Source organism: Platichthys flesus, chromosome 1, assembly GCF_949316205.1.
Source record: "Platichthys flesus chromosome 1, fPlaFle2.1, whole genome shotgun sequence".
NCBI classification, from domain to species: domain Eukaryota; kingdom Metazoa; phylum Chordata; class Actinopteri; order Pleuronectiformes; family Pleuronectidae; genus Platichthys; species Platichthys flesus.
In genome coordinates, this window is record NC_084945.1 from 9,408,895 (window position 1) to 9,687,545 (window position 278,651).

General features: G+C 42.1%; 28 protein-coding genes, 1 long non-coding RNA gene and 2 other non-coding genes across 48 annotated transcripts in view; 14 read left to right on the forward strand and 17 right to left on the reverse strand.

The window, feature by feature from the left end:
• Positions 1-1,535: 1,535 nt before the first annotated feature.
• nkpd1 (NTPase, KAP family P-loop domain containing 1) lies at positions 1,536-8,968 on the forward strand. Of its 2 annotated transcripts, XM_062381325.1 has the most exons (6): positions 1,536-1,597; positions 3,617-3,733; positions 4,500-4,822; positions 5,691-7,145; positions 7,772-8,068; positions 8,200-8,968. In XM_062381325.1, the coding sequence occupies exons 1-5, from the start codon at positions 1,579-1,581 to the stop codon at positions 8,063-8,065; spliced, it is 2,208 nt and encodes a 735-aa protein (XP_062237309.1). In that variant the 5' UTR covers positions 1,536-1,578; the 3' UTR covers positions 8,066-8,068; positions 8,200-8,968. The 2 variants fall into 2 exon arrangements, with proteins under 2 accessions (XP_062237309.1, XP_062237300.1); XM_062381316.1 differs by having other exon boundaries at positions 7,772-8,968.
• Positions 8,969-9,347: 379 nt separating this feature from the next.
• lims1 (LIM and senescent cell antigen-like domains 1) lies at positions 9,348-17,041 on the reverse strand. 2 transcript variants are annotated; one of them, XM_062381345.1, is made up of 10 exons: positions 16,876-17,036; positions 15,447-15,603; positions 15,236-15,302; positions 14,173-14,293; positions 13,844-13,993; positions 13,296-13,446; positions 12,165-12,257; positions 11,948-11,996; positions 11,758-11,833; positions 9,348-10,693 (listed from the first exon to the last, which is right to left on the reverse strand). In XM_062381345.1, the coding sequence occupies exons 1-10, from the start codon at positions 16,902-16,904 to the stop codon at positions 10,579-10,581; spliced, it is 1,008 nt and encodes a 335-aa protein (XP_062237329.1). In that variant the 5' UTR covers positions 16,905-17,036; the 3' UTR covers positions 9,348-10,578. The 2 variants fall into 2 exon arrangements, with proteins under 2 accessions (XP_062237329.1, XP_062237321.1); XM_062381337.1 differs by lacking the exon at positions 9,348-10,693 and adding an exon at positions 10,700-11,391 and having other exon boundaries at positions 16,876-17,041.
• A 1,058-nt stretch (positions 17,042-18,099) lies between these two features.
• On the reverse strand, positions 18,100-25,370 carry LOC133937177 (F-box/LRR-repeat protein 3-like). Its single transcript, XM_062381381.1, has 6 exons — positions 25,091-25,370; positions 23,888-24,110; positions 22,602-22,766; positions 22,342-22,464; positions 21,840-22,011; positions 18,100-21,491 (listed from the first exon to the last, which is right to left on the reverse strand). Exons 2-6 carry the CDS (start codon positions 24,107-24,109, stop codon positions 20,851-20,853), a joined length of 1,323 nt encoding a protein of 440 aa, XP_062237365.1. The 5' UTR covers position 24,110; positions 25,091-25,370; the 3' UTR covers positions 18,100-20,850.
• Positions 25,371-28,378: 3,008 nt separating this feature from the next.
• On the reverse strand, positions 28,379-38,839 carry tgfbrap1 (transforming growth factor, beta receptor associated protein 1). Of its 3 annotated transcripts, none has more exons than XM_062381360.1 (13): positions 38,614-38,839; positions 36,760-37,470; positions 36,141-36,335; positions 34,863-35,017; positions 34,601-34,683; positions 32,495-32,675; positions 32,219-32,379; positions 31,643-31,700; positions 31,393-31,536; positions 31,106-31,249; positions 30,737-30,896; positions 29,971-30,440; positions 28,379-29,659 (listed from the first exon to the last, which is right to left on the reverse strand). In XM_062381360.1, exons 2-13 carry the CDS (start codon positions 37,454-37,456, stop codon positions 29,471-29,473), a joined length of 2,637 nt encoding a protein of 878 aa, XP_062237344.1. In that variant the 5' UTR covers positions 37,457-37,470; positions 38,614-38,839; the 3' UTR covers positions 28,379-29,470. The 3 variants fall into 3 exon arrangements, with proteins under 3 accessions (XP_062237344.1, XP_062237341.1, XP_062237353.1); XM_062381357.1 differs by having other exon boundaries at positions 36,760-37,475; XM_062381369.1 differs by having other exon boundaries at positions 36,760-37,475; positions 38,610-38,839.
• A 775-nt stretch (positions 38,840-39,614) lies between these two features.
• cul4a (cullin 4A) lies at positions 39,615-47,006 on the forward strand. Of its 2 annotated transcripts, none has more exons than XM_062381406.1 (20): positions 39,615-40,234; positions 41,252-41,367; positions 41,729-41,832; positions 41,989-42,058; positions 42,161-42,234; positions 42,311-42,473; positions 42,558-42,647; positions 42,781-42,863; positions 43,134-43,201; positions 43,615-43,733; positions 43,819-44,011; positions 44,129-44,233; positions 44,385-44,495; positions 44,690-44,775; positions 44,899-44,997; positions 45,142-45,255; positions 45,345-45,450; positions 45,554-45,726; positions 45,844-45,996; positions 46,088-47,006. In XM_062381406.1, the coding sequence occupies exons 1-20, from the start codon at positions 40,093-40,095 to the stop codon at positions 46,181-46,183; spliced, it is 2,265 nt and encodes a 754-aa protein (XP_062237390.1). In that variant the 5' UTR covers positions 39,615-40,092; the 3' UTR covers positions 46,184-47,006. The 2 variants fall into 2 exon arrangements, with proteins under 2 accessions (XP_062237390.1, XP_062237379.1); XM_062381395.1 differs by having other exon boundaries at positions 39,616-40,234; positions 44,890-44,997.
• A 1,954-nt stretch (positions 47,007-48,960) lies between these two features.
• lamp1a (lysosomal associated membrane protein 1a) lies at positions 48,961-56,323 on the forward strand. Its single transcript, XM_062381422.1, has 9 exons — positions 48,961-49,340; positions 52,800-52,906; positions 53,010-53,229; positions 53,355-53,516; positions 53,610-53,815; positions 53,913-54,038; positions 54,118-54,184; positions 54,281-54,448; positions 55,299-56,323. The coding sequence occupies exons 1-9, from the start codon at positions 49,286-49,288 to the stop codon at positions 55,436-55,438; spliced, it is 1,251 nt and encodes a 416-aa protein (XP_062237406.1). The 5' UTR covers positions 48,961-49,285; the 3' UTR covers positions 55,439-56,323.
• A 230-nt stretch (positions 56,324-56,553) lies between these two features.
• On the reverse strand, positions 56,554-64,013 carry grtp1a (growth hormone regulated TBC protein 1a). Of its 2 annotated transcripts, none has more exons than XM_062381435.1 (8): positions 63,310-64,013; positions 61,406-61,557; positions 61,163-61,321; positions 59,774-59,898; positions 58,696-58,792; positions 58,176-58,348; positions 57,289-57,474; positions 56,554-57,192 (listed from the first exon to the last, which is right to left on the reverse strand). In XM_062381435.1, exons 1-8 carry the CDS (start codon positions 63,399-63,401, stop codon positions 57,100-57,102), a joined length of 1,077 nt encoding a protein of 358 aa, XP_062237419.1. In that variant the 5' UTR covers positions 63,402-64,013; the 3' UTR covers positions 56,554-57,099. The 2 variants fall into 2 exon arrangements, with proteins under 2 accessions (XP_062237419.1, XP_062237426.1); XM_062381442.1 differs by lacking the exon at positions 63,310-64,013 and adding an exon at positions 61,650-61,804.
• Positions 64,014-64,592: 579 nt separating this feature from the next.
• adprhl1 (ADP-ribosylhydrolase like 1) lies at positions 64,593-74,612 on the reverse strand. 3 transcript variants are annotated; one of them, XM_062381472.1, is made up of 9 exons: positions 74,095-74,612; positions 72,202-72,366; positions 71,991-72,116; positions 71,656-71,796; positions 71,309-71,436; positions 71,091-71,223; positions 70,830-70,995; positions 68,912-69,426; positions 64,593-64,977 (listed from the first exon to the last, which is right to left on the reverse strand). In XM_062381472.1, the coding sequence occupies exons 1-9, from the start codon at positions 74,306-74,308 to the stop codon at positions 64,952-64,954; spliced, it is 1,614 nt and encodes a 537-aa protein (XP_062237456.1). In that variant the 5' UTR covers positions 74,309-74,612; the 3' UTR covers positions 64,593-64,951. The 3 variants fall into 3 exon arrangements, with proteins under 3 accessions (XP_062237456.1, XP_062237439.1, XP_062237447.1); XM_062381455.1 differs by lacking the exon at positions 64,593-64,977 and having other exon boundaries at positions 66,334-69,426; XM_062381463.1 differs by lacking the exons at positions 64,593-64,977; positions 72,202-72,366; positions 74,095-74,612 and having other exon boundaries at positions 66,334-69,426; positions 72,034-72,116.
• A 1,040-nt stretch (positions 74,613-75,652) lies between these two features.
• On the reverse strand, positions 75,653-82,264 carry dcun1d2b (DCN1, defective in cullin neddylation 1, domain containing 2b). 3 transcript variants are annotated; one of them, XM_062381530.1, is made up of 7 exons: positions 82,124-82,264; positions 80,027-80,243; positions 79,766-79,934; positions 79,385-79,515; positions 79,189-79,271; positions 78,782-78,878; positions 75,653-78,182 (listed from the first exon to the last, which is right to left on the reverse strand). In XM_062381530.1, exons 2-7 carry the CDS (start codon positions 80,199-80,201, stop codon positions 78,103-78,105), a joined length of 735 nt encoding a protein of 244 aa, XP_062237514.1. In that variant the 5' UTR covers positions 80,202-80,243; positions 82,124-82,264; the 3' UTR covers positions 75,653-78,102. The 3 variants fall into 3 exon arrangements, with proteins under 3 accessions (XP_062237514.1, XP_062237506.1, XP_062237498.1); XM_062381522.1 differs by lacking the exon at positions 82,124-82,264 and adding an exon at positions 81,797-82,088; XM_062381514.1 differs by lacking the exon at positions 82,124-82,264 and adding an exon at positions 81,362-81,425.
• On the forward strand, positions 82,253-91,012 carry tmco3 (transmembrane and coiled-coil domains 3). Of its 3 annotated transcripts, none has more exons than XM_062381502.1 (15): positions 82,253-82,387; positions 83,680-83,831; positions 84,718-85,022; positions 85,689-85,856; positions 86,312-86,491; positions 86,708-86,908; positions 87,033-87,161; positions 87,252-87,344; positions 87,599-87,785; positions 88,197-88,314; positions 88,443-88,638; positions 88,725-88,875; positions 88,989-89,068; positions 89,170-89,319; positions 89,695-91,012. In XM_062381502.1, exons 3-15 carry the CDS (start codon positions 84,765-84,767, stop codon positions 89,806-89,808), a joined length of 2,025 nt encoding a protein of 674 aa, XP_062237486.1. In that variant the 5' UTR covers positions 82,253-82,387; positions 83,680-83,831; positions 84,718-84,764; the 3' UTR covers positions 89,809-91,012. The 3 variants fall into 3 exon arrangements, with proteins under 3 accessions (XP_062237486.1, XP_062237470.1, XP_062237478.1); XM_062381486.1 differs by having other exon boundaries at positions 82,353-82,494; XM_062381494.1 differs by having other exon boundaries at positions 82,353-82,494; positions 83,680-83,813.
• A 1,120-nt stretch (positions 91,013-92,132) lies between these two features.
• Positions 92,133-95,798, reverse strand: LOC133959000 (potassium-transporting ATPase subunit beta-like). The gene is made up of 7 exons (XM_062394057.1): positions 95,687-95,798; positions 94,353-94,481; positions 94,135-94,248; positions 93,763-93,968; positions 93,570-93,632; positions 92,819-92,911; positions 92,133-92,527 (listed from the first exon to the last, which is right to left on the reverse strand). The coding sequence occupies exons 1-7, from the start codon at positions 95,796-95,798 to the stop codon at positions 92,369-92,371; spliced, it is 876 nt and encodes a 291-aa protein (XP_062250041.1). The 3' UTR covers positions 92,133-92,368.
• A 1,133-nt stretch (positions 95,799-96,931) lies between these two features.
• On the forward strand, positions 96,932-103,235 carry grk1a (G protein-coupled receptor kinase 1 a). Its single transcript, XM_062381542.1, is given in 10 exon segments — positions 96,932-97,396; positions 97,398-97,434; positions 97,436-97,832; positions 98,486-98,496; positions 98,708-98,835; positions 99,211-99,368; positions 99,882-99,965; positions 100,529-100,653; positions 101,091-101,292; positions 102,121-103,235. Coding segments are annotated over 10 exon segments (1,683 nt in total). The 5' UTR covers positions 96,932-97,148; the 3' UTR covers positions 102,414-103,235.
• A 1,038-nt stretch (positions 103,236-104,273) lies between these two features.
• Positions 104,274-117,746, forward strand: LOC133957411 (transmembrane protein 255B). Its single transcript, XM_062392972.1, has 9 exons — positions 104,274-104,334; positions 105,905-106,047; positions 106,184-106,246; positions 113,498-113,587; positions 114,667-114,750; positions 115,651-115,736; positions 115,930-116,089; positions 116,402-116,548; positions 116,733-117,746. Exons 1-9 carry the CDS (start codon positions 104,274-104,276, stop codon positions 116,955-116,957), a joined length of 1,059 nt encoding a protein of 352 aa, XP_062248956.1. The 3' UTR covers positions 116,958-117,746.
• Positions 117,747-118,222: 476 nt separating this feature from the next.
• On the reverse strand, positions 118,223-132,900 carry gas6 (growth arrest-specific 6). Its single transcript, XM_062381555.1, has 15 exons — positions 132,419-132,900; positions 132,018-132,178; positions 128,786-128,810; positions 128,614-128,676; positions 126,488-126,610; positions 125,362-125,481; positions 124,950-125,072; positions 123,582-123,703; positions 123,084-123,202; positions 122,225-122,414; positions 121,964-122,128; positions 121,708-121,876; positions 121,386-121,525; positions 121,104-121,305; positions 118,223-120,327 (listed from the first exon to the last, which is right to left on the reverse strand). Exons 1-15 carry the CDS (start codon positions 132,495-132,497, stop codon positions 120,173-120,175), a joined length of 1,956 nt encoding a protein of 651 aa, XP_062237539.1. The 5' UTR covers positions 132,498-132,900; the 3' UTR covers positions 118,223-120,172.
• A 1,044-nt stretch (positions 132,901-133,944) lies between these two features.
• pros1 (protein S) lies at positions 133,945-142,954 on the reverse strand. 2 transcript variants are annotated; one of them, XM_062381568.1, is made up of 14 exons: positions 142,798-142,954; positions 141,688-141,845; positions 141,154-141,178; positions 140,972-141,055; positions 140,748-140,870; positions 140,500-140,625; positions 138,319-138,447; positions 137,949-138,189; positions 137,387-137,573; positions 137,099-137,263; positions 136,787-136,955; positions 136,076-136,212; positions 135,762-135,990; positions 133,945-135,061 (listed from the first exon to the last, which is right to left on the reverse strand). In XM_062381568.1, the coding sequence occupies exons 1-14, from the start codon at positions 142,895-142,897 to the stop codon at positions 134,874-134,876; spliced, it is 2,061 nt and encodes a 686-aa protein (XP_062237552.1). In that variant the 5' UTR covers positions 142,898-142,954; the 3' UTR covers positions 133,945-134,873. The 2 variants fall into 2 exon arrangements, with proteins under 2 accessions (XP_062237552.1, XP_062237561.1); XM_062381577.1 differs by lacking the exons at positions 133,945-135,061; positions 135,762-135,990 and having other exon boundaries at positions 136,075-136,212; positions 136,783-136,955.
• A 1,625-nt stretch (positions 142,955-144,579) lies between these two features.
• rasa3 (RAS p21 protein activator 3) lies at positions 144,580-181,045 on the reverse strand. Its single transcript, XM_062381589.1, has 24 exons — positions 180,838-181,045; positions 169,476-169,593; positions 167,104-167,207; positions 166,108-166,202; positions 162,929-163,005; positions 159,206-159,286; positions 159,043-159,115; positions 156,800-156,873; positions 156,605-156,709; positions 155,950-156,106; positions 155,704-155,852; positions 154,847-154,961; positions 154,623-154,697; positions 154,408-154,531; positions 153,540-153,646; positions 152,835-152,912; positions 152,642-152,719; positions 152,371-152,444; positions 149,615-149,721; positions 149,317-149,399; positions 149,004-149,212; positions 148,816-148,919; positions 148,545-148,728; positions 144,580-148,209 (listed from the first exon to the last, which is right to left on the reverse strand). Exons 1-24 carry the CDS (start codon positions 180,890-180,892, stop codon positions 148,134-148,136), a joined length of 2,502 nt encoding a protein of 833 aa, XP_062237573.1. The 5' UTR covers positions 180,893-181,045; the 3' UTR covers positions 144,580-148,133.
• A 25,251-nt stretch (positions 181,046-206,296) lies between these two features.
• LOC133959095 (uncharacterized) lies at positions 206,297-208,074 on the forward strand. The gene is made up of 4 exons (XM_062394196.1): positions 206,297-206,558; positions 206,653-207,241; positions 207,325-207,378; positions 208,000-208,074. The coding sequence occupies exons 1-4, from the start codon at positions 206,362-206,364 to the stop codon at positions 208,033-208,035; spliced, it is 876 nt and encodes a 291-aa protein (XP_062250180.1). The 5' UTR covers positions 206,297-206,361; the 3' UTR covers positions 208,036-208,074.
• Positions 208,075-209,177: 1,103 nt separating this feature from the next.
• On the reverse strand, positions 209,178-209,283 carry LOC133959123 (U6 spliceosomal RNA). The gene has a single exon (XR_009921766.1). It is a non-coding gene; the product is annotated as a U6 spliceosomal RNA (small nuclear RNA).
• A 10,656-nt stretch (positions 209,284-219,939) lies between these two features.
• Positions 219,940-221,717, forward strand: LOC133959112 (uncharacterized). Its single transcript, XM_062394216.1, has 4 exons — positions 219,940-220,201; positions 220,296-220,884; positions 220,968-221,021; positions 221,643-221,717. Exons 1-4 carry the CDS (start codon positions 220,005-220,007, stop codon positions 221,676-221,678), a joined length of 876 nt encoding a protein of 291 aa, XP_062250200.1. The 5' UTR covers positions 219,940-220,004; the 3' UTR covers positions 221,679-221,717.
• A 1,103-nt stretch (positions 221,718-222,820) lies between these two features.
• On the reverse strand, positions 222,821-222,926 carry LOC133959176 (U6 spliceosomal RNA). The gene has a single exon (XR_009921775.1). It is a non-coding gene; the product is annotated as a U6 spliceosomal RNA (small nuclear RNA).
• Positions 222,927-225,974: 3,048 nt separating this feature from the next.
• tpp2 (tripeptidyl peptidase 2) lies at positions 225,975-239,201 on the forward strand. Of its 2 annotated transcripts, XM_062381601.1 has the most exons (29): positions 225,975-226,241; positions 227,179-227,307; positions 227,491-227,586; positions 227,779-227,883; positions 228,010-228,134; positions 228,244-228,407; positions 228,487-228,641; positions 228,739-228,815; positions 228,917-229,044; positions 229,195-229,443; positions 229,539-229,654; positions 229,774-229,945; positions 230,044-230,201; positions 230,300-230,376; positions 230,463-230,569; positions 231,189-231,343; positions 231,523-231,639; positions 231,725-231,825; positions 231,921-232,017; positions 232,112-232,249; positions 232,552-232,796; positions 233,292-233,370; positions 234,418-234,456; positions 234,874-235,025; positions 235,209-235,305; positions 235,783-235,913; positions 236,437-236,734; positions 237,262-237,381; positions 237,534-239,201. In XM_062381601.1, the coding sequence occupies exons 1-29, from the start codon at positions 226,077-226,079 to the stop codon at positions 237,621-237,623; spliced, it is 3,882 nt and encodes a 1,293-aa protein (XP_062237585.1). In that variant the 5' UTR covers positions 225,975-226,076; the 3' UTR covers positions 237,624-239,201. The 2 variants fall into 2 exon arrangements, with proteins under 2 accessions (XP_062237585.1, XP_062237593.1); XM_062381609.1 differs by lacking the exon at positions 234,418-234,456.
• Positions 239,202-240,702: 1,501 nt separating this feature from the next.
• On the reverse strand, positions 240,703-244,364 carry LOC133940112 (protein-lysine methyltransferase METTL21C). Its single transcript, XM_062381621.1, has 5 exons — positions 244,265-244,364; positions 243,539-243,959; positions 242,953-243,113; positions 242,748-242,865; positions 240,703-242,370 (listed from the first exon to the last, which is right to left on the reverse strand). Exons 2-5 carry the CDS (start codon positions 243,942-243,944, stop codon positions 241,955-241,957), a joined length of 1,101 nt encoding a protein of 366 aa, XP_062237605.1. The 5' UTR covers positions 243,945-243,959; positions 244,265-244,364; the 3' UTR covers positions 240,703-241,954.
• A 2,389-nt stretch (positions 244,365-246,753) lies between these two features.
• Positions 246,754-250,200, reverse strand: mettl21e (methyltransferase like 21e). 2 transcript variants are annotated; one of them, XM_062381634.1, is made up of 5 exons: positions 249,875-250,200; positions 248,190-248,332; positions 247,990-248,107; positions 247,781-247,878; positions 246,754-247,202 (listed from the first exon to the last, which is right to left on the reverse strand). In XM_062381634.1, exons 1-5 carry the CDS (start codon positions 249,921-249,923, stop codon positions 246,894-246,896), a joined length of 717 nt encoding a protein of 238 aa, XP_062237618.1. In that variant the 5' UTR covers positions 249,924-250,200; the 3' UTR covers positions 246,754-246,893. The 2 variants fall into 2 exon arrangements, with proteins under 2 accessions (XP_062237618.1, XP_062237625.1); XM_062381641.1 differs by having other exon boundaries at positions 248,190-248,329; positions 249,875-250,196.
• A 286-nt stretch (positions 250,201-250,486) lies between these two features.
• ercc5 (excision repair cross-complementation group 5) lies at positions 250,487-259,725 on the reverse strand. Of its 2 annotated transcripts, XM_062381664.1 has the most exons (16): positions 259,546-259,725; positions 259,324-259,429; positions 258,039-258,214; positions 257,796-257,911; positions 257,549-257,668; positions 257,150-257,207; positions 256,817-256,960; positions 256,533-256,737; positions 255,318-256,271; positions 254,998-255,233; positions 254,674-254,793; positions 253,492-253,705; positions 252,894-253,038; positions 252,194-252,394; positions 252,013-252,097; positions 250,487-251,591 (listed from the first exon to the last, which is right to left on the reverse strand). In XM_062381664.1, exons 2-16 carry the CDS (start codon positions 259,409-259,411, stop codon positions 251,061-251,063), a joined length of 3,393 nt encoding a protein of 1,130 aa, XP_062237648.1. In that variant the 5' UTR covers positions 259,412-259,429; positions 259,546-259,725; the 3' UTR covers positions 250,487-251,060. The 2 variants fall into 2 exon arrangements, with proteins under 2 accessions (XP_062237648.1, XP_062237639.1); XM_062381655.1 differs by having other exon boundaries at positions 259,324-259,725.
• LOC133941111 (uncharacterized) lies at positions 258,083-259,361 on the forward strand. The gene is made up of 3 exons (XR_009915713.1): positions 258,083-258,140; positions 258,458-258,520; positions 259,295-259,361. It is a non-coding gene; the product is annotated as an uncharacterized LOC133941111 (long non-coding RNA).
• A 135-nt stretch (positions 259,726-259,860) lies between the features above and the next one.
• blzf1 (basic leucine zipper nuclear factor 1) lies at positions 259,861-263,284 on the forward strand. The gene is made up of 7 exons (XM_062381689.1): positions 259,861-259,974; positions 260,230-260,307; positions 261,137-261,588; positions 261,859-262,058; positions 262,271-262,399; positions 262,645-262,870; positions 262,965-263,284. The coding sequence occupies exons 2-7, from the start codon at positions 260,286-260,288 to the stop codon at positions 263,148-263,150; spliced, it is 1,215 nt and encodes a 404-aa protein (XP_062237673.1). The 5' UTR covers positions 259,861-259,974; positions 260,230-260,285; the 3' UTR covers positions 263,151-263,284.
• Positions 263,285-264,215: 931 nt separating this feature from the next.
• trmt10c (tRNA methyltransferase 10C, mitochondrial RNase P subunit) lies at positions 264,216-265,978 on the reverse strand. Its single transcript, XM_062381677.1, has one exon. It carries the CDS (start codon positions 265,748-265,750, stop codon positions 264,227-264,229), a length of 1,524 nt encoding a protein of 507 aa, XP_062237661.1. The 5' UTR covers positions 265,751-265,978; the 3' UTR covers positions 264,216-264,226.
• A 251-nt stretch (positions 265,979-266,229) lies between these two features.
• On the forward strand, positions 266,230-268,355 carry txnl4b (thioredoxin-like 4B). Its single transcript, XM_062381709.1, has 3 exons — positions 266,230-266,405; positions 266,495-266,646; positions 267,452-268,355. Exons 1-3 carry the CDS (start codon positions 266,274-266,276, stop codon positions 267,615-267,617), a joined length of 450 nt encoding a protein of 149 aa, XP_062237693.1. The 5' UTR covers positions 266,230-266,273; the 3' UTR covers positions 267,618-268,355.
• A 446-nt stretch (positions 268,356-268,801) lies between these two features.
• mrpl16 (mitochondrial ribosomal protein L16) lies at positions 268,802-270,892 on the forward strand. The gene is made up of 5 exons (XM_062381721.1): positions 268,802-269,019; positions 269,386-269,457; positions 269,704-269,852; positions 269,986-270,279; positions 270,481-270,892. The coding sequence occupies exons 1-5, from the start codon at positions 268,950-268,952 to the stop codon at positions 270,670-270,672; spliced, it is 777 nt and encodes a 258-aa protein (XP_062237705.1). The 5' UTR covers positions 268,802-268,949; the 3' UTR covers positions 270,673-270,892.
• An 838-nt stretch (positions 270,893-271,730) lies between these two features.
• Positions 271,731-275,993, forward strand: cenpq (centromere protein Q). Of its 2 annotated transcripts, XM_062381751.1 has the most exons (9): positions 271,731-271,878; positions 271,991-272,125; positions 272,217-272,244; positions 272,593-272,701; positions 273,301-273,369; positions 273,547-273,676; positions 274,104-274,223; positions 274,844-274,918; positions 275,224-275,993. In XM_062381751.1, exons 2-9 carry the CDS (start codon positions 272,009-272,011, stop codon positions 275,410-275,412), a joined length of 837 nt encoding a protein of 278 aa, XP_062237735.1. In that variant the 5' UTR covers positions 271,731-271,878; positions 271,991-272,008; the 3' UTR covers positions 275,413-275,993. The 2 variants fall into 2 exon arrangements, with proteins under 2 accessions (XP_062237735.1, XP_062237729.1); XM_062381745.1 differs by having other exon boundaries at positions 271,737-272,125.
• A 7-nt stretch (positions 275,994-276,000) lies between these two features.
• The window catches only part of LOC133941531 (C5a anaphylatoxin chemotactic receptor 1), a 3,972-nt gene continuing 1,321 nt past the window's right edge, over positions 276,001-278,651 (reverse strand). Inside the window, exon 3 of the mRNA XM_062381733.1 lies at positions 276,001-278,218. Within this exon, the coding sequence (XP_062237717.1) occupies positions 277,271-278,218 (948 nt within the window). The 3' untranslated portion in view covers positions 276,001-277,270. The remainder of the gene's footprint in view (positions 278,219-278,651) is intronic.

A 278,651-nucleotide genomic window follows, 5' to 3' on the forward strand; every position in this document is an offset into this window, starting at 1 on the left:
CAAAAATCAGTTTACAGTGTTTAATTATTGTTCATGTATCAATCTTCATAAAGAAACTGTCTTTGACATCATTTCTATCTGTCCATGATTCGCATAGACACATTGGATTTACATGTTTAGGTTGGAAAAATTCGTTTCCACATTTTCACCATTTAGAAATAAAGCAGCTGGCTGGAAGCCCATGAAATTTCATTTTACTGGTAAATTTGTATGTGACTCACTCCCTAGCCTCACCTTTGATAATCAGCTATCTGCTCTGGCAGCTGAAAGGACACATATCGCAGTGAGAAACAGCAGCTAGTCACAGTGATGATACAAAACAAGGCTGTGTACAGAGTTAGGGAGAGAGACATCACCTGTAAGTGTCCAAAAAACATCCACTGACACCATGAGCCTGGTAAAAGCACAGAGGCCCCATAGCGTTTTCAATAAAAAACACTAATGTTGTCAGGTCGTTTGCTGCTGAACAAGTAAAGAGCACTGCTACGCTCGATAAGGCTGATATTAGCATTTCTATAAATTTGCTCTTTAATTAAAACCAACTCTGCATATTTGCTGGATGTGCAACTTGAATGCAAAAAGCTCTTGTTAGAAATGACTGCAGTGTGAACAAGCAGAGATTCACTCCAACTGTGTCAATACAGAAATTAATCAGTTGTATTGATCATGAAAAAAAGAAAGACTGAATTTCCTTTGAACTGTTTTCTCAAGAAAATTATGAGAATAACAACAAGTTGCATTTTACATCAAAAAAACATCTTCTCCTCAATCCAGCGGTCACAGATTCCCAAACTGGCACATCAGGCATTCCTCAACAATATTCATTACACAGCCTTTAGTGCACAACTCCCAAAAGTAACGAGTGGAAATGTTCATTTACTGAAGAAGGGAAACATGGCCGTTAGCTCGGGAAGTAGGTTAAAACACTAACCTCCATCAATCTACAACAAAAGTTGCAGACTCATAGATGCCAGTCCCCTAAAAGTGCCAGACTTTTCAAGATCCGTGAATGATTCCCTGGAAAAGCCCAATGTTAAAGAAAGTGTAAAAAACAATTCCGGATCCTCACCAAGATTTATTGGGTTCTTCCTTGACCAGCACACCATTTTTCCACCAAATTAATTAAGTTGTTGTTATGTAATTTTTATTACAACCAAACAGTCCAAAGTACAATCAAACATTATTCCATTGGCAGATGAATTGAACTTTAGTTGTGATGTAAGACGGCTCATTCAGTATAATAGTGCCTAAATTATAATGGTTTCTTCTCTCCTTTGTTTGTTACTAATATATTTCTACACCGTAAATAATATCTAGTCTCACCATTTAAAAAAAAAAAACACAAGTACACAGTTTGTCCCATTTGGTGATTTCGATTCCTCACATAGAGCCAGGAAAGTGAGGAGGGACCTGTGACTACACAAACCCGCACAGACAGACACACACACACACACACACACACACACACACACACAGCTCTCCACTGCACTGCCTGAGCTGAGATCTCTGCTGCTCCTCATTCTCCTCAGGTCAAAAAGTCTTTTCTGTGAAAGCTGCACGTCCCACCAGCCAGTCATCATGTATAATCCAACAAAAGGTGAGTGATCTGCAGGTAATGACACCTCTGTGACTCAGCTTCTCTAGCCTCCTCAGACGGGCTCTGTTTTCACTTTCACATTGTCTCTGAAATGCTCTCCGACGACTTGTGAACACTCTAGGAATCTGAATTGGGACCACAGTGATTATAAGTGGCTCCAGACTCTGATACTTTGGTCGGTTTAGCTCATTCTTTTTTTGTGGTGGTATCATCATCATGTCTGTATTAACTTCTTTCAGTGACTTTGTTTCTATCAATGCTGCACATAGGGTCCATATTTACCTTTAACCTTTATAATGTGGATGGAAATTTGGAAAGTATTGTGGTTTTAGTGAAATATGTGATGCCTATCTGTCTTTGTTATCTGACATCGGTTTATTTCTTGAACCCGATGCTCCTAGTTGTCAGACTGGTTAATCAAAACCTTCATTTGTTGTTGTTTTCACTAATTACAGACACACACAGACACACACACACACATATACACACACAGCTGATTGGAGTCTCATTACAGTTTTCACAGGCTCCTATGGGCTGTATTAAATTTTGTTTTATCCCACATTACATTGATGTTCAAAAACAAAGGTTGGATGACACCACACAGTGTCATTGCCGATGATACACTGTTTTTCCCCCAGTTTAATAACTGAATGAACATGGTGAATTCAATAATAACTGAAATTGATATCACAGTATATGACTTGGAGAGAGACTTTAACAACAGGCAGGCAGCAACAGCAACCGCAGGCGACCAGGACAAAAGGTGAAAGTCAACACATGTGCAGGATGCAGACAGAAAGGAGGCTGGAAAGATGCAGCTGTGAAGACACATCAGAACATTTCTATGGGAGCAATGTATGCAGCTATTCTATCAAATTTAATGAATCCTTAGAAACAAATATAGTGTGTGTGTGTGGGGGGGGGGTTTAATTATTATTTCCAATTAGAATCACAATCATTCGCCTCATGTTGCTGTAGCGATGAAATAAGAGTAAAAGCGTCAACACTTTCAATGAAAACTTTTAAAATCCAGAAGTCTTTGTTAGTTATGTATATATTTAGTGTGATTAAACTGTCTTTATAAATAAAGTCTCTTTGTGTAGAAACAAAGTGGACAGATTGGAAGTCTGGAACAAAAAACAAAAACAATTTCACTGATCTGTTGCTCTTTATTTAGTTTTTTCCCCGTGTGGTTCAGTCTTTTGTCCCTGTTGAGATCCTATAATGTTGACTCTGGTTTTCCAGTGATCTGATTGGCCATTGGGCTGTTGACCGACTCTGACCTGGCAGGTTGAGTGGGCTGCAAGAAGGGATTCAGCTTTGTAGGAGCGAGAAACCACAACTAAACTTGAAGTTGTAATAGCGCTTCGTAGTACAGGCCTCTGGTGGGGGTGGGCTGGTAAAGAGAGGATGGGAGGCAGATGCACAGGTGGGTGTGGGGAATCAATGGAGTGGGCTGGGTTCACTGCAGGGCTGAGGGAGTGGCAGGATCTGAAATGACATGAAGATTATTGAAGAGGCAAAGTAAACAGACACTGACAGACTGAATGACTAAATTGCAGCCTTGGCAGTTAATACTATACAGAAAAGTGTATATTTAGAACACAGAATAAGCTCCACTCTCGCTTTGTGAAAATTTGAATGCCCATGGAAAGTTTAATGCTCAGAACATATTCACTCGTGCAAATGTTACCCTTATTAATGGCTGAATGAACACCTGTCATGTACCTGCGCTATGATTATGCTAAACTGAGGAAAAACACGTTTTCCGTTCATCAGGAACATTGTCTGTAATAATTAATCCTGTGAGCGTCTCTACTGGAGATCCTGTTTTCTCAGGTTTAACGTGCACTCATGTTTGACGCCCCATATCGAACAGGTGTGCCAAGAATTCTCCCAGCTTAAGCTCACTGAGGAGGTTATTGAGGAAGGAGTGTGCTCTGAATGAAGGCTTCGGTTAAATATACGTGAACATTTAAAAATGACACCATGCTGTTTTTCTCTCTCCTGAACTTGCAGATGATATTTTTGCGTACGCCCTCTCCAAGACCCTGACGAAGGTTTCATCGCCTGCAACCGTGGGACTCTACTCTTCATGTCAGAACCGAATCAACATGATCCTCGGGCAAATGGAAGGTGGGTGAACCGTGTGTCTGACCGTGTGCATCCCAGCATGTTGTGGTTTCATGTGCTGGATGATTCACACATTGACACTCGACAATCAAAAACATATAAAGAACGCAATGTTAATGAAATTGACGAAAAAAATTCCTGGATCAGCCCCTTTCTTTCAGATCCAAAGCTAAATCGAATGGGTTCTTTCGTGGCTCATTCATCATTTCAACTAAGCTTGGTTACATATCGATTCAGTAGTTTTTACATAATCCTGTTGACAATCAAACCAACCATAAAAAAACAAGGATTGAGGTCAGAACATCCTTGACATAGCCTGTAACAACTCACCTATTCAGAGACGTCAGAACACGTAGTCACCTTGTACATTCGAATATCTTAGGATTCCAACATAAAAGATTTTATTTCATATGTGCCGTACGTGACATTGAACAGGCTGAATGGAACATGTGCAGCTGCAGCAACGGGCTCAAGGAGAAAAGTTTAAGGTTGTCTATTTGTTCCCCCGAAGGTCTAACACTACAGGGTTGCTGTAATGATTTCTTTTTAAACCTTGGAAGATAATATTCCAGATGTTGGAACCGACTTGATGGTCACATCATAATAATTTTTTTTATTGTGGATAACTTTGTGTTTCTGCAGTGGAGTCAGGCTTAAGCAGACTGTGGTTTAAGTGACAAGCCTCACAACATGTTGTTTAACATGTTGTGAGATTTATCTGCCGTGATATGTATATTTTATCCCAACATGAACATATGTTTTCCCTTAGTGTTCATGGACGAGGAGGCGGTGAAGATCGAGAATGAACACAAAGGAAAACCTTGCTCGGCTAAACCTTCAATCACAGGCTTCTTTGGACTCATTGGTCGACTGCTCTTCTACAGGCCTGTATGGACCAAGACCAACCAGCAGCTCCATAACATCCGGTTCATTTATGTAGATTTCAGTGCCTGGCACTTCGCAGGCAGTGACCTGCTTTGGGCCGGGCTAGCCATACGACTGTTCGAGGCCATGCAGATAAACTTTGGGAAATTACAGCTTGGACTCTACCGGGTGGCTCAACATGATGAAGAGGAGGAATTAAAGAAGAAGGTTTGTGAATCCTTGTATCTTTTTATACTGCGACCAAAGACAGAATCTACGGCCACAGCCAGATGCTGACATCAAGATGCTAACATGCTCACACAGGAGTCACTTAGGTTGAGCTATTGGTTAGTGGAACCGAAGAAGCAAAGCCAGGGTTAATGGCTATACGGCCATTGGTCATAAAGGAAGTGCTGTACGCTATGACAACTAGTTCTGTTGAGTTAGGTACATCACTGTTAAAGTTTCACACATGTGGCTTGTTGATGCCACAGAGATTTAATATTGATAGGTAAACTAAATCTCTGTGGCAGACCTTTCATATTTCTGGATATAGAAGACATATTTTGGATAAAGGAAAATGTTGCCTTATTGATGGTCCCTGATGAATAGTCAGAAAATCACAGGTAAAATTTACAATATATCAAGAATGATATATAATTTCATTTTTTAATCTCACAATTTAAACAGCTTATTCTGATGGAGGTAAAGTCAGGGATCAACACATTCATACCGATTTTTTGTCGGGGTATTACATTACATATCATTTAGCTGATGCTTTTGTCCAGAGCAACTTACATTTTTAGTATACTCAACATTTATGACTGCCACTTAGGGGTTCAGTATCTTGCCAAGGACACTTCAGCATGCAGATGGGGAAGAGTGGGGTTTGAACTGGCAACATTCATGTTGGAGAACGCCCACTCTACCCCCCAGTTTGTACAAAACTACATGGCCAACAAATAATTGTCAAGATATTTCAATCAGTGAACTACCAACCAACAAACCAATCAGAATTGCTGTCTCCTTTGCTAAATGCATGCCTGTGGTGTGTAACCTGCTTTTTGTTCTGTTTTGTTTGTACAAAAATTTGAAGATTGTGGAGAATGGTTCGAACAACTGGAGGTCCAAGAAGATCTGCTGCTGCCCTTTGTGGTGTCTCGTTCTGGTCCTTCTTTTGGTACCAGTCATCATCCTGGTATTCCTTTTGATATTTGGTCTTCTCAATCCAGATGAGCCAGATGGGGATGCGAATAAAGAAAAGAATGATGTGGATATGCTAGAGGGCCTGATCATTGCTATGGTGGGAGTCCCAGCAGCAGGTGCAGTCAAATTCACCTTTCTAATGGTTAAGAACCTCATTGTCAACCAGGAACGGAACATTAACAAGGGGATGGACAACAAGAAGGTGAGCAACCAACTTGGTTTCATGAATGAGGTGAGAAAGGAAATGTGGTTCCTGTGTCGCTTCATCCAGTTTGTGGAGTTATTTGAGAGGAGAAGGATTCGAGTGGTGCTGAAGATCACCAATCTGGACCGCTGCACGCCTAAGAAAATTGTGGCAGTTCTGGATGCCATCAACATTCTGCTCTCAGACGAGGAGAGTCCGTTTATTTCTATCCTGGCAGTGGACCCAGATATTCTTGTGCAGAAAGTGAACTTTGCAGACGACTGTTTCAGCGAAGAGGACAGAGCTCATGCGTTGTTGAACCGCATAGTTACTCTGGCCTTCACTATCCCACCACTGTGCGCTGATTCAAAGCACAGTCTATATTACAGCCTCATTGGCAATTCAAAAATCCCTGAGGAGATGAGCGTGGAGAAAGATAATCAGAGAACAGGGGAGCCCAAAAACAAATCTTCCTCAGATATAACAGAAGTACTTATTCCACTGGAAGAGTTAAATTCACTAACCGATACAACTACAGCAGAATTGGATGTAAATGAAGAGGAAGTAGAGACACTGTTGAGGAGCATCCTGACCAACAATAAAAGAAATATAGACCAGTACATGTCAGATGATGCCATGTCCATGAGGAGGGTGATCAACGCCATTCGCGTGACCGTGATCATCATGATAGCCTTGAAAAAACAGCTTCCTCAACCAGAGAACATTGCAGCATGGGTGGTCTTAGCCAATCAGTGGCCCTGCCGCCTGAGCTGGATCATCCAGTGCGCGGAAGATGCTGAGCAGAGAGCAGCTATTGATTGTAAGTGCTCGGACGACACGGACGACTCAAAGTCCTTGTGGGAAGTCTTCAGAGAGTCCAAGGCAGAGCTCTACGTGATGAGTGCACAGATCGAGGACCTCCTCGAGCAGGACGGAGATCCTGAGATGTTTGAAAGGTTTCTCACTGTAGATTTCCAGTTCACCGTGAAGGACTTGAAGACATTTGAAGGGGTGACGGTGAACCTGGATCACACAATCAGGAAGGAGCTGGCTCAGATGAGAGGGACGTCCAGGCTGAAGGATTCTGGTTGGATGAGGGACCTGGCTCCTCTACCAATCACAACTATTATCAATATGGATACAGAGGGTGTATGCAAAGAGGTAAGACCCTTTTTTTTAAAGTTAAAATCGTGCCAAACAAAGTCACGTTTTGAAGTCGGTCAATAATCAACCTTTTCCCATCGAGCCATGAGCATTAACTGTAGAGCGCACTCAGACGAGCGGGTTGGAGTCATGCCGCCCGGCGCCTGCAGCTCTTCATCGAACAGCTCAATGTGGCGGCTGCTTCTCAATGTCTCAATTTCTCCCTGTAAAATTGAATAGTCACCCACTGTTAAAAACAGAGAAGTCTGTTTTTGCACTAACCTAAGCTTCCAGAGATTGCTTCACATTAAAGGCAACCGGAACAGCTGTTAACTCAATACAGTTCCGCAGTAATAGACCTAAAGAGGTTAAAAAATATTAGATACCTGCGTAGTTCCCTGTGTATCCCCCGTGCATGAATAGTTTATTTGAAATCATTACAGTAACAACAGCAGACCTCCCCATTAACAACAAATAGAACTATTTAACTATGACTTGTTATTTATTCAGAGTAATTTGTTTTGTCACCTCTCATGATGCTGTAAATCAAAATCAGATGCAACAGAAGGTGATTATTTTAGATCATTTCATTTTGTAACAGGAAGTACATTTACAATCATTTAAATGTCTTTTCTTCGCCCTAGTTGGAGAGGATGAAATACCCCAGCAAGTATATCGATAAAGTGGAGAGCAATGGCCTCAATGGTATGGCACTGCTCTTTGGTAACATAGACGACCTAAAAGACCTCTTGGACATGACCTACGGAGAGTGGGCGTCTTTCAGACTGCACTTCCTGAGTTCAGCATCACACCTCCGAGCTCAGAACAAGAACCTGCTGCCGGCTCCCCCTCATCCTCAAAACCAGCTCCTGAGATTCAAAGCCCATAAGCAGCATCATTACTCGTCCAGTGCCAGTCTGGCTGGCAGCTCTATGTAGGAAGTAAGTCGGATGTGCATAAAATCACGATCTGCATGTGAACCATTAGCGACAAATATCATGAAAATATATATTTGATAAATGTTTGTGTTACAGATGAATGATTAAAGGTTTGTTATCTGTTTCTTGCCAAGGTTAGATGAGAAGATCCTGACCGCTCTCATGTCTCAGTCTATGGTGTCAGTGGTAAATGTGAAACTATAGCCAGCAGGTAAATATTGTATATTATAATAGCATAAAGACTAGGAGTAGGTCAGGGAATACTGATACTCTAACTATGATGTGTGGAATAACGCCTGTGTCAGCACCGCAGGTTAATCCGACTGCACCCATTGTCATTCTGCTCCAGCTTAATTATATTTCTTCAGTCATTCAAAATGATCATGGGCAACAGAAAGCCCAAGATGGCACATTTGCACACAGGAAGAGGATCACTGTCATTAAAATAGATAACCCCCCTCTCCCTAAATATAGAGCACCACTTTGCTTAACTCCCCCCCCCCGAAACCCATGAAGGGATATCAGCTCATCACTCCCTGTGTTCTCAACAGGAGCACGATGAGCTACTGAGCCTTGATGACTCAATAAATTGCATTTAGATTTCATTTGTTAAGTCCTGGTATTGTGCTCATATTGCGTCACTGTCACACTGTTATGGCTTATTGTGACAATTGGAAAGAACGGAGCTGTTGTTTACTTTGTCAGTAAAACTTTGAATACTGTGACATATCAAAATGTCTGCAGTGAAAGGGGCCTTTTATGAGACACTGTTTACTTTTTCTTGTTTTACTTTTACGTCTTTGTGAGAAGAATAGCTACCAAACAAGAAGGGATGTGGAATTAAAGCTGTGAGCTCTTTATGAGATGCAATTCAGACCCTTGCTTAACCACTTAAGTTCTGTTTAAGTGTAAAATTACATATTTCATGACTTCCATACTTGGAAATAAATCTTTTTTAGTCCATTAACAATTCACAGAATGATGTAGTTCACTTTGAGGTTGAAAAAGAGGCTCGCTCATGCAAAAGACTCCCACACGAGGGTAGTTTTTATGTCTTTTATTCTTGTTTTAAAAAGTTTATGGCTTTCATTCCATATGTACTGTAACTTTACTGTGCAATCTGAAAAGAGTTTCTAGGTGCTTGATGTTCGTACGCTCAAAACGCTTCCCAAAAGTTTTGAAAGCCTAAATTAAAGTGGGAGAAAGTTTAGGATGTGGACATCACCATGATTCAGAGTCACAGGAGGCCTCATTTTCCGAGCCTGAAAGGACACGGCCACAATTTAATTGGTCCTTTCATCAACTCAAATCCATTGTGATGAGTTCAGGCAACGTTTATTGATCATTCAACAGAAAACCAAACACTGTATATCTCTGCAATGAATTGTCATTCTCCATTTCATGCAAACATTTTAATGTAAACTCTGACATGTGAAATATGCAAAACCGTAATAAAAAATGCTCCATCTACACAAATATATATTTTTTGTTGTAGGCCACTTTTTTAAAGCGCACTTTCCTATCTGCAAACAATGTGCTGACTCATTCATGATATTTTACCATCAAAGCGTTCACATGTTAGTTAATAAGCAGAAGGTTAATTTTGTCGTTTCGCTTTGAACCGTTTCCCTGCAGAAATTTGGCTAAATATAACAGTGGCAAACTCCAGGCATTCACAGTACAAGCAATAACATTACACTGAGCATACAGTCCAAATAACAGGTCACCTTAAAAGATTACTTTGTTTCCTTATCTTTTCTCCCAATGGACTCTTTGTAAATATTAAGATTATGGGACGATTGGAAGAATTAACAACCATAGACTAACTATTTGAATAAAATAAGTACCGATGGATTATTTATCTGTCACGACAGACTGATAAGTGGCAAGAAGCAAACAGTTACAATCATTACATAGAAACTTCTGACATATATTATATATATATATATATATCCATCCAGGTGTGGAATAATTGACACTTAATTTTTTGCAGATGAGTCTTGACACCAGAATTTATATTGTTTTCTTGCAACATTATTTAAATGCGAGAGGATACGGGAGAAGAGACACTACAGTGGTTGTGGTGAAAAGTCGAGTAAACATCTTCTTTCAGTCGATACTTTATCTAAATAAGACAGCTACACTAAGGCATGAGTTTGCATTGTAAGACACAGTTCATATATTCAAGGTAATTATAATGCAAGATTCAAATTCAATAAAAAGTTTTAGACAGAGCTGCAGTAAATTAAAGTCACTTTTCTTGGACAGGAGAGGAAACAAAATGTGAACAATTTAGTTTAGGAATGTATAAAAAATACATCTATCTGCTAACAGACACATTGACCCCACTGGTGTATTTTTATATGTCCATATTTTTTAATGGATCCCTGATTTCATATTGATATACTAGTGTAATGCCGGGCTCTCGTGTTGTAAGGCAGCAGGTATTTTATTACCACAGGCACAGCAGGACTATAGTCACCCTACTTTCAAGGTCGTCTCCCGGACGCAGCTCACTTGCGTGCCAGCGACTCTGCGAGCTTCTTGAGCCTTTTCTTCAGCTCCAGAGGAAACTTCTCGTAGCACTTTTTACAGACAGGCTTCATGTCAAACTCAACAAACTTATTTCTGCAAAGGAAAAACAACACACCATGTAAATGCAAAATATTTATTTAATGACTTGTCTCTGGCATACATTAACCTTTCCAGATCTGCCCCCCACCTGCATAGTTCTTTATATAAATATTATTACCACAGCAGGTTAGAATTTATTCAAAGTCATCATCTCCTCACTTTGAATTATGTTATAATTAAAGCCATACTTTTAGTAGGTAATTCACCATCTTATCATCTTGATTTATAATGGGATCCATTGAAATTATCCTTATTATAGCATTGCCCTTTACTGCAATGTAGCAATTGCTTATCTAATTTTTTTAAAGTCTTGATGGAAGCTAAAGCTTCTCATAAGAAGCAATCGGGAAAAACTTGTGTTTAATATACGGCTCTAGTCCTGAGATTTATACCAATAAAACATATCCGGAGTCCTGGTTTGACCTAAGAAAATAAAGAATGATATGATGCAGCACTGTCAAGGGAGAGAACAAGGAGCAGAACAGAAAAAAAGAGGAAGACAGAGATAACACCAACCAACGGACGGAGTGGCGACTCGTAAAGAATAATAACTCTACAGACACACAGCAGGTTTTTTCTTGCGGTCCTTGGCATCACGCTCACGTCGAGCCAGGCGGCGCTTCAGCTCCTCGGGCATGCGCTCATAGCAGTGCTTGCACACTGGCCTCAGGTCAATTTCAACAAACTTATCTCTGAATTACCGTAGACGCAGCAAGTGAAGCATGAAAGAAGAGAAATTGGAGGAAAAGGGTGGTGGGGGGGCAGGAAAGGGAGAGGAGTCAAAGAGGGAGGAGTCGTAGGAGCCAGGTGTTAGGTCAGGACACGCAAAGTGGGAGTGTTACATAGAACTGTGACTCTGTTCGGACCTGGTTTTAACAATAGTTCTGAGGTGGGATCAGATCACAAGTGGTCACATGAGACACATTTAGGAATACACAACCCTAAGGCTGACCACTTGTGATCTCTCAGGACAGATGTTAATACCAGGTCTGAGAGGATCCGCTGTTAGTGTTATACACAACATGTTAGTAAAGAAGCTGTTAATGAGCATCACTTACCTGAGAGTGAGTTTGGTGTTGCAGGTGGAGCAGGAGAAACAACTGACACACCAGGCCTTGTTCAGGGCAGACACGACTGTGGAGGCGAAAGAAGAAGAATCCCCAAACTGTTGGTATCTTCAAGCAACATTCTGTCCTCATTACTATTAAACTCTGTACTAGATATGAGCTTTATTATATTTATACTCACCATCGCCCTCAATCACACGGTTGCAGTGATAGCACACATCGCCGAAGAGCTTAATAGAAAAACAAGGAGATTAGGGGTTCAGCCAGCAAACACAACATGTATTTGGTGAAGCGATAAGATGCTATTAGTTGTGTACTCTGTTTTTCTGGGACTTTACCCACATCATCATGTCCGTCATGTGCTTGAAGCCATTCTTTTCTCTGGGCCTTTTTCTTACCTGGTTATAATGCGTCTCGCAGTACGCCAACCCCTTTCTCTCATAGTGGCGATGGCCAAGGAAAGGTTTCTCACACTTGGCACACACAAAATGCTGTGGACAAAAACAAAAGGTTGCTGAAGGCAAGAAGGGAGACTCCTAACAAAGGCATGTGAAACTGACTCAGGTTTCACATGCTACGTGAGCAATGCCACACTACGTGAGCAATGCTACCTTTCTAATGCCCGCTAAATAAAAGTTCATGAAGTAGTTGGTCGCTAATTTAATTCCAGCTAATGACCGTTTTTCAGAATGAATCCGACTTCTATACACTTTTGATAGTGTTGTTTTTGTTGAGCAGTTTAAAATTCTGCCGCCTGCAGGCAGACAGACGAACACACAATTTGTTCTGCTATGCTCTGCCTCAGGAGAAACAATCTTTTTTACAAGCGCTCACATCTCTCCGACTGCCTCAAATCAAATTAGCTCATTTACAGTGTTTCGGTTTTAAAGTGGTTAATTTAATGAATTCATTTTCCTGTGCATAAGTAATGGTAAATAGATTCTTATTCTGCTTTTGTGCCAAGGCAACATTGCACATAATATGAAATGTAAAAAGGTGGCCTTAATGACATTTGTCCACTTTTATTCATGTGTCAGGAGTCCCTCTAAAGCCCATTTCCTGTCGTCCAGCTGACAATGTGCAATACAATTTTCACAGAGACATGTGCTAAGTTTTGCATAAATTAACAGCACATCATTTTGTTAATCATTCTTAATTATTCTATTAGCTTTTTGTGTTTAATAGCCCATTATGTGCAACTCTGGGAATCTGGACACCTCAAATTGGAAGCTTAATGCAAAGATTATGTTTGGATGAGTAACACTTTCAATTTTCTGTGCAATCCAATTACTGAATAAAATAAAATAAACATACAATGCTTATCTTTATTTCTTCCAAACAAATGCTAAACCGTGAACACATGATTGGCATGCAAGTGTGGCCTTTACGCTTTATTTAGGAGGGACAAATGCGTAGGCCTCAAAATAACAAGCAGGAATATAAGCATATAAACATGACTCTGAAAATGCAGGAATGCAACACCTTAGCCACTGTTATATAATAAATAGTCTGAGTTCTTGTTCACAAACCTCCACATGCCACTGCTTGCCCATGGCATTGACAACACGCCCCTCGATGGGTCTCCTGCAGGCACCACAGATTGGTACACCCATTTTGTCGTGGCAGGGCAAACAGTAAAGCTCTCCCTTTAGTTCCCTGGCATCTGAAGTCAATTCCTTCCTGTGGATAGAGAAAAGGTCAAACATAAATAAAAGAAAACCGTCTTTGAAGTCGCTATTATGAGTTTTATTCATACTCGATGAAGACCCAGACGAAAGGTGTCAACTTGGAGAGACAGAGACATTCAAGAGCTTCTGGTGATACGGGCCGACACCTTTGATGATGAACTGTAAATAACCTTGATCTTCACAGCGAAATTAGTTTGCTGCACCACTCCTTGCCTTAATGCTCCGGGAGATTTCAGTGTTGTTGGGAACATGTCTGACCAGAGAATATCCTGCTGCATTGTTCATATGTGAAAGGCAAACTCCAGGGAAAGACTGGACCCTATTGAGTGGATATTCCCTCGAGTTGGGGTTTTCTGTTAAAAATAATGAGCTGCAATGTTGAGACTGACCCACAGTTGTTGCAGTTGAAGTGGTCCGGATGATAGGGATCATTCTTAAAGATCAGTGGCTGCTCCTCTATGATTGAATGGCACTTCTGGCAGATGTACTTGCCGAGGCCACGAGCTTTCTCACGGTTATGGCACGGGCGACAGAGGTGCCTGAAATAGAGGAGAATAAAGTTTAGTGGTCTGCAGGCTCAGTCACAGCTGCTCCAAACTCCAACATATTCGCTAGGAAGGAGCAGTGAGTGAGTCACTGGGCCCATTGTGTGCGTAACCACATCTTCCACAGGCTGTCACAGTCTTATATTAAGTCTGTAATAAGATGGGATACTTGCCTGCCAGCATTTTTGACAAATCCCACGTCTGCAAGCACCGCCTGGCAAATGTCACAGCAGAAGCAGTCTGGGTGCCAACTATTGTTCATGGCCTTAATGACACGACCGATGATGAACTCCCCTGAGGGAAACCACAAGTGAGAGGTCATCTTAAGGAAAGTATAAGTTTGTCTTTTCCAATATTGCCTGAGCTAGAAGCTTTTCTTCTTTTATTACTGTATAGCAGTCAATAACGTGCAGTCCATCACATAGGAGTCCTGCAGTTACTACAATGCACTGCAGTGCTTTCTATAGTGTTCTCAAAGAGACACTTGAATGGTGAATGCATTTTAATTGTCCATTTAATTTAATCAGAGCATGTGTCTGTCCCTGGACACCCTCGAGCTGTATTTAAATTAATCTTACATGGCACTAAAAGGTATCTTGGGTGATCTAAATGCAAGTGGGAGGTTCTAAGTGAAAGTGTTTATATACTTGAGGTTCAGTGAGGACACATTTGAAGCTGATCTCACAAACTAAATATGAAGGTCAGGGATTCTTAGATAGACATAAGCACTGTGGTCCAGTGGTATAGAGAGGAGGAGGTGCTGTGAATGCTCTGTTATAAAGTGCTTTGTTCTGAAATGTCTGCGACATCTCCAGATACTGTACATCTCTATGTTCTTTATCAGGGACCGACCGAAAAGTTTGGCAGACCACCGTATTAATCGTGTTATATCTGCCAATGCCAGACAAGGTAACAATTTCATATTAATCTGTGCCAAATCCAAAAAGGCCAAAACAAGCCTCTTCTCTCTTTATAAGTGGGAAAGTCATATTTTCTTATGTGGCTTCAGTCCCCATATAATAAAATCAAAAGTACACATGGTCTGACTGTGATGTGACTTCAGTGTGACAGGAGTACAGTTCAATTAACATTAACATTAAAACATAACTAATGTATTTAAGACAATAATAATAAAAACAATGATAATAATAATATTCAGGGCCTAGAATTCAGATTATGGAATTTATACTTTTTACACCCTGCTAAAATGACCCTATGAGAAACTGTAACACTCACCACACTGGTGACAGCAAGGAGCAAAGAGAATCTGGAAGTCATGTTCACAGTATTTCCTTCCTTCAAACTGGGAGGAGAAGGAGGTTAGGATACATTCACAGACAACATGCTCTGTATAATAGAGCCGTGGAAAAATCGTTACCACTCGCACCACCGCTCATCATTGTGAAATGAATTATGGTGATGGCTGCAGTTTATCTGAGTGCTCTACCTCATAGAAGAGTCCCTCTGGAAACTGCTGGAAGCACTGGGCACACACAAAGCAGTGCTCGTGGTACAGCTCCCCATTACTGTTGACAATTTTCTCTGTCGGAGCGAAGCCACTCTTACATCGCTCGCAGGCCGCATTGGCCAGGGCATTAGCGATGCTGTTGCAAGAGACAAGAAAATACCTATTAGTGCATTTACCTCCCCCAGAGCCCCGGTGACAAATTACTGGGATGTGAGGCTGGACCAGTGTTCATCATTTCACACATCACTCCCACACGAGCAGCTGAGCTCCTTTCAGCTGCCGTCAGCTCAGGGAATACAAATGATGTGTGCATCATGAGGAACTTGCTCAACACTTACTCACAGCAAAGTCATTGCCTAATATGGTCAAGATGTGGAGGTACTGAAGCCGAGCTGAGACACTGCAGCCTCTCCTCCTTACACACATATAAACAATAGAGCTATGACAATCAAATTGATTTACTCCCTCTTAATTGACAGAAAATTGATCACCAATTATAACGATAATTGATTATCGGTAAACATTGGTTCCAAACAACTGGTGGAAGCCTTTCGAGTGGAATGATTTACTGATTATCTTTGTATCTCAATATTTTGCAGATTTTAGAATATTCATTTGATTATATTAAGACTCGGGTAAACCCGGTTGCAGCTTACATTGTTCTCTGGCAGTTTACGAAAAAAACTAATTAAACTATTCCAGATAGAAAAATCATCTGCATATTAGTTGACCATGGGAATTGTTGCAGCCCTTATACACCCTCAGAGACACACAGATTAACCCACCAATTATCTAAGTTAAATGCATATTAACCAAGTTAAAAAATGAGCGACAACTGACCTCATTATTATCATGATTCCAGTTTAGGCTTCCTCTTGAACATAAATATGTATAAAGTGACATTATATATTGAATTTAACAAACCCAACCAAACGTAATATGAAGTTAGTTCAGGTATGACATTAGTCTTTAACTACCTTACTTTAATTAAGTTCAGAGACGTTTGATGATGGCAAAACGTTTTAATAATAAACTTAATTTTACCTAAAGTTAGAGCTAACTCGCATGCTAACCCAACAGTCCCAACAGTTAGAAACACGCAGAAGCATGTTTCAGGCTTAGGTCCAGTTACGCTAATGTTGATTAACCAACAATAACAAATCAACAGTGAACAAACGCTTGGATTTTTGCTATGAACATAAACATATATCGTTACTTACATATTTCAAATACTTAGCAACCTGGGCATCTAGCAGCATGGAGGTAGCGGTGAGCTAACTGTGCCCCAATGCTTTCGTTGGCAAGCTAACGCACCGTTAGCTTGAGCTTGAGAGCCTCCGGAGCTAACGGACCATCGGCCTGAAGTTGTTAACGTCTTCCCGAGCGGAACGGAGAGATCACACTTTACCTGCCCGTCATTCCTGCGACCCCCAGCATCCCCTCTCAGCGCCGCGGGCTTCAGGTCCGGTGTGGATGCGGTGACACGAACAGTTGAGGCCAATCCCTCCCGCTGAACTACCAAAGTTTTTCCGGGTTGCCTCGATGGGCTCGTCCTGCCCCTCGTCCCCTCCCAGCGGTGCCCGCGAGCCGGCAGGGGGCGGCGGCTCCGACCCGCCCACACGGGGAGAGTCTGCGGAGGAGAAGCAGCAGCAGCAGCGGGGGAAACTGGTGAGGGTTTTAAACATCTTTATCATAACTTGGTGTTCTTGTTCGGTTCAAATAAAGGAAGCTCGGTTCTTTAAAAGAAAACTTTAAACATTTCCCTTTACTTAGATCTTGCAATTTCCAGCCATCCTGTGCTTTTATAATTGTTTTAACTCTGTTGTTTTACCTCTTTCTTTTCTGTTTTTGTGCATTTTTTTGATTCAAATCATTCATTTCATTTTCTAAACATTTTCTTAAAGGTGCAGTGTGGAATTAAGGGACATCTAGTGGTGAAGTTGCAGGTTGCATCTGACACTCCTGACCTCACCCTCCCATTCCAACATGACAGAGAACCTGTGGTAGCCTTGAGTTGTCGTAAAAACTCTAAAGGTTTTTAGTTTGTCCAGCCTTATTTAAGTATTTAAATAAAACCATAAAATGTTACATTTTGCCTACATTTTTTATTAATAACCACCGGTCTGGAAAAAAATAAAATTTTCATCCGCCTTGGTGAAACTTTGAGTTAAATGCTAATTAGCAAATGTTCACACTTGAGATTGTGATCAAGATTAACTTACTGTTAGCTTAGTATTGTTAGCATTTAGCTCAAATCCCCAATGGGCCAAAGTACAACCTCCCACAGCCTCCAGCATGGCTGCAGAGGAGACTAATTGTGTTGATGTGTCTTGTTTTAGCATGAGCCATTAATCTCTTGTGCAAACACGCTAATCTGAAAGTTTACAGGGCAACATTTCAAAGAGGTTGTCTAAACGTAATTAATTTCTGATGGTTAATTTGATGTTCTCCACTCCCCAAAACTGTTTGCGTGACTGTTTTACTAAATCCCACTAAATGCTTTCTTGCTCAACTTGTGAAGCATCTTAGAAAGAGAGGTCAAACTGGAAAAATTCAGCTCAGCTCTTCAAAACATTACAACAGCTAACTGAAGTGTCAGCGCTGTCCATATAGTTAAAACACAGACAACATATTCAAACAATAATTTTTAATGTGGCTATGAGCTTAACTTAACTATTATATATCTTTGGGAAAGTACAAGAGGTTACCTTCCAATAAATCTCAGTACAATTCAGCCCTGGTAAGCTACAATAAAAACAACCCACTGCCACTGTACACTTAAGAAAAACTGCAGCCCTTACTCAGCCTATAGTTGAATATTACAATAATCATCTATAAGCACTGAACGCAAATGCAGTTAATATTAAACAGCAGACGGCAGGTTTTTTATGAATACACAATAAAACATCCGGTTAGTCAATAAAGGTCTGTGTTCATTGCCAGGCCTTGCTGACCTTCAGGAACAGAAAACATAAAATGAAGACATGATCGTGGTTAGATTAAAGGTTAACTGAAGAAATTGTGTGATTGGCTTTTTTTTTTTGATAAACATTTTGAAACACTAAACATATCAACCCTGTGAAAAATATGAACTTCTCCACAAGCAACATTCTTGATAAGTCCACCTTAAGACACGTTCCAGTGACTTTTCTTTCAGCCTATTGCCTCAAAACAATAGTGAGATATAAATATTAGACTCTTACACATTTCTGCAAAACATTAATTTACAACAACATTCAGCTCCCACACCATCCTGTCCTCAGGGCTGCACAATTACCCAATTTAAGCCACTATATCTACATTTTACCATCTGCATTAAAATTGCTGCCACATCCAAATAAGAAATGGGATTTCCTGATGACACTTTGTTTTTAGGAATGAGGACAAAACTTGAGGTACCACCATTGATTTCTGTTAAATCTGTCCTTATTTTAGGCCAGCAAACTGTTTGAGAGACCTGCTAAAAAATAATTGCATTAGTATTAATCATATACACAGTTGGTAGATGTACATGTAATCGAGTTTAAAATACCATATTAGAAAGAGCAAGTAAAAATAATCTCAAACTGCTCAGATTAGATGGAAATTCAATGAATTATGTTACCACTTGCCAAAAACATGTCATGAATTTTGAATTCTGGCTCCATTTTAAAGTCATCTGCTCCAACCCTGGTCATAATTGGTCATAATTGTGCAGCCCTGTGCTGGCATATAAATCACCAATCATTGTATGATAATACATTTAAACTTAATTCACATACAGTGAAAGAGTTTTAGTATTTTTTTTCAACTGTCTTAGTTTTGTTTACAAACACAATAATGATGAATCACATCCTGTAAAATTACACAAGCTTTGCAGAATATATATTTCTTAGTTGGTCTACAGCCTGTTAGCAAAGTGAATGATTGTGCTGTCAAGCAGGCTTGGTTTATCCCTTTCACATTAGTTTTCCATTTTAGTGCATCATCTCATAATTTAGTTTTGACTGACCAAAGTTAATTAAATACCAAAGGTTGGCAGATTTACTTACAGAATTTAACACCCTAATGACATTGTAGCTCATCTTGTGCTGTTCATTAGAATAAAAGTGCTTTAGTAAGATTTGGTCAATGTACAAATATATATATATTTATATAAAGTAGGCCATTAAAAATTCTCCCTCCCAATTGATTCTCACTTTGACACTGATATTTAGAATTAAAATAGGAGCATGTCAGGTAATTCAGAAATATGGAAATATACTGTAGCTACAAAAATAAAACCACTCTCATAAACACACACGTTACATATATATATATAAACGTGTATATACACACTCGCACACAGACACACATACAAACAAAGTCACCTAAGAGCATAACCTTAACAGTGTCCTTACAAAAAAGGGGATGGAATTGTCTAAAGTCCGGTTGACATTAAATCAGAGGACGGAGAAAGAGACAGTTCTGTTGCTCTTAATAAGATGCAGTGACTAAGAAGCACAGTCAAAGACAGGACAATCAGCTGTGATGGAAACAAAAAACCTATGGATTTAACATGGAACCTATATGTGCCATTTCTTCCTGACAGTGATCAACCACCTCGATAACAAGCTTCACACATAACTGTGCCTTTGTGATGAAATGTTTCTCATTCGTTTACAGTCACAATGTGTCAGTACTTGGGTTTTAAAATGTCAGAAATAAAACAAGACAAATCTAAAAACCTTCTATCAAAGTTATTTTAACTAAATCTCAATAAAAATATTAGCTTATAACGGTGATCTTCCACATCTAACGTAATGCACATCCTCCAGGAACCAGACTGTTTTCAAAACCTCCAAAATGCGATAAAGATGAAAAACATTTGCAATTCTGTGCACATTACATTTTTTTGATTATGTATAAGTTAGTGAACCGAAATTAAAATAATTAATGTAAAGTTTCAGATTTCATTGAAAGGGATTTATGCCTGCACGTCATTTGTCAGTATAGAATAATAACTTAAAAACTTAATGACATTCTTGATAATTTCCATGTATAGTGCCGCCCCTAAATACACCTGAGACTCCAAACATTACCAATCTGCAGGGTTTCAGAGCCCTTGAAAAATGGCTCAGAAAACTAGATGCTACTTGAGTGACAAGACAAATAAATGTAGACATAAATATACATATAAATATAAACATTTTATAAATGGAACAAAATGGTGCTGTAGAAAAAAATTAACATATGTTTGATCTCATCAAACCTAAGATAGATATGTGATATTTCTTAATGAAGTTGTACAGGAGAAGCAGTATGAATGGTGTCTGAAGTTGTAGAAAGACGAGGACACGCATCACAAACGCACACACATACACTCACTCATAACCTCATTCAAACCTAAACTTCTTCCAGAGCTCTACCAGGTCGGCATCACGTCTGGGGACCAGACACGACCCAGATGCTTTGACACCTCCCAGTGGATATCATCCAACGCATAGCGGTGATCTGGGACCAGAACGTCCTCCATGATGGATAGCTGCGTCAGTCTGTCTCCGCACATCTTGACAAACTCCACAAAGGCGCTGCAGGACACTTCACACTCTCCCAAGCCGATGGCTGACAGCTGCGTGCAGCGCTGGGCGATGCGGATGAGCTCCTCATCCAGCGGCCGCAGCCCGTTGGCGCACACCACCAGCTCGACCAGACGCGGGCAGTTCAGCCCGACTCTGCCCAGCACGTCTTTGCTGACAGAGCGACCGAAGTACAGATGTGTGACGGGGATTTCTTCGCAGAAGAAAGGGCCGAACTCGTTCTCATAGAGAAAGAAGTACATGACCAGATTGAATTTAGGAGAGTGACGCACCATGGCGTCCCAGCTGCTCTTCTTGATGGTGTGGAACTGCTGGCCAGGATTCTCACTAACCACGTCGATGCGAAGGTGCTCGAGGTGAACGTGCCTCTCCGATGACAGGGCGATGAGGAGTTCGTCACTCAACAAATGGTAGTTGAGAGCCAGTTCTCTCAAGCCGTGGCATTGATCAGCCACACAAAGGATGCCTGGGTTGGAGACACACGTAAATCAGTAGGCTACAGATCTACTCACAGTTTAGGGCTGAGCACGGGAAAGATGGAACTACCCAGACACTATTAATTCTCTCTGTAGGTTTAATATTTAGGAAGGCAGATCTGTTTAAACAGCTATATAAACCCCCCTAAACTATATAATATATATTTCGAAAAATCATATCTAAATATCTCCTACCTCTATTAATCCCAATTAAGCCTTGAAAGGTAATGAAGATGATTTAATATTCCTTTTACTTTACCATTCCCTGTTAAGTCCCAATTAGTCATTATCCAACATTAACTTTCACAATGCTTATCAGCGCTTCTATTGTTGAATACCTGCAGGGGAAACGTGAGGGCAACTGCTCATTTTCAGCAATCTGAGTGTGTCACTGTTGTTGGCCACCAGCACTTTGAGGGAGGGGTCATCCACGGGTGTGTCGTCAATCTTCAGGGACGACAGGGACTTGGAGTTGACAAAAACCACCGTTAGCGCTGAGATGAAGTGAGACTGGTGAAAAAGGGATAAAGAGACAGACAGACACAGTAATTAATCCTTCTTTCATCAGCTTCATTCAAGATGGCTGAGTAGAATGCTTTTTCATTCCTATGAGACAATTTTGGTGTGAATAAGGTCTATACAAATAAAATCGGATTGATTTAATTGAATGCTTTTAGTTGATTAAGCTCAAAATCTTTAGTTATAGACTTCCTCACAAGCATCTTAAGCTGCTTTCTGACAAGTACTGACTGTTGCATTGTTTCCCCACCACAGGATGTTACGATTCTAAACTAGAAACAGTAGATGCACAGAAACAATGTATATCTTGCTGCAGCTTACTTTGGGCAGCTCCATGAAACTGGGCCTGGCTGTGGAGATGAGCCCCAGTGTTTTTAAAGAACAGTTCACGAGCTGAGAGAGGATGTTGCACGCTGCCTCCGCCGACTCTCTGCTGCTGTCCACCTTAACAATATGGAGAGAGAAATGTGAAAACCAGGTGACACCTTAATTTGAACAGAACATAATAATTTCACTTCCACTGCACACTTCCACCACCCTCCTCCACACTGCTTCCTCTCCTTTTCACTTTCAATTCGTACCTTGAAGCTGACATACTGCAGGTGCTTGGAGTGCCTTTTGATTATCTGTTTGATGAGATCTGGGTGTGTGGCCTTGAGGTACGAGCTGGCTGGCTGGTTTAACTCAAACTCAAAGCACCGCCACAGCTCTGGCATGTGAAAAGCCTGGTTCCAGCCTCGACACACCTATGGGTCAAATCAAGATGGATTCAAAACCTAGATTATTCAAAGCAATAAAAACAATAACATTATTTTTTAAGTTAAATTAAAACGATCCCTAAGCAAGCTGACAAAATGCTTTTCCCAGGCGAGAGCAGAATCCTTACATTTAAGATCAGTACTGTCTGATTTGAAAATCTTGTTAATGGACTAATTCTACTGGGTGAATGCATCACATTAAGCCGACTTGTCACTTATTAGTAGTATTAGTATTAATGATGTGTTGCAAAGGAATGAGATGAACTAAAAGATCTATCAATTAATAAAGATCTATCAATAATAAATGAGTAAAGATTGTGTGACTTTCCGCAAAGGATTCTCCAGAAAAGAAGAAAATCACAAGACCTGTCGTGAGAATTTGCCTGCACACATTACAGAGTTTTCTGAGTCATGAGTATGAAAAGAAGTAAACAAGAGGGAGACTCAGTATCCAAAAATATTAATAGCTACGCAACACATACAAGCCTCAAAACTCTATTTTAGTAATTTCAACTTTCTCTTCTGGGTTGCTGCAGAGTTTCACTTAATGTTTTGGCTTGAATGTGACGTTTTTAGGTGTCTCTGAAGTTTCTTGGAGAACTGAGTTTAAAGTTGTGCTTTCTCTATTTTAAATACAAAAATACTGTTCATACAAGGTAGCAATAGTCATGTAGAAGCTCTTAGTTGTAATACTTTACATATAAGATCAGATAAATGTTGAAAAAACCCATCAATATCAGTGTCATGTGTAAAAAAACAAGGTTGTCTTGTGTGTAATCTCTGTAAAGTCTATGGTAAATCGACTATGTTTAATCCAGCTTTGTACTCAGTAAAGCCAAATGTGGAATAAACTCAAGTTGCAATAATAATTTTTTTTCAATGGATGACTACCATGTTGTTTTAGCAGGGTTAAATAAAATCCACACGTGACACATGCTACACCATCAAACAGTAATGATAAGCAGCTTATTAAAAACCATGAGAATGATTCTTTCTGGTTTGTTCCATGTCTGATCCACTAATAGGGAGGAGACGGCTTTATACTGTACAGGACCTATACTGCAGCCGGCCTCTAGGTAGGTGACTGATGGGCCATACTGCGTGGGTACCTGAGACGCGTAGGCTCTGTCCAGGAGGGGCAGGTACTTGAAGATGTGAAGCAAGATCTCCTGAGGCAGACACTCGCATCGGGGAGTCTCCTCTTCCGAAGCCTCCTCCTCCTCCGAAGCCTCCTCCCTCGTCTGCTTGCAGGGTCGTTGAAGAGACTCTTGAGACCCACCGCTGGTGCCGCCTCTGTCCTCCTGCTCATCCCCCTGGAGAACTCGCTTCATCCTGGGTAAACAGCAGAGTGTGTGCAGGGAATCTTCATTAAAAAACTTGACATAGAGAAGGTAATAGTGAAATTAGACATTGGATGAAAAGCTGTTTTCATTAACAGTTATTCATTTCATTATTAATAAGGTCTTAAAATGTATTTCATAAGTATGATACAATAGTATTGTATGAACTCCTAATATTTATTAAACTCAACAAAAATTTTTTGTCATTAAGGCATTTTTGTCAAATGCCTTAATGACAATTTAACAAACTTTAAACTGTCACTCAGTTTAGTAACAGACAAAGATACATTTGTTTTGTTTAATTAATGAGGTTTAGAATAATACATGATGTGCTAATTTGTTGTGTATTTGATAGCTTTAAATCATGACAATGACAAACGAGCCTATCAAATATATCAGTACAACACATTATGGAAAGTATCTTATACCAGGACATGGTGTTTGCTATATTCACAGTATAGAATAATGCATCTGTTTTGCAGTTCACACTAAGTTGACTTTCTATCTGGATGTTTTAGGCCATCGTTGGAGAATTTAGAGGATTTGATGGGAGAAAAAAATATACACATGTCCGGTATTTTCTTTTGCAATGATCTAAAAACTTCAGATTGATATTCTGACCACTGAGCAGAAACCAGAAGCTCTACTGGATGATCCATGTTTTTATTTTTCATTGCAGACACAGAGAGGACCAGCTCAAATGTGTAAAGTTACACAAGCACAGTGACACGTACTTGTGGAGGGGACACGCCCCCTCCTCATCAAACATGAACTTCTCCTCCTGCCGCAACCTGCGCACGCTTTCACGTTAAGTGGCACTGCCATCAAAACAAGCGGGTTAGCTTAGCCCAACCCAGCATCTTAGCGAACAGCTCAACAAACAAGTTGTAGTGACTGTGAAGTGGACACGTGGACATGTCTGTGTTCAGTCTCCCGCACGCAGAGCTCAGCAGTAGAGGAGCCAGCCCCTACCTGCCTGTCTGCCTGCCGCACTCGTCGGATGTTTGTCGCAGGAGTCGATCGCTCAGCCGGGGCCGACACAAGAAAAGTGCGTTTTAGCTCGTGCACGGATCAAACACATTGGACCATAGGACTCTGCGGTGCGAGGAGGGGTCTGCGCCCAGCTGAGAGACGGAGCTGCTCGCAGTCCGCTGCTGTTTGAGGAGCCTGGCCCTCTTCTCTGCTGCTGTTGGTTGGGCTGTCAGAGGAAAGATGGCGGTCGTGTTGTTGTTGTTGTTGTTGTAGCGGCGAGTGGGCTGGTCTGCTGTTCCACCGCCCTGCCGGCAGGGGGCGTTGGGGGCGGGTCACTCTGTAAACTTTCAGCTTCAAACCAAACACATGTATGGGGGATAATTATTTAAAAAATAAAAAAATTAAGTTTTATATTTTACTTTTTAAAAATAAAGTTAAGAACATAAAGTCGAACTGTTAAGAATAAAGTCTAACAACATGAAAGCCGATTATTACATGTTGAAAATTGGCGCCATTTTAGAGATTTTGATAAGAAAGTATCATGAAACGAATAAAGTTGTAATTTAATGAGAAAGGTAATTTAGCTAGAATCAAGTCATAATATTGAAAGAATCAAGTAACAATATTAATTTTGATAAAGCCATCATCTAATCGGAAAAAGTCATATTATATTAGGAAGTAGAGTAACAATTTAGTTTTAAAAGGCCATCTTATTACAAGAGTAAGGCTACAAATTTACAAGAATAAATTCTTAATTTAATAAGAAAATTAGTCGTAAATTCAAGAATACAATTTAAGTTTAATGAGCAAAACGAATAATTAAAAAAATAACTATCAAGGAGAACCACACAGTAGTCCCACTCCTTCTGGATCCAAAATCTTTATTACTTATCTCATTGATTCTTGAAACACACAGATGTTACCAACCAAGTTTAGGGCCACATATGCACAGTGCACAACAAGTGAAAATATCCAATTATCATGCTCCAATAATAAAGACAACAATAATGGCTGCAGAGCGTATGGAAGGATAAATAAAGCTATTCTGATTCTGATGAGAATGTCCCATGTGAAACCCAAATAATTATATTGTGCATTATTATATTAATATTCATGCATCAATGTATCTGGTGGCTGTAAACACTAACCTCCTGCGGGTTTCCATTGTGGATTATTTTGCTGAGCAAAATGGAAATAAATTCATGGATCTTGATGAAAAAAATCCAACACAATTAAGGGACTGATATTTATGAGCGTGAGCAGTTTGGTGCCGGTCCATATACAAATCCTGATCTAGTGAATTGTAATGTGGTTTCAAAGGGAGACTGGTGGGCTTTGGTTGGAGGTATCTGCTCTCCTGAGTGCCAGCCTACTTTATAGTGTATTTACCCATGCGTTTTAATTTTTGTCTGTAGATGGTACAGTCATATGACCTGCTGGAAACTGGACAACTGAATCTTAACAAGTTGATCAATGTATTTTCTATCGATCCAATCTATCCATGATGACATTACATCTGACAATCATCATCACTCCCATACACGAAAATTCACTTCTACTGGGACTTAATGAGTTGATACACATGTTTATTAAAATGGGACGGATTCACAGTTTTTACACATCCATCCACATTGGCATTGATTGAGAAAGCAACAAGTACAAATGCAGTATACATACCAGTATACATATATATATATATATATATATAAAATACAATAGCATTGTTTTTTAGTTTACAGAGCTTAACTGTATTCTTTTTTACTCATGAAGTCGTTGTTAGGAGGACTTTAAAGCAAGCTACACTCAAAGGTGTTTGGATAGAAGCTGCATAAGCTGTGAATTTCAGTCACGGATGGAAAAGGAGTCACCAAACCCAATCTACAACAGATCAGATCTCCATGATGGAAAAATCGTCCCATGTTTCACAAACTCCCCAACTGAAATGGGTTTACCTTCACAGAATACGAGGATCAACAGCTAGGGCACCGGAGGAAACGAGCAAAACCCAAAACAGTGATGTGTTTTGGTCAGGTGGAGAGTTGCATATAAGTTAAATAATAAAGACTTGGAGGATTAGATTGAGGATACTGACAGATTTATTTTTCAGAACTCAATTGGATGAAACTTCTTATGGAGTTTGCCGTGTGTTAAGGGTTAAGATTTGTTTTAGTGGAGAGAAAACGGCAAACGTTTCTTATTTTTACTTTATATCTGAACAAGCATCTTCAGTGAGACGGACAATGGCACAAGAAACAAATATGAAAACATGGATCCACACTGATGTAAGAGTGTAATCCCATGTGCGGCAGCTTTACATCATCGTGTTCAGGGGGTTTCTCACATTCCTCCATTGTAAATTCATGCGTCTTCTGCCTTCTTGTATAAAACAGTTTTTCGAAGTGACATAGTTTGATGTAGTTGAGAATTTCTTTTTTTAGCCAAGCATCCCCTCCGGCATATGTTAAGGAAGACGTCCCTGATTGTGACTGCTCTCACAATTTAGCAACACGGGCACATTATGAGCCTGATATTAGTTATGTCTGTCTGGGGGAAGAAACGTTTACGAGGTCCAAGACGCACTTTATTGTTTTCTGACACGAACATGACGTTTGGAAAGCGCTAAAAGGAAAAGGCAGTGCTTTGTGATGACAAGTCTGTAAAGAATTTTAGGGCTTCATTATGATACCATGGGGCCGACTCCCGTCTCTGCGAGAGGTGTCAGGATTAAAAGGTTAAAGCCGTAACTCCAGCACTTGGGGGGGAGACAGTCATGAAAGCTGAGATGTATCAAGCAATATGTTCTCGGGCCATCAAAGTCACGGATGATAAAAGTTTTTGTCTTCGCCGTTTCATTCACTACTTTCATTAGGAATGCGGGAGCACTGCATCCTCATTGAGCGTTTCATTTTCCAATGCTCTGTCCCGGTAGGTTGTAATTTTTAAGGACTTCCAGGAAGATATTTTTAACAGCAAAGTTCTAAAAGAATTTCACTTGAACCAAGATCAGGGTGGTTGATAAGAGATGGAATAAAACGTAGACAGGTTTGGAGGATTTGTTCCAAACAGGTAAATATGATTTGTTTCTCCATAATAAAAAGACATTCAGATCCAGGGCAGAATCTTAGATAAGAACATTAAATCATTTCCATAAAAACCCTGTGGTTGATTGCATTTGTTTTTCAACAGATTACACCGTACTGCCATCTGGTGGGCAGAATCTTTTTTTGCAGCTTAAACACAAAAATAACAATTACAAGATAAGAATAAAATAAGTGAAATACTCACAGATACTGATTGACAATGTTTATTCACCTGTTTGGAACAAATTACCTCTTTTACTACACATTATAGAAGTTTATCAGCCGCACATTTTGACAGGACATTTGTTTAGTGTTGACAGAAGCAGGATTCAAATTAACTTTATCTATGTTATTGTTTGTAATAAACAAACAACACGATGGCAGGTGGACAGTGACGATCCCATTCAGTAACTTGATATCAAACAAATATATCTGAAGCTTGATTTCAACATTATTTCACAATATAACTGAGCCGTAATATTTGCTGCCATGTGTGCTGATCAGTAGTTCATTTGATTTGAGCTTTGTTTTTAGAAGGTCTCCACAACTGACTTGTTGATGATGATTAATGGGCTATAATCTAAACAAACAGGACATTCAACATGGAAAAGGTTTGGAATAAACTGCTGCCGTTAAGTCACTGACTGAAATATTGTCAATAGCATTGGACCACCCAAATGGATGAGGGAGAAATTAAAGCAGCACCGAGAGCAGATCTCAGGAACAAGAGACTGAAACATGACATTTCAATGAGCAAGTTAGGACATTGTTAATATGTTACCCATATGAGTTGATCAGCCGTAAAACATACCATTGGTGATACTGTTCATGCTTCAATAATATTTCTAAATAATTCAAATATTGTGAGTTTTCTGTATTTCAAGCGGTTTCTTAGATTCAGGTGTAAAACTGTAAGTGTGAAGACAAGGACGGAAACAGTACTGAACTCACAAAAAAGGTAAGCAGCCCGTCTTTGTTTAAATATATTAAAAACGGCAAGATGACTTAGATGTTGTGTTTTTACTTCTATAAAAACTTGCAATCTGAAAGTGTGGTTTTATTGAAGCACAGGAATAAATAGCTGAAATCATCGGTTTCTCCCTCACACACATACAAAGGCCAAAACAGCGTTGTTTGCATCTCTCATTAACTCCACAGCATATTCTTCATTGGCAAAGTGTGCTCTGTGCTTTTTTTGTTGTTTACCCCCTCAGTCCTCAGCCATCCCAAATCGCAGCATGTCCTGCTTTAGTTTGGTGCCACTGATCACAAATCACATGACAGGTTAAAGGATCGAGTCTCACGTGTGGTTACTGTTATTAGTTAACAGTCTCTTTGTGGGAGAGTCTCTTACTCTCTGGGCGACGCAGTGAGTGTGGACAGGCACTCCACCGGGCAGACACACCACATCGGGCTCACTGAAGGTGTTGTGGCACAGGTGGCATCCTTTCTTTTCAGACACAAAGATGGGTTTCTTACGCTCTTTCAACTGGAGGAGAAAACACACAACAGAAGGGTGACAATTAATTAAAGCAGCAGTGGACACGAAGGTGACACCATAAAATCATTCAAGGATAAAAATGTTTGCCAATTAATGTTTTTTTACTTTTAGCTTTTTATTTGGTTTATTCAAGATTGCATAATCTATTGGAAAAGGTATGAAGAGTCAGTAATAAAAGATTGAATAAAGAAACAAAATTGGTCACTTAACCAAAAACTCTAGCATTTTAAACTACACATGCATTTATTCATCTAATTTGCACATTTATTAAATGATATATTATATTATGCATTTCTCACCCTGTCGTGCAGCAGTTGAAGGTTTTCGGAGTGGGCAAGCCCCACAGCAATCTGAGAGGTGCGGCAGGCGTGCATGCTGGCCCTGACCGCTCGACCCAGAAAGGGCCGCAGCAGCTGCATCGACCAGCCTTCTGGTAACATGCGAAGGACACGGGCGGCGTCGAACACCTCGCCGTGGCGGTTAAGGAGGTCCACCGCTGCCATCTCCAAGTCTCCACTGCCACCTTCTGCTGAAGTCTGGGACTTTCCGGGATGGCTCGTCGAGTCAAGATAAACTCCCAAGAGCATGTGAAACAGCTGCTGCTGATAAGCATTGTCCCGGCAAGACGATGCCCATATGCAGAAGGCCTCGGCGGAAGGGAAGTCTCTGAGCTTGTGCACCAGTATATGCAGAGCTTTATCGTGCTCCTCCAGTTTCCCATGTAGTGTTGCACGCTCTAGCAGCAGTTGTTCACAGTTCTCCATCTTACCTAAGCAGAGCAGAGAGCACAAAACATCAGTGGTCAAAACCTGCACGATGACTTTACAAGCCAATTTGGAAAAAGGTCATACAGTTCTGGAGGATTTGCTTTTAATCCAGAACTGCACTTAAGTCTGCATTACATTTAGGACAAAACAATTATTGATTGTACTAAGATAAGCTAAACACCAGAACAATTTAGTCACTTAATAAGAGATGGTTAAAATATTGCAAAAAAACGTTTACTATAAGTTGTGACGGCAACAGAAAGATCTCTCTTTATTCACATACAAACACGTGTCTCACCTAAAAGAGACTGTGCTCTGTAGAGGTTGGACTCCCTGAGCAGGGACTGGAGTCTGTCTCTAGCACTGCTGACTTGCTGTTCATCTGTGGGGGACTGTGAGAGCAGAGACAAGACCCTCTCCAGGTACAACACAGCCAGGTGTGTGTGGAACTTCTCTTTCTGCGTCCGCAAACATGGAGAAACAAAAAAAAGATGAACTTTTCGAGCAAGCTGCTGTAATGTAACAAAATGGAAGTTAAATCCTCAAAGGGTAACATGGAGGTAATATCTTGATTAATTTCTCTGAATACGAAATTGAAGAAGAAACCTTCTCTCAGCAAAGCCTCTCACCCGCATTAACAGCAGATAATTCATCCTTTTATTTGTACCTGTATCTTTCTCTCCAGCACCAGGTGTTCCAAGTAAAGAAGCAGAGCCTGGCTGTGCTTTCCCAGGTAACTGATGACATCGTCAGAATTCAACTGTGGGTGGTCTTTACAGACAGGTCTCTTAGTGAAGATGTGGATGCCTATCTACAAACAAAAAGAGGCATGTTAATACCACTTTATGTACAATATTAGAAAAACATGTTTAAAGATCAACTTAAGGCCAAGTTGACTGGCCCTACTAATCTTCAACAACATTACTGAGGCCATTTAATGTACAGGTAACCTACGGTGGGATTCTTCAGCAAGGCCCAGTCTGCATACTTCCATACAAGGTCCTGATTGGAGCAGGAGCAGAGGAAGTCCACAATGTACTCATAAAGATCAGATCTTGTTGAGTCTTGCAGATCCCCATCTACCACACGAATCCACAACTGTCACAAACATAAGAAAAACAAATAAGTTCACATTGTCAAACATTATATTGGGGCTGATTCTTCTGTAGGAATCAATGATGGGCAAATGTGTAGGCGTATAAACCTGAAGTGCTGCTGAATCCTGACCGTTATAATGATAGAGCAGCCCAAGTGCAAAATATCTAAGAGGGGGAGAAAGAAGCACGAATGAGGCAAAGCTGATCCTTCAAGACTCAAATATTGTAACACATAATTGAATGGATTAACTAAACTGGGCACAGAGCTGGAGCTTTACCCGGGTGGGAATTAACTGTGGAGGGCAAAAAAAAGTATTTACCCAACAAAATCTTGTCGTCCCTGTAAGATTTTCAATAATTAGTGGAAATTACACTGATCCCCACAGTGCCCACAAGAGTGTTCCTCCTCCAGTTACCACAGTGTTAAGTCAAATAGGAGATGAATAAATTGAGACCACTACTTTACTAAAATCTTAATAAAACACTCAAACCAAATTCAAATAATAAGACGATATTTAACAAACTCCGTCCATCTGGAGTCGAAATAAATGGGTGATGTTTTAATTTAACCGTTTTCATGTGTCAACGCCAGTATCAGTGTTGAAATTCACAGATTTTCACACATTTTAAATTATATGAACTTAAAAAGGCGCATGTTAAATCGAAAATGATGGCATACATACTTGTGATATTTTTCTAGCCACGGGACGCTGTCTGCCATCAGGCAGGCATTGTCTGAAGCTACCAGGTCTAGAAGGCTGTCGTGATCTTGTTCAGCATACAGCTTTAACAGTGCTGTGTCCACGTCCTCTCTGCAACCATTAGCCACCTCTGTGCTTCGTACCTGTGTGTGAGGATGAAGAAATACTTTTTGTAACACATTAACAGTGCAACAAGGACGTCTGTCATGTGAACTCTGCAAAATCTGGTGTCAAAAAAAACATTTTTTCTCCATTTACCTCGCCCAAATAACTGATGAGGAATCTCTTGCACCGCAGCACCTTCTCCTGGTCCCCCTGTGCCAGATGGTTGAGATCGGCGAACTCGTGGAGAGGAGGGTGGCAGCGAGTGAAAGAAGAGGAAGATGGCAGCAGTAGAGGGTAGAGAGATATCAGCTCTCGCACATCCAGCTGACCCTTCCTGAAAATATATATATTGATACATAATCAAGAAATGAACACCATAACTCAAAACTGCTTGATCCTTAATATTTGTCCGTGGCCAAACCTTGAAACAGGAAACATGACCTCCTTGGCAGTGGCATCCATAAAATTATGAAGTCGTAAATTAATCACAAAGAGATGGAACTAAAGGTTCAACTACAGGAGCTATAAACATCAGTTACTGCTGTAACAGTTTGGACTACAATGGGCCATCAGCTTTGGTCAAATCTCCAAAATCACTTTATACAGAGAGAGCAAAGCTCCTGACGTCTAAATAAAATAGGTCTTATGAAAAGATTGTAACTAATGAATAACCCTGTAAACTGTATGACTGCTTTTCAAGGGTTTACAATTTATTTCAACTTTCGATTTGATTTCAGTCCTTGAACGCACACAGCTCAATATGTGCAGGCATGTGAGGGTCAAAAGCATCAACAATGGTAATTAAAAGGAAGAATTTAAACGCTCAAGAAAAATGAATTACTAAAATTATATTTGTAGATGCGAGAACATTCTGACTTTTCAAGTAAAACCTTTAGCCTGACGTTGTCAGACTCACAATTCTAGTCAGAATGTGAGTTTGAGACCGCTCCATTGGGCTGTGATTATGGGGCGTGTTTCAACTGACCAGGAAATAAATTTCCTCGTCGCTCAATTGGATAGACCTACAACCAATCAGAGCAACGTAGTATGTGACGTATGCTAAGCAACGCATTGTGAGTTATTTACTAACGCCGGTTTCACACCGGACGCTTCAGCGCAGCGCCAAGCCTTAAATAACAGCCGGCTCCCATCCACTCCCATGTTAAACCTTTGTGCCGGTCACACCGGAGGCTGAAACGCCGCCCTGCACCAAGGCTGCCTCGCCCCGTGCAGTGATCGTTTCGGCGTCGAGTCTATTTTTAGCGCTTGACGCGAGTGTTTCGCTCCAGGAAACACACTGAAAAACGATCTTAAACTATATAGATGACATATTTTATATGATATAAATGATCAAATATGCATCCCATACTTTGAAGTCCCCTTCTGTTGTCCTGGAGTTTTAATTTGACCAATGACATTATTAAATGTCCCCCTCTGCCCATCCACTACAGCCACACAAGCAGTGATACAGATAAAAAAAAGAGAGAGAGAGGGGGCTACGTATTCTCCACATAGGCTTGAGTGGAGAATACGTAATTTACCCCCGACACCCGACATTTAACAGAGCAAACAGCGAAGTTCTTCAACATGGATGACATTAAATTAATAATTGAAGTGGAGAAGTGCAGTGAGTTGTATGATCCTCGGAACATGTTGTATAAAGACAACACCAAGAAAGACAAATGTTGGGACGCTGTTGCTTAATGTTGGAGCAACAAGTAAGTATATGCTTTTAATCTACTGGATCAACGGGTGATATTATTAGCGCTGCCCGACGGTTCAGCGTCGCTTCAGTGTCCGGTGTGAACAGCCAAGCACCGGCGCGATAGGGATTAGCGCGGTGCTTTGGCGTCGCCTCCACGTTCTCTGTTCCTCTTTCAAAATGAATGAGCTGTCTATGTCTTCTAAAACAGACTCAATGGCAGCATCTACACATCTCAGCTCTCCAGCGGCAGGCATGTTTGTTGAAAACGAATTCAACCCAAGGGCACTTTGATGACGTGGTTGATTACATTACCGTTGATCAGCCGTCCATCATCGTATAAAGCCCGCCCTGACAATCTGATTGGCCCGGTCGGGCATAATTTCTCCCCAACGGAGCGACTCCAGACCGAACTTCCCGACCTAAAATGTTGTGGGCGGGGCTAAGTTCGTCTGGCATCCAGGCTATAAAACCTTGGGTGTGAATGGTTTAATTTTATCTCACAACCCAGCAAATGATGTTTGAACAAAAGGTGGTAAATGATCAATGACTCTTACCTGAAGTGTTCTCTTGCTTCTACAAGCTGAAGTTGGCCGAACTGTATGAAGCCCGCCTGCTGGAGGATTCGTTTGTGCAAAATCTGAACATGCGGAAAGTGACAGTATGAGAGTATAGTTTAGATAAAATACTAACAATTGTATGATTCAGATTAATTTAAAGTTATAATATCATTGAGTGATATGATACCAATGCCACTGTATTGACTATGACTCATCGTTTCAATGCAGCCATTAAAATCTAAAACATACAGTTTGTTACCTGGAACTTGTCTTTGGAAATATTTCTCTGTGCTCCCTCAGTGAGGGTGAGTGCCTCCTCCACTCTGTGACTGGCCAGTAGGTCCTGGATCTGTCTCTCCAGTGGCAGAGGCACCAGGACGTACACTCCCTTAGTGGAAGCCAGGATTACCTTCCCTATAAAAAATACAAGACTCACAGGTCAGTACCTCAGCAGCGCTCTCACACAACCAGAAATATGTATCGTGATATCACAGGTGGCTTTAGTCTTTACATATCATTTTTGAATGATTGCAGACACCAGAGGTAACAAATAGCATGTTAAAACACTCTGACAGTGTTTCCAGAGCTTTTATTCTGAGCATCAACTATCAGGATGAATGTTGTGTCTGTTTTCCAAAGCTTATCATCTTTCAGCTGCTTGGTTTTTCTCTTCAGATATTTTATGGGCATTTCACGCATTTATATTATAGATAGGACAGTGAACAGAAAGCATGAAATGGGAAGAGAGAATCGGGGGAAAGATACTCAGCACAGGCTGGATCGGAAACAAATCGCGGCCGCTGCCGGGGGATTCAAGCTTTTGCCGGAAGGTCAGTTTCAAAGAACTGTAGATATTTCAACAAACAAGTGGAGGAACCTGCAGTACAGGTGAGTTTACCAGTGCCTCCCAGTTGCATGTTTTTAAAGCTATGTAGTGTAATATTTATTTATTCTGCCACTGCACTGAAAGAAGTTCTGGAATAGAAAAAAGGTTGCCCGTGCTTTAGATCCCATGAGAGAAGTCAAGACCCCAGTGTACAGCTTGTCACAGCTTCCTTATAAAATATTTTGGTGGCTCAGTCCAGAAAACTTGCATTTTAATGAGACAGCCTGTTTTCCTCAAAAGAACACATCCCTATGAATCAGATGGACAAAAACAAATGCTTTCCACTAAAAAGTTTACAGGTCCTGGAGAATCACTGCATATCTGAAAAAATATGTAAAAAGCCTTTTGTGGCACCACACCTGTCGAGTGAGGTTTATGAAATCAAGTCCTAAACAGCAACAATGTTGATTCATGTTAATTATTACACCTGCTGGAGGCACGACCTCTTTCACCTTGTTCTTACATCATCTCACACAAGTGTGTATTATTAAGGGAGCTTATTGACTATTCATCATTAAACCTGTCACGGTGTTTAATGAATGATGTAAAAAAGGCATGGACATTAATTCGATTATTACTCTTTCATCTGTTTAATAAGTGGTTTGATTAAACGACGGGTTGATTCCCTAGGAAAGCATCATGTGTTATTACCTTCAAAGTCTTGCAGAATGTGTCCATCCCTGAATGAAAGGGTCTGTTTTAACTGTTGGTCCAACATGCTGTGGATGGTGATGAAGCTCTCATCCAAGGCCACCACGTATGGAAAACACACAGCGGCACCAATCACGCTCTCTGACCAGTTGACTGGAGCCCGCTGAGATACCCCTTCTGCATTGGCAAACATTCCTGGAGGGAGCAGGGGACAAAGGTAGTGAACATTTGTTAATGTTAAAATGTATGAAGCCTGTTTGGTTTTGATTTATTACATGATAAAAACTGTGCATAATAACTGTGGGTTGCCAACGCTGACCACACATAAATGCTGGAAACGGTTAATAATTAAAATTCTAGCAACAATTTAGCAGGGTTCACCAAATTAAATTGAAGAATAGTTTGCGTGAGGTGGACCTAGATAAGTGACCAAACATTTATGGATGGTTTAACCAATTAAGAAATAATCAAATTATTTAAGATCTGCCATAACTTTTGTTACCAACCATGGAAGACGAGAAAAACATTCAGAATCTTTGTATATGATAGTTAAAACTATATGAAAGCTTCTAAGGATCTTCAAAGACTTGCAGATACCTTGTTTTTGTTACCGACTTACCGAGACCACCTGGTGCTGCTAAGAGGAACTCCTCCCTGCCGATTGTTTTTACAATCGGCCTCCTCTCATCACTGTTGTAAGGGAAGAGGTCTTGAGAAGCTCCTGTGTTGTAGTTCAGGATCATGTATTGTGTGGCGAGGGCCAAGCACAAGAAGTAACCATCGAGACTGACAGCACACGGCTGCTCAGGAGTGGTCACCTCTTTGACCAGCTGGACTCTGTCCTCGTACACCATGAAAATCTGCACTGTCCGCCGCTTGGAGGAGAGTACTCCCATCTCCACACAGAAGGGATCACCGTTCACCGGGTTCTCATTAATGCAAAACGACGTAACACCTCTGATCTTGGCTCCGCCTCCTGCAGCCGAGGGCACAGTCTCTAACGTCACCATGTCAACGAGGAACACGATTCCATCACAGAGTACTATCAGGCGCTCCAAAGCAGAAGCAGCACGCAGCTCAGCAACTGGTTTCTTGAGGCCCAGGTATTTGTGGAGCAGCTTCTGAGGCGAGTAACTCAGTTTCCCTTTGGAAGACGTGACCTCGTCCAGCAGGAAGTGGTGGATGAAGCAGTCGTTGGTGCCCACGTACAAGTGCTTCCCACAGCATTCAATGCACTCGATGTTGATCCGAGCTTTGTCGCCCATGAGGAGATCTCGCTCCACAGCGGGGACAAGCTCAAAAGCCTTCACACTCATCTCAGCCAAGGCATCTACACTAGAGGATACAAAACAGACAGGCATCAAGAAAACTGCAGTCGAGTCAAAAACAATCAATATTAGAATGTAGTGCAAACCACGTCCTGGAAACATTAAGAGTTCACTGGCAATATCTGAGTCATAATGAGGTATGGACGCTTTCAATCTGCTTTAAAGGAAGCTCAGAGGTTTTCTTTTTTCTGACTGGTTTTCCTCTGAATAAAGACTATAAAATGCCAAATATCTGGAGTTATGGTATTAGTAAACTATAATGTGATCTTTTACACTATTTCTGTAAACCATTAACATCATTGTGAGTTTGACAAAACAGGTGACTGTCACAACACAGTGTGTTACACGTTAGACATTTGACTGTGCACAGGGTTTAATAACTTCCTGTTAACATAGGTTTGTGCTTATTATTTAATCAGTTAATAATGTATTTTCTCTGATATACATTAATATCAATTGCAGTGTGTGTTTTGCTTTGTTTTTCATTTTTGCCTGTGTATGAACTTTATTTGACGTATTATTTAGAGTCAAGCACTTATTCACATCTGTAACTATTTATATCTTAGACGAAAGTAGGTTTCTTTCAATAGCAAATATTATCAAGGGTGTCTCATTCATTTCAGTGCTGGTTAGGTAAATTGCTGCTCTTTACATAGAAGCGGATAATCCACTTTATTATCATTTCCCAGTGTTGACAGCTAATAGCATTAACGCTAGGTAGCTTGTCAAACCCACAAAGGCCAACAATAGCAACAAAACGAAGTCCACTGGTTAACACAACCTGCCAGGAGGTGGAGTCAACTGATAGTAACATATATTATACATGTGAGGAAGGTGTTGTCGGTTTTACACTTGATTAAGCTGCTCCTGGGCCAGCTAGCCGAATAAGTTAGCTAGATAACGTTAGCTTACAGAGACTGCTCCCCAGTGATGTCCATGCTAGCAGGCTAATGAAGCTAGGCTACGTTTCTAGGGTGGCTAAAGGATGGGTTGTTACTGATGTCAACACAGGAGCTGTGCTGTTGAATCACCAAAAAGAACCAGCGGCTCGTTGCTTGTTTCCACCCGTCCTCTCTCCCCCTGAGACGATGCTCTTACGCATCAGCTTTCTCCCGACTTTCCCCGGGAGCTGTTAGCATACCTACCGCTGCAGGCAGCGCTCAGGACGGCAGGCGGGTTCACCAGACGCAGGCGAGCCTCTCTACTCCAGAAACAGCGGCCACGACATAGATTCACACATGAGGATGACTTCTTCCATGCTGCTGGGGGTCGGCACCGCACCGACAAGCGGAAATGACAGCCTGAACGGCGGCGTTGGCTCCTTCCTCGTCCCGTAGAAAACACCCAGTGACACAGAGCCGCTGCTGGCTGCAGGTGATGCGGGGCTGCGTTCAAGACTGTGGGAGGGGGTTGTTGACGATTTGTTAACACATTTAAAAATTCATTTTTTCGAATCAGATTAGAGTCATGGATCTTTTTTGAGATACAATGTCACAAGAAACAAGCAAACAAACACACAATCAGCCACCTGAGATCAGAGAGTAAAGTGTTAAAATCTGTGAACTAACTTTTATTTTTTGCAGTTTGCAATTCTTACCAATTAAAAGCTGCATAGTACAAACAGTAAAGTTGATTACACAATAGCTTTGATTACGTTTAATTGGCTATAGTCTCTGATTCTATACGAGAAACCAGGATTAAAAATGATACACACGACTTTCAAAACAAGAATGATATGGTTCCCCATATAACAATGGGTTCTAATGGGATAGTGTTGGAAAATATAATATGATAATATTAAACAAATGTGCTCTAGGTATTGATAGTCAAAATGAAACGTGTTACAAAAGTAATAACACGCCGGGTCAAATTATATACAATAAAGATGAACAAATAAATGAATGAAAGAATGAACAAATAAATAAATAAAGCTTGTGAGGAAAAAAGGCTATTTCTGGGGTTTTATTTTGACTTATTATGGATTCGTCCATGGATTTATCCCTAAATTTATTCCTTCATTTATTTATTTACACAATCCTTATTAATGTCCCATTTGTGTCCTCGTGTTAAACCAGTGTGTCGGAAAATCTGAAAAAACGTTAACAAGCCGTTAAAAATCCCAAACGGTCCGTGAACGTGACTCCGCCGCTTTTCACCCAGGATGCACCTGTCCAACAGAGCTGCCTGAGAAAAGCCATTTTGTTGTGCTAGCTAGCCACATGCTAAAGAAAGCCACCAACAAAACATGGATCTGTTGTGTCACCGCTGAATGTGTCGCTGTTATGTGTTGCTGTACTGTCGCAAAACACAATAACTGAACTCGCTAAAACGTGTAAGTAGCGGAGTCTAGCATGGACTAGCCGGTGAAGCTAAAGGGGGCTACAGTTTCAGATAACACACTGCTAGCTTGTTTATGTAGCTGACCGCAGTTATGTTTTCTGTTTAATTAACCCTACGTTAGTCTGAGTTAGTTTGCGAGTGCGTGTCGAGCCGACTGCGAGTGTCCGAGCCGTCCGACCACTGCTCCCACGGCAGGGACCGTGCTGTGTCAGAGGGAAGACCCCGCGGTTACTTAGCATAACACTTGGACCCACACAGCGTTAAGCCATAGCGCTAATCTGATAATGGCAGAGGACACTCGACAGGACAAGAGAGCCAGCTTCTCTGCCATAACAGAGCACAGCACCAACGGGATGGGCCGGACCTCCGCCGTGGCCTCAGGCAAAAGTGGTGCCTCAAAGAAGTTAGTGATCAAAAATTTCAAAGGTATTGTTGGACGATCGATCTCCTCCTACGTTGTCTTTCAAAGCAGAGCATGTGAGCCAACTGTTAGATCGTACAGTCAAAACGAAAAAGTTGTTCGCCTGTGGTTTGAGTTACGTAGGTCAAGTGTAACATGCTGTCTTGGATGTGTTGATTAGGCTGTTTCTTCCACAGAGTTTGTTTTCATTACAGCACATTGGGGGGGTTATCCCCTCAGTTATTTTATCTGGTTTTGGCACATCTGGTATTAGACGTAGCCTGTGTTAAAAAAGCCACTGCCCTCCAGGTGTGGGTCCAATGATAGAAGACATATAACCTTGTTATATAACAGGTATTCACCCAGTTTGATCAATGCAGGGGGCACTGAGGACCCTTATTGGAAATTTCTCATGTCAATTAAAAATATTTAACCTAAACTAGGACGTTAGACTACAAACCACCACCAAGGCCCAACAGTCCTCTGATGAAACCACGTTTAACTTCACTAGAGCTGGATTTTTATTTGGATCTGCTTCAAATTACACACACATACACACCTGACCCCTAAATGTCAGATTATTCCTTCTCAGCAAGATCCATGAATTATTCTATGCGAAATCAACAAAAAGGCAGAATTTCGCAACGTTACAGAAAGTAAAAAACAAGCCGTGCAGTTCAAAATACCAGAGGTCTATATCTAACTACATTTAATTTGACATAACAAAACCTCCTCCCATCATTCAACTTTTGTTTTTACCAACTTATCTAAGGGTCCAAAGTGTGTGGTGTATGAAATGCTCCTGCTTTAGGTCATTGTTGTGTATCCAAGTAATATATATTTAACCCAGACAGATATAATGTTGCCTTTGACAGCAGTAAGTGGGAAGTTGTTTGATCTTTTTTAAAGAAATAGAAAAGTAAGTGGAAAAAGTTGTTAAAAAACTTCTATAATTTTCATTTGGATGATTGGGTTGTTGTTAGTATGTCGGTCCTGTTGTGGAGGGGGTATAAATGAACATTATTGCGGACTTTTTGAAACAGACAGGCCAAAACTAGCAGAGAACTACACTGAAGACACATGGCTGAAGCTACGAGATGCGGTGGGAGCCATTCAGAACAGCACCTCTATAAAGTACAACCTGGAGGAGCTCTATCAGGTTTGCCGACCTTCTTTCTCAACCCATTCTTTGTGAGGATTTTTCTCAGGCCTCGATTAGCATTTTGAAATGTTGGATTGTAGAAAACTGTCAGTGCGCAACCACACAACATGAAATAGCAAATGCTTTGTAGTTACTTGTTTTCCAACACGTGATCTTTCAGCAGATCATACAACACATACTTGTATTGTATGCTAGTGTTTAATTTAAGGTCAGGGTTAAAGTTCACCTGCAGAAATCTGTGAGTTGCCTGAGTTCGGTCATCTGTCTGAAGAGAATCTCTACTTTTATGTCTGCTACTGTAATATGGGGGACATTGGCTGTTTGCATAGAGCTGTTAACAATCTTTGTTTTCTGGAAGGCGGTGGAGAACCTGTGTTCCTATAAAGTCTCCCCCACGCTATACAAGCAGCTACGGCAGGTCTGTGAAGATCATGTGCAAGCCCAGATCTACCAGTTCAGAGAATATCCTTTTTTATGAATAGGATACATATTAAGCCCACTGAAACGTGTTTATTCATCCAAGGTGATTAAAATGTTTTCCTGAGATGAATGGTCATTCAATATTTTAGTTGAATGACTTCAGTGAATGACAGATAATTTCCTTAACATGGATCTCACAGAGTCTCTGGACAACCTTTCCTTCCTTAAGCGAATGAATCGCTGCTGGCAGGACCACTGCAGACAAACTGTAAGGTTTGATGTTTGTCACATTCACATATTTAAACAGCACTTTGCTTTGCAAGAGTGTAAATCATCTAACGCTTAGACTGCTTCCACTTTTCGCTTATAGATAATGATCCGAAGTATCTTTCTCTTCCTGGATCGTACCTACGTGCTTCAGAATTCTCTTCTCCCCTCCATATGGTAAAACTACAGTTTATTCAAATCACTCTGTTTGTTAAGGTGTTTTGTGGAGGCTGATGTTAGGTGTACGTTGCAGGGATACTGGCTTGGAGCTGTTCCGTACCCACATTGTAAGTGACAGTGCGGTGCAGAAGCGGACCGTCGATGGCATTCTGGAGCAGGTAGAACAGGAGCGGAACGGGGAGACAGTGGATCGTAGTCTGCTCAGGAGCCTATTGGGCATGTTGTCAGACCTGCAGGTACCTGATCCCCTGGTCAGCATTGTTAATAATCAGTAGATCGATTGAACACGCGTCATTTAATCTCCTGATCCTCATGTTCAGGTTTACAAAGATTCCTTCGAAGAGAGATTTTTGATTGAGACCAATCGTCTGTACGCTGCAGAGGGACAGCGGCTGATGCAGGAGAGAGATGTGAGTGAGAATCTCAATGGATCTATGTGTCATGTGGTCACATTTAGTCCTCAGTGACCCGTATTACACAAAATGCCAAGGATGTGTTTTCAGCTGACGAACGTACTGAATATGTGTGTTTGTATTTGTCCAGGTGCCTGAGTATCTGCATCATGTGGCTCGTCGGTTGGAGGAGGAGAATGATCGTATCTTGAGCTACCTCGACCAGAGCACTCAGTAATTGTTTTCTTTCTCAATATATATATATATATAATAATAATATTAATAATTAATGTTCAACTGGCTTACTGTGTTCCTTAATTAACATTAAATAATAACATCCATCTCATGTGCAAACAAATTCTCAGAGAGTAAATGGAAACAAATAACTGATGATTAGCGATGCTAAGTGAAGAGCTTGTTGCGCAGGAACTTATAAATATCTATTTGACTTTTGAACCTGCTTGCTTATACCCTCCCACTCATTCTCTTCTTATGATTTCACAGGAAACCTCTAATTAGCTGTGTTGAGAAACAACTTTTAGGAGAACATATGACTGCAATGCTACAAAAGGGTATGTGTTTGTGTGGAAAAATTTAGAAAGTCCTTTACATTAGCATGTGTTTTTGTGTGTGTCAATGTGGACTATATTTATTTAACTGCGCTAGGGGAATAAACATTTCAAAATAAACAATACCGATTTTTTCTTTCTGTTTCAAATCTTATTTAGGCTTATTTAACTCGTTTGTTTTCTGGCTCTCTGTGAACTAGTTGTGATTAAAATGTACCCGACCACTGTCTTTGACCAAAACAAACAATGCTATCTACTCTTCTTGTCGAGCTATAAACATCCTTTCATTTTCCAACTTATGGATTTGTTTTTTATTATTATTTATGATACAGCGTTTTTTTCCTTACAGTTTGTATTTATATATATATATATATATAAATGAATGTATGCAGTAATTTGTAACATTTTGGTGGCAGGTCTGGGCATCCTGCTTGATGAGAACCGTGTGACTGAGCTGGCCCTCCTCTACCAGCTCTTCAGCAAGGTGAAGGGGGGACTTCCTACACTGCTGCAGTTCTGGAGGGATTACATCAAGGTAAACACATACTGTAGATCAACAAACATACTCTGTCTGAGGAATGCATCATATTCACCTCATTGTAAACGGTCTCTGCTTTCAGACCTTCGGTGGAGAGATTGTGTGCACTCCAGAGAAAGACAAGGACATGGTGCAGGACCTGCTGGACTTTAAGGACAAGATGGACAACGTGGCACAGAGTTGCTTCACAAGGAGCGAGGGATTCATCAACGCCATGAAGGAAGCCTTTGAGACCTTTATCAACAAGAGGCCGAACAAACCTGCAGAACTCATTGGTAGGTCAGACAAAGAAATTGTACATCACGGCTGTTGTTTTTTTCAGAACTGCATATTTGAACATGGTTGATATGATTTCTGCGTCTTGATAACAGCGTTTTTGTTTTCCTATCCAGCTAAATATGTGGATTCTAAGTTAAGAGCGGGGAACAAGGAGGCTACAGAGGAGGAGCTGGAGAGAATCCTGGACAAGATAATGATAATCTTTCGTTTCATTCATGGTCAGTTACACTTCTCCATCTGTGTGTGTGAGTGCCTGCAGTGTTTATGTATATGTCTGTCTTTTCTCTCTCAGTCAATTACTTTAATTAACCACCTTGAAGCTTGTTAGACTTTGAGGAGAATTCTTGATATCTGTTTTCTTGTTTTCAGGTAAAGACGTGTTTGAAGCTTTTTATAAGAAGGACTTGGCCAAACGCCTGCTTGTCGGCAAGAGTGCTTCTGTAGATGCTGAAAAGTCCATGCTCTCCAAACTCAAGCACGGTAAAATCTCCAGTCCGATCTCTTATAGCTTTTATTACCAAGTCGCAATTAATCAGTTAATTTCTCAGATTCATAAGGACAGTTTAAAGAAATGGATCTACATGCGGTCTATTGTACTTAACGACGCATAACCCTTAACTGTCATTACCTGTCCTGTCTGTAAGATTCAACTTAAAATTTGAATGTGGTTGCAGAATGCGGAGCAGCATTCACCAGTAAGCTTGAGGGGATGTTTAAGGACATGGAGCTGTCCAAAGACATCATGATCCAGTTCAAACAGGTACGAGGAAAACAAGTGCAGCTTGAAGAGGTTGATGCCATGTGTGCGTGTTAATTCTGCTGTACTGGCTTAAATGGATTTTTCATTCGTAGCTGACATGATATTTTTCCTCAGTATATGCAGAACCAGAGTGAACCCAGCAACATAGAACTTACAGTTAACATCCTGACGATGGGCTACTGGCCGTCATACACGCCCATGGAGGTCCACTTGCCCGCAGAGGTAAGAATCTTTATGACTATTTGTGCATGAAGTCAAGTTATTGAGGAAAACAGTCAAAACTAAATATCTGTGTTCTTTGTATGTTGATGATAGTGATGTTGGTCATCAACTTGGTACAAATGTATTCTCTCTATGTTTTGTTAGATGGTCAAACTCCAGGAGGTGTTCAAGCTGTTCTACCTGGGGAAGCACAGTGGGAGGAAGCTGCAGTGGCAGCCAACCCTGGGTCACGCTGTATTAAAGGCAGAGTTTAAAGAGGTAAACGCTTGGTAAATTCTAATGGGGCATGAAGAAGAGAGAGAGACAGCTTGATAAACTGCAGTTACAATGATCGCTTTCTCCTGCAGGGCAAAAAGGAGCTGCAGGTCTCCCTGTTCCAGACTCTGGTGCTGCTGATGTTTAATGAGGGAGAGGAGTTCAGCATTGATGAGATCCGCACTGCGACCGGCATAGGTTATGCTTTATACTATGTCTTTGAATATGTGGTACAATATTCTGTAGTGGAGAGAGTTACCTGCTGTATCACACTGTCTGACATTTGTCTATTCGTGCACAGAGGAGGGAGAGCTCAAGCGTACACTGCAGTCCCTGGCATGCGGTAAAGCAAGAGTCCTTAACAAGAACCCTCGAGGGAAAGATGTGGAGGACGGAGACCGCTTTAATTCCAACAATGATTTTAAACACAAACTGTTCCGCATCAAGATCAACCAGATCCAGATGAAGGAGACGGTAAAAACACTCACAAATGTCTTTCTTCCTTCCTTCCTTTCTTTCTTTCATTCATCAAAGTATCCTCCTCAGCCAGGGCACACTTTTTCATATTTAAAATCCAATTTCCCCTCACAGGTAGAGGAGCAGGTGAGCACAACAGAACGTGTGTTCCAAGACCGACAGTATCAGATTGATGCGGCTGTTGTCCGCATCATGAAGATGAGGAAGACCCTGAGTCACAACCTCCTCGTATCAGAGCTCTACAACCAGCTAAAGTTCCCTGTTAAGGTGAGGCCTCTCAAGCTTCTCATTCCTTTGATTTTGATTTTACACACACACACAAAGCTCATCACCACCTGCTTTGCCTTCCTCTCCCCAGCCGGGCGATCTTAAGAAGCGCATTGAATCGCTCATAGACAGAGACTACATGGAACGTGACAAGGAAACTCCAAACCAGTACCACTATGTTGCCTAAAGGGGGCTCTATTGTCAGTGCCATGCTTCTCTCACAGCATGCGGACAGCTGCCCCCCCACAAAACAGCATTACAGCCCTTCAGCCACCCAGCTCTCCTCTGGTGCCCACCGTTCCCTCCATCCACAGTCCTGGACACAGCGTCCAGATCACACAGAGCTCCAGTGAGATGAGAGACACTTGGCTGTTCAGTTCCCACCCAGCGATATCTTTTTGTGGGACTGTGAGACGGGGCTGGAGGAGCGGCCCAGGTGGTTGATGGTTGGTTTATGTGACTTACAAATCTGCTAATGCAAAACTCAACTGAAAATAACGAGCACTTTCCTCTGTTTTTGTTTTGTTTTTTCCTCCTCCGGGTTGGGATTTTTGTTCCCCCGCATCCCTTTGTTCTAAAAAAAATCGCTTATTTTCTACTGTAGTTGGTTTGTTATGAGTTTAAAGATTTTTTTTTTTTGTTGGTTTTTAATTTCTGTTCAAGGTTTTCTCCACATGAATGGCTGCATACAGTGCTGAGTGTAAATCTGATTGGTTGGTTGCGTGATTTGGCAGAGAAGCAGCTGTTGAGGACATGATGAGACGTGAGGATGGATGAAGGGGTCCAGAGGGGCTGGGTCAGATGAGGGAGGGGAAGACGGGGGGGTTATAACTTGTAACACAGATGCTAAATGATTTGCAGACAAGCCACTTGGGTATGTCTTTGGGTTTCTTGTATGTTTTGACCAAAATGTCCAAATGTCCAATGTCATGTGCTGATGTTTTTGTAGATCAGATTGTATTCTATGTACGAGTGAGAAAAGTGAACTTGAATAAATGGATATTTAATGATTCAGATCTTGATTTGTGGGTCATCAGTTGATGCTTGTCGCCTCCACTGAGGAGGTGAACTCTGTGTCCGTGCTTGTTTATTTGTCAGCAGGATTACAGATGAACTACTGAACGGATTACTACAAAACTTGGTGGAAAAATGCGGTATAAAATTTTCGTTATTTTCTCAGAGAGTAACTCAAGGACCTTGATGATCTATTGAATTTGAATTCTGTTTCATAAGGGAACTGTTGGGCTGTGGCAGAGGCCAAGCGATTATTCATGCTGACATCTGCAATCTAATTGAATTTAATCAATTCAGTTTTTGCTAAATGAGAAAGATAAGGAAAAATAAAAAATATGAACAAATTAATAGTAATGAAATCATGACCAGTCTAGGCAAGTGAATAACAAGGAGGATTGTCTTTTTCTTGCAATTTTTTGGGCTTTAAAACATAGAATAACTAGCATGACCCTCAGTAGAGCAAATAGCAAATACCTCCGTTAAGGCGGAACAATCTCACGTGCTTTTTTATTGTTCTTATTGTGGAAATGAAATAGAAAAAAGGAAGCAGCCTCATGACCACAAACCAATGTAATGTGTATTCTTAATTCCCTGCCTCAGGTCAAAAGAAATAAACATAACACAGTTTTACATAGCAACACAAACTATGTCAACTAGAGAAGCACCAGTTAAACAGTCAAGAAATCTGATACAAATTTATCTAGGCCAAATTGTAGACACTTATTAATATCAGCCCAGTATTTATGACATTTTAAAAATCAAGATATAACACATTGAAAAAGAAAGTGACTCCTACTTTAAGTTAATGGAAGATGGAACTGAAAATAAAAAAGGGAAATTTTCAATACTTTCATTATCACAGAAAGAAACATGCAGCTTATCCTTTACTTTAGCAAAAGATCTTTAAAATCCCTCGGGCGTTGTAGTCTGGATTTAAGACGACTAAACTGTGCGTCTCTGGTTAAAGAGCAAGGCAGAAGTATGCAGGGAGAATGTGGCAGGGTCCTGATACAGTCTTGGACAGCAGCAAGTGAGCAGCCTCTGCGTTCCTTCAAGGGTTTTGCACCCCCTCGTGAATTGACGAAGGTGTCAGCTGACTGCCCACAACACATGCACTTGCAGCCGACACTGTACAGTGTGTGTGTGTACTTGTACTTGTACTTATAACTTTGTGAGGGCCACCTTAAGTATGAACCGTATGAAGTGACGACATATTGAGGGATAAGTACTTGCTTTTAGAATTAGGTTTAGGTTATGATAACGGTGACTGTTCGGGTTAAGGTCCGAGATGAGGTTGTCCTCGTTGAATGCAAGTTAATGCAAAATGTCACGTCTTGTGTTCAAGTGTGCTCTCCTAAAGTAACCCCCCTCACAGCTTCTCTATTACATTAGATAAGTATTTTATTTTAAATTCTATTTTGAATATTGAACGTAACGGCAGAGAAAATGTGTCAAACCAATCAACTAATGGGGGCCGATAAATGTTAAATCGGCATCTGGTCTGTTTATACTGTCCCTGCAATGTTATTACATTTTAATCACTTTAGATTTTAATAAACTTGACATGCCACTCCTGCGAGAATTTAGATTGTAATATAATTCCTGGAAGCTCGTTCTTTTCTCACTAGATGTCTCTTTACACCTTGTTGGCCTCACATACATTATTCAAGTCATACGTAATAATATTATTCACAAGCAAAAACAAAAAAAAATTCTCATCCGGTGTCTCTTTACTCCTTAATTCCATCACCTACATTATTAAAGTCTTTAAAAACATCATCTATCAGCAACAACTCCGTGTATTACTTGCAGTTCCTCAGGATGAGTTGTGTTATGTGTGTGTGTGTATCAGTGTGTTACCGCTGCTGTGAATGGAGCTCATACACAAACAGGGGGAGGAGGCCTCTCACGTGACTGCTCAGCGCTGACTCTCTCGGTTCACATGACCAGACCTGGTTTATTCCGTCACTGTCTCTGACCGACACCAGCTCCGCTCCCCCGCGCTCCTCCAGCCTCGCGCTGAACACCCGCGCTGTTAGTGTGTTCAATAGAGAGACGGAAACCAGAAGAAGAGGAAGAAGAAGAAGAAGAGCAGCTGCTGCCTCGTGAAGCTATCGCTCCTCCGTCAGGACAAGTGCAGCTGGTTCGTGCGTCAACCTGCGCCTGTGACTCGGCGTCACGACGACCCTGCTCCCCGGGCTTTTCCCTCCTCTTTCCCCGGCGATAAGAAGAAGTCAGGTCCGCTCCGTGTGGCGTCTCGAGTCCGAGGGGAAGGATGGAACTCTCTCGCGCGGTGGTCGCGCTGCTCGTCGCCTGCTCTGCCTGGTTAGGTGAGTGTTTCCTGGGCTGTAAAAGCTCCATGTCGAGCGACGTCACCCAGAACTGTCGTCGGTTGGTCGAGTTCACGGTTAAACAAGTAGAGGATCGATCTATTAATCGATTACAGTTGATAGACAGAAGAGCATACAGCATTAAGCTGTGGAATCAACAAAGCAAATTTGAAGCTGGCAACTTTCTTGTTTCTATTTGTTTACTTAATTGTGTATATTCAAATAGATGAATAAAATAAACAAATGTAATCAAATAATATAGTCTATGACATGTACTTGTTAAAATCAAATTCCAATTAAATATTTTTTTTCATTACATTAAATTTGACCAGTATGGTTTTTTCACTGCAGAATTATTTTCAAATTTGTAAATATAGTCAAGGATCAATTTAAATATTAATTAACTTTTAAACATCATGTAGTCCATTACGTTTATTATATCAGGTTTAGAAAAACCTAACCCTAACTCCATTGAATTTAGTAGAAAATATAGGACATTTCTGAAGCTCCAGGTAAATGTACATGAAACTATTAAGAATATGGTTTAAACATAGCTGTATTATCTTATTTCAGGTTTTGCTTCATTCTCTTTGTATCATTTTAATAATTGCAACCAACAATAACTTGTATTGAGGTTTGGAATACCGATTTGAAAACAATGGTGAACAATGGGATCAGTAATTATCCTTGTAGTAAAGACTTTTTAAAATGTTGTGTTAGTGGATCTGAAGATTACTTACACTGGTCTCCATATAGTCTTCATTGATAGTCAACTTAATATGATGGAGTTTGGACACTTGTCTAGATGCCACTTTGGGCGAGAGGCCAGATGGATGGACATTCTTGAGTGTAGAAGTTTGTTACAGTTTTTAATGACTTGACCTAACACACAGATAAAATGTTTATATGATTAAACAAAAGACTTCCCGGTGTGGTTCAATAACCAGTGGAAACTAAGGAGAACAACATGTTACAGCAAGATCTGTCCAAAGTCCCAAATCTAAAGGTCAGCTGTCCTCAGGTATTGATGTCAAAACAGACCTAAGAAGTCCCTGGACTTTATTATTTTCTATTCTATTTTATTCTAATCTCTTCTATGATCCCTGGGTTTTGTCCGTGTGTGGGAGCAGCAGATTGGTCTCTTTGTTGTGCCATCTGAGAGCTTTGTGTGACTTCTATGATGGCTTTGTGTTGTACACTGGGGGCTGACAGTGTTATTTTATGACCTGTTTAATCGGCCTGAACGCACACAGACAGCTGGCTGCCAACAGGAAAACAGGCCCATGTCGTTGTAGTTCTCTCTCTCTCTAAATGCTCATTATAAAACATATAACTGGATTGATCTATAATTATAATGGATCATCAACATGTTGAGGATTTCTGCTTTAGACAGAATTGAAGTCCACCAGAACTTCCTGGTAGTATGGAACACTGTTCAAATCCTTTTTCGTTATTCTCTCCTCACCGACTGTATAATACTTATATCTGCAGCTTCATACTCTGCACACACAGACACTTTTACTTTGTGATCAGATTATAGTGTTGTGTAAACTGTCGGCTCTGTGGATACACGGTGAATTGAGAGGTGACGCTGGGGTCAAGTTTCAGCAAGGCACTCAGGGAGATGGCATCTGATTGATGGACTGAAGCACAGATTCCCATTAGGAGCTGTAGATTGTAATAATGTAGAACACTGGAGACAAAGGGGAAGTGAGGCCACTGTGAAAGAGAGAAGAGTCAGTGAGCTGTGTCATAAGTTATGAAATTACTGCCAGTAACATGGGGGAAGGCAACTAACACCACCAACCAGCCAAAAGCTGAATGAACGTCTCTAAACGATGGGAGAGATTTCCATTTGGACTCAAGGATGAACTTATTGGAAATGGGTGGTCAAGGGTCAAAGGTCATGTTGGCTTCACAAAACGTGCTTTGGGCTCTTGAGCATAATATCTCAAGTCTGCCATTAGGACATTTCTTCAACCTTTGTCACTTGGATGCAAAGAGGAACTAATTAGTGGTCAAACGTCACATTGACCTCATACGAGTCTGGAAACAAATCTAAGTGTACTGAAGCTGCAAAATTATTTTAATAGTCCCAAACATTTGAGAAGTACTTAAATAACAGAAGTAGAATAACTGTCTGTGCTGCTGGGAATCAACCACATTTAAGGCATCTGAATCATCATCTTTGTAGACGTTTTGGGAAGTGAGAGTTAAGTGGTGGAACTCCAGTGTTGCATTACTGCATTATAACGTGGGTAAGAAGGTGTTTTTTTTAAGGATTCGAGAAGTAGGGTTGATGAGTAAATGAGTCCTGAATAGCCACTGTAGAATGTCACATGTATGGACACATCACAGTGAGTTGGCAGTTTCTAGGGCACAAAGATAATAACAGATAAAAGTGTATATAAGTTGCCAAGTCGACTGACTGCTTTATTTGATCTGCTCAGAGGGGCCACATTGACTTAAAGCAAGTATGGCTCCTGAATCTGTCAGCTTCTATCAAGTGCCCCAGGAAGTGTCTCCTATTCACCTCATTGTGTATTATGCAAGACAACAAACCCTTGAACCTGCTCACCTCCATGCAGTACAGCTGTCATCTGTACAGAATTGTATTTGTGGTTTTACTTTTGTCATGTGACAACAAGTCTTTGGTAACAAACAACCAGGGAGAAGTTTGTGGTGTGAGTCTGTTACTCTCTTCTGCCTATAGACCCCTGCTGGTGGTTCATGTGAACTGCTTCAGTGTATATATCCAACATGGACATCATATACAACTGTTTATGTTGCAATAATCACCCCTGTTATCATCTGCAGTAAATACAAATCTGATAACTAATATGTATTTATTTTGCTCATAATCACGTCCCGCTTTGTTTAAATTAATCATATATATAATTTGAGTTGATCAGCAGTGATGGACGACATGATGACTCACCAAATGTGAAGCTAAAGCATCTCGATTGCCCCCTGGTGGCTGGCTGCAGTATAGGTCATAAACCCTGCATCTTCTATGGATGGGATCTGGACAAATCTAAAACTCAGAAAACATATAAAAGATGGTTTCTGTCATTTTAGATATAGGTTGTTTGATAAAAATAATGTATTTGATGCAATAAAAACAGGGTGAATCATCATAATTGTCCACTGAGATGGAACCGGCAGGTCCTCAATACTGTGGCTCCATCGCCCGATCACTACTGTGCAGACTAAGAATGTAAATGTGCAGACAGCAGCGTTTGTATCTGCGATAATTTTTGCTTTATTTCTTGGAAGTGGGAAGAAGTCTTCCATCTATGTGGCACACAAATTAATACAAGTGTAATTACTTGGGTATTTGCTCCGATTATGGGAGAAATGCAGCTGAAAGAACCCGAATCCTATGTATTACTCTTATTAACATATTTTTTCCTATATTTTAATATTGCTCCTCCTTGCTCATTATCTTCTCCTCCTCAGGTTGTGTTCAGGCCGTGACTCTGGAGGTGAAAGAGGGGAACTCCACCTGCATTAAGGCGGAGCTTTCAGCATCATTCTCCATCACATACGACACCACCAGCAACACGGTACGTACCACGCAGCGAGGGCAGCGTTCCGGTTTCCATCTCTGAGGGAATTTAAAACATGACATATACCCGCCAGTTTATGGAATCACTCTTGTCTCCTCAGAGTACGGCGCAGTTTACTCTGCCCGACTCCGCCGCAGTCGACATCGGCAGCAGCTCGTGCGGCACAGACGAGAGCTTGTCGTGGCTGGTGGCGGTGTTCGAACCCGGCCATGCTCTGGGACTGAGCTTTTCCTCCAACGCGGGTCTGTACAGCGTCGCCAACCTGACGCTGCAGTACAATCTCAGCGATTCTACGATCTTCCCTGGGGCCAACAGCTCCGGTGAGAACAAACACATTGCTTTTGACCGGGGGCCCCAAAGCCCCTTTGAACGTCCCTGCATATACGGCAGAAGATACATTTTAGATGGAACTAAATAGTTATTTGTTTGTGTGATTGTGTCCTAGGTGTAGTCACAGTGGTGTCGGCTTCTGTCGGTATCTCTGCGCCAATCAACACCACCTACCGCTGTGTGAGCCCCGTCGCTGTAAGAGTTGGTGGAGCGACTGTCACCTTCTCTGGCGTGAGGCTGGAGGCCTTCATGCCAGGAAATGATCTGAGTCCAAAAGGTAGGACTCCGATTTTCTTGTCGTGGCTGCGTTTCCAGAATCACTGACCTGCTGCTCAAAGGTGGAGTTTATATTTAATATATCTTTTCATAGAAAGCGTCTGTTCGGCGGATACCCCCACTACTACTGCTCCACCCACCACCAGTGCTGCTTCAACAACAACAGCTCCAGCACCGACGCCTGCAGGAACACCCGACCACGGCATTTACTTTGTAAAGAACAGCAATGGCACGGACTGTCTCCTGGCTCAGTTTGGACTTCAGTTCAACATCTCCTACTTCTCTAAATCTCAGAACAAGGTAATTTAAAGCTTAACAAACAGAGACCGCTCATAGTCAAAATAAATAGTCAAAATAGTCAAATCAAAATTGAAATTGTTTTTCTCTACTTTGTCAGACTGTCCAGGATTTAGTAAACCTGACCCCTAGTCAGACAAATGCATCAGGATCATGTGAAGCCAGCAGAGCTACCTTGGTTTTGACAGAAGAGCGAGACACCACACTCAGCTTCACCTTCAGCCTGGTAAATTTCTCTCTCATCAGTTTGTTATTGTGTTTGTGTGCGGTACACGTATTTATTCAGCTTCTCTTCTCAATCACAGAACTCCACCACCAACAAGTACCACCTGAGTGGACTATCTCTGCTCGCCACCTGGCCTGATATGACAGGTATAGTGATTTGTTCTATAACAAACAAAAAGCTATTTTTTATTTGCCTTGACTGGTTTGGCTTAAAGAATAATTCTCTAATAATTCTGTCTACAGATCAGTTCTCCGCCAGTAACACCAGTCTGGAATACCTGCGGAGTTCTATGGGCCGCTCGTACATGTGTAAGGCAGAGCAAACTCTGATCGTGGCACCAACCTTGTCTCTCAACACATTCAATCTGCAGGTCCAGCCGTTTGGAGTGATCACAGACCAGTTTGCTACAGGTACAACTGCCATCACATCTTCTATCTCTGTCCTCTGACCTCTTTACCAAGGAGGTTATGTCTTCATCGCTGATCGTCTGTCGGTCGCCAGAATTACTCAAAAACCACTGAAATGTTTACCATGGTTGGGGGCATGTCCCAGGGAGGAACCCATTACATTTTGAAGTGGATCTGCCTAAACACTTTCGTAGAAAGAAACTACAGAACAGATTTCCATGAAACTTGAAGGAACAGATGGGACATAGGCCATGAAAGAAGCCATTATGTTTTAGCATGAATTCAGACAAAGGGGCAGATTCATACTTTTTTTTCATTCAACTTTGTGAAACAGGACGTTTGTTATTTTCACCAATTTCCAAGGGAATAATTCATGGATCTTGATGGAAAAAAAATAATAACTGTGTGTTTTAAGCAATGTGGTGCCGCCTGGTGAATTTAAGGGGACTGTCAGTCAGGCCCAGTGTTAAATCCAAGAAGCGCTCGACTGTTGCTGGCTGTAGCTTATTGCTCATGAGTGTAATTGATCTTCTCTTCTCACTCTTCATAAGGAGGTGGCAAATTGTTGATTTCAGAGTTGCTATTCCTAGAGGCCGACTGACAACTTGTTTTGCTGCATCAAGCTCATCCACACTCGCTACCCACTGAGTGCCGATTATTCTGTCAATAACAGCCATGCAAGGAGCACACTCCCACTAGAACCATGCAAGTTACTGAAATAACTTAGAGATAAGGATCAAGAGCAACAGTTTAGAGTCACCCCTCATCAATCCATCTGTTCAGGCAGCAGCGGGGACACGACATTTACTGACTCTGAGACATAACATTTGATTCTCTCCTCTTCTGTCTCCAGCGGAGGAGTGTCAGATGGACCAGGACCAGATGCTCATCCCCATCATCGTCGGGGCAGCGCTCGCTGGCCTGGTGCTGATTGTGCTCATTGCCTACCTAATAGGTAGGAAGAGGAGCCATGCTGGATACCAGACCATCTGAGTGGGGCCTCCGCTTAACTTGAACTCGACGGACTGAATAATGGAGAGATGAATGTGTGAATGAGCAGCTGGACACGAGCATGAGCGAGTGGATGTTGCGATGTGGCGAGTGCATGTTTTTTTTGCGTCCTATGTGACCTCTGGACTTTTTATTTTCCTTTCACCGTCTGTGGAATGATGATGAGAAGCAATATACCTGCTGAGAACAGATGCTGGTTGAAGCTGATGAAGCCGGAGAGGACAGTTTGTATGCTCGATAAAGTTGACCATCAGCTGCTTTGCTCTACTCTTATGTTCTAGGATTCAGTTGAATTTGCTTTAACTGCTGTTTGTTGTTGTTCCCCATGTAAATCTTTTTTGTGAAACCTATTTAATATCCCGTGCAGATGAAAAACAGGCAAATTAACGGTAGGAAAAAGTAGTTTTTTAAAGTTCCGATGTATTATCCACTGATGTATAAACATTTCAACTTGGGTGGAGTTTTATTCTTACTCGTGTTCTCTTGTAGTTTTATAAACTTAAAAGACAAATGTAATGATTCTGAGAAGGGAGAGCTCTGAATCGGAATCTTTTCCAAAACTATTCCTCCACAGTGGAGACTGATACCCCATCGCTGAGCTGAGGCACAATAAGGTAACTGATACTTGTGAAATATTTGGATTGCTGCTCCCTTTAAAAATGTGGCAGTCATGCGATGAGCGACTCTGCATCACTAAAATACTTTCTACAGTGAGCAGGTGCCTGGGTTAATTATCTCCTTTTGCTTTTTTCGCCACCGTCTCCTAAAGAAATCTTAATAGAAATTGTTTTGATTTGATCTTTTATTTTTATAGAAAATGATGTGATCTCGTTTCTATTATGAAGGTTAATAAAAATCTTAAAAGTCCAGGACAGACATTTCACATTTATGATTTGTTTTAAGGAAGTGCGATGGAAAATAATCATGGTTGTTTACTCAGCACTGTTCAACCAGGTGTAAATAACACAGAATACCCAGAGCTGGGATCAACACCAAGGTTATTTCTGTCCAGAGCAACAAACTCTGATATCAATAAACCCTGCAGCAACTTGCAGGCCAACACAACCCAAACACACAACAAACTTGACAAACCACTGTTAGAAAACGAGAGCAGCCCTTTAATTGCTTCACCATAATGCAGAAAGGATGAAAGCATCAGATGAAGAATTGTTTAAAAGATGTTTCTGTCATGAAATCAATATGATTCACATTGGATTGTGCCAGCATAGTACATCATACCGCTCTCTATAATATTCATTCCAGACACAATAATGTGAAATGTTGCAGGCAGGTTCCTCTGTTGACACGTTTTATCAGATCAGGCCATTTGCCACCAAACCAGCTCTCTTCAGTGTCTCCGACTTACCAGAGTAAAGTGCATTAGTCCCCATTTACCAAAAGAAGATAAACTACAGCACATTGAGTTCAAATAAAATCATCAGCTAATACAGCACATGACTAATATTCTCATATGATCATATATAAAACATGTAGATTGTATGGAAACACATGCTTAAGTCATAAACTACTTGGAGTAGTTGTAGCGATATTGAGTCTTAAAAAGGTGCAAACAGGCGGCTGGGTTCTCCTCCCAGTGGAATTTTTTTGAGTTTGAGCAGCAGGTGAATCAGTCTGGGTCATGGTCAGGATTCTTCTGCAACGATGCGAGATCGACATGTCGCCCGCAGCTTAGTCAAGGTTGCCCTGGAGAGACTTCGTGGCTCCGTGAAGATTTTCTGGGAAAGGCCGGAAAAAAACCCCAGCAGGATTAGAGAATTAAAGAAAGCCAATTATAAAAAAGGATCCTGTTTGTTCAGCGGTTTTTCTTTTACCTGCATGAAAGTGTGGCATTCATCCACAAATGGTCCATGGGCGATCTGCTTGAAGGTCTGGCAGACGTCTGGCATCGACTGGGCCTGTTGGATCAGAGCCTGGTTCTGGTTGATCAGTGTCAGAGCGACGCGGAAAAGGATTTTCGATCCCTCGTAGAACAGGCAATCCCAGATCCGCAGAACAGTCTGCAGATGTTGACAGAAGTAAATCCCACATGTCGTGATACACAAAGTGAAGTTTAACAGAGATCAGAAAAGTAATTTCCCTAACCTTTGCTGGTGGCCGTTAACGCCTGCTAACATCTACTGGTAGTTGCTAACTTAAATGTGCAGAAGACGATAATCACCATCTTGTCCTGTATTCTACTAGAATCTAAAATTAATGACTTTTCCAGTGCACCGAAAAAAGAAAACATAAAAGGTAGAGGGTGTGGCAAACTAAAGAAGATTACGTACAATTATTTTCATACAATTGAAAATGAGAAACTTTAAACAATTTCCATATATCCTACCATTCAATGTTGCACTACCTTGCCAGCTATTATCAAACATGTAACTTGGATGTTTGTTTCAAGAGGAGCAAAGAAAAACAGTGGTGGATACTCTGAATCTGAAATGAGTGGTTAGCCATGGTGGCTGAGAGTGTGGGGAGGGTGACATCTTGAACATCTGCCAGGTATTACATGTAACACCCTCCTCTGGCCAACAGAGGGAGCACCAACAGAGACTACTCCACGTGGTGGATGGCCATAATCAGTGTATGGAATGCATTTAAAGCAGCACAGGCATAAAAATACACAAATGAGTTCAATGAATGGTGTTTTTTGCCAAAAAATGTTGTAAAAAAAAAAAAAGGCGATTAATTGCAGGGAAGTCTCAACAATCACCTCTACTGGCAAGACGTCTATGTAGAGACAGATGAACCATCGGGAGACCACGAGGGTCCACATGACGTTATGATCCATCATGGTCTGCCACACACCAGGGATCTTAATCTTCACCAGCTCCCCCAACACCTCCTGGTCCGTTTTCAGCCCCAGCATGGCTGGACTGTAATAGTCTGTAACAACACACACTGTGAGTTAAAAATTGCCCTTAAACAATAACAAATACATTTGGGTAATACAAAAACTGGATTAACAGGTTAAATGGAAAACATGATGCGTGTGTTGACTGACAAACAACTTCTGTCTGAGTCATATTGACATTCACTAATTTGAATGAGTGTAAATTCCAAATGAAAACACACTGTAGGTCTTAAGCCACAGACAGATAAAGACCATGTGACCTCTTACAAGATTATTCTTAGCCGAGAGCAAAAGGACAACCAGAGCATCTGTACACACACACACACACACCTGTCAGGAGAACAGAACAGTGTACGTATACACACACACAGAGACACACCTGGTAATATTCTGCTGAGTAGTGCATCCATCAACCAGAAGGATTTCTCTTCATCTTTTGTGATGATGAGCAGATAACCAGCTATGAAGTTCATCCCCTGAAGACGAAAGAGAGACACACTCAGGCTTCACATGAGGAGAGCATGAGGAGCTCGGATTAAAAGGACAGAGACCATGAAGTGGACTCGGGACATGAGACAAATAACCATTTGGACTAGCACAGGCTACCTGAGCAGGATTAGAGATGAAAGAGTTATTGTTCTACAACATGATGTAGCCATTGGCAACCTGCTGCCTGTTTGAATTGCAAAACAAGCTGAATGTGGTCTGGTGAAGGAAATTACCCTTTCAAATGAGTAGCATGATCATTAACATATGACGCACTAAGTTTACGAAAGCAAACTGGCTGCCTGGAAGTACTAACTAAAAGGACTGGTAAGGTTGACATGACAGAGCTGTAAAAAAACAGCTGTTTTCATACATAAATCTATACTAGAGTACTCAGTAAATGATAAACAAACAGCTTTGTTATGTGTAAGCATCCATTAAGCAAAACAAGTATTGTTTATTTAATTTAAATGTTAAAGATTTGACAGCTGATATGAATGAGCTTTCCAAAGACACTTTATCTCTACCGATCTGAAAACTTGAATTCCTCAAAACAAGAAAAGATGTGCATTACATTTTCTATCTTACATCAAAATCATTCATTTTGTTGTATATTTGTTATTATTTTTATTCATATTATACATTTTTTGTAAAGTTTATGGTTCAACTTTAAAATATCAGACCTTTCTTGCATATAAATATATTGGCGGATTTATCAGTGTTGGAAATGTTTTCACTTCAGTATCTGCCCCAAAATCCATATCAGTCTGGCTATAATACTTTCTGTTCTATATTCCACACAAATAACAAGCTGAACCCTTCACTGCATTTCAGCACTAAACAGAACAGTGTGTCATTCTAACACTACAAACAAAAAACATAAGAGTCATTGCCACTACTGAATAAGTTCACAGTAATCATATTGAACTTAGTGAGAATAGGTATATTGTTACGTTAAAGTTCAGTATTACCTGGCAGTAGCCCACAGTGGGATTGTGGTGACCAGTGGCCACCAGCACATTGAACAGAGCTTTCTGAAGACATGGGCTGGACGTCTTACGGAACTGGAGGTTGTCTGGAAATGTTCTGTTCAAGTCTGAAAGAAACCACACACACAAACACACGCTGATAATGACTCTGTGCTTGTGTGTACACAAACAAGAGGGCGAGTGACAGACACTTTCTGTTATCTGGACTCTCATGTTGAGATAACAGTAACTCGTTTATGTGAACTTTTCCAGATGCTTTGAGTGTAGGTTAAACAGTAAGGACTCCACACTGCTCGAGCCAGCAGTGGAAAATACTGAAGCAGGTACGAGAGCCATAAAGGATGAATTGTTTGTTTACACAGCCGGACAAATAAAAAATGACTTCCTCATAGAATTTAAAACCACAGTGTACCTATCACTTCAATTGACTTTCCTTTGCTGTATTTTATGATTTCCCCAGTTTCTTACAGAATCTCATCCATGGGGTTCTTTCACTGCTGTACCGTTTCCAACCTGAATACCCATAACACAACAGTATACTAAGTGAACATCAGCAGTTTATCTGATCTGGCTGAAGTGAAGTATACAGTACTTTATTTATAGTACGTCATGATGAGTTGTATGAACTCTGAAACACCTAAATGTTGAGCATCATTGTGGCCTGTGTGGCTCACTGTAGGTTTTGCAGTGTATTCAGAACCATAAGCTATGGTCAGCATAAGCTGATGAGCTGAATCAGCCTCAGATGCCGTCAATGATGAAGAATTCCCTGACGGTGTGTTACAAAGAAATCTCTTTTTCCACTCATTGAGGCCAGCTGGGCTTTTTTCTCACTAGCAAAGAAAACTGCATGATACTAAAGACATAACAAAAAAAACTTTATGGTGAAACTGCAACTTTTTATGAGGCTCACACTGATGTGAAACCAACTGGCTAATCATTGGATGAGGAACTGTTTTCCCCCTGGTTAGGGTTTACATGGGGGGTTAATGTGTAACAGAAGACATGAGGAGATCCACCTATATGTGCTTTCAGACATGTACTGATGTTAATACAATTTCCTGAAGAATTCCAGAGGGGCTGTCAGTTGCTCTGGACATTTTCCTGCTAGATCCTAGTAAAATGTCCAGGGAATATCTGAGTGAGCCCATGGGAGGATACAGCAGGAACATGTTGTTGTGAACACGTCTGAGCCAGATAAACTCCTGCTGTGCTCTTAATATGTGAATGGCAACTCCAGAAAATGTTTTGACCCAATGTTCTGGAGTTCCATCTGAAAACATCTTATGGTTATTTTCCTGGTGCAAGCTCTTCGAGACCAGCTTGATGTGTACCGGGGCTCACAGCTGTTGAGCCTGTGTGCAGCCTGACCTGTGCAGATGGTGTCCACCAGTTTAGGGTCGTGTTTGGCTCCAAGAAGGGACTGGTAGTATCCTGGGTTCTTCTCCAACTGGTCTTGAGCCCCACTGGCTGTCATCCAGATCAGAGCCCGGTGCTCATTGGGAATCCCCTTACGCACATAACGCTTTACTGAAAAGAAAGAAGGGAACATTTAAGGTCAGTCCCTCTGTTTTTACTTTACGAGGATATGTGTGCTTCAGTTTTCACACTTACATTTTACATTCTTCTGCACCTTGCTTTTGCCCTTCAGCAGTTTTGACCACTTGATTGACCGCTGGGTGAGCACAACGAGATACTCGGACATGAGCTCCTCGTATGACTCGTAGTCAAAGTCCTTTGAGCGCTCAAAGCCATATGGATCCACCCTGGGCCAAAAAAGCATAAGGTAAGAAACTGTTGACATCTAATCCATCACAGTGTTCACGTCATAGAACTGTAGCATGTGTATCTACATTACTTTGGTCTACAGTCTGGCTCTAGATGAAAAGGCTGTGGGTGTGAGTGGCTCCACCTAATGCCTTGGGTAACACGATTATCTCCCGGCAGCTTAACCCTTTCATGAGAGCAAAGTCATCCCTGAAGAAGAAACACACACGAGCCCTCAAAGCCTGTAACGCCCCCCCCCCCCCCCCCCCCACCAACCAACAACAGTCCAGGCTCTACCTGGTGTAATTGTGTCAACACTAAAAGGTATTGTTAGGTAAAGTTGTGTCCTTGTTGGCAAAACAAAAGCGAGGGCACACATTGGATGTTTCAGTGTGGAGCCTGTGAATGTGGCACCTGACTGCAGGCTGGTTTTGGTGATCACCGTTTGTTTGAACAGTGCGAGAGCCAAACTTCTCCATGGAAAATATCACTATACGTATACTGAAGACTAAAGTATCGATATTGCACGTCTACAAAGTCAACATGCTATAGCCTGTGTCTACAAGCACACTACTGTAATGTAACTTTACTCCCATATACACCTGCTGTCAGTTTATTTACAGAGAAGAGAACCGCCCTGCAATAAACCCAACCCTTGTAATGGTCATAACATTGAAACTGCACTAGGTATGTGATGATTCATCTTTATGATTCATTTTGTTATGTGTTGAATTCCATTCAGTCATTACAACAGAATTTGATTGAATTTGTTAGAAATTTGTACCACTTTAAGTGTAAGATCAGCAGTGACCAGCCCTCCATCTTCCAACTAGTGATCCCTTAAGAGGAACCCTGTGTCAACACATGTTTTACAACCTTCACTGTTCCATCACCTCCACCAAGAGGTTTGTTTTCACCCACGTCTGTTTGTTTGTCAGCAGGATTAATGAAAAACTACACAATGGATTTCAACAATACCTTCTGGAAGGTATTAGGTACCTGGGTTATGTAAGAACCCATCGATGTTTGCCTGGATCCACACAAAAGGGTGGCTTCTGAAATCTTGAATTACTTTCTTTAACTTTGCACGATGGGATTTTTTTGGTACATTTCCCAAAGATTAAATAATGGATTTAGATGAACTGATCTGAATTTAGGAGACTTATATCAGCAAATGTCATTCGTTTTGTCTGATGGGAAACCTAAAGATGTTGAGCTTACCATCATCAAATACGGAAAGTAATGACAACATGGTAAAAGTGAATTTGTAGCATTATGGGGTTTAAAAAAGACTGCATTTAACTGTGTAGTTGGGTTCAATAGGTTTATTAAATGTATTAATAAAAACTTTTTTATTACTTTGATGGGAAACAAAATACCAATATCATACCCACCAGAATTTAAACTGATTTATTGAAAAATTGTGAAATCATTTGCATTGTGATTACAGTTTTTAGCAATTTCCTAAAATATTTGGAAGTTTTTTTTAATAGAAAGTTTTCATCAGTGAGTGTGGATGATTTGTTATAATTCATAAGTGAGTAGTTTTAAGAAGCAGCTGTTAGATGCAGCTACAGTAGAACCAGTAGCTTAGGCTGCAGCTCACATCTCCCACGAAAGGAGGATTAAAGTAATGAGCTCCGTGCTGGAGCTTCCAGGAAAGTTCCTGAAACACCGCTCACCTTCTTCAAAACATGGAAGACTTATGTTTTATCAATTTAACGTTTCCATGTGACGTTAGCTGACGTTACCTTTCCACCCGGTCTTTAGCTCTTCCTCCGGCGGCGGAGCTTCCATTCGCCGCCCGGTACTTCTTCTCCATCGCCTCCTGCATCCCGGTCATGTTCCCCAGAAACTAAATAAATCACAGCCTCGGTATCACCATGAACCAGGCGAGCTGCCGTGAGTTCTGCTTCCCGCTCACACTTCACGGCGGGCCGGACAGTGGACTTTAAAGTTTCCGGTCACTTTCTCCATGTTTGTTTTTGTTTGCGGCGGTGAACCGGGGACGAGATTCAGCCTGGTGCCTGGTGCCTGGTGCTTCCCCCCCCCCTGGGATTCAAAAGCGATGTAAAGCGTTTCCCTCGAAGCTTCAACTCGCTTCAGATTAATTCTTCAAATGTTTTTATCGGTTGTGTTTGAAGCGCGTGGAGAGTTCGCCTCGAGTTTGTTTTTATTCGCCATCCACATGCACCTGCTGCTGCTGCTGCTGCTCCCGGTCCCTCTTCTTCCTCTTCTTCCTCTTCTTCTTCTTCTTCCTCCCGGAAATAAACTCTTGAGTCGCTCCACTAACACAACTCGACCTCCTCCATACTCCTCACGCGTCCTCCTCCTCCATTGCTCCCGTCCAGACTCCTCTTTTGCTCCATGGAGGATTTGGGACTCGTGACGTTTGCCCCGGGACACCCACGTCAATCAGACCTAGTGGTGCGTTCAGGTGACTCCCGTGAAAACCCTGACTTCAAAAAGGCAAAGCGAGGCAACTCAAAGGGAGATTCAAGGTGCTTGCACATTCAAAACAACAGAGACAAAATTGAAGATAAATCTGAAAGGTGTAAAACAGAAGAGTAAAATAAAAAGGATAAATCAGTATCCACATTTTAAACAAGTAGAAACAAAAGAGAATAAATTGCAATGGTGGTTTGACCTTTTGAAATAGTTGAGTCGAATGCACTTTTCAATAAAAAAATTTTAATCGGGTTTTATAAACTTGAGGATGTGAAATGTGGCTTGTGAGTTTGCAGCTTGTCCAACAGATCAACAGATACTCGCTCATAACTTGTTGATCTGAGAAACGTCCAAATAATATGAGGTAAAACAACGACATGTGAGGATAGAATTAAATGCATAAAAAAGTCGGGAAGTTGTGCATAAACACATTTAAAAGGAAATGAGGATGATAACAGGAGAGTGGTTGAAGGACTTATGATCAGTTTTACAACATCTACTCTTTTAACTTTTCAGTAAAACATAATTTTACATTTTTATATATTTATCGTATATTTGTATATTAACTATGTAAAACAAGCACATCATGAAGCAATTCCTGTTTTGCATTAAGCAACTGCAGTATTTCAACAAAGGTATAGGCATTTCAGAACATTTTGTAAAAGTTTTCAATATTTATTTGGCTTATAATGTGTTATATAACCTCCAACTGTTTACACAGATAACAGCCTGCAACTCAATCAACCCCTGATTCTTGAATTCCTTCAGGTTCCCCCGTTTGATTTGAACAGTGTAAATATGTCTGATGAAACGTGAAGGCAGCAAAACAATGGGTGAGCTGACAACGCCCTCTTCAGCACAGCCACGTAGCACAGGTGAATAAACACGACTCACCTGGGCCTCTGCTGGGAAACACAAACATATAGCACTCCAACATATCCTTCTTTACCAGCATCTGCACAGTTTCACATCTTTACGGAAACATAACACATGATGAATTAATGACCTTTTAGTTCATATAATAAAATCACATAAATTAACAGTATATTATGAACAGTTTATGTAAGTACATGAGTTGGACCTTTCTGTCTTTCTGGAAGAGGTGACAAGTGTGAAAATGAGGCAAACCTCAAATGAAGTCACCAGTTTTTTAAATTTGATTATGAGCAAATGAGAGAAACTGGAGCACAACCCGCGGACACTGTCCCAACACTGACATCAAGCTCCAGGAAAGTCTGTTAGACAACACTGAGGCTGTTCATGGTACCTTTTTCTTCTAAATTTTTTTTTTTAAAGCTGGGGGGAAAAGGAAGATAATGTGGCCGTATTCATTTGTTTAGATTAAGTTATTTACGATTAAGTACTGAAAAGAGGTTGAAGGACACTTGTAAAGGCTGGAAAATAATCGCGTACATTTTTTTGATGTAGCCCTTTTGGAATTTTTTTTTAAACACGAAGGAAGCTGTCAGAAATATATATTGAGTATAAATAAAAAGGAAAAAACACAACCAAAAGTTAGCTGATGATAAATCACCTAACACCCAGAGCCACCAAGAGCAACGCATAAACCACATATATCCTAAATCGAAATCCTTAAAATCAGATATGAGTGTTACTACCATACAAACACACACAGAGGCAAAATTACAACACAAAACTCCTGACTGGACCGACCGCAAAGGTTCCATGAGGCTTCGTTCTCTCTTTGTCTTGTGAAATACCACACACTTATCTTATCACCACTGAAATTTTTGACACTGCTGTGTGACCAGTCGTCTGTTCTTAGCGCTCGTCACCACATGCAAACACTGCAGTTTGGCGTAGGTGTGTGCTAGGCACTGTTCCAGAGGCTGACAAGGTCGTCTGAGTCCAGTTAATCAAGTGTTGATAGAAGATTAACAAAACTTTCTTCTTTTGAAATAACCTTGTAAGCACTGTGACCATGTATTTCATCACCAGTTCCCTATAAAAGGGATTTATATACACAGCAATCCGAACCCAAATCCCATTAGAGCTGTTTCATGCAGAATAATTGAGGTCAATGCAAAATTACTACACTCCACTATGAGTGTACTAAGGTTTTTTTTTTTATCAATGAAAATGTATTACCTATACAGGTAATACTGTGTTACCGTGAATAATACATAGAGGCTGAAACACAGTGCAAAGGGGTCAGTTGATCTTCTCTCTAGTAGAGAGAAAACAGTTTTGTGCAGAAAAAGAAACCACGTTGACAGAACTGTTTTCAACCATTCAACCTTGATAAGCTCCTGGTCAAACAGTCTTACTGTTGATGGTCACTTTGAGGTCATCAGTGTTATATTATTACTATAAATTATCGTTTTCCTTCTGTAGAACCCCGTTATTCATTTCTATCCCATTCACTCAAAGGCATTCAAAACAAACATATTACATGACATTTTTTTTTTAATCAACACTGTTGTGACACATGATAAAAGTTAGCAATGTTTTCTTGTATTTTTCTTTATTGTAGAGACAAACCCAGACTCAGTATCAGCATTGGCATTTGTTTGCAGATATAAAAAGTTTTACTTTACAGATTAAACAATGCACTTTTCATTAAAAAAGGTTTATTGTCTATATTCTTTTCAAATTCCATATATTTGATGATGGAAAGACAAAGACAGACACCAGTGTTACTGGTGCTGCAGCTGTGATTGTTGCTGATGTATAAGTCAACATTATATATGTGGAAGGATCAGCAAACACTGATTCTACTTCTCTGACCTCCCGTCAACACCTATCCATTGGTAACAACCTAAAAAGTGAAGGTGTCAGTGAAACGTATGATTTTGGGTTTATATTTTTGTTTGACTGAAGGATCCCCGTAGTTGATCGTTGTATACTTTGGCCTCTGTATTGTCTTGTATTGCTCAGGTTTAATCTCAGGCAATGTTACATCGATGGTCTTATAGTCTTCAACCTCATTGGCAGTGTCCTCGGAAAGTCTTTGCTGCATTTTAGTGTCTATTATGTCCGGTAGGGTTACTTCTTCTTCTGCCACTGCAGCCTTCTTGTTTTTCTCTAGTGGTTTAGTCTCTGCTGGTTTCATCTTTGTTATAATATGATTATTATGGCTTATATCAATGACCTTAAGATTCTCTATTCTCATTAATGCATCATTAGGAGCAGTCGTGGAAGTATCAGACTGTGACGGTGAACTTACAGTTTCTCTATCTGGAGCTGATTGAGAGTAAGAATTGGATAGATCCGGACCTTGTTGATGACAGTGAAGTCTGTGAACACGTGGGATGACATATTTACGTAGCAGTCTCGGAATTGGATCCTCCACTGCTCTGCTCTCCATGGAGTCAGGACCTGTTTCTGGGGAAAGTCCCTGACCTTTAGGTATTATACGGCTTTCAGCCACTACATCTGAGAGTTCAGCTGCAGTTGACTCGCCGTGAGAGTATGGCAGTGCTTCACTCGGACTGTTTTTCTTCACATTTGGTTTTGTCTCTGAGGTCTCGGGCTTGGTTTCTTGCAGATATTGTCTGGGAGAGGAATTCACACACGTGGACCACAAAGCACATGTCACAATGGCCGCCACATGCCTGTTCAATAAGGGTTCTGATAGTGGACACAGCCGGCAGGGCTCTGGTGGGGCCCACTCTGAGACACATATTAAACAAAGCATCTCCTGACGTCCATATTTTAACCTGTTGGTGACGTATTGGGTTTGATTAGCTATGGTCCGAATTTGACCACATTCCCCTCCAGACCTCAAGTCCTTTACGTAATTATCGTTAGCTTGACTATTAGTAGCTTGACTATCGTTAGTTTGACTTTTAGTAGCTTGACTATCATTAGCTTGACTATTCGTAGCTTGACTAACGTTAGCTTGACTATTTGTAGCTTGACTATCGTTAGTTTGACTATTAGTAGCTTGACTATCGTTAGCTTGACTATTAGTAGCTTGACTATCAGTAGTTTGACTTTTAGTAGCTTGACTATCATTAGCTTGACTATTCGTAGCTTGACTAACGTTAGCCTGACTATTTGTAGCTTGACTATCGTTAGTTTGACTATTAGTAGCTTGACTATCGTTAGCTTGACTATCGTTAGCTTGACTATTCGTAGTTTGACTTTTAGTAGCTTGACTATCGTTAGCTTGACTATCGTTAGCTTGGCTATTCGCAGCTTTACTATCATTAGCTTGACTATTTGTAGCTTGAATATCATTAGCTTGACTATCGTTAGCTTGACTATTCGTAGCTTGACTATTCGTAGTTTGACCATCATTAGTTTGACTATTCATAGCTAGACTATCGTTAGCTTTGCTATTCAAAAGTTTTGATGAACAGTGATGACCAGCCTTTGGATTTTGAGGCCGATAACCCATTTGTCTCCGTTGTTCTACTGTGAAATAATTTTTTTCTCTCAGGTTTGTGTCTGGTTCTGTTAGAATGTCCACTGTCGGCTCTGGTCTTTGCTCTTGCCTGTTAGCAATTTGATTTCCCTTCAACTGCTGTAGAGGTTTACTTTTCTTGACCTTGTGACGGTTTTGTTTGTGGACAGTTTGATCTGCTGCCTCTCGTTGACCTCTTTCGTAACAGGCCACCTTCTGTTTTATACTGCCTGCCACCGCCTTGTCATTTCCCCTAGAGGATATTTTAAGTGGACATTTGAAGTCCCTTCCCCTGCACACTGTGGCAATGGTCTCAAACCTCTCCATCAAAGAAGATAAGAGGATCCCTCGCCCAATGAGTCCTGGTTTAATTGGCTGTTTCTTCTTCATATTTAGTCCCATTTCTTTATGCTCAGCTGTTGCAAACCTGGAAACTATATCCTTCACACTGCCTCCCCTCTTCAGTCCCTTTTCTCTTTTTGCTTGGTCCCTTTTGTGCGTCTCTCGCTCACTGTCATGGTTGTGGCCCCTTTTACCTGTCACACCTCTGCTGGAGGACAGGCCTCCTACCTCCCTCTGGTGGGTGATGGGAGGTTTAGGTGTAGACCTGGTGAATTTAGATTGGAGGAGCTGGAATGTGGTGAGACGCCGAGGAACTACGTCTTCTCCACACCTGCTTGGCAATCGGTCTCTCCCCGGGTCCGACCGGAATCTTTTGAAGATCTTGGGACCGGTCTCAGTGTTTCTCTGCGTCTTCTGATCCTCCTCAGGAAACTGAATCATTGTGGAATTGATCTTAAGCTGAGAATGTTTCATGGAACCTCTCGTTCTCTGACCAGGACAATCTTTTGTTGTGGTTCTGGCTGCCACAGAACCAGACTCCGGCTTCTCCAGGTTTCTGTTTACGGTGGACCGCCTGGGCAGACACTGTGTTAGGTAGTGCAGGAGACTCTCAAAAATCCCTCGGAGCACGGGACGGCAGCTGCGATCTCTAACCAACTTCCTCAACATACCGGCATCAGGGCTGATAATGGTGTTCCAAGAATCTGGTCTAAGGAGAATAAAGGACATGTCAAACTTAATCCCTGTAGCCAAGTTTTTTCTTCTCTCTGAAAATAAATAATACTAGTAGAGTAAATTTGTTCGTTCACAGGGACCATATAAAACGAGTGACTGTTACTCTGAGCCATCTCTAAAATCTTTTCCTCCTTTCATTATTCCTTATTAATCAATTACCCTTGAGATGCAGTAAAGTACATTTCTGAAGTGCAGTGTTTTAGCAGTGCAGACGTGTTACAGCTGATTAATTCAGGGGAGTATAGAGGAAATTTGTGAAACAAGAAGAGGAAATCTGGCAGGAAATTAAGAAGCGATCTGCAGTTAAGATAAAGACACAGGCACGTCATGCGTGACAGATATCGGAGTAAATTTTAATTGTCATGTCATATTAATAACCACCATGTCCTGGTGCTTTCACAATAAAGTACACTGTACCTGATAACAGCATCACAGTGCAAACAGTGATACACATTAAAAGAAAACAATTACTATTCTACAACTTCATACTGGTATGCATAATCATTTCATAATTTCAACCACATTTACATGAACTGATCAGCTAAAGATAGTTATACAGTACGGCGCCTTAGATTCAGTTAATATTTTTTAGATAAAAGCAGAAAATCAGGTTTAATGAGCCTAATGTTGAGAACTTAACAATCAATTCTCAGAAGCAATTAATTACCAAAATTACTCCACAATACAACTTTGTGCTTAATGTTAAAAAAGGTTAGCCTAAGAGAAGGAACGGATTGGAGAAGGAAATTATCATCTGGCTGTTAGTGCACAATTCTTAATTAAGTGGTTTGAGAATTTTCTTTCCCTCAGTTCTGTTATTTAAATTTTAAGCAAAACTATGCAGCTTTCTTTTTTTTTTTATACGCTGAGCGGTAGATTAGTTGAAAAGACACAGAAGTCCTTAGCGTTTATCTCCAATACTGAGTTTGTTACAGCTGCAGATCTTAGTGTTCAGTAAGAAGGAATATCCATCTTTCAGTTGTGTTCTCAGCCCAACAGCATTAGACTTGTGGCTTCAGAGGGTGCTGTTGCTCAGTTACACAGTGTTGCTCTAAGCGAGATGACTCTTTGCAGGATTAAGTTGTCCTAGAGGTCAAACTGTGCCAGATCCCCTTGATATAAACTGACTCCAGATGTAGGAAGACAGTCATTATCTAGTAGAAAACATTCATGTCAGATGTGTGGACAGTGGGCTGCAGCAAACATCAAGGAGAAGAGGTCAAGATAGGTGAGGAGAGAACAGAAAGCCAATTAAGATAATTGAGACACAACCAAGGAGGACTAGAGGGTGGTGTGGTACAGAGGGAAGGAGTTTTAGAGTCATGTGCAGTCCCACTGATAACCAGTAGGGTTGAGGCCAGTGAAGATCAGGATTACTTGTCTATTTTCTCTGTAGCTGCTGCCTTGTACAGTGCCTCCCCCAGCTCCTCCAGACGCTGTCTTTTGTCCAGATCCTGGTAAAGGCCTGAGGGAACCTGCTGGCTCAGGCCGTGCATGAGGCCATAGAGACAACCTGCGATCAGGCCTGTGGCTTCACTCTCACCTGAAACATCACACAGTGAGCACACAGTGAGCAGAGCATGGGTTAAATATGAGTTTTAAAAATGTCTCACAGGTGCAGAGTGCTGTGTTTCTCACCTCCGTGGAACATGGCTCGTTTACACAGCTCAGACCAGTCACTCCCCGCAGCCAGAAGGGCGTCGTAGGCTATCATGGGCGCATCGTGACCCCTGCGGCCCGCAAGGCCCTCTGAGCTCCAACGTTTATATATCTGTGCAGACAAGGATACAGATAATAGTTAATGTGGAGGTGAATCCATCCTTGTGTGTCTTGTTGTTTACTGAGTTGGAACTTACCTTGTCTGTCTCCTCAGCATCATAGCGATCAGCGAACAAAGGTTTGTTCTGCTCTTCTGTTTCTATCTGTCTCTCTTCAAGGTAAAACTGCCACTTGGCCTCAAAGTAGAACCAGTTTTCCTGATACTCTGCATAGAAATGTACAATCACACACAGAACTGACAACAACAGACAGTCATGCTTTCTCAGACACAACTCTGACTCAACCGTTAAAAAATTACTGCACTGTGAACAAACTCGCTGTAAATGTCGTCTTTTACACAGGAGCTTCAACTGACTTGGATTAACTCAACTAAGCTGTCAAACGATGACACCTAATTCACTTTAACACAGAAACAGAGTCTAACCTGACATGTGTCGGATGGTCTTCCTGCAGTACTCCTCTGCCCGAGGGATGACCTTCATGAGCTCCCGGCCCCAGGTCACAGGGGATTTCCCCTGGATCGCGTAGGAGGCAAACAGTGCTGTCGTCAGAGAACCAAGAAAACCTGAAGACAAGGGAGATACCAAGTCACAATGGTTCCGTCTACTGACATGGCAAAGACACCGAAAATGTATTAAGTATTAAATCAATGTTCTGAAAATACAAACTAGATGCTTGACAGTGAATCAGCAGCACGGTGATCAGCCTGTAGTTACTGGATTCATTGAGATATGTTAAAAGAAACACCAACATTGTCACCTGTGGGATGGTTGTGTGTCATTCTGCCGATTTCAATGCTGACCTCCACCAGGTTCTCTAGTCTCTCAGGCTGCCAGTATCTCATTCCAACACACATGGCCTTAGCAGCTGCACCGAAGCCAGACCCTGGACACAGACACACATGTTCATGTGATGCAGTCATGTTGGAGCGACTAATATTATCTAATACAAATCAAAAATGTCCAATAACCTTTCTCATTGAAGGGTGTGTGCCAGGCGAGCAGGAAGTTGTGAGGTTTGAGGTGAATACATCCCTCCACTGTGGCAGGATCAGGGGCTCTGCCCTGGAGGGACACCATGGCATCAACATAGAGACGCACCAGCTCCCGGTACAGGTCCTCCAGACACCAGTAATCTGGACTCACACACACACACACACACACACACACACACACACACACACACACACACCCACACACAAACACACAAGTACAAGCACACACACACACACAAACACACACTGAGGATCATTCATGACTGGCATGCAAGGCGAGATGAGCAGGCTAAGTTTAGCCTCAGCCTGCCTCACCACAGATTAGGACCAGCATGCCTGTGGAGCGAGTGGAGTCAGTTCCACAAACCATGAGGTCAATTGGGATCCACGGGCAGAATCGCGAGCTCCCTGCCAGAGTTTGTTTATGTGTGTACTGTGTGTGTGTGTGTACTGTGTGTTTGTGTGTCTGTGTGTGTGTCTGCGTGTGTGTGTGTGTGTGTGTGAAAGAGAGAGAGAGCTGCGCTGACAAAGAAGCCTCACCAGATTTAGTGGTTAAGCGCTTTGATGAAAGAAAGGAACTTTCATCTTTGTGACTGGACTGTGGTTCAGATTGAGTTACACAGAGGGCGACGCAGGAGAGACCTGGAGTCATCCATACATGAAGAGGGAGTTGAGAGAAGAGTAATAATGTTTAATGGACTAATTCCCTTAAGTTGAGTTCCAATGATCCCTTTTAACACAGGACCCAGTTTGCTTTTATCACCTCTTCTGAGAAGGTTTCTCCATTAGTGTATTTGCTTGTTTGTCAGCGAGATTTCCACAAAACCTGGTGGACACGGAGGCAGATTCAGGATCTTTTAGCTTTGTAAAAAAAAAGGCACATTTAGGGAACTGATATCTATGAGTGTGTGAAATTTGGTCAAGCAGGTATGATCTCTACTGAGTGTTAGGTCTGTATCAGTTGTCGATACAGATCAGGGGGCTAATCCAGAAAGTTTTTTTTTACATTATTTAACATTGCCATTTCAAAGATTTCCCAGGGAATCATTAATGGATAATTTAGGGAATTGATGAGTTTTGAATTTTGTGCAGATTGTGATGAGACTGTTGGTGGTGGTATGCTTTCTACTGATTGCCAAGTTTTTGCTATAGCATTTATTTTTACAAGCTGGTATGAAGAGTCAGTGTTTACAGTAACAACATTCATTCCACTCCATACTCTTTGGGCTGTCTGCTGTTTGGTGTGTGTGTGTACAGGCATGATGCATTGTGGCTATATAGGGCCTCCTAATCTCAAAAGATGTCACCACCATTTCTCTGGACCACTGACTCTGGCTTTGAGCCGCACCTGCAGCCGAACATGATAGCGGCAGATTATGGAGTTGTCTGACCATTGTTCAGTGACGGAGCTGTGGGGATCAGCTTTTCCAGAGTGGTCTATTTTAGAATATTCTGGCCTGGTATCTCCTGATGGTATGCGGGTGACGCCATTCATACAAAAGATTTTTAACATAAATTTTGTCTTTGACGTCCTGTTTCATGGTTGGGTCAGGTTTGGTCACCAGTACGGGGTCAGCAGCCTCCACTGACTTGATGGAGCCATTCTGGTTCTTCTAAGTGTAGAAAGATTCAAAGCCTAGTGTATATTTTAGGGATCTGTTGGGTTGTGGTGATACATTTCTTAACAGCTAACGAAATATACATGTAGATATAACTGTTACAATTGTTGATTTGTCGATTTTTGTCGATTTTCATTTCAAACATTTTAAAAAGGAAAAAGAATCACATTAGTTCTGAAACTTGCTGTGATTTTCACTCAGTAATTTGCCTCTAATACGATCTGAAATCCTCATATGATATTATTCCTACCTGTTATCAAACCTTCTGCTGTGGTCATAAGCATCAGCGTTGCATCACTCAGGGGCCAGCTGTCAGGGACCAGTTTCAGGGCCCCGAGTCCCCCCAGGGAGGCCAGCTCCTCCTGGATCTTCTTGCCTGAGATGCAGCCTTCCCAGCGGCCCTTCCTGTAGCCCAAGGCATCGCCAACAGCACCCAGAACCATGGCTGCCTTGAATTTCTCCATGATGTCCGGGGCTCCACTCAGGTGAGCACGTCCCAGCTGATCAGTCAGGATCTCTCTAATTTGGACCACTCCTGTTCCAAACAGATCTGAATCTTAACTCCTGTAGAATTCAAACAGCCCACTAAGATTCCTACTAGACGTGGAACTACCACAGACTTCTGTCTCTTCTATATATTAATCTTCCGTCCTTCCAGCCATCAGAGCTCTCTGCTTGTTTCTCATTAAGGGTGGACTCTCACAGGCATAACACACACACACAAAAGCATCTCTATCAGCCACAGCTTCTTTGTGTTGGGGCGGCGGGGACTTCAGCAGTGATCAGGTTTCTCCTAAAAAGGCAATCCCCATGGCCCCAGTGGCTATAAGCTGGGTGTGAAGGGGTAAAGGGGGGGGGGGGGGGGGGGGCTGGATGCACTGGAAGAAGTGATGCTCGTGTGCTGCTGGGCTGGTCAGCTGGTGCCGGACTTTGTTGACATCCCACCCGTCCCGTAAGAGGAGGGCAAGAATGGTGCGTGATCCCAGTTGATGCTCCCCTACAACCACTCCAACCACTGAGCCGCTCTAATCCGTACCTCACTATTTAAAACTGTTTTCATGAATCATCTCCTGCCCCTGACATCAGCTAATCGACGCTCCAGTCATGTGCAGCGCATCCGGGAGTTTCCCTCCTTCCTTTAATCCTCAGATTTTACCTGTTTTTGAGTCATGACGCAAAACTGTTATTCACGACCTATTATGCACATTTCACTTGGCCCTTCACCTTCTTGTATGTGGCCCTTAACATAGTCAGAGTCACAGTAGACAGTGCGTTACCATTAGAGCCAACAATGAGGACATGAATTGGGAATTTAGCTGATAAGAGCCAACTGTTAACACACACATTTTACACAAACGCACAAAAGCACAGAAGGCCAGTGGTGCGCTATAGGAAGACTTTTTCCAAGTCCATTCACTAATTGTGTTTAAATCGCGTGTCTCATAAATCAGTCAGTTTTTGTGCCTGGATCAAAACCTGCTCCACTTTAGCAGTTTTCAAAAGACTTTTATCCAACAAATTGAAATATTCTTTAGTCAGACCAACACAAAAAGTTGAGGGAAGAGGTTTGTTTTGAAACACAAATCTCAACATTTGACGAAATTCTTTCTTAGATTTTTAGATGGATTACACAAAAACTGCTCAGTTGATTTATTTTACATTTTGTGTTGAGTGGGAAATGGCCCAAGAATGAACCCATTTAATTCTGGAGCAGGTCTGAAAAGATGAACACATTTGTATTCGATATCTTAAACCAATCAGCAGGTCACGTTGTTTCCGATCTATCTTGATGGAATGAATGAGACGTGTTAAAAACAACATGCTTTATTGACAACTTTCTGAAAGAAAACAATGTAAGGTATGTTTCTGTGACAAAACATAATATTCTGTAAATAGGACCTACCAGTTTTCTTGCTGGTAAAAATAACACTGTTCTGATTAGAAAGATTTGCATGACTAAAAACAGTTGATCACATATTTGACAAATAGACTCGTGGGTAACGTACCATATGTGTTCATATTAGCACTGAATACAGAAAGATGTCACATTTTCTTTCTGAGCTCTCACACCACATCACTGTCGTCCTGACTGTAATCGGTTTACACACATTTCAACAGTACTGACAGATTATAACATATCTCACTGAATCAACAGACTTGTCTGTTCTGCCGTCATCGGGAAGAGGATTTATTTTGTCACTCATCCACATTCAATCTTTGACAGAAATCATAATTAGCTTCCATCCTGATTTGACTCAATTTCATGAAAGCTACATTCATGAGCACCACTGTTGTTTATCAGCGACTCATGTCTGCATAATAATGAGAATTGAAAAGTGATAATCTCCCCCTGCAGTTGGCTGTTGAGTGGGAACGCATCCATCTATATCTCACATGGCAAAGGTTTGATCATGATGACAACACTGGGCTCGTCACCAATTAGAACAGAAAGCATAGGTAGGGTTAATAATTGTGTTAGTACAGGAGACTGCCTGCTGCGAGCCGACTGGTACCTGACCTCTTTAGTTCATGTAACACTCTGTATCTCGGAAAGTGGATGGAATTAACATATAGACTTGTTGAGTGTTTATAATGACACTGAAATGGGAGAAGCATTGCTGCACTCAGCGCAAGGGTAACAGTTCAAATCATGTGACCCCTATCTAGCTATAGCCCATAGATGGCAGAACAAGCAGTGTTCTTAAAATGGCATATTTTCTCATTTATATATAAAGATGGACGAAATGAGTGCTGCCAAAACTGAAGCCAACGTGTCTCGATCACCTCCTGGTGGCTGGCTGCAGTATAGGTCATTAATCCAGCCTCCTCCATGTGAGTGGATGGGATATGGACCAAATTACAAAAGTTAAAGTAATATCTAAAACACAATCCCTAGAGCGCAGACTGGCTCCAACAAGATGGCCGCGTTTGCATCCTGGATATTCTGACTTCATGATTATACACAGGGTGGAAGTGGAGATGCCCTGTCTACCTTTATAAACGCTTGTTTTTCTCTGCAGTGGCTCTGCTTTAACATACCACTTCTGCCCTACAATTGCTGATAAAGACTAACAAACTTTTCTTGGATGTGGATTTTGATTTAAAAAGTCTAAAGTGGAAATGAAACCTACTGTGATGTAAACTCACTAAAAACTTAAGTCCTAAAACAACAGAAAAAGTGTAAATCAGTGCAGTTTACAGAGTTGGCAAGTCCTTATTACCTGGATTGTAGTAATAGAATAAAACAGTCAATGTGCCAGTCAGTTTATGTTTGTTTTAACTAAACGAAACCAACACTAACAAATGTAAAGTAACAGCATTTTTTTAAATGTAGGATCTTAATCTAAATGCCTCTCATGTCCAAAAGATTATAAACGTCATTACCTGTTTTCTCAGATACACATGTTTGTTCTATTCTTATTTCAGTGAGAACGGTGTGTTACAACTGTAACAAGAGTGATTCTGCTGGTGCTGAGCTCAAAAAGCATGCTGCTCCACCCAATCCTCCGTCTGAGTATAAAACGTGTTTCTGAACCTTTTCACCATCACTTAAACTCTTATAGTAATTAAAACAAATCAAAAATATTTCGCAATGTATTGTAAAAGAGGCAATATGTTTAACTCCCTGCCCCAAACACACCCGTCACACACACACACACACTTTCTCTACTCGCAATGTGATTGTTAGAGATCTACACATTCACAGTCTCCGTCAAAGTTTTGTAGATTACTTTCTCCCTCCTTAGCGTCCACAGCACAGCTTCACACGAGCCGACAAAAACATGCAGATTTAAAACACACCGTTCCATTCAAAATTTACAAGATGAGAAGCCACGTCCTGCTACTGCATCGTCCACTGAATCCCCTGCATGTGCTGGACGCTCACTTAGACTGCCCCTCTTTACTGTGCCGAGGGTGCAGGCAAGTGAGCCATGTCCACAGCAGCAGTTCAAAGCCGCACCCATCTGTGATTTACCCTTGAGCGTCGAGTTCTTGGGTACCCATTATATGCATATTGCAAATATAGTCTGTCCTTTGTCAGCATTCATCTCATGTTGATTTCCCTCCTTTCCAGCTCACTCCTCACCCGAGGCATCATCTGCAGTTTGGAAGAACAATCTTAACAACAAGCCGCGGACGAGCTTATTGAGAAGTTTAAGTGTCTTTTTGGCTCATTTGTATAAAAATTCTCAGTCAAAGAAAAAGAAAAACTGGAAGAAACACAAACTCCATCCGCTGCATGAAGCCGGGACAAACATTATGTGAAGTTGCGTTTAATCCCCGTCACGATCGGCCGGGCAAACTCCACAAAGTCATCTATGAGGACAGGCCATGCCCCTGAGGAGAGGAGACAGGATATTAATTCTAGATGCCATCTAATACAATGACTTTACAGGATGCTGGGGTTATTAGGTTGTTTCCCTCCACAATCAGCCAGCAAGATTGTTTCAAGAAGAAAACCTCAAACAAAAGATTGGGTTTCGATCCAATAGTCCTCACAAATTAACCTAAACACAATCGTAAAAATCGAATGTAATTTTTGGTTCCAACACATATTTATTTCGCAAAAGTTCATCCGCTAACAAAGTAAGTCATATTTTGGAAGTGTGAGTATAAACAACATTGATATTATATTAAATAACAACAATGAATCTTTAAACTCAAAATATATTTCGTTAGTAAAAAGAGCACTCTCTTTTACTATATCATCTTTGATGACAGTTTAGTGGTCTTGTGTTTCCCCAGTGGAAATTGTATTTGTTTATGTTAATACAGAAGTATGTTACTGTTTCACCATGATAGATTGAATGAGGTATCTTACAACAGAATATTTGATAAGTTCACGTTCACTTCACAATCTGCTCAGACATATGTGAAACAAAGTTAATCCAACCGAGTGAATTTAATATCACTTTGACAGTCTTTAATAAACTCACCTTCCTCGTCATAGTTTGACATGTCGTCTTCAATCATATTGCCAAAGTCCAGGAGGAGGTTCCATGTGTCCTTTGGTATCGACCGCTTGTGATGCTCCTGAATGCAGCACAGTAACAGGCAAGTCTAACATTGTAACACATTAACTTTGTGAAGATTAAAATAACTTTAATATTGTTGTTGATATCGCCAGACTGATGTTGAGCATTTTGGAGGTGAGCTTGTCTGTCTGTTTAGTTTTTTCTAAAACTTCTGATCCTTAATCTGTTTAAATGAGGTGGAAGTAACATGTCTAAATAAAACTGTATGAATCTAGTCATAAACTTCAAATAATGTGCTAACTAAGAGAAACACAATTTAAATAACTACAAAATAGTGAAAAATTCATTGCATATGTGACAACACTCACCACCAGGAACCGGTTCCAGAGATCCAAGAACTTAAAGCGATCTGTGAGAACTAGATTCCAATAAGCCACAGCCATCTCCAGGTCTACGGTAGAAAGGTATTCAGATTAGATATGTTGTCATTTAGATTAAGACACGGGTGAACTTTTGAAAACAGCAGGATATTTTTGGGTGAAAAAAAATCTATCAATCAGTTACCTAAACCTTTCTGGCCGGGGTTCTTGGCAAAACTGAAGGTAAACTGGTAGAAGTCTCTGAACTTTGCTGTGTCTTTCAGCTCCTGCTCCAGTCTGGGAAGGATCGACTTGAGTTTTTCAGGACTGTCACAGCTGGGGGAGACAATGAGGACAAACAGACGATTAAAATTAAAATCTTGAATGAAATCTGAGGTTTGTGAACATTGAAGTTCATATGCAACAAATTCAGTTTAAGATCCAATATATTTTACTCGTAGAAACAAACGGCACAGTTACACACCTTAATAAACCCTGTCATTAATGTGTTTTTCTTAACTACAGCTATATAAAGAATGCAGTAGCATCCCTGATTATTGTAGGTTTCAGTATCCTAGTTGCTCACCCTAGCTCCGACATGCCGTCCACAAACTCGTTCTTGCTGAACTCGCACTGCGTGGCCGCCCTGAGCTTCCAGGCCACCACAAGTATACTCATGCTAGCTGGGTCCAGGATCAGGTCGTCGCAGAACTGCTGGATCCCATCGATGCCTATCTTATTCTCATCGTGGGGGTCTGAAGGGAAGACAAGGGCAAAACAATGCACAAGTGCGACAGACGCGACAAAACAAACTGTCCAACATCAATGCAGGATCTGAAACACTTGCCTTTATATCGGTTGTACAGCTGCTCCAGCTTCTTGCGGTCCACCAAGGTTTTCATGGATTCTTTGTAGTAGACGTCTGGGTTTTGGAAGTAGTTGTCTGTGGCGACTTCTAGTTTCCAGTCATTCTGCGTCAGGCAGTACACGGCTGTCCTCTCCCCAGCCTGTGTGAAAGACATGAACTGCCGAACCTTGTCCTTCTGTGATGACTTCAACTTGTGCTGTGAAGGAAGACGGTAAACACGGGGTTGGAGTAACATGTTATAGGGCAAAGCTGTGGGCTCCTATTAAGGAGACACTGTAAACCTATCAAAGTTCCTGCACTGGAAAAGTATCTGGATTGGGTTTGATAAATTAAAATTTGCTTGAAAAAAAAGAAATCACCATTAAAGCACAATATGAACTCCACGTTATTTAAACTACTGTCAGATTTTGATATAGACTTCAACTTGTTTGTGGTGGATATTAGTAAAGAATTTGCACATACTTAAAAAAAATGTACCATAAAAAAGGGATTGCTAATCACAGATGACAATGGGGCCCCATCAGGTCAAGGGTCCCGAGGACAAGTAATAGGAAAACATGTGGTGCAGAGATGTGCACGTGGAGCTGAGGCTGCACATCAATATTCACACAAACAGCCTCAACTTTCTGATGCATTTGAATAAGAAGGGACGATTTTTGATTTAACTCTGCTGACTGACTGTGACTGCAAACTCGCTCCACAGAAATACACACTAATAATAGCTGGATGTTGTGTAACACGTGTCATGACTGCTGGAGTTGTGAATGAAGAAGTAAGACTCCTTCTGACCGCAACAGCGTGTGGTTTAGTGGAAGACAGTGCATGAAGGGGAAGCCCTGACACCTCGTCGCGGTTAATGTGATCCGGACGCTGATCGGGAGGGTTGCACGTGTCTTTGCAGAGCAGCGGATCTGATCCACCCGGGGATCGGACAGCGGTGACCGGTGACAGGCCGGTGCCTGGCGACCCAGTTTCCCTATGAGGAGTGAGGGGGAGGAGGAGGTGGGGACGTGTGATCCTGCAGCTCCTCTCTCTCTCCCTCCCTCTCTGACCCCGGGGCTCCAGCTACCATAAAGGGAAAGGTACGTGCTGCTCTCTCAAAATACCAACAACTGACCTTCCACATCTCTGCCCCTCCACAGCACCGACACACATCAGCCCTGACAATGCGACACTTGGCTGAGGACACTCGGATCCCGCACGTCCGGCGTGTCCCCCACCGTGACGTTGCGTGGCAGCCCCCCGCTGCTGCACACGCCAGTTTCACGGGGCCACGGAGCCGGTGTGCGGGATTGTTTTATAAAGATCACCTACCATTTTATCACCCGCTGTTTTTGCTCAAGTTGATCTCCAATTACCGCCGGTGCGCATGCGCGAAACGAATGCGTTACTATTGCGGCGCCGGTGCTCGTGGGAAATGTAGTTTTGAGACGCTGTGAGCTCACAGGCCCAGTGTTAAAGATCTAACTTTAGCTTCTGCATTTGTAGTAAACACTTTAGGCAGAATACTTAATTTAATAGCGATCAACCGACCTATGATTGGAGGATAACTATGTTTAAAAAGCTCGAGTATAACTAGCACAGCTTTCCTGTAGGTTTGACCCAGTAAACTCTGTTAAACTAGTTTAAACAGCGATGTTGTGTTAAAAAAAATAAAGAACCTGATGTGTAACAAGTGATCCGACGTGTTCCAGTCAAATGAACCCGATGACACCCGACATCTGAAAACTACAACTCCCAATATCAAACCTGATCAACATTAGGAAGTCATCTGTGCACGGATCTGATTATCACGGACGGATTCCATGAAGAAACCAGGGTTTGTGATGATGCTGGTGATGATGGTGTCGGTGGTGGTGACGCGACTCTGTGAGGAGCTGGGCGCTCTCCGTGCTAACGCTAGCTCCCGAAGTTATGCTAGCAGCTGCGGGTTGTGTTCTAATGTCAGAGTGTGACAGCCCGGAGTTAAACCTCCACTAACTCCGCTTCGCCTTCACAACACACCGGCTGAGCTCCGGGACGCTCGTTTCAGCGGTGACACGGTCATAGTCCCCCCCGGGAGAAGTGTTCGCTCACCTGGGCGCTGGTGTCGTTAGCCTCCCCCTCTGCTGCTGCTGCTAGCACTGGTTCCCGGAGTAAACACGGGAGTTGAGTCACCGGAGTGAACCGGTGAACGCCTGCATCGCCTTCAGCAGCAGTTATGTGGCAGAGGAGGAGGAGGAGGGGAGTCAGCGAGGCACAGCGACATGATTGTTCTCCACTTCTTCTTCTTCTTCTCTCTGCCTCTTCCTCAGTCCTGGAGCGGAGCGACGAGCCGGGGACACAGCGCGGATCTCTCAGGTAGCTCCAGCCGCCTCTTCGGGAACTTTTGCTCCTCTGTCAGACATTGATTTAGATCCGTGGAGGGAAGTCAGGGATCTGTGATTGAGATCGTCAGTGATTTCCGGGTATGTCCGGTGTGTGTGTGTGTGTGTGTGCGTGTGTGTGTGTGTGTGTGTTGTCATTGCACTCTCAATTTGCAAGGTCTGTTTATGTTTATACAAATGTGTGCATGCAAAGGTTTGTGGAAGAAAACACATTACATGACAGTTTTACTTGATTGTTGTCATTTGTTTGCATTTTAAACTTGTACTCCACCATATTTCAGACAAATATGACACTTTTGACCAGTACAAGAACCAACAATAATGTCATTAAAAGATTAATCTGCTGCTCTAATCTATAAAATACCAGAAAATACAAATTACATCCTTGACAGTCCAAAGACCAGTGATATTGATGTTGTTGTCATGTTTATGACTGACTTAATAAAATGTCAAAATGACTAAGATTCAATGATCAAAATAGCAGCTAATTAAAACATCTTTCTGCTGATTAATATTGATTAATCCAATAATTGTGACAGCTCTAGCTTTCTTGATTAATCTTGAGAAAATAGTAATGAATGCAAAGAATTACACTATGCAAGGCCCAATGTGATCTCATTAAATATCTTATCTTGTCCAAATTGTAATAGCAATAGTAATCAAATGGTCTGTATTTTTGGTTTAAAAATTACTAATATTGACTATTGATTTCCCTTCATTCAACTAATCTATCAATCAGATAATCACTGCTATTATAGTTACTTTTCAGATTAAGTTTTAATGTACATGTCTGTTTTAGGACGTTTCAAGATCAGCATTGTGACGCAAATCAACCAACAGTGAATGAAACACCACCATAACAAACTAACATGATTTAAAGCACATCTTACTCATACAGCGTGATCTTAGCTTTGACACCACATGTAGTAACTTCCTGAAGTTCCACTTGAGTAAATTCAGGATGCAGGATGTTTGCCTCTAATGGGGTGTTTTCATTATCTCGTATTCCTACTTTTATTTTTACTGGAGCAGATGTTTTGGCTCTTACAGCAGTTTTTTTAAAGGTGAAAAGAGAAACTGGGAAGATAAATATTTTGTTAATTTGTAAGTGTGTCTTGCTCGAATCTAATAGGTGGAAATATGATTTTAAACAACTTAAAACAATTTAAAATTGAAGGAATTTCTCTCTATGTGTCTGTGTCTGTGTGTGTTTGTGTGTGTGACTGTGTGTGTGTGTGTGTGTGTGTGTGTGCTTGCTCTTTTCAGTAGCCAGATCCCAAACAGAGGTGCTATTGATTTCCAGCAACAGTAGCAGAGTGGCTGCTGTCCAGGGAGACGGAGAGAGGAGGAGTTTGGAAAGTTAACATCACCATCACTCAGCGGGACTCATGCTCAAAAAGGTGCAGACCAGCTTAGTTGTAAGTTCACTACATATATTTGGTGTACTCAGAGATTCATGTGTAGCCAAGCAGCAGCTTCTTTATTTGGCCCAGCTCTTTGATATTTGAATTCCAAGCATGGGAAGAAAGGCAGCATCGAGTACGACTGGAATTTCGACACGTGACGTGGAGAGTCAAGTGAAGTGGCCCTACAGCTCTACAAGGTGCTGTTAGCCACCCACAGCACAGGCCACAGCTCCACAGCTGTTGTTTAAGCTGTTCAACAGTAACCACACCCTGCCCAAAGACTAAAGCCTCTCTGGAAGTGTCTCACAAAAGCAGAAGCACACAGTGGCCCAGATAAAAGAGATTTTCTACATGAAGCCTTTTGTCTAACATGAAAAGGAAAAAGTTACTAACTGTGCTTCAAAGGATACGAAGGGAATTTTCTGCGCACCTACATTTTTACTTTTTTCGACCCTTTCAGCTTGATTGTTGCTTGTTAGCAAGATTACACAAAAACTATCTAATGAATTACCACGAAACTTAGTGGTGGTATGTGGTACGGGTCATACAAGACCCTATAAAATGTAGTTGCGGATCGGGGTTCAGGGGGTGGATCCAGAGAGTTTATCTTCTCTTTTTTTAAAGTTGCAAGATACAGTAGGTCGGTTTGCAACACTTCCTTTTTTTTTGTCAGAAAATAATGAATGGGTCTTGATTTAAAAAAAAAAGAACAGACATGTTAAGGGGACTGATATCTATGAAAGTGTGAAACTTGGTCCAGCTTGATTGAATTTGAGGGGACTATTGGGGCTTGGCGGAGGATCGTGCTCTGCCTAATGACGTTCTAGAAATGTCTGTTGATTATTGTAAGCACTCTTCAGACTGTAATTTGTCTGGCTCTGTCTCATCCACCCCCCAGGTCTCTTCCTCTTGATCACTCTGCGGAAGGCAGCAGAAGAGGTCTGGATGCAGGTTGTATATTGGCTGCTGTGCCTTGGCCTGGCAAGTGCAGCCTCTGTGCTGCAGAGGGACCAGGTGGCCAAGAATGCTATCCACCTCTACCGGAGCAAGGGGGTCAAACAAGGCCACAGCTGGGTGGCCAACAACTGCAAGCGCATGGTTGGTCTCCTGCGTCAGAAGAATGTGGTTGTCAAGAAGCTGACTGCCGCTGCCGATGCTGTTGGAAGAGACCTGGCGCTGTCGGAGGCCGAGAGGCACTTCCAGGTACCAGACTGAGAAAAAATACCAGATGCAGGAAAGGGCCTTTGTGTAGATCAGAAGTTAGTGTCTGTATATTTATTTTTATAGCCCATCACTCTGGTGCAGTACATAATGTGTGACACATAAGGTCCTCTGGGTGGTTTCTTTGTTTGTGTTGTTGTTTTTGTGTTGACACATACTGTCAACACAAAAACCTAAAGTTTAATTTCACTATGTATTACAAGTGATCTATTTTTGAGATTATTCAATTAAATTAAAAACAAAAAATTTTACACTTACAAATATTCAAACAGAGAAAAAACTGTAAATTCTCACTCTGGAGAACCTGGAACGAGCATTTTGGTCAATTAGGGACTGTAAAGATAAATAGATGAGTTCAGAATTGTTGCTGATTCATTTGATGTCAATTGATTAATTGACTAATTAATTCAGTTGCGGTGTAGATAATGGGCGGGCTCAAGGCGAATTAGCTCCTTCTTAAATTGCTACAAAAAAACTCCAGCCAAATCAAATGGATCTGGGTCCTGACCTGTTTAAAACTGTTCCCTGGAACTATTTTAAATGACTAAACGGCTCTTATCAACTGCTCCAAATACAGAGGCTCCAGTAAAAGAGCATGTCACATACTTTACAGCTGACGGACTGGTATTTCTGTCTGTGTGCATTCAGGTTCACACCCTGGAGGTTTTCCAGAAAGAGCTGAATGAGAGTGAGCACCTGGTGTTCCAGGCGGTGCACAGCCTGCAGAGGGCGCTGCAGGGCGACTACAAGGACGTGGTGAACATGAAGGAGAGCAGCAGACAGAGGCTGGAGGCTCTCAGGGAGGCGGCCATTAAGGTGAGGGGTGAGGTCAGCAGTGTTTTCATGGGCACTGTGTCAGGAGACTGGTACATACTGTATTCTGTCAGTCTAAATGAAATGTTTTGTTTTTTTCTCATATAAAACAGTCAAATGCCTGTAAATATTATCATATCATCATCATAATAATGATAATACATTTTGTGTAAAGTACTTATAACAAAGAGACTTTATATTAGTTAAAAAACAGAGAGATTAAGTAAAATCAAATATTTGTGAATATGAAATAATCAAAATGAGTCAGTGAAGTTAAATTTGAGTAATTTTTTGTGTCTATTTGTCATTTTTGATATATGCCAATTTAAACTTTATCCCTAAGCCCTGCATCAAGGGCAGAGTAATAGCTATACTTGTTTGCTATGTGTCCTCTGTGTGTATTCAGTCTGTGTTTCCTTGGTTTGTCATCTAATGCTTGTTCTCTTCTCACCCTTCAGGAGGAGCAGGAGTACATGGAGCTGGTGGCCGCAGAGAAGCACCAGCAGGAGGCTTTGAAGAGCGCTTTGGCACAGAACAAGACTCTGTCCATGCTGGATGAAATCCTGGAGGATGTCCGGAAGGCAGCAGACCGACTGGAGGAGGAGATCGAGGAGCACGTCTTTGACAACAACAAACAGGTCCGGAAGAAAACATTTTCACAGTCATCAAACAAGATTGAACTTGGAAAATAAATAGTCTGGATGTTAGAATCAGCACAAATTGATACAGAATAGGTCCCAGCTTTTCTACATCACACAATGAAAGTAGAGTAAGAGCTATTCAGCTGGCAGTTCAACACACATATTATCAACAAAGTATCTGATTGTGTCCTTTCTCATGGGTTTTGTGTCTAGATGAAAGGAGTGAACGTAGAGGCAGTGCTGAGAGTGGAGGAAGATGAGGAGAACGGAGGGAAGAGGAAAAACAAGTCCAGGCACAAGGTAGTGGAGGATGACATGGGGCTGAGCATGCTCATCGACTCGCAGAGCAACCAGTACGTTCTAACTAAACCACGAGACTCCACGATGCCGAGAGTTGACCACCACTTCATCAAGGTCAGTTACTCCTATTTCCTCCTGGCTATAGGTGAGGAAACTTATTCATTATTAATGGTTGGAGTAAGACATATTCTACCTCTTTAATACTATTAAACCTTTTTGTTGCTATGTGTTTGTGCAGGACTTGGTGACCGTGGTGATGCTGTCTTTACCTTGCGGCTGGATCTGCTCTTTAGTCGGTCTGCCTCCAATGTTTGGATACGTCATCTGTGGGGTTCTGCTGGGTCCTTCTGGCCTCAACAGCATCAGGGTGTGTGTGACTGAAGGGTCCGAAGACGAGTCCAGTCTAAAGTTACTCCTGGGTTAGTTGTTGACGTCATTGTCTCACTCTCTGTTCCAGTCGATGGTGCAGGTGGAAACGCTTGGGGAGCTGGGTGTGTTCTTCACTCTCTTCGTGGTGGGACTGGAGTTCTCACCTGAGCGCCTTCGAAAGGTAAATAAAAGGGTTTTACAATTCATTTAAATAGACACCAAATGTCTTTTAAAAGGCTTTTTTGACTTTTATGTCTCTTTTATTCTGGAGGTCTTGTTGTCATTGAATTTCACCCTCAACATTTTGTGGTTTAAGTGGGTTGCCTGTTTGGCATTTTACTTGTATTTTCATTTGATACATGTAGAATTCCAGGAATACCTGCTTTTAGTTAATTACTTCCATAAAATGGATTTTCTGATTGTTATTGTGTGTAGGTTTGGAAGACGTCAGTTCAGGGGTCGTGCTACCTGAGTCTGCTGATGGTGGGGGCCGGTTTGTTGTGGGGACAAGTCTTGCATATTCGTCCCACACAGACGGTCTTCATCTCCACCTGTCTCTCCCTGTCCAGCACACCACTCGTGTCCCGCTTCCTCGCAGGAGGGAGCAGAGTGGACAAAGAAGGTAATCAACAGACGCCATGAATCAAAAGTGAATAATCTTTCCAGATTTCATTGAAATTAAAGCACTTAAAGTCTAGTGGATAACATTAAATTACATAAAGGTAGGCAACGAACTGCTTCCTGTGGTAAGAAAATTGACTTACCTCACTTAGCTCAACCTCATTTGGCACATTTGCATATCTAACATTGAGCAAAAATGAGCTTTAAGGGTTGGATATGAAATGTTAATTCTATATATTGTCCCCAAGAATGACCAAGTGTGTGTGTGTGTGTGTGTGTGTGTGTGTGTGTGTGTGTGTGTGTGTGTGTGTGTGTGTGTGTGTGTGTGTGTGTGTGTGTGTGTGTGTGTGTGTGTGTGTGTGTGTGTGTGTGTGTGTGTGTGTGTGTGTGTGTGTGTGTGTCGGTGAGACAGGTGACTCGGACTACAGCAGTGTTCTTCTTGGGATGTTGGTGATGCAGGATGTTCAGCTTGGCCTCTTCATCGCTGTAATGCCGACTCTGATCCAGGCACAGAGTGGAGACATGGACAGGTCAGTTCGTTTTTGCTCTTGCGTGTGTCATCTTCCCTCTAATCACACACATACATACCATACACACACATGCACAGACACACACGCAGCTTTGTAAAACCCATTGTCACTTCTGCTCTGCACCACAGCCTCCTGTTGGAAAGCCTCCGCGTGCTGTACCTCCTGCTCCAGGTCCTGGCGTCCCTGGCTGCTGTGCTGCTGCTGTGTTTGTTTCTCAAGAAATTTGTGATTGGTCCGTATTACAAGAAACTGCACGCTGAGAGCAAAGGCAACAAGGAGATCCTGGTGCTTGGGATGGCAGCGTTTGTCTTTTTCATGCTGACGGTATGATCTTTTCTTCAGACGTCCCGAATTCTTTTATACAATTGTCTGATTTTAGTTTTTCTCTCCTCCTGACGGGGGTTCCCTAGGTAACAGAGTATCTTGACATTTCCATGGAGCTAGGCTGTTTCCTGGCTGGAGCATTGCTGTCCACACAGGGTCACATGGTCACCACAGAGATCACGGGATGCATCGAGCCAATCAGGGATTTCCTCGTTATCATCTTCTTTGCCTCTATTGGTCAGAACCAACATGACCTTTTATGACTGATCTTACTATTTATTATCGTGTTAGACTTTTGCAGCATTTACAGTGAAACTTGCTCATTGTGTGTGTTTTTTGTGACGCTGCAGGTCTCCACGTGTTCCCTACATTCGTGCTGTATGAGCTCACCATCCTGCTGGTGCTTACATTCACTCTCGTCATTATGAAGGTACAACTGGTTTGTCGCTTTTGCTCTTTTCATTTCCCAGAGTGCACCATGACGCACTCTCATTCCTTCACGATTCTCCTTTACCCCTCATGTCCTTCCAGTTTTTCATGGCTGTGGTGGTGCTCTCGGCGATCCTACCTCCGGGCCTTCGACACATTCGATGGATCGTCTCAGCCGGACTCGCGCAGGTCAGCGAATTCTCCTTCGTCCTGAGCAGCCGTGCACGTCGAGCTGGCATCATCTCCAGAGAGGTCAGTTAGGACTTTTATCTTTCAAGTTTTTAAAGTCATTTCCCCCAGTGCACATTTATAGGTAACTATTTACATTTGAATTATTTAAAGGTTCAGTGTGTAGAATTTAGTGACTTAGTGGTGAAGGTTCATTTTGTAGCTGAATACCCCTCAACTGACCCTCCCCTTCCAAACATGGAAGAGAACTTGTGGAAGCCTTCATTTGTCATTTAAACTCAAAAGGTATTTGGTTTGTCCAGTTTGGCCTATTGTAAAAAACATGGCGGTGTACGTAGAGAGAAGATGCATACCTTTGATGAGAGGATCAATGGGAGGGGATGGTGTAATGTGTAAATTGCACTTTTCCTGTGTTTTAATGTGTCTCCCTCCACTCAGGTGTACCTGCTGATTCTCAGTGTCACCACTCTGAGTTTACTGCTGGCTCCGGTGCTATGGAGAGTAACCACACACAGATGGGTTCCCCGGGTCGAGCACAAAACAGTCCTATGAACAGAGAGCGGCCTCAGGGCCCCAGCAGCCCCTGTGTGCACTGACTGTTACTCAGCCGGCACGAGGAGCTGAAGTCAAGTCTTATTTGTCCAGTGAGGAACTCTCTCATGTTAACGCACACACGGATATGACGCAGACTGTTGGACCAAATGTTTCTCTTTATCGATTCAGCAGAAGCAACCCTCTTCATGCAGAGCGAGGATCTTCATCAGCTCCATTCTGGCTTTGTTATGAAAGACGTCTTCTTCAAGCATGTACACTAGGTACAGTAGCAATACGATTATTGTATAAGGTCTTATTTAAAACACATTGTGTCTAGTTTTAGGTTATATTAATGAAGTCGACACTCATTCATGTTTGCACATTGAACCTCACGTTTGCCTTTCTTTAATTGTGTCAATCACATGGACCAAATCTGAGCTTTCAACTGTATGTGGTGTTTTTCTTTTTATGTGTTGCTACATTTCCTTGATAGGATGATTTAAGACGTCCTCCGTCTTTCCTTTAGTTGACACTACAGCTGACGCTATTCAAATTGAGCTTATTATGAATGTCAGATTCTGTTTCTGATTGAAGTGCAAACCTTCTCTCTGCTGTTTTTAACAGAGGCTACATGTAGTTTAATCCGGATTCTATGTCTGTCCATACAATTGTGATAGCTAAATATGCAGTAACCATTTTTACATATCTCTAATGTCTTGTTGAGAATCATGGTACCTGTCGCATCAGTATTTTAAAGGAATGAAGTTAATCAAGTAATCGGAATTTAGGCAGTACCTCACTAAATTATTTAAATGTCATGGGAATTTATTCATTTGCATTTAAGGAGACATCCAGCACTGGTTACCACTGAATGTCAAAACTAATGAGCTAGCTCATCACTCCTCTGCCCCAGCAGAGGAGAGACTGTAGGGGGCGTCATCTCACTCTGAGAGAGCTCCTCTGAGCTGCATCTCACACTGTACATTTCCTTGTCGTACGATTCATAGTGTGCAATGTTAATGTGTGTAACACTACCACGTGTTACAATTGAATGTTTTCTGATATTTTCCTGCATTAGATTTACATTGAGGGTATTTGAGTTTATGTGTGTGTGCGTTGGATTAAAGCTCCTGAGCACAAAGACATGATGGGATCAAAATGTTCATGTATTTTTTAAATTATTGAAATTAAGTGATTTATTTATTAAAAAATAGAAAACAAATGTTTACTGCTCTGTTCTGTTCTTTACATGTTGTACTTTCTTTGGGGATATTTTATTTATCTGTGTAGATCTAATTTCATGATTAACATCTACCGATCTACAGAACTCAGGCCGTGATACTATGGCTCAGCCTTATTAGCTATTTTTTCTTTTGTGTATTTATTTTCTTTCATGGGCCTCAGATGGGCTTGCTAAATGACAAATGTTGGAAGTCAATGGCACATTTTAAAAAGATTAGGATTTTAAGCTGTGATTATAAGTAACTGACTTCTGTGTGCCCCATCACTTAGACTGAAACAGAACTTGCTCATGTTAACCATCTGAGAGGCTCCTGATTCGTTCGGCTTGGCCAGTATCTGTCATGGTTTCTTTGACTTGCATTATGGGGATGAGCCCCAAAGATGATTGAACAGAATTTTATATTAGTAAATAAATTCAGAAGTTTATTAAAGATTTAGATTTTTTTCTTTCACATCCCTTGATTATAGTTATTATCCAATAAGCTCTTATTTTATGTTCACTTCTCTGCTCCGCTGGTGTGGACAAAAGCAAGTCTCCATCATGTAAATCATTACACTCTTAAGGTTAAGACATGTTTTCAGGTTAGGGTTAGGCAAGTAGTAGCCTCAATGTAATGTAAGTCAATGTTACGAATGTCCTCTGAAGTCATGAAGACATGAACGTGTGCCTGCGCGTGTGTGTTTTTGTGTATGTGTACGTCTGAACTGTGTAAGCTGATAACCTTCACACTCTGCAGTCAGCAGATTTATGAGAAACCTTATCACCCCCATCATGCTATTAGTGAGGATACAAATACAAACACACTACACATTGTGCTTAAGTAGAGTTTTAGAGCCACAGCTTCATCTTTCTGAAGTGAGAGTTTTGCCTAAATCTTGAGCTGCTGGTAAAACACACTTTACTGATGAGACCAAACCGAAGTAGGAATTCATTTTATTTAGAAATGTTATTTTGTTTAGATACATTTGTCATGGCAGTCTAAGGACACATTTAGCACTTCAAAAGAAATCTCAAAATCACAATTAACCTCAAGAATCTCGTCATAATGACTCCACTTGAGTTTTCCTCACATATCCTTTAGGTTTATAGATGTCACTGTTTAATACATGGCAAATTCTAAAATTCAGTATACAAAGAAGTTCATGAATCACACATGAGAAATCACTGAAAAATGAAAGCACCACACAGCACAGAGAATAAAGTATGTCTGCAGTGTTGGGTTAAGTTTAGGATTAGTAGTTTGAGGGTTGTTGATGTGTTGACACCTTCTCGGTCTGTCACGCTGACAGGCGACATGACGCCTGTCAGATATCTGAGTATTTTCTCTTCTGTTTCTCATTTTCCTGCATTCAGGAAGAAGAGGACTTTTCCCTCGTAGGGGTCATGGTAGTTTTCATAGCTGATCTGCTGGGAGACCACTCTACACTGGATCTTGGCCGACTTCTTTCCGACCAGGTGGAAACGAACGGCCACCAGCGGGTTGACATACAAAGGCTGAGGAAAAGGAGGAAGGAGGCCAGGGAAGACGGCTGGTTAGTGTTGTTTTCATATCATTTTTGCTGTCATGTTTGTTAAATTTATTTATTTAAGAATATGCAACACGTTAATGTTTGTATCAAGTGGAATATAAACACAAAATTACTCAAAATGATTTTATAACATTGGGGAACACTATTTTAAAAATGGAGGCTCGTAGTAGCAGTAGTTGCCCACTTTTCCCAACCTCGTCTGCACTATAGAGTTGTGTTTGGACATGCGCCCATCGACTGGGGGGTTCATGCTTACCTGTGCCCGTTTTCCATAATAAGGAAAGTAGGAGCGATCCATAATCCCCCCGTCAGGGAAATACTCAATTTTGTCCACATTGCCTTGTCCTTCCTATAGAAATGGACACAAAATATGTATATTCAAAGATGCACTCATTAAAAAATAGTTTACATTCTCCTCCTGCAACAACTGCTGTGTCATGTGTAATGCCTAATGGAGACAACATATTCATAATTGGCTTAAAGGTCAGGGTTGAAGAATCCAGTGTTTTGGAGATTGACCTGGAGTCAGGCTGAGACCACGTTGTCCCAGTCACATCTCTGTCTCCTCTGCATCATTACCTCAATTCAGGAGGTTGTATTCCTTTCTGTCCATTTGCTTGTTGCTTCATTTGTTTAAGTCAAATTGGGCAAAAACTAGTGGATGGATTTCTACAAAACTTTTGTTGCGGATCTGGATAATGGGACCAATCCAGGAATTTCTTTCTCTTTGTGAAACATTATGAAATAGAGCATTCGTTGTTTGACATTTTCACTGTTCTCCCATGGAATGAGTTATGGACCTTGTTGAAAACAGTTAGGCATATTTAGGGAACTGATATCTATGAATGTGAGAAATTTGGGGCAGCTTGATTTAATGGATTTAAGGGGACTCTTGCAAACCTTTCAATATTGTAAATCACTGACTTACCAATTCAAAAAATATAATATTTCAGACTCGTCTTCTTTAACACATGTTGTTACATCTAGCACAAGAAGATGTTGCTCACCAGTATCGTACAGTTGACATGTGGGGCAGGCTCAGAAGAATTAGATGGCAAAAAGTTAATGATCTGCAGAGAAGAAACAGATAAAGTACTTTTTAGTCATGATGATTGAATGTGATATGAACTTTTTTTTATATCCAGATTTAACTGTTTTCCCATAGAGCTCAGAGGGATGTTTGTTATTAATAAAACTTACCCTGTTCATCTTGATGATGACACACGGCATGCTGCAGTTGTAGCCAAAGGTCGGGTCCTCTTGTCCTGAGCAGTCTCCCAGCATGCTTTTGGTGAAGGGACATGCCCACTTTGTGTGGTGAGGGGCAGAGAAGGTGTTCTGGATGTAGAACTGTCCCTTGGTGCAGTTATGGTTGTAACATCCTTGTTGTGCAGTGTCATTATAGGCTGAAGGAAAGAGAGAGAAAGATGTACAGTGTGTTCGTTTGCCATCTGTCATGGTCAGGAGACTGATATTTGTGAGTGTGCGCAATTTGGTGCACATCCAAATACAAACCAAAGCAAATTCGGACCTATTCGATATTTGCTGATAGTCCGATAAATAAATACTCACGCTCCAGGAACTTATTAAGGATGTTGGTCATCTTCATCCAGCTGCTCTTGTCTGATGTGTTGTAGTTGATTTCAACGTCCTCCTCTCCATAAGTGTCTGGCCACACCATCACCCCTGAGCAAGTAAACAGAGACATGATTCAGAAGCTCTGAACTCGAGTTTATTGTTGTCATGCCACCTTGTTGTTGTTGTTGTTGTTGTTGTTGTTGTTGTTTTACCTGGCGATTGTAGCCGGTCTTGGTAGTCAGGCTTGTACGGATCCAAGGTGTACAGGAGCACATAGATGGCCAAACAGAAAAGGCTCGTCATCACCACGTAGAACGCCACGTAATACAAGCTGATGAACACTGTGAAGGAGAGAGAAAGACACAGGGGGAAACAAATCATTCCTTTAATTACAGTAGCAAGGCAGTTAAAGAGAACACACCATTTTAGTGTGATCACAAAAGCTTGTGTCGTTATTTCCACAGGTCAAGGTGTCCTCTGTCAACGTGAGGGGAATTTAATCTGTGAGATCCAACACAAAATAAACAAAGCTTATCTCACGACACCAGCCTTATCTCTCCCCGTCCACATGCTGCGAACATACAAGTCGCGCTGGGGATTTTTGAAAAGACAGAAAAAGTCACACACAAGTTCATCCAGCGTGACTGAGCTCACGCCAATGCTTGTCTTTCAGGATATATCACATTTATGTTGCAATAAATATGCTTGAAAATGCGTTATTCTGTTTCAGGAATTGATTTTAGATTTTCAGAATGGAGTCAACTGACCGGAAGGACAGGTAGGTTAGGATAAACCAATCGACAAAATATAAAGTACTAAAAAAATTCCTCCACATCGACTGACTCCAAGTTTAAATTTCTGCTTAGAAATAATATTTACCAAAATAGCATACTGACAGGAGCCATCCCCCTGTAGAGAGTACTTCTAATATTTACTACGTTTACATTTTGAAAGCAGTGCTTTCACTTGTAATAAAACATATTGATCTTCAATTATTGCTTATTCGTCCACTGACAATAAATCGCAGTAATCATTGTTCCTGTGCATATTTGCAACGATGATACGTGACTCAGATGTAATATCCACTTGATATAAGTTGAAGTTTAGAGTGAATGAATAATTTTAGGGTTTTTGACCAAATATTTACACTTTGGGAAAAACTAGATATGGTGAAGTTTAATTTCAGGTGTTCCAGATGAGCATGATAACATTTGACACTTTCTCTTCTATCGATTCAACTTGTGTCTTAAAGAGTGGTTTCTTTAAAAGTCCCTGTAAAGTATTTCTAAGTCACTGCTGCTGAGGTAGCTATTGCATAAATATTTGGCAGCTCTGGTCACGACCAATGAAAATTGATGCAACATGGAAAAGAGAAAACGATGATGACAACATGTGTTAATATTACAAAACTACACTGGACCTTCAACAGTAATGAATAAAACGACAGCCTCATAAAGAACTAAGTATAATAAAATACATCTTTCTGCTAAACTCTGGATATTTTCAAGATATATTCCTGTTATTTCTCCTATTATTTCCTTCCTACCCCATTTCACAGGTGTCCTCCCCATAAATGTCCCATTGTCTGAGTTCCAGACAAAATGGCCAAAGTCTTCACATCGCTGCCCACAGGTCCTCTTCTCCTTCAAGGTGGCCATGATGACGAGTTGTGCTGACCAGGATCCACGGTTAACTTCTCCTTCCTTTATTTAACTCTACCCTTTACTTCTCTTCTTCCTTCCTTCAAACAGTAATACTTGTTTTCTCCTCCCTCCCCAAAGACTGTGAGGCCCTCTCAGGTGTGTGCTGTCCGTCTTGTCCCCTGTCTCATTCTCTACCACAGCAAAAGCTAAAAGTGACTCCCTGGATGTCGCTCCAGAGTGTGATTCATGTCTTATCTCTTATTCACTATTTATAAGGCCTTGATAAAAGCGGGCAGCGAAGTTGAGGTGGGTCCATGTAGAAACTGGTGAACTTCCTCCTCCACCAATGACGTCCTTTACTCCGTTCATCAGGATCACCTTGAACAGCCAGCGCACTGAAAGCTGCAGGCTACATCTGTTTGAGGGTAACAGTACAGGTACAGAGTTGTTTGTTGCAGCATGACGGCCAAATTTCAATATAGCTGAAATAGTTTAGTCTGTACTAAAGTGGCAGACACGTATTGGATGAGAATAAACCAAATGCAAAGTAAAATTGTCAGTTCTCACCGTTTTAAATTAAGTCATAAAAGGAAAACACAATACATTAGGCACTACTTGTATCTCAAAGAGGCAGAACAATAGCCTCCCTTTGAGCTTGACTGATCTTAGGTTTGGAGGTTTTATAAAAAATTAATATTCAGGAATTTATTTCTATAAAAGCTACAAACCTCAAAATGTATTTCCATTAAGCCCAAGATTAATTTTAAGTGGAAGCATGATGTTAACTCCAGTGAACACTTTCTGCTTTTCTCTCTTTTCTCACTGTATCAGTGCCTATTGTGTCACTCTCTGTGTGATCGTCACTGCATTCCTGTCCTTACCAGCCCAATACATGCCAGCACATCAATCCCTCTCCTCCCTTTCTCCTTCTATCTTTCATTTTCTGTCTCTCCTCTCCACAGTGTTCCATCGCTTCACTCTCTTCTACGTCTGCAACGTGCACATGGGTCAGCACAGGATAAAGCATTACAGAGACACGGAGTGGATAAATCCCCTTGTGGAAAGATGATGAGTCAGGAGGATCTGCATGTGTGTCTGCATCAGGCTGAGAGGAAAGAGAGGGACACTGTGGGAAACGGTGCGCTCAATGTGGGGGTCTGTAGCTAGCAGGTGGCCTCCTTCTAAATCATTGGAAGGAGCAAGAAACCTATATCCCAACTGATTCACCAGCCTCTTCTGCTTTAGTCAACTTCTTCTTTTGATATCTCCTTTTCTCTTCTATATCCCTTTAGTACCTTTTCTCTGTAGCTTTTGGTCCATCTCACATACTGTTCCCATCCCTCCTCACTTTCCCACTGTGTCTTCATGGATATTGGTGGCCCGACGACTGTGGTGGCCAACTCTGCCTACATCTCAGCCCGTGGGAGCGTGGATGGCACAGCCAACCCTGCATCCAATCGAGACAAGAAGTACCACTCCCGCCTGAAGCTGCCTCACATCACGGTGTGCGAGGGTCTGCGGGGGACTTTAGACCTTGGCTTTCAGACGGTTTGTGTGGAGCAGCCCATCGGCAAACGTCTCTTCCGAGAGTTCTTAGACTCAAACAAGGAGTATATGCCGTCTGTGGAAGGATATCGAGGAGTACAACATGGGCTGAGGATGAGGATCGTGTACAGAAAGCAAGCAAGATGATGTCCCGGTACATGGAGCCTGGCACCAAGTATTTCTGCCCCTCCCTGCCAGAAAATGCCATCACAAAGGTCAAAGAGAAACATCAGGAGGCTGGGGACGATCTTTTCAATGAAACCATGGACAATGTGATGCACTTCCTCAAGGAAGTGCCATACACTTTCTTCCCAGAGAGCATGTATCTGAGGAGGTTTCTGCAGTGGAAGTGGCTGGAGATGCAGCCCATGGGAGAGGACTGGTTCTTGGATTTCCGTGTGTTGGGGAAAGGGGGTTTTGGGGAAGTGTCTGCCTGTCAGATGAAGGCCACTGGGAAACTGTATGCCTGCAAGAAGCTTAAGAAGAGGAAAGGCTGTGAGGAAAGTCAGGAGATAGAAAAGTACTAGTTCATTCTGAAAAGAGTGAAACTTCCGTAGAGGCAGATTATTGATCTAGCTACTCCACATGAGTTATGGGTTGATGAGTTTCTATATCTTATCTTTGTTATCTTTGTAATTGTCCCCTTTTAAGTACAGTCACTAACTAGATTGAAACTTGCAAACAACATTAGGCGTCTTTGGCTCGTATGCTTAGTGCCCTTAGCTTTATACATTTTTAATCCGCTTCATAAAGAACTATATAATGGAGCAGCTGTGTTCCCTTTTTCAATATCTCTCTAAATTGTTCGAATAGTATCTACCTTGGTTCCCTCCGCCAAGGATGCCATACCCCCCCACGTCCATTTGGTTGGTTTGATTGTAACCAAGATAACGCAAAGACAACTGAACAGATTTCCACAAAACTGTGTTGAAATATGTGGTGTTGGTAAAGAAAGAACCCATTACATTTGGTGCAGGTGTTTCATTTTCTTTAACATTGCAATATAGGCATTACTCACCATTTGTGTGCCATTTTCCAGGCAACATTTCATGGAAAATAATATAAGAAACAGATACCTAAGGTGCAGCTTGATTGAATTTAAGGAAACTGTTGGAGGGGGAGGTATATGCTCTACTGAGTTCTAGTTTCAACTATAGAAGGGCACACAGTAGAGCAGAGTAGAGTGTAAACCTCTGGCGAGGCCCATTAGAAGTTTTGGCTTCACTTTTTGGGAGCAGTCATGTCCTCCATTCTTTAAATAGACTCAATGGTAGAGACAGTATTACTGTTGATCATTGTTATGGCCAATAAAGATGGAACTAGCCTTTATTGGTGTAAACATTAGAAGTGTTTACTCATTTCCTCTTCCTGTCCTGTAGGGGGCGATGGTAGAGAAGAGGATCTTGGCTCGAGTTCACAGCAGGTTCATTGTTTCTTTGTCCTACGCCTTCCAGACGAAAACTGAGTTGTGTCTGGTCATGACCATCATGAATGGAGGAGACTTGAGGTGAGATTTCAGTCACTCTTGCTTGGTAACATTCAGAAAATGGGGAAAATACCTGTGTCATAATTTATTTTATTTAGTAACAGTCAGTTTAATAATCCTCAACCTTAAGGTATTAAATTAATATCATATATGGCAACAAGAATTAAATCCTGAAATTTCAGAGAATGGAAGCAGGAGATGTTTGTTGATTTTGCTTGGAAATGAACTGAGATACGTCAATTAGTGGACTTACCGGTTTATCGATTATTGTCGCGTATACTGTCCATAAAGAGCCACATAAGTGTTCTACCTATATCTCTTTAGAAATTGGGAAGAGTAGTGTGTATAAAATAAATGTGTGTAACGACTCTGTGTCCTCTCTTACTGTACCTCCAGATTTCAAATTTACAACGTGGATGAAAACAACCCGGGGTTTGACGAATCACGGTCCTGCTACTATGCAGCTCAGATCATCAAGGGCCTGGAGCACCTCCACCAGAAGAGGATCATCTACAGGGACCTCAAACCAGAGAACGTGCTACTGGATAATCAAGGTCAGAAGGTCACGTACTGGAAAGAGACAGTCTTCAGTGTTCTAGGTTTCTCACTGTTGTTGTGTATGTAATTGTAACTCTACAGATGAGGTCCATTTCCATATTTAAAGGTTATTAATGATTTCAGGAGACCATATCTGGGCTAATTTGGGATGTTTGTGTTACTGTCTATTATTTATACCAATGTAATGTTTAGTAAAACCAATTTATTTGACTGTAATTAAACTGTAACCTCTCACTTTGACTTTTTAAAGAATGTGTCTCATTCTTGGCCTCCTGAGATCCAACACACACACAAACACAGACACACACACACACACACACACACGCACACACACACACACACACACACACACTAAACCCCCTACAGTACACTTTGCGTCTTACATACAAGGACATCTTTGGGTTATCACTCTACTACGGGTTAATGACTTGGAGACGTAGTGGGCAGGTCAACATTGGTATCTGTGACGTGCTCAGCTCTTGACATTGCTGTGGTGTTTGCTCTGGCAGGTAACGTACGTATCTCCGACCTTGGTCTGGCCGTGGAGCTCGCAGACGATCAGTTCAGAATCAAAGGCTACGCTGGGACGCCAGGTACAATCCACAATTTGCATTTACCTGGTGACAGTTGTTCTCAAAGCAGTGAACACAACCACACCAACAAAGGCCACAGCTCCACAATGTTCTCAGAGAAAAACATCAGATAAAAAAGAAAGACACATTCTGATATTTTTCCGCAATAGCTATTTGAAAAGAAAAATCCATTCATCCAAAAGCATTTCCATCCCCTGAGCTCTTTACTAAGCACAATGTCTGACCTCAGACTTTTGTTTGGACAACGTCATACAGAAAAATCCTAAATTAGATTCTTTGCTCTAAAGTCTTAACTACATGTTGATAATTTAATGCCTTTTTATTTGTAGCGATAAGAAAAAGTATTCCTTCTTAAACACACTGTGCTATACATATTAAGTTGTACAAACTTTAAATACTCAAATAGAGTACTTCAGATCATATGTACAGAACCTGAGTAAATGCATGTGTCACTAGCAGCTATAGTGAAATCTGATAACCTGACTCTTTGGTCTCAGGGATTTAGATACTGTTTACAGATCTGTTTAAAATGGATGATTCATGTTGTCCACTGTCACCTGCAGGTTTCATGGCTCCAGAGCTGCTGAGAGGTGAAGAGTACGACTACTCTGTAGATTATTTCACTCTGGGCGTCACTCTGTACGAGTTCCTGGCTGCCAAAGGACCGTTTAGGACCAGAGGGGAGAAGGTAAATTCAGTGTGTTGAATATAAATGTGTTTGTTGGTTATTTCGGCTGCAGGTCCTCTGCTTCATTTCCTCCTTTAGCGCTTGCCTGTCATATAATCTGTTTAACCTGGCATTTATTACACTTTATACAGCTCAGTGTCACCTCCCTGTGGCTTGATGCTTATACTGCCATGAAATATGAAACACTGACCCCTTCATGTAAATTCCAAAAATGTTAATTACACAATAGTTCATATTCATAATTATAGGTATTTACTTTATCAAGGATTCAAAGTTGTATTGGTGGTAGACTAACATGCATGAACATTAACTCCCCTGCACCTCCTGCAAATATAACGTCTAACAACTTTCATTTCTGATGCATTTTCAGACACTTAAATGTTTTAAACGAACATGAGATATATAGATTTAATTGAGATATTCTCTGCTGTTTGAAGGTGGAGAACAAGGTGGTGAAGAAGCGGATCCTGAACGATGCAGTGACGTATCCGGAGAAGTTCAGTGAGAACGCTCGCTCCATCTGTGAGGCTCTGCTGAGTAAAGAGGTCGACCACAGGCTCGGCTTCAGGAACAGATCATGTGACGAGCTCAGGGCGCATCCCTTCTTCAGCGAGATCCACTGGTGGAAACTGAACGCAGGTCAGTCACATGTCAATACCAGTTACTGATTTTAAACTAATACACTGTTTAATTTGCATTCTGCTGTTGTTTATGAATATACTCCAATGTTTTTAACTGCTTCTGTATGGATTTTCAAAACATATTTTACAATATTTAATCTAATTGAGTTAATTTAATATAAAATTGCATGCATTTTATGACTTTTCAAGACCTACATTTACCTTGTAGAGCTTTAAGAATTTTTTTATTTTAAAAATGCATTAGAACTACCAATGTGTTGCCGGCCATATTCGTTTTTCGATCGTATTGATTGGAAACCGAGCTGAGAGACTGTTAACCTCTTAAATATAAGTTGTTTTAATAAAAGATATTGAATATAATGTGAAAAGTTTGATTTTTGAGAGGGACTTCAATACTAAAAATTCTCATTTTGAATTCTTCAGAGGTGGTCATCTATGAGCCTGGTTATATAACTGACACAAAATCAAACCTGTTGGTGAGTATATGTATGATGTGTTGTAAATTACATACATGAAGGCCCTGCACTAATAACAGACTTGGACCTCCAATGAGCCTCTAAGTATTTAGGAGTCCCTGCTTCCTTCATAGTTGACCAAATCAAGACATGACCACTTTTTTATATTCATATTTGTGTAAATATTTAATGTACAACAAAATAACAATTCAAGTTGTTTCACAAAACAAAAAAGCCTTTAAAAAAGACAATATAAAATCTATAAAAGATCAAATAAAGTTTCAGCTGAGAGGCAAACTGAGAAAAGGGACAATCTGAAAACTTCACATCAAAATCTCAGACATGCTCATCCTCCTGTTGTTTCTCCTCAGGGATCCTTCCACCTCCTTTCGTCCCAGACCCGAAGACGGGTTATGCCAAGAACGTAGATGATGTCGGGGCCTTCTCCACAGTTAAAGGTGTGCAGCTGGAGGACAAGGACATGGCCTTTTTTAATGAGTTCTCCTCAGGGAACATCTCCATCCCCTGGCAGGAGGAGATGATCGAGACGGGGATCTACGGTGAGCTCGCAGTCTGGGGCTCGGACGGCGCTTTGCCCAACGACCTGTGGCGGGAATCCATCCTGGAGCAGCCGCCCAATTCGTCCACCTGCACGGTTTCATGAGAGGCAGAACTGTTTGTCTATATGGGTTTAAAATGAATAAATTAATCTGTTTATGGATCATGACGGTGCACTTTTTCATGTATTTACCTCAAAAATAACTGTTGAGCAACCTTTTAAAAATCTTTTTGTGGAAAATGTTGGATTTTTGCAGACAGCTTCAATCTGGAACGCTATTGTCTGTTTCTTACATTTTCTTAAATTTGTATTTAAGGTGTGAATGATCAGTTTTGAATGTAAATAAAGTGTTTTCTTAACATTTCCTAACATTGAAGCCCAACATGGTGCAGATCTCTGGTTCTGTTTAGCAGCTCCCTGAGTTTCACGTGGTCATAACTCTCTATAACTCTCTCATTAAAATCACACACATTTACAGATTCAGCTGCTCCAACTACAGCCAGGTTTCATGCTAGATCCTAAATGCATAAGTTTTGAAAAGACAAGCAGAAATCAAAACCTTTAAGACTTCTAGTGACTACCAGGATTTAAAATAATGAATAACTGATTTAATATCATAATTGTATTATCCTGAATAGCGACCGAAGATGGAAATTAGCAACAGAGCTAACTCTGGTAGTGTTGTTGATGGCCCCTGTAAAATAAACTAATCCATTAAATAAATACATGTTGCACTAACTATGCAGCATTAGTCTACACACACACAGGTCTTACCCATAATTTTAGAAATGTTTTAATCTAAATGTATGTGAGCATGTTTACCAAGGAATTTATTTGCTACTCTTTGATCTTTACATTTAAAAAGCTGTCTTTCGTCATAGATTATAATAATTCATCTGCAAATGATTGTTATTTTATTAAAGTAAATCCAACATTTTCACTGTTTACAATTTTTCAAAGTAAAGTCCAACATTTTCACTGTGGAATAGATCATTTCAGGATACTTCAAGGTACTGTAAAAACATTTTGCTCAATAGGTTCAGAGAGAGACTGATAGGCCTGTGTCCAGGACCTCCCTGACTACCTACATAGCGAATATTAAACATTTTTAGTGAATATATTTGGAGATTTTTTTAACTGTCGCCACGTTGAAAATACTTGATTTTCTTTGTGACCAAATCTTTTATCAGCTCAACTCTTTTCCCCTTTTATATTAATCATGAGGGAGGTTAGAATTGTTTTGTATTATATAATATTAATATCTATTTAAAAAAGAAAGAAAGAAAAGGCAAACATTTTCATTTGACAGTCTGTGAAAAAAAAGATGTGCAGTGGATCTTGGATTAAAACTGTGTAAACGGCTGATACATCAAGTGTTGGCCAATGGGGGGCGCTGTAAACTCATATTACCACTGACATCCTCCATATTAATGCTGCAGCAGCTCGACCATAAAATAAATATAATAAACGCGCAGCAGAGTTTAGTCACATGGTGTCAATATGTTTAACATGAACCTTAAATACAAACAGCGTTCTTACGTACGGCTAATGATTAAATAATCGAATAAACAATTCATAATTTATCACAGAGTAAAAAAACAGGGAGTCTCTCTCTCCCTCTCGCGTTCTCTCTCTTTCGTGCGCGCTTTCTCTCTCTCTCTCTCTCTCTCTCTCTCTCTCTCTCTCTCTCTCTCTCTCTCTTTCTCTCTCTCAGAAGAAAAGTTGAAGCTGTGTGTGAATCAGCTGCAGCTCTGGATGATTTCATATTTACATCCAAAAGATGTTTGAGTTATAAGAAGAAAAAGAGGAAAGGTATTTCTTGCAACTCTGTGGCGGACGATGAAGACTCTTTCCTGAATCAACATAAAGAAGACCAAATTCCATCATAGAAAGAAAACTCAGCTGCTTCCTGGTGTTTGTACCTGTGCTTCATTTTAAAAGCGGATTCATTGAGACTGAGTGGAGATGCAGCCTGAAGCTCAGCAGACAGCTCAACAAACAGCCACAGACATACTGGACCCTGCAGGTAAAATAAATCCTCAACCTTCATCCTGAAAATACTATAAAGTTTAATATTGTCAACAAGAAAACACTTTAATCACTACATTCATGTTATTGTTGGTAAGCTAGGTAACTGATTATAAATGGGTTATAAATTGTAATCGATTAATCTATCCTTATAAATTACGAATTCATTAATAATACAACAATTTCGGTTGCCAGGTTGTGGTAGCGTGACACTTTGCTTGTTGCCTTTTAAACCATGTATTATGTTTAAATAAAGCTGCAGGACATTATGGACCAAAAACTAATTTATAAACAGCTTAACAACATTTGCAAGCACAGAAATATTACAAAAGAACAATTCATTAAGTCTGACAAGGGGTTTGACTTGCTCCTGATCTGATTGCAGAACTCAGAATAATACAAACAATTAATTATGTTGTTTTTTATTGAACGATGTCAAGTGTAATGTTTACAGTGTGTGTATATGCTGTATATATCCAGCTGTAATGCAGATTTAAATGTTGGTAAACCATAAATAAGTATTTGGGCTTCGTATGACAGTAATGAAGGTTACTGGGAGACGTCTACCTGATGAATTCTCCTGAACCTGGCAACTCAAAAGGTTGTTATTGTTATTAATGGCTCATAACTGACCAGTAAAGTGTGAGTGAATGATTTATCAACCGATGATAAAGCCATTAATTACCGCTTGTGAGCCCTTTATGAATGATGCCTTGTCAGGACGTGGTGCCATGGTATTCCTGATTCATTGAAAATATATTTTTCTCATCAGACATTTTTACACTTTATATAGGGAGAAGCCCCGGTAGTGACTGATAATATTGACATGGCCCTGTTCAGTGATCCAAAAAACATTCAGACCCCGAAACTGAAGCAGCTAAATGGAATCCAGCCGTTGTTATGTTGTGACAGGTTGAAATGCCATCAGAGAAGAGTATTAATATTCACGCTTCCTAAATTGTGTTATAATTACATTAATTTCTTGGAAACTAGCAGTTAAGAAATCCTGCATATGTCTGAAAAATACATATACTATAAGTACACAAAGTACTATTCCTTTTGATGCAGTTGATAAAACGACCCAACAGTACAAGGTAGAATCAGTCCCACCATAACCTGCTACTTAAATACACACTACAAGCTATTGTCCCCTGGTTATTACTGGTACATATGCTGGAGTAATTTATTTGAATACTTCTCTCATCAAGAGAGAAATTACTAAAAGAGTATTGTAAAATCAGGGATGGCACAGTGATGCAGCAGTTCTTAGCAGCAAGAAGGTTCTTGGTTAGAATCCCGGTTTGTCCGAGTTCTTTCTGTGTGGAGTTTGAATGTTGTCCTCATGGGTTTTTTCTGGGTACTTTGTAAAAACCCTTCCAGACTCCAAAGACATGCAGAATGGGGTAAGAATTGAATAGTTGGAGACTGAAGCTTAGATAATACTGGATGGAAGGTGAAATAATTTAATTCAGTCCTTGTTTTCTCAAAAAACAGGTTAGAGATTTAGCTTTCTGGTCAGAATGGTGGATTATTAGTTATGAAGAGGTCCTCCTCATGTTGCTCCTCAGATCAGTACCTGCGCCGGAGGAGGACGGCCCTGTGGGTGACTGTGTGTCTGCTGGCTCTGTCTCTGGTGGTGCTGACGGTGGGTCTCATCTCTGCCACCCGCACCGACAATGTGCCCGTCGCTGGGTATTACCCGGGCATCACCGTGAGTGACGATCACCTCCCGTCTCACCTTCACACGTCCAGACGCAGAAGATCCACTCTCATTCAATCCTGCAAATACGATCGTGACCTGGTATCTGAGACCTAATGTTTCTCCTTGTTTCTCCCTGAACCTCCAGCTGAGTTTTGGAGCATTTCTGGGAATTGTCGGCCTCCACCTGGTGGAAAACCGCAGACCCATGGTGAGTCTGTTCCTCAGCCTGTCAGAAAACAGTGATAACATTTATTTCTGGTGTTTCGTGACACCTCCAGCTTTATATCAGGTTTCAGTACACCTCATATTATTGATTGCATTCGTACATAACTTGAAAAATGGCATGGAAGCTTTTATAGGAAGGAAAAATGGACAGAGGAAGTGTGCCAACCTGCTGGATCACTGCAGACACACTGGTAAGAGGATGAACCTTCTCCAGTCACTAAACTGATACAGAAGAAGAGGAGGCATTGAGATTAAGTCCCGAAAGAGTCTCAGTCAAACCAAACCAAACGCCCGACACAGACCTGATGCTAGCCACTTTCTTCAGTCGTCACATGCGTCATGCACATCATGATTTATTCAATAAGTCTGATCGCATTACACTTTGTTTTTATTAATTCAACAACTCCAACACCTCAGCCAAGCATGTAAACCTATTTACTGAGAGATGGCGTCATTAATGTGCAGTGACAATACGAACTTAGATGTCACCTATAACTGATGAAGAAAGTTTAAAAAAATGTTCCCACCGGTTTGCAGACACCAAAACAAAACCGAGATAATAGGATGAACCAAAACAATCAACCAATGAACGGATCCAAATGATAATTACTGCTGCTCAGGTTCTGCTGATGATATGAATCTGTTGTCGTCCCAGCTTGTTCTACTGCAGCCGAGGGGCAGTATTAATGGTTTGTTAACATAAGAAAATTCCTTCATCTCGATAGTTGGCCCTAATTTGACCTATAGCCCTATGTTTATTCTCTCTCAAGGTGACTTGTGTCAATAGGATTCCTTTTCTAAAAATGAGACATTGTTCCTGGAAAACAGGACACACGTATAAATATACACCAGGAATCAGAGGATCGTGTTACAATTAAATTCACTAAACTGGAAATTGCTCTGTTATGAGCAAGAAGCAAATGTGATTACTCAAAGGCAGCATAATGTGTTCTTGGTTCTTGAGCCCGGGTCAGTGTAACATGACTGGATCTGTGGTTGGGGGAAGTGAACATCAGCGGCTCCGGATTTCAGTGACATGAGGGGACAATGACATTAGTATTGGTCAGTCGCTCACAGGGCTCCTTTAGTTCAGACAGGGACACAGATAGAATATCATCAAATACCTCTCTGTACAACAACATATATAATATTATACAAAATATAATCGGGTCAGTGACTCAAGAGTTAAGAGACAATTAGAGGAACCGGCCCAATGACCTGCCTGAAATGGATTATTCCCAGAACCTCCAATCAGCTGATTTTCAACCAGGTTGAGACGATGGTAGCACAAATGTTACTCAAGTTCCAGTGGGAACCAGAAACTGAGCCTGTCCCTGTGTGTAACTGAAGTCTTATCATCAGTATCACATTCGCAGTGTATCAAACCCAGCATGAGACTGACCGAGTTAAGTTCCTTGAAGAAGACACCAGTGACACAGAAACCTCAGCTTGTCCGTTGGTTTGTAAGTAAGATAACATAAAAATCAACCACTTTTCTTCAACAACACTGTGTGGAAGGGATTCAGTGTGTCAGAGAAGAACCCATTTAATCTTGGGTCACATACAACTCCTGAAACTGACAGATCAAGCAACTTTGGATTGGAGAAAATTTTAAATGATATCTTCAATACATTCTATTTACATTGATTACATTGATTCCAATTGTTTTGTGTCTTTATTCAAAGGAATATGAAAACACAAAAAAATACATAAATTAAATTTACTAGATCAAGACTTTTATTTGGATCTGCACCACATTGCTGACTCATACATATCTGATGCCTGTTTTGTGTCATCAACAAGTCCAGGAAAATGCTGAATAATGTCCGATCTCACAATGTTAAGGAAAGTGAAAATAAATGCCTGGATCCAGATCTACAACTAAATTAAATGGAGTATTCCCGGCCTTTACCACATGCTTCAAACAGTGGTCCAGGCCTCTGACCTCTGACCTCTACACAACAACACTGCATCAAGATCCTTGAGGGTCATTGACAGTGAGCTTCTCTAACTCATTCTCTTGCTTCATGTAACTGAGCAGTCTATAACTCTGAGTATAAAATATCCGGGTACGACAGTGTCCAATCACGATAAGATAACCCTCCCTCTTATCGTGCAGCAACGAGGCTTCCAACACGTTGCAATAAATCTTTTCACTGGTCATGCTGCTACAAACTGGCAACCCAATTTTTTCTTTATGTCTTCTCCAGACTACAGTATTACCTTTACTACCTAAGCCTGTTGATCGTGTTGATTGGAGGGTTAAACATCAAAAAAAACTTTCCCCAAATTATAAAAACCTGCCCAAATATATCTCTACCTGTCCACATAAAGATAAGGCGGCTCTGTGTACGTCCCCTGTCTCCATGACTGTGGTGTATCAGTGTGTGTTGTTAATATTTCATGTGGCGTGCAGGGTGTTGTGGGCCTGCGGTCGGATCACTTTGTCTTCCCTTACACCACAGTGTACAGTATGCACAAAAAACAATGACGTGTCCGTGTTCATGGAGCTGACAAAGGACAATTAAAAGTATAATTTACCAAGAATGAACACATTCTTCATATTTAGAAAGTTCTGTTTTTAGGGCCGGCCCTTGTTGTTTCACTTCTCGTGAACTTCTACTTGTTGTGAGTAGAGGAAAGATGTGTAAGACACCTGTAGTATCTATTTAGCAAATAACTTCTGGGAGGCCTGATACAAACTATCTGTTGTTACTATCGACTCTCACTGCACTTTTTTTTTTATCAAAAAACAAAACATCACCGGTACCATCTTTGTTGTTTTCTGATGGCCAAACAAAAAAGTAAAGAAAAGAAATTTGAATGTTAACTTAAAATAACCGAACCCAACCCTAAAGAAAATAACTGACGTGTTTATTGATAATGAAAACACTCGTTGGTTACTATTGGGAATAATAATCACTGTGTGTGACTCACACTGATTAATTTTTTTTAAAACAAACTTTAAAAAGTTCCTCTTTCAGACCAGAGCCAAAAGATGGATGTAGGACATATCAGTGATGATATAACCTGAGGTTTTTAGGCCCCACTTTGCCTGATAAACCAGCCTTGGCTGCACATGTCCGCCTGTCTGGCATCGCTCTCGGCTCCGTGTGTGTTAAACTTTAATGGCGTGATCGCTGCCACACAACCAGCGGTCTACAGAGTCTCCTATGAGGCACATGTGGCATCACGTTGGCCCTCACACAGGTGTCCTCTTCCCAGCTTAGCACTGTAACATGAGCGCCAGCTGGCAGGTCACTCATTAAAGAACAACTGCGCTCACCACAATGCCACACTGACATCTGAGAGCTCTGAAGCTTCTCCTGCTTCCTGTGGCTCACAGCTCTGTACTCCTCAGGCTTTGATGAGAGAGGAGTCAAGTGCCAAACAGAAACGTTTCCAGTGTGACCAGAGGAAATCTAAATTCAGAAACTTGTACTCTTCTGTTGAGTTTAAAGCAGTTTAAAATCCACAAGTGACATTTACACACCAAAGATTTCAGCTCCTGAATATCCCAATGATTTATTTCATCACGGTACATGAATTCTTCTCTGGGAAATTGGTGAAAATGGCAAAGAAATCACACTCAAACTTATTTTTCTTGGCCCATATCCCATCCTTCCACCAATTTGCTTTGTGAGCCGTCCAGTAGCATTTGTGTAAACTTGCTTACAAACAAACAAACAAACCAACCAACAAATAAACAGACAGGGGTGAATATACAATTCCAATAATAATTGCAAAATCCAGTTCAGTGTATTTATTTTCGCATTTTGAAAAATGTCCCTACACTTTCCTATAATAACCATATACCTATCAACATTTCTAAATTGCTGTGATGAATTAGGTTATTTCCTTTTTAGTATAAATGTCAATAATATGTGAAGGTGAGGTTTTATTTGTAGTTTTACTTTTCATGTAAAATAAAAAAACAGCTCTCTTTATGAATCAGAAAACTTGTTGCAGGTAAAACGCACATTCACGCTCCGTCGACATTTCCCATATAAAGCATTAAAAACCTTAACGGCTCATATATCTGCGCTCTTCATTTAGTTTTATCCTCAAACGTTGAAAAGCATCGTGGAGCATGAAATTCTCTCTGTGAAAGGACGAAAGAGGAAAATCTGCACTTTCACCCTGTCAGGCTTCACTGCTCTGAGATTTCTTCATCACTCTGTATGAACCCGGCTTCACGTCGCTTCAGCTCTCTGCTCCAGCAGCCTCTTGTAGCTTCTGCCTGTATATCTCACAGTCCTGTCGTCCTTCTGGTCACCTTGCAGCGCTCAGAGCAGAACAGAGAACCTGCAAAAGGTTGTATTATTTTACCCATCAGGTTACGGTACGATCGGTTCTTATTACTGCTGTGTCCAGATGTGGTCGTGATCGCTCACCTGACCACTGAGCAGGAGAAGAAGACCTTGGAGTGGTCAGCGACTTCCGTTACATACCCTGTTAGGTATCTTGACCAAGGCTGATGAGTTTTCTCCTCTAAAATGTTTATCCTCTTTGTCTTTTATCCACAATACTTAATGAAAACACGTCATTACTGTGTAAAATCAATGGGATAGTGAGATTATCAACTGAACAACAGATAAACATGCTGAAGAACATTTAGCAGCTAAAGAGACAGATATTTCTCTCAGGGGGTTAAAGAGCAACATGAAGAAAGTGAATATTGGACCTAACATCCATCAGGTGGCTACAAACACATCTGCAAATTACAGCTCCGGTAAAGTGTTTCAGTGTTGAAGAAGATTAAGGTGGAGCTGTAGTTTTAACAAATAAATAAACATAGGTACCAATCTGGAGACTTTGATATATACAGGCAGTAACTACCACATTTTGCAATCAAATCAAATGTCAAAGAAGAAGAGCCTTAGTTACCTGCTGCATTTTTTATATATCTTCAGGGAATTGACTCCTGAGAGCCGAAACTGTCTTTAATCTTTTACACCACTTGGTTGTTCTCTCTGCTTCAGTTGCACCAGGGGAGGTTTTGGTGGTTTGGTCGACGGAGTGTGTTGAGGTGTTTTATGGGTTGGCAGCCGGTGCTAATGTGAAGTAATGCAGTTGTCAGGCTCTATTGTCTCTGCCTCTGGCCTCATCTCCCACTTGCTGGCCATAAAAGCAGAGTCATTTAAACCGCTAATGAACTGGAGAGTCTGGACCAGTGGCAGATAAAACCCAGTCAGAAAAAGCTCATTTTCTCAGTTTGACTCTTTACCTTACTGAGGGGAGTTCTTTTATAATCCCCTTGTTTTCACATGTCCGTCACTTCACCTTGTGTTGCTCTCACACACACAGCTCAAGGCCTTTTATACATAACACACAAGCTATTTGTTCAGGTTCGAAATCTTAGATCTCCAGTTTCGAGCGGTGTTCCCCAGGGCTCTGTTTTGGATCCCGTCATATTTATAATTTACCCACTAACTCCACCTGGGTACAACCAGGGTTATATTTATATTATGAATTTTGTTTCATTAATACACTGACGACATCCAGCTCAATAATCCATACCAGCTTCTTTTTGACTGCTTTCCAGAAAATAGATTCTGGTCCTCGTTTGTAATTTACTTTGTAGTACACCAAGACTGTAATGACTGGGATCCAGTGTTCTCTCCAAAAGGAGAAAACTCCAGAATATTAATGCAGAATCAGAATCAATTTTTAGAAGATGGACATCATTACATTAATTGTAAATTATTGTGACAAAGTGCTGAGTCCCAGCTGCTGCTTCAGGGAGATGAATGCAGCAGCTGAAAGAACAAAGTGTGTGTTAAATCTGATGTTGGAGTGCAGGAGGTTTTTTGGTCCTGGAGGAGCTGTTGAACAGACAGGAAACGATGCTCAGGGATAAAGTTTATGATCAGACATCTGTGATCAGTCAGCTGCATCCGCTCTGCCAAATGTGTGTGTGTGTGTGTGTGTGTGTGTATGTATGTGTGTGTGTGTGTGTGTGTGTGTGTGTGTATGTGTGTGTCATATGTCTTATATTAGACATTTTACAGAAGAACCTCCTTTGTCACATCATTCATATTTGGGTTTGTTGATCAGTGATCAGTTTCTTGGGATTATTTAAAAAAACTGAATGTTTGAGATTGTTTGTCTTCATCCTGTGTGTGTTTGTGTGTCTTTGTGTGTGTGTGTGAGTGTGTGCCTCTGTGTGTGGGTGCCTCTGTGTGTGTATCCATTGGGAGAATTAGATTGACCTTGCTGGTACAAAAGGCCGTCCCTCTGTCCTGTGCATTGCCTTTGTTCTCCATAAATAACCCTCAAAGCACTTTTGTGTTGGCAGAGCAGGAGGCTGTACATTTCCTTTATCGTCCTGCAGTCGAGACGCCACAGACTAGGACACACACAAGCACAGAAACTAATCTTATGAGTTTTAGCCTCAATCAGGATTTTGCCTTTATGTAATACAAGTTCCAATATGTTTCATAAACAGTCCGAAGCAAATACCAAAGACTGAGAAGATGTAATAATTGCTTAAAAAAACATTTGGATTAAATTGTTTAACTATAACAGCACTTATGTCTGAAACAATTTCAATCTTGAAAAAGAATAACCAGGAAATTGAAAAGGAAAACAGCACTTTGTTACTGAAATATATATTTCTTGGTATTACTGAAAAAATCCTGTACCAGTTTGCAATGTATTATGGTAAAATCCGACCTCATTTAAATCACTGCAATACTGCTTGGTTAAGATTTGGGGACAACAGATTTTTTGGTATATATTATTTTAGCGCTCACAGATTTTTTAGCCAAAGTCATTCATTCTTATCCTACCAGACATTCGTCGGGGTTCATCCTCTTGTTCCTGTCTTGTTTTTTTGTATAATTTAGACACAAAGAAACTGTTCAGTGGGATTAGATTTCATAAACAGCATAATTTATCCTCTTTATTTACTGTTAAATACTTTTATTTACTTTAATTACTTTAAATCGCACAATTGAAGAGTCAGAATTGTTTTTGGCCTCGTGTAGTTTTTGCTTTAAAAAAAATACTGCAGTTGCACCTTTTGTCTGGAAAACATCTGAGAGGTCTGAACTGACTCTGCATCAACAGCTGTTGCAGAATTGATGAGATCCTAGAATGTGTTGCCGATTAGAATGAGGAGACTTGGATCTTTAAAGTTTTATTCTTCTGCTGCTTGTTTACGCAGATGATGGGTACTGATGCTTTGTACTAACGACTGTATCCTCTTCATCCTCCTCCTCCTCTCTTGCAGCTTGTGGCAGCGATCATCTTCATCAGTATCGGGGTCATCGCGTCTTTCTTCTGTGCCATTGTGGACGGGATCATCGCTTCAGAATTCATCGTGAGTTTCATCTTATGTCTTGTTATGTATAGTCTAGTGTCTGGGAGGGGAGAAAGAAACACAAACTAATAAATCTTTCTTCCCTGAGACACTCACACATCACATTTGATCAGACGTGCTCAGGTCTGCAGAGACACACTTCAGACACAACAGAAAGATCAGGAACTTTGCAGATGTAATCAGACAGAATGGAGACGGCACAGTTAAACCAGTCTGACTCATCTCAGTGTCCAACCTGCAGGAAGCTGCTGGTTCACAAGAGGAGCTGCGGAAAACATTCAGCAGAACTGGGCTGATTACATGTTTACCCACAATTCTCCACAGCACAACACATCTTTGTCTCCCAGGCTAAATCGACATGCATTTAAAATCACATCTACATATACCTGCATTTGTTAGGGAACCGAAAACGCGTAGAGGTCAGATAAGGTCAAAGCCGCTCCCCTCCTGCAGCTCTTTAATGTTTGGACACGTGCACGTGCACGTACACAAACACTTCAGTTTGTCACATCGGCCTAATGAATTTTAATGAGGTTTTTAATGAGTATGGAGCTGGAGCAGAGTTTAAAAAGCTGAAGCTCTCAGCACCTGGCACCCGCTCGCTGATATTGATCACCAGTGCAATCTAAGCCCTGCAGATATGCTTTTCTTTCTCCACTCGCGGGACAGTAAAAGTCACAGTTATTGCACCTTCAAGCTCTGGACGATGAAAATGATTTTATCACCTTTCACACTGTGTCAAGTCGAGTGAGGTTTAGTGCTTGAGGATGCAGGGGACAGGGTGTGAGAGCAAACCTTCACTGCTGCTGTGACAGAGAAACAGCGGGAGGACGGACAGACGCACACAGGGCTCCAATGCACACAAAACATTAGTGAACCCTTTAAATCGGAGGTTCTCAATCTTTGCACCTCAATGATCCCTGAACTGACACAATTCAGCTCTTTTAGAGGTTTTATTACATTGACGTGTTTGAGATTCAGGACCAAAGTCGTCTAATAAACTCGTACATCGGTTTCTCTAAACTGACATTTTGCTTCATGAATTGAACAAATCTCTCTCTGATATTTCCAACACACAGGACATGAGACCCCTTCAGGAGGACATGTGCCACCACACCAGTGGTTCGGCCTACGCCTACGCCTACGACAACTACTACACAGAGGTGATTCTCACTCCTACGACAAACAACAAAAGCCTACTGCATCACGGCACAATAATCACATTGTAAGATCAAGTGCCGTAGGGTGTTTGATCTAGCTGAATACAAACGAGTCAGACGGACTTCCTGAAGATACAGGCACCAGAGTACAACCTCGAGGCAACAAAAACTATTACACATTATAAAAGTACCTGTGAACATCAGAGCTTCTTCAATTTGACCTCTAGTAGTAAGGAAACTACCAGAATAAGTCATTGACCAGATTTCATAAAGATGGGAGAAGGAACAACCTGTGTTGAGAAAGAGATGGATGAGTGCTTTTGATGCTGCACAAAAGGGAACCATCTGTGGAAAGTGGTGTTTCCGTGACAGATCAGCTGCATGTGCAGGAGAGAGGACATATAAAGATGAACAAACTGTGAATGCAGGTTTGTCATCACAGATAATTAATGAAATGATGACGCCCAGACTCAGGACACTTGGCAGGAGAAGACTGAAACACAAACAGATGAACAGCGGTGCATCTATTCACATTTTTGAGCAAGACTGGTATATCGTCCATACCCAGGAGGAGGCGCTCACACAAAATATTGAATAGAATATCTGTTACATTCAACAAATCATTAAATTTCACTATTGTTAAATAAGTCAAGCAGATTTGTGTTCCCCCCAAAATAATAAGCTGATGGTGTAAGGACATCTAGTGGTCAGATGATGCTATACAGAATATATATTTGAAAAAAAGCAACAACCAAATGTCATCAACTTACAGGTTACAATAGAGGATATGGATATGACAAACAGATATTTACCTTCAGCTCATGTATCTCTGTCTAAAGTGTTGGTCCAGCTCCTGCTTCTCTGCTGACATAACAAGATGTTAAGAGAATCTTTACTCTGCAGGTGACGTGTCGCTCATTTGACAAAGCCTGCAAGCTCAAACTCAGGAGCAACACCTGCTACTGCTGCTACCTGTACAACTGTGATAGGTGAGCAATGCATCTGACCTTCTACTTACTCATGGGACTCACATTTCTGCTCAGAAATATATGAAATACACAAAGAAAAGGAAATTGAAACAATCGAATTTTCCGATGCAACTAAAAGACTTACAATGAACATTAATTTGAAATATAAATCTTTTGTGATTAATGTCCTGACCCATCCCCGTCCCTCCTCCAGCACAGACTACCACACACAGTACTTCGAGTTCACTGGTGTCAGCAGTTGCTGGGACGTGATCCACCTGTACCGTCTGCTGTGGGCCTCGGTGGTGCTCAACGTGATCAGCCTGTTCCTGGGCATCATCACTGCCGCCATCCTCGGCGCGTACAAGGACATGGTGAGTCCAGAAAAAAAGAAAAAACAGATATTAAAGGTCCTCTGCGTCCTGAGTAAAATAAACATGGTTGTCGAGGGTTTAAAACTCCACACTAACGAGTTCTGTTTCTTTCCTGTGTGTAAACCAACTCCAGGATGTGAACTACTAGAATGTATTATTTGAACACTTTCAATATCTCTCATTAGAGCTTGTTTCAAACCTTCTCTTTTGTGTTTAAAGTTTGGATAATGAAAGTTGAGACACACTTAACTCATAATCTGGCATTTTCTAAAGTTCAATAAAGTTCAATTTTCATCTTTTTGTTTCACGCAGCAGAAGCCTAATCCTCAACTGGCTCCCAGTCCTGCACCCCCACCCCACATCCTGTACAACCCCACCCAGCACATGCTCACCTACGCTGGGTTCTGTCCTTCAGGACAGAGTCTGCCTGCCTACCCCAACTATCCAATGTCCATGCAGGTATGAGCCAGGAGCAAAACAACAGGAACAATCAATGACCAGATTAAATGTTGTGGCTGATTATGTTTCACAGATTTATTATTGATTATGTCAAATTTTTGATGATATGTCTTGGCTTCTACAAAATACACAACCCCACATCTCACATGAAACACCACTCCCTGTCTCCTCTCCTCACCCGCAGCATAACAGCAACTACCAGGCACCTGCTACGCCCCAGATGAACCCAGACGGAGGCCTCTCCTCCACCTCCTGCCCGTCTGAGGAGAACCAGCCGCCCTCCCAGGCCTCCACCCAGCCTCAGGGAGCCACCCAGGAACCAGGCGGCTACATGCTGACTCCCAACGCTCCCGTCCTCTACGGATCGTCCTTCGGCTCCTTTGAGAAACCTCCTCCGTATGCCTGCTGATCCCTCAGGCATGTTGGGATCTGATCTGCTCAGGCAGAGTGTAGCATATTTCAGACATTTCTTAGGTGACCTTATAGAAGGAAAACCAACCAGTGAGTTTCACCACTTCTGATTTAAAAGCTGTTACATGTTTCTCGTGGACGTGAACTGAACAGATTTATAGTGTGAATATATAGACATTATTTATATATATATATATACATTTCATGTGCATTCATTGAGAGAATCGATTCTGGAAACACAGACTCGGTTCTAGATCAAGAAAACTGATACCACTCACACATCTATAGATAAATATGAGCCATCAGCTGTTTATCTTAGCTTAGCATAAAGATAGCCCCCCTCATTCTGTTCAAGGTTAACAAAGTCTGTCTTAACCCTAGAGCTGATGTCCAGATGCTCAGACATTACATAAAGAGATTGTATAAAATCAACTGTGATCTGACTGTTTGTTTCTGTTCTACAGGTGTATGTGTGGACTGTCTCACTAAATTATCTACCGTAGAGTAAATAAAAGGGCTTTCTTGTAATGTGAACTGGAGAGTAAATGACGTTACTTATGTTTGTGTGAATCATTTAATGTGCACTTTAGAGGTAATACACTGGATATATTATTTATGATGCATGTTCACGGCTGCGGGATGGGCGGCTGTAGCTGTTACCAATGAGATAGATTATGTATAGAAAATGCACCTATAAGAAATCAATGAAGTAGGAAAAATACATGTGGAGTAGGGGATTTATTATATTTTGGGGGGAAAGTGTATTTGTTTAGCTGCTTAAAGTCAGGTGAGAAGTTTTAAAGATTGATATGGTGGCCCACAAGTGTCAATCAGAATGCAAAAGTCCCAAAAATGTGAAAGTCCCAACACGATTATTAAAGCCACAACACAAAGCAAGTGAGTAACAATAGATGTTGATCAGTTTCCATGGCAATACTTACCCTGCAGACTCACTTCTGTCATCAGTGCATCCTGTTTGACACTTCTGGGCCACTGTAGTTACACTACTCGTTTGTTAGAGAAGTTACGCGCCAGCCGCCAGTTAGGCCTAGGTTAGCACAAAGTCTTCAAATGGGGAAATGGAAAGTCTAGATCTGTCTGAACGTAATAAAATCCACCTTCCACATGTTGTGTGTTTGTTTACTGATGTCACCTCAGCATCAGTGTACCAGCAACACTCAGTGCTGTGCTACATTTACCTCCTCATTACCACTCATGGCTATACTGCTAAACCTTTAGAACAATAACAACATGTCACACACGCAGCAGGAAATGAAAAGTTTATCTTGTAACATAACCACATAGCATACAAATCCATTGATGGAAAACACATTTCATACGATCGCTTTTATTTTTGTTTTGTTTTTAAATAGGATTTTTCACTGTCGAGGGAAGTTTTAAAACTGAAAAGGCAGACTTCTCTCAGCATCATACACATACTGGCAGTTAAAGTGAAAAATAAAAACTAAAGAGAAGTTCAATATACAACAACAGATATTATAAAAAAAAACAACATAAGACATCAAGCTCTATATTCCGGCAGTCATTCGTCAGAAAACTGGAAAATGAAACATTACAGAGAGAAGTCAAATAGCACTGGAGGCCTTTTGGTATTTCTCAATCACAATGCTCCTGACATTCTTTATCTTGATTGAGTTTTGATTTGCTCAGCACCTATAAATCTAAATTAAAAACAGAGTACCTAATGATTGACAGTACTTAGATCCCTGGCTATTGCTCTGATGCAAAAAAGAAAAAGAAATGAAAAGGGAATGGATTTGTTGCTCAACCCTTTTTTTTTTTTTAAAGAAGCAGATGAAATGAAGCGACTCAGATTACGGTTTAACTTTGGATCAACTTAAAATGTGCAGAAAACCTCAGTGAGCATAAGGTAGTGTTTGTTTTCTGTCTTCTAAAAAGCATTGTACAGTCACATTATTTACATATTCAGTATTTTACAGCGCACTCTTCTCTTAACCCTCAGTAGCTTGTGTGGTGCGAATGATGCAGTGCTCTCTCTCCTTCATGGAGCGGGCCCCCTCCTGTGTCCCTGTGCTTCTGAGACTAATCTGTAGTCCGCCGCTCGTGTATGTGGCAGGTTTTTAACTGTGAGTCTGGGGGGGGGTTCTGAGGGAAAGAAGGGGCCATCGTGATGAAGTTATATCGATTGATTATTGAGAATCGGGGTGTCGGACAAGTTCTTTAACGGACTGTAATACTTCCAAAATGCATAGTGTGTTGACTGCTCTGTTTGTGTGTCACAGCACTGCACCCCTGTGGAAAAGCTGACCTGTCGAGAAGTTTGGGTTGGTTGTTCTTGGCAGGCACGTGGTCGGTTTTTAAGGTTGCAGGCAGACATGGATTGCTGCTTCGATCGAGAAAATGGCTTCAGGTGGCAGTCCATTTCTACCTGCAACAATGTGCAAGGTTTTCTCTAGAGCACAAAGCTGTGCCTAGTATCAAGCCTGGTAGAGGACAAGATTTGTCTTATAAGGAGGAAATAATATGTATTTAGTCCACATCGACTACTCAAACATTATACACCTAACACTAGATCCAAGCACCTAATTCCACATTCTCTCTGCTGATTTATTGACTTTCTTTTCCGTGCCTGTGTTCTTCCCCTATTTCATCGGATTCTGCACGAGGCTTTGATTATTTGAAGCTTTGTGAACGTGGGCCTCTGGTGAACTGGATGTAAGCAACATGACCTCAGCTCTATCAGCTGAGATTCTGCAGCTAAGAGTCATTTCCAGTCAGATCTGTATTTTTAGCACAGGATGCCAGGCGCAATAGGCTGACCCGAGATCAACCAGTTAACATATTACAGATAAGACCCTGTATGTTCCTGTGGGCTGACAAGGTTGTGATACATGGGCAGTTCTGAGGCAATGTTGTGCAGCATTTATTCCCACATCTTCTGCTCAGTGAAGCGGATGTTGACCACCAGCTGATTAACAACCCAACTAATTGACAATACTGTGAAAATCCCTGCACACACCTCTAGGAAGCAGTGTTGTCACAGTGGAGGGACAGGCTGATCCTGGGTTAAGGCTCAGCCTGCACCACAATACCTGGTCTAGTTTGTTTTTTTTTACATTCCAATCTGAAAGATCTCCCCCACTGGTCAAAAACTTTTATAAGTATATGGAAATCATCCCCATTGCCTCAATCAACTGCTTATGGATCAGTTTTGGCAGACTGACACGCTGGTCACTGGTGGGAGTCCAGCAGGGGGCAGGAGTGTGAGCGGATGTCGTTGTGCTTATGGATGGCCTGGTCCAAGTCCAGAGGCCGTCTGTTTACGCTGACCTCCATACAGCCGCTGTAGGGGGCTGACACCAGCGTGGAAACCAACAGGACGTCGTCTGAGGGATGAAACAACAACATGTGAACGAGTGTGGTGACAGTTTTTTTCAGAATAACAATTTGGCAAAAACCACAAAATCTTTATTATGTTATCTTTCCAGTTAAATCTTGCACAGCTGTGCAGAACGAAGGAAGCTGTGACTGAATTTAAAGTTAAATACAAGAATAACCAACAATTACATAGGAGAAATGTCTGACATTCATTTTAATTTTTCAATATGTCTTTAACGAATAACCTAATTTCCACTTACTATAAGATAACTTAGAAGAGCTTGAGATGCCTCTACTATTTCAATAATTTGAATTTGTAAGACTGTTCCGGGTTCATCCAAACTACTCAGCAGCAGAGGTTCCTCACAGAAGTGAGACAAACCAGTGTGTGACAGAAGTGCGAAATTAAGAGTCCTCTCTGAAACTTATCATCCTATTGTCACAGTTATATCTGACAGCGGGTGTTTATGTTGGATCAGAACATGTGAGAGAAATTCTGCGATCGGAGCAAAATTTGGAGCAGGAGCATGTTTTGGGTCTTGATGAGCTGGAGCTTTTATTTACTGACTAATGACCTGAACTGCAGTTTGACCTGAAAGGCAGGATCGTTCATGGGACAGGACACTGTTGTGAGATCAGATATAAGGAGAGATATGGCTTCCACATCGGTATTGTCTAACTGAGCATTAACGGGTCGTGCCCTGCTTGTCTTAATGGAATGCCACTGCTATTTATCTTAGAATAACATCCTGCAAAGTGTGCACATAAACATGTGGGCCCTCACCAGGGAGGCCTCCTAGGAAGGTGGTGGATTGAGAGAAGAGGTCGGTAGGAACTTCAGTGTCTTCACTTCTTCCAGCCTGGCCATCGACCAGCAGCAGCGTCTGGTTGCCCGTGATCGTCACCTGGATTTCATGACTCTCACCGTCACACAGTGGAGCGGGAGAACTGGCGATGATGGCATCACCGGTAGACACCAGAACAAACTGAAGACACACAAAAGAGGTAAGTTTCCAAAACGAACATACAGCTTTTATACAAACTATTTCCGCACACATCTACTCACATCTCTCCATTCATCCGTGCCAGGATGATAGTTGGCCAGAGCGATGGAGAGAGGGACTCTGTCCTGGTAAACAAGTGCAAACAGCACACCCATAGCGACGGTTGGACGCAGGGTCAACTTGAGGCTCAGATTCTGTGATTCTGACGTGAGAACAGAAAGTCATGAACTTTGTCGACAAACAAGACCGTTTACAAAAGTGTAGGCAGTAATGTAAATCGACTTATAGTGATCCAAACAAATGAAACATTGACCAACTGCTGCAGGAAGAAGGTAATTAAACTGAGTTATGCAAGCTTCAAACACACTAACACACAAGCTGTACCATAGCTGATGTTGAAGAGAGCGAAGCCTGTGCCGGGGTAATAAGCTCCAGGATTCTCTGTGCTGAAGCACTGCATGTTGTCGTTGGACCGAATGGTCTCCTGTATGGAGGAGTCTTCACCCGTCAGCCACCGCCACTCCCTCATACAGCCGTCCAGACGAGGGTTCACCTGTGAAATGAAAACCACATTAGAGGAAAATGTAAAGAACGTACGGTACAAATTCAAGAAAACACAAGAGCACATGCAAATTCACACCTGATTGACGAGGCCATCCTCTCTGAATGGGACTCCGCCCACGGTGAGGTTGAGTTCGTGCATGCCTTTCTTCAGTGTAAACAGATCACCATTCACTGCGATCTTCATGACGGCCTCCCTGTCGATCTTAATCACTAGACTCCGCCCCTGCTCCTCCACGGAGATCTGACGAGAAAACAGGACATTTGGGGAACATTGGATCAGCTAATGAAGCTCCTGTAGACAGCGTTTTATTTTTCCACGACGGCTGAAGCCTCCAACCTTTCTCCATTGGCCGTCATTGACGATTGGTCCGGTGCTGGTCACCCTGCTGACTGTGCCATACTTAAGCTGCAGCTCCAGCTTCCCGCGGTGCATCGCCAGCACGATCCACGAACTGTTCAGGTGACCACCGGCAAAGAAAATCACCCCCTCAGGATCGTAGGTACGGAGGTCGAATTCTGCTGAGAAGCTGAGAAGAGGTGGAGATTGAGGGGAGGTTAGGTATGAGCATGTGTGTTTAAATGACAGAGTAAAAAAAAATTGTGACAAAAATAGTTTTATCTGCTAACCACTCTGATAATGTGGGTGGTATTTTCCTCCCCGCTAATATTAGAAAATATTTTTAGAATTGGCTGACTCGATTTCTCACGGTGTCTATGTATGGTAAAAAACATGTCTCTTTTAAGACCTGGGATGAACTGTTCAACCACTTTACGATAAACACTCTATAAAAAAAAGATTTAAACAAGAAAAGATTTTAAAAGGTTTTGCCTGAAGCATTTTCTTTGAACTACATTTTGAAAGGAGGTGAAAAAGAGTCAAGTGGGAGCATATTTCTGAGAGAAAGTTAATCCCCTTATCTTCTTAGGCATTTTAAAATCAACAAACATGCAGAAACTTGAAAACATTTTCAAGGTCAATGCTTTTCTAATCGTAGTGCTGGGATGATTTGTTGCCAGAGTAATGTGACACGTTTCCAAACAAATTTGGCAAAAAGTAACGTTACTGGACAAACGATTTTGTTCATTATTAGTTTAACAAGAATCATGGAACTGGAAAAGGTCAATCATTGTCCTATGATCCTGTCAAAAGACAACAGTTGAAGTTGATGAGCATCAACAAAGAACAATTTTCTCACCCAGTTTGAATCCTCCTGCGGAATCTCAGCCTCACCACCGGCACGCCACTGAACATGCGGCCCAGGTAAAGAGAACGAGAGTTCCTCTTCAGAGACGGCGACAAACAGGGAGTTATATTCTAAAGGAAAAAAACAAATTGGAGATCAGGCACGCTGCCACATCATGAGAACCACACAAGTTTCCCAAAGCTGCAGCTTCACTCATACAACAGGTTTCTGCAGGTTCACCGAGTTCAATTGAAGACTTTTTAATATAGGAAAAAATACAACAACATATTTAATGACCCTACCAGTTAAAATATAACTGTGACAACAATCCTTCTTTTACAAGAGTGTGACGTTTCCCAGAATCTGGCATTCACTCATAAAAACATTTTTACATTCAGTGTTGCCAATGGCAGGCAAGAGAAAATGTATAGTTTTATAGATCTTTTACAACTAGAGCGGAAGCTGAAATCTGAAATGGCTGCTCAATATACAACAGTTAGTGTATTTCACCTTACAGCCCCTGAGGTCCTGGCCCAGCTTCATGCCCTGTCGACCATCACAGAAGCAACGGAAACTCCCGGGAGTGTTCAGACACTCCCCTGCACACACACCTGTCAAGCACTCATCCACATCTGAAGAGTGACAGAGCAGGATGGAGAAAAATTAAAGAGAAGGAGAGATGAAAGTGACTACTGATATACAAAGAGTTTCAGAGCAGCAGACCGTTCTGTAAATTAACAACAACACATCACATCATTGGTGATCCACATTGGTGGAATTAGTCAAAACATGAACTTCCGAGGATCAGAAAAACATCACAGGAATGTATGAAAGAAAATGTGTTTTATCAGGGAATGCAAACAAAACTCGAGCCAAGTGGTCTTTGACGGTGACGGGGTTGTGTCTCTCTACTTCATGTACAACCTTACATGGCCACGAGGACCTTGTCTATAATTACTGTTATTTCTCTGAGGAGAGACATGGAGGTTATGAAAAGTCTGGTTTCCACAGCAGAGCACAACAGGGCTCAGAAGTGACTGATGACTTTTCCATGTTGTCAGTGAAAAATATAAATTGTATCTTTCTGTTATACATGGCTTTTTCGTGGGAAAACCAAATCGTCCTTGTGTATTTAAATATAGACTGAGCCATTTTTTATGTTTACTACTATGTATTCTGTGGAGAACAAGGATTTATCCTGTTTGATATACACAAGAACAGATTTGTGTAGTTTGAGCTCCTCATTACACTCAGCTCCAGGATTATAAGAAGAGTGTGATTGTAACATCAACATCAGCATCAACTATATAAAAAGATGGACAACATCTCCACCTCCTACCTCTATCCAGTAATTAAGCCAAAGTTTAAATTCTGCCATCTTTCACATTTGCCAGTCTTGGCAGTGCTGATTGGGGGATGGATCCTGCTGATACCTGTGCTTGACCAATCATGAGTCAGCTGTCAATAGTGATGTTTCACCCCATTCTTATAGCATCAAATAACAAATTAAAACAAAACACATGAATAAACCCCAGAGCGATTACAACTAACTCAATAACAGAAACCATCTTTTGAGTAAAAATGTATTTGACATATTTTGACTTTTGAGTTTACTCAATGTCCAATTAATTAACATGGAGGAGGCGAGATTTCTGACCCGAACTGCTGCAGCCATTGCACACATTTAACCCAAGGAGACATTGACCTGTTACCTACTTAAACAGTGTCTGCAAATGTCTCCGCATTCCTTTCCTGACCTCGCAACACAGCTGCACGAATTCCCGCTGAGCCTTAAGCTGCTCCTCACTTACTTTTCATCAAACTGTGTGTGACTTTCTTCTAATGTGTGTGTGGTGTGTGTGTATGTTAGTCGCTTACCAACACATGTCTTGGTTTCGTTGTCGTAGACATAGCCGGCATCACACAAGCACTCATAGCTGCCGTCCTTATTCTCACATCGCGCTGTTCCACACACACCTGCGTCCTCACACTCATTCACATCTGAAAGACACAAACTGTGGTCACAGCTGCACAAGACTGATGGAGACTCAATAAAAACCAAGATGACCTTAACATCAACCCCTCTGCTGGAAAAGACATGATCTAATCCTTTGTGTGTATAATAAAAAAGGAAACCTACCAACAAAAGTATTAGCAATAACAACCAAAGTTATAAGGTAATAATAATAAATAACTCTGAGACTGAAGTCGTTAAATCTCCAAAGCAAACTCTGCAGGACCTACATGAATACAGTTGTTAGGTTATGTGCATCTGTGGTTTGTGGCTTACCATTACACATCTGGCGTCCTACCAACATGTATCCTTGGTGACAGGAGCAGCGGTAACTGCCCATAGTGTTGTTGCACTCGTGATCACACCCTCCGTTTCTCTTGCTGCACTCGTCGACATCTGCGAATAGGATGGTAGTGCAGTCAGCGTGAGCGCAGGGAAAAACATCATCATGGGCCGTGCACAGCATTAGGTTGTTAGGCGTGTGTTGCGATTTCCCATAGCAGGCAAATTCATGATCCAAATGTACTTAACGAGACCAGTTTTTAAAAAATCACATTTGACATTCTCAATGGTTAGTTTGATACAGGTTGAAGAGCTGACATAAATATCGTATGAATTAGTGCTTTGTTAAAACAGCTTACAAGTAACTGACACACTGTGGCGGAGTGTTTTAGGAGCAGTGTGGTTGTCAAGTGGAAAAGGCTCGGACCGAGTTCGACTGAATCTGCTTTGGTTTCCTCTCACGGTAAGGTGGCAGGATGAGTCAGAGTGGAAATGTGAGGAATAATGGCCGTGCCATAAATCAGACAAACATATTTCTCCCTCACAGAGTGTGTGTGTTTTTAAGTTTTGTATGCTTTCCTGATCCGTTTAGCAAGCCTTTGCTCTGAATTTCACTTTTTCTCAGAGGAGATACAGATTTGACTCTCTACAGAGACTCGCTCGGTTTCTGACGTGAACTCTGTGACCACAGTTCCCGTTCATAGAGTTCATATTGATGTGACACACAATTCACACATCATTAATAACAGCGGTGTCGGCAGCAGCAGCAGCAGCACTTGGTTTCTTAATATTCACTTCAACAATGACAGCTGCAGCTATTATAATAAAATAAAAACTAAAATTGAGTTTAGCAAGGGTAAATAAATTCCAGCACCACTGAGATGTAAAATGATGTGAAATATAATATATAGAACTAATATAAGAGAGGGATGGAGCTCTTTCTCTCAGTTGACAGGGAAGCGATTGGCTGTCAGAACCAAGGTCACAGTGTTGACATCTACCCAGTGACGCTGGACGTGACACTGTATGACGGGGCAAAAATTCCTCTGCTCCTCTCTTGCATGCGACTTTTTCCTGCTGTATATTTTCTCTATCTTTTCAAAGTCGAGGATGACGGTACCTTTGTCACATCTGGCGCCCATCCAGCCTGTGAAACAGTGACACAGGAAGTCGCCCTTTTTGTCCTCGCAGCGCACCGTACCTCTGGCGTTACAGGGAGAGGGAGAGCACTGGTCTGGAATATCTTCAAGAGAGAGGAAAAACAAGGAATTAAGTGTCATCATTGTTTTGTGATTGGTACAAACCGGATGCGCTCGGTACATGTGATTGTAAAGTGATAGCAGATAGACGAAGGGCATCTCTGATGTTCTGCATATCAGGACATCAATATAAATAGCCTAATGCTGGCTAAGCTCTCCTGCCAGAGATGCCCTAGTTCAGGCCTTCCCAGCATACCTGACCTCCAGCGCTCAAGAAGAAACGGATGTTTGTAGCTGTATTTAACTATCTCTTCATTTAAGGCTTGTCCTGTTTCTGTTAAATAGTGTCACTTGAGTTCTCGCCAAACTTGTGTAAGTGAGCTTGTGTAAATCTTTTCTCTCCCCCTTCAGTTTCTTTTTCCTAGAAGAGGAGTTTTGAGTGCTCGACAAGTCCGGGCATGTTAGCTGCAGCTCAGAAAGAGAGAGTTACAGACAGGGACAGTGCATGGGGGAACTGAGGGGAGCAAGAGAGCCAGAGTTCACATCTGCAAGCAAATCATTTTCCATTGGCTGACAATACAATGCAAGGTTGTATCCTAATTAATATATATTTACTACATATAGACAATAAATGTAGTGAAAATGAGCATCAATTACATGAAGCAGATGTATAAAGCTGCATTTCTGCCAGATTTTACTGCCAATTTATACCAACCACAAATGAATGGATACTGTGTTATGTCATTTAGAAAGTGCTGAAGATAGTGATGATTAATAAAATGTATATTTTCAAAGGCATCAAATAGATGCACGGCTTTCAGCAAAAGGATGAGTCATGTAACTCATCACAGTCATAAACAGCAATATTGAGAATCAGTGAATGAAAGTTCTCTCGACAACTACAGCAATGAAAAACTTTTGTATAATTCTATAATCGGATTTCATTTTAATGATGCAGAAATCTAAATTTATTTGTTGATGTCAAATGTCATTCGCTATAATTGTGATATATGAAATGGAAATAAACAAAATATGGATGCAACTAAGTAGGGATAGCAGATAAAGGGGATAGATGCAGGAAGGATTGTAAGAATAAACTCTTTCTGTTGTGCCTACAAATAAATACACTTTGGTTGGTAGCATGGCCAAAAAAATCTAATAATTTGTATATGTGGAATCTGCTTTTTGACACTGGTTTACCACCCACCACTAAATAGATAATGGTTTACAACCCACCACTAAACAGATACTGGTTTACCGTCCCCCTCTGACTGAAACAGGTGCAGGGGGACAGAGATTTGCAGTGAGAGAGAACGATGGTGCGCTGAATGATAAGCAAAAAAAAAAAAGAACCACCGTATCTTTAAGTGCCACGATGCTGCAGCTGAGTCACGGAACCAACACCCCCCCCCCACACACACACACACACCCCTCTCCCGGCCTCCTCGGCCAATCGCAGCGAAGCCGGGTCGGTGCCGGTCTCTTGTATCCTGATGCAGCAGAAATCCTGTGCTCCACTCACGACCGACGTTTGATTCACGTCACTCGCGCACGCTGAGCCAGCTCACGGAGGAGCTGGTGCAGTCGCCCAGAGCTCGAGGGAGGGAGAGTGTGACGTTGAGAGGGGTGTGTTGCTCATTCACCAATGTGCGGCATCACTGTGGCAAAGTGCTGCAATGTTACTGATAGCGACCTGCTGGGATCACGCACATATGGCACGATCCCTCCAACGTCAGAGACACATACAGCAGGAGGTGACCTGGAGATGACGCAAACAAAATCCAGCATCTTTTCATCGTCCTTCCTTGCATTACCTTTTTTACACTTGGAGAGTGTGTGTGCCGGCATGAGACTGCAGAGCAATGATACTGCAGTGTAGCCCAACCCTGCACTACATCTAGGTAGCTCCCTCTGGAAGTAGTGATACTTGCACAGTGAAAAATGAGAGGGGAAGGGTGAGGGGAAAAAAGCAGCATCCATAAACTTCTATAATCAGCCATTAACGTGAAGTTGACAGACAGATAAGTAATGGTGGGAAAAAACCTACTGTGGACACACGTGACCAGATCCTGTTTCTTCTTTTCCGAGTCTCCAAACTTGTCCATGCACGCTAGAGAGAGACAAAAGTGACGAAATTGAATGACCTGATTACAAACGTATTACCAGAATCTGGCTGTTATGAGTAGAGATGAAGGGATTGTGTCAAAATGAAAACTTACCTAAATACTTTGGATAAAAGTAGTCCTAAATCAGGGAGAAGAGAGGGATAAAGTTAATAAGGTTCATAAACACGAATCTTAACAGAGCACGGTAATCCAAACAGATGCTAACAACTGGTAGGGATGTCTCTGCTAATGCTTGACACAATCTAAGGATTTGGTTTCGTTTTCGACCAGAGCTCTGTGCTCGTACTCACAGCCGGCAAGAGCGATTCATAAATAATCATTCATTTCAAGTGTGGCATTGGTCCATGTGCTGTAGGTGTCTGTGTGTTATATCGAGACAGAGCTTAAAGAGTGATTACTGTAATCTGTGTGTGTGTGTGTTCTTTCTCTAATGGGTGCGGCCTTTTGCCAGGGGCTTCCTGAGAATTCTCTGCATTCCGAATAGTTGTAGCATCCCTCTCTCCTCCTGGCTGCAGTTTTCAAAATGTTGGGAGAAGGAACAGAGGAAAGAGACTTTAGGGAGCTTATGCTGCAGTAGGAACCAGATGCAGCAAGCTGGGGTATAAAAAAGAATCAGCAATCGGAGGAAAGTTGTGCTAAAGCCAGACACATGAAGCCTGATTATAACCCCAATGGGATTGCTGATTCGTGACAGTAGTAGACAAAGCTCTGGGTGATTAGTAAGCGTAATACTCAGGTGGGACACCTTATTATTGATTATCTGTCCCTCTGGACAAGTCAGTAAACACATGAGAGTCCAGAAACTTGGAGTAATCGCTTTTGTTGCCAGTATCTGGGAACACCCCTCTCTCTCTCTCTCTCTCTCTGTCTGCAGTAGGAGAGCTGCAGTAGAAGAAAATGCAGAGTCAGAGACGGGTTTTTTTAGAATGAATAATGCAGCTATGAATGAGACTGCAGCTTTCTGTCACGACATGGTAGAAAAGCTACAGGCGTCCACACGCTGCTACACGGCTGATGTGCGTCCAGCCTGACCTAGCTTCACCTTTTCCCCTGAACCCAGCTCTACTCCACGTTTAATCCTCCCTTCCGACGGCTTCCATGTCTCCGCACTTGGATAATCTTACGAATAATCTGAGTCATGGATTGCCTCATTCCCTCGCTCTCTGCCACCATTCGCAGTGTCTAAAGTGAGTAAAGGCGACCATGAAAGAGCGGCAGAGGCATCGCCAGGCACTATGCTAACAAACACTCCCTGTGCGCACAGTTTGAACTTGTTCCGAATCCCTGACTTACAAATCATGCAATCAAACTGACAAGATGCAAAAATAAAAACATTTAGCACTGCCAGAATATACTTGTTGCTCATATTTCTTGACAGATGACATTCTGAAGATGTCCGGGCAGGAGTCTGCACCACAACTTATCCTGTTGATTAACAAAACACACACACGCTGACACATGCAACATACCACACACAGACGTCTGCTTTAAGAATTAAGAATTAAGAATTAAAGGTCTTAAGCTAATGAATGTTTACACCTCTTGGCTCAAAAGCTGAAGCATGTTTTCTGACACACTGGGTTATTTATATCTCTGGATCTGATTTGCATAATTAACACAACTAGTATTAAGCAGGCTTAGGCATTCACATGGACAGAGGCTGATTCGCGCATTCTTGAAACCAGAAGGGAAACTAATCGGCAGTAAATATTCCTGAGTACACGAGGCGCGATGGATTTGGTTTGTTGGTAAAACGGAAATGAGAAAAACAGGGGGGGGGGGGGGAGCGTGTTTGCAGATTAGTGAGGCAACGTGCATTAGTTGAATGAAACTGCTAATCAGCTCCTAAAGAGACCAATCAGAGGGGTTTGTTCATTATTCACGTGCCCTTGTGTGTAAGGACATGTAGTCGTGGACATGTCCAGACGTTACAGATGTTGAGATGGAGAAGAGATATCCAGGTGTTTCCTATTTTTGGCAGGAACCTAAGCCGAGCAGATCTCCAGCAGACAGAGACACTTTTAGCAAATGGAAGACATAAGTGACTATGTACAGGGATAGCAGTGTCTTCACTAATACTGTACTTTCACAAATTCCAGCCTAGTCACACTGACTCAACGTCTGTCACAGACACAAACTAAGAGGAGACGACAACAACATCCCAAGTCCTTGACACGAACATGTTATGTGCACTGATGGCCATCAGCGATCTGGACTTATTGGAGCATGAACATCACCAGCCCAGACAGTGAATCATTAGGGTAGTGTCACATTGCATTCATCAGTTTGCCGTCAATATGAAACCAACCAACCTCACAGCCTTATGGTAAATGACAAATACACAATGGCAGAAGTTACATTATATATTGTAACCGTGTTTTGAAGATCTAATAGTTACGTTTTTTGGTGCCTAAGGAGACGAGGGGGGTGTGATGTTGGGGGGTGTGATGCTGTGCATGAGTTGGAACTACATGCAACCTTTAAGACATTTAAGTCTTGTTTTGACGCTACACACAGGGGCGGATCCAGAGGTGGGGCCAGGGGGGCATTCAAGTACACAATGTCCTTGAACAAGGAACAAGTTCTCAAATCTGTTCAATGAATGCCAACACAATCGGGTCCGGACATTCTCTGGAGCTGGCCTTTGTCAAAGGAACAACGCAGCGGGAGATTCTTCGCTCAGACGTGTTCACAACAACACAGGAATGGCCGGGGTTTTAACGTGACGGGTGGCGCAGCGGGCAGGGGCAGGATGTAACGCATCACTTCTGCTGCGGGGTTCACAGTTTTGTTTACAGCACATCGACACTGGCGTTGACTCTTATCACCAAAAGCTCTCTTGACTGTTTCGTCAAGGTCTTCTACGTGTGTGTCATCTGCTGTGTTCACACATCTACTTCTCCTGGACTTCTACAGTCATTATACTAGGAGGTCATGCGGATGAAGTCTGCAGGAACTACGGAGCGTCTCACTGAGACCCTTGCCTTCACTCATGCATCTCCTCTGGTGAGAATACTGAGGTACTGCGCAGTGCAAGTCCAGTGCGTGTCTGAAAGCGGCTTCAGATGTTTGCAGTCTCACAGACAGCCCCTCTGGAGAATGTCAGGAGATTATCCGGAGTTCAGTGCATGTCTGAAAGCAGCCTTAGACATTTGCGTTCTCACAGACAGCCCATCTGGAGAATGTCAGGAGATTATCCGGCGTGTCTGAAGGTCTTAACTGAATCAGGATGGATGTCGGTCATACAGTTGCCCCCTCTGTGTGCATCTAGAACCCTCCTAGATGCCTAGAGTCCTCTGGCTGTATACAGAAGTGAAGTACTCACAGTCTCCGGGTCGTTCTCAAACACCTCCCTGGCCTCCTCCTTGGTGCACCTCTCCTCCACGCACTCCCTCTCCAAGTGGCCCTGCTTCGTCTCCTCGAACACTTGGTTGGCTCTCCGGTGTCTGCTCAGGAACTGGTTCGCCTCCTCAGGGGACAAGGAAACTAAAAATAGAAGAAGAAGAAGAAAACTAAATACGGTGTTCAGAAAGGAACAGGGGGCAAGGAAGGGGTCAGGCAGCTCGGGGGAGTTTGGAGAAATCTGCGGCTCCAAAAAAAACAAAACATTGGACGGAGGTTGCGAAACATCAGCAGTTGATGACTTTGATAAATCAGCCGCAACACAAATGTCAAAGGGGAATTAGCAGGGTTAGCTAGCCACCTAGCATGCGAGTGTTTACTTACTGCCGTGGGAGCAGCGGACACCCAGCAGCATGATCAGCAGGGCGGCCGATGAGAGGGACTTCGTCGGGGTCAGCCGCATTGTTCAGCCGCTGTGTCTGCGCCAAGCTCCGGAAACTTTCTCCTGTCCCGTTCCCTGCCTCCTCCTCCTTGTCCTCCGCTTCTCCTCTGTGTCTCTGTCCCCCCCAACGCGTCTCTCAATGTCACCACTGTCCGCACCCGAGGACACACTGCAGGTATTCAGGTGGATCCACGTTTCTTTTTTGCAGATGCGGGTTTAATTCACCGCCGCAGGAAGGTTGCGAGCTAAACTGTGCGGTGCTTCTCACGCATTAACTACCAGCGACCTCGTTTTCCTTTTAACTCTCACTTGCGGTTCAGCTGGTCCCCCATTGCGGGCTTTACTTAAGTTTCCCGAGCCTCCTCTCTGTGTGTCTCCGCTCCGGTGCTCGGTGCTCTGTGGCTGGACTCAGTCTGCTGCACGCCTCGGCTGCAGCTGCCTCGGGAGGGGGAGTATCTGTGGGCAGGAGTTTGTCAGTGATGCAGCCCCACGGTTACCACTCATGGCCGGAGCCACCTCGAAACAGGGGTCCTGGGGCAGCAAATGTGCGGTTGGGCCCCCCCCCCCCCCCCCCCCAATAAAACAAATAACTTGTTTTTTAACAAACAGAAAACTGAAGGAGAATTCATTATTTTCGAAAAAGAACCAAACAAAATAATTTATTCCAGATTCTCAAGTGGTGGCAGAGAGAGCCACTGAAATTCACATTTCATTAAATACATGTCATTTCAGTTGACACCAAAGCGATTTAGAATCAGTGCATTCAACACTCAAAACACCGCAAATTAAGAAATGATGGTGATTTTATTACCCATCAAATCCTGTTTGATTTGTTTTAATCCCACTATACGTAGAATGGTGTATGGGTATGTATACCCTTCCTTCCTGCAGCCACCAGGTGGCGATGAGAAACCATGGCTTCACTTTTGGAGAGCTGATATGTCATCCATCTTTATGTAAAGTCTATGGTTGCAGTATTAAAGTTATTTGGAATGTAACATTACACAATTAAATACAATAAAAGACAACATATGTTAAGTTATACTATATTATTACATTGATTAATTTTGAATGAAAGTATATTTAGTGACTGGAGTGGACTCACGATATTGTTCAATATGTTGGACTATTGCGCATTAGTATCACTTTATTTTAAAACCAGGTACAAATATAAAGTAACTACCTTTAAGTCTGCCCACCATCCTCCATAGTAGGCTGAGAAGCTAATTGACATTAAGTATTGCACCCTGTGAAACTCTCTCCAGATCCTCAATGCCTCATCACTTAAAATCAACCTGTACACAAAGGCTTTTTACCATTAGTTTAATTAGCTGTTTCTGACCTTGGCTAGTTTTTTATTTCTTTTTTTCTTAACTCTATGAAGCGGCCTTGGGTACTTTGAAAGGTGCAATATAAAAAAGACACTTGGGCAGAAATAACACAGTATTAAAATTCAACAGCATCAAAATGAGATTGCTTTGCTCCATTTTTATTTGTTTTATTTTAACAAACAAACAACAATGAACACCTACATTTAAGTTATATATTAAAGATGGCCTGTTTTATATACAAGTCAAATTGTGTACACAGGAGAACGCTGAAGATGAGGACAGAAATAGAAGAACAGCTGAGGTTTTTTACAGCCACAATGAGAGGTGTCTACATCTGGTGACAATAATAGTGGGTTCTGGGAACGATTAAACCATAACACATGTTTCTTAGGGATAATGATTCAATCAAGAAATTGGAGCAGAGTTGGATCGAAAGCCTGGAGGCTCCACTTTCTCCTTTGTGGTTTTCCCCGCCACAACCAACCCAAACAATTGCAGCTGGTTTTCTCCAGATGTCTTCCTCAATGAGACCAAAGTGAAAGAGAATTTAGACATCGTACTATGATTCAACAGCAAGGAGAAAAAAGATGCAGGTGGTCTCACAGCCTGGTCCAATGTGACCATTTGTTTATTCTTCTACACAAACATCACCCATCTCTTGCTCAACACACGGTAAGTGCACTACAGAGCTCAGCTCTATTTCAAAGCCTCTTGGAAAGAATTGAATTCATTGCAACAAAGTGTTATGACTACGTCATCCAGTTTCTGAGTAGGTCACTGGCAAGCCAGCTTTCACTGTGCCTCACTAAGAAAAACAAAAGCACAAGAAAAACTGAACGAAATGCTCCCAGAACAGGAGCAATAATACTGAACTTACCAAAAGCTTAAAATAAACCGATCTGAGAAAGTCGACAAAAATGACTATAACCATCTACCTCTACTTCCTCTTCTTGCCATTTCTCAAACCTCCCTCCCCCGCCATCCCATATATATCTCTCATTCCAAAATGTCCCAGGAGGTGGCCACTGTGGGACGCTGCCCAAAGTGACACTGCAGTTAATTAAGGTCACTTTCTGTGCGGCTGCAGTGGATCATGTTGGATTTCGGGGGGGGAGAAGGGAGGACAGGAATGACTCTTGATACTGTTGTGTTTGCCGAGAGCCTCGTCGAAGTCCAGCTGGCGGCCGTTGACAGAGATGTCCATGCAGCCGTGGTAGAACGCCGTCACAGGGGTGGCAGGTAACGGGACTTCATCTTAGGAGAGAGAGAATGTGACAACAATGAGAGATGGAGGAGAACACAGACCTGACCAAGGTCAAAACATGGTATAATAACAAAAAGTAACAATAAAAGCCAGCGTACATTTCACAATTGGATTTTAATCGTGCCTTGGGATGTATTCCTTGAATATGAAATCTAAAACTCACTCTATTAAGATGTTTTTAAGATGGAACGAGTTGGACTTGACCCTTTACCTCTCAAAGTTAAAGTTAACAAACACCAATGACAACATAACCTACTTGGCAGAGGAAAAAAGTAACCTTGAATGTTCCAGCCCCCCCACCAGGCCAGACTGACATCACTGAATTACTTTGTTTATTCATACAATCAAAAACACATCTATGGGAGTTGTTCGTTCAGGGGAGGAAAAATCAACTTAAGAAAAAGTTTTGGCAATGTGAGTCTTTTAGTGGCTTCATCACTTTGGTCCGGACTGAAATGTCTCAACAACTATTAAATTGATTTATGTAAACTTTGTACAAATGTTCATGTTCTTTTGAACAACTTAATTTAGTGGTATCATCTGCTGAAATCTGTTTAACTGTCCAATATTTGGGTTTTTGAACCGGTATTTGAAACCTCTGCGACAGTTCCCACACGTTGGCCACATTGCACTTTTACAGCTGATATACTTTTTGCTCAAAGTTAACTTGTACTTGTTGCTCTGACGAACCTGGTATCCCACCAATGTATGTACTGATGGGTTTCTGCATGGTGGTATTGAGGCGCTCCAGTGCCACCTGCAGGGCGTCAGATGCCATGTACGTAACCGTTGAGGAGTTGGCTAAGATTTGGATTTCTGTGGGAGTCACGCTCAGCTGCAGTGTCAGCCGCTCAGGGTAACACAACATCAGTGAGTCCAGCTTCGCAACGGAGACACCGTCCAAGAACACTTGCAGGTCCTGGAGAATGGAGGACAATAACATCGCAAAGTTTAACTTAATCTAAACTGATTTCTAGAAAAATTGTCGAACAAAATTAACTCACAGCCTCTCCTTCGCCCTTCGTTACTACAGCGACCGATAAGGGGACTATGTTATTGGAGACAAGAGCAAAGAGGACGCCTGTGCTGCTGGACGGACGTATGTTCAGCTTTATATCCACTTTCCAGCTTCCAGAATCACCTTGTTAAACACACACATACACACAGAGAAACACATTTTAGTTGCATATATTTTGTCAGGTTGGACATTTAGAAAACCAATGTAAATCCCATGATTCTAGCTTTACTTAATTAAAACATGTTTGGATTTTCTCAAAATCACTGGGTTGCAACTCTGAAGAAAGTCTGTCTTCCTAAGGCCAAGATGAGTTCTGTCATAATGTGAAATGATATGGAATATATGAACCTTGCTGGTTCTACATTGCACCTGTGTGGGTCTGTTCTAGAGTCCCGAAAAAGTGAAATAAAATAAAATGTAAAACTAAAAATATTTAATGTAATAATTTCTGCTCAATCCACCAGGACAAACTGGCCAGTTTCTGTGTGGAACATTTTGCTTCTTAATTCATCAATTTTCGTCCCACTCCAAAAAAGAGGCATGTTTGTTTACATCTCTCTTTGAATCAAAGCACTAAGCACAAAATGTAATTTGTTACGCTGCGTCTGCTCAATAATCTTAAGTATTTGGGTGAATCAAATGCAGAGATAAACAATTTTTCCGTAGGGATTAATAATGTATAACTTAACTTACTCACTGTAGTCAATGTTGAACTGTGCCAGTCCTGCCCCAGTGAAGAAAGTCCCTCGTTCCACATACACAAAGCAATGTTTACTCTTCTTCTCCTGGATGACCTCCTTCACCCCAGATGCTCCTTGATTCATCAAGTTCCAGCCCCTGATGCAGCCGTCGAGTCGAGGGTTGATCTGACAGATGGACAGAAACACATAGTGCAGCAGTTTGGGATTTCTGGACTACAGCCCAGTATCTTAGTCAACACTTTATCCAGATTGTTATTTTAGCATCCACCATGTCAGCTGGGTGATTCAGTAGAGTGTGTGTAGCTTACAGGTTTGATGATGTTGTCTGTGCGGTTGGGCAGACAGGCGATGTAGACCTTGGTCTCCAGTTTGCCATTAACTGAAGTAAAGAGACTCTCGGGGCTGTTGATGCTCATCACAGCTTCCTTGCTGATCTTCACACTGATGCTGCTTTCCAGTTCATCCACAGAGATCTGTGTGTTACACATGATACTTTACTCAACACAGTTTGAAACTAGAACGCACAGTTATCACAACACAACTCCACTTTATATCAATTCAGTTTAGTGAATTTGTGAATTATAGCTCTTTCTCACCACATGCCACTGTCCATCATTTATGGCTTTTCCTCCACTGGTGACCTTGAACGTGTGCTGGTTCTTGAACTGGACTTCAATGCGACCGTCCCTCAGCCCCAGCATGAACCATGAGTCCTGGGAGGACTCAGCGTACAGAACAACTCCCTCTGGGTCGAACGTGCGGAAGTCAAACTCTGCTGCAAACCTAACGGCATCAGCAGACAGAAATATCAATTAACACAATATGAATGTAACTGCATCGTCTCTATGAATGCTTTAGCATCTTTTAGCATCAATATTTGTACCAACAATTGTTTAATATTTATGGACATTTGAGTTGGTTTTGTTTTTGTCGACTTCTACTACTACTAATCAACAATCACACTCAAAAGTTCACTCTAAATAAATCCACTTTTAATTAATTGAATTGCAATACCATACAATGACAACTGACATAGACGATGCCTACTGTAATTAATCATAGATCTCAACCATCAAGTAAGGTTTAGGGTAAGGTTAAGGTTAGGTCAAATTAACACGTTGACTTGACTGTGTGTGTGTGTGTGATATATAGACTAACTTTGTGTTCTCTGGCAGACGGAAAAGCAGGTAGATGACAGGCAGGCCTGAGAAATGCTCCCCCAGGTAGAGCATCTCTGAGTGTTTGTGGTCGTACAGGTCCACACAAACAGGGATTTTCTCACAGAACCGTTGATTCTCCACCAAGCGAAAGCCCTGACGACCATCACAGTGACACGCAAAGCTGCCCACTGTGTTTATACACGTGCCGTCACACATGCTCCACTCACACTCGTCTACATCTGCAGCAGTGGGAAAAAAAGAAACATGAACATGCAGTGATGTTAGGCTCAAGTGCCTGTGGCAGCTGGTTGATGGAAGTAATCTTAGACACTAGGTGGTAAAACAGGAGCAATAAAATGAAGTCTCACCGCTGCAGGTTTTGGAAGAGAAGTTGTATTTAAATCCCGGCGGACACTGGCACTCATATATCCCAGGCGTGTTGACACATTTAGCCGGTTTTCCACAGATACTGGGATATATGAGGCACTCGTTGATATCTGGAAAACAGTGACAATGGACAAATTGTCTCAAGAGAATTTGTACTATGGTGGATCAGACCATATATATCATCAAGCTGCATTTTGACAGCTTTCTTTTCATGCAGATTTAAGACACCTGCATATTGTTGGAAAAGTGACATGAGCATTGTCCCATAATGGAGTGCAGAGACTGTTCCGGGATCGAGGAAGCTGCTGAATATTATCACTTTCTACTTCAGATGATTGTTATCCATCAGGAAATATCATCGGTGAAACATCTGATTGGTCCCTGGGTCATAAAGAACTATCTTCAGTGAGGAAAAACAAAGAGTACTGCAATACATAGTCCAGCCCCACAGAGGCCAGATCTCACCGCATAACAAGACACATGAAGAGACACTGAGGCAATAGGATTTAGGTTTTCAGTTTTTGCTGCTTACGACTTCATTCCCTGGTTTTCTGCTGTGTGTGATTGTCCCCATTCACACAACAAATGCTAAATGCTGCTAACACTTACCGCCAGAAAATAAATCTCTACTCTTACTCTTCAGCATTTTAGTTGGAGCTGTTTGTTTGTATTATTTTCTGTAACTGAGTAACCGACTACAAATAGACAACCTTATTCCTGTTTACACGCACACTCTGGGTATGTGTATAGTCTTGTGAAATGGGTTTTCAGGTGTTCTTCAAGTTTACCAATCTCTCCCAAATACGCCTAAACACCTGAGCTCCAGCGTCTTATCCATAACAAGACCTGGCATTTTTTAGGGACAGGTTCCACCACTTAGACCCTGTCAGATGGTTTCAAATTGAAATGTGTCGGCCCACCACTCGGCCTTTGGGAACAGTCTTGCTACTCTACCTGTTCGTCCAAATCTGACCCCTGATGTTTCGGCCTTTGCTTAGGATCACAAACGTTCTTAGCCTTTGCAATAACCTCCCACGCTCAGCCAGCTACCTCTGCCATGTGGTCATGTTTGAACTCTTGTCATCACGCTCACATGACTGGATGTGAACTCTGAGTAGCAAACTGGTTGGATATAATCACCTCATCAGAACCCGGGACATTTTCTGTATTGATTTGTTCAATCTGGTCAGAGTTCCTGTGTGAACGACTAAATACTTAGTTTGATTTGTTTGTGCACAACCCTCTTCATGGTCTTGTGTCTCTTAAATCCTATCAAAAAAATAGGAGAAAGGTAAATTGACCGAATTGACTCAGTCTATGTTTGTCAAGACTTTGAACTCCATGAGCATTTGATCCACTCGAAGACAAACACTGACTGAACATAAAAGAGGGCAGATAGGTTGGGTTGTAACAGCTCCTAGAAATGAGACTGGTAAAAAAAAAAAGGGCCAATCTTTTCAGATGTTAAAAGTTTTTCAAATTCAGTTCCAAAAGAGGACAAATCTGGTCAGCTTTTAAAGAAATAACAAATACTCCGGGCCCCGAGGACGACAGCTGGGAGAGCAGTTTTGTTATGAAGTGCGCAGGGTTCCACCGTCCAGATAATTACATTTAAAAAACAAAACTTATTAAAAAGAATAATACACTGTACAGAAACATATGTTTTCTCAGCTGCTTAGTCAGACTAAATGTTCCTCTTCCATGTGGACAGTACCACAGCTGGATGTCTTTATATATGTGACATAAGCCACTAATACACACACATAGATAGGATACATGGACTTTGCATATGGGCTGATACCAGGTACCGATCAAATACCAATGCATTTAAAGAAATGGCAACTTCTTTAAAGTACTTTAACAGCTTTATGTTACCTTGTTGCTGTTTTACTTGTGAGACATTTAGCATGAAATATCTAAAAAAGCCTCTTCTGGCTAATGCTACTCTACCGGAAACCACTTCTTGTTCTCCAATCTAAGATCAGGATTCACCAGTGTCAGCACAGAGCAACAGTTAGAAAGACAAAGTGAGTTCCAGAAAAAGAATACAGCAGTTGTATGTGCTTTTAAGACTTGGTGTTGTCAGGCATTTCCGATGCCGCTATCTGTATCAGAATCTATATCTCTGATTCAACTTTAACATGAACACAATGAAGTCTTACCCTCGCAGTAGATTTTGTCATTGATGAGGTAGCCCTCTTCACACATGCAGTAGAAACTGCCGGGGACGTTGTAACATTTTTGATTACATCCTGCTGGAAATTCAGGATCTGAACACTCATCGATGTCTGTCAACACATCACACAGAAAAATGTCTCAGCATTTCAAACAGCGAAATATATCAGTCTTAGGTCCAATTCTAAGAAAAACCACAGGATGGTTATGCTAGAAATGTTGAATCAGGTCTCACCGTCCTCACAGCGAACCCCCTTCCAGCCGGGCTTACACACACATGTGAAGGTGGCCTGGCCGTCCTTGCAGTCCACTGTACCCTCCTTGTAGCATGGAAACGGTGTGCACTGGTTACTGATCTCTGAAACAAACAGTTTAAGTCACTAACCCAGAGGTTTGTCATTGAAAATATTTCACTTCTGAAACAGATAGTAATTTGTGATCCTCGGCAAAGCCCCTCACCGTTCACACAGGTGCGGAGGTCAGATGGGATGGAAGAGTCCGAGTTGTGGTTGTTGATGCCGACACGGTGTGAACCAAGACACACTGCAACAGAGAGTGGTGTTCACTGGGATAGGCTAGTAAAGTCAAAACTAATTTATATCACAATATCTTGAAGTAGACAGTAAACCCAGAAAACTTACCAACATATTTGGGATAGAAGTATTCCTGCGGGAAAAAAATTGAGATTTAACAAATATTCACTTCTGACAAAAAAATAAACAAACGAGAGAATCGGGGACGAGAGGGTGAGAAGACACAGTCTTCTACGAATCAGTGAATCAGTCCAAATTAAAGCAGCATCACCATTTCAAGTTGACTGTTTCTAGATTTCACTGTTCGAAAAGTTGTTTTTAAGATATAGCATCTGATCTAAAGCTGAAATGATTAATCAATTGAAAAAAGACTGTTAGATATTGAAGTAAATTCTTATTAAATTCACTTCTGCCTTCTCACTGGCTTTGAAAAAACCTATTTGATAGTAGATGGACTATGTTTCTAATGTTTAATATGTATGTCAGAAAAAATAATAAAGAATTTGAGGAGGCTAGCTCGTGAGAAATTTGGCCATTGCTTTCTGAACTGCTTATAAAGGAATGTAGTGAACGATTATCTTTCTTGTTATGTGTTGAAAATCAATCAGATGCATTTCATGATCCGACCAAGGCACTGGTTACCGTCTCCGGCTTGTTCTCAAAGATCTCCCTGGCCTCCTCCTTGTTGCACAGCTCCTCGATGCACTCCCTCTCCATGTTGCCCTTCTTGCTCTCCTCAAACAGAGAGTTGGCTCTCCGGTGCCTCCTCAGGAACTGGGAGGCTGAGGTCTGGCTCAGGACTGGGAAATAACATAGACACACAAACACACTCAATTAAACGTAATGTGTGAAGAATAAAATAACAGCAATAATTATAATCGATAAATGGATGGACCATTGTGAAAGCACAGTGAGGAGGTGTAACACATAACTGATCCATCTCAGATGTATAACATGTTTTGCTGTTTATCAAGTGTTTGTCATTCTCTGCTCATAAAGCAGAGTTTAAAAACCACAACCTCAGTCTTCGGACTTAAAAGCAGTGGTGGTCAAATAATTCCTTTTGAGATGCAGTCGAGCAGAAGTAGAAAGTTGCATTAATGCCAATAATAATGTAAACCAAGGTCAGAGTAAATGCACTGAGTTACTAAATGCACTGAGTTACTTCTTATGTGATATTATCGTGATAATTATCGATATCGACTAATATGAACATTGTGGACATATTTTCCAGCCCCAGTACTAATTCATCCATCTATCTATTGCAATTTAAAGTCAGACATGGACCTTTTAGACATAAGGCTAACAACAACATCAGGTCTAAACCTATCACAGATTACTCTCCTCTCACTTGTGTGATTAATTCATTATAACAACACATGATCCCAGCAGGAATGTCAGTGCTGTGTTTCCTGCTGACAGATTCGAGCTGATGTGGCTGAAGTGGACACAACCTAAATTCCACTTCTATGAAACGGCCTGACTGATACAAAATACTGAAAATAACAGGGCCATTGCGAAACCGTTATTTCCCAGAAATGACCTGGTTCTGTTGTCACGAGCGGCTCGTGTTGTTCAGAGGTCCGTGAGCAGAAGTCACGACACTTTCTCTGGTGTTCGTCCAAAGTTCTACACTCTGTGCTTCTAAAGAAAAAGCTGCGGGTTTCTAACCGGGAGACTGAGCCTCGCGCCGGTTCCCCCCAGGTACGTGTGGGTTCATCGTGTAAACCGTGAAATGTCCGAAACACTTACATCGATGGGCATCGACGAGCGTCACGAGAAACACGAGACAGGCCAAGGTTTCCCCGAGAGGACGTTTCTTCCTCCTCCACATAGTCGAGCCGTTCTTCATGCCAGGCCTCGTCTGGCTCTGAGCTCCTGTGACTACAGAGAGAGAGAGGGAGGGAGAGCGAGATAGAGATAGAGAGAGAGAGAGAGAGAGAGAGAGAGAGGGAGAGTGAGAGAGAGAGAGAGAGAGAGAGAGGGAGGGAGGGAGGGGGAGAAAGAGAGGGGGGGAGAGAGAGCTAGAGAGAGAAAACAACAAAACTTAATTCTTCCCGAAAGTGTTTTCATGGAGAGAGAGAGAGAGAGAGAGAGTGAGAGAGAGAGACGAGGAGGGGGGGTGGGGTGATGGTAGGCTGCCAGGAGATAGGGGGAGAGAGAGAGCGCTGCAATCACACACACATTGTTTACTCAGATCTGTCCATCAACCTTTCTGTCTGTTTGTCTATCTATCTATCTATCTATCTATCTATCTATCTATCTATCTATCTATCTATCTATCTATCTATCTATCTATCATCAATCCATCCATCCATCCATCTATCTTTCTATCTATCTATCCATCCATTTATCTATATACATCTATAAGCCTAACCACTGAAACTGTATCGCTCATCTGAACCCTGCAGATCCATGACTAACTCTAACCTTGACTTAACTATAGTCCTGATCTTCACACCAACATTAACCTCACACCTGACGTTTAGCCTCATTGGGACCATGAGGTCTACTGGTCCTGACCAAGCCAGTGTTTCTGCTTGAAAAGGTCCTGGGACACACAAACCCCCACACACACACGAAGAGACACCCTCACATACAAACACACAGGTCAGCGGCTCAGGTCACAATGGCCGACATACAGCCTCACGATCTGCAGCCAACCCTCATGCTGTCAGGATAATGAGCCGCTGCTATGCGACGCACAACAAAAGGGATGTTGCTGCTCTCTGGTCGAATATAATGTTAAAAATGGTTTTGTGTTTCCCAGAAGTGTCTTCACTTTAAATTGGAGTTAAATCAACTTCCCTGCATCTGCTGGACCACACATGAAGACACCAGTGAGGTCAGCTCATGGCCGGAGTGAGGAAAATGAGACCCTGGGTGCAGACATACACAAATCCCCCCCCCCCCCCCCCCCCCCCACACACACACACACCCCACCACCCCACAGAAGGCTTCGTCCACATAACTGAGTCTTTTCAAACTGTTTCAGGCGCATCGCAAGTCTGAAAATGAGAGTAGTATAGTCAACAGGTGTAAAACGGAAACCCTGATTCATACAATTATTCATACACATTTGTTCATATCTGGTGACTACCACTAATCTTTTACCTTAATCATTCTTCCAGAACAGCAAATACTTGAAGAACAAAGGAGAAGATGTAATTAAAACTGGGAGAAGGATTTTAATAATACGTGAAAATGTCTGAGAAATTTGACTCATCACAACATGCATTTTAAAATCAGCTGATTCACTGTAGATGATAGACAATAGCTAAAAAACAATGACTGGACAACACTGGAAATAATTTAAAAGGCATTTGTTTGATTGCAAGTGACTTTTAAAATACAGATGAAAGTAATAACAATTATTAAATGTCTGTTCCATGTCGATATCTAATTAAAAGACACCAGGAAAGAGCACATCCATGTGTGTCCCCTTTATTCTTCCTGCCACATCATATTGTCATGTTTGCTGTGAAAAACATCTGGATTCAAACAACCTAAAGAACAAATGACACAGACTCCATGTTTGCATTAATATCGGTTTCATTTAGTTATTCAGGAAAAAAAAAAACACATCACATTTTCACCATTCACTCAGCTGCTTTATGTACACAAATAACAGGCTTACTTTAATACTTTTAAAATATTTGTACAAAATACACTGTTCTCCCTTTATGATAATCACGTGTTTCTCCGAAGAGGCATTTTTTGCTGCGAGAGGTCAGCAGGTGCGCTGTTAATTTGTGGTGATGGGGGGGTGGGGGGTGTTTGATAATATTATTGCATGCTGAAACACAATTATTGCATAATTCATTCGTGTATAGGCTGCAGGGGGGAAAGGGGGAGTTTGTATTACTGTAACTGCCGTTACCTCCCCCCATCACCAGGTCCACTGATGTTTCTGGGAAGGTTTTGGCAAAGGAGAAACTGAAAAACAAAAAGATAATAAATATGGTTTCCAGTTTGGGGACGAGAGACAGGAGTGTTTTTGCTGTGTTTCATGTTTTGGGATAATAAATTGGCAAATGTGTCTCAAAAAGGATCAGTGGTTCTATACAAGGAGAAAGAGGAGAAACTTCATATGAGAACAGGGCGACTAGAGAGTCTTTAGTCAAAGTACAGGCAGTGATTTTTTGTATTTTTTTAAGTGGGATGCTGCCTTTCCTGACCTGTAACACTGGGTTCATTCAATTGGCAATACAACCCGTCTTGTCAGTCACACACACACACACAAAACACACACACACACCTCAGTCATTGAATTCAGACGCACAGCAAGATTCCTGTATGACAAGACAAAGATAGAAAACAGAGTCGAACAATCTCTCCTCTCCTGCACGCAAGATCCACATATTCGACAAGGAAAAAAAGATGTCCTCTGAATAACCGCTGTCCATTTTGAAAACAGTTATAGGTTCTGAAATATATAAAAAAAAACATGTCTAAACAATGATATATTTTTTTGTTCGTTTTTTTTTCTCAAAAATAATTTTAGAAAAGTGATGACTGGCACTGTTTGAGGGGGATCTGGTGACCACCAGAGCACCCAGCGAGGCTACACAACCATTTTTGGGGAAAATACAAAAATTCTATTCAGTGGTTCGTGGTCACCTGGTCGCACACTGCGGAGGCCACCGTCCCCGTGTGGCTACGACTAAACTTCACATGCACAGGTTTTGGCGAGAGAGTGAGTGCTGATGAACGTTGGGAGCCAAAAGAGAGAGGCGGTTGCCTTTGGGTGGGGGGGGGAGGCGTCGAACTACACAACACGGCCGGGTTAACGACAAAAAATCCTGTACCTTCAACAAAATCCTGACCGGTGAGATTCACAGCGGGCAGTTTCTCAGAGGAGTGCACATAAATGGGTTCCAAAAAAAGTAAGATGGAGCTAAGTCACTAGAACAGAAAGAACATCATCAGGCAGCCAACTGGGCAACACAACCAGGAACACACCATCCTTTTCACAAGCATAACTGGAGACTGGTTATAACGTTAGTACATGTAATAATTAGGATCGAAGCTAAGAACCCAGCATCACAGCGCATGAGCCGGACTCACACAGATTCTGCTTTGTGTTACGCTTGAAGGGATCGTTTGTTTTCGTTTTTTCTCTTACGCAGAGTTTAACACACACCTGCCTTCATCATGTCTGTATGCTGCTTGACATGTTGACTGCTGATCTTGTTTGCTGGATGTTAGGGACTTGGAAATGTTCTCAATACATATCCTGTAATAGTTACTCATTTATTCTTATTTCAGGGTTAGGGTAGTTGGGAAAAGAGGCTACAGCCCAAAGGCCCCAGATCTACAGTGGCCCAGAGGCTCCTCATGCATGTTGCAGTTTGTTAATATTCAGAAATGTTTCTCTTATTCTGCTTTAAATTTTGTGGAGGATTGGGAAATAACCAAAAATTGAACCCATTACACTTTGGTGCAGCTTTAAATCAGGGTGTGGATCAAGACATTTGTGTTTTTACTTTTTTTAACACTGTGTTTAACACATTGTCATCGATTTCTCAAAAACAAATTTTCTTTTAAGAGTGTACGAAATTCGGTGCAGATCCCAAAAAATAAATAAATCTGGATCTCGTCAAATAAAATGTGGTTTCATAAAGGGATCGTTTGGCCTTGGCAGAGATTTGCATTTTACCTGTGTAATTCTAGTTGAATTTATAGATTCCTGACAGAAACAGGAACATTATATAAAATCTAAGGGCATAATTAGCTGTAGAGTTGTTGTATGTAATATGAATATACAGAGCCAATGGGTGTATATTATGAACACATTGTTATTTCAGTTGAAATTGTGGTTACATGGTACATTTTACTAAATAAAGGTGTGCTAGTGCACAAATTCACAAACTGTAGGAGTTGCCCACAACACTGTTTGAAATTTTTTTGAACTTGGATACAATCTAATGTCTTCATTTAAAGATGGAGATGAAATAATCTTCCATCCAGGATATTTATCTTTACTCAAAAGTGAAGTTGCGCCTTCTTAACACGCTTCAATCAGCATACAGAGATAGAAAAAGACATCTGTGAGTTTGTCAGACTCAGTGTAGGCAGAAATAATAAAAACTTTAACTTAAATATACAAGCTATTTGTTTAAGCCAGGTACTGGTTACACAGGGCACAACTAAGAGTGTAACCACAACAGAACAAGACTCCAAACGTGAACTCTTCAACCTGTGCACCCGTTAGCACGTTGATGATAAGGGTTTTAAAAAGTGAGGGGTAAAACTGCCTGTGGGGTGATTTTCTCATGGCAAACGTCAAGCTGTTTTCGGGCCATGCTTGGTCCTGGTAATCCCTTCTTGTGTTCTCTCGACCTTCGCAGCCTTCCTGAGGAGGTTGGGGACAAAACATAACGAAAACAATAAAACGCCCCACAGAGGGTTCAAAACACGGTCCTTTCCTTCTAGAGTTTGGTCTGTCAGACGTGAAATACAACGGAACATTTCAAACAACCTTTAAAAACAAATCAAACAGATAAAATAAGCTTTTTGAAAGTGTGCTGCGAGGCTTGTTCATCCTCAGATCTGGAGACGATTAAAGTGCGTGTCGCTCACTGTCAGAACTGTCCAGTGAAAACGTTTGTTCTCTCGTCACATCAGGGAGAGGAGACTCAAACAGACTCGTGGTGTGATTATCTTCGTCAGACGTATCCACACCTGCTCCTCTCTTTCTGTCCTTACTGATCTGAGGTCTGTTTCTCCGAACCTGGTGTGATGCACCACGAGGTACTGCAGAAAAAAATGTCCATCTACACAGCTCGTTCAGTCTGCCAGTGGGTTTTAAACCTCTTATTTTCTTAAACTTGGACAAATTGGTACACCAGGTGACACAGGTCTCCGATCCAGCTCATTGTCTACTACTGGAAACGTCATTTAAAAAAAGAGAAATATTAATTCACGGATAACAATATGAGATAAATTACCTCACCTTCTTCTTTAGTAAAACATAAAGATTTAAAACTCAATGCTAGACCCAGAGCAGTGTTCAGATGGATTTTTTTTTGCAGAAGTGAAAAATATGCTGGTTCTGGGCATCATGGAAACAGTCTACAGGACCATGGCTAGATGGAGTAGGTGGAGCTCTCAGACTGCTGGCGGATGTAGCACTGAAAACTCTTGTCTCCAATCGGGTGCTCTCTGTGGAAGCAAAGAGAAAGACGGTGGCAGGAGGTTAGAGAATCGTCTCATGAGACGGAATAGAGCATACATTTGATATAAGTCGAGATTCCTGTTTAAAGAACAGAGCTGGAGGACTGGAGGGAAAATCCAGCTCACAGTTTAAGTTATTTAAAATGTTAGAATTGCTTCGATCAATCTCAAACATCCTTTGCACACGTTAAATGAATAACACTGTACCATAGCACCACCTGCAGGGCGCTCTGTGTTGATATTACAGTTAGAAATCTCCCATTTCCCCAACAGTTGTCAGCCACCAATGCATTAAATACAGTATAGTACATTAAACCACGTACTGGCTGCCGATCTTTGTCTTCTTGAACTTGTCCCGTTTGTACTTGGTGTGCTGCTGCTCCAAAGTCTGCACGGCTGAGACGATCAGCTTCAGGGTTTTGTAGGTCTCCTGCGGGCAGTCGATAACAAAGCTGGAGTACTCCTCCTGTTCGGGCCCGTCGTACACTGACTTACTGCCACAGGCCTCTGCGGGGGGAGACCAGGCGGCAGAGTCAGGGACAGTGTGCAAATGATCACAGGAGATAAACACGGGACACATGAAATCCTGCACACCTTGCATCTTGATCAGTTTGGTCATGTACGTGCTGAACAGGGAGTAAATCCTCTCAGTCTCTCTGTCTCCGTCCACGTCCAGCTGAATGTTTGCCGGGAGGCCGCTGAAAACGCAGGCAAATGGAAAAGATTAGGGAGAGACATGGGAGAGAAGGTGATGCTGGATCGATCTGGACGAGTTCACGAACCCGGTGCATGGCGTACATCCCGGGGCTGTGTCCGCTGAGACCTTGCAGCAGAGCCAGTGGCCGTTGAGGTAGGCTGAGGGATGGTAGGTGCTCAGGCGCTTGCGGTTGCACTGGCTGACTTTAGTCAGGATGTCGATCCAGTCGCGCGCCTCCACACAGTTGTTGGCCTGGATGTAGAGGGCTCGCTCTGGCTGAATGACCTGGAACATCTGGAGGAGGGAGAGCGGAAAGGAGAAGTAAGCGAGGGAATCTAGATACATGTGGGACAGATTTTGGACAAATATTAAAGGCTATAAAGTTTGTGAGGTCCTACATTTTTCATTTTAAAAGACTCCTCCTCCAGCCGCTCTACCGCCAGGATGTTTTCTATGGGAATGCTGCACAGAGCGCACTCACCTGAAGGGAAGAGATACACATCAGACATGAGAGAGAAAAACAGGCTGTTTTCACACATGTCTGGCAAATGGGGTCCAGACATTTTCTGGAGTTGGCCTCCCACAGATGTAGAACTCAGAATGAGATTTTTCTTGGGGTCTTGCAGGAAAAGTGTTGCAGAATGTCCAGATCAACTAATTCTGACAATTGAGATTGTGAGAAACTTTGAATCGTACCTTTCGTCTTGTGGTAGGTGAACTCGTGGTTCGTGAGGCGAAACCATCTCTTTTTGAAGTTCTTCATCCCAAACCTGTTTCTCCCCTGTGCTCTCTTTATCATAAATCTGTGGGGTAAATGGATGAGAGAGAAAAATACACACTATAAACCTTGACATATTTTGATATTTCACTAAGTTTAAATATCTCTGGCAAAATACATCTTTTACACATGTGCAATATGTAAATGTTTACATGTGCCCTTTGTTCTGGTTAAAGGAATCGAGTACAGTCAGTATCATTCCAGTTGCATGCTGTCAGTTCTTTGGATTCATCTCTGCTGAATATTTAAAAAAAACTTCAGTACAGCACTCATAGATTTAAAAGTCTATGGGTTTAAAAAGGAGACATGTCGGCAGATTAAAGGTACCAGAGGTGTTTTTACATATTTTAACTAATCACCTATAATTTGTTTAAATCAAGAACTTGCAGATACTTGAGATAGTAAATCAATAACACTATTTACAGTGTGTGTCATGTATTTTGTATGTTATATTAGCATGTCATGTGGTTATGCAGTTGTCGACAGGAATTGTGTGTTGTGGTGTTAATGGGATTAATGACCCTTTGAGTGTTGGCAATTCTTTTAGATGCGAAAATATAAAGAAATATTAAACTGAGAAGTTCCTAATTGAAAGTTAATCAGCAACTATTTATAAATGATTAAGACTTTCTCCATTTTTCTGTTAAAAAAATTGCCAAAAATATTTGTTATTGTGTTTGATCTTCTCGGTCTAAAGGAACTGCTTCTTCCCTGTGTTTATTTTCATTGTAAACTAAGTACCTAGTCTTTTTGACGTGGCAATCTCAGATATACATGCGCCACTTTTTTCCCGTAAAAATGCATTGATTGATCCAGAAAAAGACAGCGGATTCCTTGATAATGAAAATGACTGTATATTAATGTTATGTTCTTATTTACTTCTTTTAAATCTCTCGGTTTGCAGAGCTTGACAACTTGCAGCATCTTAATGATAAATAAATGTATAAATAAAAAAAATGGTGACTGTCAACTAAGGAGGATTAGCTGTATAAAGGAAGCTTCAAATCTCTGTAAGTTCATTTTAAGACTCTGATGAAATATGTGGGATGGGATGTGAGATGTATTTGTTATTAAAACATATAAAACCACCGACATGGTCCTTTAAAGCTTAGTAAACGCCGAGATGTCTTAGTTTTTAAGTTTGAGGGCCACATAATACATGGAATTCAAGGTACCAGGGTTATAAACACTAACACTCCACAGGGAAAACCGTTCTCATATTTCACTACTGAGCCCAAAAAAAGAAAAAACGTGCTGGTTTCACATCTGCCATGACGCCTGGCGCTGTGCTGGGGTCTCTAATGTGTCTGGTTGGGATATGGTCACAGTCTGCACAGGAGGTGTTGAGGGTCAGGGTGCGGGCAGATATGAAATCTAAGAAATGTTTGCACAGTAACCAACCCCTGCTGCCGCTGTCACACCAAGCATGTGTGGCGTGGCGAGGGGCGAGAAGGACAATCAGCGTGAGAGTCACCTCCTAAGTAAGCAGGCATAAAGGGGAACACTTTACTTTATACCAGTAGTGAGGCGCAGTCTACAGCCACAGTGTCACGGTTCAAGTTGCTTTAACACAGGCCAGATATAAAGTAAAGTGCAGCAGCGTCTACGGCAGGGAGGGGAAGTTGGTGGGGGAGAAAATGGCCGCCTCGGTTTGGATGGGGGGGTCACGGTGCACATACAGGAGGGGGGCGGGGTCACAAGGGCAAAGCCTTTATACAGAGAAGCTCTTACCTGCCCTTTGTGCCTTTTGACCCTTTCCCATCAACCCTCTTTATTGTGAGTTTTACACTCCTACGCCCGGTAGCAGAAACAAAAGAGGGGTGGGGGGGTGTTGATGAGCGAGGCCCCGGCACAACCACCAACAACTGGAAACTCTCCGAAATTTTTACTTTTGAATACTGTCAAAATAAAAGCCCTTATTTGCTTTCTGAATAACAGTTTGGTGTAGTGATTGATACCACTCTCACTCTCTTGTCTGCTCAGTGTGAGGCTACAGTCATCAGCTGGTTAGCGTAGCATTAAGACAAAGGAAACATGCAGCCTGGCTTCATCTGAGGTAAACGTAATCTGCTAACCAGCACCAGAAAACCTAATGTGAACGGGAAACTAGTAACTTCCTCAAATCCCTAATGCGTCTGAAATAGTCTGAAGCTGAAGACATCCTTCCTATTACGAGATTACATCCAGTATTTGTAGCAAAACAGAATAAAAATAGTGTATATCTCCTTTACAAGTGGCATACGCTGCAAAGGATTGTCAATAAAATGACACAGGCAAGTAAAAAGATAAAATAAAATAAAGTAAAAAATAAAGGAGGCACAACTTGAGCAGCTGATCACAGACCTGTAGTGTTATATATTTACTCTACAGATGTGAGAGGTATCAATCTTCTCATTTTACTCTCCCAGGAAAGTAACAGTTTACCAAAATGTTAAAGTATTCGGTAAAGTGCAGCCGTAGAAATCAACTCAGCTGTTTTTTCTGAGAGAACGTCATTAGCAGTCAAATTAAGTGACTAATGATGTGGTATAAGCCACAGTTTTATCAGGATTACAAAACCAAGTCATTTGAAATAAATTCTCTATTTGGTTTGGGGTGCTTCTGGATTTGTGGTCCGTTTTTCTACTGGTATTTCTTTTACTTGTATTAGTTTGACAGTAAGTCGGCTGCTCACCCCTCTTTGAGCATGATGGGTGTTTCAATGCTCTTCTGATCCCATTTGCCAGAAGTGGAGATCAGGTCCAGGAACTTGAGAGGGAAGAGAAGGATTTTATTTGTCTGTTTGTTCACTCTCACATGAAACCTTAGTCGGATCTTTGGCCAAAATAGTTCAAATAATTTAACCCCTCGGTGGGAGTTAATCTAGATTCACTAGATGCGCAAGACAAAAATAACATTTGAGCAAGATGTATTGAAAGCAACAAGGTAGGAAGCCAAACACTCACATTCTTAACAGAGTCCGCATATTTCTGCTCGTTGAAGTAGTCGTAAAACGCAGCCATGTAAGACTCTTTGAAGTTGGCCTTAACAGGATGAAAAGACACATCAGTGTAAAGGTTAAGATAAAAAAAAACAATGGGTCCGAGTCAGATAACATTACTGAAAATAGGAAAATACACTTTGAGAGGAGAAACTCACAGATTTAGACTTTGCGAGACTTCCCAGGGTCTGGATCGTCTTGGAGATGAGGGTCAGGGTTCGTGAGGTGGCGATATCCTGGGGACAAAACAAACATGAAATAAACAAAGGTTAACGATAGAAAAAGAAATCTAAGAAAGATATATTGCTATCAATTAAGGTTATATATAAAAACAACAAATTGTGTTTCCATGGTCAAGAATGATCTTTGAATTTAAGCTTTTAATCCATGTGAATTAGAAAAATGTTTAACCTGAACAATATATCACAAATCACAAATATTTTGTGACGACAATACAAGCTCCACCTGCTAAGGAAGATCATGTGACACATGAAGCTACTGTTTCCAAGTCATTTCAATGTTCTTAAAAAACACCTCCTATTTTCAGAGTAATATATACTTGTATATATTTAAGGATGAAGACACTTTATCCGTCAAAACAGCAGGTCCACAATCACATACACATAAAAACAATCATAAGAAAATGTTCAACTACGGCGTATGACTAGGAAGCCAATAACAAAAACCAATATTGTAAAACAACCACAAGTGTTATGTACTTATCAGTCTACACACAAGCTAAAGTGATACTGTGGCTGTGAACTAGGTGGCTTCTGTAATTTACTTTGTTTGTTTTACAGGCACATAATCTAAAAACACATCTCTGATAGCATTAACTCCAAGTGTTCATCATTCCGACTCACTGGATGGTGCGGCCGTAGATGGAACAAGTTGGGGGAGAGGATGGCTGGAGCAAAGAAACGCAGGAAAATGAAACTGCTCACTGCTGTGTATCGTACATCCTGGTCGACTGGAGAGCAGAACAACACAAAACAGGGTGAGCTGATTAATACTATACCTAAAATGTTACATATAGTCATTCTGGGGGAAATGCTTTGTCTGAATAAGAAAGTAAATTACTTTTTTACTGTAGCCTTTACTGGGAAAAATACAAACCTAATTTGTGAATAAGGATGATATAGAATATGTTTGCTGTTCACATGTGAAATATTTAAATTACTAATTACCTTTGAGAAACTCTTGGATATATTAAAAAGTTCTCTATCTGAATCTTTCTCATGATTGGGGAGTTATTTTAAATATCTGCATAAATAGGTTATTTAAACGCATTTAAAAACACTAAATTATAAACATAAATTTTGTATTCCTTTATATGTATTACAAGAAGAAGATTTTTTTGTCTTGTAATCAAATTTGGTGTGGGACAGGTTTTATTTTTAAGACACATTTTTATAATATTTCAGAGCTTGTGCCTCCTGTGACTGCAGTGCTATGTGATGGCCAACAGGAGGCAGTGCAGTATATGATAATGGGTCTTCATAGACACAGGCATGATAAGTGTGCAGGAGGCTTAAGTGGTTTCAGGTTTGACACAAAGAGCTGAGCACAAACAGAAAGAAAAAACATGTGATCCTGAGTGAACAGAAAAAAAAATGTCCTTGGACATCTCGCACATCCTGTTCTTTATTGTCTGTTTCCTGTTTGTTATTAGTCGCTTTCTTTCTTTCTTTCTTCTTCCCTCTCTGGTATTTTGTTCAGAGGGCAAGTTACCTTGGAAACGAGTGGCAGCGGACTCTCTCAGAGAAAAGAAGATGTCGCACATGACGGTGGGACAGCGAACGCCAGAGGTGGTGATGACGTTAAAGATGCGGTCGACATACTGACGAAGGTTTTCCTGAGGAGAGAGAGAGCAGGGCGGAGGACGTGTCACACAACACGCCAATGATCAACCCAACACAAACACACACACACACACGCCTTCTTACCCTGTTGGTGTCCAGGTTCTCCGACTCTTTGAGCTTCACCGGGTCGATTTCACAGGGTTTGTGTTCGGCGCAGATCTGTGACGATTTAAAAAAAGCATTAAACCCTCCATTGGCAATTGATTTTCTAAAATATCCTCAGACGTGCCACATGTGTGACGAGTTAAAATACCGTGGAAAAATACTGAGAGCAGAGGAAAGGGCACGGAAGTATTGCAGCGTCATACCTCATCTATGATGGGTTTAAGTGTGACCTGCAGATAGTGCATTCCTGCCAGCTTCATGGTCTCATCGATGCACTTAGAAGTCAGCGAGTTTCCCCGGAAAATGGTGTTTGGATCCCTGCAAAAAGGAAGCAGAGTGCGATTGTGAGCACAAAACGAAACTAACTCAATGACGCAACTAAATTAGAAAAACCTGACGTCTGACAGTAATTTAATAGCCAAAGTTAATAATATTAAAGAGGTAGAATATGTTTTGAGAGTCTGATCAAAGTTGTCGATGATGGCAACTGTAAAAAAAATGACATGCACTGAAGTCAAGGCATTGTCCTGAAATATTCCAGAAGGGCTGAACGTGAGAATGCAAATGAGTAAGTCAGGTTGTCCCTGGACCTTTTCTGGAACTTTTCCTGGGAGCCGCCCTTGTAAGATTTCCAGAGAATGTCTGAGTCAGCCCGTGTGACAATGCAGCAGCAAACTTGTTGAGTCGGTGTGTTGATGATGTTTTTAAGATGCGACAGACGTAAATTACAAATATCTCATCGGTAACTACTATTGGAGCCCATCGACCGGATGTCAACTTGGAAAGTTGATTCTGGTGATGAATTTATGCATCATGTTCTGCCTCCTGCGTGTCAATGTAGACATTGTTCCAAAATTGTCCAGAATTCAAGGCTGAAATCGCCTGTGGTGATACATCTGCAACTGAATTAGCAGCTTAACGAAATCTCTGATATATAATAGGCTTAAAAAAAAAATCTACACATTCTACTGCAATCAAAGATAAAAGCTGCACTCTGAGGTCAAACTGAATCATGTTTTGAGGTGTTATTCAAATTGAAAAGGTGCGACATGACACTCACTGTGTGCGGTTGACTTCAGCGTGAGCGATGGCGCTGATGAAAGGCACGATCTTGCCGTAATGAAGAAAGAGACGCACGAGGGGGATGGCGGCTTCTTGCTTTTCTCGACACACCTCCCCCAGGGTGTGAGCGGTGGACGCTGACACGGGCTGAACAGAGAGGACGAGGAGTGAACAAGGGGCGATGAGACAGCTGCGTGTTAACATCTGAGCGGAGCTGAGACACGCTAACATGCTCGTTCTGTACCTGGACCATGGCAGAGTACAGCAGCAGATCTCTGAGAGGAGTGTAATGTTCGGACGGGAAGACGTGGTCCTCAGTGTAAACGATGTTCAGACGCAGAGAGCCGAGCTCCTCCACCTTCACTGGCTTCCCTCCGTTCTCCCTCGGCTGGAGAAAGTACCTGAAGGAGGAAAAGGGCAAAATATCCCCAGTGTCACTGATTCGTCTTTGATTTTAATTATTTTCATAAATGAATGATTTTCAGACTAAAAGAGAAATAAAACATAAGTTTAAAGCTGCACTGAGCTATGTTTTCAGTGACAATGATAAAAATGACTATGATGTGAAAGGTGTTGCCAGTTTCCCTCAAAGACTTTAAGCATCCGTTATGTTAATGTTTTTGGATTCATGGCTTCATGACTTTATTATCTTGAGCCATAAAGAAGCGAATGTTGGTGTGATGATTTGCTGAGTTTCTAATTTTTGTGTAAAAACGAAACGTTTTATCTGTTTCCTTATTTGATTTTATCAAGTAGTGAGTTAAAAGTAAAATGTTTTCTGCTGAAATTTCTAGTACACACCAGACATTAGTACATTAATCTCAATCTAAATGTATTAAGTAACTTCCCAACCCTGGACAGAACGTGGTGATTTTATGTGTCAGTAACATTTCTCTCACCATGCGTCGTGAACCCCGACCTGACCCAGGACTCGCAGAGGAACCCGCACGCCTCCCAGGAACTCATCCCCGAACTTCAGGTTGCTGGCGTTCCACAGATCCACCCTGAAGACAGAGCACGGGGAAACAGCTCAATCATGGAAGAAGCTTTAAAAGACACAAAGTTAGATTATTTTGAGACCGCTCCTGGCTCACCTCAGGGCCAGTTTGTCAACGTCCTCTTCTTCGACATCAAAATGTCGCTTGGTGTAACTTAATGGTCGTGTAACCTAGAAATGGAGGCGGAGTAGAAGTCAGTCATATGCACCCTGAGAAATGTGCTGGTGGAAGAGTTGAAACATTAATCAATCTGCAGATGATTAATCCGCAAATATTCCATCTGTTTTTGTATCTCAGTTTTCACCATATAAAACAAGCAAACTGAACATATCCCTTCAGAATTAGGATTCCATCAATCATCTATTCAGCTTATCACAGGGAAAACATGCAAACTCCACAGAAACAATGCAGGTGAACCAGGATTTGAGCCAAGAACATTTTACCCCTACTATTGGCAGATAAATAAAACACAAAAAAATAATAGTTAATTTCTAAATTGTAAGCTTTCCTTATCTAGTTTGTACGTCAGCAAGAGTACAGAATGCTCTACAGCAGTGGTCACCAACCTTTTCACTTTTTTATTCTAAACGTAAGCCAAGATCTAAACCCTGATATCTTCTAACAAACCCACTTAGGAGGGTTATTATTTTTTTTATTTTACAATATTCAAATTAATATCAATTCATATTTACAATGCACAATATGTAGCTTCTCAGTTCCACGACATGTTCTGCATAGGAGCGGCTACTGCAGCACAATGGTTTTACATATAGGCTTTTATTTGAATATGGCCACATTTTGCCCTTTATGAAAGAAGTCCTTTGTAGTCAAATAAATACCAGTACTACACAGTATGAAGCCTTGCATCTTCCGCTCCTGCAAATATTTCACAATAAAAAAAAACTTTTAAACAAGGGAATGGATTCCATCCACAGTAACGCTCGAGTGCTTTTATTTTGAAAAGCCATGCAGAAAGTGTTGCAACCATTTGTTGTTGTCATAAATTCATCAGACAAACATTTAAACTCAGGTGAAAGATCATTTTCTCTGTTCATTCTGATGGGAACCACAATGTTTATCTGTCTATGACACAAATGTATTTACAACACTTTCAGAACCGTTTCAAAGTAAAAGCACTCCAGCGTTTCACCTTCTGAATCCACTCATTTGTTCCAATGGGTCTTTGATTGTTATCGACAGACCGAAATATGCACGTCTTCATACCGTAGAGTCCTGACATTTACTTTAGTACATAAACCAACTTGTTCTTGAAGGAAATGTAAGAGATAAACCTGCAACTCCACCGTCAGTAGCGGACACAGTGTGTGTGAAAAACAGAAAACCGACACACAACCAATCTGCGGCGCAATGACAGTCAGTGAGTCCAGGGGGTTGGGGGATCGACAGTGAAGACTGGTAGATCGAGATCGACAGGTTGGCGACCACACCTCGACAGACTGTAAACAACCTCCTCTTAAGCAAATATGTGTGATATTGGGCTATATAAATAAAATGGACTTGACACAACATCCATTTCTGGTGTGGAAAACTCTAGAAACTGCTCTAGGGGAAGAACGTGTCATGGTTCATGCAGGAACACATGACAGAAGCATGATCAACCTCCTGAGTTTGCATGTGGACGCGGAGCTCTTTGTGTGACACACAGGGTGGGGTGGGGGGGGGGCACTGCATTGGGATTAAATGAGACGATCTTTTTGAGGCAGAAATCAATGGGCCGGATTGTTTGGTGGTTCGTCCGCATCAATCATACTCTTGTCCCGCTGAGTCCTGGAGGCCAGAGGGAGGAGCCAAACAATACTGTCCGAGCAGTGTTGCTGCAGAGCGACGGTTAACTGGGGCAGTGATCGACTCAGGGAGGTTGTATGACGTTATATGACCCAATTTATATAAATATCAGCTGTGATGTGTAATCAAACATTACAAGGGTACTTTTGTATTCAAAGTAACTTAATATCAGTCGAAGACATAAAACTGCAGACTTTAATGTTTTCAGTAACTTTTGCAAATGTCATGTCTATTGCTTCAGATTTTTCAAATTGTTTCTGAACAAAATAAGTGAAAATGTCCCGGTCCAGTCCCTGTGTGGCAAATTATGGCCATTACAAACCAATGGTTGGCCAATGGTTTTTAATAATTTGCAACTACAACACATAACCACATATGAGTGTTCTGTTCAGGTGTCACATATTTTTAGCCACATAGTGTTCTTATGACCCCTCATCGTCTCTTTGGATTTGACTGATTCCCAGAACGAAAACACAACTTCACATCAACGGATTTATTTTGAACTAAACAAGTAAAATGCAGGAAACCTTTACCTCAAAATAGAAAACCTCATCATACTGTGGATTGTTGGTTTTCCTCTTCACCTTGGTCTTTTTGGCATCTGACCTGTGGAGGCATGAAGGTCAAATCACATGTTGGTGTAAAAGTCAAACATGAGAATTCAAAGGTGTGGGGGGAGACTGGTGAGGTCATCACCTTGAGGGTCCGAGTAAGGAAACAGCAGCGTAGGGATCACATTGGCCATTGACTATTGGAAGACCTTGGCACTCCAACACTCTGTAGAAACACATAGAGCCGACATTGATGAATAACGACATAGTGTGTCAGCACATGCGCGGACATACACACACACACACACACACACCTGTAACATGAACATAGTGAACGCACCATTAACACTGCATGATCTCATCCCCTCCTGTGATTGCTTGCCCTTATTGCCCAGATGTCAGGGATCATAACAGTAAAACTTAAGTGGTAGATAAAACCATTTTATTCAATCCCATTAGACTAAGTTAGATAAGTCATTGTTTCAGCCTATTTCATCTATTTGCCCTGAAACAATATGTGTTGAGTCCCTGCAAACTGCAGGGCGTTAGCAGATAATACATTTGTGCTTGCTGCCTTTTTGTGGCTACAGGAAACTTGTGACTGTCATCTAATAGATAATAATAACAGGGGAGATGCATAAAAACAGTTGAAATGACAAAAAGTCTATTTAGCTTTAGCATTTAATCCACAAATCAACATAAAGATGGCACCCTACAAGTGGCACCCACTTACAGCCGCTCTGATCGCTTTTCTTTGCTTTTGTGAATTTTTGTTCTTTTCAAGATATTTCTATACAAAACAAGATTTCCGTAGTGAAACGTGTACAGCCTATTAAGTAAATATTCAGTGTTTTGTTTCTTTATTCTCTTGTACCTCATTCAGACTTTCTGTCCGCTGCTGCAACAAGTGAACGACCTCAGTGTGGGATCAATAAAGTTTTATCTTATTTTTGTCAATTGGCGAAAATGTAATATTTTTTAATTTGGGGAACAGATTTACTTTTAAAAGCGGAAATCAAAATTTAAACTTTTTTTTAACACTGTAAGTAACAACATGTGGGTGAATGAGGTACACGTGTGTTTTTTTTTGTTCAATTTACAAAAACGTCAGCATCATATGAAGTTAGTGAGCTGCACCCTAATCACAGATAAATAACCACACACTGTACTCACTGCTCCTGAGTTTAGAGCGCTTTGAGTTTTCTCAGTGGGAAGTAACAACGTACATTTTCTTTCAGTTACTCTCCTTAAGTACAAATTTGATAAATTAAGGGAAGTAATTATTTGTGTAGTTATATGTGAGCAGTTGGCAAGGACTTTTAAAATCCTGAATGGTCCAGCAACTTCAGATACAGCAAAAATAAAAAGTCCAGAGAGGCAGAAGAAATACGAGATAAAATGCAGAAGAGACTGTATCTTGAGAAAATACTGAAAACTGTTTTATTTTTATTTTTTTAAGATTAACATTTTCAAACTGTGTGTCCATCTATGATCTAAGTTCTGTACTTTGAGCTAAAAAATAGAAGACAAACATTCATTCTGAAAGATACTCAAACATAAAATATTGTTGCATAACCCTTCTTCCACTCGTCCATCAATTCCTCCATTGGCTCATTCATTCTCTCATGCATCCATCCATCCATTCATCCCTCCCACCATTCATTCATTCATCCCTAACCCTGATGACATCATGTCGTAAGGGGATTAGCAAACCAAACAGGACAGGACACCCAGTAGGACGAATCACTTCCTGTGTTTCATGGTGATACATCACTCCACATGATGTATTACACAGCAAATCACAGTGCTTCCCACACACACACACACACACACACACACACACACACACACACACACACACACACACACACACACACACACATAAACACACGCACACACACGCACACACACTCACACACACTCACAGGTTCCTAATAAGGAATAAGGAGTGGGCTGGGTTAAGCATCACTAATGCCAGAGTACTTCCTGTCCAATAAGCTTGTTTATATAACCCCTGCTTGGCCTACTATCCAGCCCTCACTGTCCCTCTCCCTCATCGCCGCTGTTTGCTCTGATGTGCCAGACAGTGGTGGCGAGAGGCAGACGTGTTGTTTGTGTTAGTTGACGTTACTCATATTAGGTTAATGTGCTTCTTTTCTGCGCCCACGCATCCTGTCCAAAACAATTTCCCTCATAAACGTAGGAAATAAAGTACATCACAGTCACACCGACCTCTAAAGAAACACCACACAAAGGAAGCAGATGGGATCATGAGTCAGTGTCACGGACTGATACACTATTTAAAATTAGTTAGATTCAATATTGAGTTAAATTATCACACGGAATTGAGTATTTACAAAATGGGAAAGCATGTGTTTTGCTATGAGACCTCAGATGTTGTTCATTGTTTTACAAAACCAACTGCGTCCATACCACAAATAAACATATTAGATAACCTTCAAAATATTCGCTGATACGCACGCTCGCCCAACAACGAGTTAGTCTCAGCAGTCAATCATGATGTTTCACACCATTTTTATAGCTTCAGATAACCAATTAAATCCAAGACTGTGTGTAAAGATTGGACGACATGACAGCTCCTCAAAAGTGAAGCCAGATCATCAGGATCAGACCCTGATGGCTGGCTGCAGTAAAGGTCATAAATCCTGCCTCCTCCATGTTATTGGATGGGAATTGGGGCAAACTAAAAAGTAAAAGTACACATCAAATAAATGTTTCCCGGATTAACAGTTGAGACGGGCATTTGACAAGCGATTGATTTGGGCACAGATTGAATCTACCTTTGTATGAGATATCGAACTCACTGCAAATGACCTTAACCTTGAAACATGAAACAGTAAAAAGAAGTCTGTAGTGTGCGATTTTTTTGCAGTCGATCAGTTTGATGTGCAGCGCTGAGTGTACACAATTTGTCCCATACACACACACACACAGGTCTTTTCATAGAGATGCGACTAAATGACCTTCTGCTCAACACTCTAAGCTCCTTACCCACAGTGTGCTCTGTGAGCAGAGCCCTGCTGGCTCATCATCAGACTTTACAAGTTACAGAAGAAGAGCTGGAGAGCAAACAAGCACACACACACACGTTCACGCTGAGTTATCCATCCAGGGGAATATCATTGATCCCCTGCAAACATATTTTCCACACACACACACACACAACAACACACTCACAAACACACGTAAGAGCAGCTTTACAAATTCATGACTTCCAATTCCAGAATGTGTAAAATTACACGGTGATCTGCAGTTGGCAGCAGTGAGGTGTCAAAAGTAGAGAAGTCGACTGCGTGCAGCAAAACATGGATGCATATTGTGCAATTAAAGAAAAGTATGAAACACAGGAAACCCACAGGGGATTTGTTTTCTTAGTGACTAAAGTAATGAGATCCCAAAAGATGATGCTATCACCAAAACCAGTCTGTTAATCTATCATGCTTCCGTCATCCTGTATTTCAACACAAGACCACGTCAGTTGTATTGTGGTTTTAGTGTGAGTTTCATATTGTGACACCCCTGATGCACTCAGTACGTTCTGGTAGGAAACTTTGAATAAACAGAATTTTTCTGTTTGCTTATAACTCCACACTTCAGACTTTCCCGACCTTTGCAGTGGGTGAAGTTAACCTTTTTGTTCATTATTATAATCTTTGTTTTTACACTGTTAATGTTACACTGATATCATTATAAAACTGTATTTCCAAGTATAAGTGTGTATTTTTTATTATGACCTTTTTTTTAACCAGCAGGGCGTGGGAAATAATAATTGTCTTTGTCCCAATTGTGTGTGTGTGTGTGCGTGTGTGTGTGTGTGTGTGTGTGTGTGTGTGTGTGTGTTCCTCACCGTGTGGCTAGTTTATGGCTGATGACTCCGCTGTCGGTGATGACTTCACTCAGACGTAGCTCCAGGTGCACTTTTCCCTGCACAACACACACACATACACACAAATATACACTTTTTTATTCATCACATATTTTTCCAATGAGATTACCCAGAGTTCAAAGTTCTGGTTGTTAACGATTAATGAAGAACACTTCACACGGCCAAGTGCCCATGTGACCAGGGAGACATTCACTATCCAGTGAGAACCACTCACTAACACCAGTGTGTATGTGCATTAGAGTCGAGCCTGATGCCCAAAGCACAACCTAATCCAATTGAAGATGTCAGCTTTTCAAACCTTCTCCAGTCTTGGTGACGATCATGGAAAATAACCAAATGGGTTTCAACTCCATGACTTTGAAGGGATTCAATAGACGGTATTAAGTCGATGTTGTCACAATAAGCACAGGATTGCTTGAGTTATGTGTGGTCACACTTAAAACCTCCCTCGAGGTGATTCTCAGATATCATGTTCGCAAAAACCTGTCTTGTGACGTCACAATGACTTTGACCTTTAACCTGATTCTAATCAGTTCATCCTTGAGTCCAAACTATTCAAAAAGTTAAGAATATAGATATATATATACAGAGTCACAAGGAAAACCTGAGCGCATTTACCTACAGTTTCTATTTATCCATTTGTCCGTGCATCTATCATCTATTCATCAATCTAGCCATCCATCTATCTACCTATCCATCCATCCTTCTATTTAGCTATCATTCTACGCATCTACCTAAGATAACTATCTAAAATAAACTTATATCCTGTATATATTGTATAAGGTTGGATATAGTTGAAACTGTTTTCCAAATGATGTTCTATAGTCTGTATTTTGAGCCAAAAAACAGACAGATAAACATTAAACATTTTAACATTAAACATTAAACCTTAAACCTTAAACATAAACATAAACATAAACATAAACATAAACATTATTCCTTAAAAAAACATACCCACACATAAAAGTAATGGCGGCATTCCTCCACCACCAGAGACACTGTATCTGTGAGCCTGAGCGTCATGCTGAAGTTATTCCCCCTCTGAAGTGATTGGATTAATGACATAATGACAGTGTAGCGGTGCAGCTGTCGAGAAAAGCTCCATTAATTAACAGCATCAGTATGCACACTCACAGGCGCAGCTCTTTCGGGGCCCGTTCGAGCAGAGGGAACAAACACAAGCACTTATACATGTGCGCACAGGTCAAACAATGTGTCCTCTATTGAAAAGAGAAGAGAGACACTCTATCTTCCTACTTCATTTGATCCTTCTCCCTCGCTTTTCTCTCTTCTCTGTCACTGTCTCACACATCCTTCCTCTCCCCAGCTCCTCGGATGAATGTGTCTCTGTCTCAGATCCCTGCTCCAGGGCTACACACACCCATCTGTCTGCAGATGTTACTGTTCACTGTTTACTGTGGCGCTCACTCTGTGTGTGTGTGGGGCACCGTTTGCTGGGTGTGTGCGATCCTCTCCGTGTGTGCATGTGTGTGGGTGAGTGAGACTGCTGAATAGTGAATAGTGGAAAATATTTTATGTACTGAATAGGCATGTATGACATGACAGCTCTCCATAGCTGATTACTGGAATATAAAAAAATACATGATTAAACCCCTTAGATCATTTATGTCAACATTAACACAGTTCTGCCTGTAGCTAAGAATACAGATTAAGATTACTCAGATTGTCTTTAGGGTATTTTATATGACTGTTAATATGAATGTGCAGTTATAATCACTGAGTTTATTCGTGGCAGAGCAAACCCTCAGTTAACATCCCCAATGTAAACTGCGGCGAGAGTGACATCTTATATCAGTAACATCGTCAGTGTGACAGGTTCACAGCTCTGACCACAGGTGTGTGCAGCCAAGGAATACAGTCAGACAAAAGTTGAAGTGCAAATGGTGCACGCTCTATTTCAACCTTGCAGATGCACAGTGCAAGGATGTGTTCGAAGCCACTTTTATTAATTTAATAGCGAAAAAAAGGTGTCTTCGCTTTGACTCTTAATTATTCACGGAATATGCAATAAACCAATCACAGTGCCATCTCCTGTCCCCTTTAAAAGGCAGGTGCACTTACACCTTGGTGAAGAGATGGCTTCTCTGCAGAGGAAACAGACCTGCTCGAATGCAGAGGAAGACCATCTGTGCCACTGACTTCAGACCAGGTTTTTATTGGTGAATCCATCCAATATATCAGGACCAGCACGGCCATGTGAGCTCAGATGGTGCACAAGTGCAGGAAAATGACAACTGCATCCCAAACTAGCAAAGATATTAGACAGGGGCCTAAGTGGCTAAGACCAAACCGTAAACAACATAGTCTAAGACCAAGAGTACATGCAAAGCTGTGTCTACATACTTTTGGTAAAAGGTAGAGCAAGAGTTTGTACAATATAAAATAGTTGCAAGCTAGAAAAATCAACAGGAAGACGACACCTACTACTCAATCTGTTGCTGTGCAGATGTGCAAGATCAGAACCTGAAACTGAACAATCTACATCTGATATTAACATTACAGTCAGGACTGACTCCCAGCAGGACGATAAGGTACGATTTGCTTTAGTCTGTGTTTACAGAACGTATTTCTAAAACACTCCACGATAATCTGTTATCGTTACTTTTCCACATTAATTAAAAGCACATCCTTCGACTCAAACACAGACTTCACCTTCTATCACAAGCCATAATCAATGACCAGTGAGAATGTAGAAACTGTAGTGATCTTTATGAAAGTTGGGAGCTCCCTCTTTGATCGGCTGGTTACAAACTGATCTGTGATGGGGGTGAACACCTTGTTTCTTTTACCGTATACACGGAAGCAGCCAGGTGACTTTGAACCTGCAGCTCAGGTGTTTTAGGTGCACACATGCTTTGTTTGTTAGGGGTCTGCACCACTGCAAACATGAACCTGCAGACACACTATCACACATATAAATTTTTGCATACACTGCAGGCAAGGGAAGTGTGAACGTCGCTCAAAATATTCTGATGCCAGTAAATTTCCAATACCTGAATTTGATTTCCAATACTTAAAACAGCCCTTTTTTTCAGATCACGAGAGATGCTTTGTGCGGGTTATTGTGTGTGTGTGTGTGTGTGTTTCTGTGTGCGTGTGCATGCTCTCTCTGTACTGACCTGCACCTCTGAGTCAGCGCTGACAGGTTGTAGCTGGAACCAGGTGTCTTTGCCGTGATATTTCTGCAGGTCCTCTTTCTTCACTGCAACCTTGCCTATAAACACAGTAACACACGAGACAGATAAATGAGATGAAGACACAGACGTGATTTTACATTTTCCTAAAAAGCCAGAAAGGTTCAGACGCCAGCAACAACAAACACCCACGCACGCTCACATGCCTGATCACTTACTGTTAATCCATGTGCCGCTCACTTGCATGCATGCACCTGGTGCAGAAACACTGGCAAAGTCACAGTCAGTGAACTGGAAATGACCTTGTCATGTCAACTCTGAAACTGAGTTACACCCATGCACACACACACAAACACACACAAAGAGGACCAGCGATGGTGTTGAAGATACAAATCAAACCCAAGAAAGATTTTTGCAGTTTGTGGTCACTAATCACATCAACAATCACACACACACACACACCATATGAAACTACCACACCCTGTAATACCAACAAAAACATCCGTCCACACTCAAAGAGACACACAACTTTTTTCCACTTTGTGAAATATCTTGTTTTTGTCGTCTGTTTAATACAAAGCTACAGCTACCAGCAGAGCAGCTTAGTATTTAGATTTTATTAATTTAAAATTATATGTTGAAGCTCAAATTTTAAATCAGACATTTCAGTGTTTGTTACATGTTGCTTTAACCTTGACTTTCTATAGCGTCTTTGCATTAAAACAGAATTTATACACGCAAACAAGAACGCTGCTGTTTTACAACACAATTGCAAGACTACTGCTGTTTATTAAAAAATTCTAAAAAGCCCCCCCCCCAATGTGCTTTAGTTGCTGTGGAATCATGGTGAAGAAGCCTGTTGAGGCTTTTTGTTTTCTCTTTCCAAACACACAACATGAATAAAGCAAATCTAATTTTATCTTGCAAGCTGCGTTCGAGCCCCGGTGTGAAAAACAACAGACGGAGCAGCTGTTTGCTCACCGATGCTGGAGTCCCTCCTGAACACGTCCCTGTCGAAGATGTAGAAGGAGAGGTGTCTGAAGCTTCGTGGGATCTCACAGTAGAAATCCTCCCCGTAGAACGGACTGAAGGGGGAGAGGAGACACAAGTCAGATGAGATTAGATTTGATCTGTCGTCTGATAGAACACGTTTTTACCACAAATTCAGTTTTACAACTAAAGGAGAAAAGGAAACACCCCAACATGCGTTTTCACAGGCCTTTCTTGAGGTTACTCTTGAAAAAAGGTCTGTGACCAAAATGTTGTATTAAACGTGCTTCATCAGGAAACTGTTGGCAGCTTGCAGGTGTTTCCTCTTCATCTTGTTTGGTTGTCTCTGCTCCGCCTACTTTTGCATGACACACTCAAAGGATTCTTAATGAAGTGCCACATAGTTAGTAGCTGAAAGAAGTCAAGTAGCATCTTGAAGGGAAGAAAGAAATGTGGGAGGGACAAATATCCCCCAAAGAAATTAAGCTGCTAATTATATGAAAAGACGGATGCTTCAAATAAAAACAAAATCCTCTCGAGTCACATGTGTGTAATATGTTTTGATCGCAGCAGCATGTAGATAGGGAAACATATTGTTTACAATGTTATTTAGACAACCCAAAATCACAAATGTATGGAAACACATTCCATTTTTAAAAAAAAGGGACATTATCACCAAATTTTGAATTCAGCCCCTGAATATTAACATTCATAACAGTGAGAAAGCTATTACAAAAAAAAAAATCAGATCCGAAAAAATGTTTGCTCCAGAAAACATAATTACTTATTTCTTTAATAATTACAGTGTGGTTGTACTTTCCCAGTCTTTTATGAAAAACAATTTTAGATTGAGGTTGTTCTGCATCCATTACGATTCTTAATGAGCAAGAAATTAGATGTGACCTGTTATAAACCTGTCTATCAACACAGTTGTGTGCCACAGTACTCAGTGTGATAGTTAAATGTGTACATAATAAGTACATAATAGTACATAATAATCAGTTGTGTGATTGCCCTCTTGTTCTTGTGCTCGTTCTATCACTGTTTGATTGGTTAATCTGTAAACTGTTTCTGCCTCTGGAACATTTGTCCGTGCTGTTTGTCCCGGTTACTTAAACATTCAGGTTTAATTTCACCTTCAAGCAAACATCACAGACAGAAGCCTTCCACCCGGACAGAGCCTAAAATAGAGACCACATGTGTCCCCGTCTTGCCATGAGTCATGTGGACTCTTCTACAACAATAAGCCTGTTTGTGTCCAGTGGCTGGAAGGTCCGTCCACCGCCGCACACAGCGCTACCTAAACCACGACCATAGAAATCACAGCAATGAGAATCTCGTGAGCCGAGGCCTCGGGGCCGCCGCCAACAATTACTGAGTAACTGAAGAAGTTACTGAGTGGCCATGAAGACAGACAGAGACCCGACTGCATTCGTAAACAATACCACAAATACAGGGCGCTTGAATCAATCTAATTCAGTTTTGTGCTGTAATGAGCTTTTCATTAACCCGGACAAAAAATTGAAAGCTCGCGGCTGGAGAGTCACAATCTGTTCAGACGAACACGATCTACAAGTAACGCTGCGATAAAACACTGGATCTGCTGAGCTGCGTATCCTGACATAATTTCTGAATAGTGGCAGGAAGTGGAGACGTGTCCTCCATCTTTATATACATTCTATGGCCTGAGGCTAGCTGATTGATAACTTAAGTAGAATAAAATAATGAATAGAAACAATTGGTAACTGAGTTGAATCATGTGTTGACAAGAAGAGGAATAAAACCTGACAGTTGTCTTCTAGAAAAGTAAGTAAATGTACGATAATGACAGTCCCCCCAAGTGACACCAAATCATCTTTATGCCCCCTGGTGGTCGGCTTCAGTATAGGTCAGAAACCCTGCCTCCTCCATGTTGATCGATGTCAGATGTACCAAACCCAAAATGAAAGTACATGTTGTAGATTCATTTTTCACAAAAATTGTTTGCGTTACTTTAAGTTGTTTATGTATCAAATGTTTACTTTTCCAGTAAGTTTTGTTCTAATCAGTTATTTGATGCCATCAAATTGTGGTGAGATCTCGATTGACAGCTGAGACTGACTCGCGATTGGTCGAGCGAGTGAATGCAGTCTACGATTCTGTAGCTGCTCAGTGGTGTATATATTTATCTATATAGTTTATCAAAGAAAAGCTTCTCTGAGCCTCTCAGGAAGATATGTATTTCGAATGTTTTCTCTTATTTTTACTCGTTTGCACCCTATCAGCCTTGAGTCTTTATTTGACTTTCACTATTACCCACGTCTGTATCTACCCAGTGAAAGGATGAGGAGGAAAGCAAATAGGTGAAGGGGCCCCCAGCTTACCAGAGTGACTTCTCCACAATCTTGGTCCTGAACACCTCCTCTTGGTCCAGGTTGACGGTGCAGTAGCAGTCCCTCATCCTGTTGGGCCCCGGGTAAGGCGGGAGGTTTTTTGCTTCTCCTACAAAAAGAAACATGAGGAGACGGAGCATATATTATTTAGGGACGCTGTTGTAAGCAATGTTTATTCATGCACACTGCTATTAATGATGAATTATGTAAGAACACTAAAAGTAGGCAGAATCAAAAAGGGAAGAAAAAAGGGTTATGCAAGTTTACACCTGTTTTAGCTTTGGATGTATCAGGGTATTTTTTTCACTGTGCACACGAATAGCAACTCATGCTCTCCGAAACACACATGAATGTCAATATAACAAGTGTGCGTATATTTGTGTGTGTGTGTGTGTGTGTGTGTGTGTGTGCGTTGTCAGATCTGTGAATGAAAGAATCTGCGTGGGACATTTCCTGAATCCTGCTGAAGCTCAATCTGTTCATCACATGTGTGCGACAGATAGCACTCCCTTTCACAAGAATGTGGTCCAACCACCCGCGAGACACACAAACACACCAGGCCGCAGAAAAACACACACACACACATACACATGACACCACACGTGCTCCAATCCCACAGGAGCAATAAATTCTCCATTATGAAGCCGTGGATCCATGTTAGTCACTGCCATGTCCCTGACTGTGCTTCTCTTCACCCTGGGGACCCTCAGGACTTTGTGGTGTATAGTTACACGTGTGTTAACCCAATATTGTGTCACTTTTTTGTTCCAATAACGCTCCATTAGCTGCACAGGAATCGGATGCTGCCATTCAGACAACAAGCTGAGCTGTGGTAAATCTTGTGCTGTTATATTTGGCTTTTAATGAGTGACTTCTTCCCAATGAAAGCATGGGACAGTGGGTGGGTGCTGCTACTTGCCAACAGAAACTTTCTGTGGCCTTCCCCCACATTTTTGGTTTGAAGCTCAGGAAATTGAAATTAATATTCTACTTTTTTCGAATCCTACTTGCATTGTTTCAGTTTAATAACATTCAGGAGGAGGTTAAGTGTCTGGTGGGTCATGCAAATGAGTAGGGGTCTGATACAGGACTGGAAATAAAGAACATCGTTAAAAAACTTGTTTTAATTTCGTAACTCCTTGTATTTAATTTGGAACACAAGATTATAAAGGCTTAATAGGATTTACATAATATGATTATGTTGCTAGGAAACAGTGTATTTTATTGCAAATATAAAATACATAACTTCAAGGTTCAGCAACAACAAATTCCCAGTCACTAAAATGGAGCTCTCCAGTAACCATAATGCATTAGACATATGAATTGTTTAATTGATTTACATTAGGGGGGGACACTGTGACTGCCTCTCTGGAGGCCAATCCACACACATTTTGGATACTTACAAACTTATTTTCCAAGAATTCACAACACAACATTCCCTCGCAAAAGAATTAGAAAACATTGTGCACATTCTATTACTTAGATTTATTTTTACAGACTCTGTGTTAACGTGTGAGAGCAGATCAATGAAGTAAGTCACTCTTATCTACTTATTTGTCCCTTCACTTCACTCAGTTTCTTGATCTTCCTCCTGTTTCTTCTTTTCTCCCCAACACTTATTTTATCTCCTGTAATCCTCCTCGTTAAACCGACACACTCCTGAGTTCCTTCCAAACTCTTATTCATGACATGTGTGGTCCATGACTGGAACGCACCATCATCCAGGTAATCAAAATATCATGGGACTACTGTGTGTGTTTGTTAAGTGACTCAACTTGCAGAGCAGTTAATCTTGCCATAGATACAGTGAACGTCTAGTTGTCTTACCATTTGAAGGGACGCATGAATAATTCTTCCACCATGCTGAGATGAGTTCTAATAATATATCACACAAGTGGAAACTGAAAAACTGATCAGTCTTGTCTTCCAATGGGTTGAAGAGGGAGCGCTAACAAGTAAACAAGCAAATTCCCGAACATTAACCTTAAATCCTCTCATATCCTACAATTACTTGTTTTTTTATAAATCACTTAATGCTATGGATTTTGTAAACTTCTTTAGATAAGTGCTATACAAATAAAGGTATTATTGTTATAAATATTATCTGTATAAATTGTTTTTATTATCTGTATGTGGGGGTAAGTGTTTTAACTGTGTTCTCTTCTTTTGAAGTTATCGTATCTATTTTCTTTACTGTTAATCTCGGTGTTGGGTTCTCTGTGCAAGATCTACTCGGCACACGTCCGCCAAAGTTGTCATCATCTGTGTTAAAAAAATGACGCAACAGAAAACAACACACTGAAGTTAACAAGTCACCAGACCTACAGTTTGCAGGAATCCAGCAGAATCCTGACTACGCATTAAGCAGTTCTCCACGTGTTCATAAACTTTAAATAAAACCAGGTGACTCCTGTTACTGGTACGAGTCAGCAAAGAAAACCTGGACGATATTCTGTTTACGATAATATGACAAAGGAAAAACAGCGAACGTGCTAATTCCCGAACCTAATAAAAAAACTATATTTGGATTAAGATGAAATCCCGTCTGTCAACTGCACTCATCAGGTGGTTGTCTGTATGACACCGAATCCGTCCCATCATTATCAAGCATTGTATCAGTCTAGAATGCTTGATTACATATAATAACATGTCATCTGTACTTTATCCAGCCTCAAGATAGAAAACAACCAGTGATTCAAGGAGCATCAGCCCAGTCACTATACACAGGGGTGACATCTCGCAGCTTCCTGTTTAGGGGAGAAGGAAGTGCTAGACAGTCGTCTTATGTTTCTGGACGAGTTGATAAGAAGCAGGGACTGGAGAGTTTGTCAGCTCAAGGGAAGTATGACAATAGTGATGCTTTGTGTATTTGTCTGATGAAGAGTGAGTTTCCAGTAACCTGCCATTAAACACTTTATTCTCTGTCTCCTGCTTCTCCTTCTCTGTAACTTTCTTTTCATCCTCGTCCATTTTACTTTTTTTCAAAATTAGCTTTAACCTTAATTTCCCTTCACTCTATTTATGGTTGCTTCCCTTATTTCATCTTTCCCTCTTTGACTTTCTCCAGAGGGGTGTGTTTTCCCCTCCTTCAAGATTCAAAACAAGCAGAAAATAACAACAACAATAATAACAACAATGTCAACAACAACAACAGCAACGACAGCAGTTTTCTCATTTCATCAAGCATCACTGCAGCTGCCCTTGGAGAATATCTTGCCCTAGTATCTCAGCAAAACAACACAATGCAAACACACTGTGGGCACGTGTGTGAGCTCTGTGTGGTGTGCATGAGAGAGCGGTGAGCACCGATGATGACAGGAAGATCACCCCAGAGAGGCACAGAGTGAAAAATAGCACATCAACACGTTAACAAACTTGACTCCTCGTCTCAATCCTGATCGTGAGTTGAGAAGGGGGGGGGGGGGGGGGGGGGAATGAGGAAGCACAAGTGTTTGAAAACACCATTATGGACCCAGTGAACGTGGAGCTTTGTTCCTCCTCCCCCTCCTCCTCCACTACTCAGCTCCAGCCCTACTCGACTCGTAATCGTCCCTGACATGAACACATTCGAGGAGACGCGGCGTGAAAGAGAGAGAGAGAGAGAGAGAGAGAGAGAGAGAGAGAGAGAGAGAGAGAGAGAGAGAGAGAGAGAGAGAGACGTCAGCCAGATAGAAAACTTGAGAGCGGTTAGCTTTGGAGAAAGTACAACAGGAAATGAGATGAGGAGAATGGAATTTCGACTGGATCCAAGATGTAGCTTAAAGCAGCGAACAACCCAGTTACCCCTGACAGTGTGGTGTGTCAGTGTGTGTGTGTGTGTGTGTGTGTGTTTGAGCTTGTAATGCAGAGAGAGACACCGTGAGAAAGGACAAGGAGTGAATCTTGTACAATATAATCCCACTGTTAATTATCATCTACAGAGTCAAAACAAGAACTGCTTCGCTGAAAATCAAGAACACATAACATTACACACACACACACATACAGACACACACACACTCGCTGTTTTGCTTTGACCCTCAGAGTCGCCGCATGCTTCCTTCCTAATTTTCCAGAGAAGTAAATCCAGTCTCTTCTCAGTGTTACGGCATCTGACGCATTCATCTGTTTTTCAAATGGGACTTTCTGGATTCGACATGTTTTGTTGTTTTCTTGTGCGCCCAGTGAGCAACTTTTCATTTTCATCATAGACTATTAATAAAGATGCGTCCCCCACTTCCTCCTACTGTCCAAAAATGAAGTCAAAATATCACAGATACTGACGCTGTCCCCTTCTGCATTTGAACCAGAGTCTGCCCAGTAGTGATCGCGGGAATGGAGCCGTTGAACCAAGGTCCCGCCAATACATGTGCTCAACCAATCGTGAGTCATTATTTGCTATCAATCATGGTTTCTGTTTTTATGGCTTCAAATCACCAAAACCAAACTCGATAACATAACTTCTCCCACAAAATACATACACGTATTCAAGTGCTCATTGGTCCTGTGACTTTGATTTTAATTGTTTAATGAATGATTGACAGCTGGGACTGAGTCACAATTGGTTATGGATGTGAATCGACGGGACCTCGTTACCATGGCTCCATTCGCTGATCGCAAGATGGCAGCGTTCTTATTAGGTTATTTAGATTTATTCATGGAAGCTCTGTCTCATGTGACATAAACAGTTACAAAAATCTCTGAATCTGTTTGTTTCCTGGTTCACTAAAGTTTAATTTACGTGAGAGCAGGATACTATTTTATAGCTACACCATAACAGCATCATTAAGAAACATGTCTCTGAATTTTAATCAAGCCTGACGTATTAACCTTATGGATCTTGCCGACAATTTTCTAATAATGTTCTCAGCACTACTTAAAAAGTTGGAGAATACTATGCGTCAAACAGAAAACAGATGAAACGAAACACATCAGGAATTAATACTCCACACATTTCCTGTGGGAGTCAGTGTCAATACTTGTGATTTGTCTGGTTTAGCAGCTGATTTGGTTTATTAGTTGGTCACAGTCAGCATTTATACCCTGCTGGCTGTACCAAGGGGGAGCAATAAACCTCCACTGAAACCAGCTGAGCTGCTGAGGTTTCCACACGACCACAACAGTTGCTGGAGCAGCATGAGAGTTAAAAGCTGTAGGCGATAAACTGGTGTTCGGTTACTGATCAAACTCACTCTCTGCCCAGTGAAGTCCGGAGCTAATGTTCACACAGATTCGTTAGTCTCAATGGAAAACTTGAGTAAAAGTAAAATACACAAACAGGCAAACGGGGCACACGCAGTGAAGTTACACTGTGCGCAGACAATCAGCTTTGTGATCTGAAACCTGGTATGTTCACTCAAAGATGAGGGAAGTTAGAAGTTCAAGGAGAGGCTGAGCGGACGAGGTTGCTTCCTCAGGTCTGAACGTCCTGATCAGGACAGGGTTTAACCTCAACAACACCTCCCCCACTCTTTTACGTAATTCTAAAAAATTCCGTTTACTTTTTGACTTCCAGAAGTAAACACTTAAAGATGTAGAGTAAGGTCAACTCTGCCCTTATTCTCTGCTCCGTACAGCCACACTCACAAACAGGCCTGGCACACACAATGTTGACAGATATGATATCTTTTGCAATCACAGGAAAGAAAGCGCAAGCCGAGTCCCTGTAATGTGGCAAGCTGACATTGCTCATGTGGCCAGAGGTGAGTAACACGCTTGCAAAACCTGATTTAATCAGCATGAGTGAAGCCGTTTCCTACAGAAATTAAGTTTTGAACGACTTTCTGCTGCAGCTCATTTCTCTTTTGTAACTGCTTCTCGTGCTCCTTGACACCTGATTTCCTCCCTCCACTGCGCAGACAGGTGTACGTTTTCACTCTTCATGTCATTGCCAGCAGGTAGAGGTCGTTCCGGAAAGGGATTGAGTCAGCGTCTCCCACGGGGCACCTGAAGGACATCCTGAAGGAGCGGCACTCCGCAGCCCTCTATTTACCACTGCTGACCCTGCATGCTGGGCCTGTGGTGATACCTCCCCATGTTTCCTGGTACTGTGTTCGGTCCCACAGTGCTGAGGGCAGGAAGAGCTGCTGAACACAACCCGGATTATTCCACCGGCCTAAAGCGGCATGAAGCGAAACGCGCTCTGCGTCAACACACATGTTTACAGCAAACTGCTTCCCAGAGAGCCGGCCTTCGAGGACAAAATGGAGAATATACGCAAGACTTCCCCCACAGACAACTAATTACCAACAGAACGTAAGCATTATATTACAGCCTCATATGCAGCTTGTTATTACTCTCGACTAAATGCAATCTGATGCCTTAATAAGAGCGGGAGTCCTCCCCACACACACACAAACACACACAGATGAAGCGTTCAGCACCCCATCCCCCCACCCCTCCTCCTTGTCACGCCATGTCTCCTATTCAGTCTGGACGGGAGGAAGTTTGGGAACCTCTGTTGGCCAGCTGTCAAGGGAAACTGGGGGGGTGGGCACTGTCACTACAAACTGACTTTTCCCTCCCAGGCTACTCGCCGTGGCCTGAGTCATCCAGCCTGAGCTGCCCGAATTCAGCCGCCCACTCCCGCTTCCTGGACCCCCAGCACTTCACCTCCTCCACACGATATGCAATCTAAGGTTTCTTTCACTCTGGTCCACTCAGCCATTGAGCCCTATTCCCACAACGTCCAAAAATGACACTTTTTCTTTTGTTGGCGCTATGGCGTGGTCACAGGCCAACACAGGCGTCAGCGGAGAGGATCAAGTAGCTTAGAAGGAGAAGTGAGGCCAGACGGTGCCATGTGTGCTGGAGATATTCTCTCAGGCCAATCCAATAACTTACCCTGGGACAAATCATCTGGTGAGAGGCACCGAATGAACTCTGGAAAGTTCTCAACTATTCACTTGGAAACAGCAAATTACGAGACAACGCTGATATAACTAATTAACTAACAATAAGATTTTTTATATTTTTCCACAGATACATATTATGTCATCTAGATTATAAAATACACTTATGTGTAATATGGAACAGGTAAATATGACAAACTCAAGAATAATTACCACAGAGCTCCGAAGCTCCCTCTCATCTCTAAGAAGCTTTTGTGGAGCTTTAAGCTAAACTGTTTTTGTTTCTGTTTCTGCTTTGGCCGACAGCTTCACTGTTTTGGTTCTTTCAAACCGCTCTAATTAGCATCATAGAAGCTATTATTACGATCGGATTCACCCATGAGGTATTTTTGGAAAACTAGGTTCTCTATTAAAATTTGTAATTAAATGTGCCCTGTGGCATTTTTCCTGTGTAGCTCCCAGGTGTAACAGGCATCTCTAATGTGTCTCCTTTCTCATCTTAAAGTGCCGGTGTTGAAATATCCCCATGAGATTTTCTTTTTCATCGCCTTTAATGGAGCATTTTTCTATTGTCAGGGCACTAGATCAGCAGAATAGTGTGAACTACAAACGAATGTGACATGTGTATATGCACGTACATGTGTGTCGTCATATATGTGTGAGATGTTAACAAAACCCCGGCCCACTAGTCAAAACATTGCTCCACAGGGCTGCTGGTGGTGAAGCACTCTGCAGAGTAGCTTTAAGTTTGAACTGCGGCGAATGAGCTCGTGACCATTGATAAACTGACAGTGGAAAATAAGATTTCATTTATTTGAATGCATCTCTTCAAAGGAGCGGGGATCAAACCGTGTTTCTCGCGGTGACAGAGACGTCCGTTGGACATTTGTTGTTGTTCAATAGGGCAAAGTCCCGACTCCAGCTGTGCCCACGTCTCTCAGAGCAATGACAGACGCAGCCCAGCCTGCTCCTGTGTGAGAGACACCACCTCTGTCCCCCGCTCTGAGTCCCACTACATCTGCTTTGTATTAGCGTGTTGCCATGCAGGAAAAAACACAATTCTTTTGTAGCCTGTTCCAACCAATCAGGAAGTGAATTGGGGGTAGTTTCCTGTTTCCTGTGTTCCCCCAGACTGTGCCGGCTCGGGGCCTGCAGGTCGGTTTCCCAAATCACGTGTTCCTCCAGGAAACTGAGAGGAGTCCTTACCTGGCGGATCATAACAATAATACCCCGCCCCCCCCGCCCCCATCTCTCTCGCTGTCTCTCTCTGCTACAAATATGTGGCAGATTTTCAGCTCTGAGTCATCAGCCAACCGCAGCCACATGTTAAAGGACAAAACTTCGATGAATACAATGTGATCCAAGGGTTACAGAGACATTACTGGGAGCAGAGCGCCATGGGAATCAGACTGACAGCAAGTACGACTGCTGCTAGGTAACCACACAGTGTGAACTGGCCTGTCGTCACCCTGTGACAGTACAGAGGAGTCAGGACTGACTCTGGACTTGGAAGTGACAACAGCATGAATGTTTTTAATGAACGTCAGTCAACTGTAAATAACTAATAATAACAACTATTGTCCCCGGTAATATGAAGTCATATCGCCAGTGGAGGAATGCAGCTAAGTACATTTACTCATGCATTGTACAAACGTAGAAATTTCAGGTACTTGAGAAGTACTTTTACCTGATTACTATTCAGAGGTTCCACTATGGTTATTTAACAGCTGTTAATTAGTTATGACGGCTGAATAACAGTTACTTTCTGAATTTATATGTTTGACTTTTACCTTAATCAATCAATGATGTTTTGTGGTTAAGTCCATGGTCACGTCATCGAGTGTCATAATGTCCAAACTCAAATATATTAATATTAATATAAAACAAAGCCAATCACTAAATCGTATTGGTTCAGTCCATTAATAAATCCCAGTTTGTTTGGACACAGCGAACAGCAGCCACCAGGCACACACGGATCACCCTGCAACATCTACACCCTCAGACCCGTTACTACCAACCAGGAAATCCAAAAGTTATAATTCAGTGAAAGATGATTTGTCTGCATTTCTGCTTGAGAAAAAACGTGAAGCTATGAGTAACATAACGAAAACCCTTGTTATTGACAAACCTTGTGGGCATCAAATGAACTGTGCTTTAGAAGAATTGCATTTATAAAGCATCATATTACTATTTCTTAAAATATAAGTTTACATGACTGAACTAATCAATTCCCATCACTTGATACATAACATTTTATATGTTACAATAAAAATGTAAGAAATTAGGGAAAAAAACTGCTATTAAAGCATATACCTTCCTTCACATTGTTACATATAGTACATTTGAACCAATTATTCAATTGTGAAAAAGGTTCTTTAGGCAACCACTCACTGATTAACAAACTACGACATTAAAATGCTATATATCTTTAATATAGGGGTCATGCAGGGTCCATGTTTTGACTATTGACCGTTTTGATCATGACACATCTGGATGACTTCTAATCAGGTTTTGTACTTTGACTTCATAAAAGGATCTGATTACTTCCTCTACCACTGTTTTTGAAGCGGTTTGTGTATTAGAAAACAAGTGGGAGACAGAACAAGGTGCTCCAGTCATTCGGTTTCCAGTTTCAGGAACTCAATGGCCCTGAATGACTGTACATCCATTCACAAAGTGCAGCAAACTAATGAGGCCTTTGTGATCTGACTATTACAACTTTCCCTGGAGTTACATGTCTGGGCATATTATCTCACTGGGGCCGGGCTATCTGATTAATTCCACTCAGGCTGGTTCTTTCTTACAGCTGTTTGCCAGGGACTGCGCAGCCGAATTTAACAGCAGGTAAGGAGCTTAAGAATACAGCCTAACTTTGTTATATCAGCTCAGTAGAAGAAGAAAAACTGGCCACTAGACTATTTCGTTCTGATGCTGGCTGGCATCACCACACAGCCCCACAGCTTGTGTGTCTGTTTGTTGTCATTTCACCCCCCCTCGGCTCATCCCTTCTGTCGCATGTTTGGAGGCAAAACAAACCAGAAAGCACAGCCAGGATGAAATGGGTGCCAGATGTCAGAGAAAGAGTCAAAAACATCCCACAGTGACCCGAGATAACAATTACAGCCCACGCAGAGGAAGTGACAGTTAGCTTTGAATATTCAGATGGATTCTAAAAAAAAATCTAAAAGTTGTCCAACAGGTCAGATCACATTTTGAAAATCATTCCTCGAACAGAATAGCATAATCCACATATTAATGACAATAATAATTAGCTGTAACCATAATGTACATGCTATGTCTATGTTAAAGAAGACTGAGTTTACAGTGACCTTCTCATGTCATATTAAATGATTATTATCATCACCCGTTCTGCAGGGAGGACAACAGATATTCAGTAACTAATAATAATAAATAATACCAACACTATATACAATACAACTGCAATATTATCCTAGGTTTCTTATGTGCAATATAACTATTAATGTGAAACATGTAACATAACTATTTTTACATCAAATAATGTCATTATCATCTGCAATATTCCACATTACATACTCCAATTGTCATCACAAGCTTATTGCCACAGTTTCGTATTTACTGTCTCATTTAACTCGCTTGTTTTAATCTCTATTGTTATTGGTTCGTAATTACTCTTTTCAGACTTTAGACTTAGTACTCTAATTTTTGATTCACTGTATTCTTTTACGTATTGCAACATGATAGTCTTGGAGCCAGCTGGCACAAGGAATCAAAGAAAGATTAATAAAGTCTTATCCTGTCTTATGTTATTTTAGGATTAGAAATATCTATAACAATGTGTGGGATACATGAGATTACGTTAGTATTGGTATTAATGTGCTGTTTCCACTTTGCAATTTTTCTACTTTTACATCAGGGAGGTTTATTTCTTGTGGTTTCTGAAAAGACGCCTCTCCCCTTAAGCCAACATACTCATGGCTCCATTCACAAGATTCGCATGCAGCACATGCCTGTTACAAACCAGGGGTACCCACTGGAGACCAGCTACACATCTAAATATAGAAATCTAGGCTAACAATCAATAGCAAGACAGTCGAGCATGAAGCAGTTAAGGGGGGGGGGGGGGGGGGTCGCGAGAGAGAGGAGAGGGTGCAATAGCATGAATGGGTGTCTGCAGCTGAGGCGGAGTGAGGGGCTCTGTCTGATCTGCAGATTAGAGAAAACAACGCATCTGGATATATGTGCAGCTGTGGCAGCCTTTATGTGAAAGATCAGCCAGTCGGCCCCAGTCTCCATATGTAAACCCGTCTCTCGCACATGATGTGGATCCAAGAGCCAGCTGCCAAATCCCCAGTGTTTCCCACAGGACTGCAAAACCTCCCTCCCTCACATTTCCAGTTTTACAGGAGGCGAGCGTGTGATTTGAATTACAACAACACATCTGAGTCCCCTCGCTGCCTGGGCCCGTTAATATGGAGCCATCCATTCAGCCTCTAACACTGGGGGGAGGGCAGGGATTTTTTTTTTTTTTTTGTTGCTCTTACCTATTTTTATTTTAACGCTCTGGAAAACCCGGAGACCTTCCTCTTCCACCGCCATGCTGTGGCCGTGGCTCGTTCCCTTTCGGCTGCTACACGAAGGCGGTGCTCCACGGTGCTCGGTTCCGGCCTCTCCAGCGCTCGGTTATTCCAGGGGTTCTGCACATCTATGCGCTCCGGACAGCGATCGCACTCAGGCACGACCTCCGCCGCTGCTGGCTGGCTGAGTACAAGCGGGACTTCGGCGTCTGTGCAGCGGCAGCGGCAGCGGCAGCAGCGGGGGCGTGGATCCACACAACACCGCCCACACAGAAGTATGGAGGGCGATCAGCGGCACACAACCAAGGGAGAAAGTGGCGTCATTGAGGAATGTGAACTGTAGACAGAGTCCCACCCACTCTCCCAACCGAGAACAAACTGGATGAGGCAAATTCGTTTTGGGATTAAAGTTCCAGTGTGCACACGATTTAGGTGAAAGGGATCTATTGGGAGAAATTGAATATAAATTAGTGTTTGCAACTAAATTGTACAAATTGTTGTTTTCATTATCCTAGAAATGGGTTTTTTATATTTAAATACTTATATTTACATCTGGAGCGGGTCTTCTCTACAGAGGCCGACATGTTTTCTATACAGTAGTCCGAACAGGACAAACTAAACATCTGAAGGCTACCAGAGGTCTCTTTCATGTTTGGAAGGGGAGGGTGAAGTGTCTTTCTGTAAAAAAAAAAAAAATCTTCAAAATAAACGTAAAACATGAGGCCACCAATGCACCAGTTTAGTTGGATTGTATCCTGGCAATTTCAAAGTACATTGTCCAGGCAAGAAGGCAAACATACATGTGTACCTCCTGTGGCTTCTCTTCATGCACTGCTGCCTTCCCTGACATTAACACACCTGCTCCGTTTACTCTAAATCCTACCTGGTCTGGTGCTTAGTGCCCCTAGTGTCTACAAATATCGATGGTACACACTTAACTTTTAGATGGTGTAACACTCCTCCAAGCAGATCCTCATATAGGTATTGCTGATGAGGAACGAGCAGAGAAGCTAACATTTGTTAACGTTGCTCAGAAAAGTTAATTTGGGGTTATTGTTTACTTTGTTTTACAAACAGTATTGAAAGTGACTGACATTGTGGTGAACAAATAAAAAGATACCATACTTAAAGTAAAGGATTACGTAGAAAAAGACTCAGACGTTTATAAGGAGTACCAGTCATAATAATCTCCCCCATCGGCTGCCAGTAGCGGCTAAAGTGTAAGACTTGGTCCCTATGCAAGCTAGTTATCAATTCAGCGGCCCAATCCTGCACTGAACACAGAGGCTGGCATCGGCTGCGTCCTCGAACGGCGTGTACACGGCCGTAGGGAAATGAGATGGTCTTTCTTACTTTTGCATCACAAGCTTGTTGTAACAACCGTTACAGCTGTCGCCTGGCAACAAAGCTATGGACGGTTAAATTCTTCAGTTTATTAAAAATGTTGTTCTTTTTATATCTGTGTACCGTGAACTGTTCGGTTGAGCACTCACATTTAAAAATAAATTCCCCTGACGTTTTAACCTCATGAATCATGGGAAATGTACAGTGCCAAAAATCACACAGCTTGTCTTCTGGTCCATGCCTGGCATTAATCACCCCTCATACAGTGGATGCTATGCTGCTGGAGTTCCAAGGCATTATTCACCCCTCATACAGTCTACAAAGTTCCTGCCCCTGTTTAATCTCCTCATGAATTGGTTGGCTAAATTCTGAATTGACTAGTTCTGGACTATAATGTTGAATGGCTCAAACATATTTATGAATACAAGCATTGGCTGGCACCATTCTCCTGTGCTTCGGGATTTATTTGTACCCCCAACTTCTCTGAGAACCGACAAAACATCATGAGTGTCTGTGAGCGTTATCCCCCTACAGTGGCCCCACATGCTGCAGTGTGGGGCCCCACTCCACTGGATCACCCCTGATTGTTTCCTGTCTTAGATACTGTAGACCGCAAGTGCAAAACCAACAAAACAGCTTGATACTGTTATTTATGTCATAGGAGTGAATGATTAACGATGGCTATTCCTACCATCTGAGGTTTACAGACTGTGAAATGCAGAGAATGTGTTACTAATTTACAAATTCTGTTAATACTAAGTTTGTCAGTAAGATGATTTGATTGGTCATGTGTCAATCTGTGGCTAGATTCCAAGTTTGTTTCTCTCAGAGATCTACAGAAATGTTCTTCAAGGCAGTCACCTAACAAGACAGAAATAGCCAAGAAAGTATATGTGCTCCCCTTTTTCCTGCGGACGCTGATCCTGGGCCAAATTTACCAGGTAGATGAATGGACGAGGTGCACAGTGCGAGGGATGTCTGAACAGGCTTTGAGATCCACTCAGGTGAAAGGTGCAGGGTCATCATCTGCCCACGCTTGAGCCTTTTGGGCCACACCTCTGAGATCACCATGACCACATTTCTCAAAATAACCCAACTCTGGTCTGGAACACTGCACAGACCCGGCTGGCCAGGCCCAACCCAGCCGAGAAGTGGGACTTAAGGAGCAGCCGGGACAACTGTCTCTACCAGGGAAGAGCTGCAGTGCGTCTGCTGCTGTCCAAGGTGTTGGGATTAGCTGCGACTCCTTTAGAACAGCTCTAAATCTAATTAGGTGACATTACGTCTCATCACTCCTGTTGCTCTGTCACACTTTTGTAACTGAGGGCAGAAGTGATGAGTAAAGTATGTTTACTCAACTACAGACTTAAATACATTTTGGAAAGTTGAGTGTATCTATTTCATACTGCTATTGATGCTAGTACAGTGCATTTAAGAACTACATATTCTAATTTGGCAGCTTCGGTTTGTTTATTCTGGTCATCTGTGGTACTGTACTGAAGTGCAGTACTTTACCATGCAACAGTTTTGAGATACTTATTCTTGAGTTCAGTCCAGTTTTCCATAAACTTTTTGGACTTTTGACCACTTACAAAAAGCAGTGTCCAGTGGAGGCCTATGTACGCAGGTTTCAGATGTCCATGAGTTGTAAGCAGTTCCACATAAGAATCATTTCTACAGAAGCCAAATGATCCAATATTTCACAAACCTCAGTAAAGACTAAAGAAAAACACGAGCATGATTAAGCCTTATCATAGATAAACTACCCGACAATCATAAGTCCAAATATATTATATAGAGTTATGTAAAATAGGCCATTCTGCCAAGTGACCAATTCAACCTCTGGTACTAAGTATATAAGTATATTTTAATGAATAGATGTAACTTATATTTGACTTTGACTCAGAGAACTTTTTCCACTGAGCATATTGTGCCTGTGTATGCATATCAGTGACGGAGTTTGTGTGCATTTGACTATCTCTAAAGTATTTTCCTAGATAAGAACCCTGGCATTAACCAGGCTGCATGAATAACCTCTCCAGGTTCGTTGCGATGAAAAACCTGATGCTAGCATGTGGGGGCTCCGGTGATGATGTCGGTTCTTCATGTCGGCCACATCCTGTCAGCAGAATGTTTTTGCAGCTTGTAGAAAGACGGGAGTGGCCTTTTAGCTGGAACTAGATTTCACGATGATTTAATACAAGAGGTAAAACCAGAGCTCTTCTGTTTGCTTTGAATTTAAGATCACCATAATATAGAACTACTATGCAACAGTCAAGGGATGCTCATATCATGACACACCACTGATATCTGCAGGAAAATGCTTTTTTTTTTCAACTGTATGCACAACATCACATATAAAGTGTTAAAGATTTTGCTAAAGGGACTACGCCCTGTGGTGAACACTAAACCTCAAGCTTTTGTATATGTGTATATGGTGTGTTTATTGTGTCATAAGCTTCCTTTGGGGACACATTGCAGACAAACATCCAGTGGACAGCTTACCCTATTAGGGACAAAAACTTTGGACAAAAGCCAATTTGTGGGTCAGTAGTTAAGGTTAAGGTTAGGTTCACGTTAGTTTATGGGTTGGGGTTAGTGGCTATTATGGTCATGGTTAAGGCAATGTGCCTAAAAGTGGTCTATGACTGTCTATGTGTCTAACCCTAACCCAAAACAGAAAACAGAGAAACCTCTCGTATTTTGCAGGTCTCATTTATTGACAGCAAAACAAACACAAAATCTGAACAAAGACACACAAAAGATTGCATTGTGTGTGTTTGATTGGGTAACGATGCACAGCCACAGACAGAAAGAGGAAAAGAAAGCAGATGCTGATTCTAACTGGATTAGTGTAAAGGATGCTCGCTATTGTTTTATTACACACAAAGCCACAGCCACCAGGGCAGGGTTTGAGGGCGTCGGCGCACTTTGAATAACTGTACTCTAACCCGCCCTTCTGCAAATTGTGCTATTTTTTCCCCCTCGTATGAGCACATTCTGTAACATAAAGAGTACGCGTGTGAATGCATATGGTGGACAGAGGCATGAACACTGAGGGGAGCCTATATAGGCGGTTGACATGTGCAGAGTTAATCCTGGTATTATGGGACAGACAAATACAATATCTATGAATAGTGCATGAAACGAGTCTTCAGTGCATTCAAATTAGTCTGTGTAAAAATAATGCTTAGTAACAATTAATTCATCCAACTCATATAAGCAGAGTATTTATGTTAATCACATTTAGTCATTCATTTTGCGGTTTTCACACTACATTGCATCTGTACACAATTAAACATGCAGCAGGCTGTAATTGTGGTGACAGACTCACACATGAACACCACATGCAGGTATGGACACAGTCCTATAATCAACATTTCAGTTAAACTAACTATTCAAACATTTAAACATCACCCTCCCATCACATCATCCTGTGTTTAATTAATTAATTAATTATATGTCAGATTTTATATATATAGCCAGATATGATGTGAGGTTTAGATAAAGAAAGAATGAAGCAAACTGAAGATCTATTCTATTCTATGTTTAAAATCTGAAATAATTGTTGAAATAAAACAGGAGCACTGTTAAACTTTACTGAGAATTACCTCCGATCAAAGAGCACAGCCTGACTGCAGCAATCACAAGACTATATGTATCATAGCACCATCTAGAGTCCTCATCATGCAGCGAGTCCAACTACAAGATTTACAGGATGGGAGCAAGAATAGAATGAAATGCAGCTCATGGTGCTTTACAACAATGAATTAACATAAAATACATACAATGAACTTAAAATAAGTGCAGGAAATGAATGGACCATTACACCCTGTGCTTTTGTTGATAGGATCAAGATGTCTTTCAGAATGCCCACTGATAGAAATATATAAATATAGTCAGCAACGATAAAGTCCAGAAATCAACAACCAAACAAATCAGTTCAAATCATCTAGTGTCTCAAATTGTGTGCAGAGTGAACCCTCTTTCCAAACCAAAACCATAGAGAATCTCTGCTTTTGTTTACATTCTGTAGAGTTCAGCTTTTCCTCCACATGTGAAGGAACTTCACAAATCATGTTCATAACTTTTCCATTTACATGGGTTTTCTTAAAGGGCACATTTTCTGGGCTTTAACTATACATAATTACCTGAAGGGGGTCACTAGGTGCCCTCAAAGTATACAAACAGTCACTCTGGACTTTTTCCCTCAGTCCACTATATAAATATGTTATTTAAACATTGCAATTTTGGTGGATCTTTTGGTCTCGCCTGTAGTCAACCAATCAGACTGCCGGGGCGAAGGGCTCATCTGAATATTTCTCCCATCAGCTCTGTGAGCTTGTGGAGTTTAATAAATAAAGATGGTTGAAAAAGCGGCTTCTAAAGAGAGTGTGAGGCTCCAGGTGTGGGTCTGCCTCTATCTGAGCTCTGATAGAGGAATCTGAGCTATGACTAAGGAATGTATCTGATTTAGAGGGAATTATATTCCGGTCATAACCAGATTATAAACTTTGGTCTCACATATACTCAAGTTGGAACGATACAGAGTACATTAGCTCGGTCCCCAGAAGTCATGTTACGCAGTCCTTGACTTTGGTCCCTGCAGCGAGAGAGGGTTTTTTGCCGGTTGAAAAATAGGTTATGAGAAAGGTTACCTGAAGCCTTTTCTTTAGGGTGCGGGGGTAGGAACGCCGCATCAGATTAGGCAGTCCCGCGTCACTGTGGTCGGAGCCTGGCAAGTAAATGAGCCACGCGGACCGACGGGCCGGATGTAAACACGGTAGGATGAGCCGCCCCCTCCCTCATCCCTCTCGTGGCGAGGATAGAAACAGCATAAACAAAGAAATACAGGAAGGAGATATATTCAGCCCTTATGTTCACCTCTGTGATGGGCGTTAATATGAAGGTTTAGACATTATATTGTATGTATATATATATATATATATATTTAATTATAGCAGTTTAAATAAAAAAAGCTCCATCCCTTTCACAAAGAAACACAGGAAGGAGATATATGCAGCCCTTGTGTTCACCTCTGATGGGCGTTAATATGAAGCTGTAAACATTATGTTGTATGTATGTATATATATATTTATTTATTTATTTAGAGTATTTATAGTAGTTTCAATAACTAAAGCTCCATCCCTTTCACCTACATTTAACACACTCACTGAATCGATATGATGACAAATGCAACATCACATGGGCAAGATGTGAAATGAGCAGTCTGACAAGTTGTAAAGAAATAAGTACTTTTATTTGAGAAATAAAAACAAACACACACACACACTGGGCAGCTTGCTTGTCATTCTGTGTCCTCCTGAATAACAAGGAAAGAGACGAGAGTCATTCGGGTGTGAGAAACAAGAAGAAAACACACAGGCACGAAAAGTAAAAAGGACAACACTTAAACGTACCTCTTTGAACTCCCTCCCTCCCGCTGCTCTTTCTCCTTCTCCCTCTCCTCGCAGCCTTCCCTCCCTCTGCTCCTTCTTTGTCTCCTGTGTAACAATTGACAGTCAGTCACAGGACATGAAGAAAACACAGAGAGGAAAAAGGCAAATACACACCTTCTTCTCCCTGGTCCGATGACAATCCTGCCAGAGATCCACGCTCACGCCGTCCTGCATAGCGCAGTATAACACCCTGCCTCGGGTCAGGTTCAGCTGGCTGTGGCCGTAGTCCTTGAAGGGAGGCTGCCCGTAGTGCTTGCAGCCCCGCACTTAGTGTTGCGTTCTGGGCTTCGTCTGTCCCTCCTCCTCCTTCGGCCGCTCCAACACCTTCTTCATCCTCCACAGGGTGGTGCACAGGATGGGCACGTCGCCCCGTGACTTCAGCCACTCCTGCGGAGACTTCCCGCCGGGCCCTTTGTTAGCTGAGCAGAAGAACTCCCCCCTGTAGAATCGCTATTTAATGTGCACTCTATGTACACTCTCTATCATTGCATTGATATTTCATACTCACAAATGGCGTGCATTTTACTGCGCTCCCTGCTGGCCGGAGGGGGTCTGAGAGGCCCGGGCAGCTTCGGCGGCCTGCAGACAACAAAACGATCGACACGTTTAACGAATGACAATGATGTGGGAAGCGTGTCGGGCACAGTGCATGGTATCAGGTCACTGACCTGTTGTCTCTGTGCCACCTCCTCTGCCCTTTTCTCCTCCAGCCAGTCCTCTACTGAGCGGCCCTCCGCACGGGAGCAGAAATGCTGGGATCTGTAGCGACTGTGGCCGTATTCCCGGGTCTTTGGCTGGCCACAGCGCTTACAGATAAAATGTTTTGTTTTTTTCCTGCTCTTCGTGGGAAGGCCCATCGCAGCTCGCCGCCGCTCCTGTTCCTCCCGGACCTTCCTCTGCCAGGCAGTGGTTTTGGGCACGGCAGAGGAGGTGAAGGCGATTGCGTCGGATGCAGACATGGAGGCGATGCTGTGGGCTGCTGAGCTGGAGACGATGGCGTGAGAAGCAGAGGTGGAGGCGATGGCGTGGGCTGCAGAGCTGGAGGCGATACTGTGGGCTGCAGAGGTGGAGGCGATGGCGTGGGCTGCAGAGGTGGAGGCGATGGCGTGGGCTGCAGAGGTGGCGATGGTGTGGGATGCTGAGCTGGAGACGATGGCGTGGGATGCAGAGGTGGAGGCGATGCTGTGGGCTGCAGAGCTGGAGGCGATGGCGTGGCATGCAGAGGTGGAGGCGATGGCGTGGGCTGCAGAGGTGGCGATGGTGTGGGATGCAGAGCTGGAGGCGATGGTGTGGGATGCAGATCTGGAGGCGATGCTGTGGGCTGCAGAGCTGGAGACGATGGCGTGGGCTGCAGAGGTGGAGGCGATGGCGTGGGCTGCAGAGGTGGAGGCGATGCTGTGGGCTGCAGAGCTGGAGGCGATGGCGTGGGATGCAGAGGTGGAGGCGATGGCGTGGGATGCAGAGCTGGAGGCGATGGCGTGGCATGCAGAGGTGGAGGCGATGGCGTGGGCTGCAGAGGTGGAGGCGATGGCGTGGGCTGCAGAGGTGGAGGCGATGGCCTGGGATGCAGAGGTGGAGGCGATGGCGTGGGATGCAGAGGCCTGCAACCCCTGGCGCACTATTTCCACCATCCTCTGCTTGCTCCTTTTGTGGTGCCTAATGGAAGTGAATTCAATGATATTGATTATGAGCATCTTCCTTCCCGTAGGCACATTCTACACATCGCACGCAAAGGCGCTCTCTCACCACTGCATAAGGGTCTGCTGGTTGACCTCCAGGAGTTGGACCGGGGCAGCTTTTGACAGCCCCCAAGTGTTGAAAAAGTTCTCCCTGATCCGAAGGTAGTCCGTCATGATGACCCCCCAGCGGTTCAACCGGACCCCGGCCACGGTACGGCCCTCATGTTGAATGCCGCACAGCTCTAGGAAGATGGCCTGCAGCAGCCTGCTGGCATCCGGGAACTGTGCAGCTGCCCTGCGCTGCTGCTTCTGGTGCCGTGGGGGGAAGGAGATAGGGGCCTTGTCCCTGTCTGACAGCTTCTGCCAGAGAGCACCTATCTCCCTCACCTCTCTCTGCGTAACATACGGGCGTTCACGCAGCGCCACCAACGCCTGGGCCAGATGGGCGACGTGCTGGTACCCACCGTGTCCGTCTGGACCGAGTACAACCTGCAACAGACAGAGGAAGCAACCACAGATGTCAAGCATTTAATAGGCGCGGCAAACGGTCCCTCCCTGCATCGGCCAACTCGACGAGGCTTACTTCCTCCTCCTCCTGCCGCTGCTCCTCCGCAACGGCCGGGCCGCGAGGCTCGTTCCGATATACGGCCTCGATCCCAGGAGCATCGCCCACAGGTCCAGCCCAGTTGGGTCCAGGCCGGGTGGATCCAGCCACGGAGGGTCCAGCCCAGGAAACTGTAAAATACACAATCTCAAGTTGTCACAGTGATAATACATAGATCCATCTATATAGATATATATATATAGTAACAACGTTGTTTAAAGTCACATACACTCACGCAGAGTGTCATCCTCCACGGCAGCAGTGAAGAGGTCGTCGTCGTCAGACAGCTCTATTATTTGGGCTGCAGATGCCGCACCTCGTTTGTGCAGAGGAGGACAAATGAATATGCTTATTAACATTTGAACACACTACTCATTAGCTAGGACAGGTAGGCAGGCAGGCAGGCCTTACTCGATGCAGGCCGCGAAACGTTCTGCTGAGCCGGGGGAGCAGCTGGAGGAGGGGCAGCGGCCGACAGCCCTGCTGCTGACCCTTCTTTCTCCCGGCCCAGTATGTACACCTGTACGGTGTGCAACAGCGACCCCATGTTGCACGGCTGGGCCTTAAGCCACCGCACGTAGCTGCAGACGGGAAAAATATCAAAGTATCGTGTCAACACGCGTCAGCTTGCATTCTCAACTGCACCTGTGGCCGAAATACTAACGTTTGACACTCTGTGCTGGTGGACTCGTACAGGGCTTGGAGCGACATGCCGGCGTGCGCACCGAACCCCACCAGCATCCGGTCCATGCCCCTCACCGACACAAAGCCCTCGCACATCTGACGCCACTGGATCAGCGGCATCATCTGTGGGAGCAGCCGGGCGTAGGAGGCGAGGGCGTCCTTGTTGACGGCGAGCGGCGACTGGGAGCTGTCCCCGGCTTCTCTCTCCTGCATGTGATACACCAGGATCTCACAGGCGTAGCCCACATCGTGGCTGAGGAGCCACTTAAAGGTTTGACCCCGGTACTTGCCAAACTGGAGCTGGCTCTCACTGAGCACCAGCTGCCAGCACTCGGGGTCTCCTTCAGCCTGGAGGATGCGGGCCTTGGCCTCCTCCCTCACCGCCTCTGGTCCCTTCAGGGCGAATGCTGTGGTGGACCTACGGTTGCGTTGGGCCACCGCAAGCGAAGCAGCTGAGGCCTTGAGGATCAGTGTGCTGGATGACGGAAGGAACCTGAAAACTGGACGGAAATCCATTCTGCAAAGACATTAAACGGACAACCTGCAACGTTAGACGTGTCAGATTATTGTGTTGTGATTAACAGACAGATCCATCTATTGATATTTAACCCCAGGAACTTTTAGACAGGCACAAAATACAGTAGCAGCACACAAAACAGTGACACACAAAAGAATATGATTACAATTTCTGGATTCAACACATTTACACTACTTATTCCTGTACAGTTAGCAGGATTTTACATTGATGTCAGCGTAGTGTACGGAAATCATTGAAACGCAACCTTTTCCCGGCGCAAAAGTACAGTAAACGGCGCAATGGTCAGCGGTCTGTGGGCACATTCTTCCCCGGGAAAAGCACCCCTTTACCCGGCGGAAGGTACATACAGACTGCAACGAAGCTAGCGGTCTGTATGGACATTATTGACCGTGAAAAACTCCCTTTACCCGGCGGAAGGTACATACAGACTGCAACGAAGCTAGCGGTCTGTACGGACATTATTGACCGTGAAAAAACTTACGCCGGAATAAGGCGCTGACACTACAATGACCTCACTGTACATACATTGTTTAACCGTGACACTCGAAAGAAAACAAGCAAACAGCAGAAAAAAGAATATTAAACATGCACATTGCTCCTGAGCTACTCTACTCACATCTCGCTTGGTAGTACTGTAGTTTATCCCCCGGTTGATGTGTGACTTGCGAAGTTCACCGGCAGAATGAACAAGACTCCCGCTTTGCACAATTAAGGTGGGCAGCAAGCCAATCAGAGAGCAGTTGATCCAAAAGCAACTGGCCAATCGAACGTTGCGAGAATTCGGCGATCTTTCGATTGGCTAAAAAATTTGGATAGGGAGGGGCTGGGCTTCGAAGGAGTCTAGGATCTGAAGCGGAGCACAACGGAACCCTCGGAGCGCGTGACCGCCACCTGAACTACTAGTACAATGCTGTCACCACTACCTACTTGACGTAAAAGAAACACGTAGAAATCTTTCCGTTGTTTTGCGGTTGTGAAAAGTTGAGGCCGCCTCAAGAAATAACATTAAACCTGCACATTCAACTTGAGTTACTCACATCTCTTTCTCGTGTGGTTTGTCCGAGTCGACCGATAGCAATGAAGATCAACTGCTGAATGAATTGTACCTGTGAGGCTGCGATATATATGCAGCCGTAAGCCTGAAACATGCTTCTGCGACTGCGTCTGCGTCTTTTCACGCCGCTGTGGCGCAAGACTCGTTTTCATTCACGCTTCCCCAACCGTTGCGCGTCTTACAAAGCAATTCCGCGCCAGAACACTAGGCGGAGTAATGCTATTTGTCGAAGACGACCTTAGAGACGCCTTCTTTCTTCTTCGTCGATTGTTTATTTACATAGCCACTGCGGCTCCTCGTAGCCTTTTTCCGGCGGACAAATCCGCCAGTCAGTGACAGGTTATACAAGTGATCATACTATCGGATATCCTCTGCCAAGTGCTCTTCTATTTGGTCCATATTCGTTCTTCTAAATCTTCCGTGATTTCTGCCGGTATTATGGGGCATGAAACCGGAAATGCAGCTCCAGAAGGGATGTAGAGCAGACCAATCACAGCCTTGCGGGCTGAGTGAGCTTGCGGAGCTTTGCCGTAAATTTTAGAAAAGGGGGTCGACACCCGTCAGCACGTAAGGAGGGATACATAAGCACGTAAGGGACCCGGAAGGGCTCTTGCGCTTACGGGCCCGTGAAAACGCAGAAGCATGTTTCAGGCTTTAGAAAAGGGGGTCGACACCCGTCAGCACGTAAGGAGGGATACATAAGCACGTAAGGGACCCGGAAGGGCTCTTGCGCTTACGGGCCCGTGAAAACGCAGAAGCATGTTTCAGGCTGTAGTCGACAAACCGTCGATCGCCATCTATCGGTCAATCACAGTAACTCTTTGGACTCACTGAAGTCGGATTCTATACTAACTAAATGACAGGACTCCGCGGAATGAAGACTTGCAAATTCCGGTCTTACGATAACAGTCAAAGCAGTTTAGGACGAAAGAATAGATTTAGAAAGTAAAACGCTGGACCTCTTTTACTTTGAAACGTTCATTTCAGACGCCCCCCCATACCGTCCGGTGACTCAGCGCCGCCATCCAGGCAAACAAAGCAAGAGGGGCAGGTACACTTGGCGCCTCCTCCCCCCGGCCAGCAGCACTGCACCTAAGCAGCACAGAGACGGAGCAGACGAATGTCATAGGTGAAGTGTAATAAAACTGAAAAAAGTGAATATGATACTGTTCCTGAGCAAAAACCTCGAACCAAATCCTATATTCTGCACAGGGGGCCCGGGCCCACAGGTGGGCTTCTGGGAATATTTATTTGAACTCAAGGCTTTGGGGGTGGTCAGTTATTTACACTTTATTTATTGTATTTTTAATAATGGTATTTTTATTCAATTATTTTTTCAAAGCCAAAACAGGAGGGAATACATTTTTTTTTTGTCTTTCCTTCACATTCTACTTGACATTTTCTTTGTTTTAAATGTTTTATAATGTTTGTTGTGGAGTGCACTTTGTCTATTAAGAAGAAATTGTGACGTGACAATGAAACAATGTGTTGTAACTGTTCTGTTATTAATGTCGTTTCTGAAACTTTCCTCTTTAATTAATGAGTTCCAAATAGTTATGGTTGCTGTTATTCATTTTATTTTACTAGATAAATAACTAGCAAGCACAGCTAGCCATATTATTTATTATCATTATGCATTTGACAGATTGCCAACACTCACTCAGTATAAAGTTACGGTATGGGGCCTAATTTATAAAACAGTGCATGGAATTCATACTAAAAGGGTACGTTTGCACACCTGAAGACAATAGACTAAAGGAAGCAGAGACAGATATACACAGGTGAAACACATGAGGGGCCTTCCTTGTATCATCTGAGTTGTAGGGTTTCATTTGATATGTTGACAAGCAGAGAGTTGATGCGAGGCGCATATATTTATATTATCTAGTTTTTGCTGTGTGACAGAGGCGGAGCAGAAAGATTGTAATTGAATATTTCATATTTGGTGACTCAGGGAATGTAAAACCATTGGAATGAAAATTAATGTCTTTATGTAATTGCGTCAGATACACACACATACAGCCACACAAGTCACGCAATCAGATCTGTTGGTATCACATGCAGAGCACTTGGGCTGAGCGTGGTGTGAATTTTAGGGGTCCGTTTCAGAACTATAAGCCCTCGCTGCAAACCGACACCTCTTGGTGTGAACTGCAGGGGGCGTGGTAAGAGAGCCCTTTCACAAACTCAAACAGCCAGCGTCTCTCTGAAGTGCCTGGGAACTTCCTCTCGCCGATAAGATTAAAGTTGAAAGTAGTTGGTGGCTGTTGAGTCGTTGGTATTGGATCAAAGTATTGGTGGAGGTGTCAGCTATGAAACGTTGGCTGTTGCCGGTGACCCTCTTCTAATTCCCAGATCAGACCTTGTCCCTATTTCTGCGCTTGCATACTTAAATGGTGCTTACATTTTCTATGCGTGGGACGTGATATGATTCAGGTTTGGTCGATCATGTGTATTATTCACACAGTGAATAATACACATTTCAATGTGACTTGAAAATTTTGTCGCTATCACTATTATTGGTAAAGAATGTCATCTTAATGCTACCACCTAGTGATATTAGAAAATATGACAGACGTTATTACCACCAACTTCGTCATTATTAAATCAAGTAGGATTGTAGTTATAATCATATGTTGTTTGTGGAATATCAAAGTGTAATAACCACAGTACTGAGATTAAGTCAAATGCATGGATGTAGTCAATTTCTAACAAGAGGTTCTCCATATATTGGAATGTTTTGGAATGAAGCAGTTCATACATTAATAGTAACATTGGTTTAAATAGTGATCAATTGTCACAGTGAGAAAGTTCCAATACCTAGTGTGTTTAGTCATATTAAATATGTCTGTGGTTTCCTCCTAAGAAATCAACACAGACTAAATGGGAATTTGAGATAAGGTTTAAACTCATTAATATAAAATGTAAACACATGTTTACATGTCCAGACAGCTGTCTGGACTCTTAAGTGAAAAACATTGTACTAATAACATTGCATAATGTAGAGAGGTGAAGTTTAGTGTTGTGCACTGTTGAACAAAATTCTACATCAGGAATAAATGTATATTATACATGTAACCTGTCTTACATCCTTGTAACAAGGATATTACATTGCTCAAATGAAATGTAACCCCAAACAAAATAACAAATCATTGTACTGACTAGAAAACCAAATATCACATGAAACCAATGAAGCTGTACAGATTTATTTACATTACAAAGAAAAAATAATTTAAACACTATACATTAGTCTTTCTCTGTCTCTGCAGGTTTAGATACACATCTACAGTTTTTTGAAAGCAGTCATTTAACTACAGAATAATGCTTCTGGTTTGCTGGTTGTCTCCTCAGCCGTTCCTCTGTTTGTGTTGAGGTTTCCATCATATCTGATGGAATGAGAAGTTGCATTATTCAGTGTGGATTTATATTTAATATATATAATATGCTATGTAGATGAGTGATTGTCTGTTCAAAAGTAAGCATCCATTAATCGAGTTCGTGTCCAATAATAATACTGTCATTGTGGCAAGTTGTCAAAAAGGTTTTGTGAAAACATTAATATTGAGCTGGAAATGTGTATACTGGATACTTCTTGTATTGGTTTGGAAATAGGTTGGAACCTGTTATAAAGCATTGTAAACAAAGCACACATAGCAAATACAGTACGTAGAGATAATACAGAATACAATGTTATCCTATTTGGATTCAAACAAATCAATAAACTTACCATCACTACAAAATGCTGCACAGGATGGCAGCACCTCTACTTCTCGTGCATGGCATCCTTTGACCTGCTCTGTGCAGTATTCAGCTGCTGCTGAAGAGAAGCAGCTTGTTGGTGAGCAGCCTTCTTCAGCCTGACAAGCTTCACCATAACTTGTGTGCCTTTGTTGTGAGCCTCATTTGTCATGGCGTATAACTTCTGGCGAGTTATTTCCGGATCTATACATGCATACTACAGGGAAAAAGACACAGAGATATATGGGTGTAAGAACAATAGGATGAGGTCAATTTAGGTTGGCTGAATGACTGATAGCATGTAATGTCATTCCTTGAGCCATATTATTAAGAATGCAGTATAAAGAATCAGGTAATTACTGTAAACATAACTATGCATATCAGCAAAGGGTTTTACACTGATTTATTTTTAAGTAGGAACAGTAATGTTTCAATTATATTCAGAATATGTCATAGTGATGTACAACCTTTGCTTGAACATGTTCAATGAAACCTCTTATGAGAGGAATTGTTGGTTGGTATTTCAAAGAGTCACATAGCATTGTATATCAATATGTTTTGCCATCCATGCTCACAAGCTGTTTGATATATGCATCCTTATGTGGGAGTGGGGGGGATAGTGCCGGTATCAGGACTATTTGTATGTGAGTATGAAGTATGCCTATTTAACAGGGGAGATGGAAGGAAGCCCACTTACATATTCAAGATGCAGTTCTGTAATTGCACACATTCGCTGTTTGCAGGGAAATAATAGCATTTCAGAAAATGTTGGTGGCATGTGTGTATGTGTGTTGTTAATATGGATTGGCTGGCGGTTCTCCATTCCTGCCATGTGAACACATGGACACTGGCCAATAACTTAACAATACATGTTCATGAAGTCACATTAACAAGGGCGCAAATTGGCTGTAATCCTCTGAAATTGTCAGGTACTGACCATGTATGTTTTGTAACATGACTCAGTCAGTATTATTATTAACAAAACAAATACTCTGTAAACTTGGAAGTCAGCTTGGAAGTTCTAGGAAGTGTGTACGTGTGTGTGTGGGGAGGGTGGGGGGGGGGGTCATTCACCTCCTCATTTGAATTTCAGGTGTCTCGGTATAATCCTCAGCTTCCCCTGTTGTCACCTCTGAATGCCCCGTTCTTCTAACAAAGGACCGTTTCGTTTTCCTTTGATAGCTGTGACTTGTCACTTGGGAACAGGAGACAGTCTTCGTTGGGACAGTGTGGGCCACAAAGAGGTTTATATAATTTGTGATATACACTATTATGAATAAACTGAATATTTTTGTCCTTTAAAAAGATTTTCAAACCCCACAGAGATAATTCACATTTGTGAATTTGAGTAATGCAAATAAAATTTGATCAGTTGACTTGATAGTATTTCAAATGCTAATGTGTAACGTTGTCAAACTATTATTTCATGTATCGTTTTTGAATTGTACTTTTATTTACACATTTATTTACACATTTACACGTATTTATACTTATCGAATTTTATGTATTCATTTATCTATCTATTCTTTTGTTTTTGTACTTGTTTGTGTTTGAATATAATTATCCTTTGTGTAACCTACCTACAAAATTACTGGCCAAACTGCAGAGGCCTGTTCAGGATCATGGAAGGAGATCGGAAGGCCCACAGCCTTATGGCCCAGGAGCAGATCGGCAAACAGGAGTAACAAAAAACAACACTTTACCCACAACAGTGACCATAATAGGGCTGCAACAAATTATTGATTTATCCATTATACAAATAGTTGGTAGCTAATATAGTCATCGATTAATCAGGTCTGTTATAACATATCTCATGACATAGTAAGATTCAAAGTAATTTTGTAATTAGTGTGTGTTATTTCATTATCGATATCTACAATTCAGTAGAATTATATTATAGTATATGCTATAATCTTTCATTCCACTTATCCGATATGCACAATTTAATTCTGACTTGTCATAAATACAACACCGTCAGCATTAAATTGCAGATGTCTGTAATACATATAAAATACGCATTGTACAAGAAGAACCTCTGGAAAGGTTTTTATCAATATTGAAAAAATTGTTGGTTGCAGCCCTAGTTCACAGTGTGTATTTGTATTAAGCTACTGTTTGTGTGCTGTGGGTGAAGGCTGGAGATGGACCAGCTGAGGAAGGAGCAGGTCTGTAAGAGCTTGTCCCTCCAACATCAGGACAGCAATGTCATAAAGGCTTCAAAAGAGAGGTTATCAAGTCATTTTCACTTAGTATGTCAGTAATGTCTAGTTTAAATTAGCGTTTAGACTAATTTGATCATGAAGTTGTGTGTCTGTATTGTGAGCAGATCTCAGACATGGAGATGAAGCTGTCTGAGCTGAGAAAAAGGGAGGTCAGTACCAGTGACACATGTGGTTTGGCGGTACAGCGGACTCAGAAGGCCATGCAAATGCTGGAATACAAACTGGACAGAGTCAGTTATGAAGCATCTTTGTCCAGTCAATAGTACAAATATGTCAATTCTGATTATTCCATATATCTGCATCTTATTGTGATATTCACCTATGCTATATCTGCACATACCCTTTTATATTCCATCATATTATAGCTCTTTTTACATTGTACTCGAACATATTATACATACTCTTGAAATCCTCCTGTACTACTGCAGTTTACTCAAGTACATTGACAAACATGAAAATAGACTTTGTGAGAACATTCCTGTCATGCCCAGTGTCACCTTTGGATTTGCCTTAATGCAATGTTTTATGGCTCTTCACTCATTCAGGTGCACCTTCACGGCGGGGAAGCCTCTAAAGCCCAAAGGCCGTAAACTGGTAAAGGTTCTTCAAGGTTCGGGACCCCTGCCCCTGCCAGCTCCCTTTACTTTTGCCTGGTGTAAATATAAAGTATTTAGATATAAAGGGCCCATTATTTTGTACAATTGAGATGATTACACACTAGTGATGACATGATGCAATGTTATTAGTACAATGTTCTTCACTTAAGAGTCCAGACTGCTGTCTATTAGCACATGTGTTTACAGTTTTTATTTTATTGAGTGGAAACCTTATCTCAAATTCATATTTTGTCTATCTGGATTTCTTAGGAGGAAACCACAAACATATTAAATATGACTAAACACACTAGGCATTGGAACTTTCTCACTATGACAATTGATCACTATTTAAACCAATTATACTGTTAATATATTACCTGCTTCATTCAAAAACATTCCAATATATGAAGTACCTCTTGTTAGAAATTTACTTTATCCATGCATTTGACTTTTTGATTTTGATATTCCACAAACAACAAATGATTACAACTACGATCCTACTTGATTAAATAATGACAAAGTTGGTGATGATAACGTCTGTCATGATTTTCTAATGTCACTAGTTGGTAGCATTTAGATGACCTTCTTCACCAATAATATTGACAATGACAACATTTTCAACTCACAATGAAATATGTTTTATTCCCTGTGCGAAACATTATTGTGTAGTGATTGACCAAACCTGAATCATATGCTAATGGCCTCTCAATCCTACAAAGATAAGTTATGTACGTATACGTAGTCAAGTGTCGTCGACGCATCACCAAAAAAACTGACTAGTGATCACAGCAACCTTATTGCCTAATATCTCAGCGAAAACACGTAACGCATGCCATGGCAGAGGGCAGTCACATGCACTCACATCCAAGCCTCACAGGCATACGCCCCACGCATAGTTCATTTAAGCACCATTTAAGTATGCAAACGCAGAACTAGGGACAAGGTTTGATCTGGGGATTAGAAGTAGGTCACCAGCAACAGCCAACGTTTTATAGCTGACACCTCCACCAATACTTTGATCCAATACCAAGGACTCAACAGCTGCCAACTACTCTCAACTTCAATCTGATTGGCGAGAGGAAGTTCCCAGGCACTTCATAGAAACACTGGCTGTTTGGATTTCTAAAAGGGCTCTCTGAACACCCCCCCTGCATGTGTTTCACCTGTGTGTGTGAGTCTCTGCTCCCTTTTGTCTTGGTCAGTTCATGGCTTACATGGCCGTTTCCAGGTGGACTGTGATTTATAAAGTGAAGATTGCCTTCAGGAGAGCGCATGTACACTTTTAGTATGAATTCCATGCACTGTTTTATAAATGAGACCCCATACCTTAACTTTATACTGAGTGAGTGTTGGTAAACTGTAAAATGCTAAATGATGTGGCTAGCTGTGCTTGCTAGCTTTTTATCTAGTATAATAAAATGACTAGTAGAAACCATAACTATTTAGAACATCACTGCAACAAACAATGAAATAATTTAGATTTTCTCTTGTGTTTGAGTTTTCTGTGTGCTGCTCCTGTTTTTGATACCTGCCTAAATGTCCCAGGGGGTCAATATCAAAAGGTGGCGATCTCATTACAGTGTTCTTGATCAATATCAAAACCAATGTATGATCGATATTTGGATCGATCCGCCCACCACTGTCGTCCTTTTCACTTTATGTCTGCTGCTATTCAGACCGCTTCACTTTGCTTCTGTCCTACGTTAAAGTCTCTCCTGCTTCGTGCACTCTCCGTGTGTTATTGAGCTGATACTGCAACCCAATGTTTTTTACTTAGGCGTTGCCTTGAATATGGACACAAATATGACTCTTGCCTTGTATAAAATTGTATGTAGTCCCCTGTATTCAAATAAATACCAGTACTATACAGAATGAAGCCGAATATTTCCCCGCACCTGCAAATATTTCACAATAAAGACCTCTTTTAAACAAAAGAATGTTTTCGTTGTTATTAGAACTCAGGTCAGATATAATATTCCTTGTTTATTCTGCTGTGAAACACAATGTTTATGTCTGTAACCAATGAACGTATTTTCCATCACTTCCCAAATCCGTTTCAAAGTAAAAGAACTCCAGCCTTTCACTTTCTAAATCCATTCATTTGTCCTAAGGGGCTTTACTTTTATCGTGAGACCGGGATATGCATGTCTTATACCGCAGTGTCCTGACATTTAGGTTACTATAGAATCCGACTTGGATTGAAGGAAATGCACGCGATAAACCAGCCGCTCCGCACCCAGTGAGTCCAGAGAGTTACTGGGATCGGCCGATAGATGGCGATCGACGGTTTGTCGACCACTGCTATACCATCTATATCGCAGCCTCACAGGTACAATTTATTCAGCAGTTGATCTTCCATCCTGACGGTCGAATCTGAATAACCACACGAGAAAGAGATGTGAGTAACTCAAGTTGAATGTGAAGGTTTATTATTATTTCTTGAGGCGGCCTCAACTTTTCCCGACCGCAAACGACGGAAAGATGTCTACGTGTTTCTTTTACTGGTTTCTGTCATGTTTGATGGTGAAATAATGTGTGTGCATTCCGGCAAAGTGTGCCGTTCATGTCAGCGCTGTCTTTAAGTTTTTTTCCGCCGGAAAAAAGCCATGTTGACCGTGAAATAGTGCGTGTTCATTACGGTGATGTTGCGGCCGTCTCTAATTTTTTTACGCGTTAAAAAATTCGCCTTTCACGGTGAAATGATGCGATTACAGTGTGCCAGCGAAAAAACACTGGCCTCATGTAAAGTCACAGAGTTTGAGACTCTTTTAACTGATGGTTCACAACCTCTTTATTTCCATCTCCGTACATGCTTTGATAAGTGAAGACATCTTAAGAGGTTGTGCCTTCATCATGCCTTCATTCTAATAAAAAACTAATGTTTATCTGTCATTTACAAGGCCATCATGTGAAATACCAGGACGAGAGAAAGTGTGCGTGCATGCTCCCAGACACACTCAGTGAGATCAGAGCTTGTTCACGTAAAGCAGGAGGTCGGTGACATTGTTTAAAAACAGTGAAACACAGAGTATGACAAAAGAGAACTGACACATCTCCATAAGTAGTTCTGGTAGTGGTTTCATCTCTGCAGTGTACTTATTCTGGATTGGTATTATTCATATGCTCTTCTGTTTGACTGTTTTGTGTGCTGCTAAAATGTTCCTGGGTATCAATATCAATTGATGGATTCTTCTATCACACAGCTGACATGTCGGTTTTTATCCTGAGCAGGTTGTGTCAAACAATAATAATATTGCTTCTTGTCTGCTAAATCGCTTCACAGAATGGATTTCCGACAAGCCTTTTGTAGGCAGCATCAGGAGCCAGCTTCACAGCCTGCATTGAGTAAGATCTGTCTGTCTGTATACCAGAGGTCACAAGTAGTGTTTCCATATGTTAATACGCACATTTATTTGTCCTCCGGCGCACAAATGCAGGCGCAGCACCCACGGCCCCATCTTCGGAAGGGTCTGACGATCTCCTTGCCGATGCAGTAGAGGTTGACACTCAGCGTGAGTATATTTGACTTTAAATATCCTCGTTAGTAGGGAGAGCGGGGTAATGTGAGACATTTGTTACATTTGTTCCCCTCTAGGCGACCTACTATTATATATCAGTAAAATTACCACATTTCCCATTAATTCAACACATAACCCTAACCCTAACCCTAACAACACATGTTGTTAAAATCCTCACAGCTAGATTGACAACCACACTTTCCAAAACTAATATCGGACTTGTAACAGAATCATGGGGATTGGTCAATTAAGCACATTTATGATTATTATGATTCATGTGATCTCCTGCACACCCTAGTTTACCTGCACATTGTTTTTCTGTCCAATTGTCAGGGACAGGGATATTGTTTTTCTCTGCTTATTCAAATGCCAGTTCAGGTGTAGTTTCTTGGCATGATGGCTTTTCTACAATGTTTGTGACATTAAAAATAACACATATATAATATAATATTACACTCAAATATGTTTAAGACTAAACTTAAATTGTGCTACATGTCTCACTTTACCCCACAGCATTTGTCCCACTTTACCCCACAGCCAACATTTTAGAAAAAAACCCATCTCTTAGCAATTAAGGCTAATCTTCAGCTAGCATCAATCACATGGTTTTATATGTTGGAAGTTCATCAACATGTACGATATAAGTTTTTCTACCTGAATCAATTTGTTTTGACACAACAGTTGATTAAGTTCAAAGCAAGAAAATTTACTTTTACATGCAAAAAACAAATTTTTGTGAAAAAATATACTTACCACAGCACCAGCACCAACTTAACCTATATGGCAAGGGGGGAATGGGAGGGGCTTGAAAACATAATGGGCACATGACCACAAATGTGTTCCGTTGCCTAGATAAAGCAGGTGTCTCACATTACTCGATGTCTCACATTACCCCGCTCTCCCTATATCAGTATGACAACTTGAGATTGTGTTTTTTCCAGTCTCCCTGGCTGGGCCACCGTTGCCTGGACCCTCGAGCGATGGACTGGTTCAACCCAGCCCCCCACCGCTGTTCATCGGCGCACAGGTAAATGCATTGACATGTGCGCAGAATTGTTTGTAGTTGTCCATATTGTCTTCTTGATATAAATCTGGATATTTGATTTGTTTCTGCTGCAGCTGCTGCCCAAGGGCTGGAGGCAGACGCTGCCGGAGGAACAGCAGGACTGGTTGGGCCGGGCTCTTTTCACCAGCCGCACGGGCAAGAAGCCTGTCCTCACCAGCAAGCTGCGCTTGTGGTGGTACCCCCCAGAAGCCCAGCTCCTCTACACACAGACCCCCTCTGCCCACGACTTCTACCAGTGCCGGTTCTTCCTGTGGGCGCCCTATAGGATGTGGGCCTACAGGCTCAGTTGTCCCAACTGTGGGAACAAACTGACCGGTGCTGGGCTCTATAAAACCGTCCGTCATGTGCTTGACATTGATAATTGGTATTTCATGGGCACAGAATACATAGAGTGCAGTTCGTGCAAAAGGAAGTACTCGGCCTGGGCGCAAGATATAATTAAACAGCTTGACCTGGCGCACCAGGAGCTGTTTCCAGCGGTTCTCACGTACAAGTAGGCAGTGATGTGAAAGCCTTTGTATTTCTGTGATTCGTTGTTTAACCCTCAGCTGACAGTAGTCACCTTGTGCTCCGCAGGTTGTCTTGTGACAAGAGGGTGGTCGGCCTAATGAAGGAGCGCACTTTGGGCAACAGTGCCTCCCGCCTCCGTGCCATTCTGGTGGAACAGCACACCAAAGAGTGGATGGTGCGGTCGATGAGTTACCTCTCCGTGCTCAGAAAGCTTCAGGTGTCTGGGCAGGTGTCTGTGCCGCCCATGAAACCGATCCCCACCGTGTCCTGGCTGATTTCCATCTACGCCAGGGAGGCCCTTAGCCGTCTGGAGGAGATGAAAGCCAGGGTCACGTCCATCTTTGGGGACATATTGAAGCTGGGTTCCACCAAAAAGGCAAGCTTTGGATCATTTGTGAATGATTGAGAATACACACTTTGATAATTGAAGATATGACATGGTCTCTTATTTTCAGATGACAAAGAAGCTTGCGGGTAACGCTGCTGGGATGGCCGCAAGGGTCACCAACGTGAGCAACGAGCACAGGCAGGTGCTCATGTCAGTCCTCACTGCCTCTGAGGGGGACGAACTGTTGCCCATGGCGGCCGGGCTTGTGCGGCGGTACAGGGAAGCCGGAAGGGCCCCTCCTCGGGTCTTGTATGTAAACCAAGATTGCTGTTCCACCCACGGACGCTGTAAGGTAAAAAAAACAACAACAAGAACATGTCCACAGGCCACTTTATTATCCCTCGACTCAAACGGAAACGAATGTCTTCTTGTGCTGGTTTTCTCAGGCAGCGGCCCTGTTCGGCGAGTGGGAGCAGCTGTTGGTCAGGCTGGACGTGTGGCATCTAATGCAACGCTTAGCGAGGGCCATCACCGCCGGCAATCACCAGCAGTATGGCCCATTCATGTCCCGGCTTTCCTTTGCCATGCTTGAGTGGGATGGCTGTGATGTGGCCCGCCTGAAAGAGGCCAAACAGTCCGAGGAGGAGGGGGACGCCAACGTGGAGCCCACGTCCAGGGAGCTGACCCGCCACTGCCGCCGCCACACAAGGGGTGCAGCAGAGACGGAGCTGCTGGTTCAGGAGGTGCTAGACTCCTTCTCTGAGATGAACGACACCATGGGTGTCCCACTCTTCGACCGTGCAGAGATGGAGAAGGTTTGGAGGACACAGCGTCACCATCTCCGCTGCATTCAGGACCCGCCGGGAGTGGAACTGTATGCGAAGACAGGGGAGGAGACCAGGGGGGGTGTTAAGCTCCCCGTCTACTGCTGTGCCAGAGGCACCAGCTCCCTTGAGTGGTTCCACCACCACCTTTACACGTTCGTTCCAGGTGAGTGTCTCAGAATGAGCCAGTTCGTTTGTGTGTGTGTGCGTGCTGAGCTAATGTTCTCCATCCTCTGTCTGTCCCATCACAGGTACGTCTGCCAACGCCCTCCACTTCCAGGTGTACCTGCTGGAGGGCATTGTGAGATGGAATGAAGACTGTGCCAGAGTTGCCGTGGAGGGCAATGCCCGACGTTCGACACTGCGTTGCTATAGCGCCCAGCTGCAGAGAGGCCTCTCCCAGCTCACCCAACAGTTCTTGGGGAGGACGCTGGTAGAGAATTACACCCAGCCTGGGGAGTACACAGGTATAATGCAAACAGCTGTATTATACAAACAGCTGTATTATATAACACATATATAACATATATATAACATATATATGACAGGTGTAACCGCATTTCCTTTTTCTTCTTCTGTTTTTCCTTTATGTAGGGGAGCTCATCGGGTTGGAGTACCTCAACTCCCAGACTGGTGCTGCAGCTCTGCAGCCGGACTTGGGCCCAGATGATGATGATGCTCTTGATGGGACGGATGAGCTGGAAGAGAACTGGGAAGAGGAGGAGCATGAGGGCTTTGAAGAGGAGCTGCACCCATTGCAGCCTGTTGTTGCCACACAGCCTAATTTTCCACCCGCAGTGGAGGAGGAAGTAAGTGATGTCAAGTCTGATGATGGACTTGAAGGGGTTGTGCGTATTGAATACTTGACCTCTGTAGTATCTATTGCAGGAGGTACGGGGTCCAGATGGACACAGTGGATACCAGCATGCCGTCCATCTAGCCCATGCCCTCGTAGAGCTCCGTCACCACGCATTTGTTACAGAGCGGCAGGTGAGGGAGATAGTGGCTCTTTGGCAGAAGCTGTCACACAGGGACAAGGCGCCCACCTCCTTCCCCCAGGGCCACTGGTCCAAAACTGCCTGCATGCCTGGAGGGGACAGCGTGACAAGGCAAGTGTAGCGTGTAGCATTCAAACTCAGCTTATAGTCATTTTACATATTGTTCTATTTTTATATTTCATTTTCTCCACAGCAAATTCATTGTTTGATTGTGCTCTACGTGACTCCGGTCTGTAACGCAGGACACCTCTTTCTCCTCCTCTCTCTCTCTCTCTGTGTATAGTTCGTATCTCGGGCAGGGAGTGGCACAGTTTCCATATGCCAACAGGATGCTCGAGGCCATCTTTTTGGAGCTGTGCCGCATACACCCTGAGAGCTGTACCATCCCTGGGGTCCCAGTGAACCGCTGGGGGGCTGTTGAGAGGGACTATTCTGTCATCAGAGACAACTTGTACAACAGGCGGGACCTCTTGGCAGCTTCCCCTATGCAACTCCCAGAGGTCAACAACCGGACCCTTCTGCAGTGGTGAGCGCCTTTTGCGCTAGTGCGTGTGATTGAAGAATGTTCATACTGGGCAGAAGAAGCTAATAATCAATGTCATTGAATTCCTTTCCGTCAGGCACAACGAGCGGAGCAAGGCGATGAGGACAGCCATGGTGCGTGCAGCGGTGCCGGGGCCGAGTACTCAGCAGACAGGAGCAGAGCTGCGTTCTCCAGCCAGGTCTCTGCTGCAGGAACCTTTGCGTCCTCTCACACTCTCTCCCCCGGAGGACGCCTCTGGTCAGGTTGTCACACACAATGTAGCCCTGGCACCTGAGCTGTACAAAATCATCACAACCACTGCAGCCTCCTCCTCCACACCGACCACCCCTCGTGCCTCCCCCTCTGCTGCCCCCCCTGCCACCTCCACCTCTGCCGCCCCTCCCGCCACCTCCACCTCTGCCCCTGCTGTGCCCCGAACCACCGCCTGGCGGTGGAAGGTTCGTGAGGAAGAGCAGCGTCGGGCCAAGGAGTTGGGCCTTCCTGTCAAGACCAGGAAGAGGTGTGAACATTTCATCTGCAAGCACTGTGGCCAGCCGAAAACCAAAGAATATGGTCACAGTCGCTACAGAGCAGAGCACTTCTGCTCCCGTGCCGAGGGATCCTCGGTAGATGACTGGCTGGCAGGGAAAAGGGCCCATGAGGCCAAACAGAGGGAGAGACAACAGGTCAGTTACCTGATATGCACAGTGACTGAGAGGCTTCCCTCATCATTGTCATCAACCATGTTGTTCATCTTGTTTTTTTGCAGGCTGAAGCTGCCCAGGCTTCACAGACCCCCTCCAGGCAGACCCAGGGCCAGCAGGTAGGACAGTTAATACAGGGGACAAATGGCACAGTCAAAGCTTGGGAGTAACAAATTATCAATGAAATGCTAAAATGTGTACATCAATCTATCTGCTAGTGTATAACAGTGTGTATAAGTACAGGAGGGATTTAAAAAAAAAAAAACTTCAGATAAGAAATGACAGGAAAAGACATTTCTGTTTGGTTATTGAGAACAGAAATGACAGATGGAGTAGAAGGCAAGACTGTCACAGTACCCTCCTTGCGAGTATCAAATATCAAGGAAATGTGAATGTCTGTACATTAATGAATCATGATATTGTATAACTAGAGATGGTATTTTTTCCTTTTCAAAAACACTTTATTCAGAACAGAAATGACAGGTCTTGACAGAATATGCTATCAGTTCACAGAGATGACCCTCTAACCCTCAGTTACTAAGGAAATATAAACAAAACTCATTAAATTGGAAATGTGTGTCTGACTCTCTTAGACACACACACACACATCCACACAAGCTACGCAAACAGACAGCTCTCTACATCAGATCAACAAGACGTTGCCAACCCTTTGTGTGTGTTTTGTTCATATCTTGTACATTTCATGAACTGGAATGACAGTCTCTTTACTCTTTATTCAGGAGGAGGAGCAGAGAGATGAGGAGGACAACGACTGATCTCTTTGTGTGTATTTGGTTCTGGTGATTTTTAATAAAAAGCCTTTTTTTGCACTTTACTCTCTTCTCAGACTGCTCATTTAATATGTTGCACATGTGTTATGATTTGTCATCATTTGCCTCTCAAGGCTCCAGTGAGTGTGTAAGATATATAGGTGAAAGGAAAGTATTGGCAGCAATTGGTTATCAAATAATCCTACTGATGTTGTCAATAGTGTGTAATCATCTCAATTGTACAAAATGATGGGCCCTTTATATCTAAAAACTTTATATCTAAACCAGACTGGGTCCTCCCTCTTGCAGTTCAATATCTATTAAGGCGACACGTGGTCCTATTTAACACCTCACTTCAATAAACAATAACATATGTTTGACAAAAACAAGCTTTAATAAGAAGAATGTTACTAATAAGAATACTAATAGTCACGTATGATTAGTGTCATCCTCTGCCTGAATGACTATCGCCCAGTAGCACTCACTTCCATTATCATGAAGTTCTTTGAGTGGCGGGTCCAACCATTCATCACCTCCTCCCTCCCTGACTCTCTGGACCCTCTTCAGTTCGCCTACAAACTGTTTTATTCAAAAAAATTGTTTAATTTTTTTTTTTATTATTGAGCATTGTTAGCAGAGAGTCTGTGACCCAAGCATTTCATTGCCAGCAACTGCTTAATTGTTATCTCTGTGCATTTGATAATAAAACTCTTGAATCTTGAATCTTGTACAAATGCTCTGAGTGCAGAAGGAAAACGGGGAACAGCGTCTTTCCTACATATACTGCCCAACTATTCCACTGATTTCCAAAATTGATTCAACTCTGATTAACAAAGTTTTGATTTGGTATCCGATTTGATTCAATATCGATTCAGGTGTGGATATGTCAGTCTACAAAACCAATTTAGCTTGGATATGAAATACATTCTCAGGTCGTCCTCTAACTAGTGTCATGGTCGACAGCACCTCAAGGCAGCACCAGGGTTTTCCCTTGTGTCATGGCGCCACCTAGCGTCTGCTTCGGGCCAGTTCGGCGTTATGATGCTGTTGATCCACCACAAGAGGGAGCCCGACACCTGCAGTTTCACTCTTTTCCATTTTGAGCAAAATGAGAACAAAATGAGAACAAAAAGAGAACAAAATAGAACAAAAATGAGGAACGCTTCACGAATTTGCGTGTCATCCTTGCGCAGGGGCCATGCTAATCTTCTCTGTATCGTTCCAATTTTAGTATATGTGAGACCGAAGTCTCACAAACATAGAACGGTTGGGACCTGAATATAAACCCCTTTGAATAAAGACCATTCCTTAGTCATGGTGCTGAAATTTTGGGACTTCACATGGAGCTCAGACAGAGGCAGACACACACCTGGAGCCTAACAAACTCTCTTTGGAAGCCGATTTATCAACCATATTTATTTATTAAACTCCACGTTGTTCACAAGCTCACAGCGCTGATGGGAGAAATATTCAGATGAGCCCTTCGTCCCGGCAGCCTGATTGGTTGACTACAGACGAGAGACCAAAAGCTCCACCCACAACCCCCCGCTCTCCCCCGGTCTGTTTCATTGTTCACGGTGGGCAAATTCCCGTGGGTGTTCTAGACTCCCCTATCCTTAATATTATTGAAATGCTATTGCCTAAATAATTGTAAGTAGTAACATTATCTAACACTAGCTCCCTCCCTCTTGCTGTGTTATTGACTTCCTGTTAGTCGCAGACACAGGAAGACACAGGAAGACAACTTGAGAGAGACCGAGACACAGTGAGAGATAGAGCGGACTGTGTGTTTCTATTGAGAGGCAGCAGCACTGGTGAAGAGGTTGGGGTTAGGGCTGGGGTCGGCCCCAAAACGACAGAAAAGTGCTGTGTTTCTGTTGTGTGTCATTGTGAAATAAAGTGTGTACAGCAAGGTCAACTGTGTTGTTAAAGCTGTCGCCTTCTTCCAGTTCGTTCTGTTAGGAATTTATATTTAGCTGGAGTCTGTGTCTGACTGAAACTCTATGTAAAAAAAGGAGGGGGGGAAGCAGGAGCTGCTTGGGCCAGATATAAGGCCTTTATACAAATCATTAATAATAACCTTTTGATCTTTGTGTTTAATATTTGGAATAAGCTAGAAATGTATGTTCTTCAAAAACGCTGTTTGGTCTCACACCTGTCTTGTTAAGAGAGCCGAGGGATTTTGTTATGGTTCGTTTGGTTCAGCTGAGGGAGCAGGAACCTTATCCTTCACCTGATCCTCCAGCACCTGGACTCCTCAGGAACCTACGCCAGGATCCTGTTTGTGGACTCACCGCCCATGGCATATTGCACATCCACTTTCTCTCCTGTTTTGCATTTTACTTTTTATATCTTGCATATATTTTGTTTTGTTTTATATATAGTTATTTCTTTCTCATGTGAAGTACTTATTGTGTTTTGAAGTACTTATTGTGTTTTTATGTTTTATGTTCAATGTATGAACCTTTTTTACCAAAGAAACTTCGAGGTAGGTGTAAACCCACCTGGAGATTAGAATATGCTCCCTGAATTCCGGGACAAGAGACATGTGACTACAGCTGTGGACCAATAAGGGAGAACCAAATAGATTTGCGGTGACACACCTACAAGATTTTATCACATTACTTTCTACTGTTATAACTATATCAGCCTTCTGTTCGGGGCCATTATTGACTACCTATTGCTAACTGATTTAGCCTAGGCTGTGATAATTGTCCATAGCTATGATTGTTCAACTTTTCATTGTTTCTCAATATATACTCTTTACTTTTTTTTAAAAATTTTCTGAGATAATTATCTCACTTAAACAGAGGTTTTTTTTACATGCTTTTATTTTGAAAGTAAAGTTGCCGTATAGACGCGGACTTAATGTTATGAATCTTTAACCTCACAAAGGAAAAGTTTATGTTTTAGCGTCCCTCAGAAGAGGCACAAGCTCTTACGGTGTTGTTTAGGGAAGTTTCAAATAAACCTGAAAAACATCAGTTGAAAGTCTCGACCATCTTTCGGGGGATATGCTTCAGAAAGATAAAAGATATTTTTCATTTTTGTCCATAACTAAAATATTTCGCTTATAAGTGTAAGATATTTTATCTAGTGGCTTTTATTATAGAAGGTTGATGTGTAGTTCCTGTTATAAGCAGGGTGTTGGTTGGGACTCTTGTTTTGAAAGGGTTCTGTTCATAGAGAGGTTTTGGAAGTGTGAAAGAAAGTAAACGGGTGTGATGGCCCAATTCAATAACCATCTCTTGTGTCCTTTTTCGGCTGAGGCCTCCTGACGGTAATGCCTTAAAAAAATGAAGACGTTAATTCCACAAATTAATCATCCCGAGTTAACGCGTTAAGTTTGACAGCGCTACGTATCTTATTCCTTTTCTTCTATTTCATTCCTTTTCTTCTATTTTATTCCTTTTCTTCTTAGTGCTTATATACTCAGGTTTTGCTTTTAACGTTATTGCGATTGAAAGGCTGATGACGCCAAAGTACAGCTGAAGATTATGATTTTCATTATAACAACCAGTCCGACATGTAGAAGTTGATGTTCCTCTCTCACCCCAACGCCTATTTATCTGTCTTTTGTACTCCCTCTTTGCTCCCTCTAGTTTTATTGCCATTCACCTATTCACACACACATTCACTCCATTTCCCATCTATGGGCAGCAGTTTTTTCAATGAGGGTCAATACAATGCTCAGTATCTTGCCCAAGGACACTTCGGCATGCAGATTGGGAAGACTGGGATCCAACCGCCAACCTTCTGGTTAAGGGACGACCACTTTTTCTCACTGATTCAGCAGTTCCGCTTGAAATTTCCTCTTTTTCATTCAGTCTATGTTCTGTCGTTGCGTGTGAAGGCCATTATCTCTGGCGAAACTGTTCATGCCCCAACCTCCTATCTTTATTTGTTAAGAGTTCAGTCAGACACAGACTAGCTCAAATTTGAAATCCTAACAGTTCTCATCCAATGAACACAGTTTTATAACGTCGTGTCTGGTCCTGAGGGAGCTTTGTAAAATTTGATAATCCATGATCCATGCAAATGCTGGAATACAAACTGGACAGAGTCAGTTATGAAGCATCTTTGTCCAGTCAATAGTACAAATATGTCAATTCTGATTATTCCATATATCTGCATCTTATTGTGATATTCACCTATGCTATATCTGCACATACCCTTTTATATTCCATCATATTATAGCTCTTTTTACATTGTACTCGAACATATTATACATACTCTTGAAATCCTCCTGTACTACTGCAGTTTACTCAAGTACATTGACAAACATGAAAATAGACTTTGTGAGAGCCTTCCTGTCATGCCCAGTGTCACCTTTGGATTTGCCTTAATGCAATGTTTTATGGCTCTTCACTCATTCAGGTGCACCTTCACGGCGGGGAAGCCTCTAAAGCCCAAAGGCCGTAAACTGGTAAAGGTTCTTCAAGGTTCGGGACCCCTGCCCCTGCCAGCTCCCTTTACTTTTGCCTGGTGTAAATATAAAGTATTTAGATATAAAGGGCCCATTATTTTGTACAATTGAGATGATTACACACTAGTGATGACATGATGCAATGTTATTAGTACAATGTTCTTCACTTAAGAGTCCAGACTGCTGTCTATTAGCACATGTGTTTACAGTTTTTATTTTATTGAGTGGAAACCTTATCTCAAATTCATATTTTGTCTATCTGGATTTCTTAGGAGGAAACCACAAACATATTAAATATGACTAAACACACTAGGCATTGGAACTTTCTCACTATGACAATTGATCACTATTTAAACCAATTATACTGTTAATATATTACCTGCTTCATTCAAAAACAGTCCAATATATGAAGTACCTCTTGTTAGAAATTGACTTTATCCATGCATTTGACTTTTTGATTTTGATATTCCACAAACAATAATTAAATAATGACAAAGTTGGAGGATAACGTCTGTCATGATTTTCTAATGTCACTAGTTGGTAGCATTTAGATGACCTTCTTCACCAATAATATTGACAATGACAACATTTTCAACTCACAATGAAATATGTTTTATTCCCTGTGCGAAACATTATTGTGTAGTGATTGACCAAACCTGAATCATATGCTAACGGCCTCTCAATCCTACAAAGATAAGTTATGTACGTATACATAGTCAAGTGTTGTCGACGCATCACCAAAAAAACTGACTAGTGATCACAGCAACCTTATTGCCTAATATCTCAGCGAAAACACGTAACGCATGCCATGGCAGAGGGCAGTCACATGCACTCACATCCAAGCCTCACAGGCATACGCCCCACGCAGAGTTCATTTAAGCACCATTTAAGTATGCAAACGCAGAACTAGGGACAAGGTTTGATCTGGGGATTAGAAGTAGGTCACCAGCAACAGCCAACGTTTTATAGCTGACACCTCCACCAATACTTTGATCCAATACCAAGGACTCAACAGCTGCCAACTACTCTCAACTTCAATCTGATTGGCGAGAGGAAGTTCCCAGGCACTTCATAGAAACACTGGCTGTTTGGATTTCTAAAAGGGCTCTCTGAACACCCCCCCCTGCATGTGTTTCACCTGTGTGTGTGAGTCTCTGCTTCCTTTTGTCTTGGTCAGTTCATGGCTTACATGGCCGTTTCCAGGTGGACTGTGATTTATAAAGTGACGATTGCCTTCAGGAGAGCGCATGTACACTTTTAGTATGAATTCCATGCACTGTTTTATAAATGAGACCCCATACCTTAACTTTATACTGAGTGAGTGTTGGTAAACTGTAAAATGCTAAATGATGTGGCTAGCTGTGCTTGCTAGCTATTTATCTAGTATAATAAAATGACTAGTAGAAACCATAACTATTTAGAACATCACTGCAACAAACAATGAAATAATTTAGATTTTCTCTTGTGTTTGAGTTTTCTGTGTGCTGCTCCTGTTTTTGATACCTGCCTAAATGTCCCAGGGGGTCAATATCAAAAGGTGGCGATCTCATTACAGTGTTCTTGATCAATATCAAAACCAATGTATGATCGATATTTGGATCGATCCGCCCACCACTGTCGTCCTCTTCACTTTGTGTCTGCTGCTATTCAGACCGCTTCACTTTGCTTCTGTCCTACGTTAAAGTCTCTCCTGCTTCGTGCACTCTCCGTGTGTTATTGAGGTGATACTGCAACCCAATGTTTTTTACTTAGGCTTTGCCTTGAATATGGACACAAATATGACTCTTGCCTTGTATAAAATTGTATGTAGTCCCCTGTATTCAAATAAATACCAGTACTATACAGAATGAAGCCGAATATTTTCCGCACCTGCAAATATTTCACAATAAAGACCTCTTTTAAACAAAATAATCTTTTCGTTGTTATTAGAACTCAGGTCAGATATAATATTCCTTGTTTATTCTGCTGTGAAACACAATGTTTATGTCTGTAACCAATGAACGTATTTTCCATCACTTCCCAAATCCGTTTCAAAGTAAAAGAACTCCAGCCTTTCACTTTCTAAATCCATTCATTTGTCCTAAGGGGCTTTACTTTTATCGTGAGACCGGGATATGCATGTCTTATACCGCAGTGTCCTGACATTTAGGTTACTATAGAATCCGACTTGGATTGAAGGAAATGCACGCGATAAACCAGCCGCTCCGCACCCAGTGAGTCCAGAGAGTTACTGGGATCGGCCGATAGATGGCGATCGACGGTTTGTCGACCACTGCTATACCATCTATATCGCAGCCTCACAGGTACAATTTATTCAGCAGTTGATCTTCCATCCTGACGGTCGAATCTGAATAACCACACGAGAAAGAGATGTGAGTAACTCAAGTTGAATGTGAAGGTTTATTATTATTTCTTGAGGCGGCCTCAACTTTTCCCGACCGCAAACGACGGAAAGATGTCTACGTGTTTCTTTTACTGGTTTCTGTCATGTTTGATGGTGAAATAATGTGTGTGCATTCCGGCAAAGTGTGCCGTTCATGTCAGCGCTGTCTTTAAGTTTTTTTCCGCCGGAAAAAAGCCATGTTGACCGTGAAATAGTGCGTGTTCATTACGGTGATGTTGCGGCCGTCTCTAATTTTTTTACGCGTTAAAAAATTCGCCTTTCACGGTGAAATGATGCGATTACAGTGTGCCAGCGAAAAAACACTGGCCTCATGTAAAGTCACAGAGTTTGAGACTCTTTTAACTGATGGTTCACAACCTCTTTATTTCCATCTCCGTACATGCTTTGATAAGTGAAGACATCTTAAGAGGTTGTGCCTTCATCATGCCTTCATTCTAATAAAAAACTAATGTTTATCTGTCATTTACAAGGCCATCATGTGAAATACCAGGACGAGAGAAAGTGTGCGTGCATGCTCCCAGACACACTCAGTGAGATCAGAGCTTGTTCACGTAAAGCAGGAGGTCGGTGACATTGTTTAAAAACAGTGAAACACAGAGTATGACAAAAGAGAACTGACACATCTCCATAAGTAGTTCTGGTAGTGGTTTCATCTCTCTGCAGTGTACTTATTCTGGATTGGTATTATTCATATGCTCTTCTGTTTGACTGTTTTGTGTGCTGCTAAAATGTTCCTGGGTATCAATATCAATTGATGGATTCTTCTATCACACAGCTGACATGTCGGTTTTTATCCTGAGCAGGTTGTGTCAAACAATAATAATATTGCTTCTTGTCTGCTAAATCGCTTCACAGAATGGATTTCCGACAAGCCTTTTGTAGGCAGCATCAGGAGCCAGCTTCACAGCCTGCATTGAGTAAGATCTGTCTGTCTGTATACCAGAGGTCACAAGTAGTGTTTCCATATGTTAATACGCACATTTATTTGTCCTCCGGCGCACAAATGCAGGCGCAGCACCCACGGCCCCATCTTCGGAAGGGTCTGACGATCTCCTTGCCGATGCAGTAGAGGTTGACACTCAGCGTGAGTATATTTGACTTTAAATATCCTCGTTAGTAGGGAGAGCGGGGTAATGTGAGACATTTGTTACATTTGTTCCCCTCTAGGCGACCTACTATTATATATCAGTAAAATTACCACATTTCCCATTAATTCAACACATAACCCTAACCCTAACCCTAACAACACATGTTGTTAAAATCCTCACAGCTAGATTGACAACCACACTTTCCAAAACTAATATCGGACTTGTAACAGAATCATGGGGATTGGTCAATTAAGCACATTTATGATTATTATGATTCATGTGATCTCCTGCACACCCTAGTTTACCTGCACATTGTTTTTCTGTCCAATTGTCAGGGACAGGGATATTGTTTTTCTCTGCTTATTCAAATGCCAGTTCAGGTGTAGTTTCTTGGCATGATGGCTTTTCTACAATGTTTGTGACATTAAAAATAACACATATATAATATAATATTACACTCAAATATGTTTAAGACTAAACTTAAATTGTGCTACATGTCTCACTTTACCCCACAGCATTTGTCCCACTTTACCCCACAGCCAACATTTTAGAAAAAAACCCATCTCTTAGCAATTAAGGCTAATCTTCAGCTAGCATCAATCACATGGTTTTATATGTTGGAAGTTCATCAACATGTACGATATAAGTTTTTCTACCTGAATCAATTTGTTTTGACACAACAGTTGATTAAGTTCAAAGCAAGAAAATTTACTTTTACATGCAAAAAACAAATTTTTGTGAAAAAATATACTTACCACAGCACCAGCACCAACTTAACCTATATGGCAAGGGGGGAATGGGAGGGGCTTGAAAACATAATGGGCACATGACCACAAATGTGTTCCGTTGCCTAGATAAAGCAGGTGTCTCACATTACTCGATGTCTCACATTACCCCGCTCTCCCTATATCAGTATGACAACTTGAGATTGTGTTTTTTCCAGTCTCCCTGGCTGGGCCACCGTTGCCTGGACCCTCGAGCGATGGACTGGTTCAACCCAGCCCCCCACCGCTGTTCATCGGCGCACAGGTAAATGCATTGACATGTGCGCAGAATTGTTTGTAGTTGTCCATATTGTCTTCTTGATATAAATCTGGATATTTGATTTGTTTCTGCTGCAGCTGCTGCCCAAGGGCTGGAGGCAGACGCTGCCGGAGGAACAGCAGGACTGGTTGGGCCGGGCTCTTTTCACCAGCCGCACGGGCAAGAAGCCTGTCCTCACCAGCAAGCTGCGCTTGTGGTGGTACCCCCCAGAAGCCCAGCTCCTCTACACACAGACCCCCTCTGCCCACGACTTCTACCAGTGCCGGTTCTTCCTGTGGGCGCCCTATAGGATGTGGGCCTACAGGCTCAGTTGTCCCAACTGTGGGAACAAACTGACCGGTGCTGGGCTCTATAAAACCGTCCGTCATGTGCTTGACATTGATAATTGGTATTTCATGGGCACAGAATACATAGAGTGCAGTTCGTGCAAAAGGAAGTACTCGGCCTGGGCGCAAGATATAATTAAACAGCTTGACCTGGCGCACCAGGAGCTGTTTCCAGCGGTTCTCACGTACAAGTAGGCAGTGATGTGAAAGCCTTTGTATTTCTGTGATTCGTTGTTTAACCCTCAGCTGACAGTAGTCACCTTGTGCTCCGCAGGTTGTCTTGTGACAAGAGGGTGGTCGGCCTAATGAAGGAGCGCACTTTGGGCAACAGTGCCTCCCGCCTCCGTGCCATTCTGGTGGAACAGCACACCAAAGAGTGGATGGTGCGGTCGATGAGTTACCTCTCCGTGCTCAGAAAGCTTCAGGTGTCTGGGCAGGTGTCTGTGCCGCCCATGAAACCGATCCCCACCGTGTCCTGGCTGATTTCCATCTACGCCAGGGAGGCCCTTAGCCGTCTGGAGGAGATGAAAGCCAGGGTCACGTCCATCTTTGGGGACATATTGAAGCTGGGTTCCACCAAAAAGGCAAGCTTTGGATCATTTGTGAATGATTGAGAATACACACTTTGATAATTGAAGATATGACATGGTCTCTTATTTTCAGATGACAAAGAAGCTTGCGGGTAACGCTGCTGGGATGGCCGCAAGGGTCACCAACGTGAGCAACGAGCACAGGCAGGTGCTCATGTCAGTCCTCACTGCCTCTGAGGGGGACGAACTGTTGCCCATGGCGGCCGGGCTTGTGCGGCGGTACAGGGAAGCCGGAAGGGCCCCTCCTCGGGTCTTGTATGTAAACCAAGATTGCTGTTCCACCCACGGACGCTGTAAGGTAAAAAAAACAACAACAAGAACATGTCCACAGGCCACTTTATTATCCCTCGACTCAAACGGAAACGAATGTCTTCTTGTGCTGGTTTTCTCAGGCAGCGGCCCTGTTCGGCGAGTGGGAGCAGCTGTTGGTCAGGCTGGACGTGTGGCATCTAATGCAACGCTTAGCGAGGGCCATCACCGCCGGCAATCACCAGCAGTATGGCCCATTCATGTCCCGGCTTTCCTTTGCCATGCTTGAGTGGGATGGCTGTGATGTGGCCCGCCTGAAAGAGGCCAAACAGTCCGAGGAGGAGGGGGACGCCAACGTGGAGCCCACGTCCAGGGAGCTGACCCGCCACTGCCGCCGCCACACAAGGGGTGCAGCAGAGACGGAGCTGCTGGTTCAGGAGGTGCTAGACTCCTTCTCTGAGATGAACGACACCATGGGTGTCCCACTCTTCGACCGTGCAGAGATGGAGAAGGTTTGGAGGACACAGCGTCACCATCTCCGCTGCATTCAGGACCCGCCGGGAGTGGAACTGTATGCGAAGACAGGGGAGGAGACCAGGGGGGGTGTTAAGCTCCCCGTCTACTGCTGTGCCAGAGGCACCAGCTCCCTTGAGTGGTTCCACCACCACCTTTACACGTTCGTTCCAGGTGAGTGTCTCAGAATGAGCCAGTTCGTTTGTGTGTGTGTGCGTGCTGAGCTAATGTTCTCCATCCTCTGTCTGTCCCATCACAGGTACGTCTGCCAACGCCCTCCACTTCCAGGTGTACCTGCTGGAGGGCATTGTGAGATGGAATGAAGACTGTGCCAGAGTTGCCGTGGAGGGCAATGCCCGACGTTCGACACTGCGTTGCTATAGCGCCCAGCTGCAGAGAGGCCTCTCCCAGCTCACCCAACAGTTCTTGGGGAGGACGCTGGTAGAGAATTACACCCAGCCTGGGGAGTACACAGGTATAATGCAAACAGCTGTATTATACAAACAGCTGTATTATATAACACATATATAACATATATATAACATATATATGACAGGTGTAACCGCATTTCCTTTTTCTTCTTCTGTTTTTCCTTTATGTAGGGGAGCTCATCGGGTTGGAGTACCTCAACTCCCAGACTGGTGCTGCAGCTCTGCAGCCGGACTTGGGCCCAGATGATGATGATGCTCTTGATGGGACGGATGAGCTGGAAGAGAACTGGGAAGAGGAGGAGCATGAGGGCTTTGAAGAGGAGCTGCACCCATTGCAGCCTGTTGTTGCCACACAGCCTAATTTTCCACCCGCAGTGGAGGAGGAAGTAAGTGATGTCAAGTCTGATGATGGACTTGAAGGGGTTGTGCGTATTGAATACTTGACCTCTGTAGTATCTATTGCAGGAGGTACGGGGTCCAGATGGACACAGTGGATACCAGCATGCCGTCCATCTAGCCCATGCCCTCGTAGAGCTCCGTCACCACGCATTTGTTACAGAGCGGCAGGTGAGGGAGATAGTGGCTCTTTGGCAGAAGCTGTCACACAGGGACAAGGCGCCCACCTCCTTCCCCCAGGGCCACTGGTCCAAAACTGCCTGCATGCCTGGAGGGGACAGCGTGACAAGGCAAGTGTAGCGTGTAGCATTCAAACTCAGCTTATAGTCATTTTACATATTGTTCTATTTTTATATTTCATTTTCTCCACAGCAAATTCATTGTTTGATTGTGCTCTACGTGACTCCGGTCTGTAACGCAGGACACCTCTTTCTCCTCCTCTCTCTCTCTCTCTGTGTATAGTTCGTATCTCGGGCAGGGAGTGGCACAGTTTCCATATGCCAACAGGATGCTCGAGGCCATCTTTTTGGAGCTGTGCCGCATACACCCTGAGAGCTGTACCATCCCTGGGGTCCCAGTGAACCGCTGGGGGGCTGTTGAGAGGGACTATTCTGTCATCAGAGACAACTTGTACAACAGGCGGGACCTCTTGGCAGCTTCCCCTATGCAACTCCCAGAGGTCAACAACCGGACCCTTCTGCAGTGGTGAGCGCCTTTTGCGCTAGTGCGTGTGATTGAAGAATGTTCATACTGGGCAGAAGAAGCTAATAATCAATGTCATTGAATTCCTTTCCGTCAGGCACAACGAGCGGAGCAAGGCGATGAGGACAGCCATGGTGCGTGCAGCGGTGCCGGGGCCGAGTACTCAGCAGACAGGAGCAGAGCTGCGTTCTCCAGCCAGGTCTCTGCTGCAGGAACCTTTGCGTCCTCTCACACTCTCTCCCCCGGAGGACGCCTCTGGTCAGGTTGTCACACACAATGTAGCCCTGGCACCTGAGCTGTACAAAATCATCACAACCACTGCAGCCTCCTCCTCCACACCGACCACCCCTCGTGCCTCCCCCTCTGCTGCCCCCCCTGCCACCTCCACCTCTGCCGCCCCTCCCGCCACCTCCACCTCTGCCCCTGCTGTGCCCCGAACCACCGCCTGGCGGTGGAAGGTTCGTGAGGAAGAGCAGCGTCGGGCCAAGGAGTTGGGCCTTCCTGTCAAGACCAGGAAGAGGTGTGAACATTTCATCTGCAAGCACTGTGGCCAGCCGAAAACCAAAGAATATGGTCACAGTCGCTACAGAGCAGAGCACTTCTGCTCCCGTGCCGAGGGATCCTCGGTAGATGACTGGCTGGCAGGGAAAAGGGCCCATGAGGCCAAACAGAGGGAGAGACAACAGGTCAGTTACCTGATATGCACAGTGACTGAGAGGCTTCCCTCATCATTGTCATCAACCATGTTGTTCATCTTGTTTTTTTGCAGGCTGAAGCTGCCCAGGCTTCACAGACCCCCTCCAGGCAGACCCAGGGCCAGCAGGTAGGACAGTTAATACAGGGGACAAATGGCACAGTCAAAGCTTGGGAGTAACAAATTATCAATGAAATGCTAAAATGTGTACATCAATCTATCTGCTAGTGTATAACAGTGTGTATAAGTACAGGAGGGATTTAAAAAAAAAAAAACTTCAGATAAGAAATGACAGGAAAAGACATTTCTGTTTGGTTATTGAGAACAGAAATGACAGATGGAGTAGAAGGCAAGACTGTCACAGTACCCTCCTTGCGAGTATCAAATATCAAGGAAATGTGAATGTCTGTACATTAATGAATCATGATATTGTATAACTAGAGATGGTATTTTTTCCTTTTCAAAAACACTTTATTCAGAACAGAAATGACAGGTCTTGACAGAATATGCTATCAGTTCACAGAGATGACCCTCTAACCCTCAGTTACTAAGGAAATATAAACAAAACTCATTAAATTGGAAATGTGTGTCTGACTCTCTTAGACACACACACACACATCCACACAAGCTACGCAAACAGACAGCTCTCTACATCAGATCAACAAGACGTTGCCAACCCTTTGTGTGTGTTTTGTTCATATCTTGTACATTTCATGAACTGGAATGACAGTCTCTTTACTCTTTATTCAGGAGGAGGAGCAGAGAGATGAGGAGGACAACGACTGATCTCTTTGTGTGTATTTGGTTCTGGTGATTTTTAATAAAAAGCCTTTTTTTGCACTTTACTCTCTTCTCAGACTGCTCATTTAATATGTTGCACATGTGTTATGATTTGTCATCATTTGCCTCTCAAGGCTCCAGTGAGTGTGTAAGATATATAGGTGAAAGGAAAGTATTGGCAGCAATTGGTTATCAAATAATCCTACTGATGTTGTCAATAGTGTGTAATCATCTCAATTGTACAAAATGATGGGCCCTTTATATCTAAAAACTTTATATCTAAACCAGACTGGGTCCTCCCTCTTGCAGTTCAATATCTATTAAGGCGACACGTGGTCCTATTTAACACCTCACTTCAATAAACAATAACATATGTTTGACAAAAACAAGCTTTAATAAGAAGAATGTTACTAATAAGAATACTAATAGTCACGTATGATTAGTGTCATCCTCTGCCTGAATGACTATCGCCCAGTAGCACTCACTTCCATTATCATGAAGTTCTTTGAGTGGCGGGTCCAACCATTCATCACCTCCTCCCTCCCTGACTCTCTGGACCCTCTTCAGTTCGCCTACAAACTGTTTTATTCAAAAAAATTGTTTAATTTTTTTTTTTATTATTGAGCATTGTTAGCAGAGAGTCTGTGACCCAAGCATTTCATTGCCAGCAACTGCTTAATTGTTATCTCTGTGCATTTGATAATAAAACTCTTGAATCTTGAATCTTGTACAAATGCTCTGAGTGCAGAAGGAAAACGGGGAACAGCGTCTTTCCTACATATACTGCCCAACTATTCCACTGATTTCCAAAATTGATTCAACTCTGATTAACAAAGTTTTGATTTGGTATCCGATTTGATTCAATATCGATTCAGGTGTGGATATGTCAGTCTACAAAACCAATTTAGCTTGGATATGAAATACATTCTCAGGTCGTCCTCTAACTAGTGTCATGGTCGACAGCACCTCAAGGCAGCACCAGGGTTTTCCCTTGTGTCATGGCGCCACCTAGCGTCTGCTTCGGGCCAGTTCGGCGTTATGATGCTGTTGATCCACCACAAGAGGGAGCCCGACACCTGCAGTTTCACTCTTTTCCATTTTGAGCAAAATGAGAACAAAATGAGAACAAAAAGAGAACAAAATAGAACAAAAATGAGGAACGCTTCACGAATTTGCGTGTCATCCTTGCGCAGGGGCCATGCTAATCTTCTCTGTATCGTTCCAATTTTAGTATATGTGAGACCGAAGTCTCACAAACATAGAACGGTTGGGACCTGAATATAAACCCCTTTGAATAAAGACCATTCCTTAGTCATGGTGCTGAAATTTTGGGACTTCACATGGAGCTCAGACAGAGGCAGACACACACCTGGAGCCTAACAAACTCTCTTTGGAAGCCGATTTATCAACCATATTTATTTATTAAACTCCACGTTGTTCACAAGCTCACAGCGCTGATGGGAGAAATATTCAGATGAGCCCTTCGTCCCGGCAGCCTGATTGGTTGACTACAGACGAGAGACCAAAAGCTCCACCCACAACCCCCCGCTCTCCCCCGGTCTGTTTCATTGTTCACGGTGGGCAAATTCCCGTGGGTGTTCTAGACTCCCCTATCCTTAATATTATTGAAATGCTATTGCCTAAATAATTGTAAGTAGTAACATTATCTAACACTAGCTCCCTCCCTCTTGCTGTGTTATTGACTTCCTGTTAGTCGCAGACACAGGAAGACACAGGAAGACAACTTGAGAGAGACCGAGACACAGTGAGAGATAGAGCGGACTGTGTGTTTCTATTGAGAGGCAGCAGCACTGGTGAAGAGGTTGGGGTTAGGGCTGGGGTCGGCCCCAAAACGACAGAAAAGTGCTGTGTTTCTGTTGTGTGTCATTGTGAAATAAAGTGTGTACAGCAAGGTCAACTGTGTTGTTAAAGCTGTCGCCTTCTTCCAGTTCGTTCTGTTAGGAATTTATATTTAGCTGGAGTCTGTGTCTGACTGAAACTCTATGTAAAAAAAGGAGGGGGGGAAGCAGGAGCTGCTTGGGCCAGATATAAGGCCTTTATACAAATCATTAATAATAACCTTTTGATCTTTGTGTTTAATATTTGGAATAAGCTAGAAATGTATGTTCTTCAAAAACGCTGTTTGGTCTCACACCTGTCTTGTTAAGAGAGCCGAGGGATTTTGTTATGGTTCGTTTGGTTCAGCTGAGGGAGCAGGAACCTTATCCTTCACCTGATCCTCCAGCACCTGGACTCCTCAGGAACCTACGCCAGGATCCTGTTTGTGGACTCACCGCCCATGGCATATTGCACATCCACTTTCTCTCCTGTTTTGCATTTTACTTTTTATATCTTGCATATATTTTGTTTTGTTTTATATATAGTTATTTCTTTCTCATGTGAAGTACTTATTGTGTTTTGAAGTACTTATTGTGTTTTTATGTTTTATGTTCAATGTATGAACCTTTTTTACCAAAGAAACTTCGAGGTAGGTGTAAACCCACCTGGAGATTAGAATATGCTCCCTGAATTCCGGGACAAGAGACATGTGACTACAGCTGTGGACCAATAAGGGAGAACCAAATAGATTTGCGGTGACACACCTACAAGATTTTATCACATTACTTTCTACTGTTATAACTATATCAGCCTTCTGTTCGGGGCCATTATTGACTACCTATTGCTAACTGATTTAGCCTAGGCTGTGATAATTGTCCATAGCTATGATTGTTCAACTTTTCATTGTTTCTCAATATATACTCTTTACTTTTTTTTAAAAATTTTCTGAGATAATTATCTCACTTAAACAGAGGTTTTTTTTACATGCTTTTATTTTGAAAGTAAAGTTGCCGTATAGACGCGGACTTAATGTTATGAATCTTTAACCTCACAAAGGAAAAGTTTATGTTTTAGCGTCCCTCAGAAGAGGCACAAGCTCTTACGGTGTTGTTTAGGGAAGTTTCAAATAAACCTGAAAAACATCAGTTGAAAGTCTCGACCATCTTTCGGGGGATATGCTTCAGAAAGATAAAAGATATTTTTCATTTTTGTCCATAACTAAAATATTTCGCTTATAAGTGTAAGATATTTTATCTAGTGGCTTTTATTATAGAAGGTTGATGTGTAGTTCCTGTTATAAGCAGGGTGTTGGTTGGGACTCTTGTTTTGAAAGGGTTCTGTTCATAGAGAGGTTTTGGAAGTGTGAAAGAAAGTAAACGGGTGTGATGGCCCAATTCAATAACCATCTCTTGTGTCCTTTTTCGGCTGAGGCCTCCTGACGGTAATGCCTTAAAAAAATGAAGACGTTAATTCCACAAATTAATCATCCCGAGTTAACGCGTTAAGTTTGACAGCGCTACGTATCTTATTCCTTTTCTTCTATTTCATTCCTTTTCTTCTATTTTATTCCTTTTCTTCTTAGTGCTTATATACTCAGGTTTTGCTTTTAACGTTATTGCGATTGAAAGGCTGATGACGCCAAAGTACAGCTGAAGATTATGATTTTCATTATAACAACCAGTCCGACATGTAGAAGTTGATGTTCCTCTCTCACCCCAACGCCTATTTATCTGTCTTTTGTACTCCCTCTTTGCTCCCTCTAGTTTTATTGCCATTCACCTATTCACACACACATTCACTCCATTTCCCATCTATGGGCAGCAGTTTTTTCAATGAGGGTCAATACAATGCTCAGTATCTTGCCCAAGGACACTTCGGCATGCAGATTGGGAAGACTGGGATCCAACCGCCAACCTTCTGGTTAAGGGACGACCACTTTTTCTCACTGATTCAGCAGTTCCGCTTGAAATTTCCTCTTTTTCATTCAGTCTATGTTCTGTCGTTGCGTGTGAAGGCCATTATCTCTGGCGAAACTGTTCATGCCCCAACCTCCTATCTTTATTTGTTAAGAGTTCAGTCAGACACAGACTAGCTCAAATTTGAAATCCTAACAGTTCTCATCCAATGAACACAGTTTTATAACGTCGTGTCTGGTCCTGAGGGAGCTTTGTAAAATTTGATAATCCATGATGATACAGTGATGTCATGGTGGATAGATGGTCTAATAGAGACAATAGATTTGCATTAAGGGAAATGTCGGAATTTTGCGTTCTTGTGTGTTCATCTTTCATAGTGAGACATTGATCTCTATAATACAATAATATATAATAAAATAAATGAAAAGATAAATGTTATATTTATTCTTAAGTTTGTGAAAAGTAAATATCAACAATGACCTTTCACCTTCAGTAGTTTGGTAAACACAGGTCCTGGATCAGAGAGTTTGTGTGATCAGCTGGGTGAGGAACCTCTCGATCTGCCCCTTTAACCTGTTCACCCCGCTCCTCGTCTCTCTCTCTCTGTTCCCCGTCTCGCCGCTTTGTGTTCACCGTCGCTCCTCCGATCATGGCTGCTCACTCCACCGAAGAACCGTTCCCCTTCCACGGGCTGCTCCCCAAGAAAGAAACCGGCGCCGCGTCGTACCTCACCAGGTTCCCCGAGCACGATGGCCGAGGGGTGCTCGTCGCCATCCTCGACACCGGCGTGGACCCCGGGGCCCCCGGCATGCAGGTAAACCCGACCGGCTGTCTCACGTTAGTCAGTTAGCTTCTAGCTAGTCAAGCTAAAGGCCCCACTCATTCACATAATTTACACACAGTTATGTAGCTTGTTAGCCTCGAGGAACGCACACGCAAACTGTGGCATTAAGCTTCATAGCTTTCATGACAACTCAACCAAACTACAATAATCCATAACATGTATTTCGTCGTGTTGCCAAATTACATTAAAAGGCCAGAATGGTTTACAGTTAACCAACAGTAGCTGGTTACCTAGCACGTTAGCATAGCAGCTAAAATCTGCATTATTCTTCTTTAGGTTTCTCAGTAAACCCAAGTTGCCCTGTCAGGTGGTTCAATCCGATCTAGTTGTTGTGGCCTGGTTAATATGAGTTTAATTAAATAACTACGGGTCAGTCAGTTGTCGGTTAATGAGGCGTTCAGAGCTGCACCTTAAGTGCCAAGTCACACTGGAGTCCTGGTAGTTAGCTTCACAGTGCTAACTTTGTTGGCAGGAACCTGCTGGTTCCCATAACGTTATGGTCGGGAGGTTAGTTGGCTCGTTGTTAATAGATTAAGGTCAGACATTTATTTCCAGACATATGTTGTCTTTCTGTAATCCCGGTTTAAGGAGGACAGAGACTGAATCAGCTCCCCTCCAGTGTGTAAACAAATATCCTCACATCGATAGGGTTTGTGTGCAGCTTAGCTTCAAGATCAGATTCAAGTGACAGCTTTTGATTTTTGTTGTTTTATTTATGCCGAGCTGTGTCAGAGGCTGAATAGGTTTTCTATACCCTCAGATTTTTGACCTTCTATGTAAAGGGCCCATAGATAATGTATATTATGATTTGGCGCTATACAAATAAAATGGAATTATTGTCTGTAAAGCTGTGTCAGTGTCTGTATATGTGTACTCTACACCGTCTAAATGATTATTGTTCCCTTAGGTCACGACAGAGGGGAAGCCAAAGATCATCGATATCATCGATACAACAGGCAGCGGTGACGTGAACATGGCCACAGTGGCCGAACCTAAAGACGGGACAATCGCAGGCCTTTCTGGCCGAACACTTAAGGTCAGTAAACGTCTTTTGGTAAAAGCTGTCCCATAAGATGTGCTGTTACAGCTACTGTCCTGTATGTTAAGTAATTTTGTAGTAATGTGTAATCATCTCTTTAAACCAAATGAGATAATTTGACCCAAACTTGATATATTTTCTTCATATCTGTCTCACACCGAGTCTTTTTCTGTCTTCCAGATTCCTACTGCCTGGGTCAATCCTTCAGGGAACTATCGCATTGGAGTTAAAAATGGCTACGAATTCTTCCCCAAGGCTCTTAAAGAAAGAATACAGGTAGATAGATGGGGACTTTATTTCTGTACCAGCTCTGCCATGGCTTTGTTTTTTTGACTCTATAGTCGTGCATTATAATTTATAGCTATTAAACTAGTACACAGGACTGTACATTGTCAAATTTGTAAAACAATTAGAATAAATTTCGGCCTTTGTCAATGTTGTTAAGGCACTTTAACTTTTGGTTACTAGAAAGAGCGAAAGGAGAAGATATGGGACCCACCACACAGAGCGGCACTTGCTGAGGCCTCCCGAAAGACAGAAGAGTTTGACCTTTCTCACCCGACGCCCTCACAGGTTAGACCTGCGAAGTGGAGTTCTTGATTACTCATAACCTTTGCATGCTAGTCATAGCAATGTAATGTTTCCTTTTCTGATTTGTCTCTCCCACATGTATGCCTCAACCCTGCTTTCTCCCTCCAGATGGAGAAGTTGCAGAAAGAAGAGCTGCAGAGTCAGTCAGAGCTGCTGGCATCTTTAGAAAAGAAGTACAGTGATCCTGGTCCTGTATACGACTGTGTGCTTTGGCATGATGGAGTCACATGGAGGTACCATACTACTCCTATTCTCTCATAATCCATGATTCTGTCATCTCTTTCTAGTCTTTTTACCATTTTGTTTATTTTTTTATTTATCTGCTTAAATTTAATTTTTTAGGGCTGTCGTGGACACTTCAGAATGTGGAGAGCTGTCCCAGTGCACTGTGCTGTGCTCCTACAGAGAGACTCAAGAATACGCCACATTAGGAAATGCTGAGATGCTTAACTACTCTATTAATATTTATGATGAGGGAAATACACTCTGCATTGTCACCAGTGGAGGTAAACCAAATACTAGCACAACATTTTCAGTTGCTCCATTGTGTTATCTCCATTCTAACTTGCCTTTGTGCTTTTAAAGGAGCTCATGGAACCCATGTGGCAAGCATCGCAGCAGGTTACTTCCCGGATGAACCAGAGCGTAATGGTGTGGCCCCAGGTGCCCAGATCCTGGCTTTGAAGATTGGAGACACCCGCCTTAGCACCATGGAAACAGGCACAGGACTCATCCGTGCAGTACGTTAAACAGACCCTGGATATTAAAGTTTAGCTTCAATTTTTGTTTTAACCTTTTTAACATTTTTTGTTTATCTTACGTCTTTGTCACATACAGATGATTGAAGTAATCAACTACAAGTGTGACCTGGTAAACTACAGCTATGGAGAAGCCACTCATTGGCCCAATTCAGGGTAAGCATTGCTAATTGGTAACAATGGGGTGATTCCTTGTGTGTGTTAATTTGTGTGGCACATTTATGGTTGCTTATTTTTGTAATTTCTTTCCATTTTAGGAGGATTTGTGAGGTGATCACAGAGGCTGTCCAGAAGCACAATGTGATATTTGTCTCAAGTGCAGGAAACAACGGCCCATGTCTCTCTACTGTTGGCTGCCCAGGGGGAACCACTAGCAGTGTCATAGGTACACACACTTGGTTAATTTTTGAATTGTACAACAAATGCACAATATCAGATGGCCCATGCAAAATAGAGAACGCTTTCCAAATTGGGGCAACTGTGGTTTAAAAAGGTAGTATTTCTTACATTCCCTCTCTCTTCTTTTCCCCCAAAGGAGTTGGAGCGTATGTGACTCCAGATATGATGGTGGCAGAATATTCTCTGAGGGAGAAACTCCCAGCTAACCAGTACACTTGGTCGTCCAGGGGCCCAAGTACAGACGGGGCCCTGGGGGTCAGCATCAGTGCCCCTGGTGGTGCCATTGCGTCTGTACCCAACTGGACTCTTCGTGGTACCCAGCTGATGAACGGAACATCCATGTCATCGCCTAATGCCTGTGGAGGCATTGCACTGATTCTCTCGGGTGTGTTCTTGGTCTAATATTTGATGCTGGAATATATAGTCAAAGTGTGTATGAATGTAGATCTAATGCTAGTTTGTGATTTTTGTGTGATAAAGGATTGAAGCAGAACGGGATCCGTCCCTCGGCTCCTGCGGTCAGGAGAGCGCTGGAAAACACAGCTCTGAAGGTTGATGACATTGAGGTTTTTGCACAGGGCCATGGAATAATCCAGGTAATTTGACTTAACTTAATTTTGTTTCTTTTTTCTGTCTCTTGTAACACTCATGTTCTTTTAATTATTTTATGTTAATGTTATTTCTTTCAGTAATTTCCTCTGTTTCCTTCTCTCAGGTGGACAAGGCCTTAGACTACCTCACTCAACATGCGTCTTTACCCACGAGCCACCTTGGCTTCACAATAAGCGTGGGAACACAGAGAGGTATCTACCTCAGGGACCCAGGCCAAATCCTTGCCCCTTCAGATCATGGAGTCGGAATTGAACCCTTCTTCCCAGAGAACACAGGTGCTGTTCCTACTAGGGAGCACATTCAGTACATTTTATTTGAGTGTTTTCTCTTTTTTTTAAAAACACAGTCTGTCTTTCTCTAATACCTTTCACAGAAAACTCTGAGCGAATCTCCTTGCAGCTGCACTTGGCGCTCACATGTGCTGCCCCTTGGGTCCAGTGTCCCTCGCATCTAGAGCTGATGAACCAGTGTCGTCACGTCAATGTCCGCGTCGATCCTGTCGGACTGAGAGAGGGAGTGCACTACACAGAGGTAGAGGACAGGACAGAGAGGAGGAGGAACAAACTTGGAGCTGTCTCAGCCGAGTCTGTATTAATGCCAATCTGATCGCTGTGAATGTGTTTGTTTAGGTGTGTGGGTACGATACAGCAGCACCAAGCTGCGGCCCACTGTTCAGAGTTCCCATCACGGTTATTATCCCTGCCAAGTGAGTTCTTCCATTAATTTGGCTTCATTTAACTAATAAGTAGAGGTTTGCATGTGTGTCTGACAGCTCTGTGTGTCTTTCTTCAGAGTGACGGATAATCGTAATCAGGAGGTGGCTTTCACGGATATTCACTTTAGACCAGGTCAGATCAGACGGCACTTCATCACCGTTCCTCAGGGAGCCTCCTGGGCAGGTGAGAGTTCTGCACTTATATATTGTCTTCAATTGGTGCAATTCCAGCGAACATGAATTAATTGATTAATATATTATATTCTTTATAATTGTAAGAATTATTTTTATTTACAGCGTTCATCTAGTTACAAAAATGCAACATGAATGTATGCACTCATAACATAGCTGTAGGCTATATGCTGCAGCTGATTTTTCCGGATGACTGAAATAAGTGTTAAATTGCACTATGTGTGAGATACAAATGGTCTTAAAGTGTAATTTAATTCTAACTTATTATAATGAGCCCTGCAGAAACCCTGTATCATGTCAGCCTCATAGGGTTTTGTTCAATGTATCAAGTTTTTAATTGAGTTCTGTTTCGATTCACAAGTTAATGCTAGATTTCACTATGGCTTTAGTTACACTTGAGGAAGTGACTTTCATTTCTGTTTTTATTTGAACATTTAGATTTATTTTACATTTCAAAATGAGACGTCTGGTATCAGTGCAACATTTAAATTTTGACTTCTTCCTGTCTTCCTCCCCTATTTCCTGTTCTCTCTTTCCTGTTCTCCTTTCTCAATCTAACCTGCCTCCCCTCTCCTCCCTGTTGTTCTTTTATTCACCTCTGTGTCCTGCAGAGATTACACTGACCTCTCATTCAGGAGATGTGTCATCAAAGTTTGTTCTCCATGCCGTGCACCTGGTCAAACAGAAGGCGTACAGAGCTAATGAATTCTACAAGTTCTCTTCACTATTGGAAAGAGGCTCGTTAACAGAGGCTTTTCCTGTGCTGGTACGTATGTTTTATATATAATAAGCATTTATTTGACTGCGACCTTGTGTAAAAGTCATTAGGTAAACATACCAGAGTCAGATATATTAATAAAGGCCAATGCAAGTAACTCCATTTCTTAGATGCACGCAATATAATAATGTCGGATTAATTCCTCTTTGTTTTTATCTCCTCTCCAGTCGGGTCGGATAGTAGAGTTTTGCATTGCTCGCTGGTGGGCGAGCCTGGGTGACGTCACAGTAGACTACAGCATCTCGTTCCATGGACTCAGCACATCTCCTTCTCCCTTGCACATAGTAAGAATACAGACACAGCACAAAATAAGTTGCAGTGTCAGTTCTGTTTTTTTCTTTTCTTTGACCCTCGTGTGTCTCTACCCAGCTTGCATCAGAAGGAGTGACGAGTTTTGATGTGTCGTCGCCTCTGAGGTACGAGGAGGTTTCGCCCGCCATTACCCTCAAGTCCTGGGTTCAGCCTCTCAGGTAACATGCATGCACTCTCACATACATATGTATATATTGCTGTGTGATAACAGTGCCGTTCAACGTGTGTTCCCTGTTTCTCTTTTTGGTTTTAGACCTTTAAGCTCAAAGACAAAAGCTTTGGGAATGAGGGATGTTCTACCCAATAACAGACAACTCTACGAGATAGTCCTCACCTACAGTTTTCACCAGGTACTGCCAGTGCAACCAAAGAGAAACAAACTTTTTTTTTTTTTACTTTAATATGTTTGTGTGTGTGCATAATCTTATTTGGTTCTGTCCTCAGCCTAAGAGTGGAGAGGTTACCCCCAGCTGTCCCACACTGTGTGAGCTGCTGTATGAGTCTGAGTTCGACAGTCAGCTCTGGATGCTGTTCGATCAGAACAAGAGACTACTGGGCTCAGGAGACGCCTACCCACACCAGGTACGCCCATACAAGATGTGCAGCACCTAAGATTAGATGTTTTTTCATCACAAGATGTTCACACTTAGCGGTAGCTCTTTTTCCAGAGATAGGATTTTGAATTTTGTCTTTGTCTTTCTCTGATCGGCTGCATTTATACATAGATTTATAGTTACTATGTCACTGCAGGGCATCTAAACCAATGGTTTCTGATCTGAATAATCACACTGATTATGGATAAGAAGAAGGAGGAGAAGAAGTTCCTTGTGTGCACTTAATAAACTGAACTGTATCATCTCTCTTCTGTCTGTTTGACCTCACAGTATTCCCTGAAGCTGGAAAAGGGGGACTACACAGTGCGCCTGCAAGTTCGCCACGAGCAGTCCAGTGAGCTCGAGCGACTGAAGGACCTGCCTTTTGTGGTGTCTCACCGTCTGTCCAACACCCTCAGTCTGGATGTGTACGAGTCGCATCGAGCCGCCCTCATGGCAAAGAAGAAGGCCAACTCTGTCACCCTGTGCCCGGGGGCCACTCAGCCTTTCTACGTCACAGCCTTGCCAGACGACAAGTGAGTCAAACTGGCCAAACTGCTTTAGTACAAATTTATAAAAGGATAACAAGAAGGCCTCACCTGATGGGTATGACTGGTGCCTGGTCACAGCACAGGAGGGTCTCACTGACGAAAGCAATGGTTCAATTTTCTCCTATGAAATGTGACATGAGGCTGAGGAGGAAACAGCTGTCGCTTGAGATTCCTTCATTCTCTTGTAATCTGTAGGAGACAGATTAAATTATCCTCAAATGAAAAGTATAAAGATCATTGTATAATTTAACAAATGTAACTTGGGGTGTATTCAGTTTCTGATAATCTTTTCAGGCTAGGAAAGAGTGATGTTTACTCCCACTTGCTATATTCTATTGGATCTCTTAAACTGCAAATATCCCAGTGTAGCAGCATAAGAATAGAAAAAAATAGTCTCTGCATTAATATCATTGAATGTGACATTTCAGTATTTATTCTTTCTATCTTTGTGTCTCTCCCTTTTACTTCTTTCTCTCTCAGGGTCCCTAAAGGGACATGTCCAGGTTGCTATCTCTCAGGATCCCTCGTTGTTTCCAAGAGCGAGTATGGCAAGAAAGCAGTGAGTGACTCTGTTCTTTCTTCATCTCTATATTTCAGAGCCACAGTCAAGTCCTGATCCTCAGGACCTCTAAGTCACCAGTGCTGGGGTTTTTTCACTTTCACACATAGTCCAGTGAATGCAGAGCAAGTCCATAGGGGTAATAGGGCTCGTTCAGTTATCAGGGCCGCCCTGACATTCCTGGTTAATGATGTGAAGTCTGAAATTGAATCATTAAATATGTGAAGTAGCTGTGGTTCTGATGACCAGGGTCAAAGACCAGTCCTTTTTGCTTTTCACTTTAAAAGTCAGATTTACTGTTTCTCCAATGACTTTCAGACCTCAGTCTGGTCTCTTGCTTCTTAAAGTGGTTTCCATCCTTTTGGTTAAAATGAATCTTTTAATGGCGAGGGTGACCTGCTTTTTGGCCAAGTTATCAATATTTCACCTAACCTGGAACTGAGAAAAATATTAGGTCTAGCAAAAAGGAGGGATTAGACTGGTAGCAGTTTTGGTACTAACCATAAGACCAACATTGTGTGTTTGTCAAAAACCACAAATTAATCTGATGTACCTTTGCAAAAACATTACTTGTATGTTCACAACAATTGCGCATGTTTTATCCCCAGGGTCTCTGCTTGATATCTTTCTGGTTTACTAGAGCTCACATTTATTTCTTTATGGAGCTGTTTCATACACATCTGAATATTCTTCATTGTTATTATGTTTGTGGTTGAACTCACTGTACTTAGTGGCTCTAATGCAAAGGACTGTAAACTTTATCAGTCATTTAAAAACAATATTTAAAAAAACTTTTTAGCTGGAGACCTATTTAAGTGTAACACACACAGTATTTAAACATACAATATTTGTCAGTCTAATTAGTGAGATAGAAACCTGAGATTTACACCACTATTTTCTGCATCACATGTTATACAGCACGTCTGACAGGTAGGTGACAGACAGACTCTCTGAATGAGGGTGACAGATCAAATGAAGACAGAGAGCGAATCCTTTTTGGTGTCTTTGTGTTTTCTCTCCCTCACTGTGTGTTATTCTGACCACCAGGGGCAGGCCTCTGCAAAACGACAAGGAAAGTTTAAAAAGGTACTGGATGAGCTAGAAACACTGTACAACAGAGCTTCCACTGCTCTCCTACCATTTATAAAATGGCCTATTCCTCACTCTAAGTTGCATCTGCATTAATCATGTCAAAGCACATCAATATTGCTGTGTAGAAGTTTGCATCATAGCTGGCATTTGTTTTGATAGAGAGAAGTTAAAGTTATCTGGTGGTCAGTTAAATGATTAATATATCAGTAATTGATCAACTTTTATAACTGGGTGTTAAAAGCTTTTTTCTGAACAAAATTAAAAAAGAGAAAGAGAGAGAGAGAGAGAACCATAGGGAGTTGGTTTGTAGGAAGAGGGTGAGAATCTGCTGATTCAGAGTAGAAAAAGAGAATTTGTTGAATGTGTCAGTTTTGGCGTTTTCATTAAACTAACTCTTTTGTGTTCAAACAGGACATCGTACCAGTCGTTTACCATCTAATTCCTGCTCCCAACAAAACAAAGAATGGAGGGAAGGAGAAGGACAAGGAAGCCGACAAAGAGAAAGATGTGAAAGAGGAATTTGCAGAAGCCATGCGGGACTTGAAGATTCAGTGGATGACAAAGTGTGTACAGTTTCTCATCTGCTTACTTTAAATGGAAAAATGTCCAAAGCAACTAAGTCGGACATTTATGTTCTCACATACAACCCCTCTGGAAAATGTCCTGACTTCAGCGCATGTCTGATACTGGCTTTATTCTTTCAGTTGTCACTCATTCATGTGTCCGGTCCCCTCTTTGCTTTTCAGGTTGGACTCCAGCTCCATCTATGAAGAACTGATGGAAAACCACCTGGATTACCTTCCACTGCATGTGCAAAGACTGCACCAACTGGACTCCGAGAAGGTAACAGAGCACACAAGCAAGAGAAAAGGGCAAATGCAGGAAACCGTGTCGGGAGCAGTGTTGCCATAGTTACTTTGAAAAAGTAACTTAGTTACTTTACAAGTTACTTGATTTTAAAATGAACTAAGTTAGATTACAAGTTACTTTATAAGTTACATTCAGCAGCCGCCGACAACACCCCCGCCGCCTCAACATAAAAATGACAACCGGTTTAGCCAACACTCACTTTATTAGAAGCCGTTGGAGCCCCCCCCCCCCCCCCCCCCCCCCCCCCGCACGTACGGAGGGTTCCCCCAACGGGCGCTGTAGCTGAGGTGATCCGCGAGACGGGACCGACACGCGTTAGATTACTCGTTACTGAAAAAAGTGGTCAGATTAGAGTAACGCGTTACCGGCATCACTGGTCAGGAGTATTTATTTATTTTGAACCAGATGTTATAATCTCTGCTAACAGTAATTTCTCCTGTTTGTGTTAAGGAGCGTGTCAAACGTCTCAGGGAGGTGGTGACAGCTGCCGACATCGTCATCTCCCACATTGACCAGACAGCCCTGGCTGTTTACCTGACCATGAAGACAGACCCTCGGCCCGATGCTGCCTCTATCAAGACGTATGTCCCACTGAAGATTCCTAATAAGATAAGAAATGTGAATCCTGCATCAAACAATAACAGGAGAACCACACAAAGTAACTCTGATAAACAGTATAACAATACTTCAATTTTAAAAATGACTTTCCCTATAAGGATCAAGCATTTAACATTAACTCCAACATTGGATATCTAGGGTTTCTACCAGGTAATTGCACAATCCTAGTGTGACCAGTAGCTCATGGTAGATTATGTTAGGAAACTTAAGATTAATATCATGTAACAGATTTTTGTTATGGTCACTACTAAGCATTTAACTCCATCCAGTAATCCTTCCTTAAATATATGGTGTTTACTATTTTATAAGTTGTCTCAATAATTTTTTCATAAACCTAACTATTTCAGAAAAGTTTTATTTTTGTATTAGTGTTAATATGTCTGCCGACGTAGTCTTTGAGGTGGTCCACCTCTGCCACAGAACACCAGGAAACCCTGAGTAGATCATCCATAGCTCCAGGTCTTATTTTACACATCTGCATTTCAGTGACATGGAGAAGCAGAAGTCGTCTCTGCTGGACGCTCTGTGTAGGAAGGGGTGTGCGCTGGCTGACCAGATCCTGCTGCCTCCTGCGCAGCAGGAAGGTGCCGGTGCCCTCGCCACGGAACAAATAACAGCAACAACAACAACAACAGTTGCAGCATCAGTAGTAGTAGAGGAGGAGGAGGAGGAGGATGGGTTGCAGGTGGCGAGCAGTTCTGACGACGCCGTGCAGAACGTGGCTAAAGTTCTGACAGATACGTTTTGGGAGGTGCAGAAGTGGGCAGAGCTCACTGACTCCAAGGTGAGCAAAGGGTTCAACCGAAGTGAATGACTTGGTACCATGCAAAGACAATTACATTGAACTCTTTCAAAGTTTTCTTCTTTCACTATATTTTCCACGTGTTAAATGATAAGGCTGACTCTTTTCTCTCTATTCGCTACTTTTCTCAATGTCAAAAAATTCCATGAAAAGACCAAAATGTGGTTTTATTCCTTCCTAATTTGAATGCAGCATTAAGCTGGAGTCCAATGCTTCCTTCCTAAGACACATCTTTATATAATACTCCACAAATATATATACGGACCCAAATTATCTGGACTTTACCCACAGGTCATAATGAAAACGACTTTAGAAACTTCTTACCTTGTTTCTTTGACACTGAGTGCAGTAATAGCAGTAATTTAGTACTTACACTAAATCTTTGCTCTCCTGTGGCTTCCCACTTGAAAATGTGGATTTAATGTATGTTGCTGTAAAAGCTTGCCACTTTTATACTAATTCAGTTAATTAATATATTTTGTTTGTCTTTTGCCTTTTCCACTGCTCAGGTGTTGATGTTTTCATACAAACACGCTCTTGTGAACAAGATGTACAGCCGGGCCTTAAAATACGCCTCAAAGATGGTGGAGGAGAAGCCCAGCAAAGAGAACATGAAGAACTGCATCCAGGTATCACACGAGTGGATTTCTGTCCCAACCGGAAATATTTGCTAGATATTTTTGACTCCTTAGAGTAGAATAACATTTAAAAAAAACAGTCATGATTGAATCATTTTGCTAGCTGAATGTTTTGTTAATTTCCTGTTTCTCTCGTTTTCCAGCTTATGCGACATCTACAATGGACACACTGCGCCACCTACAGTGAGAACTGGCTTCCTGTCATGTACCCCATTGACTACACGCCTTACTAGGCGCACACACACACACACACAGACTCACACACACACACTCACACATGCATGAACAACACGGCCATTCACGGTCCATTACAAGGGTAGTTTGTTAATGTGTCCCTCAGGGTCACATGGTCTATGCATCTGACCAACCAGCTGCCTCCTGAGAGTGTCTTTATTTTAGATTGAGATGTAGGTGAGCACCAAAATTAAGGACAACGCTGTGTGTAAACAGGTTGATACACTCGACACCTTATGAGAGGGTGGAGTCATGTTTTGTTGAACATCAAAGCTGTGCGGAGCCACGTAGCGATACCTCCTCGGCTTGTTTGAATATCATCAACGGAGACAATTTTGTGATACTGTAGTTCAGTGATATCTTGATGTTGTCTTTGATTTTGGTGTTATCTACACATATGGAGGCTTTCAATCCACCCAAACCTTCCCCCTCAGCTGTTCCGGCCCCATATCAGTAACCTCATTACCCCATGCAAATACTGTGAAAGGGCCAGTGTGGACTCCAGGGATTCGTCCCAACTCTTCAAAACACTGAAGTCCCTTTTCAGAAAAACCTTAACAGAATGATGCGTCAGCAGGAAGCCAGGAGGACTCGCTATGTTGGGACATACGAGGGCAGACATCCGCCTGATCCTGGAATCAAAAGGAAGGAATTCTCGGACAGAACCTTGTCTCTTTGTTTTTTAATGGCTCCAGGATGGCCGGGTTTATACAGTCAACGTTGAATCTTAGCTGTTACACAGTCTCAACACACAACAGTGCTGAGGTGCCTTTCTACACGTACCGTACCTTCTCTGATGGGATGAAAGATGAAGTGCAAGGGTTTAGACCACTGACTGATGCAGAATCAGCAGCCTCAGTCAGCACTCCGCCACTTGCCGTCATTTCTCCCATCAGCCTTTGGTGTCAATATGTTTTTTTAAGCTTGAATCAGCAGTGTGATGTGTCCGGGCACTGTATGCAGGTTGTTGGTGACTTGTCAGGAACCTACAAACCTGCTCTCTTTGCTTCTACCTCCATAGGTGTTGATCACCCACGTCACACTGCGGTTACCCAAACACCACATTTGACGACCATCACACAGACCTCACTTAACACAGTTGCAGTTGGAGGAAGCGATAGGATGATCACATCACATGTCACTGTAAAAATGTTCATGTCGTAGTCCAGTTTTTTCTCTGCCGCATTTCAAATGTTGCATTTGTACACAATGTCATAAATTGTACAGACACACCTAACATAAAAATATAATGCAATAGGTATATGATACAAATATTATTCTAATCAATGTATTTTGCATATATGCATGTCTTCTAGGATGTAAGAAAAATAGTTTTATTTGGAAGATTTTTAGTCAGAAACAAGATTTTGACCATATCCACTTTCTTAGTGTGTGTTTGTGAATGATTTGATGTGAACCTGTGAGCATATTTTGTGTACGTGAAAGGAACTAAAACGATTGCCATTTAGAGTGGGGGGTTCATCAGAAGTTTATTATTTTATCTTCATTCACATTATTTACTTGAAAGGACTAAGCCAGTGGTTTTGTATGTTTTATTATAAATCACATCACAGTGACCCATTGTGTTTAGTTGGTTATTTTAGAATTTTGTCTGGAGCTTTTCTTCCAAATAATCTTTGGTTTCCATTCATTTCTTTCCATGATGAACATTGAGTCTGAATTCATTTAAATTTCTCCGCCGTCTTCTTACAATGGCGTCTAACATCAAATCGTAACCGTTTCAGCAACCGTCTGGAGGAACAAGCTGCAGAGCTCGATTATTTCAATAAGCTTATTTCAATAAATTTTCTGACTTTTCAGTTTCCCCAGAAGCTTCTCCTTACCTGTGTCAGGGCGGCATCTATCCGACACCTGAGAACAGACTTTAATGTGGGAAGGAGTGGAGTTCCCCTTTTGAGCAAGTGTGACATTCGCTTATTTTTAATGTCATTTGGAAAAGAATGGATGGATGGAATAGCTGATCCATTTGAAAATGGTTAGCATTCATTTGAAGTGTGTGATTTTTAGTTAAGGAGCTAAAACATGGAAAACCCTGCTATCGTCCTTTTTAGAATGTTTCACCAAACTCGCATAACAAACGAGGACTCGTGGCTGTTAGCTTTTAGCTTATTGAGCTAAATGTTAAAGATACAAACAACACGTTCAGTCATTTCCTGTTTTTTAATTTCTGTAAAAACAGTTCCTGCCCCATGCTGTAGTATAGTCAGTTTAACCCAATTGGGTTTATCCCATGTTAATTATGAAGGCTGAGAAGTTTTAGCAGTAAAACTAACGACGTTGAAATTGGACATTTTAACATTTGTAGAAGAAGGAAATAAGGGTATACAGTAAGGTTTTTAATTAATGAAGTCCTCTTTCCCTGATGTTCTCTGTCTGCTCACAAGTGGAGGGTACAAACTTAAGAATGTAAAAGCAGCTGCTTTCAAGCCGAGGCCTTTAGTCCTCATGGGAATAATCAATCTTTTCAGTGCAGCAGCCTCAGTACAGGCCTCTCAAAGTGCATATGGACTTTACAGGAGCAATGTGGCTTTGGGTTCTTAAAAAATGTGTGTCGATCATTTTTACTTGTTTTTTTGCATCTTTTCTGTTCTGTTCTCGATCTGTCATTTGTTCACCTTTTCTTCCTCCTGTGTTCGGGTTTTGGTTCAGACAGTCGTCAGTACGCGTTTGCCAATGACAGTCTCTCAGAGAACAGCCTTAACTTTCACCGCAGGACTGAACCGTCCAGTTCTGGCACCAGACAGTCGCCTCATACCTGTTGCTCCGCACTCCGCTGGTGTCAGGAAGAATTTAAACTTCTGGATGTTGAGTGTTTGTATTTATAGTCATGAAATGTAGTAAATGCCAATGTTTTACAGAATGTTTATGGGATGAGGTTGAATGCTCAGTATTATTTTATACCCATTCCTCCTCCATAACGTGGGAAAGACCTGAGCTACTGTCGCGACATTTTGTGCTCACATGGAATTCAAGTCACAAACAAGGAAAATGACACTGAATAAAAATGATTCGGAAGACACAGTGGTCGTCTCTTACACACTTATTTACAGCTAATACGATTTGAGTGTCAACTTTTCATATTTTAGTTGTGTTCTTCAAAATGAGAGAATTCATTATACATGGGTTTATAGAGACATTACAAGATAAAATATAACACAAAAGTTTTTCTTCCAATTTCCTAATACTGTATTAAATGAGTCTGACATTACTGCAACGTCCGATGTAAGACTCAAGCTGGAGGCAAAAATACAAAACTTCATTAAAAAAAAAGTGCAGAAAACTCATATTTAGATTTTATTACCTCGTGCAGCGCATCCATCCTTAAAAGAATAGTTCACCTAAAAATGAAAATTCACTCAACATCTACACACCCCAATGCCGATGGAGGGGTGGGTCAAGTGTTTGAGTTCATGAAATACTGCTTGAGTGTCAGTGGTACATAGTGGAGCATCCCATTCCAACACAACTGAAGTTTTAGGGGGTTATCTTCAGATGTAGAAAAACCCACACATGCCTCCATACTGCTCCTGTGGTGTCATCCCAGTGTCCACAAGCCCCGACTTTCATATTAAACTCGAAACGAGGTCTAAATGTCTGCTGATAGCTTCTGACGAGGTGCATTCAGGGACCGTCCGAAATGCCATCGTCATCTAGCTTATCCACTTCTGGTGTTTGTGGCGTAAAACACAGTGAAATGACCCACCCTTCGATCGGCATAGGGGAGAGAAGATGAGTGAATTATCATTTTTGGACGAACTATTCCTTTTAACAAATTGCGTTTCTCATTATTTATGCATGTGATCCAGAGTTACTTTCTAAACTGTTTCTAAAGGAATTAAGATGATGTCCATTCTGAGGTAAAAGGCCCAGTGTATGTGACCTCATCCTTCACCTTATCTCAGGTCATGCTGCTGTTTTCACGATTCTTTACCAAACTGTAAAAACAAATCCAAACTGACACACGCTATATTTAACAAAAATAATCTGTGATGCTGGTATCAAAGCTTATAGTGTAAGTTCAATCAGGATGACCGCCTCTTCGAATCAGCTGATCCAATCAGAGGTTACTATGATATCCATCAGCCAATCATGTTGTTGCTGCCAAACTTAAAATCTGTTCTCTATGTCACTGTCAGTGGGATTTGGGTTAAGGGCTAACCCTAACCCTAACCCAAATACTGTGACCGACACATCCTCATTCAAAAGCCCTTTGACTTAACAAGAAACGTTTAACACAAGCACTTCGGGGGGTCTGATGTAAGGGCCCCATAACCCCTAGGGCTCACAGGCCTGTACACAGTGAGCCAGTTCAGGGATCCAACCACTCCTCTTCTGTTTCTCCCTTTCTGCATGTCGCCATGAAGATTTTCATGTCTCCGTCCTCCGCCACTAAACTTGTGTGAAAAGTATTTTTAAAGTTCTCTGTGAAAGCCAGATCGGACTCCATCCTGACCCTGTTGGCCCAGATCACCTTCGTCCCGGGTCGACAGAAATGCTTCATGGTGGCCAGGAGCTCGGATAAGAAGTCGTGGTGGTAGACCACATCAGCTGCCAGCACGTAGTCGTACCTGTAGAGGGATGTAGGGTAGGTGGGCTCGAGGTCGTAGCTCCAGGACAGAACTTCCACCTTGGGCAGGTGTCTGCATCGCCCCCTGGTGTTCCTCATCACATTTGCCCTGAGGTTACCCAACACATCCGGTAAGTCTGTGACTGTGACCACAGCTCCTGAGGATGCAGAAACATGACATGTGTCACCGTCATCTTCACAGTAACAGGAAAGGAGCTCGCTGGAGTCCAAATACATAAATTCCAATGCAGAAACATTAAGTACAGGAAGGTGACCTTGTAATGGGTTCCGGAACAGCGTATTAGAAATTAAAATAAAAAAAAAAATAAAATTACACCTTTCCACCAGAGCCCTAGTGATTTATAGAAGTCTTTCACAGACGTATATGTATCAGCATTTGTGTTTGCCAATATGAGACATTTAATGGTCTATGATCACAAAGGTTTAAGTGTCATGTTGGGGAGAAAGACACCTTCCATCCCTTTTCCTAAGCTGACTTCCTCTGACTGGTGTGTTTGTCATTATGACCGCTCACCAAGCAGTGTGGCCACAATGGTGACCAGTCCTGTTCCTGCTCCCAGCTCCAGCACCTCCTTCCCCTGCAGGTTCACCTCCTCCCTGTTGTTGTCCAGGAAGGAGCACAAAGCCAACGCCTGCACCAAAACGAAAACCAGCAGGAATAAGTCACGCCGCTGAGGTGAGATGTAAAGAAACTCTTAGCATGTGTACAAATTACTCACTGCCGGCCACATGACTGCTCCAAAGGAGTCTATGGATTCATAGATGACGATGTCCTCCCCTGCGTAGTGGTAGATGTCTTTACCGAGGCTGCATATGACGCTGGGAGTCCAGGCCGGGGGTTTGAACCTCTGTGCAGCTGTTTGTTTCTCTAACATCTGTCCTGTAAATGTATATAAGTTCACTCACAGTCAAACACATTAAAAGACAAAAATTTAAATTCACAGTGAATAGACCCTGACGGGAAAACAAAGAAATAAATAAGCAGAGGAGGTTTTGTTCTCGTCTGCGTTTGTTGCTGTTTGCAGGATCGCACAAAAACAACTGAACAGATATCCCCGAAACTTGGTGTGAGTCCAGGAAGAACCCATATAGTTCTGGCAGGGCTCTGGATCAGGGGGCGGATCCTGGAATTTCTTATCACCGTCATTAACATCACAACTCTGGGAGCTATCCACCCTGGACAGGTCTCTAACCTATTCCAGGGCCAAAATTCAAAGACATTCAAACCAAATTTAAAGAATCTGTGTCTTTGGACTGTGGGAGGAAGAAAACCTACCCTGACATGGGGAGAACATGTAAACTCACCTGAAATGTCCTCATCGCTGGCCGTGTTGCTGCAGTTTGAATCACCCCTCTTAGGTTGGTCCTTCTCTTCTATGACGACAATGATCATCTCCATCTCTTCATCACAATCATCCTCATCTTCTTCTTCTTCTTCTTCTTCTTCTTCTTCTTCTTCTTCTTCTTCTTCTTCTTCTTCTTCTTCTTCTTCTTCTTCTGTATCTCTTCTCTCAGACTCAGTCTCTTCATCATAACTTTCCTGGTTGTCTCTTTCTTCATCGTCAGCCCCGTTTCCTTCGTCACTCACTCTCAGCTGATCCCGGATTTCAAACCCCTCTTCACCTTCCTCCTCTTCATCTCCATCTTCTTCCTCGTCTCTGCTTCTCATACAAAATGTCTCCTCCAAAAAATATGTGGATAAAGCCTCCATGTAAAATATTCTGAACTGTGTGAAAAATATATATTATCAGTTACACATGAAAATGTATCAAACGCATTAGAGAATAAGCTTAATATTTTTTAAGGTAATAATGTTTTTAGTCTCTCTTACTATTGTCTCCATTATCATAGCCCTTGTATTAACTAAAATAATATTATAATTTTTTTTTAAATGATTTTCAGTGAGAGAAAGCCCACTCTTAAAAACCTTAGCATGATATCCAAGCTCCTCACCTTAAGCACTTCCCCCCAAACCTTTTGAAATACAGTGAAAACCTCATGATCAGATTTCTTTGACGTCTGATGACCTACCTGCTGCCGCTCTCCGGTAAAAACTCTCAGGAGCAATGTGACTGCATCTGAAGACGTCTGCCTGCGCGGTTATAAACACTCAGCATCTTGGAGGACACACCCATCCTCACCACAAGGGCACGAGGGTATTTTTAGAGCCGTGCCCCTGAGAAATCCACACAAACACACAAGAGCACGTAGATTCAAACGCCCCCACACACACAACAACAAACAACAAAGATGATTCAGAGAGGGACTCATGTCTCATCAACAGTTATAGATCTTTCTATTGGCTTTCATGACCAAATATCTCTGATTTGGACACGATGGGAGGACAGTCAGTCCAGATATAGCACGCATATTTGTGCTCAGCTTGAAAGCATCTTGACAAAGTGCCCTTGAATGTGTTTTGTCAACAAAGGCCTCATAAACCGTTTTTAATGTCTATTAAGTTGCTGTCACTTCTACCGCAGTTGTCCTTAACGCCGAGGGTCTGTTTAGAAATACAATCTGGGCCGTGTTGCTTGCTTTTCCTGTAATGGCCTGAATTGCTCCAGCAGGCATTGCAGGTAACAGGATCAGGCTGGCATGCGGCGGGCATGCATCGACCCCCCCCTCCCTCCCCCCCACCACCGAGCAAAAGAAAGGGGCTCCTTTGATCTGCACCTCAATCCGACCTAACCTCGGTTACATTTTAGCAGCGTTTGACCATGAGGCATCATCCCAGTTTAAGTTTCAGGTATCATCAAACTAAATCCGGTCACATCCCAAAAAACTGAACTCCATCCAGGAGCTCCGTGCGCTTTGACATGTTGATGGGGAGCGAGGGAAAAGTGCAGCCGTGTTGATGATGTGCTGCAGCCTTATTTGGAAGAAAAAAGATGAGTTTTTGAGCTTCATCTCAGCTCTGCCTCCCAGTGAAAGGACGTTGGCGAAGTGATGAAGTGAACTGATACCTCCACAAGGCCACAGACCATTTTCAGCTGCCGGGTGTTTGTTTGTCTTGACCATCGTACACGGAGCTTCACGGCCAGCATCAATGATCTCTGGTCCTCTTAAATCCATTTCCTTCATTACTCCTTTCCCTCTGCCGCCAAGCAACACACGTCAATAAAAAGATGAGGAGCTATAGGATAGAAAGTGACCTGGATTTGGAATCCAGTACAGTATCAGATTTTCCAGGTCACATAGTAATAACAACAGGTGGCTCTAACTTAGCGTTGTTTCGCTAGAGCCACCAGTTTCAGAAACCTACAAAAATTGTGTGTGACGTGTTGATATCACTGAAGCAGTCCTCACTGCCTGAAATAGAAATTCTTTAATTTGATCTCTTCAAAAGTGTTTTGCCGGTGATGTAAACCAAAGAGGAACCATAAACACAAAAAACCTTCACATTAATGAAACACTTTTACCAAATGTCTATATGTCTAAAGGGGAATAATGCGTTTATTCAATTTGATGGATTTGCTGAATACACAGTTCGATTTTTATTTTGTTTTACCGTTATTATCAGGTTCAGACTGAAGACTAAACTCTGAGATACAGAGTTGTTGGATTGTTGTTGGGCTCTTTTGAATATGGACTCTTACCTGTGTTTTCCTTGTGTTTGGATTTGTGTTCATTCTGAGTTCTGTGTTTTATTTTGAAGTTTGCTTCCTCCTGTGTCTCAAAATCAACTTCCTGTCCATCTTTTGTGTAGAAGTCTCAGTGCTTCCCTTTGTTTTGTCAGTTTGTCGTTGGTTGTCACTGTCTTGTTTCCAGTGTCATCTTGTTCCTAGTGTTTTCTACATTATTTTCAGTTTAGCCTTCTTTTCTACTTTCCAGTGTTTTTCTGTTATCTGGACTTTGATTTTAGTAAATACGTTTATTAAATTACACGTTTTTTGTTTTGGATATGTTAGGTCCAAATGTTGAGAAGTACAAAAATTACAAAATATTATTGGAGAAAGTTTTCTCTAGTTAAATGAAAGTCATAGTGAACCTCTGGTCAATTCAACAAAACTGGTTGATTTGAATTTTTGTAATTTTTGGTCACACTGGTGCAAAGAATGAAAGTCCAGTATTCACTCTCTTGTGTCTCTGTTTTTGATCTCCACCAGCTCCTCAAGGAATCCGTCTGTTGTCGTGCTCCACTGTGTTCTCCGTGTCTGTCTGCTGTTCGGTGTTGAGCAGGTAGTGAACAGAGCATTTTAGCAGAAAATGAAGCCAAGAGGTGAGAGTGAACCAGAACAGTTCTGTGTTTCTGGGACTGACGGCAAATCATTTTCCATATGAAGAAGCCTTGAGTGTTTCCAGACATAAAGAGTTGCCAGTTTATGAACATTTACATTAAATGTAAAGCAGTCCTCACTAGTCATTTTGGAGTTAAATAATATTGTATTATATTGAAATGTGTCAAGTGGACAAAGGTAAATACACCAGTTATTACCTTTTTATATAATAGAATACACCTTAAAAACATGGATTACATCTTGATATCGTTAAACAAACGCGTCAAACTATGAGCAGCATAAAGTAAAAACATTAAGACATTTATTCAAGATATATAAAAACACATTTACATTTAGCAAGGTAACGCAGCAGTGACACAGTATCGACTTGACCACTGTCAAATTCTGTCTGTTTTCTCAGTTCAGGCAGCAGCTTCTCCTCAGTCTTTGGCCCTCGTGTCCCTCCTCCGGGCCCAGAACAGTTTGATGCTCAGGCTCGGGAGGTCGTACAGCTCCTCCATGTGGAAGCGCTGCTGGAAGCGATCCACAAAGCTGTTCTCCGGGTCCAGGCGGAAACGCATTGCCCAAAGGATCTGTGTGTTGTCCTGGCACAGGTGGTCGAAGGTGTCCATCAGCTCTTCCAGGTACGGGTGGGAGTACACCACGTCGGCCGCCAGGATGTAGTCAAAGCAGTGGATGGCACGGGGGAACCGCTGCTCCACCTCCTTACCCCAGAAGAGCTCAGTGACCTGGAGAAGATTTAGGGTTGAGTAGGTCAGTAATACACCAATGTGTTCTATCCTGATTTATAAAAGTTAGTTTCTTTAAAGGAAAAGTCCACCTCTACGTACTTTTAGATTTTTTTTTATATCATCCAATTGGCCTTAGTGACACTGTAAAAATATGACAGTAGATTTTACATTATACATCTCATCTCATCTCATTTTCATCCGCTTATCCGGGGTCGGGTCGCGGGGGGAGCAGCTCAAGCAGGGGGCCCCAGACTTCCCTTTCCCGGGCCACATTGACCAACTCTGACGGGGGGATCCCGAGGCGTTCCCAGGCCAGTGTTGAGATATAATCTCTCCACCTAGTCCTGGGTCTTCCCCGAGGTCTCCTCCCCACTGGACGTGCCTGAAACACCTCCCAAGGAAGGCGCCCAGTGGGCATCCTTACCAGATGCCCGAACCACCTCGGGCATGTGTACATACAAAACACAATGCAGGATATATTGCTTATATGTCGGTTTAATAAGAAGTAACTTGTTATATATCTGTATTTATTTCACAAATTTATCAAAATAGGAAACATGATAAAAGAAACCCACCAGGGGGACGTATTTGCACCGGCCCTTTGTATTGTGCTGAACGTTGTACCTGAGGTTCCCCAGCACGTCTGGCAGGTCTGTGGATGTCACCTTAGCACCTGAAGAAGAAAGGCAGGGCAGCTGCGCGTTAAGTGAATATTACAGAGACTTAACATTGAAAGATACGTCTAAGGGATAAATATGGTCACTGGATAGTTTTGTTTCTGTACCTAACAGGCTGGACACGATGGAGACGAGTCCGGTCCCTGCACCCAGTTCAATCACATTTTTGTCCGTCAGGCTGTGTTTGTCCTGGTTGGTCTCTAAGAAATGACACAGCACCATTGCCTGGTTGGGGGACACAAGTTTGTAACCAGGATAGCTTAAAATGAACAGAAGTAGAATATTGGGACATTAAATTCGGGCGTACCGAGGGCCAGAGGACAGCTCCGTAGAGATCAGTGGACTCTTTGATGCGGATCTTCATGTCAGAGAAGACGTACCCCTCCCAGGCCTCCGAGCCAATGAGAGACGGGAGGAAATGCCGAGCCATTATGGTTTTAGCCAGCTCTGCTTCCACAGGATAAAAGAATACATTTTCATTTTGAGCTTTTCAAAAACCAAATTTCACAAATGACAAAAAAAACAACCAGTGGACATCGTTACATTTTCAGTCTCAATGGTGTGAAGCTATATTTAATATCATTAGCTGCGCTTCCTTTTATGACCAGTATGAATGTATGCGGTGACTAAAAATACCTCCAGAGCAAATACCAGCTGGACTAAAGATACTATTTTGATAGTTTTGTTTTAGAGTTGTACATGTCTGCATATATATACAGATACAAATATTTTGTAGAGTCTGCTGCCATGGATCGATGACAGTTTCGAGTACTGCTGTTTCCCCGTATTTGATACAGATTTTTCTCCTTCCTTGCCACATTATATTAAGAGTGACACAGCAGAAACACACATTGCACAATTACTTCTAGATAGATAGATATGTACTAAGTAAATTACTTTTACCTCTGAATTGTCATATTCACCATGTAATCCCAGTAGGCTCCACAGTGCTGTTTGTCAGACCTCAATTTATTTTTGCTTGATTTTATCATTTATAATTATTGAAGCTCTGAATTCCCTTGATTGAGGACTGGATCATCAAGTAAAGTAAGTAAGTAAAATTTATTTATAGAGCACATTTAAATACAGCATAACTGACCAAAGTGCTGTACAATGACAATAAAAGGCAAATAATACAATATAACAATACAAATTAACCATAAGTACTAAAAACCAATACAAAGTGCAATAACATTCAATAACATTCAATAACAGGAGGCGAACAGTTAGGGGGAAAGGAAGGCCAGGGAGTAAAAGTGGGTTTTTAGTCAAGGTTGAACATCTTCATCAGAACCAAAAGACAAGACTTTACATGAGACACATGCACAATTATAATTTCCCCAGTTGCCTTGTGCTCTACAAAATTCCGTTACACACTGGTGCAAACATGAAACCAGCTTTGCCTCCTCGTCAGTATTGGCATATGTCTCTGTGATTTTCGCCACCACTGCACGTGACCTCAAAGAGACGCTGAAGTTCTGACAGCTTCCCATCAGGCGGACGAGTGGTTTGTTTTCATATCACATTACCAATAACACAGAATTCTCTGTTCTATAAATGAAACGCATTGAGACTCATGATGCCTCCACTGATCCAGCTGTGTTGCTCTGTAACATTTCGCCAGTGTGTCAGACTCCAGCTATGAGAGCCATCAGGGTGTATGACACACAGTTCCAGTTATGTAAGACGGGTTTAGAGAAGGTCAGGGGAGCCCACAGAGCGACAATGCAGGAGATGAATGAGCTCGGGGTCCTGTCACTTTAAAGCTGTTGTGTTGTATAAATAACTGTTTATATCTGTCATTAACAAGCAGCAACAGTCGTTTATAGGGAATTAATAATTCAACACAACAACAAATCTTTAAGTTCAGACCTTATTCTCATAGGGAGCAGGTTTTAAGGATTTGTTTTGAATAAAACTTTGAGAACAGCATAAATGAATGCAACGGTAATAAAAGTTTGCTTTATTATGTGCATGACTCCAATGTCTTACCTTCTTTAGTCTTGGAGTCCTCTGTGGTCTTAGACTGTTGAGACTCCATGTCTGAAGAAATCGGATCAGGAGGCAGGGACAGAAAACAGATCCAGGCCAACTGTTTCTCTCCTTCTTGTCCAAGATGAAGTCCTTTGGATTTAAGTCAAACTGGATCCAGATCTCTAGCAGGCCCTCAACCGTCACCCTCTGGGGTTTTAAGTTACACACAAATACAGTGTTTCCAGACTTCTTTTGCAAGGCTCCCCACATTTCTTGCGCTCTCTGGCTCGAACCCCCTTGGTGCAGCTGAGTGACTGACAGCAGCACCTGCTCCACCAGGCTGCTGAGCTGGAGCCTCATGGGGAGGAGGAGGAGTAGAGTGATTACAAGACGGATATAAAGAAAACTTTAGGGAGGAAGAAAACTAAAGTTAACACAGAATTAATGCAAAACAATGTTTCGATGCAGAGCTTTATATATATATATGTGTGTGTTGCAGGCTGAGTGTGTATTTGTGTATGCATAAGTACAATTTGGCTGATATACACCCTGAAAGAAATGTGTGGCCCTGAAGATCACACAACTCACTGTGAACACATTGACAAATGATGAGTCTGAGTCAAACTGAAATCCAGTGTGGAAATATTTAAAAGCATTCAGCTTCAAATAAATTCACATCATATTGTCTTCCTCTAACAGATCTACATCCAAACAGGTAAAAAAAATATTTTAGTCACAAACAATTTACAAAATACATTTTCCATGATATAGAAAAAAACTGTTCAAATTCATATTTGTTAATGACAGGATGCATTTTCACTTTCACATTTCCATAAATCAACATCAAATACAATATCACAGGCATCATTACCTCCAACAAGGAGCTTAGGTCTCGTTTGGTTTTTAGTTTCTCAGCAAGATTATGCAAAAACTACAAGACAGATTATGATAAAACTAAGTGGAAGGTTGTGGTCGGGAAAAAATCCATCAAATTGGTGCAGATCTGCCCCAGGTGGCAGATTTCGGGGATTTTTCAACATTGATTTCTCAGAGAATATTTCATAAACCTTGACTGATAGTTATGAGGCTGTGCAATTTGGTTCAGATCCAATCAAAAATCTGTATCTGTTGTATTTAAATGTGGCTTCATAAGGGGACTGTTGGGCCTTGGCAGAGGTATACGCTCTGAGTGCCAATCTAGTTTTCAGTTTTTTCCTCGCATTTTCTTTCCTCTTCCCTTCCCTCTCCCTCTCGTGTTTTTCACGTTGCGACCTTGTGCGCTGTCTTCAAAGACAGATCGGGCTGTCACCATAGCGACTTCGCCAAAACCATCGCTGTCCTCGCCAGAGCTGCTGCTGCTGCTCCTGACCTTCCGAGGTGGAGGCTTAGTCGACTGAGGGACAGACTTTACTGAGATGGACTCCTGGTTGATGCTGCTCACGTCCTTGAGAGACGTATGAGGAGATTCATCTGTCACCTCTGACCCCAGAAACCCTCCTCCTGCCACGGCTCTCTCCGTTTCCTTCTCTCCTCCTCCTCCTTTCTTTGAATTCTTGCTTGCTTCCTTCCCTCTTTTGGATTTGATTGGGGAAGGCATCTCCTCCTCACTCTCCTCCTCTCCTTCTCCCTTTTCCTTCCTCTTCAGGCAGGTGACCGCTCTGCGGAGTCGCTGGCTGCGGATCGCTTGTTTCTCTTGTTGCTCCATTCGGAAGAAAGAGTCGATCCGCAGCTGAGTCTGAACACAAACAGCAAGACAAAACATTTAGTAGATAAATTACGAAATTCATATTTATGTCCCAGGATAAAGGGGCATTGCTTCTTCTGCACCAAAGGAGGAAATATACTGGGTGCGTAACTTTTAATTTTAACAATGACCCCCAGAATACGGACAGAGTCTTAAAGATGTATGTTCCGGGACATTAAGCAGAAGTAGTCCCAGGGAACAGATGGTATGGCTCCCAGAGGCCTGATCCAAACATCATGAGGTCTGTCTGGGATCCCAGGCAGAGACAGAAGACACAGAGACTAGATAAGTTCTCTAAGATGCATGGGACAATCCCAAGTGTCTTGAGGAACATTGTTCAAGAGACTCAAAAGGCGCACATATTTTAGTTTCACTAAATTTTATTTTTTCTCTTCTGAGATTTCTCCGTTACCTGCTGCGTGTTGAGCTGCTTGATCATAGGCTGAAGAGTGTCCTCTGTTTTCCGACTGCTCCAACCAAACCGATTCAGACAGAACGTGCACTGCTGGTTCAGGAAAATTCATACAGTACATTCAATATCGTGCACACACACATGAAAAAGCTCCACCGCTCACGCAGATGGAAAAGGATATTCTTTAATCACGTCGATCTGTGGGCGTCCCCAGCTGAAGGAGCCGTCTGAGTGGTCCACAGCGGGCTGCAGATACGCCTGAGCCACCGCCGGGTTTGGGAACCCAGGTCGCAGTTTTAGATCCCTCAACTTCTTCTTCACCTTTGTGTCCCGCGGGTTAGCCGCCAGGCGCTTTTTCTCCTGAGCCTCTGACCACCACTCACTAGAGGGAGGACACGATAACGGAGTCTTAGCAAATAGATTCAAATATGACATCACTTCATCGAATCTAGATATTGTGCTGTACAAAACATGTGTTAAAACACATTAACTGTTCATTTAAGTCACAGAAGAACTGGAACTTATCGTGGTCATCATATTTGCCTCGATTTGACACACAGTATGAAAAGACTGGAGGTATTAAATGTGAAAGACTTACGAGTTTGGGAACACTTTACTTTCAGTCCCTTTATTATCAGTATACAAATGTTAGTAAATGTTTATTAAAGACAATTAAGCCATTGTAAGCAGATGAAAGAAATTTGTATTGAGTAGAGGAAGAGTTTATTGTGTTTATATGTTTCTATGTTCATTGTATGCACCAATTACCAGAGCAAATTCCTGGTAGGTGTAAACCTAGTTGGCAATAAATACTTTGTGATTCTGATTTTGATTTATTAAAAATCCTCTGCCCTCTACCGGACCTTGACACGAACACGCACCTGAACTGTTTGAGCGGATCCAACCCCGGTCCTGGGAACTCATTCAGTATCTCCATGCCGGTCACGTACCCGACCCCCGGCACGCCCTCTGTGTAGTCACTTCCTAGCAGGTATGCCAGGTTTATCAGCTTGGTCCGGTCCAGACCTGAGAGCGAGAGAGAGAGAGAGAGAGAGAGAAAGAGAAAGAGAAAGAGAAAGAGAAAGAGAAAGAGAAAGAGAGAGAGAGAGAGAGAGAGAGAGAGAGAGAGAGAGAGACAGAGACAGAGAGAGAGAGAGAGAGAGAGAGAGAGAGAGAGAGAGAGTGAGGAGGAGAGCGAGCTGTGGGCATTCTGTCCTCAATCTGTTGACAGCCTCGTCAGTCAGCACCAGCATTAACACCTGACCCTGATATGTCCTATATTAGCGTATCAGATTCCTGCAGTGATGTTATCTTGACACTATTCAAACACATTACTCTCCCATTTCAACAGGCCACAGAAAAGCTAAATGATCCCATGTGATTGAGAATAACCACTGACATGAATCAACCTTTTCACATTTCAACATTTCAAGAGATTCTGCAGAAACAATAAGTTGGCAATTGATGGCGAGCACTGACCCAGTTGGTTCTGCAGATCACTGCACTGGTAATGTTCCACGTATTTGCTCTGGCTGAAGAAGTTTTTGTACACGTGCCGCCCTCCGAAAAGCCACACATCAGAGTCGTCCGTGATGGTCCCGTGAGTGTGTTCGGCGCGGTCGAGCTCTGCACACTGAGCCTCGGCCTCCATCGGCGCCACCAGGAAGGGCACGCCGAACAGTCGCAGCAGCTCCTGGTTTCAAACAGGAAACAGTCACTTCTTGTAAAAAACGAAACAAAAAAACAGCTCATCAAAGGAAACAAGTCAAAGAGTTCAGTTTGTCTATTTGTTAATTTTTAGGTTATAGTAAAAAAAATCCTCAGCCAAGTTGGTTGCATTTTTCACCCCTGTATGTTGATTTTCATACACAAATCCACTTAATGGAATTCCACGAACCTTGGTGGAAGGATAAAATATTTGTAATGAAAGAACCCATTTCTTTTTTGTGTGGATCTAGACAAAGGAATGGATCAAGCGTTTCTATAGACATTGCAAGACAGGGCTTTTTATTTTGAAATTTTCTCCAATTTCCCAGGGAATAGTTCAGGGACCTTGTTAAAAAAAAAGATCGGGCACATTTAAGGAATGGATATATATGAGTGTAGCTTAATTGCATTTAGAAGGACTGATGGTCCTTGTCAGAGACATGTGGAGCCTTTTCTTTTACACATTGTTCTGATTTCCAGATGTTTTTTAGCATTTAAAAAATACGAAACATTTCCTCTCATCAGGCATCGGAAATGACGTCGCCTGAAGTCAGCTAAGAAATCCCGCTGCTCTTAACAGCTTAACATTGAAAACTCATGGTTTGTTATAAATATCAGGTTTCTTATTAGTGGTAATTTTATGAGGGAGAAAATACTGACAGCCTCTGAAATTCAAGTGTGTGGGTGAGTGACACACACAGACAGCACAGTATGTGAGGTAAAACTGTATGTGAAGTAATGCGTGAGGGCTCTGGGAATGTTTGGCAGAGGCCCCATAAAGAAATGTATCCCCCGGTTGGTCCCACACCTGCTCTGGGTTGTCTTTTCTCAGTGCAGTGACAGAATGTATTCATGACAAGTTCAGTTTTGTGTTACAATAATAATACTGTTTACTTTAGGATGGATGTATAAGTCGGTGTGTGTTGGTCAAAACTGATCTTGTCTGTGGTTCACCTGGCTCTCCAGGTACATCTGTCCGGTGACCGTGTTCGCCATCCTCTCCTGCTGCTGTTTCTGCTCCCTCAGGCTGCTCTGCTCCACCTGCAGAGAGCTCTCCAGAGCCTCCAGCTCATCCTGCAACACAACACACAACACACAACACACACACATAAATCTGATGAGCAGCAGGAAACACTTCAAACACATCCCTTAAAATCCATAAGCAGCTTCTATACATCAGCTGATAATAACAAGAATGTGTGGGTCAGATATTTAAGACGGCAACTGACAATTCTTGTTTGCAGAGTCTCTGTTTATGAATATGACAGAAATACCAACCATATCCAAGTGATCCCATGCGTTGACGGCTGCATTTGAGCTGGCCTCTTTTTCTTTCTCCTCATCTTCTTCATCCTGTCTCTGTTTGTCCTCGTCTGAACTCCCCTCTGGTTCTTCTTTCTTCTTGGTCTCATCTTCATTGACATCAGCCGGATGCTCCATCTCTCCAATTTCCAGGATTGAATCATCTTCATCCTCCTCTTTAAATTCTTCTTCTGAGACCTCCATGAAGCTGTCTGACAAAACACAGAGCACAGCACTTTAAAAAAAATCGACTTCTCTAAGTAATGATGAACGAGTCTGATTTTACTGATTCTTACCTTCTGACTCGCTCTCCTCGCCTCCCTGTGACTTCACATCATCTTCATCCCTCTCCTCCAGAGTCTCAGCGGACACGGTTCTTCTCTGCTCTGACAGGACAGGCGGAGTCTCTGCACTCTGAGGTTTTCCTGCCCGCTGAGCAGAAAGATCGATGGATGATGTGTTTTGACTAGAAGCAGCAGCAACGAGTGGTTGAACCAAATCATCCTTCTTTTCTATCTGCCCTCCACTTCCTGTCGTCACATCCTCTTTCAGCTCTCTGTCCTTTATCTCTCTGTCCTTTATCTCCACTTCTGACCTCATCGCTTTCCTCTGAGGTTGTGGCAGCACTGCACTGTGAAGTGCTTTATTACGCTGACCAATCACGTCCTCCATCTCGTCTTCAGAGCTACTAACAAGCAAGCTGTCGTTCACACGTGGACTTCTGCCTGTTGTGTTCTCCCTAGAGTCAGTACTAGTTAATAAGCGCTTTGCATCATGGGGTTCTGTCTCTTCCTCTGAGCTGATAAGCACCATTTGTGGCACAGGACCATGAATGTCCGTCTGCAGGTGGACGGATACGTTTCTCTGATGAGCTCCACTTTCTTCCTCCTCAACCAGAACTTTTTGGATTGCCAGCAGAGTACGTGGAGACACGCTGCCATCCTTCTTCCCCCGTCCCACCATCTCCTCATCTGAGCTGTCGTTCATTGCGGCCTGGATCGCCTCCAGTGTGCGAGGGGAGGGTGGCGATGGATCCCCCTGAGCTGGTTCTGATGCTGAGCATTTGAAGTCTTCTTTGGAGGGACTCGGCTTTTCATCCTCTCCCTCACCCACAAGTCGCCACAGGGGCTCGGGTCGGTCGGCTGCTCGTCTCCTGCAGCCTGTCAGGGAGCTGCCAGCCCAGGGTGCAGTGGCCGGTTGGCTCTCGGGGGCAGTTTGACTCTCTGTGGCAGTTTTAATCTTTTTGGAGCCTGAGTAGGAGAAGTGTAGTGGTGTGTTAAAAACATTAACACTCTCTTTAACCAAAGCAACTCTCACTTTGCATAATCCTGCTAACAGTCAGAAAAAACAGCAATGAAAATGAAAAACCTTGAAAATACTGTAAAGATACAGTTGTGAACAGTGACTATATATAAATGTTTTGGAAATTAACTCAACAAATGAGAGAACTAATCCCTTGAAACACTGAAAGAAACAGTTATGGTCCTTTACGAGACTGTGCACGTCATCACCTTTAATGAGTATATAGTGGGAATTGTCTTCTGAAACCAGTCGACGTGCCTCCACGCTGTGACTCTGCCCGTCCTGTTGGCAGAGCTGTGGAGCGCTGCCGGCGCTCCGCTCGTTCATCTCTTTCTCCACTCCCTCCAGACGCTGGTTCAGCTTGTTCCTCTGCAGCAGGCCGGACAACTGGTACTGGGAAAAGTCACCCGAAAGCTGAGGGGGAGGGAAGAGACGGCCGTGTTGAGAGGAGTAGACGGGTGAGCGGGTGAGATGAGCTGAGAGAGAAGGTTACCTCTGGAGGTTGCTCGTACAGGGTGCGGCGGCGTTTGGAAAACTCCTTCATGTCTTTGAGGATCTCGTGTTTCATCTCAGGAGGCAGGCAGGCAAACTCCTCTGAGTTGATGTCCACTGAGTTGGGGTCTCCAGGCCGCTCGCCCTAAAACAAAGTGAGCAGCTTGAAACTTAGCGAAAGCAACGTAAACGTGTCAACGCAAATACATTTAATACAAAACACCATCAACATTAAATTGTTTCCTCAAGCTCAAACACAAAGGATTTAAAGTATAATTATTTGGTGATACTGCAACACAATATGATGTACTTGTGTATAATGGGATAAATTTACCTGATACATATGATAACTGTCATTCCCCTCCGACTCTTTATGTTCCTCCTCATCTGAGCTGCAGGGGAAGGAGAGAAAACACTGATAAGGATTACAGTACCAGTATAACAAGTGCTAAAGTAAAAATGAATAAGGCTATGCGTTTTGATGAGAGCATCTTTTGCCACAGTTAATGACGACTTGTCAGTAATTAATGGAGTATTTTTCATCATTCAGTTCAGTTTGTGAAAGAGGCCCTGAAATGGAAATGTTAAAGTACAGAAAATTAAAAAAAGAAAAAACACAATATTTATACAGGTGTTTGTGTCTCTTTCCTATTTGATAATTGGATAATTGTCTGTTTAACTCTGCAGATATTATTTCTTGGCACTTTATCCACAATAGCATGTGAATAGAAACCTTTGCCTGGCCTCTGATCCGCTTTCGTCCTTCTCCTCTACAGGTGGCAGGGCTGGAAGAACATACATGTCGTCTACCTCAGGTCTCTTCACAGTGGAGAGGCTGGGGAGAGGGTCCTGACTGTGGCAGGGGGGGGAAACACACAAGATGGTTCAGACAAAACCACTGAGATTGCAACGATGTTTCTGTAGAATTACGTCGTGTTTTCTTTGCCATCCCTCCACCTGTGCACGTCACCGTCCCTCACCTGCGGTCTCCAAGTGCAGCTTTGATAGCTTGTCTCTTGAGGAACGTCTTGAGCAGTTTCTCATTGGTCTGTTTGGACTCTCGGTTCAACTCCTCCTTCCTCTGCCTCCTCAGCGCCTGCAGGAGAACCACAATCAAACAAAAATCTATCTAGAGAACAGGTTGGAATAACAGGGAGGGCCTAAACTGTTGTTTGTGAACACATGGAGTGTTTGCGTGGTTTAACAGAAATCATTGGACCTACCAGAGTCTGCCTCTTCAGCAGCGGTGCGTCCCCGTCAAACACAAAGACTGGCCGGATGCGAAAGAAGAGCAGCTTGCAGACCCGGTGGAAGAGAGTGAGGAGGTGGGCGTTCTGGACGCTGTTGCCGTCCCGGTCCCTCACCCCCTTCACGGCCTGGTTCAGCCATATGCTGATGTCTGGAGGTGTCTGATTAAGGTCAAAGCTAAGTCTTACCAGAGGACAGTCAGATACAACAATATATCTGATGGAGAGACAACAGGCAGTGGTGGAGTCCCTTTTATTTATAATGTTTTTATGACGGCTGACTTAGGGATTATCAATAAATTACTCTTTATTTCATTGAATAAAGAGTTATTTAGGTCTATTTTGTTCATTTGGTTTCATTTACTATGGACTGTCTTATTTTGGTGTGTCTCTAGAGAACTGGAGGAAGATACATCAGAGGACTCTGACTTTCTTTGAGACAAGTAGACACTGGTTTGGTGAGTTGAGCCAAGGTTTAGATATATTTGTCCAATAGAGCAGCTCCATATCAAGATAGTATGTGGCCACTGTGAAGTGGAGAGAGTATCAAACTCCTTCTTGCAAGGACAGCTCAGATTTGGTGATACTAATACATTTTAATCAAATTACACAATACCAATCACTTTTAAACACCCTTCCGAGCTGACAATATTAGTGGCAATCATGAATTTTCAATGACTTAAAGGCTCAGTGCGTAGAATTGAATGACATCTAGTGGTGAAGTTGCACATTACAGCTGAATTCTCCTCACCTCACCCTCCCTTTCTGAACATGAAAGAGAACCTGTGGTCGCCTTCAGTTGTCATAAAAACTCAAAAGGTGTTTAGTTTGTCCAGTTTGAACTACTGAAAAAAACATGGCGGCCTCCGTAGATGTAAATATAAAGTATTTAAATATAAAATGCTCATTCTATGGTAAAGAACACAACAATCGCACTAATCAAACACTAGTGAAAACATCACTAGGATTATATTAGATTCAATTTCTACCCTTTCACCTACATTTTACACATGTACTGATCTTACTATGAAAGCTCATATGGAATATGTTAATTTTACATACATGTTTTAATGGAGAATAACTCTTCCGTGTAATGTGATCAAATGAGTCCAAATCAACACCAGAAAATAAATTAATATATAAACTAATTCATACTGGATCAAGTGTTTCTTACATTTAAAAGTAAGTATTAGGATGAAAATGAATGAGTTTTGTTTCCCTGTGACTCACAGACAGACAGAGCATCCGCAGGGGAGGATACCGACAGCGAGGATCTTCCCCTCCAGGGTCTCCGGGTTGATGGGTTTCCCTGAGCTCTCCAGCAGCCTCCACAGTCCGTGCACCCCCATGACGACACCCACCCGAAGCTATGTGGATTTCAAAACTCTGACATTAACCGACTGCACTCAAGAGATCAGAGGGTTTCCAACAACTTCACAGCGACTGTTGTAACAGTATTTATGTCCGTAGAGCAAATATTCACAATACTCAAACGTTCCGCCTTATTCCCGTCGGGTCATATTCCACGGTTACACCAGCCGGCTACTGGCAGCATCCGCTCACTGGTCCCGGGTCAGTTTCAACATTTGGTTTCCGGCGGTAGACTATGATTAGAAAGAAGTAAAGACTGATTACAGATCAGTTGTCTAATGTTGGCTTGGTTTCGATCAAATTGCCTTGTTGTCGTTATTGATAAAAATGATGAACTTGTATTTACGATATAAATTAAGAAGTTATAATCTAAACACGGGGCTTCTTCCCCCCAATGAGGAGAAAGCTCCGGATCCTAAACAGGAAGTACCTCCTCACAGCCTCCATTCTCCAGATGCCAACAGTATCCGGTGGCAAAACAAACCAGCTTTTCTGCGGCTCAAGGCGATCTAAACGACGGACTGTGACTGATCTTTACCCGGTATGGTTTCTAACAAGCTGTCTGAATCCTAATTCACGTGGACCAGCCGCCCCGGGGGCGTCCATGTGTGTTAGGATCCAGACAAACCGCGGCATGGGAAGTTTGTGTTTACGTTAGCAAGTTAGCCTTCAGCTAGCTGCAGTGGAGCGTGATCACACCGCAGCGGATCAACCCGGACCTTTGACCGGCGGCTTTCACTGATCTCTGACTTTTGTAAACATTAACAACTGAACGTGTCTCTGTGTTTCATCACAGGAAGAAGAATCCGCGGGGTTTCTCCTGAACTACAGACATCTTGTCTCTCCTCCACCATGACCGCTGCAGTTGTGAGAGGTAACCATTGTTTCCCACTTTCTCCTCATTTCCCATTCCACTCACTAGTCTTTACAGCTTTTCCATGATTAATAGTATGTCACCATATTGTCTCTCTTTACTCTTAATCAAATAACATACAGAGAAAGAAAGATACTTTATTGATCCCGGTGGAAATGTGGGCATTGAGTATCACACACAGTCAAACACAAGAGCATCAGAATGATAAAAGGTCAAAATGAGTCGAGAATAACTTCACTGCAGTGAGAAACTGACTGATGAAGAAATGAACTATGAAATTGATCGATAATAACAATTGTCACTTAGAAATGGCTCTAGATCAATTAATACTGTAAAATCCTATTTTTTGGACCAGATTTTGTGACTTGTTTTTGATATTGAGTTTCAGTGCTGACATCGAAAAAATAAATGCTGTGCTCGACCCGACTTTAAAGGGGTTATACCTTTCGTTTAATTTAACAGAGGAAGTCTTAATCCTCCATTTCTTTATGTTGTCAGCCATATAAGACAAATACGATATCGTGTGAAACAGACGTACAAGAAAGTGTTAAGATGTAATGCCCAGTTCTATATATGTATAGATGGACTGTGGTGGCAATGCCTTGGCATTTGTTTGACACTTTGTAGTTCTGGTTTGTGTGAAGGAGTGGTCAGGATTTACCACTGCACAATATGTGACACAGGAATCCCCTCAAATATGCACAACTGGATCCCATTTAATCCTTTGATTGTTACAGGAATGTTCACACGTAGATTTACAGCATTCCACTTCTAAATAACCCCTCATGATACAGTTAAGAGTAAACATGGCCTTATTTATTTCATCCAGGTGCTGCCAGGGTGCCTGTCCGAGGCGCTGGGGATGGCATGGAAACTGAGAAACCACCGGCCATCCTGGAGTTAAAAACGGATACGCTGCTACCAGGTCCTACTGATGTTCCCCTTCTGAGGGTGGCAAGCCCAAAGCACAGCCCGAAATCTGCCCTATCGGCTGCACCCCAGCCTCTCGGCGTGCTCCATCTGGGCAAGGTTAGTCGAGAAGCCTGCACAGAGGTGGAGGCTGTGAGAATCATCGTACCACGTTCTGCTATAAGCCGGAGCAGTCGCACAGGACCTGCTGAGGATAAAGGGGGCCCCGGGCAACCGGCTGATGAGAGGGGCTCTCCCCCTCCTCCACTGGTGGAGGACTGGAGAGGACAGATGGAGAAGCTGCAGAACTCTGAGCGCAGGCTGCTGCAGGACAAGGAAGGGCTTTGCAATCAACTCCGTGTGCAGACAGAGGTAAGGCTCCAATGAAACAGTTTAATTTAATGTGGATATGAGACAAAGCGGCCTCTGCACAGCCAGGTTGGTTGTTGTTTCACATCTCAATGCATGCAGCGGTAAGTATAGATTAGTAGAAGCGTACAGCCGAGTCAGTGCAGGGTTATTATGCTCCCCCGAACAAGATAAACCCACTGTGTTTTTGTTCATCTTTTCAGTGAATAAGTGCCTTAAATGATTATAAAAGAAGTAGTAAATTTCCTCATGTTGTTTTTTCCCCCCTTCCAGGTGAATCGTGAGCTAAAGAGACTTCTGGTGGCGTCGGTCGGCGATGACCTTCAGTACCATTTTGAGCGGCTGTCGCGGGAGAAGAACCAGTTGATTCTGGAGAACGAAGCTCTAGGCCGGAGTCTGGCTCACACTGCAGAGCAGCTGGAGCGAATGAGTATTCAGTGTGACGTTTGGAGGAGCAAGTTCCTGGCCAGCAGGTATGGAAGAGATGAAAGTTATTGTGGTACAAATAGAAACTGTTAAAGATGGAAAGTGATGGGATGTTATGTTGTCCTGAGTTTTAAAACAGGATGATCTTTATTTCTATAGCTGAAGGACAACTAATTAATAAAGATCTGAGGTACTGTTAAGTGTTAAGATAATTAGTTATCATGCTGAATAAACACTTGAATCAATGTTGCCTCTTCAGAGTCATGGCAGACGAGCTGACGAATGCCAGAGCTTCTATGCAGAGACAAACCAGGGAGGCACAAGGAGCCATTCAGGATCTGCTGTTGGAGAGAGAAGAGTTCTCCGGGGACATGGTTCTCGCTCACAGGTAACGTAACCACTGACCCATCACAGGTTGAGGAAATTCTTTGTTATAATAGAATCGCAACTTAAAATTAAAAAAACGTATGGAAATCTTTATGAATATTACATTCAAGAAACAGACACGACTAATCTACGTATGGGAAGGAGAACCTCAGCAGCACTTTATTTCAGAATGATGCTGTGCCTGTGAGGTTTAAATAAACAATCAGAGGTGAAGGAGTCTTATGATGAGTTATCTTCTGTGGTCAGATCTCTGGAGCAGCTCCTGGTGTCTCTGCAGTGGGGCCGACAGCAGACCTACTACCCCAGTGCACAGCCCCTCAGCACAAGAGAGCTGGCAGCAGCCAATCACAAGCTAGCAGACGCCATCAACTCCCACTTACTGGGCAACAGCGGCAGCAGCACTGTGGTGAAGAGCAGCAGCGCAACAGCCGAGCAGCTGTGCAGCACGCCGGCCGAGAAGATGGCAGAGAAGGTATCGAATCCATTTCCTTGTAAAACTTTGACCACTTTCTAACATTAGTTATAAAACCCAAAGGTTCACAAATGTGCTGTCTCCTCTGTCTAAGGTCCTGAAGATTTTAGATCCAATTTCGTGCCCAGAAAGCCAGACTGAACCTGAACTGATGGACTCCACCCCATCACCCTTCCTCACCAATAAGAAGAGCATCGGCAGGTTTCACCCGTACACCCGCTATGAGAACATCACCTTCAACTGCTGCGAGCGCTGCTCAGGAGACATCCTGGTGCTGTAGAGGCCGAAGAGCAACAACACGTCCTGACACCAGCCCAGCATCAGAACTTTATATCGAATGGTCTGGACAGGAATGGACGACGGTGGAACACGCTGCCTTTTTTGTTGAGTGACATGAAAAGATGGCAGCTTTTTGCATCTTTGGCTGTTCCACCGAGTTGAGTTCATATCAGCAGACAGTTATATTTATCAAACTTTAGAGAACGGTTTTAAATTTGATCAACCTGATGTTTATTTAGTTCTCTTTGAGAAAATTTTGTTTTGCACATGTTGATTGCATTTCAGAGCCTGGTCTAAACCATGGAAAGTGTTATTTATTTCTGGAATGTGAGATCAAGATGAGTCTGTGTTACATGGTGAACAGACGCCTTTTAGCTTCTTCTGACTTTCCTCATGTTATGTTCTCAAGTCAGTTTGCACACCACAGAGCAAATGACAAGACGTGCAGAAGAAGTGGGAGTCTGTTCTGAAAAGGAAAGTCTTACATACACTGTGACTGTGCAACAGGTTCACCTCAGTTCCTCTGTATGATGGTGCTGTCATATTTCAACAACATTGTATTTATGAATTTTGAGTATTGAATGCTGTAAAGTATTCACAAGACATTCAACCCTTTGGATGTTTATCAAAGGTTCGACTGATTTATTGAGCAGCAGCATCTTTTAAAAAAGGTCTTATATTTTCAAATGCAGTTTGAATGAGAACTTTAAAGCAACGAAGTTCTGATATTTTTCCAGATATTTGATTTGTTTTACTTGAATCGTGTTATATTCATTTGGGGGATGTTTTTATTATTTATTATATAAAAAAACAAAACAGGATACAACAATGAAATGACGGTGTTTTTGTAATAAAAAAAGAAGCTGTGTTATACTTTGGTTTACTTCATCTGTATAAATGATGGTGATGCTATAATTTATTTAGAAAAATTATTCGTACATCATTTGTATATCAGATCAAAAATAAAGACCAAAGTAGTTTTTACCGTTTTTAAATTGTCATGTATTTTTTAACATTTCCTCACAGTGCTTTTAACTCAAATGTCCTTATTACAAATTGTTACAGATTTTGAAGGCTTCACTCATCATTCCACCACACTTTGCTGGCCTTATTTCTTTGTTCCACGTTGTTCTTAAAAGAAGTCCGTACTTTGGTCACAGCTGCTTTGTTTTCTCTGTCACTGGACACTCCAGCCATTCTGTCTCTGCCGGTGAACCTGGGCTCAGTATGTGACCTGTAAAGACCCTGGTCCCCAGTTTTAAATGTCCTTTCTCCAGATCTGAACAGCCTGTCTCCATCCTCTCTTGGCCCATGATTTGTGACTCCCCGGCCCTTGTTGTGGATAATCCCTTTATGCTGCTGATGCTGCTGCTGCTGCGGCTGGAGGAATCCATCGTGCTTCCTCTTGGGCACGAATGTCAACGCCTCCTCCCATTTCCCCGTATCCTTGAGAGCGAGCATGATGCGGATCATCTGGTCCAGAGTCAGATTTTTGGCCCCTATCTCCCAGTGCAGGAACTCGTCCAGCGGTAAACGGGCCGTGGCCAGCTTCAGACGCTTGGCGTTGGCGAGGGACAAGCCCGACTGGATGGACTTGTCTACCAGAGCTCCGATGATGTAGACCTTGGAGTGGTCGAAGGTGCGGAGGACGTTGGGGGAGTCGGCGGTGAGGTACACGAGCCGGTCCCGGGGGAACACATCGACGTGCTGGCGCTCCGTGCTGGTGATGAGCAGGCGGTCCCAGGTCTCCTCACCATAGCGTTTGAGCAGCTCCGTCTCGTAGGCACCACCCGGCTGCAGGTTACAGAAGTGGAGGTGGTAGGGCTCGCTGGCACGCCGGTTCCACCCGTCCACCTCCATCAGCTGGGACACTGTGTTCTCCAGCTCCCGCCTGGACATGTTGGAGGAGTAGCTCAGGTCAAACACCAGCGGCTGGTTGAACAGCATGGCCTGGGCGCTCTTCCAGGCCAGCACTTTGTCCAGGGAGCGGCTCCAGAACTTGAGGAGGAAGGTGTTTCTCATCTCCTCTGTATCACCGCCCTCCTCCCTCCTTCGCTCCAGCATGGCTTCCCTCTCCACCTTCCTCTGCTGCTGCTTCTCCTTGTGGCTCCGCTTGTAGCCCTCCTTGATGGCCAGGTACTTCAGGTACTTCTTCCTGGCGGACTTGGTGGTGAGCTTCGACAGCTCATCCACCTCCTCGTCCGTCATCTCTACGGGTACCAGCTTCCCAGCCTGCCGCCACATCACGACCAGATCCCTGGTGGCCTCCAGGGAAGAAACGCCACCTTTCTCATCCTGGTCGCTTCCATCCTCGTCATCGTCGACCTGTTGTCTCTCTTCTGATGCAGCTTTCGATCTCATCACAGATTTCCATTTGTCCAGATCGACTCTGGACAAACAGTCTGACTTGTCTCCTTCAGGCTGCAGAGCATCTTTCCACACCGGGCTGCCGGTGCTGAGGAGGCGGACCGACATGGAGGCTCTGTGGTGACAGACTGGGAGAAAGCCTGGGAGCTTCTGTCGCCTGGTGACACAAGATGCCACAAACCGACTGCACCTGTAGACTTCATGAAACCCCTGGATGTTGAAGAGCCGCAACATCGCGAGGAAGAAGCTGCAACTGAGAGCTCAGGCTAGGAAATAAACACTTCCGCTACGAGTCGAATGGTTTAAACGGAACACAGGAAGCTACGGAGGAAGACCCGTTTCTGTGACATTTTATAAAATAGTTACAAGTTAAAGCTGACCCGTATTTCACGTCTGAATACTCCAGGAATTTAGCTCCACCTGGTCTGTGTCCATGCTTGTCAGAAAGATATGGAAGGTCACGTTGCCCCACGGTGTCGCAGTGTAATATGACGTAGTGAAATTAAACTTAGTGTTATTTTACCCTGCTGACCGCAGCATATTGATAAACCAATAGAAACTCACTGTAGGTTTTATCCTCTGTAAAATACCACGATAGATCATGCTAATACTCTTTATTATTATATTACATATATATTGTTTTTGCAGTACAAATATTTTTGCTTTTGTTTCCAGGTGAATGTTTTACAGCGTTGCACAGCGGCATGGACGTAACTTCCTCTCGGTAACAAAATAAGACGTTTCGTTAGCCGCCAACATGAGTTACTTTTTGCCGAAATTAACTTGTAAAAAAGACATAGATGAGGTTATTAAATGTGTGGCGGAGAAAGTCGTAGTTCTGAGGTTCGGCAGAGACGAAGACTCGGTTTGTCTCCAGCTCGACGAGATTGTAAGAAAGACAAATAGATACAAGAACCGCTGCTCAGAGTCTGTGTGTTTATGCTAATGTATTAATCTGTCGTTTCTGTCTTACTGCAGTTGTCAAAAACTTCCCACGACCTCAGCAACATGGCGTCGATCTACATCGTGGATGTGAATAAAGCTCCGATCTACACGAGATACTTTGACATCAGCTACATCCCCTCCACCGTCTTCTTCTTCAACGGGCAGCACATGAAGGTGGATTACGGGTGAGAGAACTGCTGAAAATACGATAATTAAGGTTTTCAGTATTAAATGACAGCCACAGCTTCTCAGAGCGATGACTTCTACCTACTTGTTTGATTTAGTAAAATCGAGAAGTGTAAAATATCCATCATGATTGCTAAGAGTCCAAACTGACATATTTAAACTGTTTGTGAATGGACTATAATAATCCTTTATATATACAAAGTAATACAAGCTGCAGATAGTTTTATGTCACCAATCATAGATGCTGCTGATGTAAAGAGGCAAACAGCTTTTCAACATTTATGTTCCTGGGATGGATCTTGGTGTTCAAACATATGTGTTGGAAATAAAAAGATTTTACCAGCTGGATGCGACAGTGTATGGACACCAAAGAAAAAGCATTATGATATCTGCTAAATTTGGTTATCACTTCATTATTTGTACACATCTAAACAAAGCTCAAATAGCAACCAGTAGCAACTTAGTCGCTACACATTCAGTCAATCAAATAGTAATAATCATCTCCATAAATTTACAGAGCCAAAGGCTAAAACTTAAAATGTCTTGTCTTGTCTGACCAACCATGATACATGACAAGAAACAGCCTAAAAACGGCTAATTTTTCAATCTGTTAATCGACTAATTTATTAACTGAACATCTTTGATTTAAAGTCACACAATCCAGCTGCAATCTGGTTGTGGAAATAACAGATTCACATCAAAACATACAAACATTGAGCTACCACAGGCGTGAACACTGTGATGAAACTTTATAATCCCGGATTTATGTTTGGTTGATAATAATTTTACTTTTCTCTCTTTCAGCTCCCCAGATCACACCAAATTTGTCGGCAGTTTTAAGACAAAGCAAGATTTCATGGATCTGATTGAAGTCATATACAGAGGAGCCATGCGGGGAAAGATGATTGTTCAGAGTCCCATCGACCCTCGGAATATTCCCAAATATGATCTCCTCTATCATGGAATTTAAACTCAGGACGTCCACTGTGTGGCCTTACGAACATAATATTTGGTTTCAGAGACGCATCTGCCACTGCTGATTGATTAAGTCACAAAAATGTCTTCAACCTTCAGATACTAAACAACTGTCTGAAGAAGTTTTCATCTCAAGTCTTGCAGATTAGGAGCCTGATTAAATATGTTCACTCTCCAACAGAAGCTAAACATTACATGACCCCTTACCTTTTGTTCTCTGTTGTGTGTTTGCGAAGTTTTGATACATGCAGGTTCCAGTCAGTGGTTTCATAATATTCCACTAATCGACTGGTTCCCCAGGAACATGAAGGTGCTGTTGAGGAAAAGTGAAAGCTTGTAAATATGGATATCATAGTTTTGAAGAATTATAATCTGAGAAATGCAGAAAGTTAACTGAAACTTTGTTTACTAGAAACCTTCAAAGGACCCTGGTGTACTTACACAAACTTCACCTAAACCTCATATAGTGTGACTGTGACTGACTACTATAGAACTAATATACACAATAAAATGTTTAAGATCCCATATTCAAATGTATTAACAGCAGGACATTTTTATGTTCATGTTTTACGGATAGTGTATGAGTTTAGAAGAATGAATCCATGTAGCTTTGCTGTAATTTATTTTTTCCCATGTAAAAATATGTCTTGTGCTTTTTTGATATTTCCAATGGAAATGAGCTGTTTATTGGCAAAACGATACATGCTATGTCGTGGCAATAAACTTTTATATGTTACAACGCACCAGAGTTTTTTTCCCCCGTCTTCCTGTTAACTGTTTTGAGTTAATGTTTACAGTGTAGGGTTCATTTGTAGGTTTACAGTTTCTCAGTGTAAAGAGGAGCAGCTTTTGTCTGGATTGTGTTCACAGTCATCACATTGCTTCATCATGCAAACTGTAAGACATGTTTTTCACTGAGGGATAGGAAAAAAAGGAATAGAACAAAAACGAAACAAAAACGAAACAAAAAACACATACAGATGATAACAATTTACAGTTAATAACTTTCATTCAGGTAGGGATTATAAGAGGATGTTGTATCAGACTACATTAGTTTCACTTAATAAATAACGATGTATAAGTCTGTTGCTATGAATATGACTGGTTCATTTTAAACTCTGGCTTTTATTGTGAAAAACCCTCGGACAGACCGGAAGTGATTCTTCTTCTGAAGGAACACTGCCGGAAGTGGTGTAGCAGAAATGGCAGCGACCTTCTTCAGAGCGTGTTCACGTCAGTTTAGTTAATTCACTGAATATAATGTTCATGTGTCGACCCCAAGAAGTGAAGGTCCAGTGTCTGTAGAGTTCAGCTCAACATCACCGACATGATCTCATTCATCAAGGCCGCTGCAGGCGGACTGACCGGAATCTGCAGATCCTCCGGTCACCGACAAGGTAACGACACTGACACTGTCTGTGCTGTATTTATTCTCCTATCGGTATATTTAACAGGTAGTGTGCATATGAATAAACACTAGATCAATTATATAAGGACATGGAAGGACACTAAAGATATTATTTAACTAACAGTATTATGATAAGTTGTTGACAAAGATATAAAGTAAAGAACAATTATCTGGTGCAGTAATTGTGAGGCATTCAAAACATGTATTGCGATACAACTATAATTGTCTAAATAATATAGTATAAACTTTATATAATCCTTGGCGGAGGTTATAACTCAGAAGCAGGCGTTTGTCAAATTCAGAAATGTAAGCTGAGCTAATTAAGCATTAACATATGATCATTCTGTTTTAACAGGTCCTTTGTACAGCCACTTGAAAGTCCTGGTTGCTGGACTCAAGACGTATGACATCCCACCAGACTTCAGTGGTAAGTATTTATCATCTGATCATGTATTTGTTGTTTTGTCTTATGTATTTTTGATTTATTGCACAAAATAATGACAAGTGTGCATGTCAACAGCGGAGTGGCAAAACCACAGAGTTCACAGACATTTGAGTTGATCCAGATTTTGGATAAAAAAAAAAAAAACTCAGTTAAACAAGACGTGTGTCCTTGAAATAGTATATTATTGTTATTCTCATGTTTCTTTGTTCTTGTGTTTACCTTTCGTAGATGTGGTGCTACCGGAGAAACCTAAACTGAAGTTCATTAACAAGGTGCCCAACTTAAAAAAGGCCAAAAAAGAGATGAAGAAGCTACGTGATATCCAAGGACCGGCGAGGGCAGCAAATACCTTCACTACAGGATCGTACGCTATCGTGGTGAGTCCATTTATCCACTGTAAACATTACCGCTGCTCAAATAATTAAAGTCTATGAAAATGATATACTTTCACCTGATTCATTGATTCAACTGACATTTTGCTCTTCTGCTGTCTCTCTCTCTGATGTTCAGGCCCTAGGCGGGGGCTACCTACACTGGGGTCACATTGAGATGATTCGTCTAACCATCAACCGCAAGATGGATTCCCGGACTACATTTGCCCGGTGGCGCGTCAATGCACCATACAAGCCCCTCACGCGTAAAGGTCTGGGTCAGCGCATGGGTGGAGGAAAGGGAGCCATCGACCACTATGTGACGCCTGTGCGCTACGGCCGTTTAATCGTGGAGGTGGGAGGAAAAGTGGAGCTGGGGGAGGTGCAGCATATCTTGATTGAGGTGGCAAAGAAGCTGCCTTTCCCTGCCAAGGTGAGAAAACAAAGATCTACTTTGCCATTTTCTATATTAACAAACGTAATGTGTTCTGAAAGTATTTTAAATTGAGTACTAACGTCTAGAATAAAACAATTATTTCTTTTGAACACTGTAATTGCAATTCATTTCAACCTTCTGCTTTTTTTCTCTCTTGTATTTCTGTGTTAAAATGTTTTATCATTGATGTTTTTCCAGGTCATGAGCAGAGAGAGCCTAGCAGAACTGCATCAGAAGCAGGCTGATATGGAGGAGAACAACCAGAATCCCTGGACCTTTAAGCAGATTGTGCAGGGCAACATGCTGGGGATCAGGAAGGTGCTCAGCCCCTTTGACCTGCACAACCATGGACGCTTCACTGGCAAATTTCACATCCCAGGGAGGGTGTGACAGGCCTGAGGGACTAGAATCAATAAACTGTGGCACCATCCAGAAGAACTGTTGAAGAAGGAATCAACATTTTGGAAACCAGACTTTCTGTCACATTTGTAAAAACTTTTTTCCATATTTGTTTTGGCATCGTTATTAGAGCCATTGTCATTTTGTTAAACAGACACTCTTACCATTTTTCTGCTTTGAACAAACAAATAAAATATGTATTTCAGTTTCACATTGTGACTCAAGTGTTTTGAAAATATTCAATTTGAGTCTTTTTGATTTATCAACTAAATTGTCAAGAACAAAAAAAACATACAGTTGAAGAGAAAGTATTTACTTCTGTTTATAAAAAAATACGATCATAACAAACATTCCAAAATCTAAAGGAACTAATTTAATTGGATGACGAGAGATGCTTCTCATCCTATAGCAACATTTGTCAGGGTTACACTTGTACATGCTCTGTCATTTGTTGCATTAAAAGTCCAACACAATGTCACATTCAGAGACAGTGTGAAAATAAACATGATCTTAAAAAAATATTTGGATATGAGGATATTGAAATAAATATACCATTGATATAAAGTTGAGTCATATATGAGCAGGGAGATCCCAAGTGTTAGTTATAATAAAACCTTTTATTTATGGCCTTAAAGGATAGTGATAAAAGCAATGTGACACAAAGATCAGTACAAAAAAACTGTAAACAAAACATTTTGTAGGTTTGCCAAATGATATTTAATTATATTATATATTTACTATACTTGATGTCTCCAGAACGACAGATCTATATTAAAAGTTTTTTTAAATAATGTCAATTACCTTTCAATCTATTTTAAATAATTGGTGCTCTATGCCCTATCCTTTTCCTAACAGGTAGCGTTTTGGTCCTGGCGTATTAATGCAGTGGTAACTTTCTAGTATAATTGAAATGAGCCATGTTTGTACATGCATCAATGACCTCACATATTAATATTTCATCTTAACATGAGCACCTTCCATTTTAAGCACAAGTGATGAAATGTATTCAGCCTGAGTAGAGGAGCCGCTGCCTGACAGACCTACTCCGGGGCAAGTTATACCACGTTCCACGCATGCGCGTTATTCGAAAGTAACCGCGAAAAGCAGCTCGTAGGCTAACGAGTCATGAGCTCAAGTTATTAAACTAACATGTCTGCGGTAGTTCTGACTTAACGGAATATACAACTTGTGTTCAAGGCGAGTTTTAACACAACGGAAGTACACGTTTATGTTAGCCGCTGCACCGGTGCTGCTTTGTTTGTGTTAGCTTAGCTCAGCCAGACATTAACGTCACGTTACTTTACATCAGCTCGCCAGCAGATACAAAATGAAACCTGTACGAGGCTCCAGCCGGCCGCCATCCAAAGCTCCTGGTTTAAAACACAAGAAGAAGACGACGAAAGAGACGAAGAAACAACAGACAGCACAGACGGCACAACAACAGGTGAGTGTTGACTCGTGTCTGTAGTGTACTTTCGGTCTGTGGTTGACATGTGAGCTACTGTTGTTGATGCTTCATGGTGTGTTTACTGCAGGACGGAAGAGCAGCACAGAAGAGAAAAGGTAAGAGCCACATGTCAGCACGAGACAATAACAAGAGGGAGGTGACATATCTGTGTCTCTCAATGAAAGACAATCACTTGATAAACAGCAAAACCTTTTATAAATCTGAGCTTCATCAATAGTTATACTGTGCATGCACAATTTGTATTATACATTTTATATTGGACTTTTGTTATATTGCTATTGATGACATCAAACAGTTATTATTATTGTTTCATTTCTCATGGTCTTATAGTAAACATATGAGACCATGTAGGGTTAATGATGGATCACCTCTCTGGCTTTGGTCCTCAAAGCAAACAAACAAACTGTTGTTGTCTTTTTTGGTTCTTCTTGTGTCTGGAGCAGCTGAAGATTCTCCTTCGAATGCAAAGAAAGTCAAGGGACAAAATAACTGGAAGCCGTTGCCACAGTCCACCATCGTTTCTCTGGAGAACATAATGGACCTGTCATTGCTGTGAGTTTCAATGCTCAACACCTGTGAGCCTCTCGTTGCTGCGCTGAAAAGGATTGTTTATTTTTTTTGGCTTATTAAATCAATTTTCCTTTCTTCAAAAGTTGATGCGTTTTTATTTTATTGTAGCGTGTCAATAGACAGTCTGCCTTCTACAACAGAACAGTTTTGCACCCTTCACTTGTTTTATAGATATATTTTGCTGTATGGACATTCAGACACTAACAAATACAAGACACAAAATTAGGTGTTAAGCCTCTCAAGAGAACATGACCTGGGGGCCTGGTGAGTTAGATTGAAAGTTTAGCAGAAGGGCATCATCCCATTCTCCCATTCCTCTGTTCATATAGATCTCCTCAATCTATAATCAGACAGTGTCTGGGTTGTTCACTATTCCAAATAAATATCTTTGTTATCCTGTTAATTCATCTGAAATATGAAAGACAGACAATGCAAATAAATGGATGAGGTTATTAAGGTTTGGCCCACCATTTTTTTTTAGGATGTTAACCTGGTCAAATAAGTCCACCCTCCATCTATTAACACCACAAGTTTGTCAAAATCCACATAACGAAGATACTCTCTTCTCTCCGTGTTATCAGAGCTGTTCTTGCTTTGAAGAGGACAGACAGGAAAGAGAGCCAGGAACATCTGAACCTGATGAAAACCAGGTTAGTAGTAAGTTCATTTGAGACTGACTGATCCAGTGAAAGTTGATAAATTAATATCATAATTTCTCCCCAACCTTTTATTGATGTAAACATCATTATTTCATAAAAGTGAACGGGTAAAACGTTGATGTTTTTTTCGTTGCACTTTTGATTTGGCTGATGTATTTAACTTTTCAGGTTCCTTGCTCAGTGTGCACAGCTCACAGCTCCAGTGCACAAACAAAAAGATTTGAAGAGTTCACATCTCCATCACCAGGAGGAGACTAAGAGGGCTGTGGCTGGAAAGTTGAGTTTGAGCAGAGTGGAGGTGAGAAACACTGTCATCTGGAGGTTTTACACTTCTTTTACGATTATTGGTTGAATAGAAAATTAAATAGAAGTTTAATTTTCTTAAACAAAACGAAAAGGTAGGTTTAATTTATCTGTTGGTTGGACAAAATAGGTGATTGGTTTAATCTTGGTATAATTTTCTTCCTTGTGTTGCTTTGGTGTGTGGGAGCTAATTTTATGTTTACTTTTTAAGTAAAACTATATAGTAAAGTCATAAAGTTTATTGTTAAACGACATTGAAGGAATCGCTGTCAAATTTGTAAAACATTATATTTAGACTGATCTATCTGGATTGGACATTTTCCCTCCCTAATATCTGTATTTGCTGTTTAATTGCTCACTAATTATGTATTTTATATGTAAGGAAATTGTGTCACATTGTGTCATGTTGTCTTTATTACCAGGAAGACTTGCGGGCAGTGGTCCGTGCTCTGGAGAATGCTGAGGATCAGACCGTCTCTTTACAGCAGACATGCAGAGCACTGAGAGACCAGGTAGAAGAAGAGGAGGAGAAGGCTAAAGAGGTACGACATAGTGACACAAACCTACATACAAATATGGTTTATGTGGCCGGAATTTTTAATACCAGCTATTAGTTAGTATATTATTATACTTCAATGTGTTGCTTTAAACTTGGTGGAGTTCTCAGTTTGAATATGATTTTGCACGCTGCCTGTTTTCATGTCCACACAGGAAACCCCTATTTTGGACAGGATAATAAAAAAAACTATAAAGCACTGAAATATGCAGCTAATATGTGTAAAGATATGTTTGGATGAGAAATGTTATCTAATCTGTCTTGTGTGTTTGAGATTTGACTTTATTAAATGGGCCATTTCATTAGTGTAGACGTTAGTATTGAGGTGACCCAGAAAGGGAAGTGGTTGCATTTCTCTCTGCGTGAGTGAGGCTGAACACATCTTGTCGTTCAGTGGAAGAGCGTGGTAGAACAGCTGAAATGTCGGGTCTGAAATAATGGGTATTTTTCTTAAGAAACAATGTCTTAGCAGCACGTACAGGAAATATATATCTTTCCACATCAAAGCATTTTTTTCATGTTTGGTAATTATCTCAATTATTCGAGGGAGAGATAACATTTTATGATTTTCTAACACAGAACATTTCTTCCTGTCTGTTCACACAGATTCTACAGATAAGTAGACAGGCAGTTCTTAACCTTCGTCTCCATCCGCCACAAAAAGACAAAACATCATCAGAGGTGAGTGCGAGTAGTGCACAAAACACTCTTTCACAATATCTACTATGTGCTTGACGTGTTCTTATCGCTTAATACATGTTATTACTATTTTAGGTATTTATGTTGTTGAGATGTAGTGGAAAGGTCTGAGTCAGCTTTTCCTTCCTTGTAACTTCTTTAAACCTGTTTCATGTAGGACAGAGATAAAGTGACATCTGGAGCTTTAGTTGTCATGTTGATCTTATCAACTTCTGCCGACAGAAAGTACACCTGCTAGAAGGACACAATCTATGGTTGTGCTGAATATTTGTTCTTGTTTTCCTCAGACAATGAAAAAGATTATAGCAGACAGTGACTCTGAAGCCACTGCACGAAGACTGGGAGAAATTCTGCAGAAGTCTAAGGCCGTTCAGAACGCACAGGTGCTGCTTCTACACGCACACAAACACGCTGATCGACTGTTCAGCTCCGGCTGCAGCTCCAGCAGTGGTTCACCTTGTTCAGAAGGAACTTAGCCAAGTCTTCCTTTACACCTGTCGGAAAAACAATTGTTTGAACAAAGTTTACAGGTGTAAGTATTGTGTGCACACATTGTTTGGAGTGTGTGAAAATATAACCTGGTCTCAAAGAAACTCAGTTCCACTTTTTTCAATTAGCAAATTCAGCTCTAACATTGCTACCAGTTATTGTAGTGCTACCGACCGCAGTTGTGTAAACCAGAGGATTGTGGAAGTATGTAAAAATGAGGGTGGAAGTGACACTTCTCTGCTGGAAATTCATTGCGGTGGAAGTCACACTATGCTTCTCGTCTCCGGTTTTGTGCTTTCACCTCAGCATTCAGTGAATGTTGTATTTGAATTAACATTTACACTAAAGATGCATTTGTTTGTGGTTGAATGAATGCTCAAATATCCATCTTCATATTCAGCATGCTGTAGAAAAGTATCAACAAAAAAGCCTGCAAGTGTTTGTATGATCAGGTGTAATAAAATAATACAATTTAATAAAATCAACTTTTATTTATGAATGTTTTAATGTAGACAGAAAATACATGTAAAGTGCCACCATTCATTTACATTGAAGCCATTTTTTGCACAAATAAAGTCCAGTCATGATTGTGGTACATTCACAATGTCACCGAAAATCGTGCAACTTCCGTTAAGCTTGTTTTGCTTTTTCCTCACAGTCATACATTCAGTGGGTCATTCAGTAGGAACAGGTAGCAACGGTAGGTCGATACGGACCATAGACTGTAAAAAAAACAAATTCGTTTTTATCATAACAGTTCCACAAAGGTGATGCCAAATCGCCTTCATTGCCCTTTGAGGGCTGGCTGAGTTATAGGGCACCCTCCTCCATGTCAGTGGATGGGACATGTACCAAACTAAGGTAGTGTTCATACCATTAAAACAGGTGTGAAATGTCATGATTGACAGCTGGGACTGACTCATGTGTCGTCATCTGCATGTATCAGCCTGGAGACCTGTGGTTCATCTTTATATACACTCTGTGATCAGGACCTTTTTTAACATAGAAATCTCATACAGGCATAAGAAATTCTGAGTATATGTTACATGAGTCATACTGAGACGGTACGTGTGAGATATTATGTAATGTTGTATTGTAAGCACCCATTACTATGGAGACCGGAATCTCTAATTTTCAAACATCGGGCCTGAGGCTTCATATCTAAGAAGGTGTTTCCTGCCCACAAACCGACATACAAGATGGTTCACGAATTCGCTTTTGATTCCAGGTAAGACCCTGCCTTCAGCGTGTCGCAACAGAAGAGGCATTTTTCGAGTCCTCAGTCATCTGGTTTTACTGACCATGTATCTTCTTGTTCCAGGGTAGAGGAATCCAGTGTTTCCTCTGTCAGGCTTTGTCTGTCAGGCAAATTATGAGAGCTGAGCTGTGTTTACCTAAAATGTTGAAATTATGATTTCTGCCAACATCTATCCACGCCCTTTAAAACAAACTTTTTTATGCTAATCTCCTGTCAGAAGTGTTTCTTACATGGTCGAATAACACAAATGGGAGCAGTCGAACTATTATTGCGCCTCAATCAGTTCAGATTACAGTCAAATCAGTGCAGCAGGAGAATGTCTCCTCTACATATAGGTCACGAGATCCACAAATTTTTCCATCTGCTGGGCCCGTCACACTGGTCTGGAAAAGACTGGCCTGAAAATTCCTCAAACCTCTTTCTCATCTTTACTCTGCTCCCTTTTTGGATTGGATAGGAGCAATCTTCACTATTGGAGGAATCAACCAATTAAAAGCAACATCTACATTTTCCACTTTACAAACATGAAAAGCATTTATGTTTTGAAGTAACAAATTTACCTAAAACTCACACTGTTGACCCCTCGGTTACATCCGTGAGTTCTTCAGTGACTTCCTCCGTATAGACTCTGTGGAGTCGTCGTTGAAAAGTCGCTCAATCGTGGAGACAAGTGAAGCTTTGACAGCCCGGCTTAAGCCTCTGGCAGCAAACACATAGAGCACAGGATTAAGAGCACTCTTGATGTACACCAGGTACAGTGATATGTATTTGCCAATTAACGTGCTTCGATACAGCTTTTTCCAATCAGGGTGAGCCACGACCAAGGCTCCCAGGAACCTACAAACAAAATAGGGCACCCAGCAGGTGAGGAAGAGGAGCATGGTGAAAAAGAGCACGTGGTACATCCTGGTCATCCTGCGTGCAGTTGAAGAGCTGGAGGAGGTGGGTGATGGAGACAGTGCTTGGTGCTGAACGGTGAGTAGGACGGCCATGTTACTTCCCAGGAACACCAGCAGGGGCAGGATGAAACCTACTATTGTCTCTGTGAGAAACAGCCCCATGTTAAAGTCTCCGCCTTCTAGACACTGGTATTTTCCGTTAATTTCCAACAGGACAGCGCTGTGCAAGTAGGGGGTAGACATAATGGTGGCTACCAGCCATACGAGTCCACAGGCCAGAGGAACAGCCCAGGAAGGCCGTCGCAGGCGAGCCCACACAGGTCTGAGCAGACACAGGCATCGCTCCAACGCAACAGCGCAGAGAAGGAAGGCGGAGGCGTACAGCCCCAGGCCTCGCAGGAATATGATGAAGTGGCAGAAGACAAGACCAAACGGCCAGCTGTAGTCGTTAACAATGTAGCCCAACATGAGTGGGGTCCTCAGGAGAAGCACCAAGTCAGATAGGGCCAGGTTCAGTACATAGATACGGAAGCTGCTGGCGGCACGCGTCTGCTCACCACTGCCTCGGCGCTGCAAGTGGCTGTGACGCTGCAGTCCAAGTGCCCAGACCACCAGCACATTCAGAGAGATGCCCACCTGGAGGAGCCGAGAGAAGCAGCAGGACTTGAGACTTCGATGACTTTAAAAGAATCAGTTTCACCTTTACAGGACTGAGCTCTTGTCCCCTTGGAATGAGTTAGAGGAGACGACCAATTGGACTCTCATGTCTGTTCAATAAATATTAAACTACAAAGGAAGTTGGCTTAGCTTGGAGGCTGGAAACAAATGGAAATTGCTAGCCTGGCTTTGGCGAAATAATAACATCTGACGATCTGGCACAACCTAATGTTAATTACTAAACATGTTATATGTTTTATATAGTTGTGGTTTTATTAGGTGTGTGTGCACTTGGCCCAGAAACAGTCTTTGCATTTCTCCAAAATGTTTACCTATTTATTTAAAAGATGTTAAGGGAAACGACAAGACCTATCTATCTACCTGAGTCCCTGTAACATTGTTACTCGTTTAA

Bases quoted from the DNA above. Each gene is read 5' to 3' on its own strand.
- txnl4b (XM_062381709.1), top strand. From the start codon at position 266,274: ATGAGTTACTTTTTGCCGAAATTAACTTGTAAAAAAGACATAGATGAG. The intron at 266,406-266,494 runs GTAAGAAAGACA...GTCTTACTGCAG, and splicing joins GTCTCCAGCTCGACGAGATT to TTGTCAAAAACTTCCCACGA. The intron at 266,647-267,451 runs GTGAGAGAACTG...TCTCTCTTTCAG, and splicing joins CACATGAAGGTGGATTACGG to CTCCCCAGATCACACCAAAT.
- dcun1d2b (XM_062381514.1), bottom strand. The intron at 79,935-80,026 runs GCAAGTGTTTCA...TCTTCCCTTCAG, and splicing joins GCTGTACAACCGATATAAAG to ACCCCCACGATGAGAATAAG. The intron at 78,879-79,188 runs GTGAGTGTTGTC...TGCTGCATTCAG, and splicing joins TCTGGAACCGGTTCCTGGTG to GAGCATCACAAGCGGTCGAT.
- trmt10c (XM_062381677.1), bottom strand. From the start codon at position 265,750: ATGTTGCGGCTCTTCAACATCCAGGGGTTTCATGAAGTCTACAGGTGC.
- LOC133940112 (XM_062381621.1), bottom strand. From the start codon at position 243,944: ATGGAGGCTTTATCCACATATTTTTTGGAGGAGACATTTTGTATGAGA. The intron at 242,866-242,952 runs GTGAGTAATTTG...GTTTTGGTGCAG, and splicing joins GAGCAGTCATGTGGCCGGCA to GCGTTGGCTTTGTGCTCCTT. The intron at 242,371-242,747 runs GTGAGCGGTCAT...CTGCATCCTCAG, and splicing joins CATTGTGGCCACACTGCTTG to GAGCTGTGGTCACAGTCACA.
- LOC133959112 (XM_062394216.1), top strand. From the start codon at position 220,005: ATGCTCGAGGCCATCTTTTTGGAGCTGTGCCGCATACACCCTGAGAGC. The intron at 220,885-220,967 runs GTCAGTTACCTG...GTTTTTTTGCAG, and splicing joins AACAGAGGGAGAGACAACAG to GCTGAAGCTGCCCAGGCTTC. The intron at 221,022-221,642 runs GTAGGACAGTTA...CTCTTTATTCAG, and splicing joins GGCAGACCCAGGGCCAGCAG to GAGGAGGAGCAGAGAGATGA.
- LOC133959000 (XM_062394057.1), bottom strand. From the start codon at position 95,798: ATGGCCACCTTGAAGGAGAAGAGGACCTGTGGGCAGCGATGTGAAGAC. The intron at 94,482-95,686 runs GTAGGAAGGAAA...TCTCCTTCACAG, and splicing joins GAGGACACCTGTGAAATGGG to TGTTCATCAGCTTGTATTAC. The intron at 92,528-92,818 runs GTAAGCATGAAC...CCTTTTCCTCAG, and splicing joins ATTATGGAAAACGGGCACAG to CCTTTGTATGTCAACCCGCT.
- rasa3 (XM_062381589.1), bottom strand. From the start codon at position 180,892: ATGGCGGTGGAAGAGGAAGGTCTCCGGGTTTTCCAGAGCGTTAAAATA. The intron at 156,710-156,799 runs GTGAGCCAGGAG...CTCTGTCTTCAG, and splicing joins GTTGACAAACTGGCCCTGAG to GGTGGATCTGTGGAACGCCA. The intron at 152,720-152,834 runs GTGAGTTTCTCC...CATCCTGTTAAG, and splicing joins GTCTCGCAAAGTCTAAATCT to GCCAACTTCAAAGAGTCTTA.
- lamp1a (XM_062381422.1), top strand. From the start codon at position 49,286: ATGGAACTCTCTCGCGCGGTGGTCGCGCTGCTCGTCGCCTGCTCTGCC. The intron at 53,230-53,354 runs GTGAGAACAAAC...ATTGTGTCCTAG, and splicing joins CCCTGGGGCCAACAGCTCCG to GTGTAGTCACAGTGGTGTCG. The intron at 54,449-55,298 runs GTACAACTGCCA...TTCTGTCTCCAG, and splicing joins CACAGACCAGTTTGCTACAG to CGGAGGAGTGTCAGATGGAC.
- LOC133959095 (XM_062394196.1), top strand. From the start codon at position 206,362: ATGCTCGAGGCCATCTTTTTGGAGCTGTGCCGCATACACCCTGAGAGC. The intron at 207,242-207,324 runs GTCAGTTACCTG...GTTTTTTTGCAG, and splicing joins AACAGAGGGAGAGACAACAG to GCTGAAGCTGCCCAGGCTTC. The intron at 207,379-207,999 runs GTAGGACAGTTA...CTCTTTATTCAG, and splicing joins GGCAGACCCAGGGCCAGCAG to GAGGAGGAGCAGAGAGATGA.
- gas6 (XM_062381555.1), bottom strand. From the start codon at position 132,497: ATGCGGCTGACCCCGACGAAGTCCCTCTCATCGGCCGCCCTGCTGATC. The intron at 122,415-123,083 runs GTGAGAAAATTG...ACCTCTTCTCAG, and splicing joins CGCAGGAGGATTCAAACTGG to CTTCTCAGCAGAATTCGACC. The intron at 121,526-121,707 runs GTACAGCTTGTG...TTCTCACGTCAG, and splicing joins TCTCTTCAACATCAGCTATG to AATCACAGAATCTGAGCCTC.
- pros1 (XM_062381568.1), bottom strand. From the start codon at position 142,897: ATGAAGAACGGCTCGACTATGTGGAGGAGGAAGAAACGTCCTCTCGGG. The intron at 141,846-142,797 runs GTAAGTGTTTCG...GTTATTTCCCAG, and splicing joins GCTCGTCGATGCCCATCGAT to TCCTGAGCCAGACCTCAGCC. The intron at 137,264-137,386 runs GTGAGAAAGAGC...TGTAACACACAG, and splicing joins ATGATGGACAGTGGCATGTG to ATCTCTGTGGATGAACTGGA.
- tmco3 (XM_062381502.1), top strand. From the start codon at position 84,765: ATGCAGGTTGTATATTGGCTGCTGTGCCTTGGCCTGGCAAGTGCAGCC. The intron at 86,492-86,707 runs GTCCGGAAGAAA...TTTTGTGTCTAG, and splicing joins TCTTTGACAACAACAAACAG to ATGAAAGGAGTGAACGTAGA. The intron at 87,345-87,598 runs GTAAATAAAAGG...TATTGTGTGTAG, and splicing joins CACCTGAGCGCCTTCGAAAG to GTTTGGAAGACGTCAGTTCA.
- lims1 (XM_062381337.1), bottom strand. From the start codon at position 16,904: ATGCTGGGGGTCGCAGGAATGACGGGCAG. The intron at 15,604-16,875 runs GTAAAGTGTGAT...CTCTTGCAACAG, and splicing joins GTCGCAGGAATGACGGGCAG to CATCGCTAATGCCCTGGCCA. The intron at 11,997-12,164 runs GTAAGAAAAAGG...TTTTCTATTAAG, and splicing joins GCGAGACGCATTATAACCAG to CTCTTCGGCGATGTGTGCTA.
- nkpd1 (XM_062381316.1), top strand. The intron at 3,734-4,499 runs GTGGGTGAACCG...GTTTTCCCTTAG, and splicing joins GATCCTCGGGCAAATGGAAG to TGTTCATGGACGAGGAGGCG. The intron at 4,823-5,690 runs GTTTGTGAATCC...AAAAATTTGAAG, and splicing joins AGGAGGAATTAAAGAAGAAG to ATTGTGGAGAATGGTTCGAA.
- ercc5 (XM_062381664.1), bottom strand. From the start codon at position 259,411: ATGGGGGTGCACGGACTGTGGAGGCTGCTGGAGAGCTCAGGGAAACCC. The intron at 254,794-254,997 runs GTTGGTATTTCT...GTTGTGTTGCAG, and splicing joins CATGGGATCACTTGGATATG to GATGAGCTGGAGGCTCTGGA. The intron at 252,098-252,193 runs ATATCCTTTTCC...CCAGCAGTGCAC, and splicing joins CAGATCGACGTGATTAAAGA to GTTCTGTCTGAATCGGTTTG.
- LOC133937177 (XM_062381381.1), bottom strand. From the start codon at position 24,109: ATGAAGCGAGTTCTCCAGGGGGATGAGCAGGAGGACAGAGGCGGCACC. The intron at 22,012-22,341 runs GTAAGCTGCAGC...CTTTTTCACCAG, and splicing joins GTTTCATGGAGCTGCCCAAA to TCTCACTTCATCTCAGCGCT. The intron at 21,492-21,839 runs GTATTCAACAAT...TCTCCAACCCAG, and splicing joins CCCTCACGTTTCCCCTGCAG to GCATCCTTTGTGTGGCTGAT.
- mettl21e (XM_062381634.1), bottom strand. From the start codon at position 249,923: ATGGAGTCTCAACAGTCTAAGACCACAGAGGACTCCAAGACTAAAGAA. The intron at 248,108-248,189 runs GTACGCCCGAAT...TCCCCCAACCAG, and splicing joins GAGCTGTCCTCTGGCCCTCG to GCAATGGTGCTGTGTCATTT. The intron at 247,203-247,780 runs GTGGGTTTCTTT...AATCTTCTCCAG, and splicing joins GGTGCAAATACGTCCCCCTG to GTCACTGAGCTCTTCTGGGG.
- LOC133957411 (XM_062392972.1), top strand. From the start codon at position 104,274: ATGCAGCCTGAAGCTCAGCAGACAGCTCAACAAACAGCCACAGACATA. The intron at 104,335-105,904 runs GTAAAATAAATC...GTTGCTCCTCAG, and splicing joins AGACATACTGGACCCTGCAG to ATCAGTACCTGCGCCGGAGG. The intron at 116,549-116,732 runs GTATGAGCCAGG...CCTCACCCGCAG, and splicing joins ACTATCCAATGTCCATGCAG to CATAACAGCAACTACCAGGC.
- grtp1a (XM_062381435.1), bottom strand. From the start codon at position 63,401: ATGACCGGGATGCAGGAGGCGATGGAGAAGAAGTACCGGGCGGCGAAT. The intron at 61,558-63,309 runs GTAACGTCAGCT...TTTTTGGCCCAG, and splicing joins GCTAAAGACCGGGTGGAAAG to GGTGGATCCATATGGCTTTG. The intron at 61,322-61,405 runs GTAAGTGTGAAA...CTTTCTTTTCAG, and splicing joins GGTGCAGAAGAATGTAAAAT to TAAAGCGTTATGTGCGTAAG.
- adprhl1 (XM_062381455.1), bottom strand. From the start codon at position 74,308: ATGGAGAAATTCAAGGCAGCCATGGTTCTGGGTGCTGTTGGCGATGCC. The intron at 71,797-71,990 runs GTGACAATGTTG...CCTTGTCTTCAG, and splicing joins GACACACAACCATCCCACAG to GTTTTCTTGGTTCTCTGACG. The intron at 71,224-71,308 runs GTAAGTTCCAAC...TTGTCTGCACAG, and splicing joins ATGCTGAGGAGACAGACAAG to ATATATAAACGTTGGAGCTC.
- tpp2 (XM_062381601.1), top strand. From the start codon at position 226,077: ATGGCTGCTCACTCCACCGAAGAACCGTTCCCCTTCCACGGGCTGCTC. The intron at 231,826-231,920 runs GTAACATGCATG...TTTTGGTTTTAG, and splicing joins TCCTGGGTTCAGCCTCTCAG to ACCTTTAAGCTCAAAGACAA. The intron at 232,797-233,291 runs GTGAGTCAAACT...TTTCTCTCTCAG, and splicing joins ACAGCCTTGCCAGACGACAA to GGTCCCTAAAGGGACATGTC.
- cul4a (XM_062381395.1), top strand. From the start codon at position 40,093: ATGGCAGAGGACACTCGACAGGACAAGAGAGCCAGCTTCTCTGCCATA. The intron at 45,727-45,843 runs GTAAAAACACTC...TTCCCCTCACAG, and splicing joins AGATCCAGATGAAGGAGACG to GTAGAGGAGCAGGTGAGCAC. The intron at 45,997-46,087 runs GTGAGGCCTCTC...TCCTCTCCCCAG, and splicing joins AGCTAAAGTTCCCTGTTAAG to CCGGGCGATCTTAAGAAGCG.
- blzf1 (XM_062381689.1), top strand. From the start codon at position 260,286: ATGACCGCTGCAGTTGTGAGAG. The intron at 262,400-262,644 runs GTAACGTAACCA...TTCTGTGGTCAG, and splicing joins GACATGGTTCTCGCTCACAG to ATCTCTGGAGCAGCTCCTGG. The intron at 262,871-262,964 runs GTATCGAATCCA...CCTCTGTCTAAG, and splicing joins CCGAGAAGATGGCAGAGAAG to GTCCTGAAGATTTTAGATCC.
- mrpl16 (XM_062381721.1), top strand. From the start codon at position 268,950: ATGATCTCATTCATCAAGGCCGCTGCAGGCGGACTGACCGGAATCTGC. The intron at 269,020-269,385 runs GTAACGACACTG...CTGTTTTAACAG, and splicing joins ATCCTCCGGTCACCGACAAG to GTCCTTTGTACAGCCACTTG. The intron at 269,853-269,985 runs GTGAGTCCATTT...TCTGATGTTCAG, and splicing joins CAGGATCGTACGCTATCGTG to GCCCTAGGCGGGGGCTACCT.
- tgfbrap1 (XM_062381360.1), bottom strand. From the start codon at position 37,456: ATGAGTGTGAAGGCTTTTGAGCTTGTCCCCGCTGTGGAGCGAGATCTC. The intron at 36,336-36,759 runs GTAAGTCGGTAA...TGCTCCCTCCAG, and splicing joins AGCAGCACCAGGTGGTCTCG to GAATGTTTGCCAATGCAGAA. The intron at 29,660-29,970 runs GTGAGAAATGCA...TTTCTCCTCCAG, and splicing joins TTCAACTGCTGCACGACAGG to TTGAAAGAGCGTAAGAAACC.
- cenpq (XM_062381751.1), top strand. From the start codon at position 272,009: ATGAAACCTGTACGAGGCTCCAGCCGGCCGCCATCCAAAGCTCCTGGT. The intron at 272,126-272,216 runs GTGAGTGTTGAC...TGTTTACTGCAG, and splicing joins CACAGACGGCACAACAACAG to GACGGAAGAGCAGCACAGAA. The intron at 272,702-273,300 runs GTGAGTTTCAAT...CCGTGTTATCAG, and splicing joins ATAATGGACCTGTCATTGCT to AGCTGTTCTTGCTTTGAAGA.